Source organism: Mauremys reevesii, linkage group 2, assembly GCF_016161935.1.
Source record: "Mauremys reevesii isolate NIE-2019 linkage group 2, ASM1616193v1, whole genome shotgun sequence".
Lineage (NCBI taxonomy): Eukaryota > Metazoa > Chordata > Testudines > Geoemydidae > Mauremys > Mauremys reevesii.
The window spans coordinates 243,141,229-243,429,586 of NC_052624.1; the positions used below are offsets into that span (position 1 = coordinate 243,141,229).

At 42.2% G+C, this 288,358-nt stretch overlaps 3 protein-coding genes across 26 annotated transcripts; 1 reads left to right on the forward strand and 2 right to left on the reverse strand.

Moving 5' to 3' along the window:
• Positions 1-32,991: 32,991 nt before the first annotated feature.
• On the forward strand, positions 32,992-158,927 carry NECAB1 (N-terminal EF-hand calcium binding protein 1). 3 transcript variants are annotated; one of them, XM_039524896.1, is made up of 13 exons: positions 32,997-33,445; positions 42,308-42,332; positions 72,306-72,414; positions 102,202-102,227; positions 104,119-104,216; positions 128,407-128,543; positions 135,392-135,504; positions 139,613-139,689; positions 143,488-143,541; positions 146,660-146,772; positions 153,810-153,887; positions 154,929-155,020; positions 158,504-158,927. In XM_039524896.1, the coding sequence occupies exons 1-13, from the start codon at positions 33,347-33,349 to the stop codon at positions 158,530-158,532; spliced, it is 1,050 nt and encodes a 349-aa protein (XP_039380830.1). In that variant the 5' UTR covers positions 32,997-33,346; the 3' UTR covers positions 158,533-158,927. The 3 variants fall into 3 exon arrangements, with proteins under 3 accessions (XP_039380832.1, XP_039380831.1, XP_039380830.1); XM_039524898.1 differs by lacking the exon at positions 153,810-153,887 and having other exon boundaries at positions 32,992-33,445; XM_039524897.1 differs by lacking the exon at positions 143,488-143,541 and having other exon boundaries at positions 32,994-33,445.
• C2H8orf88 (chromosome 2 C8orf88 homolog) lies at positions 52,954-205,325 on the reverse strand. 20 transcript variants are annotated; one of them, XR_005594135.1, is made up of 9 exons: positions 205,229-205,325; positions 193,648-193,746; positions 187,732-187,808; positions 176,128-176,212; positions 174,002-174,108; positions 173,258-173,346; positions 148,348-148,404; positions 147,458-147,513; positions 140,252-140,415 (listed from the first exon to the last, which is right to left on the reverse strand). XR_005594135.1 is itself a non-coding variant. In XM_039524904.1 (9 exons), the coding sequence occupies exons 3-8, from the start codon at positions 193,730-193,732 to the stop codon at positions 148,359-148,361; spliced, it is 489 nt and encodes a 162-aa protein (XP_039380838.1). In that variant the 5' UTR covers positions 193,733-193,746; positions 196,530-196,626; positions 198,313-198,433; the 3' UTR covers positions 140,252-140,415; positions 148,348-148,358. The 20 variants fall into 20 exon arrangements, 17 of the variants coding, with proteins under 17 accessions (XP_039380841.1, XP_039380840.1, XP_039380846.1 ...); XM_039524904.1 differs by lacking the exons at positions 147,458-147,513; positions 205,229-205,325 and adding exons at positions 196,530-196,626; positions 198,313-198,433; XM_039524903.1 differs by lacking the exons at positions 147,458-147,513; positions 205,229-205,325 and adding exons at positions 196,530-196,626; positions 198,131-198,179.
• Positions 205,326-213,009: 7,684 nt separating this feature from the next.
• On the reverse strand, positions 213,010-275,432 carry PIP4P2 (phosphatidylinositol-4,5-bisphosphate 4-phosphatase 2). Of its 3 annotated transcripts, XM_039521781.1 has the most exons (8): positions 275,025-275,431; positions 270,896-270,996; positions 259,811-259,959; positions 256,628-256,734; positions 249,411-249,534; positions 236,350-236,402; positions 222,399-222,489; positions 213,010-214,583 (listed from the first exon to the last, which is right to left on the reverse strand). In XM_039521781.1, the coding sequence occupies exons 2-8, from the start codon at positions 270,957-270,959 to the stop codon at positions 214,440-214,442; spliced, it is 732 nt and encodes a 243-aa protein (XP_039377715.1). In that variant the 5' UTR covers positions 270,960-270,996; positions 275,025-275,431; the 3' UTR covers positions 213,010-214,439. The 3 variants fall into 3 exon arrangements, with proteins under 3 accessions (XP_039377715.1, XP_039377714.1, XP_039377713.1); XM_039521780.1 differs by lacking the exon at positions 270,896-270,996 and having other exon boundaries at positions 259,811-259,956; positions 275,025-275,432; XM_039521779.1 differs by lacking the exon at positions 270,896-270,996 and having other exon boundaries at positions 275,025-275,427.
• Positions 275,433-288,358: the final 12,926 nt, after the last annotated feature.

Here is a 288,358-nt window from a genome sequence, read left to right on the forward strand (position 1 = left end):
CAAATTGAAACTTACGCCTGCAGATATATTTTTTATGATTCAACAAGAATCGAAAGAGATCAGTCTTCAAGAGGTTGAAGTTTTCACATAACTCTCAAAAATGTTTCTCTTTAGCATTCAGTAGGAATCATTCAGAAACATCAGAAGTCTATTCACCTCAGGATGCCTTGTATCTTTTTAGCAAAGCAAAACAAATCAATTAAAGTCTTTGTGCCACACAATTTTATTCTGGCTATCCTAGTCTAATTTAAAACAAGAGCATGTCAATCAGATTTTCTCAGAAGGTACATTAACCTCTGCCCTCTAGAAAGCATTGGCTCTCAACAGCATCTGATCGACATTTGATATGAATCCATAAATCTCCCACAGCACTGCACCCAGGTACTCAGTGTGGTCTTTAGAAACAATAACAATACAGCCTTTGAACGTGATTCTCTTCTCTTTGTTTGTGGGAGGGAGCACCAGAAAAGTGTACATTAGCAGTCCATAGAAAAGAGAATAGCTCACAGACATTACACTTCCCCACATCATTACTACAAACACTGACTGTGACAAGGTACCTGGGACGGACCACATGGAGAATGCCACACTCAGAGCAGACTTCCGGAAACAGAGCAGACAATCCACCCAAACTGGTAGTTTATGCTATAATTAGATTCACCAAGCGAGTAACAAAGGCACTTCTGCAGTACCACACTGGTTAACAAGAAGCCAAACACGGTCCCCTTTAGGCATCCCAGTCTTTGGCTCCCATCCAGACAAACAGGTTTAATATAGTGAGAGGTTACTGAAAACCCAATTCACCATATATGGGGTTCTAGTAATCCCAAAGGATCAGACACTTACCCCGAGGTCAATATGTATGTCAGATCTTACCCAAATATCACACTATCAGCCAATCCTTAGTAAATTAGCTAAAGATTTTATTAATAAAAGAAAAGAAGAGCATTATAAATTATTAATAGATCATATACATACAAATGATTGCCAAGTTCTTATATCAGGTTTGTTGCAGAGATGGAATAGACTGCTGGCTTGCAAAAGTCTCTCTGGTAACTTTCAAAAGATTGGAAGGTCCTCAGTCCATTGTTCAAAATACTCCTTTTAGTTGTAAATCCACAGTCCAGAGAATTGGAGTAGTAATGAGGCAAAATGGAGATGTCTCAGGTGTTTTTTATATCCTCTGCCATGTGCATGGAAATTTACTGTTCCAAACAAAGCCCACAGCTCCTGTGTATAGAAAGTTACTGACAAAGATGGAGTCTGAGGTCACAAGTCCACATCATATGCCCTTACATGTTTTGCCTAATCACAAGGGTGACCATTGGCTCCTTGCTGTCTGAGGCATCCCCAGGAAGACTCACTGAAGGGCTGATATCCCTTCATGGCCCATCACCACCTGGATGGTCCATTCACAACTGAATGGTTCATCCACACTCAGCTGGCTAGATAGGATGTAAACTACCTTGTGCGTGTCACCCAAGAATAAAACATGTTTAAGATACAAATACATTGCAAATATTAATAACTTCAGACACAAAGCTGATGCATGCATATAAAGAGGATCATCATACCTAGCCGATTACAACTTTTCCATTGACATCTTACTTGATATACTTTGTGTCAAATTTAGTGCAATTGTGCAACAGTGGCTGCAACAATGATATAAATAGTCATCTTCCTTTTCATGCAGCATCACACTGGCCCAAAAACCAGACTCTGGTGTGAAAGGGCTAATTTATTTCTGGAAATACAAAAAGCGGTACAGTGACTGGGGGGGGGAGTCACATAAGCATGAATGAGCTGTTAACCTGTGACTTGAGCTACCCAATCATGAAATGTTCAGCGAACATTGTATCAACTTCGTAAGTGTTATATATACACCTGTGTGGGCTACAGGAGAGTTACCAGCATTTCCTGAAGGAACTAAAGGCACTGGTGGCAATTAATATAAATCCCTACGTTGGTAAACAAGTGTGGAGAAGCCACACACACCAACACCCTTGAGGGAAACAGCATATCCTGAAGGCAGCTGCCAAACCAAGAACTGAGAATAGTATGAAGTGGCCAGCTTGTCACAGGGGAGAGATCACTGTCACCCAATGCAAGAACTGACTGCAATGGAAGATCCTGCTGAAAGTGTTTAAGGACTTTGAGATCTTCACAGTTCCTACTTAGTAGACAGATATTACCTGATAAGCATGTGAGTGAGGTGTTTATTGTTATTGATGTTTTCTCTGTAATGCTTTTGTTCAGAAAAAAATACTATTGTGCTTTCTGAAGGCTGGCTAGTTACTGGTTAACCCCATCATTGCCCCTGAGAGAACACGGCAGGTGCTGAACTAAAGTCCAAATTGCTAAGGTGATCACAGTGAATTGCAAGACACATTGCAGCCCAACTCTACAGTCTGGAGAGCGAGGAACACTGCTTCCTGCTCCAAGAAAAAGTGCTGATTAGATGCTTGTGACCTAAATGGGGTGCCCTCAAGGAGGCCATGACGGCGTAAGCGGTGCAGTTACCTAGGGAATTGTAGTAAAGGGCTATAGATGCCCTGTGGAAATGAGTTTAGTACATCCACACACCTCCTGGACAGAGGCAGAGCAGTGCAAACACAGGAACACTGTGACTCCATTCAAGACACATTTATGTTTTACTCATTTCTCCTGCAACTGTTGTTGCAAAGAGCCTTTTTGTTCCAATTTTTCAACAAACAAAAAATGTCTGCCATGTGGAAACTCACCTTATTTTCTGTTGAAAATTAAATGTTAATTGTGATCAGTGAGATGGGGAAGGAAGATGAAGCAACTGAGAAAAACATTCTGGGGGCAGTTTTGTTTTTTTGTAGGAAAATAATGACAGGACTGGTCAAACCACTCTGCACAAAATGAGTAACATGTCCTCCTCTTCAGATTTATTTTACTCTGATAAGGTCTAAACTTAAGTTCTTCCTTGGTTTTTCTCAGACAAAAAAAAAAAACAACCATTAACTTTCAACCAGTGTACCCAAGTAATCACTGAAGAAAGACCTCATGATTTGGCCCATCATGCATTTACAGTAAATAGAATAATAGAATATTAGGGTTGGAAGAGACCTCAGGAGATCATCTAGTCCAATCCACTACTCAAAGCAGGACCAACACCAACTAAATCATCCCAGCCAAGGCTTTGTCAAGCCGGGCCTTAAAAACCTGCAAGGATGGAGATTCCATCATCTCCCTAGGTAACCCATTCCAGTGCTTCAGCACCCTCCTAGTGAAATAGTGCTTCCTAATATCCAATTTAGACCTCCCTCACTGCAACTTGAGACCATTGCGACTTGGTTTGTCATCTGTCATCACTGTGAACAACCTAGCTCCATCCTCTTTGGAAACCCCCTTCAGGTAGTTGAAGGCTGCTATCAAATTCCCCTTCACTCTTCTCTTCTGCAGACTAAATAGCCCCAGTTCCCCCAGCCTCTCCTCGTAAGTCATGTGCCCCATCCCCCTAATCATTTTCGTTGCCCTCCACTGGACTGTCTCCAATTTGCTCACATCCCTTCTGTAGTGGGGGGACTAAAACTGGACACAGTACTCCAGGTGTGGCTTCACAAGTGCCGAATAGAGGGGAATAATCGCTTCCCTCCATCTGCTGGCAATGCTCCTACTAATACAGCCCAATATGCCGTTGGCCTTCTTGGCAATAGCACAAAATAGCACAGAACAAAAGCATAGCTTTATGGTCAGGCACAAGTCTGTCTAATTTTTTTCATACTCATCATGTCTTCTATTGTACTGTTAATTGTTGCCAAAGAAGAAATCAGGGAGGCTTTGAGAAACATTGAAGAAAGGGAAGTGCTGGTCAACATGCCTGCATCCAGTAACCAGTCCACTCTTAGCTCAGATAAGCAGGCCACCCCAGGTGAAATCTATGGAACTACTTACAGGAGTAAGACCTACAGAATTGGTCCTTAAGAATTCTGTTCCAATGAGTACTGACTGGTCGGGAAATTTAGATGCAGGCTTTCAATGCTTAACAAATCTACCCATATTTAATTTCCCCAGAAAATTTGGAAGTAAAGGCTACGTCTCTGATTTTGTTACCAACTAAACATTCTTTTGAATTTCTAAGTGAAAAGTAACTCTGCCTTCCTTGTTAGTGTTTCCTCACTCTCAAAAGGTGATTAAAAATACACACACACACTTTTGTTTATATTTACTATTGTACCAATAAATGTGAGCCAAATGTTTTTCCACTACTGCTGTTACAGCTGTTTTCTCAGATTGGCTTCCAAAATTATACTATTTTTTTCAGAGTTTACAGACAGTATAAGACGCTCAGAACTTTACTTTCTGGACCTCACATTCTAAAACTGACACCAAAGTGGAGGGTAATGATCCCTGGACTGTTTTGATTGCAAGAGTATCTGTACAGTGCGGAGGTTTGGATTTTAAAAAACGACAAAAAAACCCTTAAAGCTTAAGCTTCCAGTTCTGCCAAGCTCATATTCCGCTTAGATCCAGTACTTGTCAGGTCTTTTGCCAATGTGACAGCTGTGATGTCTCTTTAGTTTTCAAATTAGCTTTTCCAATCCAGCTTGCCCAGTTTCTCTCTGCTTTCGTCAAGACCAAGGTCTGTAGAAAAACAGCAGATAACTAAACATACATATATTGTTCATGGAACCATTTGGAGGTTTTATTGTATTTATACAATATCGGAGCCCCTCTTCCAACTGCAAGAATCCCCCGCCCCATTTTTCCTTATTTCTACCATCCTCATGACTCTGTGTCATGATGAGCATCCTGCAGGCTAAGGATGGAGACATTAACATCACACACACCTGCTAGAGGGGTAAGTTTGGAGTTGTATACGTTACTTCCTGTCATAAGCACCCAGGGCATTTCTTTCACTGTAAGATATCAAAGTCAAGTGTTGAATTTGAATTCTCCTGCCTGGTTGAAAGTTGTGCTACTGCCAAATAGTTAGGTCATCTTGGGAAGCCCTTTTGCTAAGCAGTATTCACTCTATATAATGGTTTTCTATTTACAGTCACTTAGCAAATGTGACAGAAGGAAGCTGTCATTGACTGAAGAGTAGATAAAACTGTCCAATAACAGGGAAAAGCAGCAAAATAATCTTTGTTATGTGCTATCCAGGCTCAAAAATCCTGTTGTTCAAAACAATACAGTACTATCCTTCTCACAACCATTTCGTTTAAAAATGTTATATTGATCTAGATAGAGGTAGAATGAAACAATCACAGAGATATTGGGAGTGACGGAGCTGTGCACAGCCTTGAAAGCAAAGATAAGGAGCTTAAAATTTATGCCTTAGGAAAGAAGAAGCCAATGATGGGATGGGCCTAAATGAGGAGGACGAGGTGATGGGGTCAGAATCTTTTTTTTCCAATGCTGTCTTAACAATGGGATCCCCACTGATGCTGGTAAGTACAATGTCATAAAATCCCCACACACACCACTTGGAAAATTTAAGGATAATTGTTCACTCTAATTATCAGTGTAATCTAATTAGAGATGTGCAGCTGAATTTAAGTGGTATGATTATAGTCAGAAAGTACCTGTAAAAAACCAGTATCTTCATATTCAACATACCTTCCTGCCCTCTGCCTTCTCATGTATCTTTGGGGCAGATTTGCTTATTTTGCCGACAAAAGAAAGTTTTTACTTGTATTATTAAAGCTGCAGAGATAATGAAACTGGCCAGTATGTGAAAGAATGAGGTGAATTCTATTCTGGCTCATGTACTATTAACAAAATTGTCAGCTAAATTGTAAATGCAGATCCTTTAACTGGTGATGATGCAAGAGACAGAAGGCTCACAGCTGGATTTTCAGATCCCAGACTGATGAGCTATTTGGATCACATACAGAGCTCTAACTCCCGCTGCTTCAGTGGAGATTCTCCTGATTTACACAAGGCTAAATGAGGAAGGTCAGGTCCTGAATTTGCAGCACTTAAGAAAATAGAAGTGAGAAGTGAAGTTGGCACTAACAGCATAAATCTGGAGTAACTTCAGTGTAACACTCATGTAACTGAGAAGATAAAACTTGCCAAACATTTGGGGGAATGTTATGTATAAATTGAGCATATTGATGTGAAAATCATTGTCATTTAGATTCCCGTGATGTCAGAGACACTTTTCAGAACAGAACTGATTTTTCATAAGCTTGGTTAATTAGTACTGAATTTCATTATTAAGCTAACTTTACAGGTCAGGTCATTGTGATTGTTTGTCCATGTATCTGTTGAGCAATGTATGCCAAGAAACGTCCTGCAAATAGATTTCAACAGCACTGGTCTCTTTACTATGAACCATTGTAGATGCCAGTATTCTAATTAACTCATTCAATGATCAGATCAACAGCTAAATATACCTACTATGCCTCTCACAGTATTTTTACCTTTTATTTTTGGACTGCTATTATAGTTGCTATTCTCCAGTCTCCACTAAGTAACCTCTGGGCCAATATCTGATCTCACATGCACCAGTAGAAATAATACCAATTTAATTACTCCGGGTTTACGTCTGCATACATGAGAAAAGAATTTGACCCATTTGCCAATCAGAGCTCTGGTTTAAACTTAAAATGTAAATTGACCACTCTACATCACTCCACTCAGGGATGTGAAAAATTCACACCCCTCAGTGCCATAGCTAAGCCAACCTAACTCTCAATATAGACACAGCTAGGTAAAGGGTAGAATTTTCTGTTGACCTACCTACCACCACTCAGGGAGGCTGATTATCTACATCAATGAAAAAAAAACTTCCATCGCTGTAGAAAGCATCTACACTGTAGAGGTACAGCAGCATAGCTACTATGCCACTGTAGTGCCCAGGTAGTGCAAGTGTAAACATGCCCTTAGAATTTGGTTTTAAAGTTAATGTAGCATCAATTACTACTTTCCAACTAGCTGGTAAATTCATTTCCAGATGCATGATTAAATATTTAGAGCTGATTGAAACTTGGCGTTTATGTTCCACAGGAAATTCTAACATTTCAACACTTATTTTTGTCCCAAATTGGAATGAAAACAAAATAATGTTGACATTTTCCACAAAACAAAATTCTGGAAAAAAATTGTTTTGGGTCCATCAAAATGTTTTGGTCCAATGAAATGGAAACTTTTAATTTTATATTAGGATAGATCACATACAATTGACATGACAAGTTGTTTTGAAACAGAAAATTGAAACATTCCTTTCAGAAAAAATTGAAATGGAGCATTTCAGCCTTATATAAATGCTTTTTTCAATTTTGTTCTCAAATTTTAATTGAAATCAACGCATATAGATTTAGATTTTGACAAAATGCTATTTTTCTGATGGAAAAACATTTTGAATGAACAAAATTTTTCCCTTCCTCTGTATTTTTTTTTAAATTTGCTTTCTTTTGGGTATGATTATGGAACATTCATCTGCTAGTGCAATAGTGTATTACAGCAACAGACTTGCCAACTCTATTGTGTAAGGTTTTTTTAAAAAAGATATTGTTACCCCTTTTTGACCCAAGCTGTTAGTAAAATTTTGGGGCTATGTAGGTTGTTCCAGTGAGGAGGAAAAATTGCTAATGAAGTCTAGTATATTCTCTGCTGCAATCTTATTTAGTTACAAGGAATGTAAAAAGTCTTGCTTCTCTGAACACAGGAAGAATAAAAAAATACAACCACCATCAACAAAAACAGGATAACTTCTTTACTTACTGCACCAATCCTTTCTAGCCAGAACCAGACCCAGAATCCCCCTCTCTAGCTTCTTCCAGGCCCTGTATGGCTTCGGCATGCATGTGTGCACACACACACAAAACAGTTCTACCAATCAAAGCCTCAGCACCTGCATTTTAAAATCCTTGTGTTACATAATTCAGCATCTACTCAGCATTTCCACACGCCTTTGACTTTGGTGTACTGCTATTGTTTCAGCCCCCTGAGTATAAAGCTTTCTTTACATTTATCCCAACTGAAAGACGACAGTTACATCTGATCCATAACAATGTTTCGCCCAAATCTTAAGGATATTATAAGGCTCACCAAACAAGTAACATTATTTAACCAATCATATCAGTAAGAGCAGCGGTTCTAGTTTTGTATCCTTTTGATCACTTCTGGAGAACAGAAGGGTCTCATTTAGTTAGCACTCAATTCAGAGAAATGGGTGGATTAGGAAAAGAAGCTTAACGAAAACTCAGAGTAGGAGCAGCAGATTGGAAACCGAACAGCACAGAGTATCTCAATTAACAGGAAAAGCTTTTCAAAGTATCAACATTGTAGCGAGCTGTTGAAAAAAATAATTGGTTCTCTTTTGAGTACCATGGAATTAGAGAGAGAGGATGAAGAACTATTAGTGAAATTCCACAACAGATTTATATCAGTCTTTGCTAATAGATGGAGATTTCCTTCATTGTGAGATCATATTTTTAGAAGACAATAAAAAACAATAGCAATTATTGTCTTCAGCCACATGTGCAGGCTGAAACCTAGATGGTGGAGGCTAAAGCAAAAGACTTGGGAAATGTAAGCTGCCAAAGGTGTCCAGTGGCAGAAGTATGGCAAGCAGCTGTGGACAGATACTGACACAAAAGCTGACTCAGATCAGAATGGAGGAGGAAAGTGAGCATAAGAAGAAGTGCCAAGGCAAGAAGCCAGGGGCTTGATTTTCAGTATTTGGAGGCATGTGTTTATCAAATGTGCACATGGAAATCTGAGCTGTGGTTGGATGCACATATGGCTAGATAGAACGAACGCACCCTTTGCAAGTGCAAATACCACATACATAAAATTAACACATATGGCAAGTGACAGCTGAATAGTAGTGTGACATAAAATGGAGGCCAGTGTATTTAATCCATGCACATGGCAGACATGAAATAATGTGTGTTGTTATTTAGGAGATGAGGGAATGCACAGTTGTTCCCCGATATCCCCAGTAGCCCTGTTACTTAAGCAATTAAATAAGCCAGCTAAGCCACAGCCTTTCCAATTAGGTTTATGTTCATACACAAATACTTGATGGTGACAAGATAAACCTGAATATGAAGCCTTCTAGGTGGCCAGTACAATCAGGATTTTATCTTTTTCATTTCTCATTCATGGAAGTTGCAAGGAATTTGCAAATCTGGGGTCCACACACACAGCCACATTTAATGCTCCTTCTCAAGAGTGGTCAGAAAAGATTTAATATGCCTCCCGTGATCTCTCTTTCCCTAAAACGCTCCCTCACTGGCTGAAGGCTGGGAAGGGTATTGGGGTTGCAGAGGGCAGCCCAGGGATAGGCCAAGGCAGCAGGTCCAAACCCCCCCTTGCCAATGATGAGTGGTTCACAGACTGCAGTCTGCCCCAGTGAGCAGGGGCTAGATGAAGACTGGTAGTAGCCACTGAGGCAAGATGGGGATAGAGGGTTGGGGGTTCCTTGGGGAGGGGAGACCCAGAGACTGTGGGGGTGCTGCAGAGGGCAGAATCCTGATGTAAAGGGGCACCAGGTTCCAGGAGAGACATAGGGGGCCAGTGACAGGTGAGGCACCGGCTTGCAGAGGGCACTCTGAGCTGGAAAGAGCTAATTCCTGAGACAGCCAGCAGGAGGCACTGTGCCAGTGAGTCGTCACCCCAGCCACAGGAATACAGAGATTCTGTCTTTATCCGTCACCTTGAGCAGAAAAAGAAACCACACACTTTGAGTTCTGTGATGGATCCTGGTCAGTCCAGCCCAGCTGGTAAAAAGTTAGAAAGGAGACCAGGGGTGAGAGAAACCATCTTGAACAAAGACTGAATCTTGCTAGATTAAATTTTAGCCCTTTAGATGTGCGTTTTCACTTTTATTTGCATGTAACCATCTCTATCTTTACCTCTTTTACTTGGTATCACTAATCTATGCTCTAGTGGTGTTAAATTTGTTTTACTTTTACTATAAACCAATTCAGGGCTATGTTTGAAGGGCAACATGTATTTACTCTAGTTAAGTTGATAAGCTGAGAGATACTGACTCTTTAACAGAGCGGCAAACTTAGGATCTTCTATAAATGCACAGTGGAAGGGGCTGAGGAGCTCAGGGTCTGGAGTTCACTGATTGTTATCTGCTAGGACAGGCTGGGGCCAGGAGAGCCTTGAGGAGGTTGCTGGCGAGAGAGCCTGGTGTAGCAGGGAGCTGACACAGCTGAATCGCCAGCAAAACTCATTCTTGCTGCAGCAGAGAAGTAACAGTGGCTCACAGTTCTGGATATTCCAAGCAGTGTGTTATAGTTGTCTAATCAGGTGGCAATAGGATAAATCAAACACTTTTCTTTACTGCAGCGTAGCCAATACAGATTTCCTTCTTGCATTTGTTCTAGCTAGAGCTTCTTTAGCTTGGCTTTACTGACAATTCACAGCTACTTACAAGCTAGAGTGCCCCAACTAGGAATCACAGTTTGTCATTTGTTAAGGATGCCTATGTTAAACACAACATTATCATCACTGCAGTGAACAAGAATTGTTAATACTGTTTCAGGCACACTTCACTGGAGAATGATTACAATTATTTGTCCAGTAATTTAAGTTTAAAATATTACAAATGTTGTCAAATGAGTTGTTCACACATATTTGTTGATTTATTAGCCTAGTTTTAAAGCTGGTCTAATACTTTAATAGGAAAAATATTTTAAGTTTAGTCAAATTATTTGAGTAATAATATTCAACCAATTCTAGCTAAGAGCCAGAAGAGGGCATGTTTGCTGAATAAGTGGAGCTGTTGTATTCTGATCAGAAAAGAGACTGCAATAAATTCCCTAAAGCTTTTGGCTAGCCCGTTTTGCACAGCAGAAATAAAATATAAATTCGAGATGGAACATTGTTTCTATAGAAGATAAGAATTCAGTTGGAATACTAAAATATGAGTACACAGCCTTGGACACTTTATTCTCCAACACAATACAATCTGATTTCTGTGTCATTTTAGAAGTGACATTGTAATAGAGAATTTCTCAGGAAGAGCAAAATAACAGATCTCCAAGATTAAAGACAAGAGCAGGGTAAATTTATTCTCATTGTGAAAGCCCAAGCTCTGAGAATCCTCTGTTATAGTGGCGTTTTTTGTAATGCTGGAGATGAATCCCACTGAGTTACATTAATGATTTGTGAACAAGGATCATGACAACAAACTACAAATAGTCTAGGCTCTGACTCCTCAGGAGGCCTTTTCTAGAACAGTTTGAGGCAGACTGGTGATGCCGCTTTGGAAAACTTGTACCACTCACACTGTACCTAATCTGTAGGTTAATGGAGAACTTCAGTCTCCAGGCTATCAGTGTGATACTTTTCAGGCGTTCTAAATTCAATTATCGATGTAAAAGTAAGTTAAAAAAAAACCAGACATGCCCAGAGGAAAAGTGTAACAATAGAAATGGAGCTAAAATGGGCAGGCACTCTGAACTAATAAACATTGAACATCTTCTATTCTCATTTTAGCTCATAGTGTTTTATTTCCTTGTATTTCTTTAACAATGTCTTATTCTGGAACAAAGCTCAGGATCCACGGACCAGATTCTGATCTCATTTATACAGTAAGTCAGAGCTCTGGGTCTGATATGGCCCCTTTGTGCTACTCCGGTATATAGGAACTGTAAAGGAATCTTATCCAGGCAGCTGTGGCTTCTTTGGAGTGAGGCCATGGGTGACCCAAAGCAGTTGTAAACACCTCTGCATTCCAGCTGTGCCACAGATGTCACTTCTGCTGCACTCTGGCTATCCCTCTGGGGCAAGAGTTTCTAGAAGGATGCCAGCATTAACAAAAGGCTTTTCTGACTCACAAAAGGGCCTACACTGTCCCCAGAAGCTCCAAGGATCACAGGAGTGCAAAGGTGTGACATTACCCAGGGTACAATCAGGACTGTTGAACAGCTGTGTCTCCATAAATCTCTAGCCTGGGGTGCCTTTTACACTGCCTTGCTGTCAGAACAGCCACTTTCAGCCTGCTCCCACAGCCTTCAGCATGCCAATTCACTCCTAGCTAAACACATGAGCACTCTGACCAGTCACTCATGAATTACATATAGGGCAACACCTGCAAATTCTGAGTCCCAGACTTTCCCCCAGAAATGTGCATTTAGTATTGTCCAGCACATTACTGAACAGTGCAAGCTCATAGAAAGTCCATCATTTCATTAAGCTCCCAAATGGAGTTTCCCCACACACTCTAATCAAAACACACTGGTTAAGATAAAACAATAAGAAGTTTATTAACTACAGCAAGATAGATTTTAAGTGATTACAAGTGATGATGCATAAAAGTCAGGATTGGTTACAAAAAAATAAAAGGATAAAACACAAGCTAATACTTAACAAGCTAAGTGAACTTTAAAGCACAAGGTTTTGTCTCACTATAGGCTACAGTAAATTTCACAGGCTGGATCTCCTTTCAGCCTGGGACCCCTCCCACTTAGTTCAGTCCTTTGAAAGTCATTGATGTGATGAGTAGAGATGAAAGAGGAGAGGGGTAAGGTCAAGTGTTTTCTTCCCACTTTATAACTCAATTTCTTGTGCCAGAAACATCCTTGCTGAGTCATGGTGACAAGCAGTTCATTGTGCATATGAGGTTTGAATCATGCCTGTGATGAAATGTAAATTTCTTGTTTACACCTTCCCCCCTGCTGGAGGATGGCTGCTTAAGTAGGTGATGGCCCTGTAACACCTGTCTTGGGTGCTAGTGTGTCTATCTCTGAAAAACTGGTTTGTGGGTGTTACTGAAATATGTTGCAATTCTGGGTAACCATCATACAGTAAAAGCAGCAAAGAGTCCTGTGGCACCTTATAGACTAACAGACATATTGGAGCATGAGCTTTTGTGGGTGAATACCCACTTCATCAGATGCACGTGATATGTGATATGCATCCGACGAAGTGGGTATTCACCAACAAAAGCTCATGCTCCAATACGTCTGTTAGTCTATAAGGTGCCACAGGACTCTTTACTGCTTTTACAGATCCAGACTAACATGGCTACCCCTCTGATACTTGAAATCATACAGTAGAATCTAATCTTGTATATAGTGTTGCTATGCATATTTTAACAGGATAATGATATTCAACAGATTATGACTTTTTGAATGATACCTCACAAGGCATACTTTGTACAAAATTTATCATAATCTTGTCAAAATGGTGACCATAATAGTATAGATTATCACAAAACGTATTGTATGAGCTACCTTTCCTCTGTGGTGGCTGAGTGGTTAAGGCACTTGACTACAAGCCTGTGGGTTTGAGCTTCACTCCATCTCACACTGAAAGGCCTTTTCCAGTTCACCCAACTGCATAATGGGTACATGGTCCATCCCTTGGGACATGCAAAGGTGATCAGACATGATGCTGGCCACATCACTTCCTTGTGTGCCATTGGCTGTGAAACTGATGTGCTTTAACTCCCTCAGCTGGATGAGCCATTGGCTTGGGGGAATGTTTACCTTTAGTCACTCCAGGTCCTGCACTGAGCACAACTCATCAAGGCCCAAGAATAGGTCCCAGTTCTACACCAGGGTAAACAAGTGTATTTCATTGGAATTGCTCCTGATTTACACTGGCATAAGCAAGGGAAACAAGTCCTGTGACTAGCATACGTAGATTTGTCTGACTACTGACCTGTAAACAAGAGATGGAATGCTTGAGCCAAACACCTCAAACTTCCTGCCTCAAGCACTCTTCTCTCATATGACAGATTTACAGTAAGTACTGGATCCCCTGGGAAAGCTTTGTATCAGTTACTCATGCTCTTTCCGTGTATGCTTAGCACCAAATGGTGGCTGGCCCCTTTATGAGTGTGTAAGTGGATGAGGAGGCTGTTGGAATTTGTCATAACTGTAGCCCTCACCCTGCCCTGAAATCAAAGTTACAGGAACATGTTGATGCAGGGTTTTGATCTGAGCCTAACTGTGAAGGATACTATGTTTTATGGATTGTTTGGGTAATTACCTCAGGTTGTCATCTGAGTCTATGATCTTGTTTGTGGCAGATGGAAATTCAGGGATTTTCCTTTGATGCAGTTAGTCGTTGACAGCATGTGGTTAAACGTTGATTTACTCTGAAGCTATAGAACCTTAAAAACCTTGTAGACCACAAGAGGGCAGCTCTGTAACAGCAATGCACGACTTGACACACCTCAAACTAGCATGAAGCAGTTAGAAATGCCTGCTTTCACTGAGTGGCTCGGATGCGGATGCACTGGCCAGGTAGACAGGAAAGGAACTTTTTTTTTTGAAATTCATTTTTCCCAGCCCCAGCGATCATCATCATCATCATCTGCACAGCTCATCAGCAGCTCACACAGCAATAACAAGTCTCTCTCCTCGAAAAAAAGCCCCAGCAGCATACTGCACAGGAGGTACTGGATCTGATCACCAACATTGTTTTTTTAAGCAAGCTTTTTTAATGATTGATTTGCCCTGAGGACTTGGGAGTTAACATGTCCGGGGATTGAGAGGAAATCCCAGGGACATCTCGATGAAGCGCACCATGCCATGCATGTAGCAAGTAATCAGGTATCATTGCGTGCAAAGCATAGCAGCGTATGGGTCGGTGTGACTGCTGCATTTCAAAGCATCCGCTCTTTATCTTGTTCTGTTATCCTCAGCAAAGTGATATCGTTCAGGATAACCTGGTTAAAAATCATCACTGAGACAGTGGCGCTGCTGGACCTGGCCTGGACCTGTGTCTCTGAGATCTGTAAGCCAGAGCTGCAAGCACTCACTATTAAAAAAAAAAATGCCTTGTGAGGAAATCATGTGCTAGGGTGATAGTGATGTTCACTGTGAAACAAATAACCATTTGTTCTGTAAAAAAATCTCTCTAAATATATATCTCTCCATGCAGCTGCATTTTTTTCAACCATCCCCTCTCCATCCCAAAGGCTAGCACAGAAGAGCTCATCTCATCTGAATGTGGGGGGGGACGGTCAAAAAAATACAGAGGCGTGAGGACAGGAGGACAGGACAGGAGGGAGGAGAGAGAGCAGGGAGGCAGGCAGGAGACCGGCAAAAAAAGCGCAGGAAAGCAGGAAGATGGCGGTGGCGGGATGCTGGGGCTGGCTGGTGATCAATCAAACATGCTGGCCCGCCTTGTGGAGCTTCAGGACGCAGCAGGATCACAGAGTGCCGCTGCAGCCCCCTGTATAACCACCCTCCCCTCACCATGTACCCCTCAGCCCAACCAGAAGGATGTCATTCATCATTTTTTTTTTTTTTTTTTTCTCTCTCCCTCCTATCCTCCTCCTCCTCCACACCCTACTCCTCTTCTTTTTTTATAATGAATCAATAAAAAGAATTGCTTTTTAAATGAGAGTGACTTTATTTGCATAAGTAAGCTGCCAAGATATATGGGGGTTCCATCTATCCCCCCCACAGTTAGAAATCCCAGTGCAGCAAGCCATCCACTAGCAGCTAGTGATTTTTTTTTGCTTTGCATCATCACAGCCCCCAGTAGTAGATTTTCCAACTCAAATTGATTCCCGACTGACCGGTAGCTGTCTGGACTGTGAGGGGCATTTCAGGGGGGCAGCAAAGTCACAAAGTTCCATGAAAGTGCCCCAACACGGTGCGGTCCCAGTCAGTGCTTGTTGTTTCCCGGCCCAAAATTCAAATGGATGAAATCTCCCCCATACCCATCAGATCTCCAAAGCGCCCGGGGCCAGGCGGCGGAGAGAATTGAATGTGTCGTCCTCATCATCACTGTCATCGCGCTGCCGGCACCACCACACCCAGAACCAATGATTTTTTGCCCCATCAGCACTGGGGGGGATCTCAACAAATGGAAAGGCGGGGGGCTGGGGGGGAAGGGGGGGATAGGGGGATAGCTACCACCACAAGCAAACCAGACCAGAAATAGCCTCGAGCATGATGGGACCACACACACATTTTTTGTGTGTTTAGTGTTGGTGCACGCACGCACTCGATTTTATAAAATCTGTTTTACAAAACCGGTTTATGCAAATTCGGAATAGTCCCGTAGTGTAGACGTACCCTGAGAGATGATATTTAACACCAGTGGGCTTCTTTTCACAATACGGTTTACAGTAGATTTGATTTCAAATGCTATTTAAAAAACACTATTCATATGGATTTACAAGATGCATGCCTATACTGTATGAACATATAGCTGTCTCTTTACAGCCCTCAATGGCATAGGCCCTACCTATCAAGTCACAGTTTGAGTTTTGAAGGCATGCAGTAAAACTAACATTTTCTCCCCAGCCTATGAGGAGATGTGTGTTGGGAAGGGCTAGGTAGAAGGATTGTGCAAGGAGGTTGAGTTTTGTTACATTTATGTTATTGCTGGGTTATTTGATTTGATCTGCAGTAATTTTTTAGGACAGGGACCATTTGTGTGTGTACAGCACCTAGCACAATGGAATCCTGGTCCAGGCCTGGGGGGCCTAGGCACTATTGCAATACAAATTATAATTGATGTGTCTGTTTATTATTAGTTTATTTTTAACAATATTGTCAAGGGACCCAGAGGGGAACTCTTAATGCAAAGTAGTAAAAATCAAAGCAAATAAACCCAAATATAAAGCATATTTCTATCAAATGTATCTACATTTAACTATAGAAGGAGAAAACAAACCAATATACACAACAATAATCTCCACAGAAATTAGACTTTATTTCCTCATAAACTTCCTGATTATTATCGAAGTGGAAAATTGACCTTTCCAAATTAGCTAAGTCTACAAACCAATGTATCATTCTGTAACATTTAAAGTGAAGTGACTCATGAAAGGCTGAATTTTTAAAGCGCGAATAAGACATTTTAATTAGCAACCTGTTCTTCATTGACAAAGTCATTCATTTTAACTTGATAATGGCTATGCCTGTAATTGTCATGGCTAAAACATCATAACCAAAGATGTGCTGTGTCTATTAGTATTTTTATGGCTTAACAAAATGAGTGACTTATCTTTTTTTTTTTTTAATAATCATCACTGAGATTTTCAGAGCAACCTAGGGGATTTAGATACATAATACTCTTTCTCCCATAGGTCATTCCTCAATCTTTGTTAATTATCACCCATTGTAGCATTATGTCTAATTTAGGGCCCAATCCTGCAAGCGTTCCATGCTCATAATGGGAGTTCCATGGGTAAAGATTTTGTAGGGTTGAGCCTTGAGATTAAAATGTCCTCTAGGCAAGGAACACACATTTATAGCCTTGTATAATAATAGATACGGATTTTAGCAATTTATCAGCTAATGTAAACAGAATGAGCCTAATTCTTAACTCACAGCAGTATACAAATGGTTGACATAAACCCACTTGGCCAGATCCTCAGCTAGTGTAACTAGTGTAGCTTCACTGATGTCAATAGAACTATGATTTACACCGAGGAGGGAATTACTCCACTGCTACATCAATGTAACTCAGAGCAGGCCGAAGTCCAATAACTTAGCCCAGCAGCATACTTTCACTGTAGACAATAAAGCTCTTGATATAATTTTACAGCTACTCAGGGGGTAAATATTCAACACAATCCAGAAGGCTTAGCCTTGCAACGCCTATCAACTTTAACAGGCGTTTTGCAGCCAAATCCCTGCATGCTGAAAATGTACTTGGAACAGTGCCATCCGTTTAAAGACAGTGCCTCTTTCCTCTTTATTCCATCCCTTGGTGATTAGGTATGTGTATGTCTCGGACTTTGTTAGAACAACCAATCTGAAATGCTATGGCTCACAAAACTGTATAATAGTGAATGGCATTCTTCTGAGGGCACATGTATGTCTATGGGATTTCTTTTTCCTGTGCATATATAACAGTGTAATCACTTAACAGGAGATGGCATAAGGTACATTATTAGTTAATATTTTACACTATCAGCTGACATTTAATGGTGTACTTTTCTGGGATGCCAATGCCCTCTGCCAACAATTTCTAACTGCATTCATATGAGGGTTGATGCTGGTACCTAGAATGGAAATATATCACTATTCTGTAGTTTGGAAAAGAAAATGTATAGAACTGCAGATGGAAGCATCATATCACACAGCTGATGCTGTCATCATGGGTGCATGAGTTGTTATAATCAAATAATTCACATAAACACAGATTCATAGACATTAGAAATGGAAAAGATTTAGTAGGCCAGCTGGTCCCTCTCCTCTTCCCTGGGGCAGGATTCAGTGGGAACTACTGGATACTAGCACATTTGCAAAGCTGGCCTTCACATTTCCCTGTCTTTGCCAAAGGGAAATGTAGTTCTTCGCTCCTGAAATATATTCTCGATGAGAATGAGAAGTGCTCGTGAAAAATATGACCAAACTTTATGGTTATTGCTTTTTTAGATTAATGCCCCAAGACATTCACATTAATCATTTGTAACAGACAGAAATAACGGCTGCAGCTGTAGAAAGATTCACAAAATAACATAAGCCATCAGTCTGCCATTCCCCAGAGTAAAACTACTGTGAAGCCAACACGGTCAACCCTTCCATGAGGAGTTGGACCAATAGATGAGACCAAGTCTTCCCTGCTCATACCACCTTAACCCTAATGAAATAAACAGACAGCCCCACTTTCCTCCTACCATTACAGAAGAATGTGATAAAGTTCTGTGAATCTCAGCATCCAATTTGCATACAGTAAGAACCTCCTGTTTTCCCAAGCAAGTAACAGTTTCCTGAGGCATCAGCAATATAATATCCCAGATTAGTATAACAATTATCTATAAACCTGTCTGTCAACCAATATTGTGCCCAGATAAATAAACAGCAAATACCTCTAGAAGAATTTATTTACTAATGATAGGTGCTCCCAACAGTTCTTCCATCAGGGCTAATTAAGCTTCTCAGGAAATCCACATCCCCTTTTTCATAAAATTAAGGATGTGGTAAGTGCTTTTCTCAGCCCATATGTAAACCAATGTGCAGCCTCAGAATGCCAACTCTTGCAATATTTGTTGTTTGGCTTAAAGCCCCAACTCCTGGAGACAAGGGATCACATGAAAATCTCATCTTTCATTTTTTTAATGAAGAAGTTTCTAGCCCTTGTGGTTGCAGGGAAAAGTTTGAAAACATGATCTGAGGGGAACCAAAAGGTCAGAAACAAGAAGGCAAATAAAATGAATGCCAAATTTATCATTAATTTTTAAGCCTCAAAACTCTGGGGGGGCCTAAGATTGTTGAACACTTAAGGTTGGTAATGCAGGACTCACCACCTGAGGAAGGAAAAATAAAGTCCCAAATACAGCTCTCTTCATCTCCCTTTCCCTAGGGTTCGCTTTAGTTCCAAAACCCAGACGCAAAACTGGAACAATTTCATTCAAACTGTTGGGCAATAACCAGCTGAGGCCGTCCCAACTTCAGCCAGCTGGGAGAGGAGAAGGGCGGGCACACCTTTCCCCAGGATAGCTTCCTTTGCAACAGCTTCCCTTTCCCTTCCATAACCCTGCCCAGACTAGCCATATGAAAGACAGGATCCCAGTAAATCCCTGATGTGCTCAAGCTCGAGCTTCTTTCCACCTTGTCACATCAATTCCCACTAAACAGATTTGCCTTCCCATTTTTGCAGCCAAAATTAGAAAATGAAATTCCACGCGTGAAAGCCTGTTATAGGTTGATTCCCTATGGCTGGTCTGACAGCGGAAGAGTCTAGCATATAAAAAAAGCCAAGTAGAGTGCAAAATATAAAAAGGCTTTATTTCCAAACCACAAACAAACAGAGAAAACAAAGCAAACAACTTTAGACAACTTACAAGCATCTCCAGTGTGTTCAAACCATTTCAGCTGTACATAATGAACATTTTCATTTTCTTGATGGGTCACAGTGGCAAACAATTAGGAATTTGTCCATGTGATTACATCTCATTTTGTAAATGTTCTGTTCCCAACCTGCACGTAAAACTGCTGAGGCAACTGCCAGAGTACTCAGTGAAGTGAACTAAATCGACATGGGGAAAAAGCAAGGGGAACCACTTTGCTTTCTGAACTCTGCATCCAACTGTTTTCTGCAAAATTATTTGCTGTCCTCCTGGCTGAACAGTGAGCTATTCTCCCCCAATCAGCTCAGAAACTATAGCCTTCAACAGTGTGATGATTATTTTGATATGACATTAATTCTGAAGATCCTGAGTTTATAATGCTTCTCTCTAAGGTACTCTCTAATGTCCCCTGTTAGTATCTGAGGCCCAGATCCTCAAAGGTATTTAGACTCTTAACTTCAGTGGATTTAGGCCTGAGTGCCTCACAGTTGCTCATGCATTTATCCTCACACCATCCCTATTTTATCCCCATTTTACAGATAGGAAGCTGAAGCACAGACACATTAAGTGATGTACCTAAGGCCACATGCGAACTCTGTGGCAGAGCAAGAAATTGCAACTGGGTCTTCTGAATCCCTGGCTAGCACCCTAACCCCCTGAACATCCTTCCTCTGCTTGAGTTGGGATAATTACAACATGCCTATAATATAGTTTTCCCTAAACTACTGGTTCATATTCTCAGCTTCAAATCCCATCTAAATGTAGAATTTGTCTGGGAATATTTTAAAATGAAAGCACCTCTGGAAAGATAACAACATTCAGAAACAGCTAAATCCTCTAACATGATTAGAGATCATTGTGAGCAACAGTTTCCTGGATTTGAATTTCCCTAAGGTTCTACTCTGTTTGGATCCAGGATTTTAGCTCAGACCCATCTCTATCAGTTAACTTAACTGAAATCTGTTCCAAAAGAAGATTGCTATTAAATGTGTTAGCAAAATACAACAATCCTGTAATGGTGAAAACTAAAACTTACCCACTGTTTTTCTGCATTTATCTAGAATGTATTAGACCTATATTAGACTGTAATACAAGCAAAGGCAAATTGACATAAAGTAGACCTGCTGCAAAGAAGATAAGATGGCTCCATATCTGATTCTTAACCAAGAACTCAGTCTCTGACTCTGAAGAGAAAGCAAAAAAAAGAGCACAATGCTACAACTGTAGCTGATGCAAAATAAAAAAATCTAAAAAAAAAAAAAAGATTTAAGAAAGTTTGGTGGAACAACATGAATGAAATGAACACAAACATCCATCATCATGTACAGTTTTTATAGTTACCAGTGAGCTCAGTGAGCCTTTTTTTTTTTTTTTCTGAGCAGTTTGTTTTTTTTGAAAAAAATGTCAAAACAAATCTGTTCATGTCGGTTTCTGGTTTTCAGGTTTCAAAACAGACTCTTCCACTTTCAAAAAACAGGTGTGTGTGTGGTGTGTGTGTGTGGGGAAAAACATTCATCATTGACATACATTTTTTCATTTTCAAAAAAAGTTTTTTTTTTTTTTCAGTTGTGTTTGACTGTGTAAAAAATTTTATTTATAATTAAAAAATAAAAAAAAAAAAAAATCATTAAAAATAAAAAAAGTTGGGAAAAAAAAAATTTTTTTTGAAAGAAAAAATGAAATCGTTAAAGAATAATAAGAGTGTGTGTGTCTGTTTATGAGCATGGAATTTCAATAACTGCCTGGGCTTTAGAATGGAAAACAAGAAAAATAGCTGATGTACCTAGTAACAGGGTAGCTTGCTCTGAAGGTCTAGAAGGCCTGTGGCCAGTCAACCCTGATTACTAAGGAGCCATGCCTGGGAGTGAGCTGACACTTTTCCTACAAAGATCAGCAAGAAGCAATGGCAGGTGAATACAGAGGGCTAGTCTGCACTAGGAGTGCTGCAGCGTGTCTGCTGAATAAAACCACCTCCATGACCACATAAAAGTGGGGTAGTATACAAGCCCTCAGAGAGCCGTGAGCAGGTTCTAGCAGAGAGTCCTGGGAAACAAGACTGAGACTCCAACCCAGGTGGGTGTGGAGTGGCCTTCCAAAGCAGAAAAGCTCCCAGCAAGGAAGGCCTGGGAGCAGGAAGAGAAACCTTTGATTTGTGTGCACTTTTGGATGGACTTTGTTCTAAGATTTTGAGTTTTATTTGGAATTTATTTTATACTAATAAACCAAGGCCTCAGGGCAGTGTATTTTTGATCAAAAAAGAAAAGGGCCTAGGTGAAGTTTTATTTGAATAGTCCAAGAGGGAAACTGAGACAGGCTGCCTGTAGTGTGAGCTGAGGGCATGGTGGAGTACACAGGAGACAACTGACCTCCTTTCATATCTGCATATGAGTTATTTCATGGGACACATTACACAGGCTGGATGAGACGGTCTGCTAAAAGATGAAGCAAAAATTACATGTTTCATTAAACCACTGAAATAATATTGATTTTTTTAAAAAACTACTATAAATTTTCTTTAACAGATAAATAAATTAAATCAACAAACTCTTTTCAGATTCATGAACTCATCACGGGACAGTCTCTTGTCATCATATGCCTATTAGCTTCATGAAACAGTACAGTTTACTCAGTTGTGAATGTTAAAACCTGTCTTTCAGTTTACAAAATTATGCCTCTTATCAGATTCATGACTTCAATTATCACGTCTATCAGATTAATGAATCTGGCAAAGATGATCAGCCAGTTCATAAAACCAGGGAAGACAATTCTGATCTGAAATGTGATGTTTATTGCAAATGTTAATGGTTTTCTGAATAAGATTACAGAACTATGAAAATGACACTAACTATGCTGAGATGAACTCATCTATGTTTATTACAGATATATATTTAATGAAACTGACTACAGAACTTTGAGGAACATGATTGACTTGAAAATGTTAGTTCCACTGATCTTGATACACACAGCTGTGATGATATGCACAACACACATATGAAGAACACTTAGAGCAGTGTTTTGCAAACCTCTGAAAGCTACATCCTTTTAGAAAATTAAACTAAAACTAATTGTGCTCCCGCTGCAGTATGCTGTTAAAGACTTACTCACGTTCATTTGTACTTCTTTCATGTCCTCCTTCAGCTGGTCTATAAATATACCCTACTCTGGGAACATGCCTCACACTTTGAGAAACACTGGTGTAGATCTACATAATATTCATAATATGATGAGTAATGAAATACTTAATGTTGACATTTAAAATTTCACCATTGGTATCTGGGTTAGCACACACTGAAATTAAAACAGCAGTTCATACCTCAGAGCTATTGTTTCAGGCTCTCTGCAAACTCAGGCAGACATTATTGTATCGGTTATACTAGGATCACATTTGGAAGGTTTTTATTCCCCACAACCATAACACAGCAGGGAGTAACTTATTTTAAAAAAGTAAAAGCTGAAACTCTGGAGAACAATGGAGAGGTCTGTCGGTGATCTCTTGACTATCCTTTCACAACGACCCAAGGGGCATACCTCACATTTTTGGAAATATTGATGTAGAGAATTATTACAGTACTGTGAAAACTAAAATGTACAACATCTGCAACTTGGGTTTGCGTGACTAGTAGGGCTGGTCATATTTTGACTTCTTGATGGAAATTTCAAAATTTGTAATGAATTTTGTTGTCAAAATGCTTTCATCATTCTCTCATCAACTTTACAGGCTAAAATACAATGTTGGTCAATTGCAACTTCCAACCATCCAGGAAATGGTTTGCTGATTGGTTTCTTGAATATACCAAGTCAGTAAATAGGCCTTTAGAGATCTCATTTCATCACTGTGAAAAAAACAATATGGATAAGTTCATTGCTTTGGTCCAGCTGTGATTTTTGTAAGCCAGATATAACAGCGTCAGCAGTTGCATTTCAAGATATGCTTTATTTAAAGAGTATGTTTTTAACAATCCAAGTAATGTTAAGGTTTGTTGCTCCTTTAAAGAGTTAATATCCAACAGTTTGTTGCTTTAACTGGAGTTAAACAGTTCACTTAAAACATTGTGCTGGAATGGTTTTGATTAAAATAAAACAAGTTTATTTAATTCCAACAAGATAGCTTTTAAGTGAGTGTGAGTATAAGGATTAAAGTCAGAAACAAGAGACATAAATTCATGGAGGATAGGTCCATCAACAGCTATAAGCCAAAATGGTTAGAAGTAACTGGAGAAGATGGTTCCCAACATGTCATGGGAGTATCTCCTGTGAGTCCTTTCAGGCCTTAAGTACAGTCCACACCACTCCAGGTTTCCTTCACCACCCCCTGTTATATTTTGTTTTTCCCCAGCAGGCCTCCACCTGTAGTGCTATTTGCATATATTTTAAAGCCCCAACTAGCTCCCCCACTTGCCTCTGGTGAAGGCACCAGAACTAGCAACTACCTACCACTACCTTTTTTCAGACCCTCATCATCCCCCTTTCCAGGGCTTTCTTCCTCTCAATTTATATTCTCCCAGCTGCTGGCATTGCTTCCCCTCTCTAATTAGCCCCTCAGCTGTAGACCTATACAGTTGATTGACCTTCCAATTGGGTCTCAATTAACCTATATTGGTGGAGATTTGAGTGACAGGATGCTGAGTCGTTCCTGACTCGGCACATCCGGTCACAAAGGGGTTTCATTACTGTCCCAGCAGGGGTTTGGTTTTTCTAGACACCTTTTGCATGGCTAGCCCATTTCCCATTGTATTCATGCATCTGATAGAAATGTGCTAACAGATTCCTGAATCTCATAAGAAACTCTTGATTTCATGGTTTTGTGCAAGTATAAGAAGAATTTTGATGATTTCAGAAAGTCAGGATACTTTAGCAATTTCATGATACAAGCAATATTTTAATCAATGTCATGCAAACATTCATTTTCTCTGTCTGACTTAAAAAGTACCATATAAGGCAGGTGATACAAGCCAACCACTGGAAAGGAAAATGGCATTTTCTAAGACAAGATCTGAAAAGTACTTACATGGCAGAGAAGAGTTCTTAGGGAAAGAAAGTTTTCTGAAATCATTTTGATGACTTTTGTTAAGTACATCTCCATTGTTACATTTTTAATATAATTGTTACTCTTAAACAATTATATATGAATGGATTTGAATAACACCAAAATGAAGATCTGAATCCTAAACTGACCTTCAGAGTTCAAGCCTCTTTTTGTTGGGAATGATTCACAATACCACATAAGTTACGTATGCACTTACTGTTGATGTGGTGAGCCCAATTGTGGCCGGATGCCATCTGGGTGTCCAAGAAGAGGAAGCTGCTAGGACTTGTCACAACTGCCCTGAAATCAAAACATGCTGATTCAGAGTTTTGATTTAATCCATTCACTGGCTGTGAAAGCTGTTGAGTTTTATGGGTTGATCAGGTAATTAGCTTACAAATGTTGTCTGAGTCTATGATCAGTGTTGTTGCAGTTGGAAATTCAGGGATTATCTTTTGATGTAGCTAGTTTTTGATAGCATGTTATTAAACTTTGATTAACTATGAAGCCATAGAATCTTCTGTATTACTTAAACATGAGAATATATAATTAAAAAACACATCAAGTTTCTAAATAATATGATAAATGAGAATAATATTTGGGCCTTATCCTGTCATCCTTATACAGGCAAAACTCCCCAGAGTCAGGATGTTTTGAAGAAAATAAAAACATAAGACTATAGTTGGTCAAACAGTTTTAAAAAAAAAGATTCATGAATAATCTTGCTAATTAAATAACTAAATTAAATTTGCTGTAATTTGTGGGGTTGTATTTGGAAAAGCATTGTTATGAATTTTAGCATGAATGAATATTCATATAAATTTTGTGTCAAAAGTGCATTATTTATTATTTGCCATTCATTATTTGCTAAACTCATTTACATATTTTATCATCAGTCAGGGAGCAGAAACTATTCCATGTCACTAAAGTAATCAACCATATATCACAAATAGTGAATAACAAGTATTGAGAATGAGGAGCATGCAAATGACCTCTACACAGACAATTTGCTCACATTATTCAGTGTATACTTATGAATAATAAATATACACGAAGAATAACAGGATTAGTTTGTGTATGATTTGCAAGAGGGGAAATTTGTGACATCTTAAAGAATAGTTGGACTAGTTCTGCTCTAGACTGGATATACACATTGCTGTTCATCATACAAATGTGGCATAGGACTGGCAGCAACAAGAAATGTTTTCAGCTACACATGAACTATAGTCACTTTTCCCCTGGTAACAGTGTAGGATAAAGAATTAATGTGTTCATCATTCACTGTTATGTAGTTTTGTTGTGCTTCTGATCTGGTCTCCTCTTTTGATCTACTTCTTTGTTCCTTGACTCAGATCTTCTAAGTAAATATCTGACTCAGCCATCCTAATGCATAGCAGGCGCTTTCTCAACAGGGGCCATAATCTCAGCGGGAAGCCCCATTACAGTCATTTTTACAACACTGCTTCCAAGATGCTCCTACAGAGCTGCTCACAAACAGAATATGCAGACTGGAGACAAAGCTGTAAATAAATAAGGTGGTGCAAGTTATATATTTTACAAACATGCCACTAAAGTTTATCAAGACTTCCTGAACTGGCTGAATTTAGAATTAATATGTATGTTAATTAATATCTAAATCTTTAATAGCGACAGCATAAGACTACACACTACAGGAAACACTAAAGACGCCAAATGTGAAGCATTTGATATACATCCATTGTAGGTACTTCCCCATTCCTGCAGTAGCTGAGCACCTCAGAATCTGCAATGAATGTATCCTCTCAACACTCCTGTGAGATAGGGAAGTACTGTTATCCCCATTTTACAGCTGGGGGCCTGAGGCAGAGGAGCTAAGGCCTAGATTTGTAAAGGTATTTAGGCACTGCTGCACTCAGTGATTTAGGAGCTTTCTCTCATTTTACAAAAGGGATTTTGACAGTTTGGACCCTAAATCCCTATGACTGTCAAGGGAATTTTGGCTCATAAGTGCCTACATCTTTTTTGAAAATGCGACTTAGCCGTTGCAGTGCTGAGCACAGGAACACCTAAATATTGAAAAATCTGGGCCTATATGACTTGTCCAATGTAAGTACAATTATAGAAGGAGTGTACACCTTACACTAGGAGCTCAAACAGTGTTTTGGTGACACTAATACCTTTCAGTGCTGTAGACAGTGTTAAAAACACCAGCTCCCTTTTTCACAGGTTGTGTGTGATTGCAGCTTTAAGCTACAATATATTTCCTGGAAAGGAGGAGGGGCTGGGGGTTGCAATTAGAGCTGGACAATTATTGGATTTTTCAGTTTACTGCAAATTCCAATATTTTACATTTTCAGTTTTGAATTTTATATATAAATACATACACGATTCAAAACTGAAAACTATTTTTTTTCAAAATATTTGGCAAATCTAAAAGTTGGGGGGGAGATCATTTTGGGTTGAATGAAACATTTTGCTTTGACAAAATCTAAATGTTTTGTTTTGATACTGACTATTTTTAACAGAACCAAAATGTTTTGTTTTGTTTCAAAAATGTCAAAATGAAACATTTCCATTGGGTGGAGGGAGAGGTTGCGGGGGGAAAGGTTTCAACCCAGACAGTTTGATGAAACTGACACAACTTCATGGAATGTCACCAAATCTGCATTTTTTGCCACAAAAAGTTTCAGCCAAAAGGATTTGCCCAGCTGTACTTGCAGTACATACAGGTGCCCTGTATAATAAATTCCATCAGAATTCTTCTGGGGCTTTCTGAGAACACAACCACCACCAGGGTCCAACATGTCTCCCACAGCCCTTCATTAGCTCAGCTCTGCCGTCTGATGCATAGCGGAAGTGGATACATAGTCCCCTCCTGTCCTTGCTGTTCTCCATCCTCCTAATACCACTAATGGAAGCTTCACGAAATAAATAGGTTCGGTTCCTCATTCCCATTATGCTAGTCCCTGTACACTGGTGCAAGGTGATGGAGAATAAAGGTTACATCTAGCACCAGGTTTTATCCCTTGTGCACCACCTGGGGCCACACACATACTAGTCCCCCAATGTTAGTTCTGAAAGGTCCAGCCCGTATTGCGATAGCTTATGGATCAGGAAATCTCTAGAGGAACTGATGGGATACAGGGCTTTATTCATCAAAAAGAAGATTGTTTTGCAGTGAGGCCTACAGGACATCACACCAGATGTGTAAACCAAGAGGGAATAACTGCTGTTGGAAATGTGGTGAGGAAAAGGGGGATTCCATAGATCTCCTTTGGCTCTTCTGAGTAACTCCAATATTTTGTCACCTACGGCATGCCAATCCACTCTGCACCACAGGAGGCTCCCAGCCTATTGACTCTAGCTGGGTTCTGAAAACGGGATTTGGCCCTTAATGAATTCCAGGCTATGTTTGTATACAGTCATTCCACAGCGTGTTTTTTACAGTCTAAAGGTTGCACTTACAGCTAATCATTCTGGAATAATTTGGATGCATCATTACAGACTTCAGGCTGTTTAAGTTTCCTTAGCAAAAAGGAAGTCTTTTACCTAGATAACTGCCGATGTTATTTTCTGCATTTATAGCACGGCCTGTTTCATATTAAATGCAATACTAATGGGTTTCCACTTGGAAGCACAAAATCATTAAATACTAGTTGGCCACTTTTCTTTTCATGTCAGTGTGTAGTATGAATGCTTTCACAAAATAGGCTTGTTTCTAGATGGAAGTTTAAAGACACAACAAGCTGTAAAGAAAAGAGGAGGCAATTTTAGATTTTTTTTCCCACATAAAAATGCTGATATATTTCATGTTGCAGATTACCAATGGCAACAGGTTTTCATGCAGCTGAAGTGTGATTCTTATAATAAAATAATAAAGCTAATTTCTAGCTCTTATACAGGATTTTTCACCAGTAGATCTCAAAGTGCTTTACAAGTAGGTTAGTGTCATTATCCCCATTACACAGATGGGGAAACCAGGGCACAGCAGGAAAGTGTTACTGACTGCTGCTTTCAATTAACCTATTATGGATATTTCATAGAATTATTAATGTTGGAAGGAACCTTCAGTAGCCCCCTAGCCCATTCCTCTGTAGTGGGCAGAGAATTGAATTCATTAGTAGAGCTGGTTGAAACTCAGAATTTCTATTCTGCCCCAAAGTCTGACATTTAGAAATTTTGTTTAGTCCCAAATTGGAATGAAAAAAAAATCATGTCCCACAGCAACAAGGTGTGTGGACTCTGGGGCTAACTCAGCACCCAGTCATGCAACTACCCACCAGTTTGTATCAATTGGGTGCTTATTGAAAGACAGGCAGACAGAGGAGGAGGCCAATTAAGTGAGTGGAAACAAGTGAGTGGCCCAAATGACAGGCCAGTTGGCTGGAAGTAGCCCCAGCAGCTAATACTATATAAGCAAACAGGAAGCCAATACTGAGAGAAGAAGTAGGAGCCTGAAAAGAAGCAGAAATAGACAGGCCTGGCTAATATTAGTACTATTCTACCCAGAAGTAAGTGGGGAATCTGGCTACTGCCTGAAAAGAGGGAAAGAAGACTTGGAATGGTTGTGGTCTGTGAGTAAGGCCTGAAAGGACTCTCGGGAGACTAACTCTATGACACCCTCAAAGTGAAATTTTCCAGAAAATTTTTTTGTGTCAACTGAAATAGCCTATTTCAATAACAATAAAAAACTGTTCCAATTTTGACTTATTTTATTATAAAATAAAAAAATTAAAACAAAGTTATTTCAAAGTGAAAAATAAGGTCAAAGTGTTCTATTCTCAACCTATCACACTAGTACTTTTTTTTTTCAATTTTTTTCTAAGCAAAACTTTATCAGAAGCAGCATATTCCTGCAGAAAGGGAGTTTTTTTCTTTTTTTTGGACAAAACAGTATTTTCTAATGTGGAAAAATGTTCCAATGGAAAATTCTGACCACCTCCATTCATCCAAACCCACCCTTAAATTCACAGAGGTAAAGTTTGTTTGCTTACTACAATCTTAAAATAATTGATCTAAACATTCTGTGCAGCAAATTAAGCCATTTCTCCTTGGACAACTTGCTTCACTTCTGTGTTTCATTTTCCCCATGTGTAAAGTAGGGGTAATAATACTTACCTGCTTTGCAAAGCACTGTGAGATCAATTGATGAAAAGCACTATGTAAGAGTCTGCATCTGTATAAAAGTTTCTTAAAAAGGATTTTTTAAATTAGTAGGCTTCAAGCTTTCTACATACAACCACAAAGAAACATTAAAGGTATTTTGGGAGGAGGATAACACACTGCTTGTTCATACTTTTACATATATGAGGATGATCAAATCTCTTCTTCCCTGATTTTACTAAAGAACCTGTAAGAGGTCTCAGGGGTGTTAATTGTGAGGTCTAATGCCTCCTATTGAAGGGGTGAGGGTTTGGGCTCTTTAACAAAGGCTTCCGTTCTCTAAAATGGTGAGTTGTCATTGAAGTTAAACGTGTTAACAAAAACAAACCCAAATAATCCCTTCCCCTCTCAATTGCTCAGCTTTCACTCTCTTGGCTCTTGTGCTCTCCTCATTGTGTTGTAGTTCTTCAGTCACGTGTTTCCCAATCTTTTAAAAACAAATAGATTAGCAAATAAATAAAAAAGCGAAACTTCTGGGATTTTTGTGCATATCATTAAGAAGCAAAAATGACCAGATAGTTATTTTTTTTTTTATTTTCAGGTCGCCTTCAGTTAGGATAATAGAGCCCTTCCCTCTTTTTAATGCCCCTCTGTTTATTACTGGAGAGTCTCCCCTAAATCACATTTTCTCTTGAAACTAGAAAAGAGAAGAAGCGCAGATGAGGAGGAGACAGACACACAGGAAGTGTGTTCTGAATGGCCAGAACAACACCAAGCTGGAGAGGGTTTAAATCAAGGACATCAATTTATTTCTTATGAAACTCTGGACAGGCAACTGCAGCAGAGACAGATTACTCCCCCTCCCCCAACCCCCACGCAAAAAAATGTGACAGCAGCACCACAGAGAAAATGTGCAAATCTGTACTCTATTCAATATGAAATGGTGCATTAAAATAGTGTTAAGATTCTGTCTTGAACTGATAGAAATGGTGAAAAATTAAGGTACAACTTTTAGTGCACCCTTCCCTCTCCATTATGCACTGTCAGAGACTGAGTAATAGTTCTGTAGTGCTGGCTCTGGGCACACTAGCTAGAGCACTTTACACCCTGCCCTGTGACTATTTACACAATGAGAGCTGCTTCATTTGAATGTGCTGAAAAATTATGGCAGATAATTCCACTGCCTGATTGGACATGTAAAGGTGGGGAATAGAACTGTCAAAATAGGCAGGGCCAATTATAAGGCAAATGCACCTGTGCTGCCATCTAACAATAGCTAGGGAAGGGGTGAACTGTGATCCCTGCTTATGCAAAATTGGGCTCCCTTTGAGTTGGACCAGCGCCTTCCAGTCATAGGAACATAGGCCTAGAAGGGACCTCCTGAGTCATTGGGTTGTCTCAACAGCAGGGGAATGGACTCAGTCATAATCCTGTCCAAGTGAGGGGAAACAAGGTCTTCTCTAGGAGCAAGGTGAGGACCAGGCTGAGACACCCAGCATCCCAGCTTGGGCCCTGCTTTCTCCTTGTCCCTCCCATGGGGGAAGGAAGCTAAGCCAGCCCTGTTCATGAAGTAGCTTACTTCCCCCTGCTCACTGCCCTTGCCCTGTACTGGGGGGAAACAGAACTATCCCCTCCCCCCCTTGCCTAGCCACCTGAGCAGCAGCTCAGCAGACACTCTCTGCCAGTCCGGCAATCCAGCCAATCCAGTCAAGTGAGCTTGATGGGTTTCCACGTAGGGCAAGAAGTGGCTACCTTCTTTCTTTGCCCGTCATTGTTTTCCTTCTTTGCAGCTTGAGACGCACACACGAAAAGTAGCGCTCTCTAACTCCAACACACAAACACAGTTTATAAAGCCCATTAGCAAATTCATGTACTTTACAACATAAAATGGTGTAGGGTGTTTATTATGTGGATCATTATGCTCAGACTTGTTGAATTTTCTTCAGTGTGTTTTTAGAGTCTTTGTGAATTACCCGAGTAGTTCAACCTTTCTTGGAAGGCTCACCAGGAGTGTAATGAAAATAGCACACAAATGGCATTTTATTTTATACTAACCGGTAATAAACTTGAAAAGCAAGAATCATTAAAAAAAAGTAATTTCCGGCTGATTTCTAGGAGACGGTAACAGAGTTTAGAATCCCATCTCTTTCCTTTATTAAATATCTTTTTGAAAGACATTTACAAGCGTCTACTATATTTTTGCTATTGGGAGTTATGCAAGTAAATCCTCAGGTCAGAATTAAATTACCCGCATTGGTGCTTCAGATTGAACCAGGCTGAAATTTGACATGCAAGTTCTAGCATAAGACTATAGGGGGCGGAATTTCTTTAAAAAGAGGTGGTTGTAATTGGATTGTTATTTATTGGTATCACATCACACTGTCTCCCAGAGAGAATCGGGGTCGAGGTGCCAGCGGCTATGTACAAACAAGTAAAAAAAACCCAGCGAACTCAGACTCTAGGTTCAGGACAATTCTCAATAAGTGGGCAAAATAGAGAAAGGGAGGGAGCTAGGAGGACAAGGTGGGGGAGGAAATCTCTTGCGTTGGACCAGCTTCTGTGGGAGAGAGAGACAGATTCTCCAGGGGCGCAGAGCTCTTCTTTTGTGTAACCCCAAAGCGTGTCTCTCTTGCCAACGGAAGCTGGCCCAATAAAAGATATCACCTCCTGCACCTTGTCTCTCAGATCCTGGGAGCAAACATAGCTACACCACCACTGCCAAGGGGGAGTGGGAGCCAGATGAAACGGTAAAGGGCTCAGTCACGAGCCTGCTGCCTCCTTGCGCAGGGGAGCCAGGCAGATTGAGGAGCAGCCCTAGGTATATGCTGATATTTCCTGTGAATTCTCTGGCTTGTATCTGGAGCAAGTGAAGTGGGGACTATTGTTTACAGCTTCCATTCTGGTTTTGCCCATGTATAAGGCACCAGCACGATCCGGGTTGCAATGGTGACCAGCCATGTCCCAATGTGTTTCCTTGCCCGAGTAAATTAATATGTGCGATGGGTTTAGACATTCGTTTGAATGGCGGGTTTAGGCGCATGCAGGCTGAGCTCCCCGCCCGTGCACACGCACAGAGGGGCGCAGAGGGCGCGCGCCCGGGGGAGCACATCTCCTCTGAGCTAAAACTCTCCGTCGAGGACGGTTTCAAGGTGTCCAGTCCCGGAGCCCCATCGGCAGCCCGCGTGGGAAGGGGCTGTTGTTTTCCGCGCCAGCCCCGGGCAATGTGGCGATCATGGCCCGGCCGGGGGGAGCGGAGTTTCTCCCCAGGCTGCCAGGAGGCGGAAAGGTGGCGGGATCTGCCCACCCCGCAGGGCTGGTCCCCGGGGAGCGATCGCGTTGCAATGTGACTCCATGAAACTGACACGGGCTCTAGCGCCATCAGCAAAGGGAGGAGCGCGGGGGGGTGGGCGGCCAGAGCCCAGTGTGAGCAGCCTCCAGCGGCGGCTGCAGCAGCGTCTCTCCCGGAGCCGAGCCCCAGCTCATCCCGGCAGGCACGGCGGCCGCAGCGCCCCCGCTCCCCGGCTGAAGGCATGGAGGGCGGTCAGGAGATGTCCCCCTCCTCGACCAATTCCTCCGAGGAGCTCAGCTCGGCCCTGCCGCTCACCAAAGGGATGTCGATCTTCCTCGATGTAAGTCCGGGGCAGCCTGGCTCGGCCAGGGCGGGGGCAGCCGGGGTGTGGGGCTGAGCCGGACGCAGCCCGCTTGGCGTTGCAGCAGAGCTGGAGGGGCGAGTTCTTGGGAGAGGGAAAACAAGCGTACCCGGGAATCAGTCTCTTTCTAGCGCAGCCTTGCAGCGGCTGCAATGTGACCACAGCCACAGGTATCCAAAGCTAGAAACCGCGTCCCGGGGGGGAGGAGGGGGCGTGCAAACCTCACCGAGAAAACAAACCTTGGAGGGGCACCAGAGGAAAAATTCCCTCGCAGCGATTTCCTTGGGTTTCCCAGCGATCTGCACTGAGCCAGGGTCCAGGGGATGGAAAGTTTTGCAGGCGCATGCAGAGGTGTTTTTAAGGAAGAACTACACTGGCCATCTTTTCTGAATACCGCTGAAACCTTGAGAATGCAAGTTTGGATAGACTGGGTTCGAAACGCCTCCTAAGCCCAGGTGGCATTAAAAGCTCTCCCAACAGGAACAGATGAAATTGTCCTTTGAAAGGGAAAAATGGTCAAAGCCGAAATCTAAAAAGTACCACGGTCTTGCTTTGCCTCAGTTAACGTTATATTCTTGACCTGATTTGACCATATTACTTTTTAAAAAATAATAATTTAGAGCATATGCTTATAGACAAAACGTGTTTAGGATCTGATCTGCTTTTATTTACAGGACCGTAAATGAATTTTTAAACATAAAATATTTGTGTTAGAAAACGAATAACATACCTAGATAACAGTAGATTATAAGTCAGGTCTGGATGTGAAGAAATTGTCAGGGGAGAGTCACAGCCATAAATCAGTTGAATTTACAGCTGAGCCAAAAGTAATGTAACTTTCAGGGATTTACTGTAAGCTACTTGTATTTCTTGTCTTATAATCAAGAAGGACTGATCCAGCAAGGTGCTGAGTATCTCCTGAAAGGCACAGGGATCCTTTAATTCCCAGTGGACTCTAGAGGAACTGAGGGCATTTAGAAACTAACTTACAGTGTGCTGAGTGCCATCTGCAAGAGGCTAAGCAGCCTCAGTTCCCACTGCTGAAAGTGGCACTCAGCACCTCAGACCTTTTCAGGAGCTGCTCCTCACCCTGCAGGATTGGGCCCAGCATTCTGGCCCTCATCCAGAAAAGCACTTGAGCAGGAGTCTAACTTGAATTCAGCAGGACGACTGGCATGCTTAAAGGTGAGCCTCTGGTTACGTGCTGGATCAGCCACAGAGCGCTCAGCACCTTGCACAAGACTGAGCCCATATACATTGTCTACACATGCTGTGCAATTGAGTGTAACAACATTAACAAAGAATGTAGCCCCTCTTTGGATCTTAGTATGGGCAACGTTTGCAGGATTGAATCAGTCAGTGGATCTATGTTTTTGATTTGACAAGCTCCATAGATTTACACTATATTACACCAACTTTCACTGCTGACTACTTCAAAATACAAAGCACAATATCGGTTCATAACATCTGTATAGGCCCACACATCTATATTCATCAATGATGAAACTTGCACTACGGGCCCTACATCTATAAACACCTCTAAAGTGACCACATTAAAATTCCCAGTGATTTCCCAACAATTTTACTGAGCGTTCAGTAAAAACTATGGCTACTTTTAATGATTTTTATAGATCCCTGCTGTAATCATTTAAGAGAGGCCTACCCTTTATTGCATTTTATGATATTTATATATATTTATGGCCTGGAGACATAATAAAAATGCTGTTTCTCGATATCACTTTGATCCTACAAGATTTATTTTTCCGTTGGTGTGGGTGCATAACTCTCCTTAAAGCAAAAGGGAGTTCTACACATGCATTACAAAGAGATGGAATCACTGGTTTGCAGGAAAAAAAGGGATAAGAGTACAAGTGGAGCCTACGGCTAAAGATAACAGCATCCTAAATTGGGGAATATCCTCTCGGAGTGACCTCACAAAGATTCACCAACACATAAGTAGCAGAAGGTTTGGCCCTAAAAAGAGCACCAAAGTATCTCCTCCAAAGGGAAGTAGGGGGCAGGTAAGCTGGATTTTAAGCTGCACACTAGCCAAGTATGATTGCAACACAGTGAACATTACCTATGTTTTGTTCCTGTCTACTCACAATACGGCGCATGGCTGCCTTTGATGTCAATACATTGCCACCTAAATACATCGGTGTTTGGATGCCATAATAGATTTCTGAATTCTCCCTATATCTGTGTGGCTGCAATTCCAACAAAAGTAATCGTGAATCTAGCCAAGCGTCATGTTCCTGTGTGTTGATGCAGGGGTAGGTTGGGCTGTGTTCTCCTCTTTTAACTGACTGCTGCCTATTGGTAACAACCCAGTAACGATGCTTAGCATTTCTATAGCACTTTCATCTTCAAACAGCTATACAAAATTAAAGTTTCTCCTGTTCACAACACCCTAATGAGGAAGGTAAGTAAATGATAGTTGGGCTCCTAATATTTATCTATTACACGAGTCTCCACGGTAATGCTGATATACTTTAGTGATTCCTTATGTTAAACTCACTGTGGGTGGGGTGTATTACGGTATGGCCTTCCAGTGACTGCTTGAGCACTGCTGCTCTGAAGGAGCCACGTTCGGTGCTAAGTGCCCGCCTTCTGGTGCCTCCAATACTCTAATGAAATGCTGTTTGAAATATAAGCACTTGCACGGAGGCTGAGAATGGGACATTGGATGTCTCTGGTTAGTGTGTTAGCTGTACGACCCAGATGGTGGTATTGTGCATACATCATTATTGCTCAGGGCACAAATAAGTTGTGTGGTTTATTTATCTGGGTTGTGCCACTTACTCTGTGTTGGATACATCCCACTTATTTTCTCAGTATTCAGCCCATTAGCCATGCTTACCCAGGCCCTCCCAGCAGGCAATTCAACCCATGCACCTTTTCTTCAAGGAGCAGGATTTCTGCACTTGCCACTATGGATTTGCCTCCCCCTTGGGGGCTCCATACTATCCGCTTTTCATCAGGTAGAATCTTGCATAGCCAGCCCTAGTAATTAGCTCTAGATCTCAAAATATCTATTTTTTTAAATTCACAACTCATGCTCTCTCTCTGTCCTTTGGCATTAAAAAAGGAAGCAAAACAACCATGAGCTCTCTTGCTGTCTCTACAGCTGATATTAAGTAACAGCTACTAATTCCAGTACAATGCACATTCTTACAGACATCACTGTTGCTGGTGCACAAACAAGGAAGCAGGCAAAATAGAGAAACATTTTGAGGTTTGTTCCATGTGAAAACACAGAAGAAAAATGAATACTGATTGCCAAACGAAAAAACCCCCAAAACAACAACAACCACAAAAACCCACAGTATCAGCTAGGACCCTAGTGTTGTATTTTAGCCATTAAAAGAATATTATGGAGTGTAAAACTGTTCTGACAAGGCTCCTCCTGCATTTTTGCTTTTCAATAGTACCTTCTCAAGCTTAAGATCCTCAGACTTTAGCAACTGGGTGTTAGTATTAGTAGAGTGTTTCCAGAGTACTGTTTTTAAAAAAATAATCAGAAACTGAGCAGCCCAATCGTGCTATTGAGAGCTGAGTTGCAAAGTCCCCTTTGTTCAGAGGTACTAACCAGAGATTAATTAAATCCACTAAATTTAATTCAGAATGGACCTGAATCTAGATTTTGAACATCCCAAAGTTCAGATCTGAGTTTATGAAGGGAGGCCTGGATCTGGATCAGTAGCTTATTTTTTTAAGCTTTGTTCCCATGTCAAACAACATACAGTCAGGCAAAGCAATCTCACAGAGGGCTAGGACACTCAAATTTCAGGGGTGCTTGGATCTTGGGTTTTCAGTTAGTCCAATCTCTAGTAAAGACTATAAAGTAATGCTACTATAGGTGATTTATTTAAACTAATCCTAGCTAGCTTCTTAGCTGCACTGTTACTGATCTGCTGTGTCCTAACTGGCTTAGAAAGCAAACCTCTTGCCTTGACTTATCATAAGTACTCACGCCCATTTGGAAAATGTTGCCCATTCTGAATGCCTACATATTTCTGTAGAAACTTTTCTGATCAGATGAAGCTTTCCATTTCTGTGTTGTGGCAACCTGTTAATAATGCTCAGCTGTTACCTGACTGCTTGCCTTGGATCCCAATAGGAACAAATTTCTACCTTGGCCTGCCTTCAGGTGGGTACAAGGCCTTAAATGGCAAAAGAAACCACTGTGCTGGGGGGTGGAGGCAGCCTATGGAGGGAGGATTCCAAACACCCATGCATCATGGAGCACTGCTCCAGAGTGGCATTCTCCAAGATACTCAGAAACAGGCTTGTGGGTGGGCTGGCTGGGGGCAGGGGGGATGCTGAGCATAACACAGAGCCACTGGCCCAAAATGTTGCAAGGGGCAGGTGTGGGGAGGGCCCCAAATGAACTATATTTCATCCCAGATGTTCACGTTACTTGTGTTCTTCCTTCAAGATGGTAGGAGGGCTGGAAGAATCCATCTGCTTATCTTCCATCTAGGTCCCCAAATCAGGCTTTGCACGAGGAGTCCAACATTTCACCCTGAGTATTTAGACAGCTTCTGGGACATGCACTGTTTGCAGTAAATACAGGCCTCTACCATCTGTGGATAAAAATTTAGAACTCTTAGTAAAAGTCATGATACAAAGTAGTTACACTCCACACGTTTTAATTTTGTATCACTTCTCCACACAGCACACCACGGTAGCAGCTCCCTTTTGAAATGTATTTTTCTTTATTTAATTCCTGCCTAGTCTAGTGTAAGCGCCTTCTTCCTGGCCTCTCCCCCCACTTTAGTCCATCCAGAACACAGCTGGCAAAAGCATCTTCCTCTGCCATTTTCCTGACCTTGCTTTCCTTATTCTTACACCTCTACACTCATTTTTTTCCTTTTCATCCACAACCAGTTCAAGCTTCCCCCCACTTTCAAAGCAATGCACAAACTTGCTCCCACATATCTGATCTCACTGCCTCCTGAACCCAGTCTGATCCCTTTGCTCCATAAAAGGTTCTCTGTGGACTGCTCCCTTGGGCTCCCTTGCCCCGGCTTAACTCTTTGTCTTTATTCACAGTCTCTTACATTTGCAGCAGCCTCCCAGCTCGCATTCCCAAAGCATCCTGTCAAGTTCTTCTGTACCAGATATGGACTGATTGCAGAGCTTGCTTGTACACCCCAGATGTATTCATCCTTGTAGTTCATTCAGTAGTTCTGAGTTGTCTTCCCATCAGGAGTTGTGCTGGTCTATATCCAGTAGCTGCTATTAGTATTGATCTGTAGTTTAGAAGAGCAAGGAATGGATCTTAACATAAGAACATAAGAACATAAGAATGGCCGTACCGGGTCAGACCAAAGGTCCATCTAGCCCAGTATCTGTCTACCGACAGTGGCCAATGCCAGGTGCCCCAGAGGGAGTGAACCTAACAGGCAATGATCAAGTGATCTCTCTCCTGCCATCCATCTCCATCCTCTGACGAACAGAGGCTAGGGACACCATTCTTACCCATTCTTCCTGCTCTAAGATTTTCTTGGCTGTCTGTAGAGCTCTCTCAACCTCTCCATTTGCTTGAGAGCTCCAAGTAATATGATCAAAATCATATTTTGTTCAGAACGACTTAAATTCTGCTGCAGTGAGCTTGTCCATCACTAGTTGTTCTGGAATATCAAGGTGAGCAAAAGTGCACTTCAGTTTCTCAATAACACGGCACCATGTTATCTCTTTCAAGTTCATTATTTCTATATATCAGGAAAAATAGTCCACAGCAACCAGGTAATGATGTCCTTTGAATTCACCTAAATCTGCAGCAAGTCTCTTCCAAGGTCTCTCTGGTAGCAGTGTTTGTACATTGTATGATCCAGCGTTGTCTCTTAAGTTTATTTGTACAGGATCTCCTTTCAAAAGCCCCATATCATCAAATCCTCCACCGAGTTCTTCCTCCTTTCTCTCTAGGCCCATCGTGGGTGCCATACTGCGGCTGAGACGGTTTCTGGTCTTTGGTCACATACACTCCAAATGCATAGCTTTTGTCTTTGTAAGATATTTTGGTGGTGAAGTGGTTCATGCACTTCAGAATATCTCCGGGGTAGTCAGAGGTGTATCAAGTGACTTTTTCTGTGAAAGGGGTTGAAGGTGATTGTAAGCCCTTTCTGAGATGAGTCTGACCTCAGCTCTTGCGTCAATTTAAAAGTCAGTAGTCCTGCCAAAAATATTCAGTTTCGCTCTCCAGGCAGGCTCTATGTCATCACAAGTGAAAGATGCCAGAAACAATGACTCTTGATTGTCTGTCTGTCATATGAGTTAACTCCTCCCTTACTGCTTTGGTGCAGCAAAGAGCTGCAAACTGTCCACATGTATTACACAGTGCGCCTCTGGCTAGATGTGCATCATATCTTGGGATATTACTTTTTCCACACCTTGGGCATGTAGGCTGGAATTTGTCCCTCTTAGGGCTTGGCTACACTTGAGAGTTGCAGTGCTGGGAGTTACAGCGCTGGTCGTACAGCTGTGTAAGGAAAGCGCTGGTGTGTAGCCACACTCACAGCTACCAGCGCTGCAGTGTGGCCACATTTGCAGCATTTGCAGCGCTGTTGGGAGTGATGCATTATGGGCAGCTATCCCAGCGTTCAAGTGGCAGCAACGTGCTTTTCAAAAGAGGGGGGTGGGGTATAGTGTGACAGGGAGCGGGGGAGAGAGAGAGAGGGAGAGAGTGGATTTTTGGAGCCGACACTAGCTCCCTGCCTTGCAAAATCAGAAAATTTTCCCAACCCCTTAGTCTTAACTGCAAACAGCCTGCAGACCAGATAAGCAGCACGGACTCCCTCTCCCCCCCACCCCCTCCCCCCGTTTCTCTCGTCAAGCAAACACTCAACCCCTGTGAATGAGGCAGGCAGGGGTTTATCTCATTTGATTGTTCACAGTCAGTTACAGATTGACCACAGCAAACAGGAGCTGTGTTTGTTTTTTAGATAAGCAGCTCCGGGAGCCCCGAGTTCACAACAAAACAAAGAGAGGCTGCATAACAAAACAAAGAGAGTAATTTAGTTAAAAGCATTCTGGGATATCTCCTAATACCCTGGAGGCCAATAACAGCGCTGGTGTGTGGCCACACCTGACGAGCAGCGCTGCATCACCAGTGCTGCACTCGTTATTCCCCAAACAGACCAGGTGTTCAGCCAGCGCTGCAGCCAGGGAGTTGCAGCGCTGGATGTGCCTTGCAGGTGTGGACAGTTACTAAGTTGCAGCGCTGGAAAGCCTCCACCAGCGCTGCAATTCTCAAGTGTAGCCAAGCCCTTAGCCTGGGAGTTCTCTCTCCCTGCCTCAGGGGTTTTATGATAATGACTTAAACACTCAAATGTCCATTTTTAGCTTCTAGGCTAGGTTCAGGCTTTTCAGGTTGCTCCTGCCTTTTGTTCTATTGTTTAACTAATTCTGACTGTTTTGCTATCTGTATAGCCCTGGCTAGGGCTAATTCTCTTCAGTTGTAGCTGCTGTGAAAGATTATCTGTTAACCCAATAACCAGCTTGTCTGATATTTTCATGTTTTTATCCATTACATGCAGAGCTCTAATAAAACATTCAACAGTTCTCTGATGAAACTGAATTCTCTGATGAAAACATGCTCTTTCATAAACCACGATTCTCTGAGGTATAAAGTATTCATCAAGCATAGCCAGAACCCTTTCATAGTCATCTTTGTGACAGTATTCAGTAAAGTCGAATGATTTTAAAATATGCTCTGCCTTCTTCCCCATACCATATATTAAATATGATACCTGTGTATCTCCAGTTACTTTGTGTAGCTTGGTAATAATGCAAAATCTGGTTTCCAGTCTGTTCATTCTGAAGGTTAATCAAAGCAGAATTCTCTCAAGCATTGACGAATGGCATGTTGATGAGATCCTCCAACCTCTGTTGCTGTTTCTTTTGTCTGCAACCTTTGCTGCTGTTTTTTTTCTGTTTCTGTTCTTAGTTTCCTCCTGACATGTTCTTCTGTACCAGATATGGACTGGCTACAGAGCTTGCTTATACATACCAGACATGTTCACCATTAGATCCTTTAATGCTCTGCCAGGTATGGCTGTGGTTGGTCTAAATGAGGTATTTTACACAATGTCACCTGGTGGATGAATAGTATAATACAGTTTAACATTCCATTACACAGTCTCTCTCTGCTCCTTTAAATCACTAACAACCCACGGGTCCTGGATTGCCTGCACTCTAACACCCACACTCTGTCCATTGTTTGTACCACCCCTTGTACAAACCCCTTTAGGGCTGGTCTACATAGAAACTTGCACCATAATAATTACATTGGTTTTTAATTCACACCTCTGGTAAGTTTGGTGAAAGTCCAGATTCTTTTTTAGCTTATGAGTACTAAATCAAGTTAAATTGACATAGGATACTTGTATTCTGAAATGAGTGTTCACATACAGACTCGCACTGAAATCACAAATTAAAACCAATTGAGTTATTTCAGTGCAAATTTGTTTGTCGATGAGATTATAACCCCCTCAGAGCAGAGATTTTATTTTCCCATTTTAATTGCTGACAAGTGCTGTGTATAACTGCAGTGATACATATGTATAACCCTGTAGATGTGTCCAGTGCTTGTCAGCAATATTAGATATATATATAAACACAAATAATTACTATGGCCCTGGCTTTATGAGTGCACAGCACTGGGGTTAAAGAAAGCTCAGCGTGAGAGGACCAAAAGCAAACCTGGGGCCTCTCTTGCTACCACATTGTGAAAATATGATGGTGGAATGAAAAAGAAGCAAGTGCTCATTGTTTACAATCTGCAGTGTCATACAGTGTCACACAGAAAGTGATTCCTGTCTCTCTTTTTCTGTTTAGATACTGAGAAGAGCAGACAAAAATGGTAAGACGAGTCACTTCTGACTCTTTTTTTCTCTTCAGACAAATCTGTCATACCCAAACCTGTGTTTTAATGCTTGATAAACTAGGCTGCACTGAACACATTCAAGTGAAAACTGGCTTTTGTTAGTGTAGTAGTTGTCACTCTAGAAGTCAGACACATGATGTTTGATGCTTCTGATTTTCTGTCCTGATCTGGCAATTGGGTCTGGGCTGACCCTTGTGCTTGCATGGAATCCCATTGCAGTCGATGGAACTATGCACAGGTGCAAGGGTCTGTCCAGGTGGATCTTATTGCAGGCCTTAGAATGTAGCAGCTACCTTCTGGTGGTAAAATTGGTCGCCATTTTGAATACCAATTAATTTTATAAGCTAACTACCAATTGTTCTTTTACATGCAGCAGGCAGACTCTTATTAAGAAGAACTGTCTGTGCATGTGGGGACACATGCTACCTTTGGCTATGTGCACACAGCATCTATTGGCCAAATCTTGCTTTCTCAGGCTAAACTCCCAGTGATGTCAATAGTTTTGTTGAGTAATGACTGCAGTATTTGGCTCAGTGAATTAAGTGCACATGCACCCAAAGGCAAAATTTGGCTTAGGCATTTGACTAGCATCTTTGCTCATTGCATGTAGATGTATTATTAGTAACTGTGTTTACAAATGCCATTTAAATATTACTAATAGCTCAATTTCTACTATTTTAAAATACTTAAATATATTTTCTCAAGTCAAATTTGCTTTCCTCCCACAGTTTTCAGATATTTGTTTGTCTGTCCATGTGTCAGAGGCAGGATGAATGTGTTGAATCATGTGTAATTCATAGTAATACAAAACCCTCTTGGTATATTAGCATGGACTGGTGATTTTCCATTAGCATGGACTGTGCTTTTCCATTAGGTAAATACAGTACGTTTAGAATGAAATACTGGAAGCCCTGACACACACATGCAGTCCCACTGCATTATGAGGACCATCACAAGGGAAACCAGTGGGCTTCTAAATACAAGTGTAAGTGCTGCAGGATCAGGTTCTAGTTTTAACCCAAGTTCAACACCTTGTTCCATCACAGAATCGTAGCACTGGAAGGGACCTTGAGAGGTCATCTCGTCCAGTCCCCTACTTTTAGTAGCTCTGTGCCTCCGTTTTCCCTCTGTAAAATGCGGCTAATAGCACTTCCCTACCTCCCAGGGGTGTTGTGAGGATAAATACATGTGGTACACCTCTACCTCAATATAACGCTGTCCTCAGGAGCCAAAAAATCTTACCGCATTATAGGTGAAACCATGTTATATTGAACTTGCTTTGATCCACTGGAGGGTGCAGCCCCACCCCCCTGGAGCACTGCTTTACTGCATTATATCCGAATTCATGTTATATCGGGTCGTGTTATATCAGAGTAGAGGTGTAATGGGGACCATGTAAGTACCTAAGATAAATAGAAATAAATCTTGCAGATAGTATCTTGGCACATTCGAGGGCTGGACTGGGGGTGGGAAGAAGCTCTTCCTAAATGCTATATTCCACTACAGCAGCTCTCACAATTTTTCAGTCTGTAGACCTCAGTCTAATGGAGATCTGCTGCTTGTGGACCACATATGATGAAAACATCTGGGGCCACATATCCATCTGCTATAAATTGTCAGAGCACCATTGTTGTCAGTGGAGCTGGGACCATTTACACCAGCTGAGGATCTGTCTCCTGATCCTTTGGAACCATACATTCCCCCCACCGCCCCAACGCACAGTGGAACCAGCTGGTTCTATGACAGCCAAGACCCTCCAGTCCCACAATGAGAGAATAGCATTGCCCCCTTAATTCATGTCCATACTCTGTTAATTCAAATAGGGGGGAAGTAATCCCCTGTCAGTGACAAACCTGATTAGCCCAGCATAGTCCAATGGCATGTAAACCTAAAGGCAATTTGTCTTTGAAATTCACAACCCTTGATCTCACTAGAGCAAGGAGAAACTCATGGGAAAGAACATCCTGATTCTAAGGTGATAATTCAACCACGTTAGTTGTATTAACTTGACTCAACAAATCAGAAACTGAAACTGTACTTGTATCAATGTTTGCTCAACCCCTGAATGCCAGCAAACCTAACATACTTCCATTCTTTTGTGATTTAGCAGAGTAAACGCTCATGCCACATTAAGGGTATGTCTACATTTGAGCTGGATGGCCTAAGTCCCAGCTTGCATACACTTACCTGAGCTAATTCCATTTGCGCTCGCATGCGAAAAGTAGCAGTGTAGCCGGGGCTGCATGGGCAGCGGCTTGGGCTAGCTGCCCAAGTGTGTAACTGCCTAGACCCCCGGCTTCATACTCAGCCAGCTGGCCTGTGCCTTCACCGATGTTACCCCAGCTACGCTGCTATTTTTAGTGTGCGAGCTCAGATGGAATTAGCTCAGGTAAGTGTATGCAAGCTGGGACTTACACCATCCAGCTCAAATACACCATCCAGCTAAAAGCAATCAGGTGTGTTTCTAAGACTTTGCCATGAGATAACCTCTGTTTGAGGAAGTCACATATTAGAAGGCTGGCCACGTATATAGCATATTTAAGCTGTTGTCGGCAAATGTTTCAAAATATTTTTTGTGAACTGGGTGCTTTGCATTGTAAATGACATCTGTTCAGTATGGTAGGAAACCAAATATTGATTTACTGTTATATTAGCATATCATGTTTGTTGCAGTAATGTATGTAAGTTCATGCACATATTTTTAAGATAGTGCTGTTTTGAAATCATAGCAATCTTTTACATTACCTTCAGTGAGAAATTAAAATATCAGAACTGTATCCTGACACTGAAGAAATATATGTCTGTTAGATATTAAGCAACCTTATTAGTTACAGCTTGACTAGTAGTAGGAAAACTAATCTAGGTATTTCAAATGCAAGTGTCCCGATTGAATGTATTGCCCTAAAAATACTATTAATGAAAGGTCAATGTTTATAGCCAAAGAGATAGTACATTCCAGTCTCAACCAGATGGGAAATGTATCAAGAATTCATCTAGGATATTTCATGAACCAGGTATCACCCACGACCAGTTCTGGGAACTGACTTCTTCACTACAGGCTAGAGCCTGCCCTGTCCTGAACTAGCTTTCTGGGAAGTAAGAAGGCACAAGGAGCATCATCCCTTCCCGCTCCCTAGCAAAACAGCAGGACATGATCTCCCTCTAGAATTCAAGAGAATTCAAGAGGTGGAAAACTCAGCCAGTGCACTGGTCCACTTCCCATGTCCACCAGACAGGAGATATGTCTTGCCCTCCTGCTAACCCCTATGATGTAGTCAGTCGAATGAGCTAGCCATGGACATCTGCTGCTCCTGATCAAATGAGAACTAAAATGAGTTTGGCAGCACATTGTGCCAGCTTACTCCAAGCCATCCTGCCATGCAACTGCAAAGTGTGTATTGTGCAGAATGCATGGCTGTCGCTGTCACTACTCTGTTCCACCTTACCCCACCAGCCGCCCTAATACAGCTCCCTAAACAAAAGACAGGATTTTGTTCACAGAACGGCAGTATTTACTCGTGCTAGGTAACTACTCAGTAGATTCTGAAATAGCACAACTCCTTGGTATAAAATGTTGTAATCTAGACTTGGATGATATGGAATACCTCAAAGGACAATACATGACTTCTTCTAAAAACAAAGTGAAATGAGAGATCAAAGAGCATGGAAATCTTGCTGTTAAATAAGAACATAATTACCACCACTCACAAATGCTACAATGGCTGTATTACCCTTATGACAGTTAAATATGGCTCTAAATTATAAACTGCACTATCAAATAGTCATATTCCTATAAGCGACGACTAAATGTCATGAGTATTTTCTAACCTTTCATTCAGGTGGGCTATGTTTCTTTTGCTAAAGTGGCCAGGTTAAATAGGCCTCTGTACCACTTCAGGCATGCATAGCACTGCATAATTTTGAACTCTTTTGTTGATTTCTTCCAGTTCTAACCAATTATCCACGCTCTCAACAAGATCAGGTGACTAAGCTATATTTGTAGTTCACATTTTCATACCAAAATGGGCTGATGATAACTGGTGGTGATCTCCATAAATGCAAAGTATGGATTAGATCAACATCGTTTTTAATACCTGGCAATCTCACATGTGCCTGATTCTCTTACTCAGAGGGAGCACAACATGTAAGTAAGAAATGCCAATGATTTAAGGGTAAGGAGGAGGAGTATAGCTGGTTGGAAATTTTCCAACAGACGCCAATTCATTGAAAGCTAAACGTTATGATGAAAGTTCATTTTGAAAGGAAAAAATTGCAAAAAATAATTTTTATATGGTCAAAATGTTCAGTTTAGACCTTTTTGGGAAAGGAATGTTTTAATTTTCTGTTTCAAAACAAACTTTGTTTTATCTTTTTATTTGACATTATATCAATTTAAAAAAAAGTCTAAATCAAAATGAAACTTTCAATCAACCTGCAATGAATTTTTTTCAGGATTTCATTTCATAGCAAATGTTAATTTCCTCCCCTCCATTCTCAAACAGAATTTTTATTTTTTAATTTGTGGAATTCACTGTGAAATAAACATTTTTGTCATCCCCCTCCCCCTCCCCTCTTCCCCCACCCCCACTCCTAGGTCTAGGGGAAGCAAAAATATACTGGGTGGGGACAACCAAAATTTTGGCTTTCCCCATCTCTCCCCACAAAACAATCTTCACTCCTTCTCCTCACAGCCAACTGTGTGTGCCATGCATGCTGGCTGCACCGGAACGACATGATTCCATTACTGTCTGCACTCATCTCTTCACTCACCTTCTGACATGGTTTGAAGGACACAGGGCTGAACCATGGAACTAGGGTCTTGCATCAGCAGCATGTGGTCAGTTGGCCACAATCAAGTGTGCACTGTACCAGTTGCTGGTCACTGGGGCCTCTTCTGACCATGGGTCCTTGAGCCAAAAATCCTCCTATACTCCTTCCCTGTTTGCACAAGAGTGGACATTCAAACATACTCCCTCTAGCCCCAATAATCCACCAGCAAACAGTCTGTGTTAATACAGAAAGAAAGAGCAAAGGGCGATGAGACCAGATCTCTTGATCTGAGAAAGTGGCACTTATCCTTGAATTGCTGGAGAGCTGCTTCACCATTAAATGGAGTCATGAAGTGCCACACAATAATCACAGGGCAGTGCCCTGATGCTACACAGCACCTGCATCCTGATGTGTGTCTATTCTCTCTCACCTCTCTGCAGCTGAGTGTGAGGAGGGGCCTCCTCTCCCCTGACTGCCCTTTTCCCCTTTAGCATCCTCAGATCTTTCACAGCTATCACTCAGAGAATGAGGAGGAACTCGCTAGTTTCTGCTTTCCTCTCTCGGGGGGGTGGGAGAGCTTGGCCTGACTCCACCAGTACGTTGGCTCAACTGTCTGTGGGCTGCCTGCTATGTAATGAGGCCTGCACACGCTCTCTTCCTTTTCTGGGGACTTCTATATGCAAAGCGTACGTACCCTCAGCCTTTTAAAAGCCCCCGGCCCTGGTCTGTGTGGAGATAGCCTTGAAAACACAACTAATGGCAAAGGCTGAAATTGTTACTAATCTAGTCCACTCCTAAAGGCATCTGAGGCTGGGCTTCGGGGGACCTAAATAACCAGTTACTTGACTCCAGACCAGTTCAAAACAGAGAGCTAGTGCTAGCCGAACTGTCAGTGATGGCACAAAGGACTCTGCAAGCTACCTCCCAGATGGCTGTCTGCATTTAATTCACATCCTCTCCCATTGTGACCTCTGGCCACAGTTGAGAGCAGCCCAGTGGCGTGGGGGATAATCTGGTCTAGTGAACTACATGCACAGCTCTATAGCAAGAGACTTTAATTCCCCATTCTGACACCGACTCTCTGAGGCCTTGGTAAAGTCACTTACCCTTTGTGCATTAGTTTTCCCACGTGTAAAATATCAACCTCGCTGGATGTTCATTGTGATGATAAGTTTGTAAATCCTGAAGAACATGCTGAAGTTCCCCAGCCATCACTCTGAACCCTACAGTGGTTGGGAACCTGGCAGCACCCCTACTTGCCCCCAGCTTCCTTGGGCAACTGAAGCTTGATAAACTTGTAGATGTTGGGAACCGTGTATGGACTCTAGAACAAACTACATGTGCAGGGCCTGCTTTAAGCCGATTCCCCCGATTCCCGGGAATCGGGCCCCATGCCCGCACCTAAGAGGGCCCTGCGCCTTAGGCACCTTTTTAATTTTTTTTTTAACTCACCCAGCTCCCGCGGTGTGTGTGTGTGTGTGTGTCTGGGTCTTTGGCAGCATTTCAGAGGCGGGGGGGTCCACTCCGGGTCTTCGGCAGCATTTTGGCGGTGGGGGGCAGGGGCTCTGGGTCTTTGGTGGCGTGGGGGCGGGCGCTCCGGGTCTTCGGCGGCATTTTGGTGGCGGGGGGAGTGCGGTGCTCCAGGTCTTTGGCGGCATTTCGGCGGGGGGTCTTTCAGTGCTGCGGAAGACCCAGAGTGGACCCCCCACCACCAAAGTGCCGCCAAAGCCCTGGACCGCCACCAAGTATTCGAATTGGGCCCTGCAGTTCATAAAGCCGGCCCTGTACATGTGCTCCACTTCTCCTGCAGCAAGAGGTTGGTATTAGTACAAAGATTCTCCCACCCATTTTTATATGAAGTAAAGTTTTGGCATATGCTAAAACCCACCTTGCTGCAGTCACAATACTGGCCAGGATCTGGTTACATTTTGAGGTTGGGGTCCCAAATTTATTTTCACAACCTTACCCAATAATATTAAGGCCAGCTCTAATCAGCGACCTAATAAAAACAAAGAGCTGCAAGAGGCAGACCTACAAGAGACAAGTTAAATGTAGATGCCTCTATTTGTCTACAGATAGGAACATTACTCAGCATGTGATGAAGAATGACTGCAAGTAAATGATGAAAAAATAAAAACCAACTGCACAGACCAAAACAAAGGCTCAAGAGAGCACGATCTGAATACCAAGTGCCCAGTGGAAAAAACCTGCAGATCCAATATAAAATATTATAATGCCAAGATCAACACTCTCTCTCTCTCTCTCTCTCTCTCTCCTGACTCTGAGTCTAGCTTGTTGTCTGACTTTTTTTTTTTAATTGATGCAAGCTCTGAGCTTTTTGAAAAATATTCTCTTTCAGCAAGTAACTTAAGTGGAATTTTTTGATAAAACTTACATTCTGATTAGATTCACCTTCAGAAATTGTTACTGTTTTCACATTGATATGTTTTCATTCCATACATCCCAATCTTTTTATGACACAGGAACTCAGTTGTCATTTAGTTATGTGGGTTTTTAAATGTGCATTATAAAGACTGTTAAATAGTCTTAAAAGAGCACCCCTATCATCATATCTGGTTTGATAATCTCATATGCTCTCCTGTGTACAGAATTACCTTAAACATTAGTACAGTGGGCGAAATCCTGGCTCCAATGAAGTCAGTCATATGGACTGCGAGGGAGTCTTGGTTTCACCCCAATTCCAACACAATGCAAACAATGGCTCATCAAAAGTGTACTGCCAAAGGACTCAGGATAATTTTAATATAAGGCAAAATTCAGAGAGTGACTGAGAACCAACAGCTCCCTCAGGTTCCAACGGGAGTTGCAGCTGCTCAGCACCTCTTCATGATTGACTCATAATGCAAACACTGAGTTTTCATTCATAATTCATATGTCATACAATTTACATAGAATAAATGAACATAACAATGATAGAATTGTACCATTGTTATGATCAGTCAAATATCTGGTAACAAGTTCCATTCTTCAGAGATCTGAATTCCATTTCCATGTTTAAAGGTTTTTTTCAATTGACAGCTCAATTGCATGCTAAACATTGATTTTTACATGCGAAACTTCTATGGGGCTGTGGCTTTCACTAAATCTTAGTTATGGTGATAGCGATTTACAAGTAAAATGTTTTTGAAGCACTCAAAGCTGAGAGCATTGCAAATTCCTGACTTTAATACTGGGTTCTAGATGCAAGACTCACATGGTGAAGTTCTACAGCCTGTGGCATACAGGGGGTCAGATCTTATTATCATAATGGTGGTCCCTTAGGCCCTAAATTCTGTGTATATATGTTGAAGAGGATTGAGGGCAGAATAAACCTTTGTGTCACACCCTGCCCAGTGGAAACCACTCACTGCCCCGCTGTTGGTCACATTTATTATGAGGCTAGGCCTGGAAGGTTTTGACACAGTGGAAGTTGCTGGGATTTCTACTGGTAGACAACTCTTAACTGACCTCAGATATGCCGAGGACATGATGTTCTTTGCTACCAACACAGAAACAATTCAAGAAATGTTGTAGTTTGTAAAAACAGCCAGTGAGGAATATGGCTTATCACTGAATGAAGCAAAAATGAAATGCATGGACGTTGACATAATTAACAAAAACAAGATGAGAGCAGAAATCACAATTAATGGTCAAGCCATAGAGGCAGTAGATGAACTTAATTATTTGGGATCATACATATCCAATAAAGGAGGGTGTTCCATAGAAATTGGAAGAAGATTAGGAATGGCTCATTCAGCCATGGCCTTGCTGGGATTCCTTTCAAAAGTTTTTGCACTTGGCTTATCCGGAACATCTCATCCATTTTTGGATAACACGCCATCCAGTTCTCTGGGATCTAAACTCAGTTCGACTCCAGCTCATCACTCAGGTTCCTTTATTAGGCATGGACCAGCTCTAAGCCCACATTGGCCAGGCCCAGGCTGTTTATATACAGAGCGATAGCATAATTCCAAATCATGTCACACACTACTAGCTACTAAAATTTATGCTTCTTAAATTTAATTGGTTTGGACATCATACAGATCATGTAAGGACCAATCGCTTTGAAGATTGTGTAAGGAACTAATCACTTATGTCTTCACCTTATCCACATTTCAAAGTTATCAGTTCAGGGTATTCCCACTTATCTCAACTAGCCCAAAAACACCATCTCCAGCACACAGTCTGTCACACTCTCTTGTTTATAGTTTAACCTGGCACTCAAATCAAGCTATAAGCAAGTTTACTTACGCCCAGCAAGATGTATACCTACAGACCTATACCTACAGAAGTTTGGAAAAACTGTCATCTCAAAATGTATGAAGGCTTGATTAATGAAAAGCTTAATTTTGTCCATAGTGACCTTTGGATGTGAATCATGGAAAATTAATGCTGCTGTCAAGAAGAAAATTGAAGCTTTTGAGATGTGGTGCTGGGGAAGACTGTTGCATATCTCCTGGACAGACAAGACGATGGAATACTTATGTTAGAAATATTATTGAAGAGAAACAGATCCTGCTGTCGGAAAGGAACAGGCGCAAACTTACATGTGTTGGTCACATCAGGTGTAGAGATGGAAATAATCTCAAGAAAGTTATCATGGAAGGAATAGTGGCAGGTCATCATAGTAGGGGACAGCCAGTAAGGAGAGGAATAGATGGTATGTGTAGTAGGAAGAGAGCCTGAGACATAAGCCCTTGTATTAGAGGCCTAGTGTGAGGCCTGAGGCCTGAACTAAAGTAGTGGTTAAAACTTTGCCAATATGAATCAAAGTCAGGTTGTGAGCAAAAGGCAGGCCCTGCTCACAGAATTTGGCAGCATGGGGCTAATATTGCAAAAACACATATTCCTAAGAGGTGCTGGGCACAGAGCACTTATGCAAGCATACTCCAGGAGGGTGGTACCAGAACACCTCAATACCAGCACATTCCCCAAAGATAACAGGAACACTCTGACCCACCCTTAAGGATAAGGTCAGGATGACAGCATAATAAATAGAGATGTTTTAATCAAACCACCAGATACAATGGAATGGGTGGCACCCTAACACATCAGAGGGTGGCACCCTAATACATCAGGGGTAATACACAACTTGTTTGTACTGGTGTATAAAGATGTATCTCAGAGGGAGTGTCTTTGACCAGCTGAGGGGGGAATGGAAAGTCCCGCCTCTGAGTGAGCTGTGTCCATTGTCACAAGCATACATGTTTTAGTATCCTCATAGAATCTGCCAGGTGCTATTACCGTGCTTCGTAGACAATAAACGTGGCCGGGAACCTTCACTTAAAACCGAGTCTGTGAATTTATTGGGCAGTTTAATTGAGGTCTGCTATCTCCACTATCTGTGCAGAGCTGGGACAGCATACTAAATAAACACACACACAGCCAACATCTAACCACAGTGTGCAGCAGGTCACTGGGAAGTCATTCTGCTACAATGAATACATGGATTTTACTTACCTTAAAATCTATTAATCATTTTACAGAAAAACTATGATTATAGTTGGGGACTGAGCCAGAGCTTCTGCGTTCTTTCCAGCTATGCCACTGAGATGTTGTGTGATCTTGGGTCTGCTTATGTAAAATAGCTTCTCCATCTGTGAAATGAGCATACTACCACTATATCTACCCAAAAACACAATCTGTATTGAAGCACGGTGCATTTGCCAGGCTGGTTAAGGATCTGTATCTTTTTTATTTCTAGTGCCTTGAATGTCATAGACAAACATCTATTATTCTGTAGCACATTAAAATTCATTACTTGACATCTTCTCTGCACTCTTCATCAATATTTTTTCAGCTGATGTGCTGTTTGCAATTCTTCACACTTCACGTTTTTCTTTCATTTCCTTGCATCCTGGCCAGCTTCCCAGCTCTTCACTCGCTGAGTCAAATCAGGCAAAAGTAAGAGAGACAGAGAAAATGATTTTAAATCATTGAAGTTGTCCATGCCATGTTTGAATCTATTGCTGATAGTTCTATGCCCAGGATGCCTCTCTGTCAAATGAAGGAAAAGAGGCAGCCATGCCTAGGGCAATTTTGTACAAGCCCTCTGTAGCTAGAATGTGGGGCTGGGACATGGAAGTGTGCTTTTGCACATGTGCTCCCTCATCTGGGTGTCCTATAAGTTATGTTGACTGCCTCTGCAAGGGCAAATTGCATAGCAGTTTCGAAGGATGGCTCAGGTCTAATGATGGGCCTGTATTTAAGCTGCATTTCGAGTTACATTCAGTTCTGCCCTAAAAGTGAATGTGGTCTGAACTTGGCACTTTAAGGCCAGATTTTCAAAGGTATTTAGATACCTAAAGATGCAGATAAGCACTTAGTAGGATTTTCAATAGCACTTATGCATGTTAGGCACCTAACACCCACTGAAATTATTAGATGCCTAAGTACCTTTGAGGATCTGGCCCTTGGTGCTTATAAAGCAGAAAGAAGTGTTTTGTTTGGATCTCTTCAATTTTATACGCTCTACCGTATAGATGAATGCTCTCCAGGGCTGGCGACGCATGTCAGTAGTTTCTCTGGTTCTCCTCCATCTTGTTCTTTAGCTCAATTAAAATTAATTTGGGAACCCCAGCTTTTCAGTGAAAGCTTTTGAGATCATTGTGACAGCCTGGCTCACTTTTCTTCATTCATAAGCTGCTGGCTGCCAGCCAAGGCTCCCTATCTTTTCTTGCCCTGTAGGACAGTGAATGCTTCCCTCTTATTCCATGGGGACTTGAAGCTGAGAAAGGTTAAGAGATGCAGCTTAAATGCTGGGGATGGAAGATTGTTGCTTTGTGCTTTATCCTTTTTCAGCGCTTCAAAATCCTCCTTTTCATATTTTTTTTAAGTTTTGAGAAAGAGCAAATTTAAAAAGGTAGGCCCTGATTCTCCCCTACCTTGCTTAATCATTTGCACCTGGCAGAAGGATGACGCTTAGGAAGGAGGAAAGCTTTTGTGTGGTTCACTGAAAATTAGTTGTGGTTTAGCCCCATTATGAGAGCTGAAAACTGCAATTTGTGCATGTGCCATAATTTTTTTAAACGATGATGGCACTTTTCAAAAACTATTTCCCAGTATGCAAACTGAAATGGACTTGCACTGTGCATATGCATCTTGCTAATTTTGAACAATAGAAATATAGTAGCCCTTGTATTCTTCACTACACAATTAGTCAGAAATGCTAAAACTAGCCCTGCTTACTGGCTACTTTATACTGTACATGTGGGAGCTAACCATGAGGAGTTCTCACTTTAGGTTAGTGGCTTGAATAAATTTTTCCCCACATCTGCTCACGCTAATGCATGAAATGCTGAACAGTGACCATTATCATGACAAGGCTTCCATTTAGCTGTATGATCTCCCAGCGTCATGTGACATCCCCCACTACTGAAAGTCTGCCTGTAATCATGTGCACTCATCAGCCATTCACCCTCATGTGTCCAGGTGCAAAGTTGCAGGGATTTTCCATCTTCATTGCCCTCTGGCTTTGCACCCCACTCAGTCCTCTGGCTGAGATGCTGATAGTCCAAACCCCTTCTAGGTAAGGAAATGTACAGGTGCAGTCCACTCAGTCCTAAAGCATCCACCTAGCCTCTGGGGTCTGGGTCACACCCTTTCCTGGGGTTCTGCCACCTTCTCCCGGTTCTGGTGGCTTCAGAGTCCAGGCTCCAGCCTGAACCTGTACAGATACACTGCAATTTTATAGCCCACCAGCCCCAGCCCCACCAGTCTGAGTCAGCTGGCCAGGGCCAGCCATGGGTGTTTTATTGCAGTGTACAGGTACCCTCTGTTTGACAAATAAGTAACTAATTACAACCAAGGTAGAATGAATAGTCCAACTGGCCTTTAACCTTTTCTCAACCCTGAGAGGGTTTCACATTTCCTTTGTAGACACTGTAGTTGTATTAGGAATTGTAGCTCTGAGAGACCCCAGCTGAGATTGGGGCCCCCTTGTGATAGGTATTGTCTGAATACAGTTAGGGAGTTTCTGAGCTGAAGAGCTTACCTTCTGAGTAGACAGGATAAACAAAGGGCGGGAAGGGGAACTGTTTTGGTTAACTCCCTTCTGCCCTATGATCTTGTGGCAATTCCACACTTTTCTCTGCCTTTTGCACATCTTGTGTTCACCATAGCTCCCTTTTGCTGGGTGTGTACACCTGTTAATGTCTCATTTGGAGAAGGACATTTGGATGCACCATATGCCCCACTATTTTTATGTATTTTTTTAATCACATGAGGTTGTCTTTGAGCTCAAAAGAACAATATAGTTTCCCTGCATGTGGATTTTCCATGTGGGAGCTGCTAACTGTTAAAGCAACTTACTGGCAGCCATGTCTCCTAGGCTCTAGTCTTGGTTCTACTACTGACTCACTTTGGGGAAGTCACTTAACCGATCTGTCTCACTGACCTCTTGTAAGACGGGCATGGCCACACGGAGATGTGAGTTTTAATTAACTAAAGTGTAGGTCTTTGAAGTAGATCTTTGAAGGAAAGCGTCTAAAATAGACAAAATGAAAACTCTTGTAAAAATGTATCATAAGTGCCCATGAGCTAGAATGGAAGGTACAGTGTATAGCTCCTTCTTTTGTCCATCCGCATATGATATCTAGGGGTATTCTGGCTCCAAGGCAGACAGGGAGCTGTGGCCGGAGGTTAAATAAATCATGTTTATGAAAGACACTGGAGAAGGCATGCAAAAGCAAGCAAGGCTTGCAAAACAATTTGAAGCCATGTTCCCCAGGCAAATGATACTGGAGTTTGGTGTAACTTAGATTTGTCTAGGGAAGGAATGACTTCAGAAAAGTTGAGACAGATAAGGTAGGTGAGGTAATAGCTTTTATTGGACCAACTTCTGTTGGCGAGAGAGGCAGGCCTGAAGAAGAGCTCTGTGTAAGATGGAAAGCTTAAGAACATAAGAACGGCCATACTGGGTCAGACCTAAAGGTCCATCTAGCCCAGTATCCTGTCTTCTGATAGTGGCCAATACCAGATGCCCCAGAGGGAATGAACAGGTTATCATCAAGTGATCCATCCCGTTGCCCATTCACAGCTTCTGGCAAACAGAGGCTAGGGACACCATCCCTGCTGATCCTAGCTAATAGCCATTGATGGACCTATCCTCCATGAATTTATCTAATTCTTTTTTGAACCCTGTTATAGTCTTGGCCTTCACAACATTCTCTGGAAAAGAGTTCCACAGGTTGACTGTGTGTTGTGTGAAGAAATACTTCCTTTTGTTTGTTTTAAACTGCTGCCTATTAATTTCATTTGGTGACCCCTAGTTCTCACGTTATAAGAAGGAATAAATAACACTTCCTTATTAACCCCACACCAGTCATGATTTTATAGACCACGATCATATCCCCCCCCAGGGCCGCCCAGAGGATTCAGGGGGCCTGGGGCAAAGCAATTTTGGGGGGCCCTTCCATTTAAAAACCTTTGCAATACTATAGAATACTATATTCTCGTGGGGGCCCCTGTGGGGCCCGGGGCAAATTGCCCCACTTGCCCCCCCCGGGCAGCCCTGATCCCCCTCTCTAACATTGCAGAACCAACACAGCTACAACAACACTGCATTCAGAAACATTTGTCTTTCATGAATCATCCTCTGTTTATTTTTACCCATGACAAAGTATGAAGTCTGTAAGGTAGAAATTCCAGCTCTACTGCACTAAATAACCTGGACCAAATGTTATTTGAGGGTTGTGAGGGAAACGATGTGTGAAATAGACACATTGGTAAAGGTACGAAGCATATTCTTACAAACAGCAGCCATTCCTGAAGACCAAAAAGGCAGAGGATACTCTGAGGTGCTGCTTTAAGAGAACCTTATTGAGGGTGATCTAGTTGTGAACTTCACCTCAGTACCAAGGAAACTGATGGAGGGCCTGACTGACCACTGTGCTACTGCAAATTTATACTGGTATAAAATTAGAGTAATGCTCTGGTGAATCACAGCTCAGAGTGTAACTAAAGACAACCTAGTACAGCTCTTAGATGAGAACAAGAAGACAGGGTCAAACCTTCATAGCCTCTGAAAAAGCCCCTATAACCTGTCAGGGATTTTTTTAAATTAATAGATAAAAGTGGACATTGTTTACTTGGATTTTCAAAAAGCTTGAGATTTAGGTCTCTCATAGGATCATTAGTGAAAATAAGTAACCATGAGGCAAGAGGCAAAGTCTGCTCAGGGATTATGAATTTAACAAGTTAAGCAATAGAAAACAAACCACTATAAGACCCAATCCTGCTCCCTATTGGCAAAACTCCCTGTGACTTTAATGGCACAGGATCAGGTCTCCTTAAGGGTAGAACCAGGTTAATAGAGGAGTGCCTCAGGGTTCTGTATCCGAACCGATACTATAGACCTCTCTTCTCTCTGAGTCAACCATGGTCAAGAAAGATTCCCAGAGAGAACATTGATTTCATGCATGTTCCTTCCTCATGCATAACCAATGCTACAACATTTGAAGCCCTCTTTTTTGAAAGGTAAAGGAGGCAGTTTGAGTAAATGGCTCACTGAAAGCATCTCTGTTAAGTGATTAAACTACAGCCAAAGATATTTATTAAGAAAAGATTGTTCATAGAACACTCATTTGATATTCACACTGTGTATCTAGTGCCAAATGGCAGCTGTATTTAGATTCTCAAACAGCTGTTTATGTCAGCTGTGTCACAGAAAACTGCATGTCCAAAGCAAAATATTGTGCCACCTTGATTTTTTGGATTTTTGTCACTTATGACATTTTATTTAGACTTTAAGGTTGATTATCTGCAGCTACCATCTGTCTCTTTTCATGTCAAACACAGTGATCAACAAACCTCCAAATGTTTAGCTGAAACAGAAATTCAATTTACCCAATTTTGAATCTGCGCAAAGCTTGTGAGTTTGAGCGGAAAAAACGTGAGGGAGAGTGAAAATCCTTAACATTGCTCCCCGGGGACGTGCGTTGCAGTCCAGTATTTAATTACATATTAATGTACTATTTTTCCAGAGGACCCCTGCCTCATTATGGCCAGAGAAGGAGGCAGGATTGTGGTAAATATCTGGATTTAGGCCACCCCCACTTCATTCTCTGTACTTGTTGTATGAGGTGTCATGAGTGAGTCAGAGTGTCGCTAGAAGATGAAGAATAACCATGTGAACTCAAACTTTTAGAAACACCCCAAAAATTGCTCGAATGGTTTACACAACCTCAGACTGAGAACTTTGTTTGCACTTCATGCAGATGGTTGGTTCAGCTTCTGAAAGTATCCACCATAATCAAATCTGTCAACCTACTGAGACAACTCTACCATTTCCCCCAAAAGACTTCAGAGCAGCACAGATTTCCTTCCCACAAATACCAACCTGCCCTCTCCCACCTTTGTTCTCCACAACCTCCACAGACCACTTCTGTAGGCTCAGGACCTCTTGTAAGTGTGAATGCTATAGGCTTAGCTGTTTATTTCCTTGGCTTTTGTTTGTGCCTTGTTGTTAGTGCTCTGATACACTAGGCCAAATTCAGCTCTGATCTGCCCACAAAAACCTGGAGTAGCTCTATTGATTTAAGTGGAGTTATTATAGAGTTACACTGATATAATCAATCAGAATGTGACCCACTCATTTCTGTTGAATGAAGACATGGCAGAGGAACAGCAGGTTTGCTCTTCAGTGTGGAGGGATCCCAGTAGAACTCCCATTGACTTCAGTGGGGTCAGGATTTCACCCATAGCCTTGTATTTTGGGGTGTTTTACATCAACCCTTAATCCAAGAACGGTTTGCTCTCCACACCATCTTCTTTGTCTACAGCAACTTGTATAAAGCACCATCCAAGGTCCTAGTCTATCCAAGTCACTCAGTAGTCTATTCCCCTACTCCTTTCCGTTTATTCCTTCTCTGAAGGCTTGAATCATTGCCGAAATGAATATTTCTTTGCTCAATTAGTTTGATATACAGATTACTAGGGAAAATTTTGGCTATACTTACTGACTGTAGTATCACTTCACTATTTACCACGTCTATCCTGAGCTGCCTTAACACAATGGTCTCTTGCTCTTTGAATTCAACAGTTTGTAGCTCTGTTGCTGTGCCCAGTGAGCATTTTCTACATTGTGTATTCATGTGCCATATTTAAAAACAGTCTCGGAAAGCTCAGGTTAATGGTCTTCATAGCTTTTGTTCTCTCTGTGTTACTGCCAGAAAAATTCAATCAGGTTTATAAGGCAAGATACTCACTTTGTGGATTTATATTAACCCTTATTGAAATAACTCCTGCATGTGTTTTCCTAGTCTGTCTCTAACAAGTGTTTTTGGTTGTGCAGTTTACCAGCCAACATGGTTATGTTTCAAAATCTTGAATATTTGAAGGTTTCAATAGGACTTTTTGTATTAAAATTCCATTTTTTGAAACTGCCCTCTTTCAAAGAGTATAGGGAAAATAACAGATTACTATCATCTCTGCAAAGAGCAACACAGATCATAAGCTGGATCTGTTCCTTAACACAATTGTTTACAATGGTTACACACGCACAACTCATTGAAAAACTGTTAAATTAAATGAGAGCTTAAATTAAATGAGTCTGTAAGCAGGTAAAGTTTCCACCTTGCTCCTAAAACAGTTCACCGGATTTAGTCAAAGCCTACCATCTTCCTGGCTTCTCTTTTATTGTTAACTTAAATGACAAAATAAAGTGAACAACCTAAATATTCTCCCGAGTTTGTCTATTTGTAGAGATTTTCCCTGCAGGACCCCTTCCCACTAATTTTGTCAGCCTCAGAGAAGCTCAACAAAAAAAAAAGAAGCCTTTTATACTCATGGGTTTGAGCTGACAGGAGAGTTATGGGGTATGTGGATGCTGCCAACAAGACAGAGAGGAATAAATAAGCTTCCTTGAAAAGAGGAGGGGGAACATGCCTGTCACAACACAAATGTCAATACAGCTGGGCCCCATTAAGGAAGTAGGTCTTTAAAAGGAAGGCTTGGACCATGGGAGAGGGCTGTACTCCCAAGGCAGAGCACACTCTCTTGACCCCAGGCTGGGCGGCCCCATGTTGAAGAGCAAAGCTGGTGAGATGCTCTACTAGAGTGTTCTAGAACACGTAGGACAGTTGCGTTCTCTGGAGAAGTAGGGGTATGCTGTTGTGAGCTAGCCTCTGCAAAGATTTGAAATGTTATTTGTATTACATTAGCATCTAGAATCTTCAAGTAGGATTCATAGATTCAAAGGCCAGGAGGAACCATTGTGATCATCTAGTCTGACCTCCTGTAGAACACAGGCCATAGAACTGCCCCAAAATAATTCCCAGAGAATCTCTTTTAGGAAAAAAACCCATCCAAACTCAATTTAAAAATTGTCAGTCATGGAGAATCCACCACAACCCTTGGTAAATTGTTCCAATTATTCTCTAAAAGTTTACACCTGTCCCTCCTTTTTAATCTCTCTCTTGAGCCACTGACAATGTACATACGCCGCTCAGCCACTGATGGAGCGGCTCTAAACAGGAGAGAATACAAAATCAGTTTATATGCTAATAACATTTTTGTTCTATTGGAGAGTTCATTCAAATCAATTCCATCATTACTGACTGTAGTTGACATTTTTGTGGAGAGCTGTGTTTTTTGCGTTAACTGGAATAAACTGCAAGCAATGGATGTATCTAAAAGACCCGTCTCAGTTTCAGCATTTCCCATTTCAAATATTCAAGGAAATAACTTATTTACATATTAAGATTTGTCCTAATCTTCCCAAAATTGTTGCTATAAATGTGGACTATATGCAAAGATAAATTTCCAAGGATGTAGAGAGGTGGCATCTCCTCCCTCTATCCTTACTGGGGAGAAGAGGCATAGCCAAAATCAGAGGCGGCTCCAGGCCCCAGCACGCCAAGCACGTGCTTGGGGCGGCAAGCCGCAGGGAGCGCTCTGCCAGCGCTGCGAGGACGGCAGGGAGGCTGTCTCCGGCGGCTTGCCTGTGGAGAGTCCGCTGGTCCCGCAGCTTCGGTGGACCTCCCACAGGCATGCCTGCGGAGGCAAGCCTGCGGAGGCAAGCCTGCGGGAGGTCCGCCAAAGCCACGGGACCAGCGGACCTTCCGCAGGCAAACCGCCGGAGGCAGCCTGCCTGCCATGCTTGGGGCGGCAAAATCCCTAGAGCCACCCCTGGCGAAAATGAACATCTCCCAAGAGTGACTTATGTCATTAGCCTATTGCCTTTTTAGGTCTCTCTCTCTCATTCTTTGTGCAAATAAATAGGCTTACTGTGCAATTCATATGGGTTAAAAAAACAACCTCATTGTCAAACAAGGCCCCTGGAAAATTCTGGGCAATTAGAGGTAAAGGGTTGCCAGATTTGTATCTATATTATCTAGAATTCCAAGTGCAGGGAAGGTGTCCCTAGCCTCTGTTTGCCAAAAACTGGGAATTAGCGACAGAGAAAGGATCACTTGATGATTACCTGTTCATTCTCTCTGGGGCATCTGGCATTGGCCACTGTCCAAAGACAGGATACTGGGCTAGATGGACCTTTGCTCTGACCCAGTATGGCCGTTCTTATGTTCTTATCACTGTAAAGAGATTCCCCTCCAGTGGCTCTGTGTACACACAGTCCTGGTTCCAGATCAAAAAAGCTTAGCTGTACAGTCTGGTTCCCCCTCTTCTTTTATATACCTTAAGAGGCCACCCCCTCCTTTAAGAAATAATCTAATCTTTGCATCTACATGGGACATCCTTAAGACAAGTACAGCATCCAATCTTACTACTTCTCTTCTCATACCACCTTGGGATAACCTGCGCCTCAGGATCAAGGCCAACTCCATGCTTAAGATAATTTGGATGGAAAAAGGAATAACAAAAAGATATAATACAAGATGTTAGACTGGCATTCTTCAATTACATTTATAACAAATAGCAGCTACTGCTGTCCCACAGTTCCTTCTTTCCATAGTTATGTCATGGGTGCACAGGCTCAGTGCTCTGGAACAGCTCTGAATGAAACCCAGACAGCACCCACTTCAGTGTGACACCCCTTCCGGGCACACTCTCACTAGGGCTCCTTGGCTTCAGTGCCTCCTGGGACTGAGTTTGGAGCTTTCAGCACCCCTGTTCATACCGTGAGCTCCCCACAGAGAGTCCACCTTAGTAGGACACCTGGGGAAGCCTTACACCCCCCCCAAAGGGGCCATGCACCCCCAACTTCCACAGTCAGCAGTGACTCTCAGCCAGCATTGTAAACCAAAAGGGTTCATTAGTCATCTGGAACTCAGTATAGAACATTTCCGGTTAGCATAGAAAGCAGGAAGTTACAGCAAAGTCCATCTTGGAGAGATCCAGAGCCCTGGCTCTCCTCCCGAGTTCCAAACCAGGAGACTGACCAGCTTACAACAGCCCACCCTCAGTCATGCCCAGTTGCCACTCCTCCATCCTTCGTGTGTTTCCAAGGCAAACCAGTCACCTGGCCTCCACCTCATCTCTCTGTTCTCGTCACAGCCTGGTGGGGGTTGCTAAATTACGAAATGTCTGCCCATCCTCTGGGCCTAGGAAGTTGGATGGCAGCCACCTCTGCTCTCTAGGGGTCTCTTCAAAGATCACACAACCTGCCCCATCACCTAGGTAAATATGCAGCACATAGGGGAAACAGAGGCACACACAAAACATTAAGAAATTTCCCACTTCGTCACAGGCTACACTCAACAATTCATGCAAGGACAGGGGAAAACCAGTCTGTTTAAACTCTCTCACCGCTAGAAGAACATGTTAAGAAATATGGAAACAAAAGTCACAGACAAAAAGGGGGAAAAGCCTTACTACCTCAACAGAGACCTCGGAGGACATCTGGCTCAATGGAAAAGATACTTCAAGTTCTTTAGCCTTGTGATTATTCCAGAACAAATATAAAAAGGTATTACAGGATCCAGAATAGTTGTTCAAGGCTAGATTGACAAAACACAATGAATGCTGGAGATGCAAACAGCTATATACCAAACTTTTGCACTCCCTCAATACCTGTCAAAAAAGCATGTCTTCTGAAACACCATATTCAATGCTCTTTTAAAAGCTTCAAGAGCCACTCTCTTTCCTTCTCCAAGCTTGTGTATTCTAGGGGTGCTGGATGAGTTGGCATTACCAATTAACATTTAGAAATGGATTGCTGTAACTATTTTAGTGACCAAGAAGGTTATTTTGAGAAAATGGAAATCTGCACTTCCTTCCTCATACACAGATTGGCTTAGTGAGCTCTCTACTACTGCATTTAGGAAGCTCTATTTCACTAGGAGGGGGGTGAAGCACTGTAATGGGTTACATGGGGAGGTGGTGGAATCTCCATCCTTAGAGGTTTTTAAGGTCAGGCTTGACAAAGTCCTGGCTGGGATGATGTAGTTGGTGTTGACCCTGTTTTGAGCAGGGGGTTGGACTAGATGACCTCCTGAGGTCTCTTCCAACCCTAATATTCTATGATTAATGGAAAAAATAATTCTGTCTACTCCTCTTAGAGAGTAACTGTGGACTACCCTCTATAGTCCCAAACCCTCTCCTTTCCCAAGGGTGACTACAGACCACTTCCCTGCAGCCTCTTTCTGCCCTCAGCTCCTGGGCTTTATAGAGGCCTCTCCAAGTGAGCCTCCTGTCGAATTCATTCCCTGCTCCCTGGCTTCTCTTCCAGGTGCAGGCTGAGCAGCTAATTGGCCTACCTGGCCACCTTAACCCCTTCCAGTCTTGTGTGAGGTGGACATTCCATCACAGTCTCTGATACTCAGAGGTTATGTTCTCACTTATTTATCTATTTAGTCATTTTAATAAGTGACACCCTGCATGGCCTCTGCTGGTTTACTTTTTTTCAGGTTTTGCAAATAATTAACTTTGACTTTTGTTATTTATATGTTGTCTCCATCTTGTGCATGTATTTATATATATTTTGTTGTGTTATGTGTTTATATTTTATATAAAAGCAATAAAAATAAAGTTAAAAGTAATTATGCCTCTTTCCATTCTAAATTTGTCTAGCTTTAACTTCTACTTATTGAATCATGTTATACCTTTCTCTGCTAGACTGATGAGACTATTATTAAATATTTGTTCCCCATGTAGGTACTTATACACTGTAATCATGTCACCCCTTAACCTTCTCTTTGTTAAACTAAATAGATTGAGCTCTTTGAGTCTGTCATTGTGAGATATGCTTTCTAATCCTTTAATCACTCTCATAGAATATCAGGGTTAGAAGGGACCTCAGGAGGTCATCTAGTCCAACCCCCTGCTCAAAGAAGGGCCAATCCCCAGGCAGATTTTTACCCCAGTTCTCTAAATGGCTCCCTTAAGGATTGAACTCACAACCCTAGATTTAGCAGGCCAATGCTCAAACCACTGAGCTATCCCTCCCTCTACTTGCCCAGCTCTCATGGCTTTCTTCTGAATCCTCTTCACTATTCAAGAAGGCTGTTGATAAATTGAACACCATAACTGGACACAGTATTTCAGCTGCAGTTGCACCAGTGCCCAATACATAGGTAAAATAGCCTCTCTACTCTTACTCAAGATTCCCCAGTTCATGCACCCTAGGATTGCATTTGCTCTTTTGGCCACAGCATCACACTTGGAGCTCCTGTTCAGCTGATTATCTACCCCCATCCCCAAATCTTTTTCAGTCATTGCCTCCCAGGATATAGTCCCCCATGTAAGTCTAGCCTACATTCTTTGTTCCTAGATGTATACATTTACATATAGCTACAATAAAACATATAGTGTTTGCTTGTGCCCAGTTTACCAAGTGATCCAGATTGCTTTGAATTAGTGACCTGTCATCTTCATCAGGGCCCCATTGTGCTGGGTGCTGCACCTAATCATTTTTAGAACCTGCAGTGGTTGTGTGCCTCAATATTTTACCCATGGAGTCTCATAGACTCATAGACTTTAAGGTCAGAAGGGACCATTATGATCATCTAGTCTGACCTCCTGCACAATGCAGGCCACAGAATCTCACCCACCCACTCCTGTAACAAACCCCTAACCTATTTCTGAGTTATTGAAGTCCTTAAATTGTGGTTTGAAGACCTCAAGCTGCAGAGAATCCTCCAGCAAGTGACCCATACCCAATGCTGCAGAGGAAGGCGAAAACCCCCCAGGGCCTCTGCCAATCTGCCCCAGAGGAAAATTCCTTCCTGACCCCAAATATGGCGATCAGTTAAACCTTGAGCATGTGGGCAAGACTCACCAGCCAGCACCCAGGAAAGAATTCTCTGTAGTAACTCAGATCCCACCCCATCTATCATCCCAGCACAGACCACTGGGCATACTTACCTGCTGATAATCAAAGATCAGTTGCCAAATGAATTGCCAATATTAGGCTATCCCATCATACCATCCCCTCCATAAACTTATCAAGCTTAGTCTTGAAGCCAGATATGTCTTTTGCCCCCACTACTCCCCTTGGAAGGCTGTTCCAGAACTTCACTCCTCTAATGGTTAGAAACCTTCATCTAATTTCAAGTCTAAACTTCCTAGTGTCCAGTTTATATCCATTTGTTCTTGTGTCCACATTGGTATTAAGCTTAAATAATTCCTCTCCCTCCCTAATATTTTTCCCTCTGATATATTTATAAAGAGCAATCATATCCCCCCCTCAGCCTTCTTTTGGTTAGGCTAAACAAGCCATCTGAATTCTAATGACCCCACTGGGGTTGCCAAAAGGACCCACCTGCTCTGCCTGCCAGGGTGAGTGTTATGTCACTGTGCAGAATCCTAACATTTGACTTCACGAGGAGTCAGCAGAAAACCTCTGCACCTCTATGCTGTGTCCTACAACTTAACACCCAGTAACAGAGTCTAAGAGCTATTTTTAAAGGGCAGCTCTTAGCAACCGAACCGCTGCTTGTGCCCATGAAAGTACGTACAGCTGCAATTTTTGAGAATACCGGTGTGCAGAGGTGATAGAATTTACCACTTTTGCCTACAGATCACAGGGCTTGTAGATTGAAATTCTGCCACCTGCATATGCAGATGCTAATATCTGAATTGCATGTACCTACGGGTTTGCACACAGGAGGCAACTTTTTTTTTTTTAAAGTGGCCCAAAGTGTCTGCTTGATACCCTGTGTCTGGTTTCGTCTATGTTTTTATTTTCCCAATATACTCTAAATCCTCTCCCTACAACATGACTTAAATAAGGCAAGTGTCCATGTCCTACTCTAGCAGTTAAAAATTATAGTCACCTTCCTTAGAGATTCCTGCTTAATTGGAACAATCTCTTTGTTATTTCTAATTTCTTTGAAGGTAGTATTAGCAGTCTGTTCTGCACTGCAGGATGGCCTATAAGAATGACCTTAGACTGCTCTGGGAATGGGCTCAGTTATCCATGCTGTTTGCCCATCACATCCAGTGATTAATTGCTAGCAATTAGTTCTGCTGAACTTCAGCAGTAAGATCTTGGAAGGCATTAAAAGCCTATTTCTGAAGTGTTCCAATCAGAAGAATTGCTCAAAATGTGATGCTTTGTCAGATTATTCCACGGGTTAAAAACACACTGGAATATGTGCACTGAGTCCTATTTTTTCAGTCTTCACACTATAGTTACAGGAAGATTGTACATGGAGGAAGATTCTTTGGTGTATAATCAGATAGCTCTAATAAATAGTATTTTTTTAAAAATCAGAGTCTGCTGTGTGCTCTCTTTATTAAGGCAAAGAGTTTGTATTTAACAATTACAATTACTGTTATTTAAACGTTAAATACAACAGCAACCAGAGCCTGGCACTGACTGCAGCTCTTTGCAGTCCAGAACCACACCTTTCAGAATGGAGAATGGCCATTGATCTTTGCAGCCACCTAAACCAAAGTGGAACCAGACTGCTGGCACTAAACATTAAAAAGGTTGTAGAGCAGTTTTTAAACTAGGAGATGGGGGAAAGCCGACTGCTGCAGAGGAGCGTGTGGATCGGACACAGACTTCTCTTAGGGGAGAGTCTGATGATAGAGAATCTCCAGGTTATAGTCAGGAGCAGAGGAATGAGAAGTATAATGTAAGGGCCGGATCAGATGATAAACAATCACATAAAAAAGAATCTGGCACATCAGAAAAAGGCAGGCTAATAAACAGGGACAAGTTTTTAAAGTGCTTGTACACAAATGCCAGAAGTCTAAATAATAAGATGGGTGAACTAGAGTGCCTTGTGATAAAGGAGGATATAGATATAATAGGCATCACAGAAACCTGGTGGACTGAGACCAATCAATGGGACACAATCATTCTACAAAATATATCGGAAGGACAGAACAGGCCGTGCAGGGGGAGGAGTGGCACTATATGTTAAAGAAAGTGTAGATTCAAATGAAGTAAAAATCTTAGGCGAATCCACAGGTTCCATAGAGTCTCTATGGATAGAAATTTCATGCTCTAGTAAAAATATAACAGTAGGGATCTATTATCGACCACCTGACCAGGACAGTAATAGTGATGATGAAATGCTAAGGGAAATTAGAGAGGCTATCAAAATTAAGAACCCAATAATAGTGGGGGATTTCAATTATCCCCATATTGACTGGGAACATCTCACTTCAGGACGAAATGCAGAGATAAAATTTCTCGATACTTTAAATGACTGCTTCATGGAGCAGCTGGTACGGGAACCCACAAGGGAGAGGCGACTCTAGATTTAATCCTGAGTGGAGCGCAGGAGCTGGTCCAAGAGGTAACTATAGCAGGACCGCTTGGAAATAGTGACCATAATACAATAGCATTCAACATCCCTGTGGTGGGAAGAACATCTCAACTGCCCAACACTGTGGCCTTTAATTTCAAAAGGGGAACTATACAGAAATGAGGGGTTAGTTAGACAAAAGTTAAAAGCTACAGTGACTAAAGTGAAATCCCTGCAAGTTGCATGGGCCCTTTTTAAAGACACCATAATAGAGGCCCAACTTCAATGTTTACCCCAAATTAAGAAAAACAGTAAAAGAACTAAAAAGCCACCGTGGCTTAACAACCATGTAAAAGAAGCAGTGAGAGATAAAAGACTTCCTTTAAAAAGTGGAAGTCAAATCCCAGTGAGGCAAATAGAAAGGAGCACAAACACTGCCAACTTAAGTGCAAGAGTGTAATAAGAAAAGCCAAAGAGGAGTTTGAAGAACGGCTAGCCAAAACTCCAAAGGTAATAACAAAATGTTTTTTAAGTACATCAGAAGCAGGAAGCCTGCTAAACAACCAGTGGGATGAAAATACAAAAGGAGCGCTTAAAGATGATAAAGTCATTGCGGAGAAACTAAATGGATTCTTTGCTTCAGTCTTCACGGCTGAGGATGTTAGGGAGATTCCCAAACCTGAGCTGGCTTTTGTAGGTGACAAATCTGAGGAACTGTCACAGATTGAAGTGTCACTAGAGGAGGTTTTGGAATTAATTGATAAACTCAACATTAACAAGTCACCAGGACCAGATGGCATTCACCCAAGAGTTCTGAAAGAACTCAAATGTGGGAACTATTAACCAAGGTTTGTAACCTGTCCTTTAAAGTACCCAATGACTGGAAGTTAGCTAATGTAACGCCAATATTTAAAAAGGGCTCTAGGGGTGATCCTGGCAATTACAGACCGTAAGTCTAACGTCGGTACCGGGCAAATTAGTTGAAACAATAGTAAAGAATAAAATTGTCAGACACATAGAAAAACATAAACTCTTGAGCAATAGTCAACATGGTTTCTGTAAAGGGAAATCGTGTCTTACTAATCTATTAGAGTTCTTTGAAGAGGTCAACAAACATGTGGACAAGGGGATCCGTAGACATAGTGTACTTAGATTTCCAGAAAGCCTTTGACAAGGTCCTCACCAAAGGCTCTTACGTAAATTAAGCTGTCATGGGATAAAAGGGAAGGTCCTTTCATGGATTGAGAACTGGTTAAAGGACAGGGAACAAAGGGTAGGAATTAATGGTAAATTCTCAGAATGGAGAGGGTAACTAGTGGTGTTCCCCAAGGGTCAGTCCTAGGACCAATCCTATTCAATTTATTCATAAATGATCTGGAGAAAGGGGTAAACAGTGAGGTGGCAAAGTTTGCAGATGACACTAAACTACTCAAGATAGTTAAGACCAAAGCAGATTGTGAAGAACTTCAAAAGATCTCACAAAACTAAGTGATTGGGCAACAAAATGGCAAATGAAATTTAATGTGGATAAATGTAAAGTAATGCACATTGGAAAAAATAACCCCAACTATACATACAACATGATGGGGGCTAATTTAGCTACAACGAGTCAGGAAAAGATCTTGGAGTTATCGTGGATAGTTCTCTGAAGATGTCCACGCAGTGTGCAGAGGCGGTCAAAAAGCAAACAGGATGTTAGGAATAATTAAAAGGGGATAGAGAATAAGACTGAGAATATATTATTGCCCTTATATAAATCCATGGTACGCCCACATCTCGAATACTGTGTACAGATGTGGTCTCCTCACCTCAAAAAAGATATTCTAGCACTAGAAAAGGTTCAGAAAAGAGCAACTAAAATGATTAGGGGTTTAGAGAGGGTCCCATATGAGGAAAGATTAAAGAGGCTAGGACTCTTCAGTTTGGAAAAGAGGAGACTAAGGGGGGACATGATAGAGGTATATAAAATCATGAGTGATGTTGAGAAAGTGGATAAGGAAAAGTTATTTACTTATTCCCATAATACAAGAACTAGGGTCACCAAATGAAATTAATAGTCAGCAGGTTTAAAACAAATAAAAGGAAGTTCTTCTTCACAGCGCACAGTCAACTTGTGGAACTCCTTACCTGAGGAGGTTGTGAAGGCTAGGACTATAACAATGTTTAAAAGGGGACTGGATAAATTCATGGTGGCTAAGTCCATAAATGGCTATTAGCCAGGATGGGTAAGAATGGTGTCCCTAGCCTCTGTTCGTCAGAGGATGGAGATGGATGGCAGGAGAGAGATCACTTGATCATTGCCTGTTAGGTTCACTCCCTCAGGGGCACCTGGCATTGGCCACTGTCGGTAGACAGATACTGGGCTAGATGGACCTTTGGTCTTACCCGGTACGGCCTTTCTTATGTTCTTATGTTCTTATGTTCTACATATATAACAATTGCAGCAGCTCCGTACCTGGTGTAGACTGTACCAGGCTACTCAGATTTCATTTTTGTGGCTCACAGAAAAACGGCAGCCACACATCCAAACCAACATGTTTTAAAATGTGGCTTCTGTCCAATGTTTACTATGTCTGGAATTTTCAAAAATGCCTAAAGTGATTTTGAAAATCCCATCTTGTATCCTCCTGGAAGGATGTATCACACCACACTGCAGTGACACCAGCCAGTTTAAAAAGTATGCGTATCAGAGGTTTTCATCCAGCAAACAAATTAATATGGAATCCAGCTCTGAAATGCTAATAGTTGGGAAATACTAGATAAGAGAGGTTGGGCAGACATTGAGTCAAGGATGTTGTGTCATGTTAGTTCACTGCATGCTACAATTAAGGCCAAAGTAAAAAGCAGAGGAAACAGACTCTGCCAAATAATGCTGTAGCAGTATTATAATGAGACTATTTGTTTCCCCTCAGGGTTAATGCAATTCCAAATACTGTTCTTCTAACTATTCCCATGATATGGTACTTTTCTCAAATTGCATTAGGCCTTAGGCACCTCTTGCACCTATAATTAGCCATCGGTCATCAAAAGGCAAAGATGGTGGTGGTTTAGCCTTGTCTCAAACAGAGAAGATGTATAATTATGGATGGACATATGAGCTGGAACAAGTTAAACCAAAGTATGAAAAAAAGTTGACTATATTTTAGTTTGGAAAATGGGGTTGACTCATGTTCCATCTGAGACTTGGCCTGGTGTATACTAGCAAATTAGGTTGATTTAACTACATCGGTCGGGGTGTGTAAATCCTCATTTTAGTTAAGCCGACCTAAATTCCCATGTAGACAGTGCTAGGTCAATGGAAGAATGCTTCCATCAACCGAGCTACCGCATCTCAGGGAGGTGGGTTACCTGTGTCAACAAGAGAATCCCTCCTGTTGCCGTAGGTAGTGGCACAGCAGGGCTACTGTAGCATATTAAGTGTAGACAAACCTTAAGCACTCTGGCCCAGATTTTTAATGGTATTAGACATTACTGCACTCAGCATTGCAATGACTAACTGATTTAGGAGCTGAAATATTTTCAAAAGGGGTTTAGGCACTTAGGAGTCTAAATCCCATCAACTACTAGTGGGATTTGGGCTCCTAAGTGCCTAAATCCCTTCTGAAAATGAGAATTAGATTCCTAAATCAGCTAGGCATTGCAATGCTGAGCACAGCAACACCTAATACTTTACAAATGTGGGTCTGTAAAATCACCAACAGAAATTGTCAAGTTCATTTGCCCTAGGGTAGAAACGTGGTGCCCCTAACTCTTAACATTATTCAGTCTCCAATTTAGTCCCATTGTGAGGAGTAGAGTTGTGAAGCTCATGGAGAGGGTCCTAGTGCAGGTCCTACAGAATATTCTACCGAAGCTCTCAGCCCTCTTTCCATTCCAGGTGCCTTTGTAGACATCCACAGAATGGGATGCAACTAAGACTTCAACTACTAACAGAAAGATTTTGACAGAAAAATATACATGATGGCATGAGATTTTCTTGCCAAGTAACGTTTGAAGGAGCAGTATTAGAAGTAGAATTTTTCTATGGATGCCCAGGGTCCAGAAAGACCTGCAAAACTTAGGCCTCAATTAAGTCAGTTTACTGATGTCTACTTTACGATGTCTGCTACAGGCAATAATATCTCACAGATACAGACAGACAGGAGTTGGCTATTTTCTGTGCTTCCAAGATATTCTATGACCAAGAGAATGTCTTGAGATTCTTTCCAGGGAGAAATGGGAGAAAAGGTGGTACTCTCAGGGTCAGACAATAAACGGGTAGTAACCTTCTCTCCATGGCTTGAAACACTTGTGTTAAATTTTGCAGGGCCGATTACATAAATACTATGTTACATTATTTGATCAATTGCTTTTACATGTCTGCAAAGGTTGATTGACAGATATACTATTATTGATACATTTAATTTAATACTCACTTCGTGGCCTGAACACAATCTGTTATCAAGTTTCCAAATAAATTTAATCTAAACATCTAGTCCCATGATTCTATTTTTTTTTAAGTCTCCTGTTCAGATTAGTTAAATTAAAGGAGACAACAAACTGTACCCGTAGCTAACAATGTTTTGATTTCTTCTGGTTTCAGATGATGGCAAACTGTCTTTTGAGGAATTCAAAGCCTACTTTGCTGATGGAGTCCTGAGTGGAGAAGAATTGCACGAGCTTTTTCACACCATTGATACACACAATACTGAGTAAGTATCCTTGGCTTACAACCAAGTGCTACATTTTGTATTTGGAAAAAAGTTTAATTTTGGCAAAAAAATCTTAAGCTGTTTTTATTCTAGAGAGTTGTTTCAGGGAAATTATAATGCCCAATTATGTACTCTGGTAAGAACAAAACTTCTCATCAGCTGATCTACATATGTTTAAGTGTCCAAACATTCAGAAATACAGGCTTGTAGAATGTGGTGTGGGCATCAGACACTGTGTAGGTCCTCTCATGAGGGCAGATGGAATCAGGGAAAGGGAAGAGATGCTGTGATCCTTTCCAGCTCTCAGGCTGGAGTAGCCTTGTTAGGACAGCTACATGGCTGCAGGGTGAGGGGGTAGATTCCTGCCCTCACAGAATGAATTGGGTTTTGAGCAGAGAGTTTGCCCCCAAGTAATTAGCATGAAACCATCATAGAAAGTAGTGAGCAAACGTTACCACCTATGACTGTTTGATACTCTGTAGGAAATGGATTGATGTCTTCATTCATGTTTCTCGGAAATCACAAAACTCACATTACATTTCAGAGTGGCTGACTTGTTGGCAGGGTCAGCAGAAGCTGAGGGTTGAAGGGTATAGAGAGTGAATCAACTTCTTGTCCCAAGTATCTCTCTCTCTGCAGTGGGTTAATGCAACTGCCAGGCCACCGGGGGGAAATTGTATCATTCCTCCCCATGTGGTATGTAGTCTTTGCATAGACTAAAGAGCAGTCAAAAAAAAGTTCCATAAAAATAATTGAAAGTTTGGATTTTTTTCAACTAATTCCAAGTATAAACTACTGTATATACTCGTTCATAAGCTGAATTTTTTAGTAAAAAAGGGAAGCACCAGAGAAGAGGGTCGGCTTATGAACGGGTATAGAGAGGGAAAGGTGGGACACAGCCCTTCCCCCTAACAGAGGGATCAAGGAGATACAGCACAGCCAGCAGAGCCAGAAGACCCCCAGCGTCTCCCCACAAAAAACAGTTCCCCACCAGTTGCTGTCCCAGCCCATCAGGGTAAGCAGCTGGCGCGCCAGGACACTTTGTTTACTTAGGTTTACCTCCGTGTCTGCGGACGCTCAAGGTAAACAAATCATCTCGGCCTACCAGCAGCTTATCCTGGTGGCCCGGGATCCAAAGTTTGCTGACCCTCGAAGTATAGGGTTGACTTATGAATGGGTCACAAAAATTTTCCATTTTTACTTATTCATCTTGGGTGGGGGGGTCGGCTTATAAACGAACCAGCTTATAATCGAGCATATACGGTAGTTTACTAGCTAATCAGAACAGTACTTGGCTAATCTGCACGCTGCATGATTCACACACACAAATCTGGTGGCCTCCTCCCACTTCTCAGCAAAGACAGGGAAGTCGACCACTGTAGGGAGACCATTACTAAGACATAACATAAACATAATATAGCACAGTTACTAGCCATACGTAGATGACACTGTAGTTGTCAAAAGACATAGACAAAGTATTTTTGTGATGAATCATCCTTGCTTTAATTCATAGCAGCCCATCATACAGAGTCCACAACAGGTACTCTTTTGCCATTAACGCCCCATGTCCCCCAAGCCCTACATTTAATTGGTGTTTATATCCTTGTGAAGAGGTTGACTTTCACTCCTACTGAAAACTGGTCCCATTCAGTAATTCAGTGGGTCTCCCAGTTATTGGTATGAATTAGCAAGGTGTATCTAATACTGATACCAATCTAGTACCTTTCATGTGGACTACATTCAGTTTGGGTGCCCTTTCTGTGGTCCAAAAGCTACTGAAGTGATGGCATTTATTACCTTTGGTTCCTAACAGGTTATAAAGCCATCCCATTTGCACCAGTCATTATTGGCTTTTGGTTCTGTTTAGAAACAGTGCGAACTCAGCAGATCAGTTTTGCTTGTCTCAGTAGTACTTACTGGTACCGTATAGATGAAGACACTAATGCAGTAACTGACATTAACTCTATTGTGCATGAAGGTTCTGATCTCATGCACTGCCAGTCGCTGCTGCTGTCTCAGTTTCTCTCCCTCCACAGGGTATCTGGTCCCAGGTCACTCTCCTAGGCCTCTCTAGAGAACCCTATAGCTTTCCTAGCCCCTAGTTTCCCGATCTCTGATGAAGCAGGCTCCCTCTTCTAATGATAGCCCAGGGCTTTCTAAGTGAAACCTAGTCACCTGAGCCAACTGTTCTCAGTTGTTGGCTGCATGTGTGTTCTCTCTGCGTGCTGCACTGGCTCTGGCCAGATAGCCCATATAGCAGACCTTGATCAAACTGCCCAAGAAGACCACAGACTCGGTTCAGTAGCAAAGGTCAACCAGGTTTATTGCCAATAAGGCACAATATTAGTGCCGTGTATGTGCTACAGAGACACACTCAATACATGTATGCCTCTGACAATGTACTCAGCTTAGTGAACAGCAGGACTTTCTGCTTCCCCCTCGGCTGGACAAAGACACCCCCTCTGCGACCCGTCTTTTATACACTGATGCAAGAAGTTATGTACTGCCCCTCTGACATGGTTAGTTACCACTTTTACCCTTGTACCTGTTGGTTTGATCAAAACATGTCTATCCATCACCTGTCATCCTGACCTTATCTTTAAGAGAGGTCAGCGTGTCCCTGTACCATTTTCGGGGAGTGTGCCTATACCATAACCCTGTATCAGGGTGTTTTGTTTCTAGCCTTCCTACATGAATACTTAGCACCTAGGAGTGCTTGTGTTTTTACTGTGCTACCCCTGTTTTTGCCAAGTTCATGTATCACATAGTGCAGGGATTCTCAGCCTTTTGCTTTCTGAGGCCCCCACAACATGCTATTAAAAACTCCACGGCCCACCTTTGCCACAACTGTTTTTCTGCATATAAAAGCCAGGGCTGACATTATGGAGTAGCAAGCAGGGCAATTGCTCAGGCTTCGGCTTTGGCCCCAGGTGGCAGGGCTTAGGGCCCTGGGCTTCTGTCTCAGGCTGTGGGGCTTTGGCTTTCTGGCCTGGGCCTCAGCAAGTCTAACCCTGGGCCTGCTTGACAGTCCTCCCCCCCCCCACACCCGAAATCTGCTTCTGGCCCCCCAGGGGCCCCAGACCCCTTGTTGTAATCTGCTGATGATGTGAACCTGAGAAATGGAAAGCTAGCCAGAGGTGAGACTGAGCCCAACTCCCCGGGAAGTTTTAGCTCAACCTCTAACAAAGGGTTTTGAAAGCTAGATGGCACAGTTTTGTAGGAAGCAACTCAGTTAATTTACTTTTTAATTAATTTTCAATCTGAATGGCATTGTTAAAATAACGAGGAGTCTTGTGGCACCTTAAAGACTAACAAATTTATTAGAGCATAAGCTTTCGTGGGCTATGACTAAAGCTTCTCATATTAAAAACATGTTCTTTAGCAAAGAAAACTAAAATAAATCATAAGTAGTATTATGCATGCAAAATGCACATTCCAGGTCTGAATGTTAAATAAGCAGCTTCTAGGGACAGAAACCTGAAAACTCTTTAAAATGCCCTAAGGATATTTGTTAACCTAATAAGACTTCTGTTCTTCTCCTCAATCATGTTCAGTATTAACATGAATTCAAATCTTTAGTATTCAAGTTCCTTCGTCTATAGAAATACATAATATACATTCAGAGGCTCAGTACTTTGCTGATTAAAGAGCTTGTCCACTTTTTTTGATTGTCAATGAAGTAGTCTTCGTGATCAGTGTTGCCTTCCTGATTATACAAAGCCATGAAAGGATTACAGCCTGCTTTGTATATAATGTGTGTGTTCCTAATGGGCTTGGCTCTGATCTCACTTATGCTGATGTAAATCAGACAGAACTCCATTGAAGGCAACTGAGTTTTGCCAGTCTAAAATTGGAGTGAAAGGAGTATCTTGTCCACAGGACCTTCCTAAAACATTCAGTAATCTGTCCTGTACTAAAGAACCCTTACAGATTATCACCCGAGGTCTAAATTCCCTTTTCTACACAAGCTAATGGAAAAGCCAGTCTCCAACACCAGCAGTAAGCTGCCAGTATTCTGGATCCTTCTCAGGCAGGTTTCAAGCCAGACAGCACTTGTCCATACACAAGAAAAGCTCATCCATATTCATCATGCTGGGGCTCTTTGATAGTGCTGACCAATAAATACTCCTTCCTGCCTACAAGAAGTTGTGTGGATGAGTGGAAAGGCCTTGAAATTACTCCAGTCCTTCCTCTCAGACCAAATCCAAAGGGTTGCTAACTGTTCCTCCACCTATAAAAGACCTCACCTGTAAGAGTTCAACAAGACTCAGGCCTTCCCCCCATACTATACAACATCTATAAGGAATTTTAGTCAGAGTTGATGAGTCATGGGTTGAAGTGCCAACAGCACATGGGTAACACCCAACTCTATACTCCTTTACATAAAGCAAACATTACCCATCATCTTTTTGCGTTCTCAGTGTTTAAGCAAAATTACCACCTGCATGAAGACCAGTTGGTTAAAGCTTAACACAGGAAACTCTGGGAAGACACTGATAGGAAGAGGGAGGCACTTCAGAGAGCTTCCTTCTCGACAACATTCTCCTCTCTTGAGGGCATCTGCCCTCAAAATAAGTCAGTGCACAACCAAGTAGCCATAGATGCAAAAAACATGCATTTCCTCTGTGAATGGCCAAAAGATTGTATGCCATCCTATCAGACCTGGCCACACCATTCATGCATTTTTGATTGCTAGGCTTGATTAGTGCCACTCATTATATTTAGGAATGAAGCTATGTGCCCTGAAAAACTCCGGCTGGTACAACACAAAATGGCCTTTTGCCCTAGCAACACAGGTTGCTATGAGTACACCAATCTTCTGCTCCACCCTCCATACTGTCTCCACTGAATACAGAGTCAAGTTCAAGGTCTCAATATTCAAAGCCCTCCCTAGAACTGGCTCTAGTTATCTGAGAGATCACTTCTGCCTCCATGACCACAACAGCTATGTTCTACAGGCACAGTGGAACTGTTGAACAATATGGGAAAGCTTGTTAGTATAAGTGAAGAAACTTCTGATGAACTTTCATGGTGAGATCACTCCTGCAAGAAATCAGAATGACAACGGACCTCACCAAGTGTAGAATGGAATGGGAAAACTCATTTTCTAAGCTTAGCCTTCCTTTGATAAGCTCTTCACATAGACAAACATATAGTGTGTTCACACATAAACCTTAAACCTCTCTCTCTCACACACACACACGAGCTATTGATCCTACAGGCTGAGAAGAAAGAGAGAGATCCATATTTCTGTTTTTAAATTCTTGGGAGATGCTCTGCTACTACGATTATGCAGTTTGTTTAACCTGCCACGTGCTCTTCATATACACACACCAATGCTGTTCAACAAGCTATAGACCATTTTTTGTTTCAATTGTCTTAATTAATGCACAACCACTGTTCCCACTATTAGACAATAAAGGAGAAAATGCAATGTGAGCTGATTATGCTCAAATATAGGAGGATAGGATGTAGCAAGCCAAATTTTCCTAATGTACCCAAAGTGCTTAATATTTATAATCCTCAAAGCAGAAAGCAGCATAAATCCATCTAAATGAATAATTAGGGATTTTGTGCATGTTAAATAGGCATTATTTGTTTTGTGAATAAAAGGCTCATTTCTTAAAATTGAAGATTCAGACTGAGACATAAATTTGATCTTACAAATGTGAACCAAAAGTAAAATACAATCCTATTCATACTGAATAGCAAACTAGGTGGGATACCACCTGCATCTGTTTAGCAGATTAAGCTCCTTCAGACAGAGTTCCAACCCTGTTCTTCAGAATCATTCCTTCTTGTACACTCCTCAAGCACCTGACTTTCCTTATATATAATTTAAATGTGACTTTTTACTAAAGCAGTCTTGTTTTGCAGTAATCCTTGTCTGGACTCAGCAGGGGGCTGAGTCCTTTTGATGGGCTACTGAATTGGACTGATCCTTTTCATTGTACAGTATTTGATTTCTGAGGCCTGGTCTACACTGGGGGGGGGGGGAGGGGTTGAACTAAGGTACGCAACTTCAGCTACGCGAATAGCATAGCTGAAGTCGAATTATCTTAGTTCAAGTTACTTACCCGTCCTCACGGCGTGGGATCGATGTCCGCGGCTCCCCCGTCGACTCCGCCACCGCTGTTTGCGGTGGTGGAGTTCCGGAATTGACTGGAGCGCGTTCGGAGTTCGATATATCGCGTCTAGATGAGACGCGATATATCGAACTCCGAGAATTCGATTGCTACCCGCCGATCCAGCAGGTAGTGAAGACATACCCTAAGAATAGTGGCTATTACTTCCATGTCTGACTTTGCTTTTCATTCTTGTGAAACAGAAATATAATTCACAAGTGAACTTCCTGTTTACCTTTGGTAAAAAGTTCTGGAGAATGTGTGGAAATAATAGGCATAATATTGTGACTTGGTTATCAGGAAAGAAGAATTTGTGACAGCACTAATAGTTGGGATTTTAAATAAGGAACATTTTGAAATGCTACAGTTGATATCTGAGAACAGGCAGTGCAATTGGCACAACCATCTGGGTTACTGAAATGTAAATCATCCAGCAAGCACATAGTGGAAAGCATAGTATAAGAAGTGGCCGGGAAAACACTCCCGTGGGAAATATGTGAGGATATGTTGGATTGTCTGTTGTTTTTTAATTGGCCACATTTATCCAGACCTTTTGCTCAACTTGATGGCACTTTTGCATTTGTCTGTCTTCATGTGTGTGTAACCCCTGCCTGCTCAGCATGCCACTCTGTCCCCCTCTAGTGGTGGCTAGGCAAGCTAGAGACTGATGAGCCTGCTACAAGCTTGATTAAAAGAGAACTATCTTTTAGCTCAGGAAGTAGAGGCTCATGCATTAAGCTATAGAGATCCCAGGTTTGATCCTTGCTGCTGACAACCCACACAGGGGTGTTAGCGTTGTATAGGTATTATGTGACAAATTTTGAATGCTGCATCTGATCAATTCCAACATTTCAGGGAACAGTCCAGGCACCAGTGGCCAGAACCCTATTGATTTGGGGGGAAATCAGAAAACTTAAAGGAAGAAAATCTAGGACACATAGATCCTGCCATCTCTTTAGCACAGCCACCACTTCAAACAGCTCTCAATTGTCTATAGACCAAAGAACCGGTTGATGGCACTGTGACGTTCCCCTGGTGTTATCTGGACCAGTGATCTGTTAGGTCACTCCAATCTTCGACTCTGGGAGCCAGCCTTACCCTGCTCTGCTGTGAGAACCCCCATTCCCGGGCTGTTCACGCACAGCCTCTGGCATGTAAGCTGCTCCCAGCTACTTGAGCGAGCACTTTTGGCCAGCCACTGCTTGGATTGTGCAAGTGAATGACATGAGCCAATATCTCCGGTCCCAGACGCAGCCCTAGGAACCTCCATCTTGCAGGGTCCTGTTATGCCCGCAGGACACTGCAAGCTTATATGAGTTCATTAATTTAACAAAGAAATTGATATGTACCAGGCTTGTTATCCCAAGGGGAGTCTCTGACATGCTTCAAACCAAATGCACTGCTTCAGGTAGAATAAACAAGCAAATTTATTAACTACAAACAATATATTTTAAGTGATTATAAGTCAAAGATTTGGTCAAAAGAAATAAAAGCAAAACGCATTCTAAGCTGATCTTGACACTTTCAATGCCCTTACAAACTTGCATGCTTCTCACCACAGGCTGGCTGGTTGCCCTTCAGCCAGGCTCTCCCCTTTGATCAGCACTTCAGTCACTTGGTGGTGGTGTCTGTAGATGGAGGTGGAAGAGAGAGAGAGCATGGCAAACGTCTCTCCCGTCTATCATGCTCTTTCTTCCCTCTTGGCTTTGACCCACCCCCCCGCTTCAGAGTCAGGTGAGCATTACCTCATCATAGTCCAAAACTGACCAAGGGAAGGGGCGTGACTCACTCAAGAGTCCAACAAATCCTTTGTGGCTGCCTAGGCCAGTGTCTTTTGTTCCTGTGAGGCTGGGCTGGGTTTGTCCCATACATGCCCTGATGAGGTGTGAACTGCCCCTCTGCTCCTGGAGAGTTTTGCCTGGGTCTCTGCTCCTGGAGAGTTTTTGCCTGGGCTTGTTTTAAGCCATAAGGACACATTTTCAGCCTCATAACTATGTACATGAAAGTACAACCTATAGCATTACTATAACAACAATGCTCAGTGCATCATGAGCCTGCCGAAGACACCCGACATGACAAACTGCATTGGATACCACACAATCATTTTATAAGGATAAAAATAGGGGTGCAGGGAGTTCCCCCGAGGCACAGAGTGTCACAGGTAGCCATTAATGCCCTGCAGCGTAACAGAACCTCTGCTTATTCTCCCAATAGGGCTTGGCATTCTGGCACCCTGAACAATTTATCTCCTAGACAAATAATGATGGGAGGAGAAGGGGAAATGGGGGCATACACACAGCCTCTGGCATGGGGCAGAGAATGGGAGACCCTGGTCTATTGGGAGGGGAGAATAGGGATGGGGCTGGAGCACATAGTCACCAGCATGCAGGGGAGAATGGGGGACCGTGGTAAGGGAGGAGGAGGAGGAATGGGGGGCACACAGAACCCCAGGCAGATGGGAGATTGGGGATTTTGTGGGGAGTCCCTAAACTAGAAGGGGATAGGAGGCTAGCACACAAAGAGCTTGTGGAGGGAATGGAGGGATGAAAAAAGCCTCCAGTGTGTGCAACAAGCTCAGCCCAAAGAAGCTATGAAGTGTGTGCCCTCATAGAATTGTAGGAAGGGACCTCGAGAAGTCATCTAGTCCAGTCCCCTGCACTCAAGGCAGGACTAAGTTATCTAGACCATCCCTGACAGGTGTTTGTCTAATCTGCTCTTATAAACCTACAATGATGGAGATTCCATAACCTTCCTAGGCAAATTATTCCAGTGTTTAACCACCCTGAGAGTTAGGAAGTTTTTCCTAATATCCAACCTAAACCTCCCTTGCTGTAATTTAAGCCTGTTGCTTCTTGTCCTAGCCTCAGAGGTTAAGAAGAACAATTTTTCTCCCTCCTTCTTGTAACAACCTTTTATGTACTTGAAAACTGTCATGTCCCCTCTCAGTCTTCTCTTCTCCAGACTAAACAAACCCAATTTTCAATCTTCCCTCATAGATCATGTTTTCTAGACTTTTAATAATTTTTGTTGCTCTCCTCTGGACTTTCTCCAATTTGTCCACATCTTTCCTGAAATGTGGTGCCCAGAACTGAACACTCCAGTTGAGGCCATATCAGCATGGAGTAGAGTAGAAGAATTACTTCTCATGTCTTGCCTACAGCATTCCTCCTAATCTATCCCAGAATGATGTTTGCTTTTTTTGCAACAGGGTTACACTGTTGACTCATATTTAGCTTGTGATCCACTATGACCCACACATGGGTGGCGGGTATTAAAGACTAAGGCTTCCCTGCCTCAGGCCATGGCCCTGCCCATCTTCCCTTGGGAGGCCCCGCCTTCCCTGCCCCTCTACCCTGAAGTCATCTGGGGCTCAGCTCCAGTCGGCTGCCAGGAGCTTGGACCCACCGGCAGCCAGCAGCAGCGCTCGGGCTGGCCTGCAGGAGGGGAACGGGGATGGGGCAGGCCAGTGGCCTGGCCCAGCACTCAGGGGGCCGGCAGCTCGGTTGGGTGCTGAGGGCGGGCCGGTGCTCCAGGGGGCCGGGCCGGCACTCAGGGGGGCTAGCAGCTTAGCCAGGCGCTGAGAGAGTGATGGGGTGGCCAGCATTGCTGGGGTGGGCGGCCCTCGGGGCTCCAGACTGCGGGAGGGTGAGGCCGGCGGGCTATCCTCCCCAAAGGGGAGGTTTACCCACCACCCATGTCCCCACATCCCTCTCCACAGTACTCCTTCCTAGACAGTCATTTACCATTTTGTATGTGTGCAACTGTTTCTTCCTAAGTGGAGTACTTTGCATTTGTCCTTATTGAATTTCATCCTATTTACTTCAGAACATTTCTCCAGTTTGTCCAGAGCATTCTGAATTTTAATTCTATCCTCCAAAGCACTTGCAACCCCTCCAGCTTGATATCAGCCACAAACTTTATAAATGTACTCTCTATGCCATTATCTAAATCATTATTGAATGATTTAGTGCGGGACCCCTCTTAATATGCCCTTCCAGCTTGACTGAACCACTGATAACTAGTCTCTGGGAACAGTTTTCCAATCAGTTTTACACTCACCTTATAGTAGCTCCATCTAGATTGTATATCCATAGTTTCTTTTGAGACGGTCATGCAAGATAGTATCGAAAGCCTTACTAAAGTCAAGATATACCACATCTGCTGCTTCTCCCCCATCCACTTCCCCTTAGTGGGTACAGTATCAAGAAGTCAGGCAGGAGGGAGGGATAATAAGGTTCCTTTTAAGAGAGTGACTCTTTACGATAGTCACTTGACAGAACATACCCATAGCTAATACAAAAGTTTCAATTTTGAAACAGTGATGAGGTTTTGTATTCTTACATGATACAATATTTTATGCCTGACTTTGCAGCTGGTAAGTATCAGACATTGTTTGACCTTTCATCCCAACAGAAATGCAGAAAATTAATTTTTAGGGCTTTCCATAGACCCCTTTTGCCTTTGAAGACTCTCTCATCAGGAGACAGTATGATGGAGGGATGTGGCAACATGCCAGAAATCTGATTGAGTTAATGGAGAGAAAGGCAACCTGGACAATGCAGTATGAATCCTGAGTCCCTATTAATACAGTTTTCCAACCCAGAACATAAGTTCACATGCATGAAGAAAGCCAAAATGTCACTAATTAGCATCACACACAATTGCTGAAAAGGGCAGGTTACATAAAATGTCTGACATTAACACATTGGCTCAGAAAAGGATCAAAGTGTTCATTGAACCTTATGAAGTTTTGTTATGCAAGTGTAAGAATCATGTACATGTCAAACAGCCTTAAACCATCCATTGTGTGATGCCTCTCACTTGCAAATTATCCTAGAGAAGAAAATGAAATTCTTGATTTATGCTTATGGCTGCTAAGTAGCTCAAAGCTGCAGTTCAATAGGGAAGAATGAGAATAAAATTACTATACCTTGGATACATCCAGCAAGTGAACATTTGTACAGGTATTTTCACATTTTAATCCAGTTAAATAAAAAACAATCTAAGCTGTAACAAAGAAGACTCTTTCTCAGTCTCATCCTTTTCTCTCTCTCTTCCCCTCACCCCCCAGCCCAAGAGCCGTGTGAAGCATTCCACTTGAAACTTCAACATTCAAGGGTCTCAAAGTTAGCCTAGTCTGTGTCCAAGTTGCTCCTGAAAACACAGGGCCAAATCCTTAGCTGGTGTAAATCCATGTAGCTCCATGTAAGCCATTACAATGGAGAAACCTCAGCTGCTTTCATGGAGCTACATCAATTCATATGGGATATGGATATGATCCACAGAATGCTATGGGGCAGAATGAGACCCTGTATGAGTTGCATCAAAAAAGCCCCTAGGGTAGCCCATCTTGAGAGGGTTGGAGGGGTCTGGAAAATCTTCCCCCCCCCCATATAGCTGCACCTGTTAGCCCACTGAAGAGCGATTTTGATAGGTTCCAGTGAAATCCTCTTTCCTCCCATTTTAGTGTTTCAGATCAAAAACTGATTTTAGATACAATAACATGGACAAATCTTTTGTTCCACTTAGCCTGAGCTGCCAAAATGGTGGAGAAAAAGGTGACAGAAAGAAATTACAAAAGCCAGAACAGAGTCTTGGAATCCCTCTCAGCTGCCTGGCTGTAATGGGTGGGATTGGAAGTCTTCTCTATTTGTGCTCGCCTCCACCAATGGCGTTCCCTGATATCTTTCCTGTGTTTTTTTAGCAGTACTATGCCACGAGGGTGAACACTATTGGTTTGTCCCTTTTTATAACCTTTGTGTACAAGCAACACCCTAAATATATGATGTAAAACAAGAGAGACTTGTTTTTAACATGCTCCTCATGGTCCACAATCAAAAGAGCAGAATCCACACATAGAAGAAGCCTAGACAGGGCTGTCCAGAGGGGGGCAGCGGCAAGTGGGGCAATTTGCCCCAGGCCCCGGGCCCCGCAGGGGCTCCCACGAGAATGGCTGAGGCTCTCCCCCGCCATCCCCGTGGCGCCTCAGCGCATCCTGAATAGCGCTGCAGCCGGGTCGCTCCGGGGGGGGGCTGAGCTCCGCCCCGCTCAGAGCCGCGTGGTAAGGGGGCGGGGCTGTGAGCTCCAGGCTGAGCAGCTTCTCCCCTTACCACGCGGCTCTGAGAGGGGAGGAGCTCAGGCCCTCCCCAGTCATGCGGCTGCAGCGCTGTTCGGGGCCACTTCTCGACGCGCGTGCTGAGGCGCTGGGAGGCGGGGGTAAGCGGCCGGGGCCGGTTCGGTTTAGATAAGGGGCAGTGAGTCCCGGGGACAGGGAGGGGGGGTTGGATGATGCAGAGGTTCTGGGGGGGCAGTCAGGGGACAAGAAAGCAGGGGTTGGATGGGAGAATTCGGGGGGTGGTGGCCAGGGACAAGGAGCAGGATGGGTCAGATATTCTAAAAAAAATCTCATTTCATTTGAAATGTTTAGCAGGGTTTTTATTGGTTTGTTTGTTTTTCTGCTTCTTGGTGAAACAAGACCCAAAAAAGCCTCCAAGGTTTTCAATTTGTTGTTGCCCCTCTACCCCGCCTCCTTTTTCTCCCTCTTTACCTTTTTCCTCTCGCCTCCCAGAGAGGGAAAAGGAGGCAAGGAGAAGGAAAGCTCAAGAGAGGAAAAGCTCAATGAAAACCACTTTAAAAGACTTTAATTTAAGTGGAAAACAAAAGTTGAATGAAACAACATTTTTCTACACATTTTTCTTAAACCCAGCTTTAGTTGTAACCGCACAGGCTTCTGTATGCTCCTTATGCCTAGCCTGAATGGCCCACTGGCCTGAGTTCAGTCTCATAGGGGACACCTGCTAAATATGGCTTGCTTACCTTAACTCTCAGCTTCTCACCCAGCCTCTGTCCCAGTGCCTAGATATCTGGCTGAAACTGTTACTTTTGGATGGCATGAGCACATTCCTCCTTCTGACCTATAACTGAGTCACTCCTTGGGCAAAGAAGAAAAATAGTACCGTATTGTCCCGAGTATAGGCCGCTCCTGATTATAAGCCACACCCTTAAAGTTTGGTGCTATTTTAAAAAAATTAAATTTTTAACTTTTTTTAACTTAAAGAAAATATACACATTAGTAGAACAGTAAAACAGTATTTTATTTAATGAATAGGAAGACATGTACCAGTATTTTTAACACTTTTAACACTTTTGGTAGTCCTGCTTTTGACGGCATATGTTATATACTCAGAAATATTGAAAACTATTTTGTAGTTATACTGTAAATAAAGAAGGGAAAAGGAATGGACAACAAGGAGACTGATGGGAACAGTTCTCACCCTCTCCCCTGCACAACAATCAACAACATTAGCAAATGTTCTTAGGGTTAGGGATCATGCCCCCCCCCCAAACTCCTGCCCCATCCAACCCCCCGCATTCCTTGACACCTCCCCCCACCCCAGGGACCCCTGCCCCATCCAACCACCCCTTCTCTCTGTCCCCTGACAGCCCCTGGAACCCTTGCCCCTGACTGCCTCCCACCGCCCCATCCATCCCCTGATCCTTTCTAACTGCCCCACCAGGCCCCTTGCCCCTATTCAATCCCCCAGTTCCCTGCCCACAGAGCCCCCAACCCCTATCCGCCCCCCACCCCGAACCCCTGCCCTCTCTCCAACACCCCTCCCTGCCCCCTTACTGCGCTGCCTGGATGTGGCTGGCGGCACTACAGTCCGGCCGCGGCTGGAGCCAGGAGCCCCGGGATGCTGGGCCGGGGCAGGAGTCACGCGGCCGGAGCCCGGAGCTGGAGGATGTGGCGGGAGCCGGACGGCCAGAGCCAGGTAGCTGGCCGGCCAGAGTAGGGCGGCCGGGAAGGGATGCGGGGCCGGGGCCGGGGCCGGGGCCGGAGCCGGGCGGCAGGGGACGCGCGGCCAGGCAGGGCCACCCAGAGAATTCCGGGGGCCCGGGGTCTTCGGCGGGGGGGGGCCCCTTCCGTTCCGGGACCTGCCGCCGAAGTGTCCCGAAGACCTGCCGCGGGGCACCCCCGCCGCTGAATTACCGCCGAAGCGGGACCCGCCGCTGAAGTGCAGCCCGGTCTTCGGCGGTAATTCGGTGGCGGGAGGCCCCGCCGCGGGTCTTTGGGGCACTTCGGCGGCGGGTCCTGGAACGGAAGGGCCCCCCGCCGCCGAATTACCGCCGAAGACCGGGCTGCACTTCGGCAGCAGGTCCCGCTTGGGCGGTAACTCGCCAGTGGGGGTTCCTTCCGCCCCGGAGCGGAAGGACACCCCCCCCCCCGCAGGCGAAGACCAGGAGCAGAAGAAGCTCCTGCGCCCCGCCCCGCAAGAGTTTTCTGGGCCCCCCGGAGCGAGTGAAGGACCCCCCTCTGGGGGCCCCGAAAAACTCTCGTGGGGGCCCCTGCTGGGCCCGGGGGCAAATTGCCCCCCTTCCCCCCCCCAGGCGGCCCTGAGGCCGGGGCCGGCGGAGGCGGGTACATGGGGCTGGGGCCGCGCGGCGGGGGAGGCGGGGACGCGGCTGGCGGAGGCAGGTACGCGGGTCTGAGGCCTGGGGGGGCAGGGACGTGGCCGGGGCTGGAGCCGGGCGGCGCGAGGCCAGGGCTGGCGGAGGCGGGTGCGCAGGGCCGGGGCCGGGGCCGGGCGGCGGGGGAGGCGGGGACGCGGCTGGGGCAGCCCAGAGCCCTCTGATTCCCGGCCGCGGCTGGGATTCAAAGGGCTCTGGACTGCCCGCAGAGCCCCATGTGTGAGGGATTTAGAATCCCCCGGCGGGCCGCACCGTGAGGCTCCGCGGGCCGGCCGTATGTTGTGCAGGCCTGCTCTAGCTCCCTCTCCTTCCTCCCAGCAGCGTCTTCTATGTGCAACCTGGGCTCTTCTAAGCTCTGCTCCTGGTCCCATTGAAGTCAAGGATCTGTCCCTAAAATTTTTGTCCTTGACTTCATTGTACTATGACACATTACAGCAGCTGAGGATTTTTTCTAAGTTGCAAATGTATATTTCAGTGGACATGTATCTTGTGATTTGTTTGTGTATGTACACAGATACAGATTGTCAATTTTTTTTAAAGTCTATATTAATTTTTGAAGAAAAATGCAGAAAATAAGCAAGATGTTTAATACTATAATTGTTACTAACATCAGGACAGTGGAACATAAACATGCAAGTCTGCTGCTGTATGTTTTTAGCTTCTGTTTTCTCCCCCCCACACACACCCTCTTTTGACACAGGAAGGAGTGTGTGCAGGACACAAAGATTAATATCTATTCATTACAAGTATTATCTAAAAATGTTGGGTTTTAATGAGCCATGTCACTTGAATTAGTTCCTCATGTGATACCAAACTAAGTGTATTTCCATATATTGTTAACATTAAAAATATTTTGTTTCCTAGTGATCATTTTACTGCAAAGATTAAATCTGTCAGTCCTGAGAATCACTGGGCTATAAAATTATAAACTACTCCTAACCAACCATTTAACTTCTTGGATTTAGGCAGAAACATTCTCCATAGGCAGATTATTTCATAATTGTCTATGAGAGTTTTATACCTTCTCCCAAAGCCATCTGGTACTGGCCACATAAAGACACAGGGATAGTGGACTAACTGGATCTTAGTCTTGTCCCAGCAACTCCTGATTTCCTATTTGCCAGACAGGACAGGAGGGACAATACAGAGGATGAAGTTTTGTGGCAGATGAAGTCTGAATGACCTTCAACAAACAACTTTCTGATTATTCAGAGCCTCTGTGCTTTAAACTGGATTAAAAACCAGGCTTACAGATAAAAGGCTAGCAGACTGCTTTTATTAAGCCACTAAAACATTCTGCCTGACATGTAATTTACACAAAACAATTGCTTTTGGAGGTACCACTTAGCTATTCATCTGCATTAAATTTTGTGTGTGATATTGTTGGCTTTGTTACCATTATTAATGGTAAGGTGTAAGGGAGAGATTTTTAAAGGCATAAAGGACTCAACTCCCATTGAAAGTCACTTCTATTTGTGCCTTTTATAATCACCTTAATTTTAGGCACTCCCACATTGTACCTCAGTAGTCAAGGATATACAAATCTCTGCAGAAATTCACGGAAGGCTAAAAGGTGATATACAAAGACTCAGCGACGAAGAGCTTTCATTTTACTATTTTAAGAAAAAGATTAAGATTCGTCAGCTCTAATTAACTCTGTGGACCTATCCAGGATGGCCCCAAAATTGGGCAGCTGTCTATTCCTGCCGCACACAAAAGCGCAATTCAGCCAAACCTGAGGATTAGGGCTACAGTATACAATAAGGTATGCATTTCATCATCAGTCTTCACCATGGGAAACCACAAAGGGACATGAGCTCCTTGCGGATCAAGTGCCACCCAGATCAATTTCTGGCTAGGTGGTTTGGCTGTATATTCAGTTTATGTCCACCACTGGCAATTTTATCATGTCACTTGTGCTTCTGTCATGCTCACATGATCAATGGCTGCGTAACAGCGTTCCTTGGTACACACACTTCAGAATTTATTGGTCTTCTATTCTAATAATATGTAAAAGCAACAAAGAATCCTGTGGCACCTTATAGACTAACAGACGTTTAATAGAGTATGGCATAATCTCTCACTGTGGTCTGTGTAGTATGTAGATAGCAGTGGATTTACTGCTATGGAAAACGTCTGTTAGTCTATAAGGTGCCACAGGATTCTTTGTTGCTTTTACAGATCCAGACTAACACGGCTACCCCTCTGATACTCTAATAATATGGTTTCCTATCTCCACAGGAGTTGAACCAGGCTCATTGTTGGCTCTTCTTCACCAAGCGCTACTTAAAGTAGTACTTTGAAAGTTCAAGGACCTAGTTATCCCTTATGTGGGCATTGATACCTGTGCCAAGTGAATGTAAAATACCATCATTCTGACTGGGTAGCATTTCATATTCACTTGGCACAGGTGTAAATGCCCACACAAGGTTCAGGACTGGTTTTTTTTTATATTCAATTGCTTCTTGGCCTTTGAATTATAACTCACTAAATCAAAGCCTATGTCAAACCCAAATCACCTGTGAACTTCCTTCCTCCCACAATTGCTAAATTTACATTTAAAAAGGAAGAAAGGCGACATTTTTACTGTAATCGTGTGAACCTAAGCACTAGAACAATGAGTTCATTATCCCTATTAGAATCTTTATATCTTAGTATTTTAGTAAACTCTCACCTGCTTTGTAAACCCAGTATAGCTCTTTCCTTCCTAAGTGCATTGGGTTGCAATACTTTTAGAAAATGTCACGGAAGCCCCAATTCCCCTAAACATGCCAGTATGTACTTAACTTTATGCATATGCTTAAAATATCCCAGTTCAGGAAAGCACTTTCAACATGAGCTTAAGTGTTTAGCGGAATTGATGCCAAACATATTATATTGTGTTTCTTGTGTCTCTCTTCACTAACTTAATTCAAGGTAATTATATTAAAGTAAAATTATTTTACACCCTATCACAACTTCACAGTAGATTATGCTGTATGACTCAAAAATGCTTTGCTTATTATCTGTGCTACTGCCTGAATAGTTGTAGCCAGAGGAGAGGAGAGAATACACTGCACAAACAAAACAACAATGTGTTTATAAATGGTCCAGCTAGTGCAGCAGCACATGGAAGTATGGGGGTGCAAGGTGACCCATAAAAGAGCACAGGAGGGAAAGAAGGCTCTTCAGAGTGGCTATGTCTCCTCTGTATGCAGGGGGCAGGATGAGATGATGGGGAGGGGGAGGAGTTCAGACATTGAGCTCTGTCACCACAATGCACCTGGTAACATAACTGTGCTGGTATCTCGCAGAATGTATACTGCCACAGAAATAGACCTAGTGCAGGTTACTGTTCCCTGTAGCAATGGGGACACCAGATCACAGCACAACAGCCACTGCCCCAAACATGGGGCAGGTAACAATGTGTCACGATCTAGCCCTAAGATCTGGCGGGCCAATCAATCATGTTATCCTGGAGTTTAGTGTGCTGCATTTTTTCCCACTACAGTGGCATACAGATCATCCTTTCAGATCCACTCCCGGGCACCTTTGCCTGCATTAAACCAAGATGCAAGGCCGCTTTCATGGCCACACGTTAGAATCACAGCTTCAGCAATTCCTCAGATATTAATTTCAGTTTGTTGGAATTTTAAAAGTGAACCCATTTACTCAGGGCCATCCAAGCCCTTCCTTGTCCCCAGTCTTCAAAGTTCCAAAACACACCATTCTGAAAGCATGTCTTTTTGCCATAATAGTAGCTCTATACACCACTGATTCATTAGGCCAGGTTGTGATACATTTTCTTGGACAAACTCTATGTACATATTTTCAGGCTGTCACTAATTCTGAGCCCTCAAACCCAGACTTAATTTTATTGTAAATGACAAGGAGCCCATGCATCCATCCAGGGGGAGTCTCTGAAATAGTCCTTGGTTACAGTGAATAATTTCTGGAGCTCATTACAAATGCAAATACTCCCACTAGTGCCTTCTACACTTGCACAGTAATTGTTCTAATAATGGCATCCTTGGGAAAAGTTGTCAGAAGATGACAAGAATATCTGTCAGGGTTACAAAATAAGAACTGCCATCAGACTGTAACCAGGTTTCTATGTTCATGATTGACAGGAGGACACAGTGGGATAACTGCATCACTCACAGCTGACTGAAATGGGCTAGTGGGTAATAATTCTTGAAGATTTATTTTAAAGATACTGGGCCATATTTTCAGCTCCACTCCGCTGTGCAAAAGGAACAGAAACTGCATGCAAATCCCCATGGGTGAAGAGCTGGCATAGCCAGCGTCAGAGCTACTCCCCCCTAGTTCCTGCAGACATGGCATAGAAGTAGTGCTGGGGATATGTGATGGCAGGCACATGGACAAAGTACACTGCTGCCCAGCTACCCCCACATAGTGAACATCACTTGGGGACCTTGCCAGTTGGAGCTATTGTAACTTATGCTTAGGCTACTCTAAACTATGTGAGGGATAGAACAGAGTTGGGCAGAGAATCAAAGAGCCGTAACCACCTTCCTGCCACTCCCACTCTGTTGCGCTGAGCGGATCTTGGACACAGCAGAGAATCTGTCCCCCTTTTAATGCTCATGAAAGGTAACAGATTAACATTCCTGATGATCCAATTCCTCTGTGTGATCACAAGAGAGACTTGGCAAACTTTTTCCTCACTGTCTTTCTAATGTGGCCCAAACTTGCTCCATACTAAGACCAAGAGGATACGTCAGGCCTCTAACACTGGGCAGGTAGGAATGTGTCATGATCCAGCTCTCTGATCCCGTGGTCCAATCAATCTGCATTACCCTGGAGTTTAGTGTACTACACTTATTCAATACTATGGCATACAAATAACACTCTGCCAAGGCTACAAAAAATGTGCAAGTTAGTGCCAGTTGTAAGGGTTACTGAATGTAAACTATAAAACTTCAATAGTTCAGCAAAACTTTAAGAATGGTTAATATTTATCCCTTACCTGGTTTTCCATCAAAATCAGAGAGTCCATCTGAGTCCCATGCTGCTGCTGACATTCTGATTCCATATGCAAGAGGATGTACAACTGCCCAATAAAGTTAAAGGGAGAAAATATTGAACTCCATCATCTTTTTTCCTCCCAAATACAATGTGGAAATAAGACAGGCTTTATAAAAGCAGCTGAATGGAACACAGTCTCTCCAATTTGCTGAATTGCAGTTGATGGACAAATACTAACTTTTCCTTAAAATTTTATGGAACTGTTGAAAAGTTAAATGTACATATTTAACATTCAACAACAAATAGACTGGAAAAAAGTATAACGAATGAGGTGATGCCACCTTTTAAAACTGTGTCATTTTGCTTAAACTTCAGTTCAAGCATGAATTTTGCAGCAATATTCTCATCAACTTTCAGAACCAGAGATTAATATTTTATACTGTTTGTCAATAGGGATTATAAACATTCAGATTATACATAACATTGATTTTAGCTCTAAAACTAAGTGTGGAGGAAAAGGCAAGATGGTAATCAGAATGATCTGATTTTATGGTCCAATATTTCGTGAACCGCGAAGGCTACTAAAAAACTGCTATACAAATAATGTGGACATACAAGATTTCAAAGCTCATAATGTTTTGCGCAGCTCTGATGCTGATACAGCTTCTCTGAACAGAGTGCAAATGAAGTTGGTTGGGAATTTTCTGTTGGAATGATTTTCCAAAGGAAAACACAATTTCTGCAAATCTGAAATTTTGAAGAGGAAAATTTCAGTTTTGAAGAAAATTTTCAATTTTCCTCTGGGAAAAATCTAAGCATAGTATTTTACTTTGAGGCAGTTTTACCCAAATTGGAATATTTCATTTTGTTGTCCTGACTCAAATGTTTTTAATGTTTTGTTGAACTGATTCAACTACATTTTTCTATCAGCACATTGCATTGTGAGAGTTGTAGTTCAGGGCCCCATTCTTTCTACTGGGCCATGCTCCCAGGAAGACTATATGTCCCATAATACAACATGGCTTTCCCTCCAAGCAAGCTGTACTGTGCATCATGAGAGGCATATGATTCTAGGAGCATCAGTGAATATGTAGTCCTACCAGGAAACATGGCCCATAGAGGAGAATGGAACATCAGGCTCCCAACCTACAACTCCCATGAGGCTCTGTGCCACTACTGGACAGTGCAGTTTAATGTTAAACTGACTCAGACTGAAGCATTTCAGGTCAGTTCAATAAACCAAAACAAAACATTTCAAGTTCAGGAACACTGAAATGTTTTATTTCGATCAAAAATGTTGAAACAAAACATTTTGACACTTCCAGATAAAAAATGTCTGGAATTTCTGTACTGCAAAAATTGTGAAATTTGAATTTTTTGTCCCCATTTGGGGGACAACTACTGGAATTTCCCCTGGGATAAAAATTCCAAATTCTGCTCATCTCTACTTTCAGAAAAGATATAGATGGTCCCTGTTTCCCTCTTTGTGTTGGCTCTGTAGTCATTATTGAGGATTTTACTTTTTTTCATATGTGCAGCCATTTTTTATAGTTCTCTTAAGGCTCTTATTAGCAACATAGATATATCTGGAGCTTTGATGACTAGACTGATGAAGTATTGATTTAGCATAGTCAGCTGCACAGTCATTGCATTCTTGTGAATCATCCTCTGGTGCAAGGGAGCAGTTTATAATGTATATTTATAGGTTTATTTGATTGTCTGCGTATTGTATATTATATTGTCTCAATTCATTATTCAGAACAATTTCATTCTCTGTTGTAACCACATCACAGAGAGTGATAACTAATTATTCTAAGGATACCTCTGCATAACAATGAGATACCAGTCCCAGAGTTCCTGCCACTACCACAGTGAGCATAGGACCATGAACATTAGGAAGAAACAGATGAGTCCAACTACCAGAATGAAACAATAATCCCCGATAGCAGAATGACTGCAGAACACAAAGAGATTTTAATAACTAAGCAATTAATTTCTAAACCTTTATTATGAGACTATAGTGTGGAAGCAAGAATAAAGGGGATTGAAGGGGGAGTTAATTTAATGTCAGTCAGTCAGCAATCAGGGCCATACTGTACCCTATAACCTAATGACGTAAGTAAGAAAGAATGAGACTGTAGTAGGCAAGGATACAGAGAGAACTGTGTAAAAAGACTACAAAGTGATAACTGATAAAATATGCAGGCTTGCTTTATTTTCTGAGGAACAAATAAAATAGCAGAATGGCTTATGTATATGTAAAATGTAATGTTACTCTGTTGTTGTCTGTATTATTTGTTGTATATGTATGTGTTAAAAAAAGCTTTAAAAGTTTGTTGTATTTGTTTAGTTGACCTGAGACTGCCAGGACTCCTGTGACCCTGTGTCCTATGGCACTCTCTCTCATGTAATTACTGGAGAAATAAATAAAATAATTTTTTTGCTGCACCCAACAAAAGCGAGAACTGAGTTTTTTCTTTGATGGCTCAATTCTTTGGCCGGGGCACACACACGGGGGCACAGGATCATTCTCCACGGACCCCCCCTGAACCCCATGGAGCCATGAGAGAGGTATGAGACTTTGAAATAATCTTTGGGAGAGTATCGGAGGGGGACGTTCGGGGGGCGTCTGTTCGGCTTCTGTCTCATCTGACTGACTTGACTGATCACTCAGATGCAGAGATGCATGGCAGTGGTATGAGGGAAAGGCCCCAATAGCAGTTAGTTTATTAGAACTTACTGCTTATAAGCAACAGGTAATGCAGGTAGTGTGCATATAAGTAAATGCATAGAATGCATGTAAATGCATTAGAATGCACTGAGGGTTTTACCGCCTCAAGAGGGTTGTCATTGGTCGCCTCATGTGGTTGGTCGGACCAGGTAAAGATGCATCGTGGTTTAAAAAAAAAAAAAAAAAAAAGTAGGGAAATGTCTAAATGACACTGGGTTATGAAAATCTTTGAAATACTATTCAGAGCTTTCAATAAAGTCTGTTTATGTAGCCTTCTTTTCATCATTATGTCTACCTTGTGCATAACTGCTTCCTATAATGAGCAAATGTAAATTACATTTCCCTGTGCCAGCAAAACTCACTGCCCTCCATGGAGATCCTGAATGCAACTGCCTTGTGCTGGTTATCTACTGGGGTGGAGGTAGCTTTAATCCCAACAAGAGTCTGCGTGAGTTTAGGTGGTGGATATTCTAGAGTAGCACTGGATCAGTGCACTAGCCAGGCCCCCTTTGTGGGAAGCCCTTATCCCTTATAAAGGAGGAGCCAAGAACAGGTTGCAGCTACTTTGCACTGCCACATCTTGGATTCCTGGAGATTCTACCATCAGGGATCTCTGCCAGCACTTACCCTCACTGCATCTAGCTCAAGGGTAGACTGGTCTTTTATTGGATATTAGGTATGTTCAACTATGTGATGTGGGTGGGGAAGAGTATTCAAAAGAATACCTAAAATAGTCCTTGAAAATAACTTCATGATATCAGGCACAAAGGGTTTTGAGAGAGAAAGTCAGGCAGGTGAAAAATTCTGTGTGTAATAGGCAGCAGAGATTCTGAAAATAATTGTGCTGATGTGACATGTATGTTCTCCACTATACACTGCCTAGTATGCTCATCACGAATCAGAATGATTGTAGTGTTGGAATCAGAACGCCAGTCATCCAGAAAATACTGTAAATAACATATGTTCAGCATTACCAGACTGGAGTCTATACTATGGCATTCCTTGGTATGTATACCAATGGGAACACTGAAAAGTTGTGCACTGCAAATATGAGTTATGTTGCAGACACAACCCTGTGCTGAGCATTTTCCACCTCTATCCCCCAATATCCTCTAAGTCCCCAATTATTTACATAGGATTCTGCAGCTAGCTATGCCTTTTTGGGAAGAACAAAATGTTCTAGGTTTACTCATGCCTGTGCTGATTGAAGATACATATTATTAATGTTGATAGTATCTAACAATCACAGACATACAAAATTATAGGGTCTCTGCCCTGTACTGTACTGTTTAACTCAGTCTGGACTCAAAGGACAATGGGACCTCAATGGATAGTAGGTACAATAGATAAGGAAGGATGGTACAGTGATTTGGGCACTAGTGTGATCCCTAGGTTTGATTCTGTGTCTGTCAGAGCAAATCACTGTCTGGTTGTCTCTTATTTCCCCATCTGTAAAATGTGGCTCATAGCACTTCCCAAACTCACAGGGTTTTTGTGAAGATAAATACACTCAGCGACTGTGAGGCACTCGGATAAGTTCCTTAGATAGAAGGAAACATCAATCAGTATGAAAGAAGTGAGGTTTAAGAAGTAATTTGAAAGAGGACAGGAAGCCCGGCCGGCAGACAGGCTGTGAGAGGTTTTAAACGTAAGTGTCAAGAAGCAAGCCTTGATTTGCTTTCTTCTCCACAGGAAGAAATTAGGAGAGAGGATGTGAAGCAGCACAGGTTGCAGTGATTGTTCTGTATCGTTTCAGCTATGGCTTAGTTTATATCTTTCTATCTATTGGCACTTAGTTTAAAGATTAGGGGTGGCTCTTTTCCGATAAGTATCCTTCCAAAATTCCAGTAAGTGTCACAAGTAACACAAAGAGAACAACGACTTCAGCATGTTGTACCATATGGAAGTACCTGTGCCTGTCTAATGATGGAGTAAAGTGGCCATTGTGAGAACCAAAGACTGATTCAGCTTCCTAATAGAGCAGGTCAGGCTTTTAGGTTGATCAGCTGGTATCTCCGCCAGGCCCTCATAGGTTCTGGACCCCGGTTGCTTTTTGAAAGAAAATGTGACTCAGTATCAGTTTTATAAAACATATAAAACCTTTAAACTAAAATCAAGAACACACATCACCAAAGTTAATACTATGAATAGTAGTTTAGCTAACTACAGTAAGAATAAAGTACATCAAATCAACATCAAATTAGTCTCAGTATTGGAATAAAGTTAAGTCATGAAATTAGTACTAAAAATTATCCTTATACATTCCAAAAAGGAGTCTAAGAAGGTATCTGTCAAATGGTTATAAGTCCCTAAAAAGATTTCTCCAAAGTCAGTCAAAATATATAATTTGAATGGTTAAGTATCTTAACACTAAAAACAAATTATTATCTAATGTCTCAACCTCAGATCCAATTAAAGGTTTCTTCTTAGATTTCAATTCCTCTGTCGTGGCTAACCCTCTCCTCCCCAACACAGATATTCTAACACAGACTTTAACAAGCATGCTAAACAGAAATTTAACAACCTTTATTTACCAGAAATTAGAGATGACAATTTCAAGTCTCTCAGGACTTTAAATACAGAACACACACTAATGAATAATTTTATTAAACAATATTTAAACCTGGCTAAGCCTGGAGAACTTTTCTTTCAGGCACTTTATGGGTGCTCACACGCACAGCCATATTTTCACTTACACACTCTAAAACTAAAAAGGCTGGGACAGCTCCCAGCTAAAAAGGAAACAGAAAAAGAAAAATATATATATACTTAATACAAATGGGCGGTTGCAAATCTCCTGCTTCCACTGTCTTCTTGACTCTTGCAGAGTAGGAGCTGGAAATGTAGACAAGGCAGCAGATGGTGATGTTCAGCTGGCATGGTGCTTCTTGCTAGCAGGCCTCCTTTGGGTGCAAGGAGAGAATAGTCAAAGGCTGGAGTGGGCTGGTTGTTGATGTTGTCACTTCCTCTCCCCAAGATAGTTAAGTCTTGAAGATTTTGGAAGGTCAGTCATACCTCAGGTTGCTTGTTGACCTGCAAGGCAAGGCTTCTCAGCATTACCCTTGAGTCTTATCCAGACTTTGCTTATTTTGCCTTGCCGCACCTTCCTCCAAGGTCTTCAAACAAATCAGGTGTGAGGCCTACCTTGGAGCTATGCAGCTTGATCCAGTTAGGTTTGAATTAAGTCACCCTTAGCAAGTGCCATTTGGAAAACTTCTGCTTAAATAAGCAATTTTTAAAAATATCCAGTGTTTTGCATATTGCAGAGACTGTGAGTCTGTGACCCTCCCCGCAAAATAACAACAATCCAGATACATTACACAGGCTGGCATGATCCTATCTGGGTGAAAGGTGTTAAGGTGACATTGTGTCACCAGTTTACAGACAGTTCAATATAAAAATCCTACAATAATAGGTACCGTATATACTCGTTCGTAAGCCAAATATTTTAGGTAAAAAAGTGACGCATCAAAGAGCAGAGGTCGGCTTATAAACGGGTCTACACCAAAATTTGATGATTTTAGACTCTATGGAATCACTGAATTGAATATCTAATACAGGGATTGGAAAACTTTGGCATGTGGCTGGGCCAGTTTGTTTTCCTTCTGTGTCCACGGGTTTGGCCAATCACGGCTCCCACTGGCCGTGGTTCGCCACTCCAGGCCAATGGGGTGGCGGGAAGAGGCATGGGCCGAGGGATTTGCTGGCCGCTGCTTCCTGCCGCCCCCATTGGCCTGGAGCAGCGATGTCTGATGTCCCCTGGTGAGTTAGGCCCCATTTAATACTCTTCTCCCTGTATTGTGCAACCCATGCACCCTGGGAATTGCCTTCTGTTTGCCCTTATATAATATAGAGGTTTGCCCTCATACAACACAGAGCTAGTATGTGAAAGCCACTGATGACTGGCATGGGCAGAAGGTGTGGGAGTGAGGAAAAGCTGGCAAAGCAGCTAACCATCTGCTCCTAAAGTTGGATCCACTCAGAATACAGATAGTGTTCATCAGGGATGGGAAAGGGTGATTTTGTAGGTTAACCGGAAAGGACCGCATTGATGAAGAGATAAGGGACTTTTCTGGCTGTACCATGGGAGTGAGAAGAATGTACCATCTCAAGAGTAGGAAAAGGGGAACATAATGGGAGTTAAGAATTTACCACTGGAAGAGAGGGAGCTGTTGCAGCCAGTTACAAAATGGCTGCTTTAGCAATGACACACCTCTGCCACATTCAAAAGGCAGGCACAGAAAAAGTTCCTGTGAGAGGGCAGGCCTCTGCTGAAGAAAGTCAGCAAGAACCAGGGAATCAGCATGAAAGGTGGGTTTCTGGAACAGGTACATCTCCTCCCATAACTTATAGTGTGGCTCAAACTGAAGTTATGGGCTTGACACAGAAATAACTGTGTGAGGTTCTTTGCCCTGTGATATGTAGGAGTAGGATTGCCACTTCTGATGTACAAATACACAGGATATTTGGGATGATCTGGAGCCCATAAAATTAGACAGCTATTAGCATATATTGAGCACCCTTACAGATCTCCCAGAACCACTCCCACAAAAAGGATGATCCTGGGAAAACCTGAACAGGTGGCAACGCTATGTTTGAGGTCAGAACAGATCATCATAATGTCCCTTCTGCCCTTAAAATCTATTGTATTCAGTATCACAATCAAGAGTATCATCTAAGCAGAGAAAAACCTGGGTGTGAAGTGCAAAGAAAGGATGCATGTAAATAAGGGAATTTTAAAGTTATTTAAATAATGTTCTTTTCAATTATTAAAATGCTTGCAGGGCAGAAAATCTGGACTTCCAGGTATTAAAAATAATATAGCGTTTCATCCCTACTTAAAAGAATCCCTCCATTTGATGGGATGAAAATTAGTCTTACCCCATGATCAGCTTCAGGAAACAAAATTGATTTATCTGCCTCTGTACTCTTCCTTTAACTTTTGTGAATTCCCATATCTGTAAAACATACATTCTCACTGAACATCCTTCGGATCTTCATTTTTATTATTGGAGGGGTTTTTTGTTATTGCATTTTTTAATCTTTATTTTAAGAAATTACCAAGTAGAGATGCAGTAACAACAGAGGACTGTAGACCAATTAAATTTCATTCAATGTACTGGAAGGGTAACCAACATAAGTAAAAAAAAATGACTGACATTAATACAATAGATAAGAAGATTGTGTACCACTAAGTTGATTCAATAATGTTCTAATATTTATTATTTCTATTTGGTGCATTAGTAAAGGTAGTAGGCTGACAGTGGTACTAGGCTGCAGAGAGAGAGAGAAGGGAAAGAGAAGGAAGAAAGAATGACAACGATAAAAGGTATCAAAAAAGGAAAATGTTCCTTCTGCTCTACAGTACAGTATGCTTCAGGTTTTATTTTTTGCCATGAAAAAGAGTCTGGATGCTGAACTGCTAGATCTTAAATTACTTTGGATTCTTTAGTTTTTGCAAGCTCATTTAATTCCTGGTATTTCACTAGACTGACACCCCCAAGACCTAGAAAATCACTTCTAATAGCTTTATCCCTCTCTCTGTAATTTTCACTCATTTTGTAAAGGTTTCAAGTGCATACCCAACAGCTTGTAATTGTGGCAGTGAGACACATTTCCTTCCATAAAAAACACTGAAATATATACTAATTTAGGGGAAAAACTACAAACTGTGAGCAAGTGTCAGTTAAGGTCAGCAATCCTGCACGGTGTGTAATGTGGAGTACTATGTTTTAATAATAACCTCTATTGTCTGTTAAAACAACATTGCACTTCACAGCCCCTACTGCATTACAGTAGAAATACATAGCAAAAACATGGTCCTGTGAAAGCTCCATTTAATTCAGTGTAAAGATTCTTCAATGGAGCAAACATGCTTCTAATATATCAGAAGCAAATGATAAAGAGAGACAGTCCAAACTGGACTGTCTGTCGCTTCCAGGCAGAGAGATCTCAAAAAGATTTTAGGAGCAGGAGAAACATAGCTAGATGACATGTATCAAATGGTTCAGTAACTCAAACCAATTTCTAATCCCAAAATGGAAAGAAAAGCCTTCAGATGGATGTTTTCTTAAATCAACTAATTTTTAAACTATTTATTTAGGAAATTTTAACATGTTTATAAATCCTTACTGGGTGTTAGGACTCCTGGGTTCAGTTGGCAGCTCAGCCTTGACTCACTGTGTGATCTCCAAGTGCCTTAGTTTACTAGTCTGTGAAATGGGTGTGTAAAGGTGTGGGCAGTCCCTACACATCCTCTTACCACCCAGTATGGCGCTACCAATGTGCCCCACTTTAATTTCACCCAGTGCAGCAGCAAAAGAGTCTCTTTAGCCACCCGAGGCAAGAAGCCATATTCACAAAAATACCATATCCCCTTTTTAATCAGGTTTCAGGACAGGAATCATTGTAACAAACTGTTCATCAGGACCCTGGTTCAGGGCTCCCAAACTTAGTCCACTCACAAATCTCCAAGTCAGGTTAGGCTTCTCTCCTGGTGCTTGGGGCTTATCTACACACCAAAAACCACAACCTACAGCAGCAAGTCTCAGAGCTGGGTCAATTGACTTGGGCTTGCACAGTGGAGCTAAATATAGCAGTGTAGACATTTGGGCCCAGGCTGGAGCCCAGTATCTGAAAGCCAGCAAAACCCCTACACTGCTATTTTTGTCCCGCAGCATGAGTCTGAGTCAGTTGACCTGGGTTCTGAGACTCCCTGCCATAGTCTTTTTTTGTTGCATAGGTGTACTCAGAAAGCAATCCTCACCCCTTGCAGCCTACCTGGCTTCTATTCCCCACTCTACTTTGCTCGGCTGAGCCAATTCTGCTTCCTGGCCCTGTTTATATGGCTCAGCCCACAGGGTGAGGCAGGGACTCCTTGATTATCTGCAGGCTATCGGCATCAGCCTGTCCCTGAAAGGGGTACTACACTTTTCCCTATACACTTTCACAAGGCATAATACTTACCTAACTCACAAAAATGTGATGTGGCTTACTTGTTTGTAAAGAGTTTTGTGATCCATGTGACTCCAAATACTATTGTAAACACCACAATGTATTTTAGATATTGAAGTACCAGTCACAATTATATTGAGGTGCAGATACCACAAAGTGTACTAACAAGGAACATAGGAATTGCCTTATTGGGTCAGACATGTGGTCCATCTAGTCCAGTATTCTGTCTCCAACAGCAGCCAATACCAGATATCTCAGAGGCAGATGTAAGAACTCAGCAGTAGACACATGTGGCTTGATCTGGCCCTCAAAGGTCTCGTTCTAGTCCCTGATAATTAGAGATTGGTATAACTTCTGAAACATAAGGTTTTTATCCTTCTGAAATTACTTTATATTATATATATATATATTGTTGTAACTCTGGATATTCATGTTATCCATATAGGTGTCCAGTCACTCTTTGAATCTTACTATCTTACTCCTTACTAATAAAGCAAAAGAACAGTGATTAATTATATGTATGTACTCTTATCTTTTCAGCAACCTTGACACAGAAGAACTCTGTGGTAAGTTCCCTTTTCAAAGACAGCCATACAACAAGACTGCAACAGGTTTGTATTGCATGTGAACACATCATGTGGACTGAGCTCATTTTTTCTTTGATAACATGGGACAAGTATATAAACTACATGGTCTGAACTCCTGGGAAAAATGAAGATGGCTCAATGAACCTTTAAGACTTCTGCAAAAATACTTCATGAATATTTCTGTCTCATTATTTTATAATTCAAAAGTGCTTTTCTCTGCTCTACTTTATTTGCTTATTGCTGGACAACTTTTATTCCAATTATTCCATCACTTCCTCAAGTACAAATGCTCAGGCAGCATCAGCATTTCCAATGGCTTTGTTACTCTCCTCCAACTTGACAAATTCTGCCAAATCTTAATCAAGTCAAACTCCCGCTGGCTGCAGAATTTGCCCCACAAAAGCTGTCCACCACATGTGCTTCCCTGAAAACCACTTATTTTTGTTCCTGAGCTAGTTTAACAGCATCGAGTTAATAATGCTGCTTGCAGAACAAGAAGTACACAGTTCAGAGAAGTTCTTCAAATCCACCCAAAAATTACTCGTTCTTGTAAAAAAAAAAAAAAAAAAAAAAAAGCCTTTTAGGAGGTCACTGCGAAATACCCGCAATCATTTGAATGCCAGCATGTTTGCATGTAGCTCTAATGCAACACTGTGACCAAATGTGGGGAGAACGAGTGATCTTTTTCAGATGAAATGCAATGAGTGCATGGCTGAAATAACACAAGGCCAGATCCTCAGCTCAAGTCAAAGGAGCTGTGGTGATTTATAGCAGCTTCGGATCTGGCCAAAATTATCTACAGCTGACCTCAAAAAGGAGGATAATGGTTTGGTACCCCTTTTTTACGGCTTTGATTTATAGTTTACTACTAATGATTGGCTTATTACATCTGCAACTGTGCACTCACTTAGGCTCCAATTCTTCAGTCAGGCCCATGCAAGCAGACTCCTGTTCCATTGTCCGACTGTAAGTGCTAAATGCAGAATTTGGCATATAAAGGTTTAAAGGTATCCTGTTCTTCCTATCAGCTTTGATTAAATATGGACTACATTAGCTACTCTCATGACATCTGATCTTTCCAACCTCCTCAGAAATCTCTTATGAATTCCCAGCAGTTTGTTTCTCATTTTCCCTGCTTTGGTCTTCATAATTCTGGAACTGAATTCATCTGAGCCCTTTGCCCTGAAAATCCGAAATAGCCACATGCTCACTTTAGTGATTTTTTACAGCTTTTCCATATTTTATTTCCCTCTCCTCCAAATAAAATGCATCTTTATCTCCAGGATATTAAGTCACACTACATTCCACTTATTTCTGTGAATAAGGCGGCAAATAATTGAATTCAGGCTCTAAGCAATATCACCTTCTGTCGCTAATTTCTCCTCAATCTTATGCATTAGTGACTCCACTGACTTTTTGTTTCCTTCGCATCTAACTAAAAAACTTCACAGGGTATGTCTGCACTGCAATCAGAGATGTGATTGCAGCATGCATAGACGCACCAGAGCTATTTTTCATCTAACACTATGGTGCAGAGATATTAATTGAGCTGTCAAGCCGCAATTGACCTCAGGGTGTCTCAATTCATAATCCTATGCCCTATTCACTGAACAATCCCAGTTGCCGCAAATGAACACACAGTGCTGCTAAAAGAAAAACAAATATAATTACGTTAATTACTTTCCTTGATAAAATAGAATTTTATGGAAAAGCTCTTCAGTTTCATCCCATACTGAAAGTTATTTAGGAAAGTATAGATTTCCATTACACTCAGAACACGGTGAGCTGTTTGTTACATTTATTTTACTAGCTGAGTCTAATTCTAAAATCCTAGATGAAAGGTCACTGGAGTCATGATTTATTCTTCCAGAATATTTTTCTCGGCATTTGGGAGAGTATGAAAATGTGCTGTCTGCCTTAGAAGACCTAAATGTTTCTATACTGAAGGCAATGGACAAAACAAAGAAAGTAAGTGGAAGTTATATTTATCTTCTACACAATATTTTGAGTCTTTTTTTCTGTTGTGATTTGATGTACTCGGTTTTAATTTCATTATTTACAAATATTTGATAACTCTTGTTTAATTATTTCCACATTTTTGTTGCTTTATTACTAGAGGAGAAACAGGCTTCTTGAAATGGTCAAAATACCAAGGCATTAAAGTCTAGGTGCAAGGAATTTGTAGTTTTAATCCATGCAAAATTATCTTTTTGAATGACAGACATGACCTTCAACTCCTAATAATGTAGGGTGTTCATATTCCATTCAAAAGATCCTTGATATCGTAAAGGTGCTGCATTCCAGTAAAAATGGTAATGTTGTATTAAGCCAATTACCTGAGCATAGAATGAGAACAGCACGAAATGCAGCTTTCAATAGTTTTTAGGATGTGTTCAGGAGCAGTATTTACAGTATGGCCAGTTGCAGATTTATAGATTTTAAAGCCAGAAGAGGCTGTAATAATTTATAACGCAGGCCATGGAATCTTTCCCAGTAATTCCTGCATCAAGCCCATAATAGCATCATATAGACAAGAGAAATACAGGGATTCTCATCAGTACCATAATTACAGAAGATGCCATCTCTTGCATCAAGGCTTTTCCAAGAGTACAGAATGTATATATTTTAATTGAGCAACTGACATGTACAACAGCCAGAAAGTTTATATCTCACCGTTCAGGGGTTGGCTCACCACCAGCACCTCCTCATGACTGGGCGTGGTGTGGCATCTCTCCACTAGGATCTGCAGCTAGTTGCTCTCTGCGGTGGCCTGCCCCTTCCTGTGACTTGGCCCTCTGGCCAGATCACTTCAAAGTCTCTCCTGCTCCAGGGTAATCCATAAACAGAAAGCCACAAAAAAGTGAGTTAGTAAGAGAGCAAGGAATGCCTCTCTCTCAGGGGGTCTCAGGATCTGGCCCTCCCTTACCTCAGGGAGGGACTATCAAGCAGTGGTTGTCAGGGAAGTTCTCGCCTTTCCTCAGAGGTTGAAGGTCTGTTCTCTTCCCTGGTCCGCCAACAAGTGAGCTGGTCTGTGCCCTTTGAACTCTTCCTCCAGCCTGTACCTGTCTTGCAGGTGTGGTGGGGCTGGGCTGACTAAGTCCAGAGCAGTGTTTTAACCCCTTGTTGTCCAGAGTGGTGTTTGCATACCCTATTACATTTACTGTTTTAGAGCATGATCCAGGGAGGTGCTGTGCACCTCCAATTCCCAATGAAGTCAATGGGTGTTGAGAGTATTCAGCCCCTTGCCAGATAGGGGCATTAATAAGGAATATCTGCATTTATTCTTTCTGGACATGAGCCTAACTATAAATTGCTTGATTAGCCACATGTACAGGATAGTGCTAAAGGCAGAACATATCATCTGATAATTACTGGATGTAAATAGAATGCTGCACTTAAGAATTACTTTGGAAGTTAATTACATAGGAGAAGTCTCAGTAGAGCAGTAAGAATGTTGTGAAGAAAAGCATTACTGACTGGAAACAAAACAAATGGGAAAATCTGGGATATTAATAAGTGTTACATTTGGCTGCCTCAGCAACTCAATTAAAAACATTAAAACTTGCCTAGGCATTATCTTGACTTCAGATTCATGTTTAGTCATTTTGCTTTCCTCAGGAGATACACAGGACAGCACACTCCACACAGCATCATATATCGACAATAGGGCTGTTAAATGATTTAAAAAATTAAATCATGATTAATCACAAGGTTTAAAAAAGTTGTCGTGATTAATTACAGTTTTAATCACACTGTTAAACAACAGAATACCATTTATTTAAATATTTTTGGATGTTTTCTACATTTTCAAATTTATTGATTTCAATTACAACACAGAATACCAAGTGTACAGTGCTCACTTTATTATTTGTATTACGAATATTTGCCCTGTAAAAAAGAATATTATTTTTCAGTTCACCTCATACAAGTACAGTATCTCTTTATTGTGAAAATGCAGCTTACAAACATAGTTTGTTTTTAAACACATAACTGCACTCAAAAACAAAACAATGTAAAACTTTAGAGCCTAAAACCACTCCGTCCTACTTCTTGTTCAGCCAATCGCTAAGACAAAAGTTTGTTTACATTTATGGGCGATAATGTTGCTCGCTTCTTATTTATAATGTCACCTGAAAGTGAGAACAGGCATTTACATGGCACTGTTGTACCCCTTCATGCTTTGGCCACCATTCCAGAGGACATGCGTCCATGCTGATGACTGGTTCTGCTCGATAACCATCCAAAGTAGTGCGGACCGATGCATGTTCATTTTCATCATCCGAGTCAGATGCCACCAACAGAAGGGCCACCAAACAGGAATGGGTCACCTTCTAATACTAGTATTAAATAATGATAATAATACAGTGGTATACAAATCTTTCGGTCAGCCATTTTTTTATTAAAAACAGTGAAAACAGAACAGGGTGCTCATGCTGTCAGACAAAATAAAAGCTGAGCAGACAGAGAACCAGAGTATTCAGTATTTTAGAGAGAATTCTTTAAAGTTTCTATGTATTTTTATGACAGTGATAATCTTTTCACACTGCGGGGCCCTGCAATACTTTGGTATTATGGGGGACTAAGGGCCTGATCCTGAGAGATGTCAAGTGCCCTCAACTCCCCTGGACTTCCCACTGAGTTGAGGAAGCTCAAGCACCTCATAGTCAGGCCCTTAAATGACAGACTGGTTCCTAGACAGACAAGATGGGTGAGGTAATATCTTTATTGGACTAACTTCTGTTGGTGAAGGAGACAAGCTTTCGAGCTACACAGAGCTCTTCTTCAGGTCTGTTTCCTAGGCAAGCACTCTTTCCATCAGGCAACTAATTCAGTCATGACTTCTGCTATTTATCGTGAGAAAAAAATTGGTTTTTCCCTTCATGCACTTGATCCACCCAACTTAAAGCCAAATAATCAACCAGTGCTGGACCAAAATTGAGGCACCCCTCTAAGGCAATGGGTGTTTTATATGACAACTGCAGGATCAGGCCCTAGATAAATCGTTCATCCTCAGTTTCCAGGGTAACCAAGTAGAGGGGGAAAAAAGCCTGTCTTCAGTGAGAACACAAATACATTGGATCAGCAGGTCTGAAATTCTAAAAACCAAATTGTGAACAAGCTTTCAGTCCCTTTCATATTCAAAACATAAACTTAGCTAAAGCTAGGTTGCATTAAGCTAAAAAATTGGAGTTCAGTGTAATTTCTTGTTTACTGTTCTTGCATTTTTTCTAACGGAAATTGGTAACATCAGAGTGAGCAATATTGCTTGATTCATATTCATAAATGCAAATATTCATTATTTTAATGTGCAGCAAGGAATCACCGTGAAGCTGGTTTGATTTTTAAAAAAAATATTTGCATTAAATGTTGTCTTCTGAAATTGAACAACACTTTTTACAGGCATCTGCATTAACTAAGTCCATGCGGTTTTGTTCCCAAATCTTCTCAGCATGTGAAATCCTGCAGTCCTTAGTCGAGCAGAACTCCAATATGAGTGTTGCCTGACTCAGGGCTGTGGGATTTGGGCCAATATTAACAAAACTGTGCATATCAACACAGAATATTTCGAATTGTACATATTCTTCCTGCACTACTGGGCACCATGGGGTTGGAGCCAGGGCCAGATTCTGACCCCTGTAATGTAATATCAGTATAGATTAATATACATCTGTAAGTTCACATAGAAACCCTTTTGGATTCAAAAATATAACTTGAAAGGCTCACAGAGCCCGGCCCAGCATGAATGTAAAACAAACATGAGAGTTATATAGGGCAAAATGTTGAAAGCTGTTAAGGGGTTTAAAATAATATGAGAGAGGAAGAAATAGCATAAGTGATTATGAATAAGAATATGTTTGAATAGACCATGGCTAAGAAAGCCTGCAAGAGATGACTAGTGTCAATCACACACAAGGACACTGCTAAACAAGGTCTTAGCCTCTGTGTTGAGAAAGAAGTGAGAGATGGCAAAGAAGGGCATGGAATTTACATGAGAAAATGCAGAAATTATGGAGGCAGGATCACATCCAACTCAGGGCTAAAAATATTCAGGTAGCTAAAGTCTAACAAAGGACAAGAACCAGAAAGGATCTGATTACTTTAGCGGGAATGCCAAAAGGAGATTTTTAGAAGCAAGTGATTTTAAAATGGTTTTAGAAATAGAAAAGTTACTAGTGGGCTAGAAAGGCTAATATGCCTTAAATTTGAAGTTGCTTTTGTGGATTTAATTAATTGTTCTTTCGGTTTGGTAATTTGATTAAGAATGCAGATTTATTAAAATACATGGGAGCAGGCTACCTTGCCTACAGATCACTATTTGAATGAATAAAAACCAGTGCAAGAAGGGGCTTAATATTTATTAGGTGGGTTGAAAAGGTAGTAACTGGTGCTGTCAGGGATACAGCTCGTGTCTGTTCCCTCACCCTTGTATTTATTTTAAATGAAAATGGTAAGCCGGCTAAAAAAGAGATTGCTGTATTTCACTGCATTCTGACTCAAACTCCAGAATGCATTTAAAATCTGAATAAAAATCAGCAGATCTGACCTATTGTCATCGTGAGAAGGATGTCATAAACCCATGTAACCAAGAGCATCATACACATTTCTGGTAAAGATAAAAGGACAAAATCGGTATCAAAAATATTTTCTAGTTCTTAAGAGCACTGGACTGGGACTCAGGAGACCTGGGTTCTATTCCTGGCTCTCCTGCTGAGAGATCTTGGGCAAATCACATCCCATCTCTGTGACTATATTTCCCCATCTGTAAAATGGGGATAATGTTACTGACCTCCTTTGAGAGGTTCAGATCTGTGGTCAAAAAGTGCTATGCAAGAGCTAGGTATTATTAATACAAACATCAAATAAAAAAACTATACAAATGTTCTGTATCTTGAATCTGATCAAAAACCCATTGAAATCCCGGGATGATTTTCCACTGATGTCAATGGGTTTTGGATTAGGCCCCTTTTCTTTTCCAGTGTACGGCTAAATTCTGCCATTCTTACTGAAACTGAGTAGTACCTTACTCTGAGTGGTCCCATTGATGTAAATGGGACTATTCCTGGTGCAAGGTACTGTGCAAAGTATGAAGGAGGAGAATCTTACCCTTAGCTTTCTTTACTGAAATAGCCAGCTTCTGCAGAGTTCATCTGGATGGAATATAGTGTTCACTACTGTGTGATTACTAGGTGCCCTATCATTACTCATGTCTGAAGGAGAATTGCTGAGATAAAGAACAAAAAGAAAGAAGATGTAAAAAGGCAAGCACGTGCAGTTAAAGAAGAGTTTAATTCTGTTCCCAGCTTACTAAAGCATGCTGGGCCAAAGCCCTATTGTTACAGCTCTGATCCAGGAGATACACACAGTTGGACAAGGAAGGGAAGGAAACTTTGAGAATTTATAGCTGGGGTGGATTTGATGTTTGCGGCACTTGAAATTTGATCATTCCTCTTCTGTGGATAAGTTACTGTATGAGTCACTTTTGTTGCCAGCCTGGCAACAATAGTCAAGAGGGTTAGATTATGGAGTTGGTTTGGGTTCTTTTTCCTTTAGCTGGCAGGTTACAATTTTCCTGCTCAAAGTGAAAGCTGAGATAGTTGTGTTTGCCTCTCTCTTTTTCAGTCATACAAACAGGAAGCATTAAAATTCATGATTTAATGCTGCTAATATATTCTAAGGAGGTTCTCGGAGGTGGGTCTCACCTGGCCCCGGGAGCAGCCCATGCAGGGGAAGAGGAAGGCCCATTTCTCCTTAGCTTGTCCGCGATTAGCAGCTAGATCCTGGTAGGAACCCCCAGCTGGAGCTCCCCAGCCCAGCCTGTCCCTGGCTCAAGGCCCAGCATTCAGGGGAAAAAAGGGGCCTTGGGAAGTCTGTGGGAGCAGGGTGCTGTGACCACAGTGTCCCGCAACCATGGTGCCATGGGTGGTCACCCACCCAAAAGACCACCCCTTCAAAAGTGATGACCTCACCTATATCATGTCACTTGCTGCTGCTGAGGGTGGCACTGCCTTCAGAGCTGGGCACCTGGCCAGAAGCTGCTGCTCTCCAGCTGCCCAGCTCTGAAGGCAGCATAGAAGCAAGGGGGGCAATACTGCAACCCTCCAATAATAGCCAGATTTCACGGGGGAGACCAGATTTCACTGTCCGTGACACGTTTTTCATGGCCATGAATTTGGTAGGACCCTACAAATGGCTCAGATAACTACAGTACATTTTTTTCAAAGCTAAATTGGGAGGCAGAGAATACAATTCTCTGAACATAAACACATCCTGTAAGCGCAAATGTACCATGGCTATTTTGGATTAAAAATCCTGCAGACGTGTAAGAAAGGGAATTCTGGACCAAGATAAGAAATGAGTAAAAGGAGATTTATTAATATTTTTCCCCTTCAAACTGTTTGTTTTCAGCAGTTTCACTGCTCAGTATACTTTGATTTTTTATTTTTATTTTTTTCATTTCTTTTCTTTCATGTAAATTGTGGTGTTTTTCTGCTTTGGGGAGAAAAAGAAAAACTAGTAGTAGTTGAGGTATCCTTTCTGTTACTAGGAAACATCTTGAACAGTCTGAAGATAGGAGCCAATCAAACACAGAAGGGATTGTAAAAGCCAAACAGCACCAAAAGATTTGCACATTGACAGTAGTTATTGAGAATAACCTTAGAATAATTATGTATACCCCAGCACACCGATGGGCTGATAGCCATTATCAACTAGTGTATCTGGATTTGCATAGTGTTTGAGTAATAATAATTTTAGTGATTATGTAAATTATGCACCAATAACTAGAGTGTAAGGAACTGCATACGCAGGAAATAATTATACAGTTATATGAGTAACTGTACAGCATCCCTGAGCACCAACTGGTACAGATATTTAAACATCAGTAGGATGTTTTAATTTTGTCCCAACTCATCCCCAAATTCTTTGATTATTTTTTTTTCCAGGACAATGTCGTTCTGAAATTCTATAGTCATCCATCCAGGTTTCATGTTTTACAGTGGCTACTATAAAAGCCCAAATGCCCAAACTCAGTTGGAATCGAAAAAGGTAGCAATATAAAGTAGTCATCACCTGTAAAGAATTAAAATCCTGCTCGGCCGGAAGAATGTATAAGACACTGATGGCAAACACATAAAGTGCAAGGTAAAGCATGGAATAGTTAAGAGTAATCTAGTGGCATACAGAACGCAGCAGCTACAGAACACCCGGTCAGCATCTGATTATTATTTTTGATACAGTAAGTCAGTTGACAATAGATACATCACCGAAGCCCAAAATGTTTCCTAGTTGCATGAAATTAATTCTTCCTGTTCATTTCTCTGCTGGAGGATATCCTTGAACAACAGAGGATTTTACTGCATTAGCTACTTTGGAGAAATACTGCAGCTCTATTTATTATATTCACAAAGGTTTAGTGACTCTGTATAATTAATTAGTAGGTGTAAACTATTGCTTAAAAGTAAAGCTGCTTTTGGATCATGGGTGCAAAATACAGTGCCATTAAGGGGGGTTTTTTTGTTGTTGTTTTTTTAAGGCAATCTTGAAAGTGTCGTTGAATTCAACATCAGATATGTTTTTCAATATTTATCATTCTGTTCATCAGCTACCAAACAGATTCAGACTTTGTCTTCACTGAAAAAAAAATTAAAATGTGTTTTTACATGGAGCAAGTTATCCACTAGATTAGAGTGCCACCCAAGCAAAATACTTAGAAAAAACAAAACACAGAAAGGCTAGCTGTGAAACAGAGCTAATGACTTTTTTATCCTAGATAAAAGGAAGTATGGTCCAGAGGTTAGACCACTAGCTTAGAACTCAGGAGAGCTGGGTTCAATTCCTTGCTCTACTACAGAATTTCTATATAACCTTGGGCAAGTCATTTAACCTCTTTGTGCCTCAAGGCCCCATTTGTAAAATGGGGATGATTGTATTTCCCTACCACAAAGGCGTGTTGCAAGAACAAACACATCAAAGATTGTGAGGCACTGAGATACCACAGTGATCAGGGTCACCTAAGCATGTTAGATACATAGATAGGAAAACATACCAGATTTAAGATATCTACAACTATATGTATTGGGAGAACTTGATTATTTTGTATATAATTTTGATGGATAATATCAGCATTTATATTTAAGCATTTTTTAGATTTTTATTGATTAAAATTTTCATAGTTGTGCAAAATCATAGGACAACTAGACAATTATTCAATGACAGACACCGAAATTTGAAAAGTTAAAGCTTTTTAAACCACTGAAACACAAACTGTCAACATCACATATTAAAATACATAAAGTAAATATCCTTAAATCAAACTAAATTCTCAAGCAGATTTTTCTTACTTTGCCGATTTGTAAATTTCAATTATCAGCAAGGGAAATATTTTTTCATTGGTTTATGTGTGAATGGTGAAAGTGACATTTACAGACACTTAATAATAAAAATCAAAGCCTCCTAAACCTATATATGTAGTCACTAGGTACAGTAATAATATCCTTATTTTACAGCCACCTTCTTCCTCACCGTTCTTTTCTAAACACTTCTTGAAAACACACCCTAATTCTCCTGGTCAAAATTTGCTCAACTTTTTTATTCTAAGCAAAATCTCTCGCAGTTGTTCCATGATTTCATGATTTTTAAATTAAAAAAAAAAATGTAGTTCAGCTGCTGCCTACACTTTTCACACAAAGCATTTCACCCAACTCTAATGTCAGTCTCAAACATACCCACCCTGTGTTACCGTGTTCAGAGTAGAACTGTTTGGGAGAAAAAAAAAATCCTGCAGAAAATTTTGATATATCATCAAAAAGACTAAAAGCCTTAATAATTATCATTGTTTGTCCAAAAAAAAAAAAGTCCTCAGTTTTTTACCTGAAACAGGTTTTCCATTGAAAAATAGAACATTTTCAAGGAAAGCAGACACTTTCTAAATAAAAATAAACAAATATTCATGTATTACCATATCATTTAGTCAAAACCCCAATTTTTCCAGGGAAGGTTTTGAAGGAAAAATGTTGACCCACTCAAGTTGAGAGATCTAAGAAATACATTGAGATCATCAAGAAATAAAGTCAAAATATCATATTAATTACTTTACATGTCACTAAGCCTCAATCCTCACAGCTGTTACTCTTTTGAATAAGGTTCCCACCTCCAGATGCAGTGGTCTGCCATACCATACTTTCTCCAGCTAAAGCCATCCTAAAACAGATTAAGTAAAGAATGACTAAAGAATTCTTTACTTACTAAGAAGTAAAGCCTAATTTATTTAGGCCATGGATACCTTGGGCCAAATTCCCCAGTCTTTAATCAAGCAAAACTCCCATTGGTTTAAATTGGAATCTGGATCTTATTTTCATAAAAAACATATACTGAACTATTTATCAGCTGTTTGTGGCAAATGCATCTGAAGCTAACAGAAATGCTGGTGCCAGTACTAAATGTGTCACCAATTGTTCCCTATACAAAGCAGAGATACAGGTCTATGACTAAATATCTCATAAACAAGCACTGCAATAACTATTTTTATGTAATAGTATTTAGTGCTGTGTGAAACTATGGCACTTTGCTGCATAAGGTTTTCTGTTTATTTTGTGTTAATTTATAATCATGATGACTGCCACTGAAAGTCGTCAGAACATTAAAGAAGAATACCAATGGCTGAGATAGTGAGCAGAGCAATTTAATCAGGAAAGCACATCTTGTGTGTATTTGATAGATTTCTCCCCTCCTACCCCCCATGATGAATAATGAAAATTCATGGGAACTGTTTTGATCTTTTTGCCTAAATTTTATAACTGCAGGGCCAAGAGAAGCTAGTGCTCAGATTCTGCTGCAGACAAAAGAAGATTTGTTAACAAATCAGAAATTTCAAAACCATATCCCAAATTAAATCAATACCAATGCCTTTTAATTTAAAATTGCATAGAAATAGCTTTCTAGCAGAAAATGAGGTACATAATCCACTCAATCTTCTGTCAATATCTATCAAAACACATCATCTACAGCTTTGTTTTACCTATATTCCTACAAATGCCTCCTAAGAACAATGAATTATACATACTCTAACTACCTGCAGTTATAAAAAGCAGCAAACAGCAGTCATGTGCCTCTAAGCTATCTGGAGAGAAAAATGAACAGAACTTTTTATCCCTGTATTAATTTTGTAGATACTATTGCAGCAGTCACATCAGTATTCCTAACGAGAATGGAAGAGCCAGTGATAAACTCATGGGTGAAGCTTCCTCTTAGGGAGGCTAGCCCCTGGCCTCCCCCTTCTGGCAAATGCCCCGCCCCCCACTCGCTGCTCTCAGACCCCCCATAGCCCCAGCTGGGGAAGGGTGTGGGTGTGGGTGTGGGTGTGGGTGTGTGTGCGCGCTCAGCCCCGGCCAGGGTTGAGTTCTCAGCCTCAGCTGGGACCACAGCAGAGATCTTGACCCTGGCTAGAGCTCTGAGCCTCGAGCCCCTCCCCCATTCCATCTCCTCTCCCATTCCACCCCCACTCTGCCTCTTCCCTTCCCCTCCTTCTCCCCCCGAGGCCCTGATATCGCCCTTGCTCTTCTCCCCTCCCCCCACTGTGGCCCCGAGACTGAAAAAGCTCTGTGCCCCTGCTGCAGCCACAGGGCCACAGTGAGGAGCAAAAGCTCCTCCAGCCCCAGGGCCACGGCGGAGGGAGGTTTTTCCAGGGGCCACAAATCTGCCACTGTCCCCAGGAGCAGCTTAGCCTCCCCCAGCCTCCATTATACACCGCCCCTGGATAGACTATAGTTGTTCTAATGGACACTCCTAAGAAAATGTGTGTCAGAATCCTCCAGTAATGGCCCAGGACAGTATTGTTTACATCAGCATTGTGTGCTGTTACTGTAGAATACTGCCATTCAGAGGTGAAAGTGAGCCGGTACGCCCCGGTATGCTGTAGCGCCAAGAGCCGGTGTGCCGCTACAAGGGCGGCCTGGCTTCCCAGGCGGCAATTTAAAGGGCCTGGGGCTCCCAGCAGCAGCTGGACCGCCAGGCCCTTTAAATTGCCGCCAGAGCCCTGGGGTAGTAGCAGCGGGGCTCTGGGGGCTATTTAAAAGTCCCGGGGCTCCCGCTGCCTCTACAGCCCCGGCCCTTTAAACCACTGCCAGAGCCCTGCCACCGCTGCTACCCCAGGGCTCTGGCAAGCTCTGGCGGCTACTTAAAGGGCCCAGGGCAGTAGAGGCAGGGGAGCCCCGGACCCGTTAAATAGCCCCCGGAGCCCTGCTGCTGGAGCCCTGGGGTAGCAGCAACAGCCGGGGGCTCCGGCAGTGGTTTAAAGGGCCCGGGGTGGTAGCAGCGGCCGAGCCCTGGGCTGTTTAAACTGCTGCCGGAGCCCTCGGCTGCCGCTGCTACCCCAGAGACGGAGGGCACTTACCGGTACAGGGCGAGCCGGGGCTGGCTCTGACCCACCCCCCATCCCCGTCCCTTTTGCCTGAGACCCTGCCCCTTCAGGGGGCCACAGCTGGCCCCAACCCAGCCCCATATCGGTAAGTCCCTATTTCTATTTTCACCCCTGCGGCTATTCCAGTTGTCTCTGGACCAAGGCTAAACTTGCAGTTGCATTTTGTTAGAAAACAGAATAAATTAAAGAATTTGTAGCATTTACTTAAAATTTTTAAGTGACAGTTGGATCAAATTAGTTACACATTGTGATTGTTTGGCAAATTATGCATCTATTAGCACTTCTATTCAGAATCATAACTTACAAACACAGTGCAGGCGATATTGCATTTGAGACAGACCATAAGCTAACTGTAAATTAGTAGGCCCTGGTCATACTCCCAATAAAGTAAATGACAAATTTGCCATGGAGTCATATGCAGCAGGATCCGGCCCTAAAGTTGGCATTAGAATAGATTAGGCTTGAACCATTTTCTTCTCTCATTTCAGGAGGGTCATTTTTATTATTATTATTTGTATTATGGCTGTGCCTAGAGACCCTAACCTACATCAATATTCCATTAGGCTAGGCAATGTATAAACAGAGTAAAAGAATTCCCTGCTCTGAAAAACTTAACATCTAAATAGACAAGACAGAAAGGATGGGAGAGGAAATAGAGGCTCAGTGGGGGAAGAAACTTGCCCCAGGACACACAGCAGGTCACTAGTGGAGCCAGGAATAAAAGTTGGTTCTCATTTCCCAGTCCATTGCCCTACGCACTGGGACCACACTGGCTCTCAAAGAATGGATTCATTTTTTGCCATTCTTGTTTTGTCATCAGAATGAAAACATGGGAATATTCATTGCAACTTTTTAGCACATGGATGCAAATGGCACTACACCGAGATGATATTATAAAGTATTGGGACAATCTTTGTAACAAGAATGGAAATGGTGCAAAAACTTATTCTAATTAAAAATTTGAAGACTGCAATTCCTCAGATACCATATAAAGGACATCCCCACATCTTCCCTGAAACATTCATTGCTCAAAATTCTTTAGATAGACTAGTACTTAAAACTCAGGCTCTCTAGGCCAGAGAAATCCACTGAAGTCAATGAAACTTCACTGATTTATACGAGCAGAGGATCGATCTCTCTCTCTCTCTCTCTCTCTCTCTCACACACACACACACACACACACACACACACACACACACACAGTTTTAATCAATTCTTAGCATAACTAAATTGTGTGGTATCTGTTCAGATTAACATAAAAAGTTATGAATAAAATGACTTTGGCAAAGTATATATAATATGAACAGAAGCAGAACATTATCAGGTATTTAGCCCCTGAATGGAATAAGTTACACATTACAAATAAGCTATTTCTACCTGCTTCACCTATTACTACTCAGCCAGCAAATCATTGTTTCTTCCAGGTGCCAGGAGTAAAGTTTTTACTGAAGAAATAGGGACAGAAATTGATGCAGAAATAACTGAGCAAGATCAAAAGATTTCTATGCAATAATTACAACACAAAGGCCACTTAAGTCCATTGCAAAGACAACCAAAACACTCTCTCCATCATTACGATATTTTTCTGTAGAAAATTCATAGCAGGAGCTTGTCACTTTCTAACAGGCTTTCCATGTCCTGAAAGTTTTCATCAACATGCAGCTTATATATTCACAATTCTCTTTTCTGTAGAAACAACGATTATAAACTTAGTTTTGCTTCATCCTTTTTTGTTCTTCGTGTAGAAATAAAAGTATCCTTCCATAGTAATTAAATTATGCAAAATACAGGCCTTCACAACAATCTACCTCCTTGATAATTAAGGCTACTAACCAGGATGAATAGTACCTGCACTCCCATGCACCCCTCTAAGTTATATGTATATCATGTTGATTGATATTCTCTCATTTTCCTTGTACACTCCTGTCTGTCGCCATCTCTGTTTTCTTATACTTAGATTGTAAGCTCTTTTGGCCAGGGACTGTGTTTTTGCTCTGTGTTTGTATGGTACCTAACACCAGGGCCGGCTCTAACTTTTTTGCCGCCCCAAGCAAAAAAAAAAAAAAAAAGAACGCCGCGCTGCCCGAAGCCCCCGCACTCCCGAGACACCCCCTCCCACTCCGAGCACCACCTGGGCGAAAAAAAAAAATCCTCGAGCGCCGCCCCACCGAACCAAAAAAAAAACAAAAAACACCCGAGCACCGCCCCGCCCCAAGTGCTTGGTCAGCTGGTGCCTGGAGCCAGCTCTGCCTAACACACTGGGGCTCTGGTCCATGACAATGCAAATAAGAAATGTATATAAATGACATTGCCACATCTTCACTCCCCCACCAGTATATCAACTCCATCTCTAACATATCAGCTAATCAATTCTGCTGTCTCATGTCTCCAAATAAAATCCATTCTGACATCTCCAAGTTTTGGTACACGTGCCCCAGTTAATATATTCTTGGCTCTCTCTGTGAAGGAACTTTCTGTACCAGTACAGGGAACTGAGTCCTAAACTCCTGAGTTTTAAAGATCACGAGCAGGCATTCTGTAGTGAAGGCTATAAAATAACTTTTTTCCAGATACATTAATGGCAATTGATAAATCTCAGCACCCCACAAGATTGGGCCTGTTTCTTGGACCAGAAAGAAGTGGGGAATTATCCATATTTATTTAAGATCCACTTATCCAATAAAAACAACCACTGCTACAGTATGTTAACACAGGCATATTTTCTTTGTACCATAATGTGAAGTGTAACATATATGCTAAGGAAATATAATTCGCTGTTGACATGTTCAAGAAACAGAGCATCTTTCTTGTTCTCTCAAAAAGACCATCACTGGCTTACATCATTAATTGATGGGTGTAGTATGCCAACGGCATTAAATACTTTTCATGCCAACTGACCTTGCACTACCTTATGCATGTTTTATAAATTGATACAAAACTTCCTTAATTCAGAATGAATATTTTCTTTTCTAGTGCAACCTGGCACCAGTGTTTATAATGGAAATGAAAGCCTTTTCTCCTAGAAAACAACTAATGATAAAGTATTATAAAACATTGTCAAAAACGATTCATTCGCTACTTGATTTAAATTCCTATGGAGGTGTTTTTTCCCCGAAGTATTTAACAGTAATGCTGATTACTTCTACAGCACCCTTCTTCCACAGCTCTCCAAAACCCTTTGAAAAGGGTTTTTACAGAGAGAGAGCTTCTGAGGTTCAGAGAGATAATGCAATTTACCCATCCTCATATGTGAAGCCAACAGCAGAGCTGGGATTAGAAAACCTAATTCTCCTGGCTCCCAATCTAGCCACTAAACCACATTAACTCCCTTCATAAAAGGAGGGGACCATTTAATCCCTTAGCTGGTGAGGTATAAAGGCCCACTCCAAAGCCCACTGAAGTCCGTGGAAAGGTTCTCACCAACTTCTGTGAACTTTGGATCAGGCCTTGGAAAAACAACAATGCTTCCAAGTGTACTAAGACTGTTAAATACTAACAGTACAAAATGTTTGTATTGAATGCTCTAAGTAAAAAAGGGGTTAAGCAATAGTCAATTGGCTGGAGTAGGAGCAAGAAGTAAGTAGAGTAATACAGAATAAATAACTTAACATGCTAAGCACTTCGGGAAAGTATCTGAAGGGATATTTCCTGTAATAATTATGTGCACAAAACCTGAATTAGTAAGGTGTGATCTATCTGGGGACTGGAAAATACAGTCTGGTAGCTATGATTAAAAAACCTCAAATAAGTCACCGACACAGAAGATCATTTCTGAAGGAGTCAAAGAGGAAATAGCAACCAGCAGCAGGAACTGACAAGTATTCTTTAACGTTAAGGTTCTTTTGCTGTAGCACCTCAATTTCAGGAGCTCCAGTCTATAGAATAGCTTAGTAAATATAAGCTATGGACATATTTTTGAAAATTTAGTTCAGCTCAGTGATTAATCAGATTCACTATATGCAGACAGGAAGCTCTACGGAGGTGCCTGTAATGTTTATTCTCTGGTGGTTCAGAATTTGAAGATGTACTGAACATCTGTATGTTGTGAAATAGCTCTGGCATCTCAACACAAGTGAGGGTTATCTCTATTAGGTCCATCCATGTTTTGTTCAGAGCTTTCAAAGTATATTGATCAAAGATAAATTAAAACAGACCCTAGATTTCTGCTGTAGGCTTGAATTTAGTTGTCCATTCTGAATAAATTTGCACCTGTTGTTCTAATGTGTCACACAGAATCAAAGCTCATGGAAAGTAAATTAACTCTGTCAGATACAACATCTTTAAACCAATTAGTGTGGGGAAGTCAGATAACTTAGGTGGAGGAAGAAATCAGCCTTAGCATTACACAAATTAATTCTGCCACTTTTAAAAGGCTGCCACAGGTGTTTCATACAGGGCTGGTGTCAGCCTTAGGTACTTGCTCTAAAGACACTGCAGGATAATGTATCCTATTAACATTTCTTTATAGAACCTAAAAAATAACAAGGTACTTTGATTGGAGAGAGAGCTAAGACTTGATTAATTTTAACATATGGTAAATAAATATAGGCGATTTTGATGCTCCCAGCTACATAATTAACTCTGATGATTCATGGGTGGTTTAACATCTGAGATTTCAACAGTTTAAATCTTCCAACAGTACAATAACTAGCTTAACAGCTTATCCTGGTGGTGAAGAAAAATATTTGACATGCAGTACACTGTGTGAGGTATCTTTGATCACACAGATGTTTATATTTGAGAACACGGTGCTTCCAAAGCTATTATCCAACATAGGAAATGAATCATTTATATCCAAGTTTAAAGGTCAAAAAACCAAAAAACATGTTTACATGCTGATTGCAAACACACACTCACAAAACAAATAAAATAGTATATCCAGGAAATTCAAAGACAAGGCTTAATAGCCAGAGGACACCCCATCCATAATTCACACCAAAAGACACAGTGAAGAGTTAAAAACACACATTTTATCATGTACATCTTCAATATAGGTTTTCATTTGGAGCAGGAGTAACTGTTATTTGACAAATTTTCCTAAAAGCTTGAAATCAACAGGTCCTCCTCACTTACCTTCAGGTGTAATCTGGGGTGAGGCCCAGTTACCTGAAAATTTCCCTCTTCCCCAATGTATACCTTACAAAAGCTTCTTGTATTTGAATATATCCACAAGTTTGCAAAATTGGTTATAAAAATGTGTACTGCAAAATTTGCTAAAGGAAGACTGGTAACAACATAGTCTCTGGCCCGTTTTCAGGCTGCAGTTGAAAGTTCAGAATGTTATGTTGTAAGCTCCTGAAAGTAGGAATAATGGTTCTAATTCAAGGTGCTGAAGCCTGTGCCTCACTTCAATCACATGAGTTTAGAAATAGGCCATTAGGCCTGATTCTCAGTCATGCTGGGGTCTCTTAACACCTGACAGCATAAACAGACCTTAAAGTGAGAGCAGGTGTAGTTTACTTTGTGGATCCTTTATGCTGTGCCACTTGGTATAATGAGGCTTGAGCATAACTGAGAATTCAGAAGATTGACTTAAACAGCACTACTCATAAACTCAAATTTAGACATGTGCTTATTATCTTACAGAATTGGGGCCATAATGTGGCACAAAGATATAACAATGTGGGGAGAAAATGCTAAAATAAAGGTATAATTATCCTTTGTAAAAATAAAGGGTAGCAGTTCAAAGGATTGAAGTTCTAATAAAACATACTGATCCTTTCAAAAGAAATCTGCATATAGATTATTTATATTTAAGGCCAGGTCTATAGTTACTGGGACTAGGTGTAGCATCGCAGAAGTCTATTGAGCTACACAAACGCACAGGAGCAGATGATCTGACCCAGAACTTTTAAGGTAAGATTATTTTCCAGGAGCATACTTTGTTACATTAAGTTACAAATCCCTCATTTTGGAAAAAAAGTGCACATGCACACCTTTTATATCTATCTATCTATCTATTATAGATAGATAGATAAACTGTTCCACTGTGGATAAATAATGAAATTATTGAGTGTGGGGAAAGGGGAGAGACAATGACTCTGTAGCCTGGTGATTAGCACGTTGATGGGGGAGACCCAGAATCCAGTCCCCACTGTTCTAATTGTTTTTTAAAAATTATATATATATTCCATATTTATAGTATGTTTTGAACTTGGAGAATTCTTTACTGAAATTCAGAAGTCTAATGTTATTTTGAGAACATACAAATTCCTTTTATGAGTCAAAAGATTTTATAATGCATCCCAATGGGAAAACTTAAATGCATGAAGGGTGACAGAAAAGCCTGTTATTTGAATTGTTGCAGAGTCTGCTTTGTTTCAAAGGAAGCTTTCTGTTTTAAACACATATACACCTCTACCCCGATATAACGCCACCCGATATAACATGAATTTGGATATAACCCAATGCTCCAAGGGGTGGGCTTGTGCACTCCGGTGGATCAAAGCAAGGTCGATATAACGCAGTTTCACCTATAAGATGAAGATTTTTTGGCTCCCAAGGAGAGCGTTATATCGAGGTAGAGGTGTAGTTGATTTCACCAAGATCTTTTTGATATCAAAATAAACCTCAATACCAGGCAGTGGCATCTTCAAAGTAGAGCATGAGGCATTACAGCATACGAGCACAGAGCTAGCATTATTAACAACCAGCTGACAGACCAGCACACATCCTATGACTTGATAGTCTGTCAATAATTAATGCATGGGAGAGGAAACGTTGATGGGGAGGACAAAGATAATAAGGAACCCTGTGGATATGAAATACAGGAAAGCTGAAGGAAGGGGATGGCACGTGAGGGCTACATTCACAAAGAAATTTAGACATGCCAACACTGAGCATTACCACCCTAACCTGTAAACACCTAAAAAAAATCACTGGGATTCCCAAAGCCTGAGTTAGGTACCTAGGCTCCCTATACGATGAATGGGGAAAGAAAGGCTCCTTAGACTATGATTCACAAAGACCAGCATGCTAGGCAGAGAGCTGCCTAAACTAGCTAAGATGATGGGTGTGTCCTAAGCCCCACTACTCTCAGGGAGATAGGCGCCTATGTCCAGCCAGCAGGGAGGCACCTCTCTCAGCTCATGATTCTCTCTGAAAACCCTCTGATGGAATTAGGCACCAAAGCTGTATCTGCAAAGAACTGTGGGGAAGAGGGCCTCCCTCGTAATTTTTAGCCCAGTGGTAAGGGTACTCGCCTGGGATGTGGGAGGTCCCTGATTCAAGCCCCCACCCACCAATGATGGGAAAAGATTTGAACAGGGTATTGCCCTACTGACTAGGCTAAGATACAATCTGACATGAGGCTTCCTCAGTCTCTCCTGGTGAAGCTGTACCACTGAATAAATAATGAAATTATTGAGTGTGGGGGAGGAGGAGAGACAATGACTCTGTAGCCTGGTGATTAGTGCATTCATGGGGAAGACCCACGATCCAGTCCCCCCTGCTCTAATTATTTTTTCAAAAATTATTTAGCCACCACGTAATAGCTTCAACAGGAGAGGCAGAGGAAACCCTACATCAAAATGCCCCATAGTCTAGGGGTTAGTCTGGTCAAACTACCTCAGCTGGGGGACTGTGGAATGGGCTTGCCCACATCTCAGGTGAGTACTCTAACCACTGGGCTAAAAGTTATGAGGCAGTTTGCTCAAAATGGCTGGTGAGAGCCAGCTCACCTATAAGGACCCATTTGGATAGGCAAGCTCAGACCACGCTTATCAGATCAAACCCCGCAGGAACAACTGTCTTCTCCCAGTTCGTGCATCAGCTAGGGCTTGGCTGTCTGGCATGGGGCTGTAGTGAACATGCTCGGAAACATAGGCACCTAGGGAACTTCTACTGCAAATACTTAGGTGTGGAATGAGTTTAGGCACCTACAGGGTTTGGCAGTACCTGAATGGGGATTTTGTGAATCCTAATGTGGTCTGATTCTGGGATTTAGGTACCTAACTGCCATTTTAGGTGCTTAAGTCCATTTGTGAATCTAGCCCTGAGAGTTTTAATGGCAATCTGTCATTTCAGCAGCAGTTTTCAGTGAAACGGTAGAGTGGCAGCTGTTCAATATTCCATATATAGGCCCCAATCCTACAATGAGCTCCACAGTGTGGAGTCCCATGGAAGTCAGTGAGGTTCCCAAGAGGTGCCCACCAGACAAAACAGCTTGAACAATTGGGGCCACTGTTTTTTAATAAAATGTGTTTAAATTGGCTGAATTTGTTGTTTAACTGTTCTATCAGCTACAACAGCAAAAGTTTTGCAAACATAACCAGGCCCTTTGTTTCATGCATGCTCTGTTGCCAGATGCAGCTGATTGGAAACAGTAAATAATTTTGGTAGTGAAGCTGGAGAAGGGACAGAATCTAGCTCACATGCTCTGAAATTTGCAGCCTGGGCTAGTAATCTCTAATTATTACCATTTTTTCATACAGGCTGACATATAAATTACAGAACTATTACGAGGAAATAATGTACAGTAGATTTTTTTATAGCCTTGCATTGATGAAAGAGCTACATTGTAGAACATACACAAAAATTGAAACTACTTGTCTTCTCTGGAGAAGACAGTATAATCAGTGTTTAAATAACATGTGAATAACTTCAGAGCCTACTTTAATGGTACAGAGAGTCCCATGTTGCTGAGGCAAAGTTACACTTTCAGGACCATTACTAATAACACCTTTTGGTTGAAGAACAGATGCTCTAATAGTCAGACTTCTAGGATTACCTGGGGGAAAATAGAGTAGGATTGAGGACTTTTAAACATATAAAAATATAAAAAATTCATTATACAAAGAAACCTTATAGCTCTGCTAAAATATGATGCCAAGCTTAATCTTGAACACCTCAGAACGTAACTTGCTCACATTTCACATAACCCTGAAATGAGTACACATGAAAATCACAGTGGCTTCTTCCGATGAACAGTGAATGGGAATAAAAATTCAATATTCACCACCACAGCTGCCTGCAGTACCTTGGCCTTTTAACATGAAAGAGATATTGTTGTAGTGTAGTCATTGCAGTGTGGAAAACAATTCATTTTTAATGAATCAGTGGGAGTTACCCGTGTGCATAGAAGACAAAAGGGAACCCCTTAGTATTGTACACGGACCCATATTGCAGTCTAGTTTTAGTAAAGGAAGTCTGCTGTTTGAGTGCTTAGCATTCAATGTGGAAAACTGCTGAAGATTGAAGGGTTATTAATTTGGGTAAGAAGTGGCACGGTCTAGAGATCTAAGCACAGACCTAGAAACCTGGGTTTAGATTCTGGGCTATTAGATTCTAAGAGAAAAGCACAGTTTGCAGCCCAAGGAACAGGGATCAAAGGTTGTTTTAAGCTGTTTTTGTGCCCCTCCAATCCTGGGCTGCTCCTGGAGCTGGAGAGGCCTCTAATTTAATTTAGACAGCACAGAGGACCTGTCTAAATTATGGCAGCCTCCCTGGGCTGCCCTATGAGCTGTAGTGCTGCCTGGAATCTTTTACCCCAATACACCCTTCTCACTTGCACCCCACTCTGACATACCCCTATGCCTGTGGGTCCTAAGGAGGCAGCCTTAGAGCTGTCACCCACAGTGCCTACACCAGAGAAATACTCCCCAGGATGGATATGGAGCTTATTTAGGGTTGCCAGTTTTCTAACTGCACAAAACCAAATGCCCTAGCCTTGCCTCTTCCCAAGGCCCCGCCCCACCCCTTCCCTGAGGCCCTGCCCCCCGCTCACTACGTTCCCCCTCCCTCGGTGGCTTGCTCTCCCCCACCCTCACTCACTTTCATGGAGCTGGGGCAGGGGGTTGGGGTGCGGGAGGAGGTGAGGGCTCTGGCTGGGGCTGTGAACTCTGGGGTGGGGCCAGGGACGAGGGGTTTGTGGTGCAGGAGGGGGCTCCAGGCTGGAGGGTTGGTCGGGATTCAGAGTGTGGGAGGGGGCTGCGGGTTGAGGCAGGGTGTTGGGGTGTAGGAGGGGGTCAGGTCTCTGGCTGGGGGTGCGAGCTCTGGGGTGGGGCTGGGGATGAGGGGTTCAGGGTGTGGGAGGGGACTCTGGGCTGGGGGAGGGGATTGGGGTGCAGAGAAGATGAAGGCTCCAGCTAGGGGTACAGGCTCTGGGGTGGGGCTGGGGATGAGGGGTTATGGGTGCAGGAGGGGGCTCAGGGTTGGGGTGTGGGCTTACCTCGGGTTGCTCCTGGTCAGCGGGGCTAAGGCAGGCTCCCTGCCTGTCCTGGCTCCGCACTGCGCTCCGGAAGTGGCCAGCAGGTCTGGCTCCTAGGTGGGAAGGCCAGGAGGCTCCGTGTGCTGGTCTCGCCCGCAGGCACCATGGTTCCTGGCCAATGGGAGTGCGGAGAAGGTGCTCAGGGCGGGAGCAGCGCATGGAGCCTCCTTCCCCACACCTAGGATCTGCTGGCTGCTTCTGGCATACAGCATGGAGACAGGACAGATAGGGACTAGCCTGCCTTAGCCCTGCAGCATTGTCAACTGGACTTTTAACGGCCCGGTCAGCCATGCTGACCAGAGCCAACAAGGTCCCTTTTTGACTAGGCATTCCAGTAAAAAACTGGGCGCCTGGCAAACTTAAGCTTATTCGCCACTCCAGCCTTTTTACACATCTGAAAGGAACCAGATCGGGGGTCAGGATTCACCCCAAGAAATCTTGTTTTTAATCTCGATTCTGATAGTTACTCCCCAATTGGTCTTAAGGAAGTCACCTAAATTCAGAGTCTGTAAAATGGGAACAATTATATCTCCCTCTTTTCACAGGGCTGCTTTGAAAATTAAATACATTTGTAAAGAATTTTGAAGATGAAAGAGACAAGGTAGATGAGATAATATCTTTTATTGGACCGACTTGTGTTGTTGGAAAGTACAAGCTTTCAAGCTACACAGAGCCCTTTTTCATGTCTGGAGAAGGAAGCAAAGTGTCTGAGCTAAATACAAGTTGGTTCAGATGAAGACAAATGAAAGACAGATGAAAACAGCTGCACCCATATTATTGTATAATCATGGCTTCAGTACTCAAGGAACATTACAAATTACTGTTTTAGAAATGATATATTCTTTTTTCCATGATTATTGCATTCATTTCTGTTCTGTGCTTTATTGCATATATATATATTATATATATTTTACCTTGTGAATCACTTGTGCATATTCCCAATTAGAAGATACTTTGCATGGAAATTATTTTAACGGAGGGCCATGTTTGATTTGTGAGTATATCCTAAATATAGGGAAATTTTGTAAAAAGTAGTATTATCAAAGTTCTCATTTCTGATTGATCTTTGTGGTTTTGAGGGTTATTTTTATTTTGCTGCCAAGATGACACTTTTGGTAGCTGTTTTATCTATAAAATCGTATCTATATCCATGATACAAAAATCTTACTAAAATAAAATGCAAATATTAAACAGAAATATTAACAATGTGCACTGTGCTGAAAATAAGTACAAATAGGCAGCAAAAGACAGAACAGAGTCCTTAGCCCTTCATTTTAAAAGAGGTTTATGAAGATTTCATTGGAAGTTTTAAATGAACTTTCTGGTTAAGACAAAATTAATTGTTTAAAAAAAATATCAAAAAGGAAATTAGGGAAAATTGATTCCAATGACTATACATTAGAAGATATGAAATGCGGACAATTGATAAGTGCAGCTAAAGGTATCAGTGAAAAGTTTACATCTTGTAGGGTTAACAACAATAAGAAGGAATATTTAGAATATATCAGAAATAAAAGAAATATTAGAAATGGTATAGGCCAAAAATGAGATAAACATAGCAAAACTATTCAGAAAATTAAGCAGTGACTTGATCATGGTTTATAAGTACTTCCATGGTAAAATGATTTCTGATTGTAGAAGGTTCCCAAATTTAGCACCCAATTATAAGATCCAGTGATTGGAATTTGAAACTAGACAAATTCAGACTGGAAATAAGATGCAATTTTTACTTAACAATTGGAACATCTTACCTAGGGATGTATCACTTAAAGTTTTCAAAATCAAGAACTAGAAGATATTTAAAGCTCAACTAACAGTTATGGGTTTGATGCAGGAACCACTTGGTGAAATTCTATAGCCTGTTGTATGCAGGAGGTTAGAGTGGATGATCAAAATGGTCTCTTTCTGGTGTTATAAATCTATGAATCTATAACTTAGCGACATGACTCAAACTTACATACCTAAATACCCATACATTTATTTGAATACGTTACAAAACTGTAATCTGTTGTTTTAATGTAAGGCCATTGTTCTATAGTAATTTCCACCATTAATTTGCTGCACAGATTGCAAAATTATTCTCATTAAAGATGAACTTTCAGCTCTTTACTCGGGCAAATATAAGCCCTATTCCTGCAATGGTACTTTGCACAGAGAGTCTGCCCCTAAGGATCCTTTTGTAATCCGTAAGGGCATATGCTACCTTGAGGCTCTGTGGAATTTACATTCATATTAAGGTTAGAGCTGGTTGCAAATTATTCATCAGACTGATTTTCAAATGAAAAACATCCTTTTCTCAAAACCAAAATTTTCCAAGGGGAAATTTCCATTTTGCTGAAAAATTTTGATTTTTTCCATCAGGAAAATCAAAATGTTGCCTACCCACATGGAAGACTTTTGTCAGTTTTACTTTCTGCCTGCTGAAGCTTTCCCAAAGATCTGCATCTCCTGTTTTGGATTAAGGATGGTTTTTCGCTCTCTCATATTTCTAATACAATTAGACTAATTCTCACCAATATTGTGCATAATTTTAGGACTATCAAAAGGCCTCTAACTTGGAACAGTTTGTGACTCGTTTCTTACTGAAAGAAACATTGAATCAGCTGCAGTCTCTCCAGAACTCCCTGGATTGTGCCATGGAAACCACAGAGGAGCAAACTCGTCAAGAAAGGTGAACGAAATGTTTCCCCCAGTTGGGTGTATGTCAGGGGCCTGGAACTAGGGGTTAAATGACATTAGAAATAAAAGTTCTGTATCTAGGATGCTATTTGGATTTAAAAATATTCCAGTGAGATGCACTTGACATACCCTGAATTTGCAAAGACTGTTTTGCATTTTATTTTGATGTCTTAGAGACTAAATAGGACACTAAAGGACAAATCTTGCACTCCTTAGTCAGATGTCAATGGGAGTTTTGCCAGAGGTAGGAGTGCAGTGTCTGGTTCTAAGGCTCTGATCCTCTGATAACATGTGGGTTCACTGCCTCATCTATGAGAGTGCAGCCATTTTGTTGCTACTTGGGATGCTTATTTTGCTTAATTTATTTTATTTCATTTCTTTGGAGCCTCCCAAAACATAAAACACACTATAAGAAATCTAACGTTGTCAGTACAAAACCTTAGTTCATTAGTCTTTCCAAATAAAATTTTTCCTATTAATAGACTCTCTCACAAGAACTAAGGCTTCTCTACCCAACAACAACATGAGACCCTACCAAAATCATCCCTAGCCCCTCCACCTACAAGTTTCCCTAACTTCCCTAAATGCCTGTCACAAAAGATGCACTTTGCAGAGTGCCCAGAAAGTTAACAAATCTGGTCTCTGGCAGACCAAGAGGAGAAAAACCAGCATCTTGAACTCCCCCTGGAAACTTATTGGGATCTAATGTAGTGCTCAGATTATTGTTGTTATAGGGTTCCTTTTTGATGCACTCCTCAACTAGTGGGCAGCCACATTTTTGCACGTAACTAGACCCTCTAAATTGACCTATTCTGAAGCCCTGTTATTATCAACACCATTACACACTGCCTATGGTGGTTTATGCAAGTATAGATGGTTGCCTGGCCCCAGCATACATCAAGCTCACTTGTGCTTAGGCTACATCTACAACTATAAAACAATCTAAGCTTGTTTTTTTATTATTATTATTTTAACATCTACTACAAATGTGTACTTTCCCAGCAAGCACAGATTTTGGTTTAACTTAGGCCCAATGCACACTTACGCATACATGTGTGTTTTCAGGATCAGGGTCTTAGATGTTAAAGGCACAATCCTGTAAACTTTTACTCACATGAGCAGTCTTTACTCGTGTGAGTAGTTCCAGCGAATTCAGTGTCACCACCCACATGCGTAAGATTTGAAGGATCAGGTATTAAAGCAGCTCATTGTATTTGAAAATATATTTTGGGGTTTTCTCTCTAGTTTTTCCTTTGTTCTCCCCAATCACTGTGTTACTATACCTGTGTCTGAATCCATTTCTCAGCTAATCCTAAAGTGCTACCCAGAATATTCTTGGTGACTTTTCAAGTTGAATGGCACAGCAAGTTGCTGGTTTTGCCTCTTAATGCTGCTTTGTGATGGATAACGACTGTTTCAAAATTTAGAATGTTTTAAAATGTGTTTTCTCTTGATGTTTTTATATTAGAAATGCCAGGTCCTTGTTTCCTTTGCTTTGCTGTTGGATGCTGGCTTCGCTGATACTTGATTTCTTTCCCAGAGCAATTAAGGAGGTTGGGAATGCTGATTTTCACATAGTCTAAGGCCTGGTCTACACTACGAGTTTATTTTGAATTTAGCAGCGTTAAACCAAATTAACGCTGCACCTGTCCACACAACGAAGCCCTTCATTTCGATATAAAGGGCTCGTAATATCGATATTTGTACTCCTCCCTGACGAGGGGAGTAGCGCTGAAATCGGTATTGCCATTTCCAATTAGGGTTAGTGTGGCCGCAATTCGATGGTATTGGCCTCTGGGACCTATCCCACAGTGCACCATTGCTCTGGACAGCAATCTGAACTCAGATGCACTGCCAGGTAGACAGGAAAAGCCCCGCAAACTTTTGAATTTCATTTCCTGTTTGCTGAGTGTGGAGCGCTGATCAGCACAGGTGACCATGCAGTCCCAGAATCAAAAAAGAGCTCCAGCATGGACCGTACGGGAGATACTGAATCTGATCTCTGTATGGGGAGATGAATCTGTTCTATCAGAACTCCGTTCCAATAGACGAAATGCCAAAACATTTGAAAAGAATCTCCAAGGCCATGATGGACAGAGGCTACAACAAGGACTCAACACAGTGGTGAAACTTAAGGCGCTGAGACAAGTGTACCAGAAAGCCAAAGAATCAAATGGACGCTCACAGAGGGTGGGGCGACTGTCGACTGTAGCTATCCCACAGTTCCCGCACTCTCTGAAAACCATTTGAATTCTTGGCTGAGTTCCCAAAGCCTGAAGGGTCAAAAACATTGTCACGGGTGGTTCAGGGTATGTGTCGTCACTCCCTCCCACCCCCCCACCCCCGTGAAAGCAAAGGGAAAAAAATCCTCTCTCGCCTTTTTTCTGTGTTGCCGTATGTCTACTGGATGCTGCTGGCAGACACGGTGCTGCAGTGCTACACAGCAGCATCCCTTCCCTTCCCTTCCGGACGGCAGACGGTACAGTATGATTGATATCCATCATAGACTCATGGACTTTAAGGTCAGCAGGGGCCATTATGATCTAGTCTGACCTCCTGCACAATGCAGGCCACAGAATCTCACCCACCCACTCCTGTAACAAACCCCTAACCTATGTCTGAGTTACTGAAGTCCTCAAATCATGGTTTGAAGACTTCAAGCTGCAGAGAATCCTCCAGCAAGTGACCCGTTCCCCATGCTGCAGAGGAAGGCAAAAAACCTCCAGGGCCTCTGCCAATCTGCCCTGGAGGAAAATTCCTTCCCAACTCCAAATATGGAGATCAGTTAAACCCTGAGCACGTGGGCAAGACTCACCAGCCAGCATCCAGGAAAGAATTCTCTGTAGTAACTCAGATCCCACCCCATCTAACATCCCATCACAGACCACTGGGCATACTTACCTGCTGATAATCAGTAACTTACTTAAAGAACAGCAGCACTGCGCCATAGAGACTGTATTTCCCAAGCCTCAGTTCAGAGCACTGGCACTGAGAACATCAGGTGTATGTGACTACAACTTTTGCAGTTAAGACCACACAAAGTCATTGTCGTCCCGTGAGTGCTCCTGGCTGGCCTCGGTGAGGTCAGCCAGGGGCGCCTGGGCAAAAATGGGAATGACTCCCGGTCATTCCTTTCTTTAAGCTTTGTCTAATGGAGATTCAGCCATGTCTGGAATAGCATAGCAGCTAGATGCTGCCCTCTCCTCCCCCCTTTGATCTCTGCTTGCAGAGGCAACAAAGTCAGCATTGTTTCAAATTCATGCATTCTTTATTACTTCGTCACACAAATGGGGGGATAACTGCCATGGCAGCCCAGGAGGGGTGGGGGAGGAGGGAAGCAACGGGTGGCGCTGTTGCAGGGGCACCCCCTAGAATGGCATGCAGCTCACCATTTCTGCGGGATGTCTGGGGCTCTGACCCGGAGCGGCCGTTTTCCTCTCTGGTTCTTTAGTAGGCTTGTCTGATATTCTAGGCAGGAATGACTCTCCCTTTAGACAAAACTTAAAGAAGGGAATGACCTGGGGAGTCATTCCCTTTTTTGTCCAGGCACCCCTGACCGACCTCACTGAGGCCGGCCAGGAGCAACCATGACAGTAGCAGACGGTACAGTATGGCTGGTAACCGTCTTTGCTAACTTGCAAAAGGCAAGGGGATGCTGCTGTGTAGCGCTGCAGTACCGTGTCTGTTAGCAACATCCAGTAGACATATGGTGACAGTGAAAAAAGGCTGAACGGGCTCCATGGTTGCCGTGCTATGGCGTCTGCACGGGCAATCCAGGGAAAAGGACGCGAAATGATTGTCTGCCGTTGCTTTCACAGAGGGAGGATTGAGTGACGACATTTACCCAGAATCACCCGCGACACTGTTTTTGCCCCATCATGCATTGTGATCTCAATCCAGAATTCCAATGGGCGGGGGAGACTGCAGGAACTATGGGATAGCTATGGGATAGCTACCCACAGTGCAATGCTCCGGAAATCGATGCTAGCCTCAGTACATGGACGCACACCGCCGAATTAATGTGCTTAGTGTGGCCACGTGCACTCGACTTTAAACAATCTCTTTCCAAAAAACGGTTTCTGTAAAATCGGAATAATCACGTAGTGTAGACATACCCTATGACTAAGAGAAGGGGGGAGGGATATGGGATGGCTTGATATTTATGATGCAAAAACAAACATCAAAATATTTAAAGAAGGAAAGTTTAAGACCATCTTTATACATCATAAAGGAACAATAGAGTGACCTGGATATCTTGTTTGGTTTTGAATCACAGTTCTCCTTTCACTTCCATATCTTTACATCAAAATATAAGCAAAGTGATTTTTATGAAGCTGTTTTCAGTTTGAATTTGGGACACTTCCACTGAGGTCCACCTGTGCTATTGGTTTTCCCAAAGTCACTGATAGCACCAAATAGGTTTCCAGTGGATCTAAAAGAGAGTATTTTGTTACTAACTCTCCTCTTTGTTAATAGTCTGGTGGGGCAATATGGAGATTTTTTGTCTAGGACTCTAGATATAGCTGTTCCTAAATGCCCTATAGCAGTGGTGGGCAACCTGTGGCCCATCAGGGTCATCCACTGGCGGGCCGCAGGACAGTGTTTATATTGACTGTCTGCAGACACGGCCGCCTGCTGCTCCCAGTGCCTCCCCGTTTGCTGTTCCTAGCCAATGGGAGCTGCGGGAAGCGGTGCAGGCCACAGGGAGAAAGTGAATTAGGAAGTGTCATTTACTCCTTCACCTAACACAAGACCCAGGGGTCACCCAATGAAATCAACAGGCAGCAGGTTTAAAACAAACAATAGGAAGTACTACTTCATTCAACACATAGTCAACCTGTGGAACTTATTGCCAGGGGTTGTTATGAAGGCCAAATCTTAAACAGGGTTCAACAAAGATTTAGATAAGTTCCTGGAGAGTAGGTCCATCAGTGGCTATTAGCCAAGATGTCAAGGATGCAACCCCCATGTTCTGGGCATCCCTAGCTCTAACTGCCAGAAGCTGGGAGTGGATGATAGGGGATCACTCAATGATTGCCTGTTTTGTTCATTCCCTCTGAAGCACCTGTCATTGATCAGAAGACAGGGTACTAGGCTAGATGGACCATTGGTCTAACCCAATATAGCTGTTCTGATGTTCCCTCCTCACAGGTCACCGTGACATACAAGAGATGAAATGAGACTGAAAAGGGCTAAAGAGCTGGTGACAGAAGTCCCAATCCAACTGCATCTTTAAAGACTTACGTTGTAGCAAAGCTTTGGTCTACACACAGATTCAGCTAAACTGGTGCAACCCTCTAGTTTAGATTCTCTTTACACGAGTATAAGTGTCTTAAATTGGTTTAGTTTAAATTGATTACAAACAGATAATCCAATTTAAGACTCTCCTAAACAGATTTAAGAGTGTCCACATCCGGGGATTGCACTGATTTAATTAGCTCAGGGGGAGGAGGGGTGTTATATTGCTGCCTGAAGTGGCTAGGAATTGGGTAGTATCCCTTTAAATAGTTAACGAACCCTCTACTAATCATCGTCTTCTATTTTTCACAAGCCACCAGAGTGCTTCCAGAGCAGCAGTGTGAGGGCCGGCCTTAAGGGTGGGTGACATGGGTGACCACCCAGGCGCCACGGTCAGGGGAGCGCCATGGTCAAGAGTCTGCAGAAGGGCTGTGCTCACCCAGGAGAAGGGGATAAAAGGGGACTGTGTCCCCTCTCTGCCCTTCCGACAGCATGACACCTGCAGCACTGCCCCCGCTCCATCTGCTGCTGCTCTGCCTGCTGAGCGGCTGCCAGCTGCTTGGGGAGCAGTACATTTTCTGTTAGGCCGGCCATGAGCATTGTGCATAGGCTTTGCAATGTAATACATAGTTAGTAAACATACTTATGTGGTCCCCACTATACCCGGGTGGTTCCTTCCTGTTACATCTGTTGAGTAAAGAGCAAAAGAACACCACCACCCATTACTGTAGTACCTGAGTGCCTTCCGTATAAAATCAACAGCAGTAGTGAAGTCCCCAGGGAATTTCTAAGCAAAAACAGTGTGTAGACAAGCCCAAAGTTTCTTTGCCTCTGCTATAGCATCTGCAAAGTCACAAACAGTGGGGAAATGGATAGCTCGGCTGAAATTTATTCAGATAACTGTTTGGAGACTACTTACAAATAATGAATATAAATCAGGATTGGTCTGAAAACAATTCACTAACTGAAGAGATGGCTATATTCCAAACTTACATTATTTGAAACAAACAATTTGACCAGCCATCCTAACTGCAGCCATAGCATTAAATATTTTATTTAATGGATATATTTCAACACAGCTCTTCTCACTAGTGTACCTGGCCCTCATTCTATACTATCCATTCCTGGTCTTCTTTGCTTCCTAAATCCCAGATTAAAATCCTTTCACAATGTTATTTATCATGAATTTAAAACAGAAAATTTCCCTTTTCAAGTGAACATATACGTTTTGATCCTTCATTAGTAACTGATCGCATGACCCCAGTGCCTTTATGGGACCCACTGAAATCAGTGGGGCTCAGCTCAGATCCAAGGGCCTGTAATAGTGGTTCCTAGTGCAGGACCAGGACCACAGTACAGACATGCCACCAATTTTATGTCTCTATATGATATTTGTGAGGTACTAACTTTCCTTCTTTTTCCTCCTCAGTGAGTATCAAAGTGGACACAGCTAACTGTAGCGGTAAAAGCCTAGAAAATCACTCAGTAGTTTCAACAGATATTTCTCTCTCTCTCACACTCCTTTTTTTAATCAGCATCCTGACAGCAGAAGGAAGACAGAGACTTTGGCACATGGATTAACTACTATCTGTTTCTATTTAGACAAGGACCAGCAAAGCCGGAGGTGCTCTCAATTCAGTGGCCAGGAAAACGTTCAAATCGAAGATTTCAGAGGAACAGTAGCTTATCACCAAACAGTCCTCATTTAAATACAGGTATTGTCATTTCAACTTTTAAATGTATTTAAAACACACACAGAAGCAAGGCAGCCATGTACTTGTCCTCAACATTTTAACCAGCAAGTACAAATCAACGAATGTGCTATTATAGCTGAAAGCAATCTTCAGTTTAATACAGCAGCCATTAGCTCTAGCTGTTGAAGCAGAACAAATAAGCATACTGCTACAGCCTCAAAGTGTCCCCTTCCATAACGCTGTTTTGCCATCCTGTAGGATCATTGTTTTTGTGCTATGAACTGAAAACACCAGTCTATATTTCTTAGCTATATTTATAGATAGTGGTGATGGGAAGAGATGGGATTATAATGAAGAGGGGGAAAAAACACCAAGAAATAAGTTTATGCTGCCTGCATTACTCACAGAGTGGTCATGTGTCATGGTTGAGGGGAGAAAGTGTTTTTATGGGGGGGGGAAATAAGGACATTAGCTTGAGGCACAGCAGACATCTCTTAGGTTGATATGAAGAATTAGAAATGACAATTTTGCCTTAGGAAAAAAGAAATATTGAGAGGATACCAAGCCAAAGATAAATGTTGGAATTGTCACTAACCCAGAAAGGTGCAGGAAAGGAATCCTCAGCCTAAATATAGATCTCAGGACCATGACATTCGTGCAACACAGACACCGCAGAGCATGATGGGGAGGGATTGACACAGCCCACTTCTCTACACCTGGGCTCTTGGCCATGTAATTCTTCCCATTTGCAGGTGATGCGTCCACTTCCCCCCATGTATTCTCTTGTGAAGCACCTTCTATGGTACACAAAATTGGTGAAGAGTCCCCATTGCATAGGCTTTCTGTGTACCCTATCCAGCAAAATTAAATGTTCACAGTGTTAGGCCCCCTGTCCTGCTGTGATGCAGTGAATTTTTGGCTTAGATCACTTTTTCAGGATAGGGCGTCATGTAATTATGTTACCACTAAGGCTGTCGATTAATCACAGTTAACTCACATGATTAACTCAAAAAATTAATCGTGATTAAAAATATTAATTGTGATTAATTGCGGTTTTAATCACACTGCTAAACAGTAGACTATCAATTGAAATTTATTAAATATTTTTGGATATTCTTCTACATTTTAAAATATATTGATTTCAGTTACAACACAGAATACAAAGTGTACAGTGCTCATTTATATTATTATTTTTATTACAAATATTTGCACTGTAAAAATGATAAACAAAAGAAATAGTATTTTTCAATTCACCTCAAACAAGTACTGTAGTGCAATCTTTGTCATGAAAGTGCAACTTACAAATGTAGATTTTTTTTGTTACATAACTGCACTCAAAACCTAAACAATGTAAAACTTCAGAGCCTACAAGTCCACTCAGTCCTACTCCTTGTTCAGCCAATCACTAAGACAAACAAGTTTGTTTACAATAATAATAATAAGATAATGCTGCATGCTTCTTATTTACAGTGTCACCTGAAAGTGAGAACAGGCATTCGCATGGCACTGCTGTAGCCAATGTTGCAAGATATTTACGTGCCAGATGTGCTAAAGAATAAAAAATAATGTGATAATTATTTAGTGACTGAACTCCTTGGGGGACAATTGTTTGTCTCCTGCTCTGTGTTTTAGCCGTATTCTGCAATATATTTCATGTTATAGCAGTTTCGGATGATGATCCAGCACATGTTGTTCGTTTTAAGAATACTTTCATTGCAGATCTGACAAAACGCAAAGAAGGTACCAATGTGAGATTTCTAAAGATAGCTCAAGCATTCAAACCAAGTTTAAGAATCTGAAGTGTGTTCCAAAGTCTGAGAGAATGGGGTGTGGAGCATGCTTCCAAAAGTCTTAAAAAAGCAACACTCTGCTGCGAAAACTACAGAACCTGAACCACCAAAAAAGAAAATCAACCTTCTGTTGGTGGCATCTGACTCAGATAATGAAAATGAACATGCGTCAGTCCACACTGCTTTGGATTGTTATCAAGCAGAACCCGTCATCAGCATGAATGCATGTCCTCTGGAATAGTGGTTGAAGTTTCAAGGGACAAATTAATCTTTAGTGAATCTGGCATGTAAATATCTTGTGACACCAGCTACAACAGTGCATTTGAACGCCTGTTCTCACTTTCAGGTGACATTGTAAACAAGACGAGGGCAATTTTATCTCCCGTAAACAAACTTGTTTCTTTTAGCGATTGACTGAACAAGATGTAGGACTGAGTAGACTTGTAGGCTCAAAAGATTTACAGCGTTTTGTTTCTGAATGCAGGGTTTTTGTACATAATTCTACATTTGTAAGTTCAACTTTCATGATAAAGAGATTGCACTACAGTACTTGTATTAGGTGAATTGAAAAATACTATTTCTTTCGTTTTTTACAGTGCAAATATTTGTAATAAAAAATAAATATAAAGTGAGCACTGTACACTTTGTATTCTGTGTTATAACTTAAATCAATATACATCTCTACCCCAATATAACGTGACCTGATATAACACGAATTCGGATATAACACTGTAAAGCAGTGCTCCGGGGGGGCGGGGCTGCGCACTCCGGCAGATCAAAGCAAGTTCGATATAACCCGGTTTCACCTATAACGCGGTAAGATTTTTTGGCTCCCGAGGATAGCATTATATCAGGGTACAGGTGTATTTGAAAATGTAGAAAACATCCAAAAATATTTAAATAAATGGTATTCTATTATTAACAGTGTGATTAATTGTGCGATTCGTTGTTGTTATTTTTTTAATCACTTGACAGCCCTAGTTACTACATTTCTAAATCACAGCGTACAGTGGAAAATCTATATCAGACCACTTTTAATTATTGTGAAATTATAAAGAATTAACAAAGCATTTTCCGCAAACAGTTAATCTAATGTACTTTGTTAGACAAGCCTCTTCTGTTTCAGAATTCCTATTTTGTTAGCACAGTTTCAAGGTTTCTTTTTCCTAAGGCAAAATTGACTGATATCTTCATAATGACCTAGGAGATTTTGGCTCTGTCTCCAGCTACAATCCCTGCTTTTTTTCTCCTCCTTCCTTTTACTCTGAACATCAACTGTGATATTTAATCTTAGTAATGCATGCATCACAAAGTAGGTTCTTAGATTCTCTCTCTATGCTATTGTCCCATTTTTTTCCTTCTTCACTGCTCATAAATATAGCTGATAATTATTGTCTTGTGTTCTCTGTTCATAGTGCCAAAACAGTGACTCCATGGTTTGACAAACTTATAATGGTATATGCAAAATATCTGTATTAGGTACATCTAATTGGTGGCACCCACATTGTGGTCTATGGACCAGTGGTAGTCCATGGAGCCCCCAGAGAGTTGGCTGGTCACATGGCACAGGCTTCCCTCATTTCCAACTGTTAAATTGCATTAAGACACACAGGGAAATTATGTGATCATGAATGGGAGGAGAGATTGTCCATGTGACAGCAAATGGGAGGAGAGATGGTCCACAAGACAGCATCTCTGTTAAGAAGTGGACAACACTAAGAAAAAGGTTGAGATCCCTTTCCTAAGTTGCCAATTACTGTTATCAAAGAGCTAAAAAAATGAAAGGTTCAAGTCTCCACCTCTCCATGTATCTGAACTTGCGTATGTTTTATTCTCTTCTCCTTCCTGTCTTCTAATTCCCTGTCATTGACTCACTGTAAGTTGTGGAAACATTACTGGTGGAAGGCTTGAGCAACAAAAAGGTGAGGCTTGCATCCCGATCTGTACATAGGTTAGGGCTTGGATTCATTTCCCTAGACAAGCAATTCCAGCAGAGTTTCAACAATTCCAACAACACCCAATAGAGTTTCAAAACACTGGCGTTAACATGGAATTCAGTTAAAAAATAAAAAAGCTCGATAGTTTCTACTGCATCCTGTGAAGAATCATGTGCTTTAGGAAATCACTATTACAGGAAAAATTGTTCATTTAATTTACTAGTTACGCATAAACAAATGTTAACAATCAAATTCATCCTAGCCTTTTTTCAAGATGCAAAATAAGTTACAAGCTAAGAAAACATTCTTACATGTGTATTTATAACAACATAAAAATAAGTAAGTACATTACATCCCAGCTTTCAGTAACATTTTATCCTTCATTATTTATGTTTCTGAAAGGTTGGTTAGAGGAAGACAACCAATGGATGACCCAGATAAACAGACTCCAAAAGCTGATTGACAGGCTGGAAAAGAAGGTATATATTTCCTTTTATCTGTTCTCTCTCTCTTATTTTCAGTAAAGATTTCTGAAGCAATCCTGAAACCATAAATGGTTTTTCCTGCCATGTCATATTCACATTGCTGTTCCAACTAATAATGACAGCAACTAGCACAACAGCTACATGAGCTAAAGCACATTACATGCCCATGTCTCCCTTTCATCTTGCTTATTCCTATTGGATGATTTCATAAAAAAACAATAACACTTCACTGAATATTCACAGCTCTTGTTTTCCTGAGTTGGTATCTGTATCTGCTGTATATGTACATGCATGGCGGGAGGGATAGCTCAGTGGTTTGGGCATTGGCCTGCTATATTAATATGCAAAATCAACTACCCTCTGTTAAGTATCAGAGGGGTAGCCATGTTAGTCATGTAGCCATGTTAGTCTGGATCTGTAAAAGCAACAAAGAGTCCTGTGGCACCTTATAGTCTTCCAGCTCCTCCTACCCCAAGGTCCCCGGCTCCCTCATAACAAACAGATCGGACTTCACACCCCTTTTGTGCAAAGATATGAAAAATCACACTCACTTGTGTCTGGGGAATAACATTTTATATATCTTATCTGTATTTATTTTCCATTCCGCAAGCACAGGGTCCCCAGTGTCCATTCGCTGTAGGATCGGGGAATGTTCTTCACCTTTTCCTGTTTGAATCTTCCCACTACAACTGGTCACAAATTCTCTGATGCCAGGGTTTTCTGTCAGAAAATGCCAGTTGGTCAAAATCAAAACATTTTGTGGAGATGGTTCTATTTTAACAAAGTTCCAGTTGAGTCCTGTTTGGCTTTCTGTCAACTTGCCCACCAGCCTGCCAAGTGGCCTGATGGGGAGCCAGGAGTCTGATAACCCTGGCTTCTGACTCAGCTAGGGCTTCCAGGCTCCCAGCTCCCCTTCAGCACACTGGATGGGATGACAGGGGAGCTGGAAACCTGGCAGCCCTGTGAGCACCAGCTCCCAGGCTTGTGGCTCCTTGGCAGTCTGAGCATCCAGGGCCCACAGCTCTGAGGCAGCCTGCAGTCCCTGAGCTGGGACCCCAAAGTTTCCCGGAGCCCACAGCTTTGACTCCCCTAGAGCCAAAGCTCCATTCCTTTTTGCAGTAAATTTTGAAATATCAAAATCCTCCACAAAACAAAATCACTCTTATCTGTACAGTTCTTCCCATTTCCAGCTTGAGTTGCCATATGGTATCACATCATTACCAACCAAGCCAGTGGGGTGAAAATGAGCCCTGCACAGAGGGCCAGCACAAAGCCTATGTGTCAGTTAAATCCCACTTCAGATCTATTTGGAAGGTTTAAGTGGTGCATAGCCCTTATTCAGGCCCTCTGCATAAGGTGAATTTCACCTTAGACCAGTCTTGTACTTTCAGATTTATAGAAGGAATTTAAACATTTTTAAATTTGCCTGTCAAAACTCTGGAGCCAATTTTTTCCCTCAGTTACATAAATACCACAAATTTTGTAGGAGAGCAGAATTTGGCCTACTTCATTCTACAGTAGGGTGAAATCTGCAGCAGTTCTTGTTGCTACTTTATGTTGTGATCTCTTGCTTCACCTCTTTTACTTTATTCCTGTCCTTGCAGCTTAGTATGAGAAGTATATGGAGACCACAGGAAGTATAATGAGATGCAGTTTCCTGCATGGTTCTCTATCTGAAGTCTCCGTGCTGACAGATGAACCATTACAAATAGTTTCCTCACAAATTTTGTGATTTCCCATCCAAATTCTGCATGAGATGCACAGCAGTTGATGAGTGAATGTCATTTCACTACTGACTTATTCTGCCACCTGCTGTTGGTGGTGCTCCAGCAAATACCATGTTTACTTAAACTCCACTAGCAGCATCGCATCTGCTGTTTGCTTTTAATCACCTATTCTGTTTGCACTGGCAAAATGCCTGCTTCCCAAGGTTAAGAAGTCATTGCCCAATTGTATTCATGTTTGGGAAAAGAAAAAGCATCTTTAAATTTCTTACACAAAGCAGCTCATACAGTGTGTTGCCATTTGCCACAATGTAGCCTGTTGCAATTTGCCAAATCCTGAATTTTGCTTCACGTCTTTATTATTACAAGTATTTCTTGTTTGTTCTAAAGCGTGAAGAAACTGTCTCTGGTGCTAAAATACCCCTTTGTCACTGGGAATGTCTACAATTCAAGCTGGAGGTATAAATTCCAGTTCAAGGAGACATACCTATGTTGGCTCTTGGACAGGTAGGTAGTCAGGGTGGCTAGCCCCTTTGCAGCTCACAACTTCACTCTATTTTTAGTGCAGTGGCTCGATCAGCGCAAGCCCAGGTATATCTCTTCAAGCTGAAATTTACACCTCCAGCTTGACATGTGGACATACCCACTGGGTTACAAGTATTCCCATATGTGTAGCATTAGAGGACCTGATCGTCAGTGGGCATTTGCTAACTTTGTACATGCACTACTAGATGTGTTCACACAAATCAAAGATTTGCATGTCCACATCTAGTAGTACGCATATGAAGTAAGTAGGTACATTTGCAATCTCACAAATGCACCTGCTTGAAAATCAGACTAATTGCAGGCAGGTAGTTCTACCCACGTGCAGTTCTACTTTGTGCCTGTTCCTTCTCCAGAAGTTTCTTTAATCCAGCAGATGTGTTTAGAAGCTAATTTACCACCTCTAGCACAGGGGTTCCCAAACTTGGTTCACGGCTTGTTCAAGGTAAGCCCCTGGCGGGCCACGAGACACTTTGTTTACCTGAGCGTCTGCAGGTATGGCCGCTCGCAACAGCTGCGTTTCGCTGTTCCCGGCCAACAGGAGCTGTGGGAAGCAATGGCCTGGCCCCCGCCACTTCCCGCAGCTCCTGTCAGCCGGGAACAGCAAACTGTGGCGACTGGGAGCTGCGAGCAGCTGTACCTGCGGACGCTCAGGTAAACAAAGTGTCTTGCAGCCTGCCAGGGGCTTACCCTGAACAAGCTGCGAACCAAGTTTGGGAACCCCTGATCTAGCATATATACTGTTCACTGCTGCAATGTGGATTCTTGTAACTGCATTGTTGGCTGTATGGAAGATTTCCCAGCTATGAATGCTAGCAGTTGTAGAAGACTCTTCAAGGCCTAATTGAGCTTCCTTCTTCTCTTGGGCACATTTAGCAGCTACTTGTTAATAAAGGGATTTGCTCATAATACTACCTATGAATAAAATCTACACAAGTTTGTCCTGTACAAGACCTATATTATGCTAAATCTCAGGGTTCATTCATTCATTCCTACTTGCCTCGTTTGTGACATCTTCAGCAGAGCTTTTCTTTTGTGAGTTAGATCTAAAATATGAATGTGACTGAGCAGATTTATCACAAATTAACAACTTGCTTCTCTGTCTAGCTATTAATGGGATTTGAAATCTCTCTCTCTCCGTGTGTGTGTGTGTGTGTGTGTGTGTGTGTGTGTGTGTGTGTGTGTGTGTGTGTGTGTGTGTGTGTGTGTGTGTGTGTGTGTATATATATATATACATATATGTGTGTATATATATATATATATAATGCTAAATTTGATCCAGCCTGTAGCTCTTGTACAGCCACTGAAGTGGGTGAGGTTCTGCAAGCAACTTGTATGTCAGACTAACAACCAATAAATAAGCAGAAAGGCCTTAGTTCAAACTCAAGTAGGCTTATAGCAGAAACTGGTTTGAAATGGCCTAGTCTATTGCCCCGCCTCCACCCTCAAAAAATAAAAGTCTAAGTCATTGCCCACAGCTAATCTTTTGTGTTTATATTTGCATTATTTCCCCCTTGATGACAAGGATCTAAAGCTTGAGCCACTGGAAGAAGAGGTTTTGGAAGGAAACACAAAATCTGTAAGTGTTTTTTAAGGCAGTGAATTTATTATGGCATTTGTGGACCAATTTTGTGTAGTGTAGAATATCCATCTGCAGCTTGGTTGAAATCACCAAACTCACTTTTCAGCTAATAAGAATCTATTTTATTGTAACAGATCCTCAATACACAAGAAATAATAAGACCTAAAAGAAGGAGTATCACCAAACTGAGAGGACATGAGAAAATACCCATTATTTAGAGATAATAAACAGAGATAGTGAATCATAAAAATAAAGAAACTAAGAACATATCCAGAAATGAACACAAGTTACAAGTAGGTATACACTCCAAGAGCAAATCTTCCAAATAAATCGGTGTTGATACCAAGGTTAAACCTTAAATCAAATTAAAAAAATGAGGAGTACTTGTGGCACCTTAGAGACTAACAAATTTATTTAGGCATAAAAACTGCCGTGGGCTAAAACCCACTTCATCAGGTGCATGCAGTGGAAAATACAGTAGGAAGATATATATACACATACACAGAGAACATGAAAAAATGGGGGTTGCCATACCAACTCTAACGAAACTAATCTCAGTTAAGGTGGGCTATTATCAGCAGGAGAAAAAAAAACTTTTGTAGTGATAATCAGGATGGCCCATTTCAAACAGTTGACAAGAAGGTGTGAGTAACAGTAGGAGAAAAATTGGCATGGGGAAAGTAGGTTTTAGTTTGTGTAATGACCCATCCACTCCCAGTCTTTATTCAAGCCTAATTTAATGGTGTCCAGTTTGCAAATTAATTCCAGTTCCTCGTTGGAGTCTGTTTTTGAAGTTTTTTTGTTGAAGAATTGCGACTGTTAGGTCTGTAATTGAGTGTCCAAGGAGGTTGAAGTGTTCTCTGACTGGTTTTTGAATGTTATAATTCTTGATGTCCGATTTGTGTCCATTTATTCTTTTGCATAGAGACTGTCCGGTTTGGCCAATGTACATGGCAGAGGGACACTGCTGGCACATATGACACTGGTAGATGTGCAGGTGAATGAGCCCCTGATGGTGTGGCTGATGATTAGGTCTTATGATGGTGTCCTTTGAACAGATATGTGGACAGAGGTGGCAATGGGCTTTGTTGCAAGGATAGGTTCCTGGGTTAGTGTTTTGTTGTATGGTATGTGGTTGCTGGTGAGTATTTGCTTCAGGTTGGGGGGCTTCTGTAAGCGAGGACTGGCCTGTCTCCCAAGATCTGTGAGAGTGAGGCATCATCTTTCAGGATAGGTTGTAGATCGTTGATGATGCGCTGGAGAGGTTTTAGTTGGGGGCTGAAGGTGACGGCTAGTGGCGTTCTGTTACTTTCTTTGTTGAGCCTGTCCTGTAGTGATTATCACTACAAGGGTTTTTTGTTTTTTTTCTCCTGCTGATAATAGTCCACTTTAATTGATTAGACTCGTTAGAGTTGGTATGGCAACCACCATTTTTTCATTTTCTGTATATATATCTTCCTACTGTATTTTCCACTGCATGCATCTGATGAAGTGGGTTTTAGCCCACAAAAGCTTATGCCCAAATAAAGTTGTTAGTCTCTAAGGTGCCACAAATACTCCTTGTTCTTTTTGCTGATACAGACTAACGCAGCTACCACTCTGAAATCTAAAATCAAATGTGCATGAAAAGAGATAGCCAATGATGGCACTTAGTAGACTCGAACTAGAAAAACATTAACAAGAGTTAAAAACATGAGTCATATGATTCTGGATAGCTTGATTGTGAAATAGTATAGATGCAAGTTGATCACTGAGACAACCGTATCAATAATCAAGCCAGAAGGAATCAAAGCCTGGACCAAACATTCCATTGTGTTGGTTGTTAAGCAAGCATCATTTCTTGAAATACTGACTAAGCAAAGTAACAGGTATTAATGGATGAACCAATATGCAAGCTCCTTAGAATATTAGAATTATAAGGATCAAGAATTCAGGATGAAAGGTCTGGTCTTCTCCACTTCCCATTATTCTTCTAGAGTTTTACCTTTCATCAAGGTTATACATTCTGTAGAAAGGACAAACTTTTCAAGTCAATGTATAGTTTCAATTATTATTTTCAACTGGTCACTTCAAAAAAATTACTATAACATGACCACATTGTAAATCTTTTTTGCATTTCTTTTATTTAATTTCACAAGGCCTAAATCCAAAGTGAAGCAGAAACATACACTTTCTTCTCTACCACCTGTTTCCTGATTATATGTCTGAGAAAACCTATACTGGAATATATCAAAAATAGGGTTGTATTCCATAACTTAAATCATTTTTGTTGTGCAATTTGTAGTTGCACATTAAGGTTTGGGCTTGTGAGCAATTGGGATCAAAGGATTGTAACTTCGATATCTGAAGACTTAGGTTCAATTTGCACATCTGCTTGCATAGAATTAATTGATTCATCCATTGAAATGTGTTAACTTTTCTTATGAAATAAGCAACTATTGTTTCCTGACATGACAATAAACACATTAGAAACTCTGATCCAAGCTTCGGACAAGTCACACACATTTTCAAAAGTGGCCACAGATTTTGGGTGCCCATCTTGAGCAGCAGTCTAGCTTGGTGCAAGAATAACCTGTAGCATCTGTAGATTATTTTACTCTAAGGTGCCAGAGAACTAAAACAGTGGATTGAAAACTCTCCAGGGGAATATCGGGTGGGTAAGGGTGAGGGGTTATTTTGTTTTACATGATGGAATCATTTCTGCTGGTCTTACATTTTATAAAAGCTTATATTTACAAAAGCTTAATTTGGGGGCAAATTGGAACTGAGTGACTCTCTTTAAGATTCCTGTACAATCAGTATTTTTTAAATTCTCTATGCTGTTCTTGATCTCTGTCTGAATGTTGCATTAGATGTTTTTCATTTAATTAAATGAAGTTGGATATACTTGATATCATGGATTTGAGGATACTCAACTTGAGAAACCTAGGGCTTGATTTTTAAAGGTGCTAAGCACCCACCACCCCAGTTGAAGCTGATGGGAGCTGAGCTGCTCAGCACATCTGGAATTCAGGCCATAGATTTCTCAACTTGGGATCCTGATAATTTTCTTAGTTTAAAATGTATGGAAACGATAGGAGGCACATGACAATCAATACTGTAATATCTTCATCAGCACATAATGATTGTTCAGCGTCAAATGTCTGTGCTAGAGGAAGAACTAGAAGAATTCCGACTCGCTCTGAAACAGTATGTGGAATCTGCTTCTACTCGGACTGGATGTTTGCAGTAAGTAGCCCACGAAAGCTTATGCTCAAATAAATGTGTTAGTCTCTAAGGTGCCAGAAGTACTCCTGTTCTTTTTGCGGATACAGACTAAAACAGCTGCTACTCTGAAACCTGCAGTAAGTATGATTTTTATTACCATTGCGGCGTATTCTGCGTAGCACTACAAATATGAATATTTCTTTGAATGAATCTCAAACTTGGGGTGGACCAAGTGTTAACAGAGAGACTGTCTCATGGACCATCTCCCTTCCCATGGACATGGACCATCTTCTCTTCTATTGGGGAACACACATTTGGGGAGCGTTGGGACAGGACTATTGGAAAAAGAGGGAGAGTTCAAAGCATATATGAATATACAGAATATTTTATAAATATTCATATAAAGTATTCAATGTGGGGACTTGGGCCCAGCTGTAGAGGTGGACAAATTATTCAAAATATATGTTGAATAATTTGAAAAGAATCACACAATGTGTTGAATTAGTCAGTGAATAGTATTTGCCCAGCTTTTGTCCTCAGTAACAGAGGATAATTAGAAAAAGAGCTGGAAGTGAGAATAGCCATAGGATAGCCCTAGGATACTGTAGTTTCTTGTAGGGGAGGTTGTTTTGTAGCATTTTCTTAGGATCCCTGAGAAGGGAAGCTTTTGAAGAAAGACTCTTTGAAGACTTTTTCTAGTGCATACCTTTCTGGGACAGTGCCTCAGCAAGCTTCCTCCACCCTGATCCTACAGTCCTGATCCTGCAAAACATCCCACAAAGGCATATAAAGCTCTACCCATGCAAATCACTTTGCAGGATCAAACCCTTATTTGGAATTCTTTCAAAGTTGAATAAAAAAAAGCTGATTTCCTGCCTACCATAGTGTGATTGTTGTGAATTGTTGGGCTTTTTTCTTCTGCTGTACTTCTCTGTTAATCAGTCACTCTCTGAGGGCAGGTTACACTTAACACCATCAGTGCAGCTGCACCAATGCAGCTGCACTGCTATAGGACTTTAATGAAGACATTCAGAGCCGATGGGAGGAGTGTCTCCTGTTGGCATAGTTAATCCGCCTCTGCGAGAGGCGATAGGTATGTCAGTGGGAGAAGCTCTCCTGCTGACATAGCATGTCTACGCCATCACTTAAGCGACTTAGTTATATCAACCTAGGGGGTATGGATTATTCACACCTCTGAGTGACATAGTTATACTGAAGTAATTCTGTCGTGTAGACCAGGGCTAAGTCTCATGACTGTGTTTTCCAGGCAAATATGCTAGTTCTCCAGTGAGGATACTTAGAACCCAAAGCAGTGCTAATCAGGGAAGGAAGGCTGATAATAAAAACATGCCTGGAAAGTTTTATTGTGTTTTGACTCTTATTTGAGCATGGTTTAAAGTTCATCATAAAGAGAGGATAAAAAATCCCTTTAGAGAGGGGAAAACAGACCAGTGAGGGCTTGTTTCCTTGTTTGTTACACTAGGCATGGTAGAGCTCAAAAAGTCTCAAAGTTACTAGTCTAAAGACTGAAATCATAAGCCTCAAATTTTGTTAAAATCAAATCGCAGAAAAAATGTTATGCCGCACTGCCCTTACCTGTTTGTTTGCTAGAGGTGTCCATCCAGTGACTTGCATGCTCCACCCATCATCCATCTGAGAGAAATTTAAAATCAGAACATGCTCAGTAAGAGGAGAGCATTCTTGTGGTGATAGTTGTGTGTTTGGGAAGGTTTTTTCAGCATGCTGAGGGGTATTGGTGGACCTCCCTTTAAGAGGGAGAAGATCTCCAGCCTATAAAAGGGTGGCTAGCTCAGTTCATCAGACCAGACCTATAAAATGGAAAGGACAAATCTGACAGTTTGCTGAGTATACAACGCTCAGATAACACAGTGAAGGCAAAATATATTATTATTATTAATATTAGTATTACCATAATGCCTAGGAGCCACAGTCACTGACAAGGACCCATTGTGCTAGGTGCTGTACAAACACAGATCAAGATAGTCTCTGCCCCAAAGAGCTTACAATCTAAGTAATATATAAACAGATAGAGGCATAATGCTAGACTAAAGGCATTTGCATTTCTTTCTTATTATTAGAATTTATTAAAGCAATGGTTCTCAAACTTATTTGCTCAGGCTCCCCTTCTTTATGTCTGTAGTCATTTATGCCCTCCTCCCAGGATGCCCAGCTCTGAAGGCAGTGCCGTGCCAGCAGCAGCACAGAAGCGTGGCAGTGTGAAAAGTGATATCTGTCAATATCACTTTTCAGAGCAGACATAGTGCCCCACTGCCACCCTAGGGCAGACAGCCAGAGCCCCGCTGTCTCCCCATGAGGCATTGTGGGGGAAGAAGAGCCCAAGCCTGGGCTACCTCCCCTTGAGGGATTGAGAGGAGAGCCCGGGCCCAGGTGGCGGGGTTCTGGCGGTCAGCCCCAGCGCGGTGGGGCTCCAGCCGTCCCCTTTCTCCCTGCCTCCCAGGTGTGCACGGTCCTTCTGGTCCAGCCCCAGCCATCCAGGGATGACAGCCACAGCTCTTTAAAATAAATAAATAAATAAAAGCACACAGCTCGGGCCTCACTTGACACATTCCCACAACTCTCTTGGGAGACCTGCCCCATAGTTTGAGAAGTGCTGGATTAAAGGGATGAGATTCCATCCCTGTACTTCACTAAAAAGGTAGAAACCAGAGGGTTTTTTAAAACACAGTTAGGCTTGGAAGGATTCGATTTTTATTGATAAATGTCAATTCCACCATATGCACACAGACCAACAAAAAATTTCCATCAATAATAATCAAATTACAGATAGGAAAAGTAAGAAAAATGCTTATGAGAACTTATTAGAGATTGATTTAAGGATATTTGCTTTGTATCTTTTGACAGGTGATGTTGGTCATTTGTTGTTTTAACAGTTACAAAGCTTTAACTTTTGAATCTCAGCATCTAGTCATTAAAAGACTCCCAAATCTCCTATTATTTCCCCACAGCTGTGAAAATTTAAATTGATAAAAACAAAAAAATGTTTAAAATAAACTGGTATTGTTGAAATTATAAAAAATAAAATTCTAATTCTACCAAACCAACACTTAATGGACAAAATTATCTTCAGTTGAATAACAGCAGGGATGTTTAGCTCATTTTGTGTAAGTCTGTGAGCTAGTGTTTGATTCACTACCCTCTAGCCTGACAAAATTTAATGGGATACTATTTTGCCTGGGAATGAACTACAGTAGAACCTCAAAGATCCAAACACCAGAGTTACGGACTAAGCTGTCAACCGGACACCACGTGAAACAAGAAGTAACCAATCAGGCAGCAGAGACAAAAAAAAATGAGAAAAAAAAACCTGCAATACAGGCACAGTATAGTATTTGCATCTTAAAGGTAGACACATCTGGGCTGCCTGTCCCCACCCCACCCCCACCCCCACCCCACGCATGGGGCAGCCACTTACAGCTAAGAGGTGAAGACGCTGTGGCTGCCAGCCCAAGGCAGGCAGAGCCAGCAGAGCAGGAGCACTACTTGGGTCTGCACCACTTTCACCCCCTCCGCCCCACCGATGGCAGGGGGACATGCTGTTTTTACTCCCCCCGAGATGGGAGGGGGACAAACTTGCAAACTCAGTCCGACCCAGGAAAGAAGCTGCCGGCAAGGAAGCTGCCAGAGCTGAGGAGGGAGCTCAGCTGCTGCTGGAGCCTGCCCCGGAGTGTCAGCTGCTGAAGCCCAAACTGTGGTTTGTTCAGAGTTACGAACATTTCAGTAAAAGCAGCAAAGAATCCTGTTTGCTGCTTTTACAGATCCAGACTAACACGGCTACCCCTCTGATACCTGAACATTTCAGTGTTACAGACCACCTCCATTCCTTCCATAACTCTGAGGTTCTACTGTAGATAGGACAGACAGATTAAGTCACAGAAGTGGAAGAGCTGCACTATACCTTAAGATTCCATAGAAAATGAGTGATGCAGACAACACAGTAAAATCTGTATGGAAAAGAATCTCAAGTCATTAAGATATGTAGGATTATAATACCAGCTTCTGGATCAGGAAAAGCAGCCAGAGCTGAGAATCCGACTCACTGAGTAGCAATCAGGAGAGGACCCATGATGAGGAACAAAAGGCTACCTTTATGATTCACCAATTCTGGGACTGGTCAGCCCCTTGCATAGGTTGGAGCAAGCTCAGGGCTGCTCTAACTTACACTTGGTTTCCTATGGCTGGGGCTGTTCTAGTAACAGTGAATAACCACATCTCCTTATTCTTGGACTTTCCCACTGCACCAGGAGCTGTACCATCCCAACATTACTCTTAAGAAAGGGGAGCTTCCTGTTGGTGTGATCCACTGACTTTACTTCCCCTTTGCATTGGCAAAGTAGTGCAAAGGACCTGTAGCATGATGAAAAATCAGGTCCACTGAGTTTGTCTTGGTAAGGGAGATCAAACTGGAAACCATATCTAGTAAAACAATAATAATGGGCAACTTCACCTAAACACAAATAAACTGGTCATATCGAATTCCAGAACAAGGTTTGGAGAAGCAATAAACAACTGTTTCTTGGAATAGCTTTCTTTAAACCTGGTGAATGTGGGGCGAGGACAGTATCAGTTTAGGATTAGAGCTAGTAAAACATATTCCAGCAGAACAATTATCCATCAGAGAGAGTTGATTCTATGGAATGGACATGACTCACCATAACAGACTTCGTATGGAAATGCAGTTGGAGAAAGAAAATATGAACTTTTTGTAATATCTGGAAATGGTTGACTGTGTTATGGACAAATGTACCATCACACAAGGGCCAAGAGATGGAAAAGCAAACCAGAATGCTACCTGCTACAAAAAAAGAGTTTACAACATACCAAAGCATTCTTTAGTAACACTGAACTGCATGCTTGTCATAAGAAAAATCCTAAATTGTTTGAAAATATAAAACTGAAAGAGCACATAGAAAAAGGAAGAACTGATTTGTTTCCACAATTTAGCAGATATTTGGTATGCCAGTGGTGCCACCTGCTGATCACTTTCTGATTCATTCTGGATGTTTTATTTTGTTGTGCTACTACATGTAGTTACTGACCACCTCTTCATAGTGTACAGTGTTCTATTCTTCATGTAGCAGGAAATAACGAAAAGGGTGGATTCATTACCTGTTACAGTTTAGGGTGTACTGAGCACAGTTTTCAAACAAAGCAGTAATAAAATCTCCACATCTCACATTTGGATGTGGAAATAATCTATAAGTATCCTTTTTTCGCAGTGCACATCCAGTTGCCAATTTGAGCATCCAAATGCAGCATTACAAATCATATCAAGATTTACATATTTGAAAACTAGCTCCTGAGTATGAGGTTTATAGAATGCACTAAAGCAGATGACACTGTGGGAAGGATTGGTATATGTTCCATGGGATACTTTATGCCACCATGGACTGGTAGGTGAACTCCATGGCAAGCTGTCTAAGACAACTGGAGGAATAAACCCAAAAGTAGACAATACATGGGGGGGAAGTTTTTTCTGAGAATTTGGGCTGTCAGGCAGGGGCTGTTTTTGTGTTGTTTGTTAGTACAGTAGCTAGTACAATGTGACCCTATTCCACATGTGGGGTCCCTAGGTGCCATCACAACAGAAATACATCATAAAAAGATACTGTTTTTAAAAAGTGTATGAGCAACAGACAGTGACCAGTCTATCTTTATGCCACATATGGCTGCTTGCTTCCAAAACACCTAAGGTCTATCCTGCTTTAATGAACTTCTCGCCTCTGGAAAACAAACCTGCACAAGTGAAGCAGCATAATTTAGGCCAAGATTTTCAGAAGTGACTAATAATTTAGATGCCTTAATTTCTGAGTATCCTACTCTGAGACACCTTACCCAGGAGACTTGATTTTCAGAGCGTGGGTGTAAACATGCGGACTCACCCCCTGTGGCGCCTCCTGCTGGTCTCTGTCGGGAATTAGCTCATCCAGCTTCCGGAGCGTCCTCTGCAGGCTGGTGATCCATCTTACCGTCTTACCCAGGACCCCGTGCCTCTTTCTCTGGGGTGCTGCTCCTCTGGCAGTAACCCCTCAGTCTTGGGGTCTCCCTGCCCTATCCCCACCTTGCCTCAGTGTAATGTTACTGCCAGTCACCAACTAGCCCCCATTCCCCTGGGGCAGACTGCAGTGTATGCCACTCATCACTGGCAAGGTTGGTTTGGACCTGCTGCCTTTGCCTACCCCTGGGCTGCCCTTTACAACCCTCAGTACCTGTTGGCCTTCTGGTAGGCAACAGCCTGGGGCTTTCCAGGCTGGAGCCTCCCCAGCTCCTCTGCCTTTCCCCAGCCCTGCTTCACTCAGGTGCTCTGCTCAGGTCCCTGCAACCAGATCTGTCTCCCTCTACAGCTAGAGAGAGACTGTTTGGGCTCCTGGCTCACAGCCTCTTATAGGGGCCAGCTGGGCTCTGTTTGGGGCATGGCCGCAGCTCTGCCTGCTTCCCCCAGTCAGCCCAGTGGCTGCTTTCTCCTGCCACAGCCCTTTCCTAGGGCTGTTTTAAGCCTCTCGGGGCAGGAGCAGGTGTCCACCCCGCTACAGTGGGTAATCAGCACTTTCTGATAATAGGACTCTTTTAACCTGTCTTAAATTGGGCACATAAGTACTGAGGCATCTAAGCCACTACTCATTCTTGAAAATCTTGTCCTTACTTCACAACTTACTTCACTTGCTCTCTGTGGGAAACACTGCATTATGCTGGTTTGCTGCACAGCACAGTTGGATTGGTTTCTATAATACTGAACCATGCTTTTTGAGATAAAGTACCCTAGCATTTGGAACAGTACGAGAAATTAATTTTGTAAATAAAAGTCCATTTTATTCTGCTTAAAAATACCATGCAGTATATCACAGATAAAGAGTAGAAAAGAGCTCAAGTCATTAGCAAAACAGATGCCTCTAACTGCACATATTTTTCCCTCAGACTATCCAGGTATATCCTTTTTACAGAAATCACTGAGTTTTGTTCAATCACTGTACAGTAGCTTGGGGAAAGTGTGCTTGCTAATTCTGTCCTACAACTGTTAGTGTTTCCATACAGAAGCTTTCAAGCGAATCCCGCTTCATCATTTATGAGTTCTGGGAGAACAGCAGTGCCTGGAATAGGCAAGTAGTGAGATTACCTTTTGCATTTCAGGTTGTTTAGAAGATTAGAAAGTAACTGCATGAAAGTATTGGTATATAAAGATATAAATATCTTTCATTAATTTACTTGATCTACTTTCCAATTAAATGCCATTAAGAATGCTTCATAACAGTCCAGTTTTTTTCTGAATTGAGCTTAAAACACTATTTGAATATCTATTGGGGAAAGACAACCAATAGTCCGACTTGAATAGGCAGAGACTGAAGGTGGAGAGATATAGAGTTAGGAGTCATCAGAATGATGCTGGCAGAGAGCTAATGCAGGGTGGACAAGGAGCCAAAAGGAGACAGACAGGTTGCAATCCTGCAAAATACTTACGCACATGTGTAACTTTAGGCATGTGAGTGGTCACTGGTGCCTTCTCCCAAGGTTTCCCACCCCTACCACAAAAGCCCAGCAGGCTTCCAGTCTCTCTTCAGGACCTTGGAAGATATCACACCCAGAGGATTTCCCATCAGCTGGGTTCTAGAGTGCAGGAGGCAGAGATTTAGGGAAGTGGGAAGAGGTGGAGATATTATTCTGAACTGCGTTTTATAAAAAAGATCAGGCCTACCAATCTGAAGGTGGAATCCATTGTTTTGGGGTTTTCTGCAGCCTAATATCCTGCTTATAGAATCCAGCCCAATGAGTTCAGAGAAGGTGCATTTACCTTCTGCAACAGTAATAAGAAGAATTGAAAAGGCACTTCAACATCATTGGAATAGACGAATCGGCATACAGGATCAGACCAAAGATTCATTTAGTTCAGTTTCCAGTAACAGATGCTGCCAAGGAAGATGCCAGAAATCCACTGCAGGCTGAGATGGGATAATATGCCCCACACATTAGGTCTAATCCTGGTCTCTAATAGTTAGAGATTGGCTAAAGCCCTGAAACACGTTTAATATCCTTTCTGAATTTTTTTTAAATTATAATTATGAATTTCTGGCTATTCTTCATAGCCATATAAATATTCATTCCTTTTAAATCTTGTTAAGTTCTCATCACTTATATGTTTACAGTCATCTCCAAATGAACTACAGCAAGACATTCCAAAGGAGTAACGTGGACTTCTTGGAAACTCCAGAACTCATGACAACTATGCTAGTACCTGGTAATTATCAAGTTTTTCACAATACTTTACTTGCTTCAATATGAAGACTTCCCATTGACTAGAATGTTCCATATGTGGAATAACTGCAGAACATTCCCTTATTCAACACTCTTTTGTAGTTTTGCCTCTCTTCTGCTCTTTTTTTTCTTTTTCATTAAGCATCATGGGTTTGTATACAGTAATACAGTTGTTAAACACATCAGTAATAGGAACATACACAATACTTCCTCCTATTGGAGAAAAGGTAAGATTATTACAAATTAAGTATTAAACTAACAAATATGGTACATAGAATATCCAGAATATAAAGAGTTCCTTTGTAAATAGTAACATGCTATTGCTTTGAACTGTTTTTGCACTACTGGTTTAAAAATATTTAGGCAGAAAATATGTTTGCTTTCTGATAAAGAGCTAGATTTCAGTTTAATTGCATCTGCTTGTATTACATTGACAGAAAGAATGCTCTTAATTTACCACCCAATTGTGTATATTTCCTGCAACTTTTCTCCAAACTCCATTCTGAAAAGCTGAGGTGCAGAAGATTCCCAAATTACAAATAATATTATTTGTATTACAGTAGCACTTAGTACTATGTGGTATACATGCACCTTATAAGAGAAACTTCCTGTCCCAAAGAGCTTACAGTCTAAGTAGACAAGAACAACAATGAATGGAGCAAGGATCATCCCCATTTTACAAATGGAGAACTGAGGCACAGAGAGATTAAGTACTTTGTCCAAGGTCATACAGAAAATCTGGAGCAGAGCTCGAAATTGAACCCATATCTCCTATTGTAGGAATTGGGCCAGTCCCTATCCAGTGCCTAACCTCTAGACCACTTGAGGTTTATCCATCAAGCAAACTCCCATGCACAAACTCCACTGCCTTCAATGAGAGTTTGCCTGAGTAAGGAATGAGTAAACCCTAACCAAGGAATGCAGAATTTGGCTCAATAATTTAGTAATATAATGCACTATTTCCCTCTGCATGGTAGTGTCAGACTACATTGTGCCAATGGCTGGACTGGAATTCAGTAAGGGATGGAGAAAGAAGAAATAGTGGTGTTCCAATCTTGGCTGGGGAAAGTATGTTTAGCACCAAATCAAATAAAATGTATATATCATTTATAAATGTTTAAATATAAAGATCAGTCTGAAATTGAATTTAAAACATGATGTTTAAAGCATGCACTCTGCCTTTTAAGTGGGATTTTAGTCTACAGCATTCGTCCTGGTAGATTATTACCATGGCAACCAGAGTATTGCTCAACATGAATTCCTTACTCAAAAAAATAATATAGGAAAGTAATATTTAGGATATGCATAGTTTAATTTTCACAATGTATAGGTTATATTTTCTTTTAGAAATATATATACCTATGTTAAGTTTTTTTTTCAACAAGTGCAGTAATTGCAGCATAAGGATCTTCATACAAATTTGTATTCAAAGGAAAGAAAAGGCTTAAGAGAGAGCAAAAATGGCGTCTGTAAGGCAATTACTATATTTTATGCAACAGTCACATACAATGTAGACTGAGACCAGTTTAAAACTCAGTGAAGAACAGAAATAACTCTGCTACTAGCAACTGCAATTTTGTAATTGATGTAACCCAGGGAAGCCCAGCTCAGATACAGGTACTGATTTTCAGTATGATCCTTTTTAACCCAATTTTCCAGCTGAGTTGACCAACAAGGAGATGAACTGACTTCTCCAAAGTCACATACTGAATCTGTGATGCAATAAAGATTACAAGCCTTCTCTTCTATGAGTAATCCAGTTCATGTCAATAGGAATATACTCACCAGGATAAGGACTACTCACAAGAGTGAGGGGTTTGCAGGAGTGATATCAGGGATCCTCCTTGCAACAGTAGCCAGTGGAGTCAGTAGATTCTGATCACTGTCATTTGATGGGGTATAACCCTTTTGAAACCTTGACCCATGTCATGTGACTGGATGTTAATGGGAGATGAGTGACCAGGCCCACTTGCTCCAGGTTGCCATGAACCACTTAGTACTAACTTTGATGTATTCTTCTTACCCTACATTGGAAAGGGCAGAACTCCCAGCACATTGGAGCACTTTTTGCAACAAGACTGACACTCATGTACCTGACTTTGATGTCCATAAAGCAGGAGTCTGGCCTCAGCACTGGCTCAGCAAAGACCAATGCTTCATGATGCATTCACAGTGCTCCACCTCATTGACCATACAATTCCAGCTGCTTAAGTGAGCGCAGAGAGATGCAGGCTGCTATTTGGACTCAGGTGGACCAGAGGAATCAGCTGATTCCAAATACATTTTCACTACAGAGAAGTACAAAGGCAGTGAATCTACAAGAGAGGATCTAGTTCTTATGGAAATAGTCCAAGACCACTGATTTTGATTTAAAACTGAGACAGGAATCTGCAGGAATCACAACTGAGAGTTTCCTGGGCCAGGTACTTTTGCCCAATGAGGCTGTTGTTCCTTACACCCTATTTTAGATCAGCTGATGAAGAAGGTGGACAGACACCTCACTCAGCTACCCTTGCTTTGAAGGCTATTGCGAAAGAGTACATCTTCCCCAAGGTCAATCACCAGTTATGTCCCCCATCCTCCATGCAAGAGCCTTGCAGTGGAGATGACCATAGCTAGAGGGAAGACCTAGTATGTTACTGGTACCATACACCTGGATGCTGAGCTGTGGGATTGGGATTCATTTGGACAAATTGTTTACCAAACCACTGCTGCACTCTTAAGCATTATAGAAAACTGGACTTTCATGGCCAAAGTTGGGTGGATCTAAGGGCTAGTCTACACTTACCAGCCGGGTCGACGCGGTGAGTTCGACTTCTCGGAGTTCGAACTATCGTGTCTAATGTGGACGCGATAGTTCGAACTCCGGAAGCGCCGCGGTCGACTCCGGTACTCCACCACTGCAAACGGCAGTGGCGGAGTCGACCTTGGAGCCGCGGACTTCGATTCCACGGCGTCTGGACGGGTGAGTAGTTCGAACTAGGGTACTTCGAATTCAGCTACACTATTCACGTAGCTGAATTTGCATACCCTAGTTCGACCCCGCTTCTTAGTGTGGACCAGCCCTAAGAAAAGAAGCCTCCATTCTGATCAATTTCCTTCTCCAAGGCAAATATTGGGAATTTAAGAAGCTAGAGTACAAAGGTGTAAACTGTTGCACTAAAAGCTCTCGCTCCCTCCTCCACTGTTCTGCTCAGCTCCTCCACCAACTTCTCCTGGATTACTACTATCCTACCCTGATTAAGCAAGTTCTGTCCTAGAAAATGCACATCTCCAATTATCTTTGGTGGGAATTGAACACAGAAAGAACAGTTTAATACTATTTCTTTAGACTAGCAGAGGAATAGATTATAGATGATCTATTTAGGGTTTCAAGAAAGGGTTTGGGGGAGAAGGGAAGAAGAAAGAGGAATACTGTAAAAATAAAATAAAGATTGGTCAGTAAATATTTTTTTTTCCTTTTCAGCTTCATGGTGGGTCCTGAACAACAACTAGAAGTTTTAATTGTGGGTCCAAGTAATGGTAAATGTTATATTTGCATTCAAACAGCATCCATACACCAGTCGATAGGTGCTACAGCTAATGGACTGTGATGTAACATTGTTTATCACACGCACAATCTTTTCCATTTTAAAATATGGAAAAATTATGTACGCGTTATATTCTCTCCTTGTGACTATTTTGGTGAACCATTTTTACAAGCTTATGTAAGGACACTTATGGCCCTGCTAAATTGCTAGATGTGTGTGTGTGCGCGCGCGCGCGCCTGCGTGCTCAAGCCAGCCAAATTATTGTACAGAAATATGTCTCATAAAAATGGTCAGTGTATGTGAGTGTTAAGTACTGGTTTTGACTGCTTTTATCTTTATGTTAATAAATAGTTACTCCAAGCTTCCACATTGTCTTCTTTTCAAAGAAAATGGTATAAACATTAACATTCCTATTTTCATGAGTTTCTGATTTTCTCTTTTAAATAGGAGTCACCAGGCTATGCGGTGTATTCTGTGCTAGCAACTCTCCCTGCTAGCACAGAATCTCAGACATGTATATATTAAGTCATTCAGAAGAGTAAAGGGCTGCTGCCTTCCCAGCAAGATTAACAGAAATCAGAGAAACGTAGGGACACAGGGAGCTCAGTGGAGGAGATGGAGAAGAGGCGGGGGCCAGGGCGGGGATTTGGGGAAGGGGCTGGAATAGGGGCGGGGGGACGGAGTTGGGGCGGGAACTTTGGGGAAAGGGTGGGAAGAGGTGGGGCAGGGAAGACACTGTTAGCTGAATCAGCAAAATATAACCCACCTCTGGCCCTGCTGCTGCCAGCTCCCACACACATGCTCTCGGGAGGAGGGCAGGCAGGCTCTCAGAGTTGCTGTTTAAGGCAGTGTTTACAGTCACTCTGGCTCTGGAGGTGGGGATGTCTGCTGCGTGCATTTCAATGAGCTGTTTCCACAGTTCTCTGGAGTCTACCCGAGTCGAACTGCCCAAGCTTGACAAACAGCCTTGCAGCGCCTCGCTCCCAAACAAGCTATTCAGCCTGCTCTTCCTGCATCCCCAACCCTCCCCTCCAGCTATACCCTGACTCACACCAACCCTCGGCCAGCCCCTTCGCCACTCTTCAAATCTCTCCTCCCTCAAGGGAGGGCCAAACACACCTGCCACTCAAATCTAACCCCATTGATCCCATGCGTAGTGTGAAATGCTGCAGGAGAAGAGAGCAGGGAAAGCAGCAGTAGTCAATCACTGGGAAAAGCCATTTTCCTTTAACAGTGGGAGGGAGGGAAAGGGAAGGTGAATCAGAGAGAAATATCACAGGTGGGGAAGGACTTTTAATAGCATACTATATTACTTTTTTTTTCATTTTTTACTATACTTTTGTATCATTGTCTGAAAAGGTTTCAGTGATGCAGCCCTCAGGCCAACGTACTACTCCTCATGTGGCTCTTGTGGTGATTTGAGTTTGAGATCCCTGACCTAGCCAGTTATTCCCCATTATGTAGCTGTCCATTTGATTTTTCCTTTCTAAGTGAAGTGTGCTGCAATTATCTTTATTTAATTTAATCTTGTTGAATTCAGACCAATTATCCAATTTGTCAAGGTCATTTTGAATTTTAATCTGGTCTCCCAACATGCTTGCAACCCCTCCCAGCTTGATGCCATCTGCAAATTTTGCAAGCACTCTCTTTACTCCACTGTCCAAGTCATTAATGAAAATATTGAATAGCAACAGTATCAGGTCTATCCCTTCAGGACCCCACTAGCTATACCCTCCTACTTTGACAGCAAACCCTTGATAACTATTTTTAGTAGGATCTTTCAACCAGGTGTGGACCCACCTTATAGTAATTTCACCTAAGCCATATTTCCCTAGTTTGCTTATGAGACTGTCATGAGAAACTATGATTAAAGCCTTACTAAAATCAAGATATATCACGGCTCTTGATTCTCTCCTACCTCCAGGCCAGTAACCCTGTCAACAAAGGAAATTAGCTGGTTTGGCATGATTTTCTCTTGACAAATCCATGTTGGTTATTGCTTATAATTAGGTCGGTCAAGCAATTAAAAAAAATAATGACAATTAATCGCATGATTAGTAGCACTGTTAAACAATATAATACTATTTATTTAAATATTTTTGGATGTTTTCAAATATACTGATTTAAATATAAAGAAGTTTGTTTACATTTCCAGGAGATAATGCTGTCTGATTCTTGCTTACAATGTCCCTGAAAGTGAGAACATGGCACTGATCTAGCCAGCATAGCAAGATATTTATATGCCAGATGCTCTAAAGATTCATGTGTCCCTTCATGCGTCAACCACCATTCCAGGGAACATGCATCCATGCTGATGACGGGTTCTACTCAATAACAATCCAAAGCAGTGCAGACCAACGCATGTTCGTTTTCATTATCTGAGTCAGATGCCACCAGCAAAAGGCTGATTTACTTTTTTGGTGGTTCAGGTTCTGTAGTTTCTGCATTGGAGTGTTGCTCTTTTACGACTTTTAAAAGCATGCTCCATACCTCATCCCTCTCAGATTTTGAAAGGCACTTCAGACTCTTAAACCTTGGGTTGAGTGCCATAGCTATCTTTAGAAATCTTACATTGGTACCTTCTTACATTTTGTGAAATGTGCAGTGAAAGTGTTCTTAAAATGAACAACATGTGCTGGGTCATCATCTGAGACTGTTATAACATGAAATATATGGCAGAATGCAGGTAAAACAGAGCAGGAGACCTACAATTCTCCCCCAAGAAGTTCAGTTACAAATGTAATCAATGCATTATTTTTTTAATGAGCATTATCAGCATGGAAGTATGTCCTCTTGAATCGTGGCCAAAGCATGAAGGGGCATACAAATGTGTAGCATATCTGGCAAGTAAACACCTTGCAATGCTGACTACAAAAGTTCCATGCAAATGCCTGTTCTGACTTTCTGGTGAAATTTTAGGACCAGACTTCTAAGAGAAACTGCTGAGCTTCAGTTCATTTGCAAATTTGACACCATCAGTTTAGGATTAAACAAAGACTGTGAATGGCTTGCCAATTACAGAACCAGTTTCTCCTCCCTTGGTTTTCACACCTCAACTGCTAGAACAGGGCCTCATCCTCCCTGATTGATCTAACCTCGTTATCTCTAGCTTGCTTCTTGCTTGCATATATACACCTGCCCCTGGAAATTTCCACTCTTGCATCCGACGAAGTGGGCATTCACCCACGAAAGCTCATGCTGCAAAACGTCTGTTAGTCTATAAGGTGCCACAGGATTCTTTGCTGCTTCTGGTGACATTGTAAATAAGAAGAGGGTGGCATTATCTTTTGTAAATGTAAACAAACTTGTTTGTCTTGGCAATTGGCTGAACAAAAAGTAGGACTGAGTGGACTTGTAGCCTTTGAAGTATTATGCTGTTTTGGTTTTGAGTTCAGTTATGTAACCAAAAAAAAATCTACATTTGTAAATTGCACTTTCACAACAAAGAGATTGCACTACAGTAGTTATATGAGGTGAACTGAAAAATACTATTTCTTTTATCATTTTTACAGTGAAAATATTTTAATTAAAAAGAATATAAACTTGGATTTCAATTACAACACAGAATACAATATATATGAAAATGTAGAAAAACATCCAAAATATTTAATACATTTCAATTGGTATTCTATTGTTTAACAATACAATTAAAACTGCGATTAATCATGATTTATTTTGAGTTAATTGCACAAGTTAACTGTGATTTATCGACAGCCCTAATTAAAATCCTATTATCCTCTAGGTGCTTACAAAGATTGTTTAATAATTTGTTCCAGTATCTTTCCAGATACCAAAGTTAGGCTGACTGTCTCTAATTCCCTGAGTCCTCCTTGTTCCCCTTTTTAAAGATAGGCATTACATTTACCCTTCACCAGTCCCGTGGACCTCATCCATCCGCCATGAGTTCTTGAACATAATTGCTAATTGTTCCAAGATTGCTTCAACTAGTTCCTTAAGTACCTGATGATGAAATTCCTCAGGCCCTGTCAACTTGAATACATCCATCTTATCGAAATATTCTGTAACCTGTTCCTTCTCTATTTTGGCTTGTGTTCCTTCACCCTTCTTGTTAATATTATCTGATCACCACTAGCCTTTTTAGTTAAGGCAAACAAAATAGACATGAATACCTCAGCCTTCTTGATGTCATCAGTTATTAGCTCCTTCCCCACTAAGTAGAGGACATACTCTTATACTCACATGTCTTTCTCTTGATCCTAATGTATTTAAAGAACCTCCTCTTAGTGCCTTTTATGTCTCTTGCTAGGTGTAATTCATTTTGTGCTTTAGCCTTTCTGATTCTCTCCCTACACACTTATGATATTCTTTTGTACTCCTTTGTGACAATTCATCCATGTTTGCAAAAGAGCAGGACTCCTCTCACCAAGTACGACAATAGTGACAGTCAGAGCCCATGGTGAAGCTTTGCAGACTCCACTAACAATGTTTGCTAGGGAAATTTTGTTTGAGAGAAGTGGTGTAGTAGGGAATGTTCTTTCCCTTCCCCTCTTGAGCAAAGACGACAGGCCATTGTGGGATATGCACTCTTCGCCCCCCTCAAAAGTTTAGGGTTCAAAAGATGTCCTCTCTCTCCAGAGAAAGTGGGGCCTAAACCCATTTCCCACACAGCCAATCATGGGCTAGGAATATTTTGCACTAGAGCCTGGAGCTAAGCATTTACAGAAAAAGAGTAAACTCCAGAGCCTAGAGGCACGCTAACAAATGGAAAGAGTACTACTGCTCTGAGCAGTCAGCCCCTGGAGCGTGAGCAATATAACTGAGAGGCATGGGGCAGCTATTGGCCTTTCACATAAACTTGGGTGTTTTGGAGGTAAATTCTAGCCTCAGCTTTGGGGTGATCCCAAAAATTCTCAGTGGGGAGGGGAGAGAGAAAATGTGCAATATTTCAGAGAAATTTTATGTGCCTGCTATTTGTATTGGGATTGGATACAAGTAAAGCTGTATGTTACAGTATTCATCAAGTCTTATTTGGGTTCAAACAGTGCAGTCCCTTAAGTCAGATATGAAATATTAATAAGGACAGTGTACCTCTACATAATTCTACAGCTGCTAAAGAAAAGGAGAGTTGAGGGAGTCAGCCTAAAACCATTGAAAATAAGCTGAACAAGTATTTAGACAACATTTGAAGATGTAGAAAGGTTTGTTATTTCTTTTAGAAAACTGATGTACAAGTTTGCAAGTCTGTTTTAATTTGCCAGAAGCTGTGAATGGGCAATGGGGGATGGATCACTTGATGATTACCTGTTCTGTTCATTCCCTCTGGAGCATTTGACATTATCTACTGTCAGAACACAGGATACTGGGCTAGATGGACTTTTGGTCTGACCCAGTATGGCTGTTCTTAAGTATCCTACGTGCAAGTCTGCCACTGAAGCTGAAAACCCATACATACAATAGAACAGCAACTCTAAGTAGTGAAGTTTAATTTTCACATTCAACAGTAATTTCTTGTATACATGTAACAGTAATATCTTGAAGTTCAGAGTTCTAGAAATCAGTGGAAGTTACATACCTAAAACAAGCCAACTTAGTGTTAGAAACCATAGGTGGAATTTTCATGAGTAATTTGAATTGGAGCGTGTCCCCCATTGAATGTCACTGGGACTTGTGCTCTTAAGTAAGGCTGGCCAGAAGACATTTCCATTTCATAAAAACTTGAGGTTTTGAAATGATTTCGTCTTGCTGTATAGGAAAAACAGAGTGATAGAATGTACCCCCAGAATAGCCAAAAGCTCAGTGTTAGAGACATACATATGGGGAGTCGGAAACCCCCATTCAAGTCCAGGCTTTGCCCAAGTTAGGCCCTGTTTCAAGTCCTTGGTCCCCTACCTATCCACCAGGATGCCCTAACCATCAGCCTGTTGGCCATCCTGGTGTACGTTTCTCCGGTTTTGAGAAGAAATTCCTTCTGGAACTGGGAATTCCTCCCAATGAGTGTTTATTGAAACCAATACTTTTCTAATGAATCATTTTCCAAGTTTAAAAAAAAGTCAAGACTCCTGCCATATATTTATGCATATATCAAAACTTTTCAAACCCAACCACATCCCACACTTTGCAAACTTCCTGCTGATCTCTCACCCTAATACGGATTTAATGTAAAACTTTTTTTGCTTTTAAATATTCAGGGAAAGGGACATTTAAAACAAGACAGATACTAAACACTGAGGTGTTCTCATCCATTCACATCCAATATTCTACCTTAGTTAAAAACAGGCATCGGAAACAAGAGAAAGCATCTGTAGGACACTTTGAACCTGAAGACTTTAAAACATCTACATCTTTAAAAATATGAATGCTCTTTCATGGAGGCTTTTTTCCTCAAAGACTTTTTAGTAGTAATTTCATGTTTCTGGCTTGAGCTGTTTTGTCAGATAAAGTTTCAACTGTATTTTGTTTTGGGTAGAGAGGGTTGGGAATGCAGCTAAGAAAGTATGTTGCACAATTTGGGATGGATTACACACAAGGAAGTAGTTCTTCAATCACAGTACTTCAGCATTAAACTTAAGCCAGCATTTGGGATATCAACATCTCAAAAATATTTCCACAAGATGTATGATAATTTTACAAGAAAAATATGCTCTCATTAAAACCATCTGTCCTTCCCTTCTGCATGTTTAAGACCAATTGCTAGGAAAACAGATGGAAGTAAAATGTAGACCGTCTTTTCCACCTGCAGTACAATTTCAAGTCTATTATAGAATGTGTCAGTACTGACTGAATTTCTTAGCCAGGTACAGATTATTAACTACAGCAATTAACAAATGGTCTGGTTTCCTATTTTGATAGAGTTGGTTTGCTCATCCTTAGCTTTAATTAGTATATTTAAGAATATGCTTTCAGGTTAGTGAGAAAAAAATCCTTTTTTGCCAAACAAAGGCAGGCCATGTCATTACTGGGATGAAAAATCCACAGGCCTTCAGGAAGTGATGTCAGTCAAGTGGATGGCTGTGTTACCAATGATCTGGTGCTCTGATATTGTGCTTGTGGGCACATAATATGTCATTTAAGAGTGATGTATAGGGAACATCTTTTTACACAACTATGCTCTCTACATTCTGGTTTAAATTGTCTCCATGAAGTTAAAAAAAATTTTTGTTCCTTTCTAATGGATAAGGTAATCTGTTCTAGAATTGAATAAGTCAAATGCCAGAGATAGAAACATTCTACTAAATCAAGTAATCAGTCTTCCTGCCACTGCAAAATTATTCCCCATTTACTAATGATATAGCCAATCACTAATCCACAATTGATAACATTTAAGGAATCTCAGCACTAAAAGAGTTTGAAATAGAAGGGATGAGAGTAAAACTGGAATTGCCTTCAGCATTAGCTATAGGGTTGCTACTGGGAAGAACATACCTGTAACCGCCAATTATAGTTGAACTATTTCTGTCTTTTGTAAATTTAAGATTTTCAAACTGATGCACTGTGTGCTTTAAATGTAAGTGTACAAACAGATTGGACTCACAAAATATTTTAATTGACACACATAAGGGACATTAAAGAATTACAATGATTGTCTGAAACCGCTGCTGTATGTATAGAAACAAAGATGACAAACACCAAGTGAAAATCCAGGACTTTTTTGAGAACCTTATTTTGCATAGTTTAGACAATATTAAGACAACTGAAAGGCTAATCACATCTTTAACAAATCTAACTTTGCAAATTTTTAGTACTATTGCTCTATCTAATCCTTCCTCTGGTTCAATTTCTAGTTCAAATTTATCCTTTGCTAGAAAACAAAATGATGCTAGAAAAATCCAATTTCAGGAGTGAAAGGATTAATTTCAGCTTTATTGCAATTCTGAGTACAGAACCTATTACAAGTAGCTAGACCAAAATTTTTGTATTATGCTTGAAGTTAGTCAATTTAGAGAGCTGTATTTGCTTATGTAAGCAATACTGTACATTATTAACTAAAAGACTTTGAGGCGTCTTTTCATTATACAATCCTTATTTAAGGAAACAGCTACAAGACTTTCACTAGCATGCACTTCCGATAAGGATTCTTGCAATTTTTCATTGTCACCACTTCCCATTTTCACTTTGGAAAAATAGTATCATTGGATGACACTAGTTAGTATTGCAGTTCCTGAAATCCACTGCCCTATAGGCAGCTCCCCTGTACAGTCAACGATTGTTTGGGTGGATATTCTAGTTTTATGGAAACTGTGCTGCCTTTCAATGAAACTAAAATGTCAAGATATTAAACATCTTGAAAGAAACTAGTAGTATAGCCACAGAATGCAAGAGGTCACCGAGCGTCAATGTGAATTACTGAAAAGCAATCAAAGTCAATTTCAAAATACAAGAATTAATATACTTGGATGTAAGTCATGTTTGAGAATTACTACAACTTGTGTTTCTGTTCCATTATTACAGCTAATGAAAATCTGAATATTGCAAACAAAATCTGAGTCAGAAATACTGGTTTAAAGTTGGTGGTTCTACAAATCAAGTTGATTCAGTGAACCTGAGTTTGTCAGTGCTGAAAACACTTCTTGCTTTTGATAATTAAATATACAAATTTACATCCATTGTAATTTGTTTACATTCTATTGGCATTCTTGACTAATGACCAGTTTTTTTTCCTCGTTTGTTTTTTTTAAAGTATTTAAGCACCTAGATGCTTCTGTAAATTCCACTAAGCACTTATCTGCATCTTAAGGCACCTAAATACCTTTAAAAATCTGGCCCTTAATCCACTTCATTGTTAGCTGTCCAAAAGATGGATTTCTTATCTTCAAAAGGACCTGTCATTTCTTACATAAGGCAATAAAATATTTTTTTCCTGTAAGACAAACAGACCCAAAAAATTACTTCAGAGTTTGAAATGTCATTTAAATTACACATAGCAAGTTAAATCTCGTTGAAGCGTAACAAAAAGTATTCATAATGAGATATGTATACTAAATATGTAAGATTGTAAGAGATTATACGAAGAATTACAAGTTAATTAAATCCCTCAAATTGTGGCCTAAATTTTTAAAAGCAACTTGTCATTGTAAACCCAATCTGAGGTACCTTAATGGAACCCAATTATCAAGAAGTGCCAACCACTCACCCTCTAAAAATAAGGTCTCTTTAAAAAGACTTCATCAAGATGAAGACTCAAAAATTACTAGTCACCTGAAAATTTAGACCAGTATTCAACAACACTTGAGGATCCTATTTTAGAACATTTCCAAACTGCTGCTCAACAGCTACCTCAGAAGGTGCTTACCACCAATTACTGATGCATGAAAGCCAGCAAATGGTAGAACCCAGAGGTGCTGACTTCCTGTTCCCAGGGGAGTGCTCAACCCCTGTTCTGCCTCAGGCCCCACCCCCACTCCACCCCTTCCTCCAAACCCCCTTCCTGACCCATTCTGCCCCCTCCCCCAGCATCTCCTGCATGCCGCTGAACAGCTGATCGCAGCAGGCAGGAGAAGCTGGGAGGGAGGGGGAGGAGCTGATCAGCGGGGCCCACCAGGGGCAGGAAGACTGGGGGAGAGGGAGAGGAAGGAGGAGGAGCTGATCCAAGGGGCTGCTGGTGGGTGCTGAGCGCTCACAAGTTTTTTCCTGTGGGCACTCCAGCCCCAGAGCATCCACGAAGTCGGCGCCTATAGTAGAACCAATAGGTCTGTTTTGAGCAAATTAAAAAATGCTGCCAGTAAATAGTTCCCATCAAGGACAATATGCTGAAATAAATCCACAAACAAAAGTACTACTGGCAAAGCTCCAGAAATACAAGACTGAGTAAAACTTGCTACCAGTACAGAAAGCAAGATAGTATTATAAAGAGGGACTTTAACAGAGATAGTAATAGTGATTTATAAAAGGAATAAGACACCACAACAACTAAGAGTACAGCAGGTAGTCTTGGAAATGAATGGCAAGGAAAAGGAACTGAGAGTTGGGTTCAGTACAGAGACTGGTTAATAATGAACTGAACTACAATCTCAGCATTGGCATAGCAGTCAGACACAGAAAATTCCACGACTGCCCACCTAGAATAATCATAGAGAACTTGTGAGACTAGCTAATTAAGCCAATAGGTCTCTAACTAAGCAAGTTTAGTGACCCTGAAGGTTAAAATCTGATATTGAAATATATTTCCAAACGAGTTGCTGTTTCGTGTCGGATCAGTACTAGAGAAAAAAAAAAACAAAGTTATATGTAGAGGGTTTCAGTCCAGTCCAGGTAACAGCCAGACTTCAAAAGTCAGCTTGTGAAGTAGATTTCAGAGTAGCAGCCGTGTTAGTCTGTGTCCGCAAAAAGAACAGGAGTAATTGTGGCACCTTAGAGACTAACAAATTTCTTTCAGCATGAGCTTTCATGAGCTCCAGCTCACTTCTTCGGATGCATAGAATGGAACACACAGACAGGAGATATTTATACATACAGAGAACATGAAAAGGTGGAAGTATGCATACCAACAGGAAGAGTCTAATCAATTGAGATAAGCTATCAACAGCAGGAGAAAAAAAAACCTTTTGAAGTGATAATTAAGATGACCCATAGAAGATTAATTGAATCTATTTCCCTATGTTAAGTTCTCCCCGCACCTTCTATGGGTCATCTTAATTATCACTTCAAAAGGTTTTTTTTTCTCCTGCTGATGATAGCTCATCTCAATTGATTAGACTCTTCCTGTTGGTATGCATACTTCCACCTTTTCATGTTCTCTGTATGTATAAATATCTCCTGTCTGTGTGTTCCATTCTATGCATCCGAAGAAGTGAGCTGTAGCTCACAAAAGCTCATGCTGAAAGAAATTTGTTAGTCTCTAAGGTGCCACAAGTACTCCTGTTCTTTTTGTGAAGTAGAGTCTTACTGAAATGGACTTTGCAGAAGGAAGAAAGAATATCTGTAACACATCTGGCAAGCGTGTGAAGTCATAACATCACCACTAGAAGTCTGGCATATACACCCCAACCTACTCTTGCATTGTTTCATAAAACCTCCTGTTGAAGTAGAGCGAAAATCTTCAGTCACATGCAATAAGCATTTACACTTGAGACAGCTGCTATTATTGACAAAAAGATGCCCTTGAGTTTAGGGTAACATCCCCACTAATAAGGGTCAGTAATATCCCTGTTACTAACATGGAACAGAATCAGAACACCCTCACAGCTTTTCATCCATATGTTAAAACTGGTACTTGCCTATACAAGAATTGTAGTGGATCTATACAGTTAACATAGCCAAGAAAGTGGTAGGTAAAGATTTCTATCACTTTTCAGGAGTCCCTTTTAAGATCTAAGTACTCTTTTTGAAGAATTACACTGAGTACTTTAGATTACTAACAATACTAAGGCCTTCAAGATGTATTCAGCACATGCAAACCTAAATAAAGTTGATCTGTAAGCAGTCTCCTTTCCACCTTGCATCTCCATTGTTTGCACTATTGTGCATTGTTCCACAGCTAAACTTAGGCCTGATGATGCAAGGAGCTCTGTACCAGCAGATCCCGCACATGGGTGGATCCTACTGACTTCAAATAGAGCTTCTTGCTAGGGTACATGCTTCATACAGAGCTCCTTGAAGGATCATCGTCTTTAGGTATGTCAGCAATTTGAACAGCTTTTTATATAGCTCGCCTGGTACTGTGTATTAGCAGAATTTTTTGGCAAGACACTAAAGCATGCACACAAAGTTTGTTTCATTTTTGGAAATAAGATTACATTATTTTTCTAAACAATCTGGTAATCCGTGGCCATTTGAGGAATGTTAAGTTAATTTACTCAGCAGAAAATACTACAGTTAAGTTTGAAGCAGTTTTTGCAATAACTTATACCTGTTAGCTTTAAAAGATGCAGGCAAAGAACTTTGTTCTGTCCAAAATGGACAAAATCTTTGAGCTAACTTCCACTAGTCAAGGGTGGCTGAAAATAGTTAGTAGCAGACCACGATTCTTGAATACAGGCTCCCAAAAGGAGTCTTCCATGTTCGAGTCTGAGCAGCTTGCTCCAGTAGAATGTACTGCACACTCTCCTGAAGTAAAAACACAGTGCCACTGATGTTCAATTAAGTTTGAAGCAGTTTTTGCAATAACTTATACCTGTTAGCTTTAAAAGATGCAGGCAAAGAACTTTGTTCTGTCCAAAATGGACAAAATCTTTGAGCTAACTTCCACTAGTCAAGGGTGGCTGAAAATAGTTAGTAGCAGACCACGATTCTTGAATACAGGCTCCCAAAAGGAGTCTTCCATGTTCGAGTCTGAGCAGCTTGCTCCAGTAGAATGTACTGCACACTCTCCTGAAGTAAAAACACAGTGCCACTGATGTTCAATTATTTTCTAGTAAGATGCTGGAAATGCATTTCCCCATTGTGTGTGTAGTTTAAAGAGATTTAGAGCCAACAACTGAAGGGATGTGAGTAAGTGATATGCCACAGCTAAATATATGTTGACCAAAAATGGCAATAGGTAAATAGTCTTCTCCTGAAAGAAATTCTGAGAGAAATCTCTACTCGTAGACTAGAAAGTTCCAGGGATCAGTCTACAATTAAGTAGCATCACAAAATTATCAATGGAAAAAACAAACCAGTTGCAGTAGAGGGGAATCAATATTTACTTTTTCGAAGTGCATAAGTCTTGTTTTTAAAATAGAGGAATAAAAACTTAAATATAGAAACCACAGATGCTGACTTTTATTTTTCCTGGGGGGTGCTCCATCCCTGCTCCACCCTGAGGCCCCGCTCCCACTCCACCCCTTCCCCCAAGGCCCTGCCCTCGCCCCACCTCTTCCAGCCCCTCCGCCCCCTCCCCCAAGGCCCTCCACCTGCTGCTCTCCATGCTCCCATGAGCGCCTCCCACCAGCTGATCAGTGGCCAGCCCCGGGGCCTCCCCGAACAGCTGTGGCTTGTAGGTGCTGAGCAGTCCCCCCCCCCCAATCGGTGACTGAACCCCGGAGCACCCACGGAGTTAGCGCCTACAATAGAAACTTAAGAGAAACCATTCAGAAATAAACCAGGGGACTAGATTGTTGGACTCCCCTGCCCTGGGTGCAGGTTCAAGCACCAACAAATGAAGCCGTAAGCTTGTCTTCAAGACAAAAAGTAAGTACATAAAAGTGTACATGGAACTCACTGCTGTTCTACAAGTCTCCTGACCAGAAGCAGACCAGAGATTGGCTGCAGAAGCAGGCATTCCTTCTGATTAGATAAGCAGTGAAGTTGCAGTCTACTAAGTTGTAGCAAAAAGAAATGCACGTAGTCATTTAGACACTGTTTTCTTGGATACAAAACCCAGCCCACTGGGTACGGATTTCAGAAGAAAAATTCCAAGTGGATCTCCTGGAGATAGACATGTGACCCAAGTAAAATAAAAGACTGAGTTCTATAACCTTTGAAAAAATTCAAAGATGTCTCCATTTCCCTGAGGAATTTTGTTTAAATCGTCACTACGGGAAACAGCAGCCGAAAGTGTCCCTGGGAGAGATCTGAGTTCACAAAAAGAGGGGGACCCTTCCATCAATCTGTCAGGATTACAATGGTCGTAAGACAGGACTTTAATGCTTCAAATCCTGCAAAAACCCAGGTGTTGATGAGAAACTGGTCTACCTTAAATAGGTCAAAAAACAAAATAGCTGCCTAATATACTTTAAGAAGGGTCTTGTATACTTGATTACAAGAGAAAGACAAGCAGCTTGCTTGTAAATGGATGGAGAATATTCTTGCAGAACACAGCTGTACAGTGCTGGGAAACTCATGCCAAGAAACTTGACAGAATTTTCACCCCCGATTACCAGCAAGCTTCACAAGCTTTATTCTCTAGAGACATCAGCAAGCCTAGGATCCCTCTTCCTGCTAACAGAAGTGCCCTGATTCTGGAGTGATATGAGCAAAACTCAGTTCACTAACACAACATCCCACAGACAGAGCCGCAAGATTCTAATGCGCCTCCAGATGAGGGCTCCCAGCCAAGTGTGTCTGGTTTCAATAAAGGCAGCATTAGCTTGATCCTAGGCTGTCTCCATATAGAGAAAGTTCCTAAAAGTAACGAGTCTCTTCAAAAATGAAAGCTCTCAGTACAGCATTGCAGATAGGTTTTCGTAGAGGCAAATCCAGAAGTATGCAATCAGGTGATGTTGAACTGTGTCCAAAGAAGTCCAGCTATAGAATTCTCCACCACCAAATATCACAAAAGACTCCAACAAGCCAGTATTAAGAGCTTGAGTCCCGGAGTTTATCAGTCTGTGTCTTGACAGTATGCAGAAATTGTTGCGTGTTCTTTGCTGACTGGAAGATGATTGATACTTGCCTCTGAACCACAAGAGAAGTCATCTCCACGTTCTTAAAAAATATCCCATTGTAGTACTGGATGGTTTCTTAAATAGAATGGCCACAGCATTCTCTAGGGAGGATGTGAAAAATCCATCCCTCCTCTATTGTAGCACAAATTCATTTGGCATCCAGAGAGTTTCCCCAGCTCCTGGTGTGAAGGTGGCACTCCCTGATGTACTGCTCATCACCCACTTCTTCTCCAACAGGCACAGAATGAGCTGAATTTATGCAGGAATACTGACCATCAGAGCAGAGCGGGTGTTAATTCATGGGTTTAATGCTAAGGGAACGCATACTTGCTCTACACTCCAACAAGGTGGTATATTAAGGCATTAAGGCTATGTCAGAGGTAGGTATTATTACTATTAATATTATTATTTAAAGGTGTTGGATACCTTGAGAAACATGGTCTATCCTGATTTGTACAAGACTTTCTTCTTGAATGCCATTTATACCAGTTTAAGGTGGCCTTTGTTCCTTGTATCTGAGGATACCAAGAAAAAGTTTGGGTTCTTAAACCCTGGATTCATTCTCACAAAAACATGGCCAATTCATTGTTTGTAAATGGGGAAAGCGTTTGTAAAGGAAAGTTTGCTCCAGGCCAAAAATGGAGAGAGAGAGAAATATTCAGTACGAGTAAATAATGACTACAAAAAAATATTTGAGAATTTGGGAGCTGAGAAATCCCCAAATTACAACCCTTTTAGATCAAACCTGGGTCATGCAAGTTTAAGACTGACTTTTTTTTTTTTAAGTTGCCAACAGCAAGAAGAGATTAGTTAAAGTATACCACACCAAACTGAAGATATATTTGATAGCTATTAAGAAGGAAAGCTGAAGCAACATAGCTAAGAAGCCAAGTACAGTACATTTAAACAAGGTTAAGAGCTGAGCCATTGTTAAGAGGCAACAAAGGAACTGACAGCTGGAAGCACTATGGAGCACCGTAGTTATTCTGTCATGATAAAATGCCAATCCACCTGGGGACTCAAGGTGCTACAGTAATAATGTTATTACTCCATCATGTACCTCTGCAAACAGATTTTTTTAAAGTTAAACTTTGCTCAATCAACACTGACAGTTGGCAACCTGCAAGACTGCTTTTCACTGCTTGGTTTAAATTGCAAGAATACACTTACTGGTTTTTCAAGTACAATAGGATGATCAGGAAGAAATTCCGGCTTCTTTTGAGAGAGCGAAACACTTGAAAGCTTCAAGAGGAAATCTCTGCTGTATTTAATTCTTTCTGCAAGCACAGGATTATACACCAACAGATTACTATAAAGTTATTTGTTAAACTGTGATATTTGCAAAGCAGCTTAAATGCTGTCATTTCCCAATTTTTGAGTGCTTGACTTTTCTAAGATCTTTTTGTGTGAAAAGGGTGCACTTTGTGTGCATGTGCAATATACACCTACTCTTAAAAGAGTGGTTTTGGAAGGACTAGCTGCTTCAGGTCATTACTAGTGAACTACGAAGTATTTCATGTATAGATCACCAGTTTGAATCCAATACCGCTCAGAAGAATTTGAAGTTACTGCTAAAAATGGATGTTTCAGGGTTCCTATACAAAATGAATTTGGTGGGTCTCAGTTCCAGATCTTACACCAAACTCCCATAATTTGCACTAACTAGCATACTGTGCAGAGACACCCAGAACTAGCCATAGAGACTGATCTACCTGTTAATGCTAAGGGAAATTCCTCCAGATCAGTGTTAAGACATGCGCTCAGGGCAGTATGTGTAATAAGCTTTCCCTGCAGATAAACTGAGGGAACCAGGGCAACCAAGCTGATGCCGTAAACCAGCATGAATTTAAGAGATGAACTTACATGCAACCTTGCAAACGGGTAAGTGTAATGAGCTAGTTCACATGAGTGTAATGCATGAAGCTGCACAAATCTTGATAGCTATGCTTAGGGCTTGTCTAACTGGGATTTTGTTTTGTACTGTTATGGCTACACTAAATTGCATTGGTGCAAACTTACCACATCTGTGCTAGTCAGCTATTGCACCAATATAGCTATACCATACAAGCCCTTAAACCCAAACATGCCTCCCAATGGAGTTTTTCTGTAGTTATGGCAAGGTCAGATGACACTACGAGAGTTTTAAGTTTGCTGTACTATTTTTACATCAAAGTAGCAAGGTTCCAAAAGCCTGTCTCCTTCGCATAGCCCAATCCACATATGGGAGGAAAGCATCACTTCTAAGCAAAGACTGCTATCTGGAACAAGCATATGTACCTTTTCAGAGTTCACATTTTCCCCGTTACCTTGGAAGCTGGTAATTCAAACATTGATCTACATATAAACAAAATACTCCTGAGGGCATTCTGCACCAAAAAAAAAAAAAAATTCTGCGCACACTATTTTAAAATTCTGCACATTTTGTCAAATAAATGTGGAGGCTCCAACATAGCATTGGGGAGCACAGGCCACTGGCTGCACCGAGATAGGAGATCACTGTGCAGCTTCCCAGAGGACACGGACTCAGTGGTGAGGCTGCACCCAACCCAACACAGCGCAAGGACCAGGCCTGCCCCAATAATATCCCAGGGCCCTGCCTCTCCATGTCAGGTGCACCAGGTGTGGGCAGGTAGGATCCAAGTGTGGAGGGGCTTAGTGTGGGGGGATCTAGGAGTGGGTTGAGAGGGTTCTGTGTGGGACAATCTGGGTGCAGGCAGCTCAATGGGAGATCTGAGTGCGGGGTAGGAACCACCAGCCAGGTTTTCCCCAGTCCCACCCTGTGGGAATTTGGCACATGGGTATGTTTGGGTATGTTAGAGGCTAAGTGGCCTTGGGCTGGTTCTTAGCTGCCAAGTAGGCAGTAAACAGGATAATAAATCAGAAAGTTGTACAGGATGATAATTACCCTATGAAGTTACAGCTGTGCCTGTGTGTATTTTATTAACCAATTAGCAACTGCTTGATTGCTTGCCATAATTGTATATAAAAGCATGCTGGAGAGAAATAAATGACTTTGCTACCAATCACATTGATTGCTGGGTTCTGTCCGTGCCCGCCTAAGAGGCACTGCGACGCAGCACCACCCCCTGCCCCACAGTGATTTACCTCTCTGCTGGCTGCCCTGGGAACCCAAAACATGCAGCTGGAGAGGGTCACATGACTGCTCTTGTGGCTTTCCTTTGCTTCCCCGTCAGAAAGTCATTTTTCCTGCAGGGAAGCAAAGAAATCTGCGGGGGACATAAATTCCGTTCATATGCAGTGGCACAGAATTCCCCCAAGAGTAAAACAAAGCTTACTTTTCTTGGTTTCAGACTCCTGGCACTCTGATTGACTAGGGATCACAGTTTGATTTAAGACCTGCATTCCAGTAGCCTCATACCACTAAAACAAGAAGAGAAGAACATGCAATTTATTCAGGTTTCATAAGAGTTTCCAAAAATGCATCATCAAATCCTGGAATTTCCTTCTGACAAACTGAAATGAAAAAAAAGCAAAAAGTTATATTGTTTCAAGTAAATCTGCAGTGATTAGTTTCAATACAATAGTCAAGTTTGCTTTTATGGTTATGAAGGTCATGGACAATCCACAGCATGGTGTAATTCTGGAATTTGTTCCCTTATCAGTAAGGTAGGTTTTGGAGGGATGGACTTTCTTCCCTCCAGGGTACACTCCCTGCTAGTGTAACCCACACACCTCCTGGGTGTGGTATTTTGTCCCATCTAGTGGCACTGAGATCATGAGACAGAGACAGAGGCACAGAATGAGTCTGTTCTACATCCTTAGCTAAGAGTCAGTTGGCTTTTAGCTCATGCTGTAGAGGTTCATGCACTAAGCTCTAGAGGTCCCAGATTCGATCCTGCTCGCCAACAACCGGGGTCTGTTGGCATTACACTAGTTCTTCACAGCCAACACATTTAAAATTGGCTTCTTCTAATCATTGTTCATTTTTAACTCAGTTTCAGTCAGTGACACCTATGCAGGACTCATGAAGATACTATAGGCACAATTAAAAGACAGGGTTGCACAGATGAAACTGAGGCAGTGTCTACTCTGGCCTATAATTCACAACTGGCACAGCTCCACCATTGCTGCCAGTAGTGGAAGCTATAGCATAGAGCAGAGCAGGAGCTGCACTGCTGGAGAAGTACAGCTATGAAGTAGACTAGCCTCAAGAACCTGTAGAATTTTTACTACTAGTGTTAGTGACTATATATAATAACTAGAGCCTTCCAAATTCACAGTCCATTTTGGCATGGAGGATTTTAAAAAATCATAAATTTCATGATTTCAGCTATTTAAATCTGCAATTTCACAGTGTTGTAATTGTAGGGGTCCTGACCCAAAAAAGGAGTTGGGGGGTGGGGGTTGCAAAGTAATTGCAGGTGGGGTTGTGGTGCTACCCTTACTTCTGTGCTACTGCTGGTGACAGCACTGCCTTCAGGGCTGGGAAGTCAGAGAGCGATGGCTGTTGGCTGGAAGCCCAGCTCTGAAGGCAGAGCTGCTGGCAGCAGCAGCGCAGAAGTAAGGATAGCATGGCATGGTATTGTCACCCTTCTGCACTGCTGCCTGCAGAGCTGGGCCCTGGCATGGTATGGTATTGTCACTCTTACTTCTGCACGGCTGCTGGCTGGGTGCTGCCTTCAGAGCCGGCCAAAAGCCGCCCTCTCCGGCCGCCCAGGTCTGAAGGCAGTGCAGAAATAAGGGTGGCAATACCGTGACCTCCCCTCCCTCCAATAACCTTGCAACCCCCCTGAAATTCCCTTTTGGGTCAGGACCCCCAATTTGAGAAACACTAGTCTCCCCTGTTAAATCTGTATAGTACAGGATAAAAGCACACAAAAGACCAGATTTCACAGGGAGAGACCAGATTTCATGGTCCATAGTGTGTTTTTCATGGCCATGAATTTGGTAGGGCCCTAACAATAACAAACCAGCTTTATTCTGCTCCCACATTGGAATTTACAGAACTGGAAGTTAGAAGAAACATTTCCTTGGAAACTGAGCACATTTGAGACTGCAATCTTTTAAACACAAAGATGGAACCCTCTGGTGCCATTTTAGAATTACTTTTCAGGTAAGAACCACAATTAGTGGCATTTTTTAGCAGAGCAGTTAAGAAGTGTTATTTCTGTAGGGTGGAAGGTAGGGGGGAAAAAAAGGAAGAGAGAAGGAAAGTCTTTTTTCTAAAGGGGAGGATGGAAAGTCATGTTTAAATCTAAACCACCAAGACATGGACTTAAGTCTTCCCTCCTAAGAAGGATCTCTGTAACCAGAATACCAACTCCAGAACTTAACAGTCTAAGCCTGGGTATCTTCATCTGCAACATCGTTGGAATGCATGTGTGTAGGAGACTACCCCATCCTCCAATAAATTGCTGGATCTCAGCCCCCACCCCACCAGTGGCTTTGCAATTTGGCTGAGGGCCTTTTGCTTCATTCTGAGTGAAGTTTGCAAAGAACAATCATTACTTTTTTTTTTTTTGCATCTGCCTTTACTTTAGAAGGTGCACTGCTGCTGCTGCCTGTACAGTCTTCTGCCTTATTATGGTGACTATCTGACCCTGATACAGAGTTTCAGTAGCCTAGCTTAAAGTAGTATTATCTAGACCACATGTGGAACATCAACATTCTGCCAAAAAAAAGTTATTAATGCAGAGTTAAAGTTTCTGAAATCTCAGTTATTAATGTTCCAATTCTAACTTAAAACAGATGGCGTATTCTTCAAAGGGAATCATTCCAGAGATGGGGGCTGAAATTCATTATCACTATAGACAAGCTGCAGATGGGTAGCTTTTGCAGGCTTATGGATCTACCCTACAGAATTCCTCCTATAAAGAGTGTTGAGGCCCAGATAATGGGGTATATTGTGATTATGCTACACACTAGATTCTGGCCCTAAGGCCAGCATAAGTAGTTACTGAAAGGCCTCCTTGTTTAAATAATCATCCTGTGGCATAGACACTCCTATGATGCAAATGTAGTGAAAAGTAGCCAGAGCACAGGGGGCAAGATCCGAGCATCCAGACTCCTTGATGATCCTTAGGACTGTTGGTAGGCATTATAACTGAGAGCAGCCTTCTGGCTACACCATTTTAAGCAAGAGGATGGGACAGGACACAGCCAACCGACCTTCCATGAGTGCAGAGACAACCCTAGCACCTACCTCTATAAACCACACTATGTGGTCCTCAGCTGTAGCCAAACATCTAGATCAGGGGTCCCCAACGCAGTGCCCGTGGGCACCATGGCGCCCGCCGGAGCGTCTAAGTGCGCCTGTGTACTGGCCAGCGGCCGAGCATCCGCCGAAATGCTGCCGACAAGCTCCGTCATCCAGAGGTATCACCGACAAAATACCGCCGATTTTCAGCGGTATTTGAGGGGCTATGCCTCTGGATGACACTACTTGTCAGCGGCACTTTGGTGGTGATGCCTATTGACGTTGCAGCTTTTCGGCGGAGTTTCAGTGGATGCTCGTCTGCCGCCAAAGTCCTCCGTGGCTCATCGTCTGGCGCCCGCCAGACAAAAAAAGGTTGAGGACTACTGATCTAGATTGATAGAAAGTTCCAGGAGGTCATAGTTTGTCTCTAATACTGCCAACAAGAATAGAATGTGCAAGAGAAGAAGTTTCTTGCTTGTATTTGTTTGACCAAAACTATACATTGTGAAGGACCCATGCATCATGACACGTATCCCTACATGTGATCAAGGCTGAACATTCTAAAGCAGTTGATTCCTCCAACTCAGACAAGAGAATGTAGGCTCTTTTAGTGTTTAATTATCCATTGATTTTGCAGCAACAGGTGAAGACACTAGTGTTTACAATCAACCTTGTACAAATAAAAATTAGAAAAATAAACAAATCTTCAAACTCAGGGGGCAAAAAAGGTGAGATGGCCACTCATCTTTCCTAACAAGTATCTTTAGATAACAGCAATTATGTGAATGATCCTCACCAGCATGGCTGAGTAAAGTCCATTAAAAAGCCATTTTTGGTTGAAGAACTAGTAAGAACACTGACTTCTAATACAGCGGATTTAGGGTATGTCTACACTACGAAATTAGGTCATATTTATAGAAGTTGATTTTTTAGGAAGTGATTTTATATAGTCAATTGTATGTGTCCCCACTAAGCGCATTAAGTCGGCCGAGTGTGTCCACAGTACCAAGGCTAGCGTCAACTTTCGGAGCGTTGCACTGTGGGAAGCTATCCCACAGTTCCCGCAGTCTCCGCTGCCCATTGGAATTCTGGGTTGAGCTCCCAATGCCTGACGGGGCAAAAACACTGTCGCGGGTGGTTTTGGTTACATGTCATCAGTCGCCCCTCCCTCCTTGAAAGCAACAGCAGACAATCATTTCATGCCTTTTTTCCATGCGGGTGCCATACTGCTTTCAGCAGATGGTGCAGTAGGACTGCTAACCGATGTCATCAAACGACCCCTTCCGCTGCCTCTCTGCTCTGGCTGCAGACGGTGCAGTAGATCTGCAAAACTGGTCATCCAACCACTGCTTCCCCTGCAACTCTGCTCTCCTGCAGACACCATACCATGGCAAGCATGGAGCCCGTTCAGATCACTGTGGCAGTTATGAGCATTTTAAACACCTTGTGCTTTATCCTGCAGTATATGCAGAACGAGAACCTGCAAAAGCAGGCGAAGAGGCGATGGCAGCGTGGTGACGAGAGTGATGAGGACATGGACACAGACTTCTCTCAAAGTATGGGCCCTGGCAATTTGGACATCATAGTGGTAATGAGGCAGGTTCATGCTGTGAAACGCCAACTCTGGGCCCAGGAAGCAAGCACAGACTGATGGGACAGCATAGTATTGCGGGTCTGGGAAAATTCCCAGTGGCTACAAAACTTTTGCATGAGTAAGGGCATTTTCATGGAACTTTGTGACTTGCTTTCCCCTGCCCTGAAGCGCAAGAATACCAAGATGAGAGCAGTCCTCACAGTTGAGAAGCAAGTAGCAATAGCCCTCTGGAAGCTTGCAACACCAGACAGCTACCAGTCAGTTGGGAATCAATTTGGAGTGGGCAAATCTACTGTGGGGGCTGCTGTGATCCAAGTAGTCAACGCAATCACTGAGCTGCTGCTATCAAGGGTAGTGACTCTGGGAAGTGTGCAGATCATAGTGGATGGCTTTCCTGCAATGGGATTCCCTAACTGTGGTGGGGCAATAGACGGAACCCATATCCCTATCTTGGGACCGGACCACCAAGGCAGCCAGTACATAAACTGCAAGGGGTACTTTTCAATGGTGCTGCAAGCACTAGTGGATCACAAGGGATGTTTCACCAACATCAACGTGGGATGGCCGGGAAGGGTTCATGACACTCGCATCTTCAGGAACTCTGGCCTGTCTGAACAGTTGCAGCAAGGGACTTACTTTCCAGACCAGAAAATAACCATTGAGGGGGTGGGGGATGTTGAAATGCCTATAGTTATCCTTGGGGACCCAGCCTACCCCTTAATGCCATGGCTCATGAAGCTGTACACAGGCAGCCTGGACAGTAGTCAGGTGCTGTTCAACTATAGCCTGAGCAAGTGCAGAATGGTGGTAGAATGTGCATTTGGACGTTTAAAAGCGCGCTGGTGCAGTTTACTGACTCAGACCTCAGCGAAACCAATATTCCCATTGTTATTGATGCTTGCTGTGTGCTCCACAATCTCTGTGAGAGTAAGGGGGAGATGTTTATGGCAGAGTGGGAGGTTGAGGCAAATCACCTGGCCACTGATTATGTGCAGCCAGACACCAGGGCGATTAGAAGAGCAAAGCAGGGCATGCTGTGCATCAGAGAAGCTTTGAAAACCAGTTTCATGACTGGCCAGGCTTCGGTGTGACAGTTCTGTTTGTTTCTCCTCGATGAAAACCCACCTCCTTGGTTCACTCTACTTCCCTGGAAGCCAACTGCGCTCCCCTTCCTTCCCCTCCCCACTTCGATCACCACTTGCAGAGGCAATAAAGTCATTGTTGTTTCAAATTCATGCATTCTTTATTAATTTGTCACACAAATAGGGGGATAACTGCCAAGGCAGCCCGGGAGGGGTGGGGGAGGAGGGAAGCATCGGGTGGGGTGGTGAAGGACAAGGAGACACTGCACTTCAAAACTTATTGAATGCCAGCCTTCTGTTCCTTGGGCAGTCCTCTGGGGTGGAGTGGTTGGGTGCCTGAAGGTCCCCGCCCCTCGTGTTCTTGGGCGTCTGGGTGAGGAAGCTATGGAACTTGAGGAGGAGGGTGGTTGCTTACACAGGGGCTGCAACAGCGGTCTGTGTTCCTGCTGCCTCAAAGCATAACAGTTTGATCCTCCAGTAGCCTCAGCATTGCATCCTGCCTCCTCTCATCACACTGCCACCACCTATCCTCTTGCTCCAGCCATCTATCCTTTCGCACATTCCTCCTGTTCTCATGTTCATTTTGTGCTTCCCTGGACTCTGACACTGTCTGCCTCTACGCATTCTGCTGGGCTCTTTCAGTGCGGGAGGACTGCATGAGCTCAGAGAACATTTAATCACGAGTGCGTTTTATTCGCCTTATCTGTGCTAGCCTCTCGGACGGAGATGATAGGGGGAGCGTTGAAACATTTGCAGTTGCGGGAGGAAAAAAAGGGAAAGTAGCATTTTAGAGAACAATGGGTAGACTCTGACGGTGAACTAAGCTGTTAACATTACATAGCACATGTGCTTTCTTTACAAGGTCGCATTTTGCCTCCTATATTGAGGGCCTGATGGTTTGGTGTGAGAGATCATACACGCAGATCCAGGCAACAGAATTCAGCTTGCAGGCAGCCATGGTAAGCCAGAGTTTTTTGGCTTCTTTAACCTTCATAACATGTGGGAATGGTTTCAAACAGCAGCGCCCTCATTTCGCATACCAAGCACCCGTTCGGTTGGCCATTTAAAATGGGTTGGGCCATTTAAAAAGAGGGGCTGCATTTTTCAGGTTAACGTGCAGCACAAACCCAACTAAACCACCCAATTCTCTGGGATGAGTGCTTCACCCTCTCCCCACAGTGTGGCTAACCGTGGGGATGATTTCTTTTCAGCCACGGGCAAACCACCCAGCAGGAATGGCTGTCTCTGAATGTCCCCTTAATAAAATTCCCCTTTTTCAACCAGGTGACCATGAATGATATAACTCTCCTAAGGATAACACAGAGAGATAAAGAACAGATGTTGCTTGAATGCCAGCAAACACCAGAACCATACACTGCCATGCTTTCTTATGCAATGATCCCAGACTATGTGCTACTGGCCTGGCATGGTAAAGTGTCCTACCATGGAGGACACAATAAGGCTGCCCTCCCCAGAAACCTTTTGCAAAGGCTTTGGGAGTACCTTCATGAGAGCTTCATTGAGATGTCCCTGGAGGATTTCTGCTTCATTCCCAGACATGTTAACAGACTTTTCCAGTAGCTGTACTGGCCGCGAATGCATCCCAAGTCTTCAGGACAAATTAATCATTAAACATGCTTGCTTTTAAACCATGCATTATATTTACAATGGTAAACTCACCAGAGGTCCCTTCTCCGCCTTCAAGATCCGGGAGCCCAGGTTGGGAGGGTACTGTCTCCAGGGTGATAAACAGTTCCTGGCTGTCAAGGAGAAGGGTTTCTCTGCTTGCCTGCTGTGCGCTATCTTCCTCGTCCCCAAAATCCTCATCCCTGTTGAGCGAGACTCCCTTGCAGGAGTCCATGTAGGGGCGGGGTAGTTGTAGGGCACCCCCTAGAATTGCATGCAGGTCACCATAGAAGTGGCATGTCTGGGGCTCTGACCCGGAGCAGCCGTTTGCCTCTCTGGGTTTTTGGTAGGCTTGCCTGAGCTCCTTAAGTTTCACGCGGCACTGCTGCAGGTCCCTGTTATAGCCTCTGTCCTTCATGCCCTTGGAGATTTTTTTCAAATATTTTGGAATTTCGTCTTTTGGAATTGAGTTCTGATAGCACGGATTCGTCTCCCTATATGATGATCAGATTCAGTACCTCCCATTGGGTCCATGCTCGAGCTCTTTTGAGATTCTGGGACTCCATGGTCACCTCTGCTGATGAGATCTGCACAGTCACCTGTGCTGATCAGCTTGACACACTGGCCAAACAAGAAATGAAATTCAAAAGTTCGCGGAGCTTTTCCTGTCTACTTGGCCAGTGCATCCGAGTTGAGAGTGCTGTCCAGAGCGGTCACAATGGAGCACTCTGGGATAGCTCCCAGAGGCCAATATCGTCGAATTGCATCCACACTACCCCAAATTCAACCCGGCGATGTCGATTTCAGTGCTAATCCCCTCGTTGGGGAGGAATACAGGAATCGATTTTAAGAGCCCTTTAAGTTGACAAAAATGGCTTCGTTGTGTGAATTGTTGCAGGGTTAAATCGATCTAATGCTGCTAAATTCGACCTAAACTTGTAGTGTAGACCAGGGCTAAGACAGACAGAGCTACACAAATGAACCTTCTAAAACTAGGCAGAAGCACTAAGGAGTTCCTAGATTTCTCTTCTAAGGCAGCAAAAGACAGCTTTAGAACTTTGAGCTCATTAAAATGTGCCTTGTTGAGGCACAAGGCACAGACTGTAGAGGGTGTAGTGTTTTCAGCCACATCTTTAGAGAAGAGATTCTTTGAAATGTGATAAGAGTATCTCTGAATTCTTGGCTACACACAAATGAGTTTGTTAGGACCAGAATTCTAGGACAAATCTTTTCCTTCTGTCAGTCTACCTTTTGAAGTAAGCTAGTAAATCTTCTTCCAGACAAGGCAATAGAAAAATGCAAGGCTCTTCTAATTTGGAAGCCATATTTTGGAAGATGTTTACATTGGCCACAGCAGAAGCATGTGCCTGTGCATCATACTGTATTCCACAACCACCCAAAAAAAACCCCCAAGATACTCCTCAGCATAAATACTTGCACACATCTAGAATAGCTCATGTTGCTGCTGACTAGATGTTAAACTAGCACTGCACAATTCTAGTCCGTATCATACTGCTGCTGTCATTACTATGGCATGACAGAGCACAGTAACAAATGAAACAATGTCTTTTGTAGCTTAAAAATCATGTACATATGAAAAGTCTAGAAGAATGCAACAGCGTGATTACTGAGCACTCATCTGCTGCTGCTAGTGTGGCTCAGAAAAGACTGCTTGACTATTGCCAACCACCTTTATGCACATCACCTTGTATTAAGATGACTGTGTAATGAAGCAGTGAACTATGGACCTGATAGCCATATTTTTACCTCAGAACTATACCTGAATTTTGATTTCCAAATATGTACATTTGTTTACTTAGCCATAAAATAAAGTCTGAGTGTGACGGGGCTTCACTCACCACACTGGTGCATCCTGCTGGCTGTCTTGGGAATTAGTGCTGCAGGTCAATATGCCTTCTCCTGATGGTGCCTCAACATCTGCTCCCAGACCCATGTCCTCTAAGGAACACAGCATCCTCTTCATGACAGCACACAGCTGTGTCATGATCTGTGCTCCCTCCTTCCAGGGGCCCTGCAAGTCAATTGTCCTGCCACTTCCCCAGGGGCAAGTGGGGGAAAGGAAAGAGGAGACCCAGGCCCAACCACTACTCCAGGTCCCAACCCAGGGACCCTGTAGATGGCAGACATGTGCAAAGTCCCCTCCAAATCCTCAGTACATTCCCCTGGGCCACTTCCCCACAGTCCCAGCACCTTGCGGGGAAGGATAGCTCAGTGGTTTGAGCACTGATCTACTAAACCCAGGGTTGTGAGTTGAGTCCTCGAGGGGGCCACTTAGGGATGTATGGCAGAAGTCAGTACTTGGTCCTGCTAGTGAAGGCAGGGGGCTGGACTCAATGACCTTTCAGTTCTATGAGATATACCCATCTCCAATTATTATTATTTCTTAGCCCTTATCTCAGGGCCTCAGCACACCAGACCTAGCAGCCAGCCAGGAGCTCACTCTTGCTCCCCTATTCCTGCCCAGCATTGCTATGTCCAGGGTGCTAGCTTCCTTCCACCTACAAGGCACCCAGTCCTCTCTCCTTGAGCTCCAGGGTGTAACTGACTTTGCGCTGTCCTGCAGCTCTTTTTATATGGGCCAGCTGGGCCCTGATGCACTGCTCCTCGCATCCCCTCTCCTATTGGCTGCTTCTAACGCAGTCTCCCTAGGGCTCTAGTAACCCATTGCATGCCAGTGTGGGGCAGACGCCCCATCACACTGGGTACAATCACACTATTTTTAACTTGAATCCAACCATGTAGAGATGAAGTACCAAGCTCTAAATTCCCTCCAAGATTTAAAGAGAGATCGATTTGACCAACATATCTTGTAAAAACTATACACTCAACTGCTGTGAATAAAAGTCTTGGACTGGCAAGTTCTTTGAATTTACTCCTCCCCATAACTGATTTTGGATACCCATCCCTTTAAAGGAGATGCACTCCTCAACTCTAAAAGAGAGCGTAAAACCCCAAGAATCTATCTCCATGGACGATTCAGATGTAAAAAAAAATCAGATGCCAAATTTTCAAAACTCAAGCTTATGGGTACAAGCTAGGCAATTGTGTGTCTGCAAGCCAGATACATGCCCATCTGCTATTATAATTACCATATTTTTTACAATGAAGCGTATGCACAGAAGTGAAGGCTCCAATAGATCAACCGGTATTGTAAAGTTGCTCAGGTAAGACTGGATTCAACAGCAGCTGTCCAAATAAGGGTCACCTTCCACCTGTGCTATGGGGATCGATTGAAAGAGGAAGTAGTCTGTAGATCTATGCAACATTCTTTCAAGTAATCCCCAGGAAAGTGCACTAGAACAAGGAGTCGGTTTGACTTGCAAAATCTTTAGAGTGAGACTGTCTCTTCATTTTTTGTGTACAATACCTGAGACCATGGGCCTCAAACCTTTATTATTGGCCTCTACTACAGTACAAATGAATAATCCACAGATGCTTGTCAACGTTTTGAGGCAGAAAGTAGAGATTAACCTAATCTATGGAAGGCAAAAGAAGTGGTGCCCAGACACCTGAGATTCTTGAAGTCGTCACTGATTTATTACTGAAATCTTTCTGGGTCATTCAAGACACCAATGGTAGGCGCCAAGTAAGATTGGACCTGATACATTCCAGACAGACAGCAACAGTGAGTTTTAGAAAAAGCATAATTTTGTATTGTTAAAATATCTGTTTTTACGTCTATTTTAGTACAAGTTTTGTGATATGGGGTTCACGGTCATTGCTTGAGTGGGTAGTCAGTGTGAATTAATATTGAAAAACCAGATGCAGAATCAGAACAAAATAGAGGTTAAGAGTACAAAGAACAAGCACATTTTGCTGATCTTTCTAAGCTGGCCCTCAGAATGAGCTGAGAACACAATTACCCAATAAATACTATAGTCTGTCCTAAACACAGGAAACACAGCAAAAGTTCATCTAACAAACATTTAGGATGCATATTTGGAGGAAAGTTTTAATCCAAATTCTGTGAAGTTTGCTGCCTCAAATGTGTTGAGCATATTTTCACATAAAAGGGAATATAAAAATTACTGCCACCACTCTGTAAGTATAACAAACATGATAAAACAGGTAGAAAAAAAAAAAAGAAAAAAAAAGAGTAAATGACCGGTTACCTACACACAAGAAAGCTTGCAGAGAAGCCATATCTGCAAGTCCACATTGTCATTTATGGAGATGTACCGTCTACGTTTTAGTGCACATGTGACGGAAGAATTTTTCTACCTCAAACTAAACATGAACATCTCCAAGACTGAACTGCTTAGTGTGCAATTCTAGAATGTCTCTCACTGGCAAAAGTATCTATTTCATTAATTAACAGATGGATTAATTGACAATTTATGGTAGTTTCATGACATTCATTTATAGATTTAGCCAGCCAATATCTTTCATTGGTGACTTGAGTCTTCATTTAAATGCTTACCCAGCTAACTTCACTATGTAAACATACTTGAGTGCTGCATGGAAATTCAGGTTGGAAGTTGAAAGTAATTGTTGAAGCTGTTGGAACAAGAGTAAGAATAAGCAAAAACAAAGCGTCCATTCAGAACATATCTTGAGACATTTGTCAAAAGGACTTTACACACCATCTGAGGACAATAATGAAGAAATGAACAAATAGTTTACCAGTTACTACTTGAATGCTTTGATTATGCTGCACCATGGGATACTGTCCCATTTCTTGCAGGATCTTAACAACGTAACACTATGGATTCTAAAATATGTTGTTATTTGGCTGCTATCCATAGTAGCACTGCTGCATTTCTCAATCCCTGCAACAGCTGTAATTTTGACAGTTCCCCCCACACACACCCTTTACAAATGCTTAGTGATAATATTGTGTTCTCATTCTCACATCACAAATGTGAAACATTTCCCACTTAAATGCAATTTTAAAATTGCTATTTCTTTATGCTATCTACAATTATATCAATTTTCAAAGTGTTTGTAACAAATTGACATTTTTCAGTTACAACTGCAAAGAATGAGAAATACTGTAGTTGGACACAGTTTTTCAAAAAAAGAGATGAATAATTAAACTCAACTCTATTCCATAGGAGAAGTTGGACTCTAAGAAGCAGAACAATTCTTTACAGGAAAAGAATCTTTTAACTGTCCTTTCTCTAAGAGTGGAGTACAGGGCCTTTAAGAGAATGACAGGGCTTTGTGTGAACACACATTCCCTGCCTCCACTCCCCCTCCCCCTTAAACAGCACCATCATCAGTAGACAAGGACAGCTGATGATCCAGCCACTAGAGAGAGTAATTCCTAAGCAGGTCACAATTATTTGTGGAATTTTTACAGCAACAGCTCTGGATTAATTTGTGTAGGTCTATACTTGTGACAGCACGAAGAGTAAACACACTGCACTCCCAAACATCAGTCTAAAAAGCAGTGTAGATGGAGAGGCACTGTTCAGGCGAGTAGAGTGCCCTACACACCTGAACCCTAGTGTATATACCTTACATGTCTCTCTATATACCCAAGCAGTGACCCCACATCTACACTGCGATTTTTAGCAGTGTAGTGTCTTGCTACCTCCCCACTGCCAGAGCTTTTCCCTGCTGCCTCCCCGTTCCGGAGTCTTCCACTGTGGCCTGTAGCTCCACATATACAGTACTACACGCTGCCACAAGTGTAGACAAGGTCTTTATTGTTCTACCATGCTGCTTGTTGGAAGTAAAAGCAAAATTTTAAATGAGAAATTCCAAATGACCATAAAGAAAAGGTTACTTACTATAATGGGCAACTGTAGATTCACACCCTGGCAATGCAGAGCTTCAGAACCTCTGAAAAAGTTCATGTCCCACCATTTCCCCTCCCTATCCAACTCAATTCCTTCCACCAAATCTCGGAATCCAATGCTCTGAAGTAGAAATCCAGGGAAGGGATAATGGCAGGTGAGTAGTGTTAAGTATGTAGTGGAAAACTCAGAGAAGGGTAACCTTCCTTAAGGTGCCCTCTGCCTATTCTCACTGTGGGAGATTAGCTAGCTATGCAAATCCCAAAATGGTAGGGTGAGGAGTTCTAATTAAACAGACTGTTGAACTGCCCTCCAAAAGCAAGCATTGGCCTTTGATGCCAGCCTAGGAGAGTAATACTGAGTTAAAGTCAGGAGAAAACTCATATCTTAACAGATTTCCAACACAGAGAAGTTGTGAAGGCAAGGCATATGCTGCTTCAGTCCTAGCAGAGTGAACCTTAGTTCCATCAGGTACTGATACATTAGCTGAAGTGTAACAAGTGTGACAGAGTTCCTCCTCTACCTTGGTGGGTCCTGCGCTTATTGCTCAATTCTTCCTGTGTCTGATCAGAAGTTGGGAGGTTTGGGGGGAACCTGGGCCCACCCTCTACTCCGGGTTCCAGCCCAGGGCCCTGTGGACTACAGCTGTCTAGGGTGCCTCCTGGTACAGCTGCGCGACAGCTACAACTCCCTGGGCTACTTCCCCATGGCCTCCTCCCACCACCTTCTTTATCCTCACCAGAGGACCTTTCTCCTGGTGCCTGATAATGCTTGTACTCCTCAGTCTTCCAGCAATATGTCTTCTCACTCTCAGCTCCTCTTGCTCCCAGCTCCTCGCATGCATGCCACAAACTGAAGTGAGGTCCTTTTTAAACTCAGGTGCCCTGATTAGCTAGCCTGTCTTAATTGATTCTAGCAGGTTCCTGATTACTCTAGTGCAGTCCCTGCTCTGGCCACTCAGGGAACAGAAAACTACTCATCCAGTGACCCGTATATTTGCCCTCTACCAGACTCCTGTACCCTACTAGTCTGGATCTGTCACACAAATTACAGTACATAACCTAATCCATTTAGAAGGACATTGTGTCAAAACGGAAACTCCTCTCACATTAATCCCCATGATCCACAGACTGTTTAAACAGTGTTTCTCAATGGCCAGTCCCTGAAATTTCCCTGACACAGTTTAGGAAGGCAGTAAGCCAGTCTCTGATATCAAAAATATGAGAAACACTGGGAGGAAATTCCTAAATGCCTTAGTCCTATCTGAATAGGAACTTAAAGCTCTTTTGACAGAGTATGGGGCACTGTGAAAGTTTTTGGGAAGAAAGGCATGAAATCAACAGTCTGGTTAAAGTGCATTTCAGATACTATTTTAGGGAGGAAATAAAACTGGTATAGGGATGTAGGATAGGTGCTAACTAGGGCCTGTTAGAGTCCTGACCAGATCCAAGACCTCTAGCCTCACCTGGACCTGAAGAGCAGACCCTCAAAGCCTTTTCTCTGTTACAAGTGTGTTTTTAAACTGACTTTAGTTAAACCACTGCAAATTCTTGTGCAGACAATCTTGATCAATTTAAACCTGGTTTATAATCTTACTACTAATTTCAGCTAAATTGGTATCAGACAGATTTAACACTATTTAAGTGTGTCCACACAGGCATTTTCACTTAGGTAACTGAGGTAAATTAAAACACACACACACAGTTTAAGTCACAGCAACTTGTGCTGAGAGACAGAATTTAGGGAGAAGGAGTTGCAAGCATTCTTAACTAGGTTTCCAAGGAGTGTGTTTGAGGCTGGAGCGATCTGAGAGGATGAAATCAGTATTCCAAGCATCAGCCATTAGTTTGGCCTTCAAGTCACATCAATCATTGAGTATAGAAGAAAAGGACAAGAGACAGACTTCTTAAAATGCAGCCTCCTGTGGTTCAGTATAGAAGACATCTGATGCTGTGCTCACCTCAGTCTGGAACAGTAACCATGCAGATTAAACTACTACTAAAGAACTAAATTACAGACAGTTTAGCAAGAGAGTCACCAAAACATGAGAGGTTCCTGTATCTGAAATTAGCTGCAATGAAGGAGAAACTAAGGCAGTTGGGGGATGGTTGTTTCCTAATTAACCTTGGCTATGAATGGCCAGTACTTCCCTCAAGCAGCCCCCAAACTGGCACTGCTTTGTAGAAAGTTTCAAAACTCTGTCTCATCCAGAGGTGCATCCCACAAATATATACAGAGGCCACATCCAAGAAAAATTAATCTAGTTTTGGGGTTTTATTACAAACTGAGTTCAGGCCAAGTTCACAAAACTTTGCAAGCCTTCCAACAAGCCTAGTCCAAACTATGGTTTGACAGTTTTCATCTGGATTTGCTACGTGTTTTAGGATCTCATTCAAGCTCTAAGAATATATTTTTGCACGCATGCAAGCAAAGGCTAAAGTTCCCACAAGCTGTAACTGGATGACAGCGGACGGATCACTCAATAAACTGCCCTGGTCTGTTCATTCCTTCTTAAGCATCTGGCAACAGCCACTGTCAAAAAACAGAATACTGGGCTACATTGACCACTGGACAATCAAGATGCTAAAGGAGCACTCAAGAACAATAAAGGCATTGCAGAGAAACTAAATGAATGTTTTGTATCAGTCTTGATGGCTGAGGCTGTGAGGGAGATTCCCAAAACCTGAGCCATTCTTTTAAGGTGACAAATCTGAGGAACTATCCCAGATTGAGATGTCATTTGAGGAGGTTTTGGAACAAATTGATTAACTAATAAGTCACAGGACCAGATGGTATTCACCCAAGTGTTCTGAAGGAACTCAAATGTGAAATTGCAGAACTACCAACTGTGGTTGGTAACCTATCATTTAATCAGCTTCTGTACCAAATGACTGGAGGATCGCTAATGTGATACTAATTTTTTAAAAAGGGCTACAGAGGTGATCCCAGCAACTACAGGGCAGTAAGCCTCACTTAAGTACTGGGCAAAAAGGTAGAAACTATAGTAAAGAATAAAATTGTCAGACAAATAGATGAACATAATTTGTTGGGGAATAGTCAACATGTTTTTTGTAAAGGGAAATAATTCCTCTCCAATCTACTAGAATTCTTTGAGGGGGTCAACAAGCATGTGGACAAGGGAGATCCAGTGAACATAGTGTACTTTGATTTTCAGAAAGCCTTTGACAAGGTCTCTCACCAAAGGCTCTTCAGCAAAATAAGCTGTCATGGGATAAAAGGGAAGGTTCTCTCATAGATCGAGAACTGATTAAGAGAGGAAACAAAGGGTAGAAATAAATGGTCAATTTTCAGAATGGAGAGGGGTAAATAGTGGTGTCCCCTAGGGGTCTGTACTGGACCAGTTCTCTTCAACATATTCATGAATGATCGGGAAAAGGGGGTAAATAGTGACGTGGTAAAATTTCCAGATGATACAAAACTACTCAACATAGTTAAGTCTAACGCAGACTATGAAGAGTTACAAAGGGATCTCACAGAACTGGGTGACTGGACAATAAAATGGCAGATGAAATTCAGTGTTGATAAATGCAAAGTAATGCATATTGGAAAACATAATCCCAACTATACATATAAAATGATGGGGGTCTAAATTAGCTGTTACCACTCAAGAAAGATCTCAGAGTCATTGTGGATAGTTCTCTGAAAACATCCACTCAGTGTGCAGCAGCAGTCAAAAAAAGCTAACAGAACCTTGGGAAATACTAAGAAAGGGAGAGATAATAAGAAAGAAAATACCACATTGCTTCTGTATAAATCCATGGTATGCCCACATCTTGAATACTGTGTGCAGATGTAGTCACAAAAAAAAAAAAAAAAAGATACATTGGACTTGGAAAAGGTTCCAAAAAGGGCAACAAATAGGATTAGGGGTATCGAACAGCTTCTGTATGAGGCGAGATTAATATGACCGAGACTTTTCATCTTGGAAAAGAGACTACTAAGAGGGGATATGATTGAGGTCTATAAAATCATGACTGGTGTGGAGAAAGTAGGTAAGGGAGGGTTATTTGCTCCTTTTCATAACACAAGAACTGGGATGGGGGTCACCAAATGAAATTAACAGGCAGCAGGTTTAAAAACAAACAAAAGGAAGTATTTTTTCACACAATGTATAGTCAATATATTGAATTCCTTGCCAGAGGATGTTATGAAGGCCAAGACTATAACAGGGTTCAAAAAAGAACTAGATAATTTCATAGAAAATAGGTCCACCAATGGCTATTAGCCAGGATGGGCAGGGATCGTATCCCTAGCCTCTGTTTGCCAAAAGCAAGGAATAGGCAACAGGGAACGGATCACTTAATGATTACCTATTCTGTTCATTCCCTCTGGGGCACCTGGCATTGGTCATCATCAGAAGACAGGATACTGGGCTAGATAGATCTTTGGTCTGACCCAGTATGGCCGTTCCTATGTTCGGCCCAGTATTGCTGTTTCCGTGTTCCCCATAGCTAATTTTTTAACCATGAGCCTTAAATAGAAATGTATTGAAGACATTCAGCACAACCTCAAATTTCCCTTCAGGTAATCTGTTAATCTTTGTTAAATGAACAAATTTTAACCATGCTACTCACCATGCTGTGAAGACAGGTGGCGTGCAGGTCTTGCTGGCTGAAGGGATTTACCAATCAGTTTTTTAGTGTCCATTGTCTTTAACATTTTGAGGCTCCACACTTTAAAAAAGGAATCACATATATATATATATATATATAAAAAGCATTCAGCTACAGATAAGAGTGTAACATTATAACCTGCCTTTTCAATAAAATCTTCCTTGGCTTCTTGACTGTACCAAGTTGCATTGTAGTGCAAAAAAAATGAAGAACATAGTATGCAAACAGCTTGGGGAAATAGTTCCTGGATTGGAAAACAAATATCTAGTCAATTGGTTTTAGAATGAGTACTCCAAAAAGTCATTCTAGTCATAAAACTTAGAATTGTCTTTTTAATTACCTCAAACAACAGCTATCTTTGGGCTTATGTATTTACTGGTAAGTGAAAATTCAAGCTTTGAGTTATTTCTGAACAACTCAAATGTTTGTATGATCCAGGATTCTGCCCAAGATTTCCCCTAATGTTATGGATTCAATGAAGTGATGGGGCTAATAAAAGAGGAGTACAAAGAAGGAGTTACTGAATATTTGCTGAAGGTAGATCCCATGCCACTCTACCACTCACTGCCTATAGTCTACTTTTGTGCATGTGCCCAGTCAGCAGACTTAATTTCAAAATATGTTGTTTGTTTATTCAAAAAGCTGAAGCACACACATAACATAGTATCAGAGGGGTAGCCATGTTAGTCTGGATCTGTAAAAAGCAACAAAGAGTCCTGTGGTACCTTATAGACTAACAAAAGTATTGGAGCATAAGCTTTCGTGGGTGAATACCCACTTCGTCAGATGCCTGTAACACATAACATAGTATTTGTTAGATTAAAATGGCAATCGCTGCAGTTTTGGACTGCACATGAAACATCACATTACAGATCAGACAAACAGCTCCTTTTTCTGTGTTCAATTCTCAACACATACCTAGAAAGACAAACAAGTTAGACAGACCTGAAAGAGCAACAAAATGCTAGAGAGGGGGTGACTAGACTGCATTATCACAGATTATGAGTCCTAAATATATAGTTTGGTTAAGAAACAACTGCGGTTGGGGAAGATTAATATGGAAGCATACAACATGAAGAACATAAACAGTAAAGATGATGAGGATGATTCATGGAGTACAGTTAAGAATAGTGTGGATGAAATAAAGAAAAATTTAGGCTGAACATTAGAAAAAGTGCTACAGTATTTCACAGCCTAATAGAACTCTAAAAAGGAAAATTATAAAGCTAGCCTTGACAAGCTACTGAGACATTTAAGAAACAATACCCCATTGGTAGGGAGATAGAAAGAAAGAATATTTAATTTGATATGAAAGTGTTCAATAAGATCAGCCTATGATGCTGGATAATGGGAAACTATATTTGTTACAGAATTTGGACACAAAACCAAAAACCAACATGGAAACTTGGTGTTAGAATCAATGGTAGATGCTGTTGGACAAAAACTGACCAAGAAAACTAAGACTTTGCTTTACAAAGCTACCCAAAGAGTTGTAGTGTTTTATCTACCTATGTTAGTCTCCTTAACATGTCTCCTTTTTCACTGCAGTTGGTATGACTACAAGAAAAGGTGATGAAGGTAGTTTTCAATCAAGATAACTTTTAAGGGGGCTTGCCAATTATGTTAAGCTAAATTTAAATACCTTTACAGTCACATGGTAGCTCAGGGCTTATCTACACACAAAGTTGCATCACTTTAATAAAACATCTTTAGTTAAACCAGGGCAATGGTGTATTTAGATTGTGTCTTTGTCACCATGACAGCTGAACCGGACAGCAAAGACACACAAACTTGGTGGCAAAGGGACTGGAAACTGCCAGAGCCTCGGCTAGGGGCAAGGGTTCCCAAGCTCCCACTAGTGCAGCTGAATTGGTGGATACACCAGTGGTAATTTCTAAAAATCCCTACTTTGTCTTTAGCCCCGGGAATCTCATAGCTTGGTGAGAACTTTTCCTTTGAAGAAACAGAACAATAAAAGCAAACTTGGGGTGGTGTTTGCAACTGTAAAAAGAAAAAATAAACACACCTATATTCCCCATATGCCAAGGAAAGACTCTTGTCTTCTTGTAGTAGGGCAATCCCAAGGGAAAGTGATTAGGTGACTGGAACAATAGGGAAAAAAACCAAAGCTGGATAGGGAATGGAGGAGGGATTGGAAGAAGGAAGGTTGTCTAAAAGTGTGATCCAGTATCGCTTACAATACTAGTGTTATACCACTTCAAATGATTGTTCGACATTCTAAATGCCAAGGATTTGTTAATCATCATTTTTGAACACGTTTAGTTATATACTCCCCATTACAATGGTATGACTTCATTAGTTGTGCTACATTTCTAAACTTTGAGAGCTTTAAGTCCCCAAATCTGTAACTACATTAGTGAAAGTTACAGTCAAGTATAAAAGTCATTTTAACTCCTCCTCCACTTATCACTTGTTGCACAGTACATTACACAATACTAATTCTCAAGAGCAATCTGAAGGCATCTGCATTGATCTTGGCATATGCCAAGACTGTTATGCCCTGCCACTTCCCCCTGACAACCCCCCTTTCCTCTAAGCCTCACCCCTGCCCTTTCCCCCTGAGGCTCCACCCCTGCAAGTCCAGGAAGAACAGATTGTCAAAGCGTTTCACCCTTTTTTTTTAAATGAATGTGAAGACTGATTATAGATTTTGCTAACAATTTTACTATCTTGACTATTTGTCTACCAAAAACCACCAATTCAACAAAGATCCCAAAGGTTACCTGCAAAAAGAAAAAAAATGGGCTTTGATTGTGTTTATTTACCTTGTATATTTAAGATCTAGAAGGATTATAAAAGAAGATGAATCTTTATTTTCCTACCTTTTTCCTTTTGAGATTAGAATTGAGGTTTTGTCTACACTGGCGGACAACTGGAGAGGTGGTAGGATTAGGATACCAGGTAATGAGGAAGTGAAACCTGAGAGGATGCATTTTATTTTTATTCAGTCTGCTTAGAACTTTAGGGATGTTTATTTACTTGGTATTTAAGCTAAATACTGAGAAACTTTTAAGAGAAAGAGCATCTCTGCTTAAGATTCCACAACCCAAATCCTTAAGTTAAAGTCTGAGCAATTTCACAGTCCACAATTCAGTGTTCAACAAGCTTTTAAGCAAAGCCTGCAATCACTCCAGTATTTCTAAAATAAAAAGTTAGGCCACCGCCACCCCCCCAAAAAAAATTGTAGCCTTTCAGGAAATTAGTAATATTACAATAGTGCCTACAGGAACAAGCCAGGTTGGACCCCATTTGCTAGGGGTTTGCAGTTATGTAGTAAGATAATCTTTTGGGGGAGAGGCTATAACAATCTTAGCTCAAGACCAGATACAAATGGTGGATAAAACAAATAGGAGGGAGATGGGCGAAGAGGGCAAGGCAGACTGGTAATCTAGTAAAATAAATAGTACTGTAATATGCACAATCTGTAGTTTAGGCAGATCAGTAATAATCTTTTTACATCAAAGGTCAAAACAAGCACAATCATCTTCCCCTTCTTTGCAGATACCCTTCATAGTTGTTTTTGAAATGCACGCACACTGCAGTTCATCTGAAAGGGTCACTCAACTTGATTTTTCTGAACTCAGCTAATTTTTTAAAGTTTATTGCCAGTACAACACCTCAATAATGTGACCCTGATACACTGTACATATTTTAAACCACTTCTACTCTGTATTGTTTACAGAACTCTTGGGGCAAATCCAAGAGTGATTTTTTTCTGGTTTGGCTTAAACAGTTTATAAAATGACAAACTAAACCAGAAAAAGGCACTCCGATTCCAGAATAAAAGTATCCACACGAGGAGTTTCATCATTATAACTGCAGAGCTTTAAATTCACACCCTACTTTATACTGGTCTGACTTCTCATATAGACAAACCTTTAAAAACATTAGGAATGTCAAACTTGGACTTAGTGTGGGAACCTGTGAGAAGACTCAAGTGTATTTCTTGAGCTCTAATACCTTAACCAAAAAGGTCGAGAAAAAAATCTTTTCCCTTTACCCCAAATATAAAAATGTAAGTCGAGTTGCAATTAACAAAGAACTGAAGCTTCCCAACTGCTCTCCCTTCCTTTTCCTGGCTCTTGTAAAGTCTCAGTTTCATTTCACTACATCCCCAAGTCACTGAGTCTTCCAGCCTCCAGGAACTAATTTTTTTTTTTAAAGCCTTGGGATACAGTTGCCACCTGTCCCAGAGCTGTCCCTTTTTAGATGCAGGTGCCCCGGGAAATATGAAAAGGTGCTCAGTATACACGGACTGCTGTCCAGTTTCACAGGCTCTGGATCACCCCACAGTGGTCTGGGTTTTGGTACCTCCGAGATACCAACCCCCCCCCGAGAGACCTTCTGTGTACATGACAGACAGGAGTCAGTCCGCTCTCTTCGTCCCCTCTACAGATCACCCCCTGTTTTGATCCAAACCTACAAGGTACCTGGTGCAGTTAGTCCAACACAGTGCAACGCCCTCTGCCTGCTCGCCCCCACCTGCTCCCGCTCCTCTCGCCCCCCCCCGCTCTCGTTACCCCCTCCCATAGCTCCGCCCTTTGACCCCCACTGCCGTCACACCACAGCGCGCTCCGCCTTGCGCTGCTGCCGCCCTGCGCGCACCTGCCCACGCCGAGCCACCGCCACAAGCGCAACTCCCCAGGGAAGCAGCCGACAGCGGCAGCGGCCTGCTGACTTCGCACTTTGTTTGACGGCGACCCCCGCGTGCGGGGCGGGGTCAGGCTCCAGAAGGGGGCGGAGCCTCCTCGTTAACCGTTTAACGGCGGCGCTGCGAGAGCCAGACAATGCTCGAGGAATCCCGGATGAGGCGGGACGCGTGCGCCAGGCACTGTCCCCGCCATCAGCCTAGTGCCCCCTCTCCACAGTCCCCAGCCATCAACCTAGTGCCCCTCCTCAGGCCCCGCCATCAGCCTACTGCCCCCCTCTGCCACTCTCCCGCCCCCAGTCTACTGCCCCCTCCCCAGGCCCTGCCATCAGCCTACTGCCCCCTCTGACCCGCCCCGCCCCCAGTCTACTGCCCTCCCCAGGCCCCGCCATCAGCCTACTGCCCCCTCTGCCACTCCCCGCCCCCAGCCTACCGCCCTCCCCAGGCCCTGCCATCAGCCTACTGCCCCCTCTGACCCGCCCCCGCCCCAGTCTACTGCCCTCCCCAGGCCCCGCCATCAGCCTACTGCCCCCTCTGCCTCCCCCGCCCCAGCCTACCACCCCTCCCCAGGCCCTGCCATCAGCCTACTGCCCCCTCTGACCTGCCCCCGCCCCAGTCTACTGCCCTCCCCAGGCCCTGCCATCAGCCTACTGCCCCCCCTCTGCCACTCTCCCACCTACCACACCCTCCCCAGGCCCCGCCCCAGCCTACCGCCTCCCCAGGCCCTGCCATCAGCCTACTGCCCCCTCTGCCACTCTCTTGCCCCCAGTCTACTGCCCTCCCCAGGCCCTGACATCAGCCTACTGCCCCCTCTGACCTGCCCCCGCCCCAGTCTACTGCCCCCTCCCAGGCCCTGCCATCAGCCTACTGCCCCCTCTGCCACTCTCCCACCTACCGCCTCCCCAGGCCCTGCCCCAGCCTACCGCCTCCTCCCCAGGCCTGCCATCAGCCTACCGCCCCTGCCACTCTCCCACCTACCGCCTCCCCAGGCCCTGCCATCAGCCTACTGCCCCCCTCTGCCACTCTCTTGCCCCCAGTCTACTGCCCCCTCCCCAGGCCCTGACATCAGCCTACTGCCCCCCTCTGACCCGCCCCCCGCCTCCAGTCTACTGCCCCCTCCCCAGGCCCTGCCATCAGCCTACTTCCCCCTCTGCCACTCTCCCACCTACCGCCTCCCAGGCCGCCCCAGCCTACCGCCTCCCAGGCCCTGCCATCAGCCTACTGCCCCCTCCCACAGTCCCCAGCCATCAACCTAGTGCCCCTGCCCAGGCCCCGCCATAAGCCTACCGCCCCGCCACTCTCCCACCTACCGCCCCTCCCAGGCCCTGCCATCAGCCTACTGCCCCCTCTGCCACTCTCTCGCCCCAGTCTACTGCCCTCCCAGGCCCTGCCATCAGCCTACTGCCCCCTCTGACCCGCCCCAGCCTATCGGCCCTCCCCAGGCCCTGCCATCAGCCTACTGCCCCTCACCCTCCCGGCCATCGACCTAGTGCCGTCCCGGCTCTGCCACTCTCCCCACCGCCAGTCTACTGCCCCTCCCCAGGCCCCACCATCAGCCTACTGCCCCCCTTTGACCTCCTTCCCAGGCCCTGCCATCAGCCTAGTGCCCCTCTCTCTGCCCCCTCCCCCCACCCTCAGTCTAGTGCCCTCTTACCTTCCCCGCTAGGGTTGCCAACATTGTAATATTTAAAAAATGGACACTCCAGCAGGAGTGTTCCCTGCTCTGCCCCTTCCCTGAGGACCCCCCTTTCCCCTAAGCCTCACCCCTTTCCTTTCCCCCTGAGACTCTGCCCCTAAAAGGTAATAATTGGAGATATACCAATCTCCTAGAGCTGGAAGGGACCTTGAAAGGTCATTGAGTCCAGCCCCCTGCCTTCACTAGCAGGACCAATTTTTGCCCCAGATTCCTAAGTGGCCCCCTCAAGGATTGAACTCACAACCCTGGGTTTAGCAGACCAATGTTCAAACCACTGTGCTAGCCCTCCCTCCACACTGCTCTTCCCTCTGCCCGGAGGGCCTTGCCTGTGGCGCTGGGCTGGGAGCTGCAGCCACCCACCACAGGTAGGAGGTAGGGTTGCCAACTTTATATTTGCACAAAACTGAACACTGTTGCTCCACCCCCTGCCCTGCCCCTTCTCCGAGGCCTCACCCCTGCTCACTCCATCCCCCTTCCCTCTGTTACTCGCTCTCCCCACCCTCACCTGCTTCTTTTCACAGGGCTGACTCGGGGTTGGTGTGTGGACTCTGGCTGTGGGGGGTGGGCTCTGGGGTGCAGCAGGAGGAGGGGCTGGGGCTGAGGGGTTTGGGGTGCAGGAGGGGGCTCCAGTCTGGGGCAGGGGTGTGGGGAGGCTGAGGGCTCTGGCTGGGTTTGCAGGCTCTGGGGTGGCACTGAGGTGTTTGGGGTGTAGGAGGGTGCCCTGGCTACCCCTATGCTTAGGAGCTGGAGGGGGGGAACATGCTGCTGCTTCTGGGAGCTGCACGGAACCAAGGTTGGGGCGCCCTGCTGCAGCACCAACCAGACTTTTAAAGGCCTGGTCAGCAGTGCTGACTGGAGCTGCCAGGGTCAAAAACCAGACACCTGGCAACCTTTTAGGAGGCAGTCCTGGCCAAGTAGGGCCTGATGCAGATGATAACTCGGCACTTTCCCTGCCCACAGTAGCCAGACTTTGAGTGTCCAGGCTGTAGGTTTGACCGGACACTGTCAGGTCCCTTTTTCGACCAGAGTTTCCAGTCGAAAACCAGGCACCTGGTCACCCCATCCCCTCGCCATGAGCCTAGTGCTGCGTCCCCTTCCTCCCCCCCCCACCCCTACAGTCAACTTAGCCGGTCCTGCTCTGTCCCACATCAGCCTACTGCCCTCCTCACTCTATCCCTTCCCCTATCCCTTGTGTGGGATATTTTCTCTCCTGCTCCTGAATTGGGAAACCGACAGGGGGAGTGCAAGAAACAATTGTCCTATGGAGTGCAGGGATTAGGCTGTGTGTGTTGTGTCCCTCACACCCAGGGGATACTGCATCCCAAGCAGCTGCTGAGCCTTTTGCCTGGGGTGATGGTGGGGTAGGTCAGTGGGTGGATTGGGAAAATAGAAACTTCCCAAGATCTGAGTAGGAGATTCACAAAGCAACATCTTCCCTCCTGAGAGGTAGGGAGCTTGCAGTTCTGCCAGTGCCCTGCCTGCAAAAATCATGACATAGGCCTAAAATCATGAGATTTGTAAAAATAAACGAATGCAGGGTGCATTTTCTTTGCCCGGATGTTGCTGCTCCATTAGGGCAGCACCCACTTCAAGCTGCTCTCTGCACCCATGGGGGCTAGGAAGTTACTGGGTTTTAAATGCAAGCAGGGATTCTCAAGCAATCTTGGTTCTGCAAAACAAGCCACAAATACAAGAAATATATGCCAACACTGAGACTATAACCCCACAGAGAGAGCCTTAAAATGATTCTACAGAGGGAGCTTCTTCCACCCTCTCCCCGTATCAGAGGAAGGAGACCTGGGACATGTCTGCATGAGGGAGAGGCTATTTTCTATTTCACTACCTGCTCTCTGGGTCTCCCATGAGGGAGTCCCTCCATCCTTCTTACATTCAGGAGTGAGGAAACTTGGAGATGGCCTAGCCTTTCCTTCCCAGTTATTACTACACAAGCCATAAAAGTGTGATTTTTTTTTTAAAGCCAATTGAGATATTCCTGTCAGTGCCTGGAGGGTTTAGGGACAGGTTTTGAATGGAAAACACCACAGCGAATTCATAGTAAAGTAATATAAAACCAAAAAAAAAGGGAAAGCAAATTCAGTGATAATGTGAGTTGACAACAAAATTCACCAGAGGGCATCTGTCCACTCATTAAATGACTGAACCTATAAACAGTATGGCATTAAGCCTTGATTTTTTTATTTTTTTTAGTTTCTCATATAGGTCATTCTTCATATAGGCTGTACTCTTCAATTCCTCAGAATGGGAATAGGGCAGGAACAGGTAATTTTCCAATACAAATGCAAAACCTATTCTTGTTGCTCGGTTGAGATTTCTGTTCTGATACCATCCATTCTCCTACACCATAAAGAAGATATTGGAATGCCCATTAGCAGCTGGAGCATCACTCATCAAGAAGTGAAAATCTGTGTGACTCAAAGATTTAAAGTGTGATCTGCCAATCAAACATCTCTTGTCAAATAGTTGTAGAAAAGCAAGTGATGTGACTATTTAGGTACTCGTTAAATAGTTGTGGAGGATTAGAAGTGGTCCCTGGGCTTCTCATGTCTGCAAATGATACCATCTTGCATATTTTTAAACTAAACAATTTTAAACTTTTGCATCAGGGATCAACAATAGAAGAACCCTAGTGACACCCAATAATGGCAGTACAAGACTCAGTGTTATTAACTTAAATTCTAGTATCCAGTTTTTGCTTAAGTAATTTTATGCTGTTTGACCAAACCACTTCAGTCCATCTCAAGTGTTCATCACTGTCTTTGTTAAACAATGCCTCCTTACATTTTTTTTAATATTCTAAGTTTAAAATCTTGCCTCCTAAAGTTCTAGCCTATTCAGCAACCTCAAATAACTAACCAAACTATTTTTATAATAGTTTGCTACTTTAAATACTTCAGTCATGTCACTGGTTAGTAATCTTTTCTCATGACTGAATAATCCCAGTTTGTCTGTTTGTTTTATATGGAAATTTTGCCATTACATTAAGCATCCTAGTTCTATGCTGTACTCACTCAATTGAATTATATCTTTCTTCAGATTAGGTGACCAAAGCGTGACACTATGCTTCAAATATGGGCTAACATAAAAAAGTGATAATAGTCTCAGACCTCTCTTGACACAAACCAATTTACTATTAGTTTCCTTTAGTGCTGTTGCACAGTAGACCAAAAATTTAGATGTTGGCACATCCATTACATACAAATGCTTTTCCTCTATCATACTAACTAAATCATTTAATGCAATTTAAATTATAAATTTCTCCTCTTGTGCATCAATTTACACTTAACCACATTATATTTATCTTGAGCCCAGTCACCTAATCTATCAAGATTATTTTGTAAAACTACATCCCTCTACATGTTTCCCACTTCCTTATCTTAATCGTCACTAAACTATTTAATAATAAATAACAAATATACCAGCATACAGAAATATTAAATGTCATCTGATGCAGAGCCAATGGAGCAACCTACATAAATGGTTGTCATCCCTCCAATTTTTCAGAGGACAGTTCTGATTTTGATGGGGACGTCTCACATCCTGCAAACCAGACTTGCAAAATATTGAAGCATTCTAAATTTCTTTGTGGCTGAGATAATGAAATGACATCAAGCTGTAATGATGTTTACTAACATTTACATCCCCCTATCATGGCATCAGATGTGCCAAGGACTAGTTAAATACTAGAAAACCCACTTATGTATTTCATAAAGATCTACAAATTCCCACCAAACTGAGCAGAATATACTGAGAAACAGAGTTCTTTTAAGCCCTTATTAGTATTTTCTGAAACAAGCATTTAAAAATTATTGGACTATAGTAGCATAGGCTTCCACTATGGCAACTATCCTGACAATTGCCCTGGCTGCTGTAGAATAGACCCATGACCATTAATTGGTCCTTATAGAACCCTGTTTATTCTGTGGTACTTGACCCAGAATCCACTCCTTGCCACAGAATTGTATTGAGAATTTAAGTTTTCACTGGAGAAAAAAAAAAGACCCTATCCCATATAAATGTGGAGAAAACCTCCCAAATCTGAACCAAATGCAGACCAAGGTCTTCCCTTGGGCTTGTGTATACTATAAAGTTGTACACTTTAACTATATCAGTATAGTTAAAGTGATACTGCGGATACAGTTATATTGGTCTACAAGTCCTTTACAGTAGGATAGCTATTCCTGTATGGGAAGAGGGATAACTTAATTTCTGCAGATAGTATAAGCAAAAACATCACCTAGCATACTTATCCCACAATCTGAAACCATCCCCTATGTTTTCCTGATGCAGCAATTACCAGCTCTGGTGTTATGGTGGACATTTGCATTTATTTGACATACTGTATTTTAGATGTTACAATACATAACAATAGTCTAATAATACCCATAACTTCTGGTGTATACAATCATCAATTTGCAGAATTGATGGCAGTTCTATTTGAGGGAGAGTGTGAAATACTTTCTATAGTATAACATTACTGTTCGGTCTTCAGTATTTCTAATACTCTTAGAGACATGGAGGTAAAATATATTTCTGTACAAATATTACTCTTTTCTATTTGGCAAACTCATCAAACAGGTATGATTACTTTGTTGTTGTAGTATAAACTTACCTTCATCCATGTTTGTTTGTTATTAATTTGTATAATAAGAAGTTCTGGGGTATTAACTAGCATTCAAGGTACATGCAAAAAAAATTGCTTCACTTTTTAAGATTGAACTACTTTCAGTGCAGCCATCTCTCACAATTTTATTAAGAGTATTGTGATATTTGATATTTTTCTTGAAGCCCCATTTCCTGCAATCATGTAATTTCGAGAGACTCGACATTTTTTTTTGTTCAACTAAGTTTATAGTCCTTGTGGTTGTGGAGAAAAGCTTGAGAATGTGACCCTTGTGAACTCTAAGAGCTCAACGACCAGAAGGTAAATAGAACCAAAATTATATGGCTTTAAAATCATGGGATTTTAAAATAAAACATATTTGTGTGCCTGACTCATGATTTTTCAAGACTTAAGGTTCGCATTAGTGAATTGGATAGGTGAATTTCAAAACCTAAACTGAAAAGTAAATTCAAATCCCAGATTTGTGAACTGAATATCCACAGTAACTAGACTGGTGGACATTAAGCAGCAAAATTAATGCCCTTAATTAACTAACCTTAATTTTAAAACTTTTTTGTAGTCTCTCTGAAATTCAGTAGCACTTCCTGCTTCACTGAAGACATCCCAGAAGACACTTTACAGTAGCATCAGACACCAGAAATTCCATTGCAATCTGTGATGTCACTGAGGTTGCATCTACAATGGAAAACTGTACCATTGCTCATTGCATCAGTGTGATTCAACTGGTACAGACTACCATGGTGCAGATCATCCAAAGTAGCCATTTTGTTTCTGATACACATATCCACACCCATGACTTTCTAGCTCCTGCACTTAACAGTTGGTGGTACACTCATGGAAGGAAGCCTATTTGCCTTGGGAGAGTGGCGTTTTTAAGTTCTGGCTCCCATGAAATCAGGGGGGGGGTTGCCATTGACTTTAGGCTCAGGAGGACAGGATGTCACCCCTGGTTTGTATGGCTCCTCCTCTGAATTCCAAAGACGTTTGTAGCCACCAATATTTCATATCTAAATGACAGCGTGTAAAAAAAAAATCATTTATTTTGCATGAGCTATGTAGTCAGTCTGGTGATAAACTGGGGGACAGAGTAATCTGTGCTGTAAAGGAATGCAGAATTCCATTTTCACTGGGTTTAGCTGTCATGTTTATCTAGTCCCACAATGTTCAGCAGGAGTCACTTAGTGCTACCAAAACATGTAGCTGGGTAGTAACAGAAGAGGTGCAGAAAAGAGAAGATAGGAAAGGCAGGACCAAGAGAAGAGGTCAGAGAAGACTAGAAGGAGGTGTGGGGGGACACTACCGGAGCTGGGATGAAAGAGTAACATTATAAAAATTATATATATAAAAACTCTGTATACAAAATAAAAGTGGCACTGGCAGACGGTGGTGACATTATCAATCCACTTAATTTCACACTTGTGGTTTATTTTGTCACCAAAATTCCCCAAATGAATTATTTCTTTATTTTGTACTGCATACAAAATAGAATTTCAAACTATAACTGTTGTGTGCTGAGGTATGCATGTGAATCACATATTAGAAAATTAAATTCATTGTTGTGTTCAATGAGATTTATTGTTTAAAATAAAATTACAACCCCTGTTGGTATTGTAGAATAAGTAAACATGAGTTACTGTTGTAAAGAATATTGGAATGGAAAAATACTCCTGCTCCACTTAACTTTCTTTTGGCTGGGAAATGGGAATTTAAAAAATCTCTAATTCGAGTTGCCTATTGATGACAACTTATCCTAAATAACTAATTTCTCTCTAATCCTCTAGGCAGTAATATATAATAAACTTTGTGACCAATACCAAACTGGGAGGGGTTACAAGCACTATGGAGGACAGATTTAAAATTCAAAGTGATCTGGACAAACGGTCTGAAATAAATAGGGTGAAATTCAATAAGGATAAATACAAAGTACTATACTTAAGGAGGAATAATTAGTTGCAGAGACACAAAATGGGAAATTACTGCCTAGAAAGTAGTACTGCAGAAAAGGATCTGGGAGTTATAGTGGGTCACAAATTAAAGGGGTCAAAATGTAATACTGTTGCAAAAAAAGCAAACATCATTCTGGGATGTATTAGCAGGAATGTTGTAAGCAAGACATGAGAAGTAATTCTTCCAGTCCGCTCAGCCCTGATAAGGCCTCAGCTGGAGTATTGTGTCTAGATCTGGGCAACAAACTTTGGGAAGATGTGGACAAATTGGAGAAAGACCAGAGGAGAGCAACAAAAATGATTAAAGGTCTAGAAAACATGATCCATGAGGAAAGATTGAAAAAACAGCATTTGTTTATTCTGGAGAAGAGAAGATGATGGGGGGACATAACAGTCTAAGTATGTAAAATGTTGTTATAAAAAGAAGTGTGATAAATTGTTCTGTTTATCCACTGAGGACAGGACAAGAAATAATGGCCTTAAATTGCAGCAAGTGAGATTTGTGTTAGACATTAGGAAAAACTTCCTAACTGTGAGGACAGTTAGGCATTGGAACAAATTACCTAGGGAGGTTGTGGAATCTCCATCACTGGAGGTTTTTAAGAACAGGTTACCAAACACCTGTCAGGGATGGTCTAGATAATACTTAGTCTTGCCTCAATGTAGGGGACTGGACTAGATGCCCTTTCAAGGTCCCTTTCAGTCCTACATTTCTATGATTTCACACCATGTCATGCTAAACTATCAGACTACAAGAAAAAATGTTTCTTTTGCTTCTAGTAACCTTCCTCTAGTATGTAAGTTATTGCCTCAATTTTTATATTCCCAAGCTGTACACAAGCACTGTACAATATATACACTTTCCAATTCATGCCAATTGCATACAATAAAAACATTTCAAAGGATTTTAAAATATTTTTTATTCCTTTATCACTACAATACTATTACCCTTACCACCATATTCATAATTTTCTTCGTGACACACAAGATGATACTGCTGTCAGTTGCTGACTGGAAGTGTTATCTCTTGCAGCACAAGTCAACCTCCCAGAACCAGGATAACATACCAAAGAAGAAGGGGGTGATGTGCGGCATAAAACAGGCAGTAAAGAGAAAACACATAAGAGACATTTCAAATACTCTTATTACTCCAGAGCTATTGTTTCATTTATATCAAGATATTATATTGGGGGGCGGGGAGAGGGAATCTAAGGGCAAGATAACGTCTATCGCTTCCATGAGCAAAAGAGCTGCGGAGCTGGTTGTGTCTGGCTGGCCGAGCAAGGAACAGGGACAACTTCTCTACCTCAGCGTCTCTACCCCATCTCATACTACTGTAGGGAGTCCCTCCCAATTGGTGCACTTTGGAGGCTGGGCCTTATGGTACTTAGGGTGCAAGAGAAAGAGTAGGCCCAAGGGTGGAGCAGGGAGGAGCTCCTCTATGGCATTTTAGCCCCACCACAGGCAGCAGAGAGCTGCATAACTACATCTACAACCTGTACATGGCAAGTTAGGGCTAGATTCACAAAGGAACTTAGAACTGAGCATCGCAATGCCTAATTTGTAGGTGCCTAGCAAAACCACAGGACCAACGCTGTGAGCCACAAAGCTTGAATAAGACAGCTAGGCCCCCTTTACAACAAATGGAAAAAATAGGCGCCTTAGACTGTGACTCACAAAAGCCAGCACAGTAGGCTGGGAGCTACCAAACTAGCCCATGGGAGATGCCAGCATGAGGAGTGTGTGTTGAGCCCAAACCCATTCACAGAGATAGGTGCCTAAGTACTGGCTGCAGGGAAGTGCCCATCTCTGCTTGTGATTCTCAGCTGTGAACCCTCTCCTGGAGTTAGGCGCCTAAAGCATTTCTTGCAAGAAGCTGGAGCATGGGGCGGGGAGAGAGGAGGATGACAACCTCCCTGCCTAATTTTCAACCCAGTGGTTAGGGTACTCACTTGGGATGTGGGAGACCACCGGTTCAAGTCCCTGATCCACCTGCCTCCCAGCTACTTCATATGGAGTTAGGCAGCCTCTGCACCTGCCTAGTGAATCAGGCCACCCAAGCAAGGTAGGTAGAGAAGCGCCTGTCTTCCCCGGGTTTGTGAATTGCTCTAGGGCTTAGGCTAGAACGAGGCTGCAATGCACGTCCAGAGGCCTGGGGAACTTCTACTGCAAAACCATAGGTGCTGAGCAAGTTTAGGCAACTACAGGGTTAGGCAGCAGCAGAGCAGGAGTTTTGCAAATTGCAGTGTCACTTAAAAATGGGGAATTTTAGCACTTACATCTGGGGGTGAGGTACCTAAATGCCTCTGTGAATCTAGCCCTTAGTTACTGTCAAATAGCAGCAGCCCTCCTGTCAGGAGTATTGTTCCAGAGGTGCAAAGCATCACGGAGGTACAAAACAGCAGCATGGGAAGTCCAGTGCATTGTGGGACTTGTGATTTCCTTCTAGAGCTGAACTTACTGGTGGAAGTGAGAGAGAAGCCATAGAGCTTCTGCTCCAATGCAGCCATGACTTTCTTGTGCCCAGTCAGCTCTTTGTGTCACCATAGCACAGCAGTGTAGCTAACCAGACCACTACCAGTACCTCAAGTCAGCACCTCTGTCTCAATTTTTCATTTTGACTATTTGGTTACCCTGGCCAAGAGCCAGCTGCTCTCTGGCTCCCTTCTTATGCCTCAATCCACTGCATTGGAACACTGACAGAGCCAGGAACAAAGCAGCTCACAAGAGGCAGAGTATACAAAAAGGGAGAAAGGAATAAGGGGTAGTAGCTGCCTACCCAGCTGCAAAGTCACAGTGGCCCCAATTAGTCCAAGTATCTCACTCTTTCAGCAAAAATCAAATCAAAATGGGGCCCTTATCTCAGTTGGGATCTCTATGCACTACCATCATAGGGAAAAATACAAATAATTTTATTTTGTAAATAAACAAGAGAACCCTAAAATCCTTTGTTTTACATAATCAAAAAAAAATCACTAGTAGCAAAATGTATAGTTAGGGTCTTCCTTGGAATACTGAGGACAAGCTTGGAAGTACAAAGTCAATGTGGTCTCTTAAATGGCAAAAAATAAGAGGATGTGCCTGATTCTATTCCCACACTGGAATAAATCAAAAGTAACCACACTGAATTCATTGGAGGTATGCTGCCATAAAACTGTGCAAGTGATTTTGTGCTATTGAAAGGACTTTAGGATTGTCTTGCCTATTCTAAAAGGGGGGAAAAAAAGAGAAAAAAGTATGTCAGAAAAAACTGATCACTCTCTCATTTTTAAATAGGAAATATTAAAATATACATTGATTTTTTTCCGTGACTTCAATCACATATTCATTGGGACATTCAGCAGCCACCATGTAGCTACAGGTCTGTCAGCACTTCCATTAGAAACCCTATTATTCAGAGTTAAAAACTTTGCATTGCACATTATTGGAAACATGTGACGACTTCTGCAGAATTGTGGTATAGTAAAATATGGACTGTCTGTCTAATGGAAAAGTTTTCACACCACATGTGCACACAAGAGTCGCTCCAAAAAGAGGATAGATATTTCAAAATCTGGTCACCCTTTCTAGCACACTCAGAAGAAGAGGGCTCCCCAGCCAGCAAGCCAATCTGAGGCCAGGTTCTCTGAACATTAACCTGATCCTGAATAAGTAATAAGTAATGTACGATGCAGTATGTTAATATTTTACCTTAACTTTGTCTTAAGGAAAGTTTTTAAAAAAGTAATAAAGCCGATAGGTAGGGCCCTACCAAATTCATGAAAAACGCATCATGGACCGTGAAATCTGGTCTCCCCCTGTGCAGTGGCGTAACCAGGTTCTAAGTGTAGGGGGAGTAAACATAAAAAAGGCGCCCCCACCCCTTGGCTCCTCCTCTGGCCACGCTCCCACCTTGCCTCTTCCCCCCCCCCCCCCCCCAGCAGAGCAAGCAGGAGGCTCCCAGGAGCAGCTCCAGGGCAGAGGGCAGGAGCAGCACATGGCAGTGGGGGGAAGAACAGCTGAACTGCCCAGCAATTGATAGCCTGCTGGGCGGCTGCCACACAGGGAATTTAGGGGAGCTGATGGGGGGTTGCCGGTCTACCCTGATTCCAAGCCCTCACTAGCTAATTCCAACAGGCTGCTCTTTCTGCAAGCAGTGGACAAAGTAGGTGGCTCCCAAATGTTATAAGGGAGCATTGCACAACTTTAAATGAGCATGTTCCCTAATTGATCAGCAACGTAACAACGAAACAAAGTTAACTGGGATGACTGTAAGTGAGGAGTTACGGTAACGAATACATGGAATCAGTTTACTTTGCCCTCACACTATAGTAAGTACCGATATTTAAAGGCAATGAGCAGACAGAGAATGAGAGGAATATGGAAAATGGAAACTTTCTCTCAGCCTCTCTCTAGTCGTAGGGTTTTTACCTACCTGCTTACGGGTTTTATAAAGCCACTCGTAATATTTGAGCACCTTCCATGTAATATCAATAGCAACAGTGATGTCCCTAGCAGACTCCATGGAGACTCTGTCACTTTTGCCTTCTGAGGGTAAAATCTCTACTCGGGGTAGGGTTTCTTAGATCTTCATTTACTTTTTTCAGTAGGGTCATAGGGTAGAAATGGGTGTCAGTGTTTTGTCATTCTTAGGGTGGAAAGGCTTTTTCAAAGGGGAAGGTTTTGCAACATTTCCTAAAGGCCGTCAGACTCCAGATTTACCTCATCTCCTCTGGAAATCTGTTCCATTGCTGGATCCCCTCAAACGGCCATGCTTTATCTCCCACAATACATCCTGGCCTTTGTTGTCTGCACTGGCCCAGCAGAGCACAGCTGTCATAGTAATTAATAGATTCAGTCTTTAATATATCTGGGACACGATCTGTTAATTGTTTTGAACATTAGGATCAAGTGCTTAAACTGTCATTAGAAGCTAACAGGTAGCCAGAGGAAACACTAACACAGGACGGAGGTGCTCATAGCAGCCCAAGCTATGGAGAAGACCAGCAGTCACGTTCTGTAGCAGGTAGACCCTGTGCCTGTTTCCTTAAGGTTAATATCCATCCTTTAGGAGCCAGAGAGTGTAAGTTTCATAGACTGATTACTAAACAATTGCCTTACATAAAAAGAAAGCAAATGGAAAGCCAATGTGATCTCTGATCTTGTGGCAACAAAGATACCTTCCAGCAATCAAGTGCCCAGATTTCTAGAAATGCTCCCTTTTTATTTTAAATAAAGACTAATCCAGGACAATATGGAAGGGAAATAGCACCAAAAAAATGCAATTTGTACAAAGATCACAATTAAACACGTTACAAGAGTTTTCAATCACTGTAAAAATGTTTAAAAAGCTGAAAGTTGGAAATTATTAGATGCCCTATTCAGACCAACATTTCAGTCCATTTCTGCAGGGGAAGTGTCACATTTTTCACGCATGGGCAAAACACACATGTTCTGTTTAGAAAGAAAATTTTCCTGTGAATTGTAAAGGTCCTTTATTGCTATGCATAATAGGCTACATCAGATGCACATCAGGGAGCACAGGAAAAAAAAGAACAAAAGATGTTAATCACTTTAAAAAAACCAACCCTGAAAAATTTCTCCTACTAGACTGTATTTAAGTTTAGGGCAGGATTTCCCAGGAACTTTGAAGCGAATAGATACAGTGACAGAGTTTTGTTAGAACAAGTGCATTAATACTGAATAAAATAAACTAACCGTTCGTTATTTATTTTTATAGAAATATGTTACACTGAGGCCTTATCCAGCTTCTACTGGCTCAATTCCCACTGATCTCAAAGGGAATATAAATTATCCCTAAATACACCAAAACAAACATTGGAAAACAAGTCAGACTGCTAGAGAGCTGACCACTAGTGTCTTATTATGAAGTTTCTGAAAAGAAAAATTAATCTGATTGCAAGATATTTTGAAAAGTTTATCAGGAATTCCAAATATCACAAGTGAAAAGTACCAAACAAAATTTATTTTGATCATATCAATGTATCCACACAGGGGCCAATAGATTATTATTTTATTATTAATTTAATAATGTTTTGTGAGCTGGGATGGAACCTGTCATAGGAAGTCGCAGGAAGTTTTGACAGCTGTCTCAAATGCCTAATGGAATTGTAACTGATCTATTAGAAGCAAGTGACTTAACTTCTACCTGGCCCCACAGCAGCTAGATGCTTCCTTTCACAAGAATGGTTTTCTAGTTTGCTTGTACCAATTCTTTTAGAGGCCTGATCCTCTGTTCTTGAGACTAGCACTCACAGGTAAGGGATTGACCACATGCTTCCTGTAAAAGACATCTATACTGCTCCCATGCCATTTGGTCAAACTCTTCTAATTAGGAGCATATGCAGCCTTTACACAGAAGGAAAGGGTATTAACTTTGAATAATAATCTTTATTAGTTTATTTTAAAAGGTACATTTTAATCCTGAGCTACTGCTTTTGTACATTTGTCATCATACAAAGACATGTCATTTACAATTTGAAGAATACATTTATTGTGCTCCAAATCCTCATCTGAATGTCATTTTGTCCTAACAGGAACATAGATAATTTAAAATAATATACGTATCCCTGGAACATCCACATTAATTTACCCCAACCCCATTATCTACAGACTACTGTCTTCTAAAGAGCTCAGGACATTCCTTCTAAATTTAGCAAAAAACTAGTTTAAAACTGTAAAGATGGGCAGTGCAAGAACTGGTCCCTTAACCCTTTGTGAATACATCATTAGAAAATTAAACTGGTTTCAGTTTCCGTATTCTCTTGAATTAATTGCCCATGTCAAATTGACCAGCTGTATTTTGAAGGAATGATCAGAGTAACAGTTTACTCATTTTCATATTACAGAAGTATCTCCTTTTGCAGTGACCAATGAAAAATTCTCCCAACAGGAAAAGTTTATGATGATCAGATGAAAGTAAGAGGTAACCCATCATCACCCTATTTTCAGCTAAATTACACCTAAGTATTATAAAACGAGTCATATGAAACACTTCCCTTCGACCCTGTAAAGGAACTCTCACAAACAACCAGAGCAAAGTTCCATAAATCCAAACATGGCTTTTAGGATTTGCCTGTAAAAAAAGAAACATTAACAAGTCCCAGGATCCTTGGAAAAAAAAATATCCAAGTTGAATTCCAACATTGGATAAACTGACATTTCTGTTTCTAACTGGATTACCAAAATATTGCATCTCTCTACCTGAAAACCTGAAAGCATACAGTGTTTACAAATGTTGACTCTCTAGCAACAGTGTCAGTCTTCAAAAGTACACTCGTAAATTTCACTTCCTGAATAAGGTCGTTATGATCTTAGGTAAAAGTTACAGTAAGCAGTTCAAGCAAATTGCTTATTGCTTAGATTTTAAAGCAAGCCACTTTAATACAGTTTTAATGAAAACGTAAGTACAAATATGAAGTTACTGTAGAAACACTTATAAACACCTGTTGCTTTTGACTACTTACTGACCACCCAAACAATGGCACAGACTGATCTTAACATAATAAAAAGGAAACGTAAAATTTAATACTGTTTGTTGGAATTAAATTCAACAATACCTTTAAGACAGGTGCATGAACATGTAAACAAAGCTTTAGTATTCAGAGCTTGGGAATCTAGCAGCAAAACAAACTATTTTGCATATAATGTAGTGCAATGAACATTTGTTCTTAAAAGATCCCCAGTCTTAAAACTACTTGTAACAGAATGGAATCCTTAAAGGAAAAGTTTAAAAATGTCCAACATGTAGCATCCAGAATCATTAGACTTTTTCACCTGCTGTAACCTACCATTATAAGTCTATGCAAAACTGTGCTCTGGATAACTAACTTTTATGGCTCCCCAGTAACAGGCTCGAATAAGGCAGATCAAGCCTAAGAGATAAGCAATAGCCCAAGAAACATATGTTGCATGGAAACGCCTGGCAAAATCTTGTGTACCAACCTAAAAAAAAGAAAAACAAATGTCAGCAACACAATAGTCTAAGCAATTTGAGAGGGGAAAAAAAAGTGTTTTTAGAGAAACATATTAAACTTAACAGGCAATGTCAAGGGTCACAGTACCCTTTTTTTTAGTTCCATGAAGGTGTTTTTTTTAATTTCAAGTCAACGATGCCAATATTTAAAGTTGTACCAAAACTCAAAGAAATTGCCTTTAAACTCCATATATAGTTTCTTACTTTCACTCCCTCCACTACAGGCCAGTCCTCCACTACTCATCTGAGGATGCAAAAGGCCCATCACAGAACCAGGGCAGTTATACTGTGCAAGTTAAGGGTGTCAGTAAGCTCAGAGAGACAAAATTCAACTCCTGTGCAGGGGGCTCCTTGCACCGCAGTATGTAGTTGTGGGGTTGCTGTCATTTTAAGGCTGCAGTATTGACTACAGAGGTTCCATTACTGTTCTGCAGGCTGGAGACATGGGTACAAGAATGTAGACTATGTTCCCAAACCTCTCTTCCCCACCATGTAATGAAAATGCAGCAGTTTGGTTGCTAAGGGGCTCTCCTCAGTCTTCACCCCTAGAAGACTGGAAGATATTTACAGTAATACTATATAGCAGCACCAACCTCTATTGGCAAAACATGGGAGAAACATTCCCATTTCACTGGTGACAATATGAACTGTAGCGTGCCAGATGTTTGTGTTCAGCTCTTGAGATTGGAGGGTAAATAGGTGGTTGGGGAGAGGATAAGGTTGTTTTTTTCCCCAGTCGTGCGTGGATTGACGTACAGGTTTCAGGGTGTTAGGGTAGTCATAGGTAAGTATACAGGAATGGGAGAGAAGCTTCAGGAATTTGATACATAACTACAGGATGCTTGAAACAGAACCCATGTTCCTGAGAGGATGCCTTGTAAATGGGAGATAACAGAAGAAATCCTCCCCATTTGGGGCTGAAATGGCAGATAGAAAGAAACCTTTTACGGCCCTGGGTCTCAGATGGAAAGGGGAGTTTGAATTATGATTTCTGGTCTGGTTTACAAATGGAATGTTTCACTCTGAGAAGCCAAGATTTGGGCCAACACTTAACGGGAGATTTTCTGACTGAAAAGTAATGGAGGCTGGTATCCACAGTAAGTGGTGAGATTACAGTATAAATCAGGGGTCAGCAACCTCTGGCATGTGGCTTCCCAGGGTAAGCACTCTGGCGGGCCAGGCCAGTTTGTTTACCTGCCACATCCGCAGGTTCGGTCAAACACGGCTCCCACTGGCCGTGGTTCACCGCTCCAGGCCAATGGGGGCGGCAGGAAGCATCTGCCAGCACATCCCTCGGCCCGCGCCGCTTCCTGAGGCTCCCATTGGCCTGGAGCGGCAAACTGTGGCCAGTGGGAGCCGCGATCGGCCGAATCTGCAGATTTGGCAGGTAAACAAACTGGCCCAGCCTGCCAGGGTGCTTACCCTGGTGAGCTGCGTGCCAGAAGTTGCCGACCCCTGGTATAAATCTATATCCAATCATCCCAGCAGGTGGGTCAGATTTTCAAGGAGAAAACTGGAACACTGCAATTGGGGTGTCACAGGAAAGCATCAGAGTGAGAGAAAAGGGAATTTGGTAAGGAAATGGGAACAAAAAAGCACCATCCCCATATCAGGATGAAAACCTGGAAGCTTTATAGAAGACAGCAGCAGGGGAGGAGACAGTATCTCTCTGTGACCATACTGTTGTCTCATACTACTAATTCTCCCAACATCTAGCTGTTACCCTTCCATCCTTCCCATCCACATACCAGCCAGCCCCATTTTCCTTGCTCTCAAACTTCCCATCTCCCTCCTGACTCAATCTCCCTTAACTCTTTTCAACCCTCCTATTACTCAGAAGCCTTCCTGTCCCAGCCCGATGCCCTCAAACTGAAAATTGTTCCTCTTCCTACTTAACCTCTCCACAGCTCAGCACCACATTTCTTCCCCCTCACCCTCCGAGCCCTCTCTGACATGACACTCTCAGGATGAGAATACACCCTATGCAACTCTCTAGACTAAAAAAAAATCCATCCCTGGACTCAGAATTCTTCCCCTCCCTTTCCACCATTGCCAGGGAGAGCAGGATGGAACTCTGTTGTGCTGCTAGTCCCCACTCAAACTGCACCAGCCCTTCTGCTGCCTTTCTCAGTGACAGGAGCCAACAAGGCTAGCAGAGTGAGACTGCTGAGCTGACCGCAGAGGCTAGCAGGACACTGCTGCACAGGAAATACAAGAATGATTGTTTGGAGAAGCTTTTGCATACTCAAAATCCAAAACAGAGGATCCAAAAAGGTGGCAGGTCACCTGTGCTGCATCTGAACTTGAAGGAAGTAGAAATCATAAATATTAAATTAAGGAACTTGGATAAGGAGACCCTAAGAAGGCATAAAAATCTGACAATAAAAGCAAATGTCAATAATGTGCTAGCCAAGGCGGAGGGATATGGCCAGGCTCTGTGCTATAGTAGACCTAGTCATGGAATAACTCAAGAGTTAACCTAGTTCATGGGACTTGGGATAACTATTCGTTAACGCCAATTAACTATTGATTCTTAAATAGCTAAAAGCACAATTCATCAGTGAAGCCACAGAATCAAAACAAAATTTGCTGGGTCAAACCACTTCAGGAAAAAGTTGGGAACTTCACAAGAAGTGGAAAAACAGTTCTTTCTATATTTCCTTCTATGACTTGCATCTAGATTCCTAAAATAATTCTGGTCTGAGAATCACAGGATTATAAATGACAAAATGTAAATTTGTTGAAGTAAGAGAAGGAATCAAAATCAGGCTGGAAAATCGAGATGCTAAAGCAGCACTCAAGGATGATAAGACCATTGTGGAGAACCTAAATGAATTCTTTGCATCAGTCTTCACAGCTGAGGATCTGAGGGAGATTAGCAAACCTTAGCCATTCTTTTTAGGGGACAAATCTGAGGATGTGTCCCAGATTGAGGTGTCATTAGAGGAGGTTTTGGAAGAAATTGATAAATGAAACAGTAATAAGTCAACAAAACCAGATGGTATTCATGCAAGAGTTCTGAAGAACTCGAATGTGAAATTGCAGAACTGCTAACTGTGGTATATAACCTACCACTTAAATCACTTCTGTACAAGATAGGAAGATGGCTAAGGTGGCACCAATTTTTTACAAAGGCTTCAGAGGTGATCCCGCCAATTATAGGCTGGTAAACCTAACTTCAGTACTGGGCAAACTGGTTGAAACTATAGTAAAGAACAGAATTATCAGACATATAGATGAACATGATTTGTTGGCAAAGAGTCAACATGTTTTTTATAAAAGAAAATCATGCCTCACCAATCTACTAGAATTCTTTGAGGGGGTCAGCAAGCATGTGGACAACGGTGATCCAGAGGACATACTGTACTTTGAGTTTCAGAAAGCCTTTGACAAAGTCCCTCACCAAAGGCTCTTAAGCAAAGTAAGCTGTCACGGGATAAGAGGGAAGGTCCTCTTATGGATTGGTAACGGGTTAAAAGATAGGAAACAAAGGGTAGGAATAAATGGTCAGTTTTCAGAAGGGGGAGAGGTAAATAGTGGTGTCCCCCAGGGGTCTGTACTGCGCCCAGTGCTGTTTAACATTCATAAATAAACTGGAAAAAAGGGGTAAACAGTGAGATGGCAAAATTTGCAGATGATACATAACTGCTCAAGATAGTTAAGTCCAAAACAGACCGCAAAGAGTTACAAAGGGATCTTACAAAACTGGGTGACTGGACAACAAAATGGCAGATGAAATTCAATGTTGATAAATGCAAAGTAATGCACATTGGAAAACATAATTCCAACTATACATATAAAATGATGTGGTCTAAATTAGCTGTTACCACTCAACAAAGATCTTGGCATCATTGTGGATAGTTCTCTGAAAACATCCACTCACTATTTCCTTTTGTTTGTTTTAAACCTGCTGTCATGATTTTATAGACCTCAATCATATCCCCCTTTAGTTGTCTCTTTTCCAAACTGAAAAGTCCCAGTTTTATTAATCTCGCCTCATATGAAAGCTGTTCCATACACCTAATCATTTTTGTTGCCTTTTCTGAACCTTTTCCAATGCCAATATCTCTTTTTTGAGATGGAGTGACCAGATCTGCACACAGTTTTCAAGGTGTGGGAGTACCATGGATTTATATAGAGGCAATATGATATTTTGTGTCTTCTTATCAATCTCTTTCTTAATGATTCCCAACATTATGTTCGCTTTTTTGACTGCCGCTGAACATTGAGTGGATGTTTTCAGAGACCTATCCACAATGATTCCAAGATCTCTTTCTTGAGTAGTAACAGCCCAAGAATTTTAATTTCACTGCATGATACACTGTTCTACTTTTATTGGAAAGGCTGAGTAAGACCATCAAGATTACCTTCTCCTCACCTTTCGTTATTTTACATCTCTCTCTATCTGGCCCTCTTACACATCTACCTGTAAACATTTCTGATGTTTTAAATCTCTCTGCATGTGCAAATCTTTCCATGTCTCTAGGAATTTTTGCTGCTTTTCTCATCTCTCCTATATCCATTTTAAGAGGGGTGACTAGAAAGAAACAGCAGACAAGGTAAGAGTACCATCAATGTATATAATGGTATATTAATATATGCAGCATTAAACTTTGTCCCTTTCCTAATATAGCCTAACAGATTGTTTGGACACATCTGGTCAGTGTGCTGTAGTGGTAAAAAAAAAATCACTGATCTTTTTATGAATTGTTACAGTTAAAGCAGAATCTATCAATTTATGTAAAGTAGCTAAAATTATTTCTTACAATAAGTATTACTTTGTGCTTGTCTGCATTGTATTTGTCAGTCATTGTGTTGCTTAACTATTTAGCTCTCAAGTTACATAGGCACCTTTTGCAAATTATATCTTCTATCTTACTGTGACAGAATGTATGCACCCTGTGTTCACACCCTAAACACTACTGAAATATTTTTTGTAGAAGACACGTCTTGGAAGGTACCATCTGAAAACGCATAATTTGCTGGTCAGTATAGTCCTGATGTATGGCAACATTGTATGTAAAGTTATAAGATTTGCCTGTATAGTGTTATTAAAACATGATCCAAACCCCAAAGCCCTTCCCAAACTGAGGATGGCAAACAAGTCTGTCCTAAACAAAGAAAGGTGTGCTCTGCTTAATTTGCACTTCAGCAGTAAACGGAGTCATCATGCAGAAAGGGAAACAAAAAAAGCTCAAAGGGGTGATAAAAAGCCAGCAGGGAACATCCTTCTCCATAGACTCTTTGTCTCCTAGTGTCCAGCTGGAAATGTTTTTCAAGAGAAGGACGGAAACAATACAAAGAACGGACAAATGTCCTAAGGCACCCTTTTCCCTGACCATTATATTCACTGCACCTGAAGCAACAAAGGACTCTGGGGAACAAGACCTGACCTTCGGGGGTTTGGTCAGTAAGACTGCTGAAAGCATGTGGTCAGAAACTTTCTTGAATCTGGTATAGTTTGTTAAGTTAGGTATTAGTAAACATTTTATCTTTATTTTACCTTTATTTTTTCTTTCTGACTTTTATGCCTCATTACTTGTATTCACTTAAAATCTCTCTCTTTGTAGTTACTAAACTTTACTGTTTTATCTAATCCAGTGTGTTCAAATTGAAGTGTCTGGGTAAATATTTGGGGTGACAAGGTGTGTGCACATTAATCTCTTAAGGGAATCATCATTCATTCATTCATGCCCGTCACCCCAACTGGGGTATGGGCCGCCAACCACAGATCTCCATAGTCTTCTATCCTGGGCCATTCGCTCTAGCTGGTTCCAGGTATAGCCCATTTTTTTGCTATCAACCTGAAGGTCGCGTCGCCAGGTATTTCTTGGGCGGCCTCTTTTCCGCTTGCCTTGGGGGTTCCACTGCAGTGCCTGTCTGGTGATGTTGGTTGGCTGCTTGCGTAGTGTATGTCCTATCCAGCCCCACCTTCTCCTTCTAATTTCTTCCTCTGCTGGGAGTTGATGGGTCCTCTCCAAGAGGTGGATGTTACTGATGGTGTCTGGCCAGCGGATCTGGAGAATCCTTCTGAGGCAGCTATTAATGAAGGTCTGGATCTTCCTGGTGGTTGTTTTGGTTGTCCTCCAGGTTTCAGCTCCATACAGTAAGACTGATTTCACGTTGGAGTTGAACAGTCGAATCTTTATTGCCAAAGACAGCTCTCTGGAGCTCCAGATGTTCTTGAGCTGTAAGAAGGCTGCTCTTGCCTTACCAATCCTTACTTTGATGTCTGCGTCTGTGCCACCCTGCTGGTCGATGATGCTACCTAGGTAGGTGAAGGACTGCACTTCTTCCAGGGGGCTTCCATTCAGTGTGACTGGGTCGTTGCTGATGGAATTGATCCTAAGGATCTTGGTCTTATCCTTGTGGATGTTGAGGCCAACCTGTGATGACGTGGCCGCCACTACGTTGGTCTTCTCTTGCATCTGCTGTTTACTGTGCGAAAGGAGTGCAAGGTCGTCGGCAAAGTCCAGGTCATCAAGCTGGGTCCACAATGACCATTGGATTCCATTCCTACGCTTGTAAGTGGATGTCTTCATAATCCAATCGATGACGAGAAGAAAGAAGTGGTGACAACAAGCATCCTTGTCTGACTCCGGTTCACACCTGGAAGCTGTTTGTGAGCTGCCCTCCGTGGATCACTCTACAGTGTATGCCGTCGTATGAATTCTTGATCAGGTTGACCACCTTTGCTGGGATGCCATAGTGCCGAAGGAGCTTCCAGAGGGTCTCTCGATCCACGCTATCGAATGCTTTCTCATCTTAAGGGAATAACTGACTTAATATAATTTGTACTGTCCAGGAGAGGGCTGGGCAGTACAGGACATATGTTTATTGAAGAAAATCTAAGACTGGGGAAGTGTTGGGGGTCACCCTGCTGTATAGCCACCGCTGATGAGAATCAGAGTGTTACCCAAACGTGGCTGGCAGGCTGCAGGTACATACAGACACTCAGGGTGTGGCTTGCATGTTTGAGTGACCCAGGTGAGAGCTACTTCAGCAAGGCATTGTAAGGCAACCAAGGTTGCAGGGCAGGAGTGACACAACTGCTCATTAGTCTGGATTGTATGCTGGTATGTCACACTTACTCAGTGACCTTAAAGCTGGTGTTGTCTCTAGAAAATTTTTGATAGAGAACTATGCACCATATATATTTTACTCTTGTCCCTCAGGGACAGGAAGGTTTAGTCTACATGGCTTCCTGACAGTCTCTTGAAGCTAGATCAATATCACAAATAGAGCTGGTCACAAATTTTCTATTGGAAAATGCTGATTTGCGAAACTGAAACATTCTATTGGAATGGGTCAATTTCAATGAAACAGCTAATGAAACCAGACCTAAGAGGCCTAATTTCCTGCCTATGTGGCAGGCTGCCGAGGAGCTTGGGCTTCCAAGCTCCTCACCTGGCAGGAGGCCAAAGAGCATTTCTTGTTTCAAAAACACTAAAATGTTCCCGTTGAGGGAATGCTTCAGGGTTTCCAAAACTTAGCATTGTGAAATTTCAGTTCCACAAAAAAACGTTGAGGTTTTGGTTTTTCATCCAAATCAGGAATAATTTTTTTCCCAAAACCTCAAAGTTTCTCATGGAAATGAAATATAGTGTCCCAGCCAGTTCTAATCATAACCTTAAAAGAACCCACCAGCCTTTTAAAGTTGCATGCCAGAGCATAAGTACGTGATTAGTGGGATGGTGACTGAAGGTAGAAATTGAAAAGATTCTACTTAAATGCTGGAAAAGGGAGGAGACCCACTGCAAATTAATATTAAGTGCATTACTCACAGTTAATCCAACTCCAATGAAGACGCATATCATTCCAATGGTAATGTATGCACAGCAGCGTCTTCGTGGGAGTGCACTTCCAACAGAGGAACTGTAAATGAAATGTTTGTTAGATTAGATCCACACAAAAATGTTAAACCATTTAATATATGCCATGTTAATGTTATATTGCTTTAGATTTTTAATCAAAATATTGCGTGGTACCAAGTCAAACATCTTACAGAAATCTAAGTATATTACATCAACCACTATTACCTTTATCAACAAAACCTGAAATCTCACCAAAAAAAAAAAAAGGTAGTTTGACAGAATCTATTTTCCCATAAACCCATGGTGATTTGAATTACATTACCCTCCTTTATTTCATTATTAATCAAGTCCCATATCAGCTGCTCCATTATCATGCCTGGAATCAATGATAGGCTGACATGTCTATAACTACCCAGTCACCCCATTTACCCTTTTTAAAAACTGGCACAACATTAGCTTTCTTCTAGTCTTCTGGAACTTCAGCAGTGCTCAAAGGCTTGTTTAAAATCAACTTTAATGGCCCAGCGAGCTTCTCAGACAGTATTTTTAAAACTTATGGATGCAAATTATCTGGACCTGCTGATTTAAAAGTGTCTGACTTTAGTAGCTTCTATTTAACATCCTCCTGGGATAGTAGCAGAACAGAAAGAATGTTATTATATAATGAGACTGCATCATCTGTTTTTCCCCCAAATACAAAGCACTCTACATCTGCAAGTGTAGCCATGCCCTAAACAAGTTTGACTAAAACCCTACTTCAGCAATCCACTTTTAATACACAATATTACAGGCTGGGGAAGAAGCTAGGCAAGATTAGATTAAGCAGCCGGTTGCTAATGAGCTGTCTAACTCACTCAGCTCTCTGCCCCTTGATGCCTTGGTTAGTTTTATTTTGGGAGATGGCAGTAGCAGTAGGGATGGGAGAACTAATGACAAAAGTATATCTTGCCCAAAATGGAATCTTTTGTCTAAATATTTGGAAGTATTCTTCTGTTCCCTCAACACCACATATTTAATGCTATTCTCCACCACCACACTCTCCTCCCATAAACACACACACACTTTTGAAGTTATTCTTGTTATAGACTCAACAGATCTCCCAATTCCTCTGCTGGGCTGGCTGTTCAATTCCAGTATGGCAAGCCCTGAGGTGAGAGGCACACAACAATCAAGCAAAACTGTCAGGCACCATAGACAGAAGCAAGACAGTGCTACCGTTTTATTTAAGGTAAAACCTCTTTGCATCAGTGTAGGAAGGAGACTTCAAAAATTTGGATAGCACCCAAACTTTCTCGTGTATTATCCAAAACAACCTTTGGAGGTCTGCTATTATTACCTATGCGTAAGAGACCATACACAAGACCCTAAAAGTATCAGCTTGGGGCTGCTAAAATTTGAAATTTTACTTCTGAGATTCGCCTAGCCAAGACACAGACCAATTCTGATTAGTAACAAGAAGAGTCATTTTTTCCAACTTTACATACTTTATATTTAAGTTTAAGTGATTTATAGTTAGCACCATGGCATCTAGGCATCCGGACAAAAAATGAAAAGGTTATCCAGTAGCATTGTATTGCTCCCATCTTAGCAGCCATGTTTTTAACAATAAGGGTGAACATGAACCAACCAAACAAAACCCCCAAACTAAACCCAAATACAGAACCCCTCCATCCATCTTCACTTGATCCTGGAAACAGCCAACAATACTTTCTGGTTAAAAGCATCAGAAACTGTTAAGAGATCTACCAACGTCAATATACAGATATTACCCTTGTCCATTACCAGAGGAACATCAAGCACCAGTAATAATACTGATTCTGGACAGTACCCCAGCCTGAAACCAGACCAATAGGGATCAATGTAATATGTGGAATACAAGAATAAACTGTGGCTGACACTACCACTTTCCTGGTGGTGTTTTCTTATTAACAAGAGATTCTGGAGAAAAGCCGGTAAGTGGGCAGCTGATAATTCTGTTCTTTACTATAGATTTTGTCCATTATGGGACACATAGTTGAACACTGTTTGTTGGAGAAGAGTCAACACAGCTTTTGTAAAGGGAAATCATGCCTCACCAATCTATCAGAATTCTCTGAGGGAGACAAACAAACATGTGGATAAGGATGATCCAATGGATATAGTGTACTTGGACTTTCAGAAAGCCTTTGACTAGGAAAGGCTCCATCACCAAAGGCTCTTACGCAAACTAAGCAGTCATGGAATAAGAGAATCATAGAATATTAGGGTTAGAAGAGATCTCAGGAGGTCATCTAGTCCAATCCACTGCTGAAAGCAGGACCAACACCAACTAAATCATCCCAGCCAGGGCTTTGTCAAGCCAGGCCTTAAAAAACTTCTAAGGATAGAGATTCCACCACCTCCCTAGGTCTTCTCATGGGATGGTCTTCTCATGGATCAGTAACTGATTAGAAGACAAGAAACAAAAGGAAGGAATAAATGGTCAGTTTTCCGAATGCAGAGAGGTAAATAGTGGTGTCTTCCAGGGATTTGTACTGCGACCTGCGCTGTTCAACATATTCATAAATAATATGGAAAAGGGGGTAAACAGTGAGATGGCAAAGTTTGAAAATGATACAAAATAACTCAAAATAGTTAAGTCCAAAGCAGACTGTGGAAAGTTATAAAGGGATCTCACAAAATTGGGTGACTGGGCAACAAAATGGCAAATGAAATTCAATGCCGATAAATGCAAAGTAATGTATTTTGGAAAACCTAATCACAACTATGCATACAAAATGATGGGATCTAAATTAGCTTTTACCACTCAAGAAAGAGATCTTGCAGTCATTATGGATCACTCTCTGAAAACATCCACTCAAATGTACAGCTGCAGTTAAAAAAGCTAACAATGTTAGGAACCATTAGGAAAAGGATAGATAATAAGACAAAAATATCATGATGCCACTATATAAATACATGGTATGCTCACACCTTAAATATTGCATGCAGTTCTAGTTGCCCCATCTCAAAAAATATATTAGAAATAGAAAAGATATGGAGAAGGGCAACAAAAATAAGTAGGAGTATGGAACAGCTTCCATATGAGGAGAGATTAAAAAACTGGGACTTTTCAACTTTGAAAAGACACAACTAAGTGGGGACATGATACAGGTCCATAAAATCATGAGTGGTGTGGAGAAAGTAAATAAGGAAGGGTTATTTACTCCTTCTCATAACACAAGAACTAGGGGTCATCAAATGAAATTAATAGGCAGCAGATTTAAAACTAACAAAAGGAAGTATTTCTTCACACAGTGAAGTCAATCTGTGGAACTCTTTGCCAGAGGATGTTGTGAAGGCCAAGACTATAACAGGGTTCAAAAAAGAATTAGATATATTCCTGGAGGAGAGGTCCATTAATGACTATTAGCCAGGATGGCCAGTGGTGCAACCCCATGCTCTGGGTGTCCCTAAGCCTCTGATTGCCAGATGCTGGCACTGGACAACAGGGGATGGATCACTTGATGATTGTCCTGTTCTGTTCATTCTATTTGTAGCATCTGGCATTGGTTACTCTTGGAAGACAGGATACTGAGCTAGATGAACCATTAGTCTGACCCAGTATAGCCGTTCTTATGTTATAAAAAAGGTTTCTTGAACAAAGATCTAGCCAATACTTGTCTAAATGAGTTAGATATTTGTCCTCTTCAAAAGGAAGCAATATTAATAATGGGACTCTAATCTCCCCTTTGTCCTTAGGCAGATATGAAGGACAAGAGTCAATATCAAAAGGTAACATCTTCCCAAAAACACCTACACTCAGTAAGCCAAACTGGGAGAATAAACCAGCAAATACCCCATCTCTGCAAATCCATTCCTACACTTCTCATGAACCAGTCAGCTCAGCCAAATCTAATCAATCTCATCTTTGAAAGAGATTGACAGCTTCCTTGTGTGGGAAACACTTAATTGTAACTAAATTGTGACAGGAGAAACCATCAATAACTTCTGGCACGTGGCGCAAGCCTTAAATCCGTGGGCCTGTGGAATGCCCCGCAGCCCGGGGGGGGTGCCGGAGTCCTCCAAGCACCTAACCTATTAAGAGTTCAGCAACAATGAAACGCTAACTAACTGATAACTGACTGATAACAGCTATGCAACACTAAGGATAAGGGAATTGCTTCTCTTATGAGAGCAAGAGGTTGTTCCAACGCCACGGGCGGTAAGAAGGAACTGGAGGGGATCGGGCCAATGGGGGTATATATGGCCCAACGAGAGCCGCTAAGGGAAAAAGTTTCTGACGCTCGTGCACGCAACGCACGTACAACTAATGTGGAATGGACGTGAACAAGCACTCAAAGAAGAATTCACAGATGCTATGGCTAAGGAGGAAACAAAAGTCTCTTCACCTTGATCACCCCAGAAACATCTAAGAGTTCTCTGTGATGCAACTGATCAGACTTCAGTTAAGTCTTCCATCACTGTTGCTGGAAATTGTATACCATGGTGACTTCTGAGGATGGTGGAGGAGGGAGCAATATTTCAGATGTTTCTGGTTGTAAAACACATACACATACACCCTTATAAATTTGTCCTAGACCCCTAAGAAGATATCCCAGTGATTGTGAAGCAATATCCCCCCAAAATTCTGGTATTTTATTGGGGGTCTCAGTCTCTCAGCACAGAATTCCACATCCAACACGCCAGACCAGATCTACTACCCTCACAGGAGCAAGGAAAGGCCCTGATTTCAGTGAGGAGATGATCTGTGACAACAGGTTATTTCTTAATATCCTATAGTTCCAGTCCCATCATGCAGGTCAAAAACATGAGTATGCCCATTGATAAGAACTAAGACAGAGACCATCTGGCACTTCCCATGGTCATCATGGAGGCCATGCACTCCAAAAAAAACACTTGGACATGCTTTAGTACAAGAGGACCTCAGCACCATTCCAGGATATGCAACACTGACCACACTAAGCAGTTTGGTTTGGGTAAATCAGTGCAAAGCACACACACAATACACCTGCCAACCATTTTTGTGCCTGCACATTGTGGCACCTATCTCACAATTTCAGCTACAACTCCCTGAAAAAGATGCAGAGCATGGCAGTGGGGGCATGATTGACAACATATACCCTATATTATAGGCATACAACATATGTACATAGATATATAATGGTGGTGCTGGGGTTTGGGAGAGAAAGATGTGGTGTCCTTTCAGGCAGCTAGGAGCCATGGAGAGCCAAGAGGGAGCAATGCTTGTATCCTTCTGCCACATACCAGCTTGGTTCTACACAAGTCTTACTACTCTGCACACTGAAGCTGAACTAAAAGTTAATGTTGGGAGATAAAAGTTCACCAGGTAGATATCTAATAGAGTATCTTTGTCAATACTGAAAGCTATAAACAGGAACATCTGGTAAGAAAAATAGGGGCACACTTTTTAATTCCTTCAAAAGACAGTGAATACAGAAAGCAACTTGGTGGGCCAGAGAGGGAGAATTGTAAATATTTTACTAAAATATATGAACTGTCCCTCCTAACTAGGGATGATTTGCATATATGACAGCACTCTCAATTAAGCACCTCCTAAATCTGGTAGTGCTTCCAGCTAAAGGAACAAGAGTAAAACTTTAGAACTGATTTTCTGATATTTCAAGTGGCTCAAGACTGAAGCTGAAAAATGAGGCTTCCTTTGCATATTGCTATACCTAAATAAATTCCCAAAGAAAAGCTAAGCAGTTAATAGGCTGTCACAGGACAAACAAGCAACTTCCCGGCTGAAGTTAATTAAAACTCCAGCAAAGCCTCACATGCTTAGCATGTGACTAGAATTTTTTAAACAGTCTTCTTGGGAAGCTTTCAAATGGATTGATTTAAGCTGCTTTACTGCACTTGTATTTATCTACAAGGAATTTCCAAAAGTTCGGAGTACAAGAAAAAGCTTCCTCAAGCTAATACACTGCCTTGTGATACAAGCAATTTTAGCCTTATCTCAAGGTACCAGGGGCTGAAGTTACACATTTGACCACTAGCAAGCCATCTGTTAATGCTTCTTTCATAGTCCAACAGAACTGCTCTTGACATTCTAGCTGTTCTTGAAAGAACGTTTCATCTGGAAGCCTCACCTCAAGAAACAATCTAGAGAGAGTTGGTTTGGTTGTTTTTTTTTTTTGTTTTTTTTTTTTTTTAAAGACATGGCCTACAGTCAAAAAGAAAATCTGTGGGACAGCAGGAAATTGAACTTGGGTGTCTCAGATCTCAGGTTAGTAACTTAAATTCTAGATGAGTGGTCACCAACTGGTCGATCGCAATTGACTGCTCAAGCCTAGAGACTCTCCCAGTCAATTGCAATCTCTGGTGGTGTAGCGGGGCTGCCCCTAAGGCAGGCTCCCAGCCTACCCTTCCCCACGCCACTCCCAAAAGCAGCCAGCATGGCACCGTGGGGGGAGGGGCGCCCACAGGGGTCTCCGCGTGCTGCTCCTGCCTGCAAGCTCTGCCCCTGCAGCTCCCATTGACTGGGAACGGGGAACTGTGGCCAATAGGAGCTGCAGGGGCAGTGCCGGAAGCATGTTGGCCCCTTCCGGGAGTGGCATGGGGTTGCGGCAGGCAGGCAGCCTGCCTTAGCCTCGCTGCACCGCCAACCAGGAGATGCCCAAGGTAAGTGCCACCCAGCAAGAGGCCACACCACAACACCCAGCCCTGAGCCTCCTCCCAGAGCCAGCACCCGAACTCCCTCCTGCACTCCAACCCCCTGCCCCAGCCCTGATCCCCCCTCTCACAGCCAGAACCCCATACTCCCTCCTGCACCCAACACTCTGCCCCAGCCTGGTTTCTTCCAAATGAAAGACACTTCTGCACTTTATTTTAAAGAAACAAAACAAAAAACCCTATATAAATGTGAAAAACTAGACAATGGAATGTTAAGCTTAAAAGATCAAGTTCTCAAGAGTCAGGAAACCCCTAAAAAGAGTTAAACTTTTTCTTACATTAGCTTGACCGCATTGTGGATCCTATATATTTCAAGATACCCATTAATGACTACCTATAATTAGGTGAAAGTTATTGTTAACAAAGTGTCAGGGATAGAAGATACAACATTCTCATATGTATAATACATACTCACATTCTACATTCACACTGTGGCAGAAATTCTAACTTTTAACGTTTCCTGACTTCAATGTTTGATTTTGCAAACTTAATACTGAAACAACCCTAGGTCTTCTGCCTTTACTTGCCATAGCTGTGGGGGTTTTTGTTTTTTTTCTCCCTGCCCAATAAAATAAGAAGCAGGGAGAAGAGATAATGCTGTAAGTACCTTATGCAACATTTTAGGGGAGAAAATACAGAACATCTTTTTACCCACCTGAAACTGAAGGGTAACCAACATTCTTATTTTTAGAGTAGAATTTGAGGCTTAGAGAAGTTAAGTGACTCGTCTAAGGTCACACCCAAATCTATACCAGCAATGAGAATAAAAATAAAGGTTATTTTGACTCCCAGTATACGGCCCTAGCCATTCAGTTACAATACCTCAAAAAATGAACGATTTTTTTCCTACAGATCTTACACTTTTTAAAAAGCATTAAATATAGAAAAATTATATGAAAATACTGTCATATCCCAAATTACAGACCTATGTGAACAGTAGCAAGTTCATAACACTATGTGAAAAGTTATTTAAAAATGCTGACTTTGTCCCTCATATTTTAGGCTCTATTTGCACTGTAAGCACAACAATTTTGGAAGAAATCAGTTCCATCACCAGTTACAACACAGTTCCATACTGTTGTTTTACTATAAATAACCAACTTTATATCCAAAAGTTATCTAGAAGAGAAGATGGAAATATCAGGGATGTATTAAGAATAAATCTAGACCATCTGCCATGGTGTCAAGTATCAGAGGGGTAGCCATGTTAGTCTGGATCTGTAAAAGCAGCAAAGAGTCTTGTGGCACCTTATAGACTAACAGACGTTTGGGAGCATGAGTTTTCGTGGGTGAATACCCACTTCGTTGGAAGTGGGTATTCCGACGAAGTGGGTATTCACCCATGAAAGCTCATGCTCCCAAACATCTGTTAGTCTATAAGGTGCCACAAGACTCTTTGCTGCATCTGCCATGGGAGGCATGCCATTGGGTGGCTGGAGAACATGCAAAAGGGATGATTGAGAAATTCCCTTCATTGAATGTTATTTAGAGAGGGAAAACTTATGGGATTTAACAAAAGAGGTCATGCAAAGAGCAGCCCAGGATAGACAGAGATGGTGGAGTCTTGTTCGTGTTCTGATGTCTGATGGTGCAGGAAGGTTTGAGATTCAGTATAGACAAAACCTTAGCTACGGTTCCATTTTTAATCTGTTCTTCACCTTCAGAACAGCAGGAGTGTCAAAACTATCTTCCCTGTTTTTGCTGGAGTTCTCTATGGAGGTCCAGAAGAAGCAAATTCTCCATCCTTAAGTGAAGGGGCAAGAGTGTTGAGTATTTAATCAAAGACTTATTCTTCAGGAGTATGACAAACGGGTTTTAAGAGGGGCGAAAACCCACCACAAAAGAATTTTAAGTAATCTGAATAAAAAGACTTCTCCCCTCTAATTATGTCTCTTCCTTGGTAACTGTGAGCTCATAATCCTATCATTTCTCAAGTTATCCAGAGTGTCTTCCAGGAAGAAGAGGGTAGACAAGTACTAAAAGAAGCAGTGAGAGATAAAAAGACTTCCTTTAAAAAGTGGAAGTCAAATCCTAGTGAGGCAAATAGAAAGGAGCACAAACACTGCCAACTTAAGTGCAAGAGTGTAATAAGAAAAGCCAAAGAGGAGTTTGAAGAACGGCTAGCCAAAAACTCCAAAGGTAATAACAAAATGTTTTTTAAGTACATCAGAAGCAGGAAGCCTGCTAAACAACCAGTGGGGCCCCTTGACGATGAAAATACAAAAGGAGCGCTTCAAGATGATAAAGTCATTGCGGAGAAACTAAATGGATTCTTTGCTTCAGTCTTCACGGCTGAGGATGTTAGGGAGATTCCCAAACCTGAGATGGCTTTTGTAGGTGACAAATCTGAGGAACTGTCACAGATTGAAGTGTCACTAGAGGAGGTTTTGGAATTAATTGATAAACTCAACATTAACAAGTCACCGGGACCAGATGGCATTCACCCAAGAGTTCTGAAAGAACTCAAATGTGAAGTTATGAACTATTAACTAAGGTTTGTAACCTGTCCTTTAAATCGGCTTCGGTACCCAATGACTGGAAGTTAGCTAATGTAACACCAATATTTAAAAAGGGCTCTAGGGGTGATCCCGGCAATTACAGACCGGTAAGTCTAACGTCAGTACCGGGCAAATTAGTTGAAACAATAGTAAAGAATAAAATTGTCAGACACATAGAAAAACAAACTCTTGAGCAATAGTCAACATGGTTTCTGTAAAGGGAAATCGTGTCTTACTAATCTATTAGAGTTCTTTGAAGGGGTCAACAAACATGTGGACAAGGGGGATCCGGTGGACATAGTGTACTTAGATTTCCAGAAAGCCTTTGACAAGGTCCCTCACCAAAGGCTCTCACGTAAATTAAGCTGTCATGGGATAAAAGGAAAGGTCCTTTCATGGATTGAGAACTGGTTAAAGGACAGGGAACAAAGGGTAGGAATTAATGGTAAATTCTCAGAATGGAGAGGGGTAACTAGTGGTGTTCCCCAAGGGTCAGTCCTAGGACCAATCCTATTCAATTTATTCATAAATGATCTGGAGAAAGGGGTAAACAATGAGGTGGCACAGTTTGCAGATGATACTAAACTACTCAAGATAGTTAAGACCAAAGCAGATTGTGAAGAACTTCAAAAAGATCTCACAAAACTAAGTGATTGGGCAACAAAATGGCAAATGAAATTTAATGTGGATAAATGTAAAGTAATGCACATTGGAAAAAATAACCCCAACTATACATACAACATGATGGGGGCTAATTTAGCTACGAGTCAGGAAAAAGATCTTGGAGTTATCGTGGATAGTTCTCTAAAGATGTCCACGCAGTGTGCAGAGGCGGTCAAAAAAGCAAACAGGATGTTAGGAATCATTAAAAAGGGGATAGAGAATAAGACTGAGAATATATTATTGCCCTTATATAAATCCATGGTACGCCCACATCTCGAATACTGTGTACAGATGTGGTCTCCTCACCTCAAAAAAGATATTCTAGCACTAGAAAAGGTTCAGAAAAGAGCAACTAAAATGATTAGGGGTTTAGAGAGGGTCCCATATGAGGAAAGATTAAAGAGGCTAGGACTCTTCAGTTTGGAAAAGAGAAGACTAAGGGGGGACATGATAGAGGTATATAAAATCATGAGTGATGTTGAGAAAGTGGATAAGGAAAAGTTATTTACTTATTCCCATAACACAAGAACTAGGGGTCACCAAATGAAATTAATAGGCAGCAGGTTTAAAACAAATAAAAGGAAGTTCTTCTTCACGCAGCGCACAGTCAACTTGTGGAACTCCTTACCTGAGGAGGTTGTGAAGGCTAGGACTATAACAATGTTTAAAAGGGGACTGGATAAATTCATGGTGGCTAAGTCCATAAATGGCTATTAGCCAGGATGGGTAAGAATGGTGTCCCTAGCCTCTGTTCGTCAGAGGATGGAGATGGATGGCAGGAGAGAGATCACTTGATCATTGCCTGTTAGGTTCACTCCCTCAGGGGCACCTGGCATTGGCCACTGTCGGTAGACAGATACTGGGCTAGATGGACCTTTGGTCTGACCCGGTACGGCCTTTCTTATGTTCTTATGAATTTATAATGTAAAAAACAAGGAGAGGAAACTTAATTTCCTCACAAACATTTCTTCCCCAGAGTGGAGCTAAAAAACAAAACAAAAAAACAACTTTCAGACCTTTTTAAAAATACACTATGTAGAAACAAAAAGAAAAAGGAAAAACCCATTTACACCTCTTTGCAAGGTCACTTTCAAGATCCCATTTACACTACAAAACAGTACTGTAACAGGGTCCCCTCGCACTGCTGTATTTGAAGTTCTGATGGAACCATCATTTGTGAGCTACTGCTTATATTAGCCAGAGCGAGTATACTTACCAAAGTAGTTTAAATGGAAGTGAACCATTTTGTTCTCTGCATTTATATTTTATGTTGTAAATGGTTTCTGTCACTTTACAAGGAATCATCTTGCACGCACTCATTGTCATATGAAGTGAAATCTCACCCTCCCCCTTCCACCAAAACTGACAGTTAAACTTGTGTCATCAGAGGAAAAAAGCAAGGAATGTTTACAGTTACGGGCCAAAAACACCATGTTTTCCCAATATCCAGACATAAAAAGCCAGTACTATCTGTGTTGTGAAGACGCTGGGTATGAATCTAATTTAACTGCTTGATTTGCTTCTTTCGATATATCAAAGATAACTTTATTTTAGTTCGGTTATTACATGCACTCTCTTAAAAATGTAATCAAAAGTGTTTACATTCTATGAGGCACAATTTATGTATTAGAATACATTTTTCTGGGTGCCAATCTGGTCTCCACTGGTGTATGAAAGTCATTTGTACAGTGCATAAAAGAAACACATTCAGATGTAAGTTTGTGACTGTTAATTTCACCACCCTTTCTGTGTTTGCCACTGGAAGTTATGTTGTAAACCTAAGTCAGATTTTCATATTTACTCAAGTGCTCAAGTGACTCAGTCAGTCAGTCTCGGTTACAAAATAACTCAGACAGTTAGCAGCCTTAGTCACTTAAATTATACCCTAAAATCCCTCCTTTAGGAACTGATCTGTTCTTGTCAGAACTACAAACCCTCTCTCCCTTCCCCACCCAACCCCCCACCCCTCCTTTGAGTGCATGAAAAGGTCCACCAACCAAACAATACAAAGCTACAGCTACGAAGTTTAAGATTGTGTCCCCTCAAGTCCCAAGGCGAAGGGCTTGCACTTGATGCAAAGTTATGCCACAATACTGCATGCCCTCAAACACTTCTCTGTTATCTGTCAAGATAGTTGCAGCTTGCACATTAAAACAGTTTCAGTAAAGGTCCAGGTTTATTATTTATACTGCACCATAAGTGTGTTTGTCCCTTTAAGAACAAATCAAATAAGAGGTCTGTGCTCCAAAGAGATTATACAACATAACCTAGCAAAAAGACAACAACAAAGAAGCAGGGAGAGAGGATGAGGATTATAGCATTAACATCAGGTGGTATACTTGTTACCATCATGCTGGTTCATTTTTAAAAGATATATTTGATTCCACTGTGCTTTGGGATAGCATCAGGAGAGAGATGACTTGGAGATCAGCCATAAAATGCTATATGTCAGTTTTAAAATGTAACTGCTAACCACGATTAATGTAGTACTCAGTTCGGGAGAGAAAGTCTGTGTGCAGTTACTGCCAATACACTAGAGCAGGGATAACAAATGGAGGACAATTAACGCAGACTCCAGGGTTCATCTGCCTAGACCAGGGCTCCTTTACTTCATTGCGCTATGACCCCCTTCTGACAACAAAAATTACTACCTGACCCCCAGGAGGGGGACCGAAGCCTAAGCCCACCCGAGCCCCACTGTCCTGGGTAGGGGGGCCAAAGACAAATCCCAAGCCCCACAGCCCCAGGTGGGGAACGGGGGTCACAGCCAAAGCTCAAGAGCTTCGGCCCCAGGCAGGGGACCTGTAACCCTGAGCCCCTCCACCCAGGGCTGAAGTCCTCATGCTTCAGCCCCGGGCGGTGGGGCTTGGGCCCCAGCAAATCTAACGCCAGCCTTGGCAACCCCCTCAAAATGGTACCACGACCCACTTTGGGGTCCCAACCCACAGTTTAAGAACTGCTAGCCTAGACAAATGGGAAAATGCCTGCCACCCATGCAGTCATTCGCATGTACTGAGCCCGAGATTTCCAGAAGTGTGCCCCCAAAATGCTGGCTGTGTCAAAATGACTCCAGGCCACTTGTATAGGTACCTAAATGTTAAAGTCTTGGCCTAAACTGTCCACTAGGCATCTGCCTGTTCTTTCATATAATATATCCCCAATGCTGGTGGTATTTCCCTTTCTCAGTGAAACATATACTACTCCCATTACTGGAAGTAATATAACAAGGGAAGACAGGATCCTCTGAATAACATTAGCATGGGAAATAAGTCAGCTAAATTAATATTTTCACCTCTAATTTCATGCCCTTTATTTGCAATCCTCTCACTTCGAACATACATTCTGGGCAACAGTGGGAGCCATCATTTTTAGTGGCATTTGAAGATAATTACTACCATGCCTAATCAATTGTTGCAAAAGTTAAACTTACTTTCTAAATATATATTTTAAATATGTGGTTTGCTTCCTTAACTTTCCTTCTTAACGTTTAGTCTTAATGTAACTTCTCACTCCTTATCAAATAGTAGACAAGTTAGAAATTATTCCATAAATATTAAATGTTAAGTATCTTATTGCAATATCTTGCTTAACATGAATTAAGCTTTGCATTTGGTAACAGAGAGAAAATAAAATACTTTCCAAATTAATAAATATTTTTCCTTTCTTCTCCTATTGCTCTCAAGCTGAAGGCAAGGTGGGTTGTACATTTATGCAACATCCCAATTAACTGTATGAAATGGTAAGCTTCAAAGACATTAAATAAAAATGTAAACTGCTGTTAGTTGTAGTAATCCATCTCTTTCTACTGTTAGCCATCTATTTCTTCCTCAGACAATGACAATCAAATTAAAGCAGTTACTAATCTAAACTGCATATGTTAAACTGTTACTAACTTGTAGGGAATAAGGAGGGAAGGGTTCACTGGCACATATTAGGTTCTCAAGTCTCGGTATTCTCAGGTATAGAAAACAAATATCTGCATGTCAGCTTGTTCTCCATCAATAATATTTGACATAAGTTTAACTACTTTAAATTTGTTTCTAATGTCTCTCCAACAAACTTAGCATTTTTAGGAAACTTACATTTTTTTGCAGTGTGGGCATTTTGCCAAAGTGTTAAACCTCAGTTCCATCCACTGTAAAAGAGAAAGAAAAAAAAAGTTGAAAAAACCCTCTAGCCTGAGAAAGTGTTTATTTTACTTCATGTTAAATGTCACTGGGGATCACTGCAAAAACATTTTGCTTCTCATGCTTTAATCTGACTTGTTTCTTCTTTTATTCCATACATGGGATGCCCTTTTGCCAGCAACAATGTTGCACTCCTTGGATTGGGATTTCCATGTTAAATAATTTCCCATGACTTGCCTAACTGTTATGAGCTTGTTTGACGTAGCAAGGGTTCCATTTACAACAGCAGCGAATGCAATGAGTATAATTAACCAGGTCATTTCTCCCAATTCTAAGACTATGAGCACCCTCTGAACCAGAACAAGTGTATTTTCTTTGGAACATCCCTCTGTTCAAAATATTATTCATCTAGGTTCTAATGAAGCTTCCCCACCCCGCATTTTTACCTTTTAACCTCTTTTCTTGATAATCAGCTTTAATATTTTTTGCGTGCCGTGATTCATTAAAGGGAAAGAAACAGAACTGATTCATTTTGAGGAGAAAGGCAATGTGTTGTGCATTTTCTAACAGAAACCATTAAAAATAAAATCAGTTTTATATTACCAAGAGAAACACAACACTACATTCAGAAAGCTCCATATAGAAAATAAAAGCAAAATCCCATTTGTGATACAGCCCTTACAAAGGGAACAATATTGACATAGTTATAGATAGTGTAGCATAAACAAGGTCTCACATATTAGATCTGAACCAGCAATAATTACAATGCCATTCTGTGTCAAAACACAATGGTTACTACTAGAATGGTTCCAGCAAGTTTATCTCAACCAGCGGATATAGGAATTTTTTTTCTGTGACCCATGTTAGTGCACTGGACGAGGGGCCAATGTGTTATATCATTGTTTTGCCAGCACCATTATCAGACAAAAAAATCCCTGTTCACATTACTCAGGGAAAAGTGTAAAACGCTTGCTGGTGTGAAATGGAGGTAGCAAGGAAGAATTCACAGTCCTATATATCTCCTGAACATGCAGCCTATTGTCCTACTGCTCCTCTCATACACATATCTCTACAATGGGAGCAGAACAACACTTGCCAACTATTTCCCAACATGTCTAGTAATTTGTCTACTCTGCCCCCTCGACCCTGAGAACTCAGGCAACTGTCATGCTGCAAATTCCCAGCAAGTCTATAGCATAGCTTCTGAAGACTATGGCCTTGATGCTTATCTCCATGTAAAATCAGGAGCAACTCTACTGAAGTGAGTGGTAGTATATTGGTGCAAACCTGCTATAAAAAAGATCTAACCAAGGCCCTATAATTGTACTGTATGTAAATGCAAGCTACATCACAACAGCATTTAAATGTGTACAGAATGCTTTCACATATACTTAGAAGGTCTAATGTGGAAAAGGCCTTTAATAGATTTCTGGTCATCTCACTCAGGTAGATTTCTGTTAATAAGCTATGTGAGACCACTAGCACACACATCAATCATTGAAACATCGGAAGTAAGAAGACCTGGAGTTCAAGTTTCTCAAGCAATATGTGTTCTTGCTTTGTCACGGGTTGTATTTTAAAATCCCTCTGGGGAAACAGGTGAGATTGGTCATCAGATTTACAATTTTCTAAGGTAACATGGGGACAGAGAGAATTCTGATAAAAATAATTGTGCCTTGGTTTCCATCAAGCTCAATGGAACCACTCACATGCTTAACCATTTGCTCTATCAGATCCAAAAAGACAAAATGAAGAAAACACTGGAAAGCAATGGACAGAGGAATGACTACAGTTACAATATATTTTATTCTTGGAGCGGTATTATCTCAGACTTACACACAGATAAGAGAATACTGCCAAACCCGATAAGAAGCTCTGTAGAACACCTTAACTCAGCAGCACTATAATATATGTGGTGTCAATTATTTTTATCTTACAGAATATAGCTGTCTAGGGTGGACCTGATTAACTTGCTCCTTGGACTGTCAGAAGTTGGCAGTGGCAAGGAAGGAGAAACAGGATTAACCTAACATCATTCAACTGCAGTCCTTACGACAGATCAAGTAATAGTACAGAGAGACCATTGATGGAATTCCATCAAGTAGTCCTCAACAGCATCTGGCAGTGGGGTAGAAATTAGAAAAAGAATGGGGCTTGGGTGAAGAGATTCTCAGGGTTCCTACAGGAGTGCAGAGGACTTAAGGCAGGGGGAAGGATACAGAAGACCTGGTCATCAGTTTGGATAAAACACTTGGTGCCCCATCTGAATCTTTATCCGTGGGTGTGGGGGAAGGGTTAAAACAAACACCTGCACCTCTAATTTATTCAAATACTTCCCTCCCCATCCCCAGTTTCCTTCTGAGACCAGAAACACGAGTGCCAAATATGACAGAGGAAAGGCTGTTCTTGGAGTTTTTCCACCTAGAATCCGAAGTGGAAATGCAGATAGTCTCGTAAGGTTTCTAGCTTAATTTTACAGACTGGAAGGCCTGAGTTTTGCCACCTTTAGGGCACAATGTGAAACTTGTCCATTCACAGAAGACTTTCTTCAAGAATGACAACTATGAATGGCCAGCACAATCTTCTTCTGGAAACACACGAATGAGAACAACCCCACTTAGAAAGTGGTGAAATTAATGAAGGAATGTAACATATTTCTTTTGCATGAAATAATGTTTTTCTTGACTTTGTATATATTGCCTATAAGCTACAGCGATGGTGTAAAAATGGTGACTAGATTAGCTGTGTGTTAAAATTACTAAAAAAAGTTATTGATACTTAATTTTTCATTCTCTTCCCCACATTATCCTTTTCATCTTGCATTTAGTCACTTAAGTATCACAGACCCACCCACCAGTAAATTGGGTTACAGTTTTACAACAGATTAAAAACAAAACCCCAGTATCCTAAGCATAAGATGAGAACAACGAAGACCCACTCATTTGACAGTTCAGCTACTACATTTCGGTTAGAAATATGAGAAGAAGATATCACCCATTTCTGAATCTCAGTTGAGACTGTGGGAAGTGGAAAACTGCAAAAAAATCATGGTGATGTTTTCCAGTCAATGGTGCTCAGAAAATGACATCACCTACTGCAAATCTGAGTTTCTCATGAACTATTATCCATTTTTTGTTTTTAAACTTGTGAGGCAATCTTGTAAACAGTATATTGGGTACCAGGAAGGGCAAATCACCGAACTGCTCCACCTACCTCAACTCCACCCCACTCGCCCTGCAAAAAAAGTGTTTGCAGTACATTTAAAATGGAAATCAAACATGAAACAGTCATCCTGACAGGAGGCAGATTCAGACTGCAAAACTCAGATCGTCTTAGCAACCAACGAATGGAGGTATGAGATTGCAGGGAAATTCTAATGTTAGTGTGAACTGGTTATCTTAACAGGTAATTAAGCCTACTGTTTTAAAACAAAGATATTGATTTAAATTACAGACTCTACCTTAAAACAAAACTGAAATGGTGTTTGTTTCAAGATTCTACTAAAACCCGAGTTTTCTCAGTCATAATTTGCCTCATGAGATTTGGTCTCCTGATGGGAAATACCATTTGTCTCATTAAAATAGAAGCTTTTGCTGAGACAATAGCCCCATTCACTGAATGGATGTACTGAAATACTGATGGGAATGTCAAAGAATTCTTATGAAAATGTATTTCAATTACAGATATTGTATTTTAAGAAAAACTTCAATGTGGAAATTAGTACAGGGGCACAGTCAACACGAAAATCACATTTGCGATGAAAACATTTTACCTAGTGTAAAGTAACACCTAAGATAACTAACGGAAAGAAGAAAAAGATATTTTAAGCATGTGACTTAAAGCATTTGATAAACTTTATGGAGAGTCAATTTCTCTCTTTCTGAAAGAACGCTCATAAGCATCCCCATGGAAAAGAAAATTCTTTCACATGCTTTAATTATGCCCTGGTTTTCTTTAATTTTATTTATTTATTTAAGCCTAATCTCTCAAAAACTCTTGTTTTTAAATTAGTCAGTTTCAAGAATATCAAGCTGACAGTTTCCCTTAACTTTACAGAACAAGTTCTGGGCCATATTTTAACGTGCTGTAAATACTGTACATACCTATGGATCAATAAACGCTACTACATTAAAAAAAGTCATAGACTTTAAGATTAGAAGGGACCAACATGATCACCTAGTCTGACCCTCCTGCATAATGCAGGCCGCAAAATCTCACCCATCCACTCCCGCAACAAATCCCTAACCTATGTCTGAGCCACTGAAGTCCTCAAATCATGATTTAAAGACTTCTAGGTGCAGAGAATCCTCCAGGAAGAGACCCGTACCCCACGCTGCAGAGGAAGGCAAAAAAACCCCAGGGCCTCTGACAATCTGCCTTGGAGGAAAATTCCTTCCCGACCCCAAATATGGTGATCAGCTAAACCCTGACCATGTGGACAAGACTCACCAGCCAGACACCCAGGAAAGAATTCTCTTTAGTAACTCAGATCCCACCCCATCTAATATCCCATCACAGGCCATTGGGCATATTTACCACTAATAGTCAAAGATCAATTAATTGCCAAAATTAAGCTATCCCATCATACCATCCCCTCCATAAACTTATCAAGCTTAGCCTTGAAGCCAGATATGTCTTTTTCCCCCACTGCTCCCCTTGGAAGGCTGTTCCAGAACTTCACTCCTCTGATGGTTAGAAACCTTCATCTAATTTCAAGTCTAAACTTCCCGATAGACTGTTTATATCCATTTGTTCTTGTGTCCACATTGATACTGAGCTTAAATAATTCCTCTCCTTCCCTGGTATTTATCCCTCTGATATATTTATAGAGTGCAATCATATCTCCCCTCAGCCTTCTTTTGGTTAGGCTAAACAAGCTGAGCTCTTTGAGTCTCCTTTCATAAGACAGGTTTTCCATTCCTCGGATCATCCTAGTAGCCCTTCTCTGTACCTGTTCCAGTTTGAATTCATCCTTCTTAAACATGGGAGACCAGAACTGCACACAGTGTTCCAGATGGGGTCTCACCAGTGCCTTGTCTAACGGTATTAACACCTTCTTATCACTACTGGAAATACCTTGTCTAATGCATCCCAAGACCGCATTAGCTTTTTTCACAGCCATATCACATCGTGTGATCAACCAATACTCTGAGGTCCTTCTTTTCCTCTGTTACTTCTAACTGATGAGTCCCCAGCTTATAACAAAAATTCTTGTTATTAATCCCTAAATGCATGACCTTGCACTTTTCACTATTAAATTTCATACTATTACTCCAGTTTACAAGGTCATCCAGATCTTCCTGTATAATATCCCAGTCCTTCTCTGTATTGGCAATACCTCCTAGCTTTGTGTCATCCGCAAACATTATTAGCACATTCCCACTTTTTGTGCCAAGGTCAGTAATAAAAAGATTAAATAAGATTGGTCCCAAAACCGATCCCTGAGGAACTCCACTAGTAACCTCCTTCCAGCCTGACAGTTCACCTTTTAGTATGACCCGTTGTCTCCTCTTTAACCAGTTCCTTATTCACCTTTCAGTTTTCATATTGATCCCCATTTTTTTCCAATTTAGCTAATAATTCCCCATGTGGAACCGTATCAACTGCCTTACTGAAATATCAAGGTAAATTAGATCCATTGCGTTTCCTTTATCTAAAAAAAATCTATTACCTTCTCAAAGAAGGAGATCAGGTTGGTTTGGCATGCCATGTTGTATTTTGTAAAACCATGTTGTATTTTGCCCCAATTACATTGACCTCAATTTCCTTAACTACTTTCTCCTTTAAAAGTTTTTCCAAGACCTTGCATACTACAGATGTCAAACTGACAGGCCTGTAGTTACCCGGGTCACTTTTTTTTCCCCTTTCTTAAAAATAGGAACTATGTTAGCAATTCTCCAGTCATACGGTACAACCCCTCAGTTTACAGATTCATTAAAAATTCTTGCTAATGCGCTTGCAATTTCATATGCCAGATCCTCTAATATTCTTGGATGAAGATTATCTGGGCACCCAGATTTAGCCCCAGTAAGCTGTTCAAGTTTGGCTTCTACCTCGGATGTGGTAATATCTACCTCCATATCCTCATTCCCATTTGTCATCCTGCCATTATTCCTAAACTCCTCATTAGCCTCATTAAAGACTGAGGCAAAGTATTTGTTTAGATATTGGGCCATGCCTAGATTATCCTTAACCTCCACTCCATCCTCAATGTTTGGCGGTCCCACTTCTTCTTTCTTTGTTTTCTTCTTTTTTATATGGCTATAGAACCTTTTACTATTGGTTTTAATTCCCTTTGCAAGGTCCAACTCTACATGGCTTTTGGCCTTTCTCACTTTATCCCTACATGTTCTGACCTCAATAAGGTAGCTTTACTTGCTGATCCCTGCCATCTTCCACTCCTTGTAGGCTTTCTGCTTTTTCTTAATCACCTCTCTGAGATGCTTGCTCATCCAGCTTGGTCTACAACTCCTGCCTATGTATTTTTTCCCCTTTCTTGGGATGCAGGCTTCTGATAGTTTCTGCAACTTTGACTTCCAGGCCTCCTCTGCCTTTAGATGCACAAGTTCTTCAGTCCAATCCACTTCCCTAACTAATTTCCTTAATTTTTTAAAGTTAGCCCTTTTGAAATCAAAAACCCTAGCCACAGATTTATTTTTGTTTATCCTTCCATATAGTTTGAACTGAATTAGCTCATGGTCGCTCAAACCAAGGTTGTCCCCTAGAACTATTTCTTCTATGAGGTCTTCACTACTCACCAAAACCAAATCTAAAATGGCATTCCCTCTTGTTGGTTCAGCAACTACTTGGTGAAGGAATCCATCAGCTCCAGGAAAATCTGAGCCCTATTATTATTACTAGCACTTGTCCTCCAGTCTATATCTGAGAAGTTAAAGTCTCCCATGATCACACAATTCCCATTAGTATTTTCTTCATTAAAAACATTAAAGAGGTCTCTATCCATATCCAATCAGATCCCGGTGCTCTATAGCACACCCCAAGCACTATCCCAGGGGAGGCTCTAGTAGCTCTTTCCCAATGTGATTTTTGCCCAGACAGACTCTGTCTTATCCATTCCATCACTTCTTATTCCTTCACAGTCTACCTCATCATTGATATACAATGCTACTCTACCACCTTTGCCTTTATTTCTGTCTTTCCTAAACAGCACATACCCTTCAATACCTGTACTCCAATCATGACTACTATTCCACCATGTTTCTGTTATCCCTATAATATCTGCTTTCACTTCCTGCACCAGTAACTCTAGTTCCTCCATTTTGTTACCTAGGCTCCTCACATTGGTGTACAAACATCTCAATTTTTGCTGTTTGGCTTCACTCACATTCTTTACCTGATTAGGCACAGACATTCTACCACCAGTATTGCCTATTAGACTGGTATCTACACTACCCTTCCTCCTTATGTCCATTCTCCTACCCACGGCTGTATCCTTTCTTACTTCGTTTTCTTCTCTCTCAATGTTAAAATCCAGTGTGGAGACTACCTGGACATCTCCCAACCATCTCCCCCAAATTCCTAGTTTAAAGCTCTCTTAATCAGTTGTGCCAGCCTCCATCCTAGAAGTCTATTTCCCTCCCTACTCAGGTGAAGTCCATCCCGAGAGAACAGTCCTCTGTTCATGGATGCCAGTGGCCATACATCCCAAAGCCCTTCTTACAGCACCACTGCCTGAGCCATCTGTTGATCGCCATAATCTTGTCACACCTTTGTTGCCCTTCTCTAGGAAGAGGCAGAATCCCACTGAAGATCACCTGAGCCTCGATTTTCTTGAGCATCTTCCCCAGCCTGGCACAGTCTCCCTTGATACATTCCAGCAAGCATCTAACCGTATCATTTGTTCCCACATTAAGGTCAATCAGTGGATTCTTTCCCACTCCCATTAGGATACTATTCAGCCTCAGGTCCACATCCTGTATCTTAGCACCTGGCACACAGCACACCCTTCTGTTCTCTGGATCAGCTCTGGTTACAGGCCTGTCTATTCTTCTCAGTAAGGAGTCCCCAATCATGTAGACCTGCCTTTTCCTGGTGATGGTGCGATTCTCCAGTCTATCCCCTTTTCCCTCTGGCTGCAAGTTCTCTTGATTCCTATTCTCCCTTGTAATCCTCTGCAACCCAACCTCATGGGGCTCATATTTGGTGTTATCTCCATTGACTCTTCCCCTCTTTCTATAGGACTGGCTGTTCTTCTCTTCTTCCTTGCCTCCTCACCTTCAGCGACCACCTGCTGTGCCCCTTCTTCATTTTCCAACTCCGCAAAGCTGTTCCTGAGCTCTATTTCTCCTTCACTAGCCCGACTTTTCCTCTGCCTGGTTCTCTTAGTCACATGCCTCCAGTGTCCACTTTCCTCACCCAGAAATCTCCCCTCAGAGTTCTTTGGTCCTGCTTCCATCTGCAAGTCTGAGCTTTTCCCTTCAGCCTCCTCATGTCTTTGCTCCATCATCTGCTCAAACCCCTTTCTAAGCTCAACCAGAATTTCCACCTGTATCTCCAATCCTCGGATCTTTTCTTCCATTAGCTCGATCAGGTGACTCTTCATGCAGAGAAAACTCTTTTCAGGTATCCCCTCCAGGATCATGTACATGCCACAGCTTCCACATCCAGTCATCTTCATTGAGTCTTCCACTGCTTGGGTAACTACCACTGCTGCCTCTGTATCTGTCATAGCCTTCCCACCTTGGTCCGGGAAACACAAACCAAACCACCATCCACAGCAAAACAAACCCCCAGCGAGCACCACAACACTGTCACACACTCCCTTCACTAGCCTGTCTGTTCCTCTGCCTGGTTCTCCTAGTCTTCCCCCCAAACTCCTCCAACAGAATTCCCACTCAAACTCCTCTGTTTACAGCTCTGTTTGCTGGCCGCTGTAGCTCTCTGTGCCACTGCCTGACTGGCTACCTAAAACACTTCAAATGATACTTTTTCAGGCAGCACAGTAGGAAGAGATCAGAGATTTCTAACTTTGACTCCTACTTCCCAGACCTAAGCACTAGCACACAAAAGGCTCTTGCAATTTCTGGTGTATAGGTCTACCATGTTGTCTAAAAGAAAGTCTAGTGGACACAATGGCAGCAACTGCTGGCACCTTAACTACACCACTGTAGACATGTATTGGTGGAAATACACCAGTTGTAGTGGAAATTTCTGACTAATAAGATCTACTGTAGGTACTATCCAAGACACTGGACCTGAAGAGGCATTTGCTGGGTCTCCAAAGGTAAGTAGAGGGCTTTGGGACTATTTACACATACAGAGGACCCACCTACAAGATGGCTGTCTGATTCCATCTGTGACACTGGCAGAGCAGGTGCCTGTGTAACCCATGTGCCCAATAGAGAGATATGTCTCTAAGAGATCTGTAGAGAACAGGGGGGTGGGTCGAAATGAATTGTGTCAGGGTCATTGTTGCTAGGCAGATGCACCATTAGCACTCCACACTCAGAGGTTTCTGGAATTGGGTGTTGTAGTTTTGGCTATGCTCCAATAGGTTCCCTGTAGCTGGACTCTACTTACCCCCATGGAGTCTGTCAGGGCAGCTGCTTTACAAAAGGCATGTGTCCTGTGTGGGCTGGGAGAAGCTGAGCCACATGAGCAGAAAGCAGGCCAGTTTTCTCTAACTCTGAAGCATTTTGCAGCAGATTAGTGATATTGTTAACCCTCCAACAGGGAAGCCCTGGCAATGTTAATTATAGAAAGGGGAAACTGGGACGGAAACTAATTTATTTTATTTTAATAGTAAACTTCAAATGCTATATGATTTTAGCCAAACTGTTCTAAATTGTCTCAACTAGTATGATTCACCAACTCTTCTCTTATTAAAAACAACAAGGAGTCCTTGTGGCACCTTAGAGACTAACAAATTTATTTGAGCATAAGCTTTTGTGGGCTAAAACCCACTTCATCAGATGCATGGAGTGAAAAATACAGTAAGTAGTGTGTATATATATATATATCACATCACATGAAAAGATGGGAGTTGCCTTACCAAGTGGGGGGGGTCAGTGCTAATGAGGCCAATTTAATTAAGGTGGAAGTGGCCCATTTCCAACACTTGACAAGGAGGGGGTGAATATCAAGAGAGGGAAAATTATGTAAAGTTATTATATATGCCATCATGTGTCAGCAATGCCCCTCTGCCATGTACACTGGCCAAACTGGACAGTCTCTATGCAAAAGAATAAATGGACACAAATCAAAAATTGTAGCATTCAAAAGCCAGTAGGAGAGCACTTCAATCTCCCTGGATACTCAATAACAGACTTAAAAGTGGGAATTCTTCAACAAAAAACTTCAAAAACAGACTTCAACGAGAAACCGCAGACTTGGAATTAATTTGCAAACTGGAGACCGTCAAATTAGGCCTGAATAAAGACTGGGAGTGGATGGGTCATTACAAAAAGTAAATTTTCCCTCTGCTGATACTCACACCTTCTTGTGAACTGTTGGAAATGGGTGACGTCCACCTTGATGGCAATTAAATTATGGCAATATTAAAAATTGAGAACCAGCAATTTTTTGCATTTACAGTTTTCTAGTATCCCTTGTAGGGAACACACAAGCTGATCTAGACTCAGCTGAACCAGGCTTAAAATGTTACTTGGAGTGTGATTCCCTAAAGCAGCCATCAGATTTGCATTCATGAATAAGTTACTAATTTATAAAACTGAGTTTTTTGAAGGTAGGTATGTGCAAAGTAGTTTTTGTAGTCTTGTTCATACAAAGAATCATAGAACACTTCATAGCAGAGAAGAATCTAAGTAAATTATGTAGCTTACAAATATGCACTACTCCTACAGATAGAGTGGACAAAAAATTAAAATCTCAGTGTTTGCAAAAACACCTGAACAAGGGGTCTGGCAGGTTATCCAGTAGAATTTGATTGCATAGGACACTGTTTCTAGTAAAACAATGCAGTGTAAGGGTCTGGCTGCACTACAATATTATTGTGTCAAGAGAATGCATTAAAACATAACAATACCATGACTATTTAATAATTGCTTAGTTTTGCCTATGTAGATGGAGCCAAATAGCATTATAACAATGTCACAGAATCAAGTTACAATCATTTACCAGACTGCACTCTTTTATATCATGCCAGAGCTCTAAAAGGATTCCATAATATAGACCCAAACTGAATTTAAACTATCTACATAGGCAAAAATCAACCCACGTTATAAGGTGAACTTTGATAAAATGTGTACTGTAGATGGGCCCTTAGAAGAATTTGATCTTGAAGGTTGAAGATTTTTTTAAAAGTGATATCCTATTATTTAAGAAATATTGTGTTTCTGTAAATATAAGGAAGCAGTCAGAGTTAAGGTTTTGCGTACAAGCTGAAATGTACTGATTTCTGAATGTTTAATCATGAAACCTTAACATTGGATTTTTGGAGGTGGGAGGGGAGGCGTAGGTTGCACGAGGTATGATTTTTATTTATTCATAAGAAACAATGGAAAAAAAGAAGAGTCAATAGAAGGAATTTCTGTCTCCAAGACTTCACAACTTTAGCATTGCAAAAAAACCTTGCAAATGTCATGTGTAAATCCATGACCCAGATCCCTAACTAGTGCCCCTTAGAACCTACAGCACACCGGCACACCTCGCAAACTCACATTTAAACTACAACAGTATTTAAGGTGGTTAGTGTGCTCTTTAATTGATCTGTAAATGTACCCCACAAAAAAAACACGTCCTGTAGCAAAACTGCCACAAGGGAGCCCCTCTCTTGCACCCATTGCAAGGCAAGCTGAAGCCCTTCCTCAGCCCCTTTACATTTAGCTACAGATATAAAGAAGTCTATCTGTAGCTCCTGCACACCTTACAAGGTTGGATAGAGCCCTTGCTTTAGCAAGGTGACATTGGTCAGTTGATTATGAAAACAGTTTAGCTTCAAGGACCTGCATTGGCCATTTTTCATAGGGACATAACTAATGCACTTTGCAACAAATGTCTACTATGCATGTTCACAACATGATTTTCAAACACTAATATGTTAGTGAAATCAAAGCTAATTTCCTCCAGCATAAGGCTGTGCATTACATCTCTATAAGGACTATTTCTATAGTCAATTTCAACATTGAAACCTCAAGCATTATGACAACAGGGCTGGTCAACAAACAGTTGCAAAAATGTTTTTACAGTAGGGAAAAACAATACTTTTCCCAATCCTCCTATTCTAAAACAACTGAACTTTTTGCTCAAACTTTCAAATGAATATTTACCTTTGGCCTCAAACTAAAGCTTCAATCCTACACAAATTTACACATGAGCGTAGCTTCAAAAGGACTATCCACTTGATAAAAGTTATGAATGTGCATAAGTCTTTGCAAAACTCGAGTCCAAGCATGGAGAATTTTATCCAGAGGTGAAAGTTTCAAAAAGTTATGAGCATCTAAAAAATGAACTATAATAGAAACAATTACACATGTTTACTTACTGCAGAATATAATCATCACTGGATTGTAACAACAACAGTTTAACAATAGTTTTCCATCAGTATTGTATTGGTTATGGGCCTGACCCTTTCCTAGATGGAGAGAATACTGGGGGATTTTCTTGAAGAAGCACAAGTAAATACTCAGTTACAAACTGCATATTCAGGTGATATCTGTGTCTTAACAATCAACTCACAGAGGGATATGGTTCCACATCAATGCTATACCAGTGGGATAGGGTCTTGGATGAGTTCCATTGATTTCAGTGATATTGCACTGATGTAACAGAGGAGAATTTATTCCCAGATGATATGCTGCATAGCCGGGATAGCACAGGCAGTGGCTCAAGCTAACCGTTTGAGTATATGCCATGGGGGAGAGGATGAGTACTTGGGCAACTAGTCTTGAGCTGCCATCCATGCTACACTGCTATTTTTAGCACACTTGCTTGAGCTAGCACAGACGCATCTAAATATCTATTTGAGCTGGGAATCACAACCCCAGCTCCAAGTGTACACGAAAACCCTGACACTACAATGAACATTGGTTACTTACCAGGAATGTATTTCCACAGTGTCCACACACCACCCGAGTACCTTCTGGCTGAACTGGCAAGGCAGGCTGAGCTGGCTGCTCTTCCGGAATCAACATCACTGGACCAAGGTTAATGATGCGTCTACTGTGGTAGGAACATTAAACATATATGCCATGTCATTACACTAACGAGGGGAAGGGATCATGCATTTAGGTTATTAGCTCTGCAAGACCTTACCAAATATTTTATGACTGTAAAGTGGAACCTACTTCTTATTATATGTGCATCCAATTGAGCTCTCTCTTATTAGTGTTTTCCAAACAGGTAAGGAAGACACCATTTTCTTTACTGAAAGGTTATTATACAAGTGTAAATGGCGACAATTTCAAGAACAGAGACCTAGCCAGCAAACGGCAGAGTCCAGTTTGGGACACTGCCCCTCATGAAGAGGGGAGTATTGAGAGTGCAGAAAATCTGGGTAAGATGACCAGATATTCAAGATTGTGAACAGAGAAACATGGCAATGGCTGGGGAAACACATAGCAGGAGTTGGACTCTCAATCTTGGCCTTCCAGCCAACATCCTTCCCCATTCAAACTCTCCTTTCCCTTCAAAATCAGTCATCTCTCCTCACCCCTTCTCCAAGTAGATTTCTCCTTCTTCTCATACGACTCTCTCCCTCTTTCCCACACACTCCAAGCCAAGACAGGCCAGGCAGCCTCCTTGCCTCTTCTGTGTCAACAGTCTCTGCCCACAAAGGGGATGCCCAACACTCACCTCAGGCTGCTCAGCTTTGGCAAGCAGTGAGAATATGCCTGATTTACAAGATCTCTCTCTCTCTCTCTCTCACACACACACACACACACACACACACAAAACCAGGTTTTGTAAATCTCACAGCATGAGGCTTGGACAGACTATGGAAGATCCCTGTTTATTTCCCAGGAGGTTTGCTCACCTGGGACCCACACAGAGGGCGACTCAGATGACATTAGCCATTCTTTATATCTATCCTCAAGTTGGAAATGGGAATGAGAACTGGCATAGTGTCATTCAAATGCAGAAGGTCAGAAAATACCAGGATTCCAGTACAGTTAAGCCCACTTAAGAGCAAAATCTATTTAAAGATCAAAAACTTTTTCTATACACGAAGTCATTTAGCATTAAGTTAGTCCTAAATAGCCCACTCTGTATCAACTAGGGAAAAAAAATCAATTTTGAGCTCCAAAGACCATTTAATGTCAATATTGTCACATGCTTGGTTTTGTATTTTTAAGTTAACCAGACTGTATCATTTCATGTTTCCAGTTTGCGCACGTGGTTTGAACATACAACAAAGATGACAGTATATGAAGCAAAAATGCAGGCACAAAGAATCACCTAATCCACCTCATCCCGCCTCATCTATGCTGCCACAGCTCAGGTTGGGCCAGACCCCCTTCAAGTGTGGAAGGCACGCAACAGTGGCAGGGCAGTCTCTGTCAAGGGCCCCTTCCTACAATATGCACACTCCCAATCTTGCTCTCCTTCAAGCAGAGCTGCTGAAGAAGCATATACTATTGGGACTGATGTTTTAACAAAATTAGGGAAATTGGTTTATTTTTGTGCTTCCTGGTTATCTAGTACATTATTATGTGTTATGGATTCCTGCTTACTTAGGCCTGGTCTACACTAGGACTTTAATTCGAATTTAGCAGCGTTAATTCGAACTAACCGCTCAACCGTCCACACCAGGAAGCCATTTAATTCGAACTAGAGGGCTCTTTAGTTCGAATTTGGTACTCCACCCCGGCAGGTGGAGTAACGCTAAATTCGACATGGCTAGCTCGAATTAGGCTAGGTGTGGATGCTAATCGAACTTAGTAGCTCCGGGAGCTATCCCACAGTGCACCACTCTGTTGACGCTCTGGACAGCAGTCCGAGCTTTGATTCTCTGACCAGCCACACAGGAAATGACCCGGGAAAATTTGAATTCATTTTCCTGTCTGGGCACTTTGAATCTGACGTCCTGGCTGGACATCGGGGCGAGCTCCGCAGCACCTGCAACGCTGCAGAGCTCTCCAGCAGAGGAGTTCATGTAATCTCTGAATAGAAAGAGGGACCCAGCATGGACTGACTGGGAACTCTTGGATCTGATCGGTGTGTGGGGCGAGGAGTCTGTGCTTTCGGAGCTGCGCTCCAAAACAGGGAATGCGAAGACCTACGAGAAGGTCTCCAAAGCCATGAGAGACAGAGGATACAGCCGGGATGCAACGCAGCGCCGCGTGAAAATCAAGGACCTCAGACAAGGCTACCAAAAAATCAAAGCGGCAAATGGACGCTACGGAGCCTGCAACCACTGCCCCACCAGTGACCGTGGACTCTGACGATGGGACAGTGTCGACGGACAGTTCCTCGGCGATGTTCACGGACGGGGAAGATGAGGAAGGGTTTGTGGAGGACGAGGCAGGCGACAGCGCTTACAACGCTGGTTTCCCCGACAGCCAGGATCTCTTCATCACCGTCACGGAGATCCCCTACCAACCCTCCCTGGCCGTTAACCCGGACCCTGAATCAGGGGAAGGAGCAGTCGGTAAGTGCTTTAAACATGTAAACTTTTATTCTTAATATAACAGGAATCTGAAGTATGTGAAAAGGAGGTCTCTATATATATGGGGATAGAACAGAAATCCTCCTGGGAGATCTCCACGAAGCTCTCCTGGAGGTAATCGAAAAGCCTCCGCAGGAGGTTCCTGGGGAGAGCTGCCTTATTGGGTGCTCCGTGGTAGCACAGTTTTCCGCGCCAGGCTTTCATGAGGTACTCAGGGAGCACTGCCTCCCCGAGCACGGCTGCATCGGGCCCTGGTTCGTGCGAGCTTTCACGCAGCATGCGCTCTCTATCTCCTTCAGTGACCCTCCTCAGGGTGATCTCGCTCGGAGACTCCTGCATCTAATTAGGGTAATTACTGTAATGTTACGCCTGGTCCAAAGTATTTTTAAAAAATCTACGGACACACGGCATAGCACAGACTCAGCACGCAGCTGCGTGACGAGCGTAACGGAAAGCCAAAGAATATAATGGACGCTCATGGAGGGAGGGGGGAATGAGGACGCAAGGTATCCCACAGTTCCTGCTGTCTCCGAAAAGTATTTGCATTCTTGGATGAGCTCCAAATGCTTCTAGGGTCAAACACAGTGTCTGCGGTGGGTCAGGGCATAGTTCGGCAATTTGCGCACACACCACACACACCACCAGAAGTGAAAACAATCCTCTGTTGAGTCTTTTACATGTCACCCTATCTTTACTGAATGCTGCAGATAGACGCGATGGTGCAGCACTCAACACCAACATCCTTGCTCCCCGCCCCCCGCCATGGGTGGCTGATGGTACAATAAGATGGAAATCCATCCTCATCATCAGCCTCTTGGCACATGGGGCAGTGCAAAAGGGCTGGTAACCATGCCGACTAGTATCAGTAAGGTCGATCAAGGGCGCCTGTCCCTAATTTTTGATGGCTGATGGTACAATATGGCTGGTAACCGTCCTCATCATTGCAACAGGGGGCTGAGCTCCATCAGCCCCCACCCTTCATTGTAAATAAAAGATTCAATTGCCCCTGGACTAGCAGAGGGATGATGGGCTCCTTCATCCACACTCCTTAATGTCCTGCCTGGACTATCATTGCAGCTGGAGGCTTCCTTCCAGTCATTTCTCACAAACAAGTCACTGTGTCTTATTCCTGCATTATTTATTACTTCATCACAGAAGTGGGGGGACAATGGTATGGTAGCCCAGGAAGGCCGGGGTAAGAACGGAATGAACAGGTGGTGTTGTTGCAGGAGCACCCCCTGTGAATAGCATACAGCTCATAATTTATACAGGATCGGACACAGAGCAGCTGTGCTCTCTGGTTCTATGATACAGTGGTTCTCTAGTACACTTGCCCATAATCTAGGCAGGACTGATTCTATTTTTAGATACCAAAAAGGAGGGATTGACTCAGGAGTCATTCCCAATTTTGCTTTAAGCCCCTGGCTGCTCGGCCAGGGGCACTTATGACAGCAGCAAATGGTGCAGTGCAAAGGACAGGTAACCATGCCCATCTTATTACCATCTTATTACCAATTTATGGTATGGTTGATGGTACAATATGGCTGGTAACCATCTCTGCTGTCATGCAAAAGCAAACTCATGCTGCTGTGTAGCGCTGCTGGCCCGCCTCTGTCAGCGGCATCTAGTACACATACGGGGACATACACAAAAGGCAAAACAGTGTCCATGGTTGCCACGCTATGGCGTATGCCAGGGCAATTCTGGGAAAACGGGCTTGAAATGATTGTCTGCCGTTGCTTTCCCGGAGGAAGGAATGACTGGCGACATTTACCCAGAATCCACCGCGAAAATGATTTGTGCCCCAGCAGACACAGGGGTCTCAACCCAGAATTCACAGAGACAGCCTAGACTCAGTTAATTGTTCGCCAAAATGTATCTTTGCAAGGAATTCACTCCCTGTTTCCCATCTCACAGCTTCCACTGTCTCCAGACCTGCCACAGCATCCCCCTCGCAGAGGCTGGCAAAGATTAGGTGGCGAAAGAAAAAGACAAGGGACAAGATGTTCGAGGAACGTATGGGCTGCTACCTAGCAGAGGCGGACCAGCAGAGCCAGTGGAGGCCGTCTCTCTGTGCCAGCGCTCACACAGCGAACGGGAGGAGAGGTGGCGTGAGGAAGACAAGCAGGCGACTGAAACGCTGCTTGGACTAGTGAGGGAGCAAACGGACACGCTCAGGCGCCTTGTGGATGTTCTGCAGGACCGCAGGAGGACAGAGACACCCTGCAGTGTATCTGCAACCGCACTCCTGCCACAAAGTCCCATACCCCCTCAATGAAAGTAATCAGGAGGAGCGGCCGGGACGTGAATACTGTCACTGCACCACAGCACAGTGCTCAAGTATCCAAAAGCTCTCATACCCTACCTTTGCCGAAGTCCTTCACTTCCACACTCACAGTAGTCCCAATCCCAGTCCCATCCCCTAACTGTGTACTTAATTAATAAAAATGCTTTGCTGTTAATTACTGTTTCCGTTATGTTTTTTCAAAGAAGACTGTGTTTGAATGGGGGGCGTGGGGAAGGGGGTGGTTAATTGCATAGGACAGTCACCTTTCCCAGGGTACAGACACGGGGGCAGGATCAGCAGCGGGTCACACACACGGTGCAGTCAGTAGGCACCCTGGTCGGTTTTTGGAGGTGGTTTCCAGGATCTGTGTGGGCGGGGGAGATGTGACTTTGCAGCGGGGGAGGGCAGTTACAGATCTTATACAGCGGTCCTTGTCCTGGACCGCTGAGTCACGCAACTGAGGAATCTGTATCCGTCCTCCTCCACCACAAGGTCACATATCCGCCCGCACACAGAATTCCATAAAGAGGAATGGCAGGCTCCGTTGAAAGAAGCATTCCGGCACTGCGGACCGCTCTAGGAGCAGGAGCCTGTCATTCCTTGAGTTTAGAGGCGGTCTTTACATCACCGCACACCCTACCCAGCACAGCCTGCATCCCAGTTTCAACCCTTTCACGAAAAGTCATGAATAAAGAAACCTTTGTTAAGTAATAATGGGACATGTATTTTATTTTTACACGTGTGCTGGAAGTGGGGGTAACGGGGTGAACGGGGTATGTAACCGAAGAGGAGAGTCAACAGTAACTGGGTAAAGAAACAGGGGCAGGTTCAGCTTCTCTGTAAAGAAACTGAACAGTCACAGGTCACGCTGCTCGCTGCTCGCTGGTATTTGAAGAGTTCCTTGTCGCTGTCCCAGGCGCCTGTATAGGGCTTCATGAGCAAGTGCATTAGCGGGCAGGCTAGGTCCCCGAGGATGACTATAGGCATCTGCACATCCACAACAGTTATTTCGTGGTCCGGGAAGAAACTACCTTCCTGCAGGCGTCTGAGCAGCACACAGTTCCTGAAAACACACGCATCATGGACCTTGCCCGGCCACCCGACGTTGATGTTTGTAAAACGTCCCCTATGGTCCCCCAGTGCTTGCAGCACCATTGAAAAGTGGCCCAATTTCTCAGCAGCTGACTGTGGAAGAGGTGGACGATAAAGTGCGAGGAGGAGAAAACGGCGATGATCGCAGCGGGCTCCATGCTTGCAGTGCTGTGGCGTCCGCGCTGTCACTGACCAGAAAAGTGCACGAACAGATTGCCCGCAGGCGCTTTCAAGGAGGGAGGGAGGGAGGTTGTGATTGACGGTTCAATGACGACACTTACCCAAAACCACCCTCGACACATTTCTCCCCCCAGCAGGCATTGGGGGCTCTACCCAGCATTCCAATGGGCAGCGGGGACTGCGGGAACTGTGGGATAGCTTCCCACAGTGCACCGCTTCCAAAGTCGACGCTGGCCCCGTGAATGTGGACTCAGAAATTCGAATTAGTGTATTTAGTATGGATACACAAATTCGACTTCATAAGGTCGAATCCACAAATTCGAACTAAGTTGATTCGAAATAGTCTTGTAGTGTAGACAAGGCCTTAGATTTATTGGATGAAATCCTTGACTTCAATGGGGCTGGGATTTCTCTTATTGTGTGAAAGTATGCAGCAGCATCTGGTGTGTCCAGACACATGCCTCTTATTTATTTTAGAATTCTAAAGATTCGCATAAACATCAGATCAGTTTATATTAACTAGTTTTTCTAAACAAAGAGCAGATATGTTCACTGACTAATTTTATTTTTTTGAGAAAGGAGTAGGAAGGATTTCTGCAATGAAAGATTTAACAAGTGTGTCATTTTATTCACCATTACTAAGCAACAGAGTTACTATAACACGAGTTGTGTATTCATCACTTTCCCATGGAATTACCATAGAACTGAGCTTGCAGAAAATTATGCACAATATTTCCCAGAACTTTTAAATTGTTTCCTTACTATACTGTATGCTATTCACTTCATATATTCCTCATACAACTTACACAATAAACTATTCCATATTAAATATATTAAAATTCTTGAAACTGATATCAATCATGTTAGAGAAACAGATATTATGGCACAAGTAATATAGTTGTCTTCTTTGAATATGTTAACCTAATGAATCCAATAAATTGAGGTCTACACAGATCCATGGACAAATATTTGTGTAGTGTTAATGAAAGTGGACACACTTTGCTAAATGAATGACTAACAATGATATTAAAATATTTATAACATTCACATCACCATTGTATCTGTCATTAAGATTCTTTAGGTCTTACCAGTTGGGTCTTGGACATCCTATTCGCCGAGACGTATCCTTACAGATAAGAAGACAATTACATGGACATCTAACATATTTCTTTCCTGAAGGAGGGTTTTTGATTGGCTAGACAAAAAAAACCAACAAAACCATCAGAATTTTTATACAAAAATAGTGAACTAATTTTTTTTGCTAGTTTCCTAAGTATCTTAAACAGAGTAAATGATATGACATGAATCCCAGTTAAGAAAAGGGAAGTACAGGTTCTCTCCTTACAGGACAGAACATGACAATAAATAAATAAATAAATAAACAAACAGGGCTAAAGTTTTAACAACAAACAATTAAAATTGTTGATCGGCACCCTAACTTTAGCTTAAAGAGTAGGAAAATGCTTTTGTCTCACTATTTAGCTGAAGAAGCATAACATTAAATTAGGTCCCAGTTCCATACATGTGTGTGTTTGCATAAATTGGTGAATGCATGTTGTTTGAACTTTGTAGCCCTTTCATTTGATTTTATAAAATGAATCCTAAGAACACTAGTATTTCATACACTGCCACTTGAATGCTTAAATATCCACATCTCCAAAGGGTTTATCCTCATTATTCTCTCAATCTATCTATCTACTCACTATTATATACACACAGCCTCAGTCAAGTAATATACAGTCTCTACTGAGAGAAAAAGATTTTTATATGTATATAAAACAAGCAACCAAGGATTTTGTAGCCTAGTGCACAGTGTCCAGTTCATATTTTAGAAACAGAGTTCAAAGCCTACAAAGTTTAGTTTTATTCAACGTTTACTGAAATGTATTCTAAACAAATACTGCTGTTTAAGAGACAAAGCCTACCTGTCATACTTTGAGACTTAATCCCACTGACTGCAATATTCACATAAGTAAGGGAGCAAGATCTGGCACAAAAGCTAAGACCCTTTGGGAGTTATGTGCCTAAATACCTTTTAGAATCTGGACCAAAATAATTAACCGAATGGATAGACTGAAGTTACAATGCAATATAATTTAGAACAAAATATCTGAAATATTATCTGCCTGTTTGTATAGAGCCTAACGCAATAAGGTCCTGGTGCATGAGAGGTCTCCTACATGCTATGGTAATACAAATTAATCAAGAATAGTAAGAGAATCAGGTATCTTGTTCATTCTCTAAGAGATAATCACAAACACCTAAAGCTAGGACCTGCATTTTTTATATCTCAGAAGTTCCTGCTATCAGCACATTTTTACGGCTAGAACAACCCCACTCCCTCTTTCCTTTTCAACAAATTAAAAATATATCTTTAAAAATATTTCAAGTTCTCTTAATTTGTTGTGTGTTATCCAAAAGATGAAACTAGATGATCATAGTGTTCCTTCCTGGCCTAAGAATCTATGAAATATCAGTTTCTATCAGTGTATTCACACGTTAACTGACAGATTTCTAATGGAAAAGTTTTATCCTCGGCAGAGCTGGTAACTTACACTTATAGCTAAGGTTGCTCAACACTGCCCATTACAAGACAGTTTTCAATTACTCTGCCAAACTTTTTAGCTGACCTTTTCCCTGTCAGGTGACTGCCTCAGTCCAAATATTTTTGGAAAGTTTCAGCAAAAATGGTTCAGCCATTTCTGAAAATGAGGTTAGGGAAATTGGCGAAGTAACATATGCTAAAAAAAATTCTTACAAATATTTTTTCCAGCAGCTCTAGCACCTCCATTGCACTAGCTTTAGCGCCAGGGCTTGGAATTTGATAGGAAGTTAAGCTTAATGTCGGGGCTATGTCTTTTGCTGCTCCCATGAGAAATCATCCAGAGTTGGCCAAGCTCTAAGCCTTTGAAAGTCACAGCTCACACATGCTTGTAGAGTTTGGTAGCTAGAGTCTCCAAAGATTCCATCTGTACTTGGTATGCTCCAGAGCAGGGCTGCTGGAGACTTTCCTCGACATCGTTCCTCTAGATGCCAGGGGCTGCTGTGGCACCAAGTGCAAGAACTGAGGAGCAGGGTAGGGTAAGAACTGGTAGGGTAAGACTGGGATTGGCTGGGTGAGGAGGCAGGGACTGGGACCCTGCAGAGAAAAGGCTGCGACAGAGCAGCAGTAGACAGGTTTGTAACCACTAGAGAATGTGGAATCAACCTAGGATTCCTGAGTCTCAACAGTCCTGTGCTGTCAGCGAGCCACAGTCTCCATGTATGGATGAGTTGGTTAAATTCAGTACAGGGACACGAAGCCCGTGATATAATGCTGATTAACGTGACTTGAGGAGGTGGTGGAATTGATGCCATTTGGAGTACCCCTCCACCACCCTTTCAATATTCTCTGCCCAGCCAAACTCCTCTAACGTGTATGGATGGGATTTCTGCTGAGTTGGGGAATCCCACTTAGGATCCAAAAAATTTTGCTTCCTCAGTGTAATGGAATTTTTTTATTTCTGATGCAAACATGATGCTCTGCACCCACCCAAGGGCAAGAGGCACATTTGTCCCTCACTATGTAACACTGCAGTCCCGGATATGGGGAGCATAATGAAATCCATACTTACCATTGGTTGATTTTATAAGTATGTCAAGGGGACACTATAGATTTCAGGTCCTGAGAAAACTTGTTTTTTAAATAAAAGGGGAAGGGGTGGAGTTTATATATACAGCACAAAACTTTCTAAACAATGATTAAAACTAAAGTCGTTAGAGTATTATTTAACAAAATAGTGCACATATTCAGCCAAATACACATATGCAGTCCCTTGGGTAAATTAGGCATTGTGTTCCTTAATTTACATCTAAAAATACTTATGACAGAAAAAAAATCGAGGTGTCTTACCTAGAAATACTGCCCCCTCTTTTCCCTCAACCCCTCCCCGCCCCGAAAGCCTATCATTTCATGCTGTCTCATCTCTCCCTAAAACATCAGGGAGGTAGCTTCTGCTTTAACTGACTCTTTTAACCCTTTGAATTCCCGCTTGCTAAGAATAAGAGATGGAAAGCAAGATGCATTCCACCTGAAACAAATAGGCTTAGGAGCTTGAAGACTTTCTTGCTTTTGTACATTTTCATTGCTAACAGATAACCGAGCCCACCTTGTGTCAATAATTCTTGAATAAACATGCTAGGTGATCAGTAATACTGATATATCCTTTCTACGTAACCAGGAGTTAATAGAATATATCAACAACAATGGAAAAATCTAAAAACCCATTTACCGTAGCTTCATTGCAAACTGTGCACTTAACAACATGTTGGTGAAGCTTGCCATCCAAATTGATTAGTGACTGGCACACGCGGCAGTTTATTACAGGAACACCACTGGCATCAGGACTGGCAATGGCGGTATACGGAGGGGGGAGTTCTGCTGCAAAGAAATGATAAAACAGTTCAACAACCAAACCAATAGGGTCAGAGTCACTCTACAGCAGAAAATATTTCCAGTGGTCACAATAGCTTAAGACACAGAATCAGAAAGTTAGTGGTTGGAGTTATCGTTTATCTAAAGTAATCACAAAACTGATTTACAGATTTTCCCCAATGTTCTGTATTAATATATTAGTCCTAGTTCTATAACCATACTGTAGAATACTAACAATACAGAAGCATTACATCACACATTGGGAAGGTGATAAGAGGTGACACGTCTGCCTCTGGACTACTGCATTTGTATCCAGGCACTTCAATACCAAAGATACATGGCCAAATTCCAAAGAGTTCAGAGAGAAACAAAAACAATGATTGGGTGTGGGGGGGAAGAGGAGAAAAAGATTGACTTCTGGAGGAAAAATGAAAACAGATAATTAAAATATACATAGCTTGGGTAAGTGGGAAAGTCCTGGCAAGCATTTATATTACCTGAAGAGGATGCAACATTGGGACAAAAATTTTTAATGTGGCATACAAAAGGGTAATGCTAGAGGAAATCAGGTAAAATTTAAAGAAAGGAAATTTTTCCTGACTCCCAAGAATAGCTCCCCTAGAGTGAGCACTATGGATCCAATCCCACAAGGTGCTAAAAATACATCCTGAGGGTTCTAAGAGCCCTCAACTTCCACTGAAGTCAAAGGGCTTGGCTACACTTGAGAGTTGCAGCGCTGGTGGAGGCTTTCCAGCGCTGCAACTTAGTAACTGTCCAAACCTGCAAGGCACATCCAGCGCTGCAACTCCCTGGCTGCAGCACTGGCTGAACACCTGGTCTGCTTGGGGTGTAGCGAGTGCAGCGCTGGTGATCCAGCGCTGCTCGTCAGGTGTGGACACACACCAGCGCTGTTATTGGCCTCCAGGGTATTAGGAGATATCCCAGAATTCCTGTTCAGCCACTCTGCTCATCAGTTTGCACTCTACTGCTCTGGCCTCAGGTGACCCGCCCTTTAAATGCCCCGGGAATTTTAAAAATCCCCTTCCTGTTTGCTCAGCCAGGTGTGGAGTGCAATCAGTTAATCTTTCCAGGTGACCATGCCTCCACGCGGCAAACGAGCCCCAGCATGGAGCAATGGCGAGTTGCTGGACCTCATTAGTGTTTGGGGGAAGGAAGCTGTGCAGTCCCAGCTGCACTCCAGCCATAGGAATTATGATACCTTTGGGCAGGTATCAAAGGCCATGCTGGATAGGGGCCATGAGCGGGACGCGCTGCAATGCAGGGTTAAAGTAAAGGAGCTGCGGAGTGCCTATTACAAAGCCCACGAGGGAAACTGCCGCTCCGGCGCTGCCCCCACGACCTGCCGTTTTTACAGGGAGATGGACATGATACTTGGGGATGACCCCACTGCCAATCCGACGACCACGATGGACACTTCTGAGCAGGGTGGGGGACAGGAGCAGGAGGAGGAGCGGGGGGTGGAGGAAACCGAGAGTGAAGCTACTGGGATGGGGAAGACACCCCAGAGTCCCAGGAGGCATGCAGCCAGGAGCTCTTCTCAAGCCAGGAGGAAGGTAGCCAATCGCAGCAGCCAGCACTTGGTGAAGGACAAGCAGAGGAGCGGGTTACCGGTAAGCGGCTTTTATTTTCAGGGTGGAAATGTTTCGGGAGAGGAGGGGGGGTTAAGGCTGCATGCATGCATGCCTAGATGTGGAATAGCCCATTGATGTGGTCTATCACGTCGCAGTAATCGGCTGCAGTAATCTCCTCAAAAGTTTCAGCCAGAGCGTGGGCAATGTGCCTGCGCAGGTTTATAGGGAGAGCCACTGTGGTCCTTGTCCCAGTCAGGCTAACGCGTCCACGCCACTGTGCCGCGAGGGGTGGGGGGACCATTGCTGCACACAGGCAAGCTGCATAGGGGCCAGGGCGGAATCCGCATTGCTGTAGAAGACCTTCCCGCTCTTCCCTGGTGACCTGCAGCAGCGAGATACCTTCCAGGAGTAACTCTTGTGGAAAATGTTGGGAGACTGTTCAGTGCAGATCCCCCCTGTAGCTGTTTGCTGTCCCCAACGCACAGAAACCCCTGCACAGCCCTGAAGCAATCAGTCCCCCTTACTCACCATTTCGTGGCTCCTGTTGGGTTATGTGTGCTCTGTCTGGGTATGGGAAAAGTATGCTAAAGTGAAGACTGTAAACTCCTTCAGTGTGTGGGAATTACTGTCTGGATGAGATAACGAACAATGCTACCCCTGTTAACTGTTGCCATTTTTGCCTTTCCAAAAGCGACCTTGACTGCTGGACTGCCCGTCTCCACCACTGCACAGAGACTACAAAATCTCAGGAAGAAGCCGCGAAAAACCAAGGAAGACATGCTGAAAACAGTTATTGATCACTCTGCTAGAGAGAGTAAAAACCTGCAGGACTGGAGAGAAAGGGAAAGCAGGATCCGCCAGAGAAATGCAGTGGCCAGGAGGAAAAGCACAAAGCAGCTGCTAAGCATCCTGGCGCGCCAAGCGGACTCTATCCAGTCACTCGTAGCCATGCAGGCAGAGCACTACCGTGCTACTCCCCCGCCCCCCCCCGTCCCAAAGCTTTTTCCCTTGTGCCCCAATGTCAGCTCAAAACCCCCTTCCCCAGCATCCAGGTTCTTACCACCACCAGCTGCCTCCAACACCTGTACGTTCACCAACCAGCCCTGAGAACTACGACCCTTACCCTCTGCACTCAACCCCCATCACCATGCAGTATATGCACCCTGAAGTGCAGCAGTCATTGCACAGCACTCCAGGCAGGACATATGCAAACTTGTGACTGTACAGTTCACCAAACCACCCCCCTGCCCTTTTAGGTTCCTGAAATGTTGTGTGTCTGTCAAGGAAGTTTTTTTTCTTTTCAATAAAAGAATTCTTGGCTTTGAAAACAGTCTTTATTATTGCAGATAGTGAAAGATACCTTAGCCCAGTAAAGAAACAGGCACTGCAAATCATTTTAGGGATAATAGAATCCTAACAGTGTAACCACTGCACTTCACTCCCATGCAAGGCAACAAACATTACTGTTGGCTTTCTGCCTCAAATTCTTCCCTCAAGGCATCCCTAATCCTTGTAGCCCTGTGCTGGGCCTCTCTAGTAGCCCTGCTCTCTGGCTGTGCAAATTCAGCCTCCAGGACTTGAACCTTGGTGGTCCATGCGTGACTGAATGTTTCACCCTTCCCTTCACAAATATTATGGAGGGTACAGCAAGCGGATATAACCGCGAGGATGCTGCTTTCCCCCAAGTCTAGCTTCCCATACAGAGATCTCCAGCGAGCTTTTAAACGCCCAAAAGCACACTCCACGGTCATTCGGCACCGGCTCAGCCTGTAGTTGAACCGGTCCTTGCTCCTGTCAAGCTTCCCTGTATAGGGTTTCATGAGCCAAGGCAGTAACGGGTAAGTGGGGTCTCCAAGGATCACAATGGGCATTTCGACGTCCCCTACTGTGATCTTCCTGTCTGGGAAAAAAGTCCCTGCCTGCATCTTTCTGAACAGGCCACTGTTCCGAAAGATGCGTGCATCATGCACCTTTCCAGGCCAGCCTGTGTAAATGTCAATGAAACGCCCACGGTGATCCACAAGCGCCTGGAGAACCATAGAGAAATACCCCTTCCGATTAACATACTCGGATGCTAGGTGGGGTGGTGCCAGAATAGGAATATGCGTCCCATCTATCGCCTCTCCATAGTTAGGGAAACCCATTTGTGCAAAGCCATCCACAATGTCCTGCACATTCCCCACAGTCACGGTTCTTCTTAGCAGGATGCGATTAATGGCCCTGCAAACTTGCATCAACACGATTCCAACGGTCAACTTTCCCACTCCAAACTGGTTCCCGACCGACCGGTAGCTGTCTGGAGTTGCCAGCTTCCAGATTGCAATAGCCACCCGCTTTTCCACCGTCAGGGCAGCTCTCAATCTTGTGTCCTTGCGCCGCAGGGTGGGGGCGAGCTCAGCACACAGTCCCATGAAAGTGGCTTTTCTCATGCGAAAGTTCTGCAGCCACTGCTCGTCATCCCAGACTTCCATGACGATGTGATCCCACCACTCAGTGCTTGTTTCCCGAGCCCAAAAGCGGCGTTCCACGGTGCTGAGCATTTCCGTGAATGCCACAAGCAATGTAGTGTCACACGCGGCAGGCGACTCGATATCATCGTCGGACTCCTCACTGTCACTTTGGAGCTGAAGGAAGAGCTCAACTGCCAAACGTGTTGTGCTGGCGACACTCATCAGCACAGTCCTCAGCAGCTCGGGCTCCATTTCCCACAGAAATCGCGATTCACAGAGAGAGTAAAACACAGCAAGAGACTCACAATGGCGCCAAACGTGGCTGGAAAAACTGTGACTGCTGGGATGTGAAGCGATGCACCACGGGGCGTTGGGACAGGAAGTGGAATGACCCGCACCCTTCCGTCCCCTTCCCACAACCCACGGTGCCAAAATGGGACGAGGTGCTCTGTGAGATAGCTGCCCACAATGCACCTCTCAATACAGCGCTGCAAATGCTGCAAGTGTGGCCACACTGCAGCGCTGTTAGCTGTCAGTGTGGCCACACACCAGCGCTGTCCCTACACAGCTGCACGACCAGCGCTGTAACTCCCTGCGCTGCAACTTTCAAGTGTAGCCAAGCCCAAAGGGAGTGGAGAATACTTGGCACTTCACAGATTCAGGCCCTTTAAGAATGTGGATTAGTCCCTTGAGGGAAATTTGTGGAAAACAATTCTGCTTTTGGCAGTAGTAGGCTGGACTGACCAATCTTGGGGCTTCAGCTTTCAGCAGTCACTCAGACAAGTTTCGGGATTATGGGGAAGGTATTCGGTTGACTGGGACCGTAAATGCAAATGCAGCTTATGTAATGGACTAAAAGGAAATGTTAGTAATTTAAAAACAACAGCTCAGCATGATGAGGGACCAAAAAGGCCTTCTGCCCTTTTGAATTACCAGATTTCCCTTTCTCTATTCCAGTGTCTGAGAGAAGCCAGAAAGGCAATAATGTACTAGCTCCCCACTACAGTTTATACCCATGTTCTTAAATAGGGAATTGCAAGAGGCAATAGAAAACACAGCCTAATGCATTACAATAATGCTGCAAAATTCATTTAACCACGACAGTCCTAAGTAAAACTTTTACTGGAGATAATAGCTTAAGTCTATTTTAGTCACTTTTTATGTAAATTAGTGTCTTGAAATGAGAGCACTAAATATGTGCATGTGTGAGGAGGAGGAGGTAAAAATTACTGAAGCCCAAGGCTTGAAAACAGCATAAAGTAGGAAGTGTGTACAAAAGAGCTCCCCTTCAAGCGGGGAGCCAAGAGACACCGAATAAACTATACAGTAGCTCACAGCCGAACTATCAACAAATGTTTCAAAGAAACCCAGAGTCACATCGTATTCCTACAAAAAAAATGCAGCGTTCAGCAAAGCAGCAGCTGCTGGAAAGAATTAAAGGGCTACTATTAAAGCTGACAGGCCCAAATTTAATCCTACTGGTTTGTTTTAGCTTAGCTTGGGGAGACACTATATAGGGTAGTCAAGTGTCCGGTTTTCAACCAGGAAGTCCGGTCAGGTCTACTGATCGGAAATCCAAAGTCCAGTTATTGCAGGCGGGGGAGATGGGGAGGCACTGGGTCATCACCTGCACCAACCCCTACTCAGCCGTAGGGTTGCCAACTTTCTAATTCCCGAAAACTGAACACCCTTGCCCCGCCCCTTCCCTGAGGCCCCCCCTCCCTCCCTCCCTTGCTTGCTCTCCCCCACCCTCGCTCATGTGATCATTTTCACTGCAAGGCCCAAACAGGCACCAGGAGAAGGCCAGGAGCTGCAACAGTTTGAACACGGGAGATGGAATGTGTGATTCAAATACACGGCATGAAGGTTGCACCCCAGAGCAAAGGGGTTGGAGGCTGGCCATCCGGCACTGAGGGGGCTCTGCTCTGCCTGGGCCCCGGGGCTGCTGGCTGAGTTTTATTGTCTGGTTTTACTGCCTTTTTATTTTCTCTCTCTGACTATGATGGTGCCCAAGAGGACCCCACTCTTCCAGGGGCTGACTAAATCACCCAGCTGGGAAGGGAGGAGGGTGGGCTGGAGAGAAAAGATGGGAGAGGGTGGAGGAGAGAGGATGGGGAGGGAAAGAGGCTAAGGACGACAGCAGAATGGGGGTGAGAGAGGGCAGCAAAGGAGAGAGGAGGGGCGTGGGGGGTATGTGGGGTGGATGAGGAGGCAGGGGGAGGCAGAAGGCTACAGGTGCATGAGGATGTGGGGGGCACAGAGGTGTATAGGGACATAATGGGAGTTCAGCAGTGTATAGAGGTGAATGGGGTGCAGGTAGGACATAGGGTGGCAGATATGGGAGGTGCAGGGGGTTGGGACAGGGAGGGATGAGGGTGCGGGGGATGGGACGGGGAGGGATGCAGTGAAGGGGATGGGGGTGCAGCCCTATTCCCAGCACTCAGAGATGGGGATACATACCTCAAACTCCTGGGTGCAAACGATGGGGCGACACACCATGGTTCGCCACAGGGCAGTGAGGGCACATGCCGCAGCTCAAGCCCAGCCACAGGAGAAGAGTGAGAAGAGGGCTGGCAGCAGCAGAAGAGGCACACGCCACAACTCCTCAACAGCCACCTGCTGCGCGCTCACAAATAACACTAGTTTGTCCCCTGCCCTGACCCGGCCAATGAGAGCTGCTCCTGCAAGAGGGGCAGCACACAAACCCCCTTGGCCACACCTAAGCCAAGGAGCCAGACATGCCGGCTGCTTCCCGGGAGCCATGCGGTGTGGTGGCTACCACTGCGAAGCACTGCCAACTGGACAGTCATCGGCCTGGTCAGCAGTGCTGACCGGAGCTGCCAGGATCCCTTTTCAACCGGGTGTTCCGGTCGGAAACCAGACACCTGCCACCCTACTGAGCCGGGGCTGCCTCCTACCTGTGTCGGGCACCTGCAGTTCCCAGCCCTGGCTCCGCAGACAAGTCCCTTCCGATCAGAGGGGGACAGGGGGGGCAAATGGTGGGCGGGGCCTTGGAGTGAAGAGGTAGGGCAGGGGAGGTTCCAGTACTCCTGCTGGAGTGTCTGGATTTTAAATATTACAAAGTTGCCAACTCTAACACTATACCTCATTCTTTCCCTCCATTTTTGTGAGTAGGTAGGGTACTGAAGTACACAAAAAAACCTACAATATATTTCCTAATGATGAGAAATTACAATCTTCTAAGATGCTGTTAAAGCCTGTTTCTTTGCTGTGTGGCCTACAAACAAGCTAACCAAGACCTTCGATTTGTTTGCATTTTTGGGTGCATGAATGTGAAATGTCTCTCTACGCTGAAAAAATAAAACAAAACATAATTTTGGTAAATTTCAGACTCAAGTCTACTATCATTTGCACTGGCAAAATTCTGGAGTAACCCACTGACGTATATGGAGTTACTCCAGAATTACGCCAGTGCAGCTGAAAGCAGAATCTGGCCCTTCATTAATTAGGATAGGCTCACTTTCAGAACCTCAGCCTTACCATCACCCTTTGCAGAAACCAATACACTCTTGAAGATTTTTGGAGTAACTTCAGAACATTTTAATGATTGGTTGTTTTCTGAAGAACTGCAGTGCCGTCTGGATTAATGCCCGGGCATGCCTATATGCGGAGACACAAGTTAAGCTCTCCACAGTCTCAGTTCAAGACTATACACTAGTAGAGACAGAAGCCGATACCATAATCCGTAAGAACCCAAAATAAATACTTTTGGAGTCTGGCAATATTTTCTACTGCACCCACATTGTAAATAGATCAGTGTAATAAAAAAAAAAAACTGTAGATGACTGAAAGTTGGGACAATCAGACAGGTGGTGGTGCCTGGGCTATTGCTGCTACCACTCCCATAAACACCTTTCCAGCATCGGGCAAGCTGCCTACCACAAAGCTGGCTCATCTGTTGAGCAGCCAGTTCTAGCCAAAGAAGAGCCAGCTCAATAACGTCTAGCGGGCGAAGAAGCGAACTAAGAACAAGGGGGAGACCCAAGGACCCCTGGATACAACTGGCAGAAATCATAGGGATGCATAAGAGTTAGAGAGATCCCCTGGGTCTGGTATTTACATTCTTGTTCACCAAAGAGGGTCATATAAGGTTTCTACAGAAGCCATTATCTTTGTGAAATGAATGTGCAGATAATATGTAAGGAAATATATACACACACACTGCAAATCATGTTCTTAGGCCATTGTAGTTAAAGGCAGGTCACCCACAGGTAGTGTGCCTTAAGGCAGGTTTCACAAGACAGGAGGTGGGAGACACTCATCTCCCTAGCTGACAACTGTGTATTGCTTGTCTTACAAATGGAATGCTATTTGCATACTGAGTCAAATGCTAATGAGAAGGTTAGGATTTCAGGAGAAGAAATTAACAGAAAGAGGTGAGCAGCTGGGGGGTAGGAGCTGTATATAGGAAGGGTCCTACCAAATTCACAGTCCATTTTGGTCAATTTTGTAAATTTCATGATTTCAGCTATTTAAATCTGAAATGTCAGTGTTGTAATTGTAAGGGTCCTGACCCCAAAAAGAGGTAGGGGTGAAATCGCAAGGTTATTGTAGAGGGGTTGCGATACCGCTACCATTACTGCGGCGGTGCTGCCTTCAAAGCTGGGCAGCTGGACAGCAGCGGCTGCCAGCCAGGAGCTCAGCTCTGAAGGCAGAGCTGCCACCAGCAGCAGCACAGAAGTAAGGGTGGAATGGTAGGGTGGTATTGCCACCCTCACATCAGCGCTGCTGCCTGCAGAGCTGGGCCCTCAGTCAGCAGCCGCCACTCTCTGGCCGCCCAGCTCTGAGGGCAGCAGTGCAGAAGTAAGGGTGGCAATACCACAATCCCCTCTGAATTAACCTTGTGACCCCCCCTGCAACTCCCTTTTGGGTCAGGACCCCCAATTTGAGTAACGCTGGTCCGCCCTGTGAAATCTGCATAGTATAGGGTAAAAGCACACAGAAGACCAGATTTCATGGGAGGGGAGACCAGATTTCACGGTCTGACACGTGTTTTTCATGGCTGTGAATTTGGTAGAGCCTATATCTGAGGAACAAAGAACTGTCTAATATATCTAGGGGTGCAGAAAGAAGCAAGGGCATCCTTCATCAGGAGGAAAGCTGCCAGCACATTTGGTCCCATAAAAGGAGGATCTCAGCTTTCCTAGTGGAAAAATGCTGTGTGAAAGACTTTGGTTAAGCAGTGCCTTATCAGACAAGAGGGCATTGTGTTAGTTAAACTTAGTTTCTAGAATGCACCTTCTGATTTTATTTTACATGTAATCCTTTGTTGTCAATATTTCTGTTTGCTATCACTTGAATCTCTGTTCTTTGTTATACTTACTCTCTCTCTAAACATATCTGAATGCTGTGTGTTAAGCAAAGCTGGGTTCAAAGGTGTAACTAGTAAGCTGCAGTGTACTGTTCCTTTAGGTGTAACTAGTAAGCTGCAGTGTACTGTTCCTTTAGGAACAGTGGGCCTGCTAATTCTGTGAGTGTTCAGTGGTTTAGGGGGCTGGACACCATAGGGGGGAGTTTGGAGGACTCAGGGGTTGGAGTGTGCCTATTGCAAGCCTGCATGAGGGACAGCAGACCCCACAGGGGCTGAGAAGGGTGTGCAGGTGTTGCCTGTGGCTGGGAGTTGGCCCCTGGCAGGTACAGACAAGGCTTCCCCATGCTAAGGGCAGGTGATAGCAAGATGCCTCACAATCCTAGGTATACTGAGAAGAGTCACAAAGGGACGCCTGCCTTCTGATCCTAGCCGCAAGAGCAATTCACTGTGAGGTTGTAATCTCTGCCTCATTTTCCCCTTCCATAAAAGAAGGGTGGCAACAAGTGCCAGGTATTGTGTTGTGACAATTGTTTGCAAAATGCTTTAAGTCCTGGAGATCACCAGAATGCACACAAAAGTTCCCAGTGTCTGGGAGCCTACCAGCCCACAGAACGGCTGTTTGCCTGGAGAACTGTCCTTGCATGCCCTTTTAAATATTGGCAACTATGCTTGATGGAATCCAACACAAGCAGCAATCTTCTTCCACTGCAGCAGAAGTCTGATGGAGACCTGAGATTGGTCAAATAAGATTTGTAATGGAAAGAATCACTATCATAGCCCCATATTAGAGCTGTTTGGCTCCCAGGCGAGCAGCACAGATTCTAGTATCCTGCCACATCAGCTACTTCCAATACCTCAAGATAAATTATGATTATCTTTTAGAATGGCACTGGACCTGATGTTCACATCTGAGCTAGAACAAGGCTTGTGAACTGGGCAAAAATATCCACCAAAAATGAAGAAAATATTGAGGCTATAATCTTCATTCTAAAAAAATGTATTTAGAGGAGTTCCAAAAACAAATCAATACCAGGAATTAAATTTCAGCAAAGAGTATGTTGTGAGGAGAAGACAAACAGATTCCCTAGCAGGGTTAGGAGTCTGCCAGTCATGAACTCTTAATAGAAATGCAGACAGCTTTCAAAGTACATTAATATAGCACTTACAGATGGCTTTTTTAACGGTCTGAATTTCAGACAAAATAATTGTGGCACTAATAAGATACAATATACTGAGAGCAGTAAAACAGTTCATATGCGTAGGCCTAGTATTTCTGATATCCAGTCATTTCCAGCAAGTCTTGTTTTTACAAGCCATAGATCTTTTCAGAGCACATGTAATGAAATCTTATTCCTGCTACTGACATTATGGTTTATAGCTACATTATCAATGTTACTTCTAACAAAAGAAAAACAACAGCTACATCATATCATCAATGACAGCAGAATGCTCTCTGCTATGCAGAGTATCCTAGTTCAAGCTAGGAGGTGGGTCCCTTTCTCCCCAGGATAGGAATGTTGTGAATGTGGTAAGGTACTGGCTTCCTAGGAAGCCATATTTCACATTACTCTTGAAAATCTTCCTCTGCCGGACATTCAGAAAGGTAGAGACCATCTCCAAAGGGATCTGCATCCAGGTTTCCTCACAGGGAGCTGCTGTGATTCTGGGCCTAAAAAGGGGCATGGAAAGGGAGAGGGGTATATAGAGTAATGAAGAATACGTTGAGAAAAAGAAGTTATTGCTCTATCTCAGTGCCTCTCAAACTACAGTCTACAGCCATCCAGTGGTCTGCAGAGCCAATAAGGCAGACAGGTGGTTAGGGACTCAGGCAGTTAGTGACTGGGAGATAGTCCAGAAGAAAGTTCCCCTCAATGTGCACTGCAGAATAACAAAGCTAGAGGACCACTGCACTACATCAAACAATCTTACTCCTGCCAGTAAGAGGTTATAATCTAAATCCTGCCCTGGCCAGCAGAATCATGGCCCAATGCATCCTCTGTCATAGGCATGGTGCTGAATTATTTCTCTAGAGTGAATTCTGCTGCTTCTCCTCTCAGTAGGAATATGCATGACTACTATCTGCTCGCCATAGCACGCACACTTGTAGGTTAGGCATTTCCAACTCCCTAACTCAACAAACCAAGCCCTTCTGGGATATGATAATCCCTACCACACTCTGTGTACTTTTGAGAGATCCTGCCCTGCGGCTTGTGTGAAGAGAAGATGCTCCCTACCTATCGGTGCTTCCAATGCATCACATTGAGCCCTGGGGGTGTATTACCATCCACACACTCCTCATTATTAAAAAGGTGGTTCTTCCTCTTAGAAGACTTCATAAATAAGAACATAACTAAGGCCTTTCCAGCACGTAAAAAGTGTATCCAGCATCTGCTAACCTGAAAACTAAGCCTGCTAGCCTAGGTGAAAGGGGGTGAAAGCTGAAGGTGGGAACATCTCCTTCTTTCCATTGCCCATGCTCCTGCTGGGTCCTAGTGATCCATGGATTTTCTTGCTTGCTCAACCAGCAGGCATGATCCACTGGGTGCTCCCCCATGATCTACTTTTGGCACCTCACCACTGAAGAACTCCTGCTTCAGCATCTCTGCAGCTCCTAAAACATACAAGAGAGAGGAGCTTCTCCTGCAGGTCTCCTGAGGTGTATGGGACAGCCTATCTAGTGGTGTGTAGCTAAACAGTTTCAGATTACAGAATGTGCAACTGTAACTCTGCCCCTTGTGTGTACACATTACAGTGCAGTCTTTGTTAGTTTAACCAGCAGCCATATATTATACATTTTCTTTTTAACTAGCAACTTGCCTTCCTCAAGGGTAATTGAGGTAGAGAGGCAATTAACTAGGAAGCTACAGCAACTTAGCCTACATACTGTATGCCAGCAAATTTTCACTATTCCTTTAAGCCATACCAGCAAAACAAAATAATTTCAACTTTCATGTAAGTGATTTACACAGACGATCTGGCATACATACTTAGCACAACAAAATGCTTAAGGACCCTATTAACACATGGATTCTGCACCCTCTCTATGGGAGGAGTATAGAATGTATTAATAAAAATATTACATGCCAAAAATCATTCCAACTTGTTGCTTTCTCCTGCCATCTGAACATGAAATTTAAATGCTGGGCTCTCTCACAAATTTTCACTGATGACATCATAGAAACTATTAAGTAATAATATCAACTGGCATGAGAATCATATTTAAGAAAAGTGCTACAGCATAGGCTTATATCTGGGTTCAAACCCAAGTCGTAGCACTGTTTCATTCACATTACAGAATTAATAATCACATTTTCAAAATACTCTGAACTGTACATAGAGTAATAGTTACAAAACAAAGACTCCTAGGAAAAAAGTAACTGAATATGAGAATTCAAGATGCCTGAAAACCAATATACTTTAAAGCTAAGGAGGTTATAAATATAAGGAGTGAAGGCAATCCTGCATAATTAGATCCCAGGGAAAGAAAATCCAATCTCCATGACCTCTGTTTTGAGGCCTGTGTTACTGGTTTGTGTAATTAAGAATGCTAGATGATGGTTAATGTTAACCAAGAGCATAGCAGAGCTACATTTTCATATCCAGCCTTGATTTTCTGACAGTTTAAAGATTACAGTATACAAAATACATATTTGCTCACTTGTAGCATTTGTCCGCTTTCTTTAGTACTCTCATCTACAGTGTATTCACATATAAATCACTTTTTGGTTTAGATTTAGATACTGTTTAATCTGTATGTAAAAACTGGAGATCCTAATTTGTAACAAGCCTGGTAAAAATAGAGACCCAAATCTGCTCCTATTAAAGCCAGCCAGAGTAGGATTGGAACCTCATACTTTAAATGCTGCCACTAAAGCTGCACTAATCTCATTTAGTTTAAACAGTCTGAGCTTTTTCTAACATTCTGTTTCATTCAAGAGGTTTAACTAGTTTAAAAAACCATCTATACCAATGTGTTTTGTAAACCATAGATTCATAATTATATTCAATTTTTAGATCAAGTTTATTACTATTCCTAACTCCAAATCTAAGTTACTTGCTTAAGTAAAAATTAACTCCCTCTTACTGAACAGACAACCTTTACCAACAGACCAATTTTATTACACCTATAGAAGAGAGTTCAACAATACAGCATTAATCTGGATCCCACATTCACAAGTCAATGACTTACTGTATCAGACTTGCTTTTTTTGTGTGTGGCCTGCAAAACCAAACATGCAATGACATGTGTTAGACACTTTATTTGGTATAGATGCTATTGTACAGAGAACTACTCTCTAGTACCAGTTTGCTCACCAGACTAGAATTCCACCACCTATGTCTACTGGTACAAGGCTTTGATGACCATTGGAAATTAAATGGGGTCTTTCTATGTCTTTTTTCCATTTGTTCCAGTTTGATTCTTTAAGATATGCTTGCAGGTAAGATTCTCTCCATGTCCTATAGTTCATCATACTGAATTTAGTTACTCACAGTTAAAATATCCTTTGGTTTAATCCCATCTTTAATTAATGGGAGGACTAAAATCCAATAATTTACCTTTTAAACTCCAACGTGTGAATCTGTGGTTATAACTATACCTGTACCTGTTCAAGCCTGCTCTGCAGTTGTGAACAAAAAAAGAAAAGAAAAAAGTTCAAATGTGAACACACTCAGCGTTGTTAGAAATATGCTCTACCCTGCCTTTTAAAAGCATCATCCATTGTTTCTCAGCTTTTTCTTTGCTGCCCAAATTTCCATCCAATAAAGAAAGTGAGACTACTTTTGCTACCTGAGAAACTACCATTTGTTTATTCCTTTCCTCCTTCAGCCTATTGTTCACTAAACTATACACATGCCTGCTTGTCTCAAGGCCCAACTACCAGTCCCCCTCCTCAAGGAAAGGCAGTCCCACCAAAGAGCAGCTATCAGCAATCAGGCACAAATCAGATGTGATTTTCTCTAAGCCCAATAATAATGTCAGCATTATTCCCTCTTAAGGCAACTCAAGCAAAAGATATTGAAAGGTAAAAGGTACTTTCAGCTCCACAATAAGTTTAGTGTCACTTTTCACTAAGGTGTTTCACAAGCAGCACCAAAAGGTGCGTGGATTTTTAAATGAAGACTAATTACATATGCAATATCCCACCGAGATTTTTATTTATTTATTTTCAATTTTCAGTATAAAAATAATTACTGAGATCTGAAGTGAGGTAAAAAAATGACTTGCTCGTGGGTTGTAGGAACAGGGAACCCCCAGGTCAGCAGATGGGGGGGTAGGGGGGGAAATGATGAGACTTTCAATGACAGATTGCATGGCTTTTCTTGTTTGTTTCTTGAGCAACAGCCTCTCAAGGACATAGGAACAATGTGTGCACCAAACACGCCCTGCCTCTGCCTAGGCCAAGCAGCAGTTGCTGAGCGACGCGCGTTAGGGTCTGCACGTTTGACTCGCCGCCGGTAACAATGCACTGATGGCTGCTGCGGAGAAGCCGGGAATGCGGCACGTTGCAAACTCATCGTGCAGCCTTTCCCACCCTGCCCCCCGGCAAGAAAATACCCCAGCCTCCGGGACACGCCGAGAAACCCCTGCAGGGCCAGGCCAAGCTGCGGGACCCACCAGCTGTGCCAGACGCCCACCCTCTCCCCCCGCGCAGGCTGGCAAGGCTGGCCCGGCGGAGGGCAGCAGCGGGGACTCACCTCTGGGGCTGCTCTCTGCTAAATAGGGCGGCGCGGTGGGGGTGACATTGCCGGAGCTGGGCGCGGAGAGCAGCGGGGAGCGCTCGTCCACCCCGTCAGCAGCCATGACTACTGCGGCAGCAGGGCAGGCTCAGCCCGGGGAAGCGCTCTCCGCGCTCGCCCGGCGTGTGAGCGTGTCACAAGGCACTGGAGCGAGCGAGGGGGAGGGGAGCGGGACCAGCAGCGCGAGAACGGGGGCAGGGCCTGGGGGCAGAACCAGGAGAGGGAATGGGACCTCAAGGGGGGGAGGGTGCGACTAGCTGGGCTCTCAATGGCACAAGCTAATGAGGCAAAGGATGGGGAAGGGCAGAGCTTCCATTCCCTGCAGCCACCGCCAAAACTGATTTGGGGGGGGGATAACTCATGTGGCAGCTGTTTTTGTTTCCCAGGGCAGCTAATGCCTGAGCCTTAAGATGAGGGTGGCAGGAGGGAGCGACTGGTGTTCAGGCTCTCCAAGTCCTCCCAGGAGAAACTGGGACAGGAGCAGGAGAGAGAACACCTGTGGTTGCCCAGGCCATCCCTGCAGCAGGAGAGGGAAACCCTGGCACCTTGGGGTTTGTTATGAGGGGGTATGTCTACACTACGGGACTATTCCGAATTTACATAAACACACAACCCCTCTCCTCCTTGCTTGCTACTCCTATTCTCTCACTATAGTGTCACTAGTCAAGAGAAAAAAAAAACAGGAGTACTTGTGGCACCTTAAAGACTAACAAATTTATTTAAGCATGAGCTTTCGTGAGCTACAGCTCACTTCTTTGCACCAACCGAAGTTGGTCCAATAAAATATAGCACCTCACCCACTTTGTCTCTCTAATATTATAAATAAGATTTTCGTTCCAGAATTGTTTGTAGACACTATTAGCATAGAGAGATAAAGAGATGGGTACATTTTGCTTTTTCAACTGGAAGTTACTAAACAAAGAAGGAAAAAATAGTATTTTCTCACTTTCTGCTTTTTTACTAGTGGTGTGATCTGTTATGTCACTCTCGCTCACTCTCAAGGTTTTTATATGACAGTTTTCACTGGGATGTCTGCACAAAATTAAAGATCGCATGAAAAAAATCATGTTTTTTAAAATAAACTCAAAGAAAAGAGATGATATAGTAAACAACAAAAAGCAAATGGAGTCATTGTAGCTGGCCTTGTTATTACTTTTTCAATTGCCTCTTTCAAAACCTGATGAGGAGGCAGATGTTTCCTCCCTGTGATTGTAAATACTGATGTGCTTATGAAGGTGATGGCAAATCAGTGACCTTTATTGCAGTTTTAAATATGCATAAGGAAATTCATACTCTTTTTGTCATTTGAATCTGCTGCTCATCTGGGAAGGGTCTTCTCTTCTGGTGTCAGTGAACTCTCTGAGGACACGAGGCACCACTTAATACTGTCTCTGCCTGAAATCTCACTCAGGCACCAGCTGGAAATCCCAGCTGAAGAACTGGGGATAACCTTTCCTATTGTATTTTTTGCCCTAGATTGCAAAGAGACATACGCTTGTCACACTGTGTCATCTAGATACATTACCCATGGATTAGAGATTTCCAGGCCCTCCTAATGTGTGGCATGTAAGTGATAACACAACAAGGTGTGCAGTTATTCTGGATAATGGCGTTTGGCTGAGGCATTAGGTGGATTGCCAAGTGTCATCAGCCATCCCAGAAGTGTGGTTATCTAGGACAAGTGAACTTTCTGGAGTGTGATTGGGAAAATGCTCTTACATTTTTGTAACAAATCCTGATCCTGAACTCTAAAGTTGGATGCAAACACAACAATTTCATTAGCGAGTCAGATTCCTTCCCTCTTAATTTTGTTTTATAAGATGTATTATTTAGAACTGGCCAAAAAAACTCTGACAGAACAGCTTTCCATAGGAAAATTCTGATTCAAGGAAATAGAAACATTTCACAGGAACATATTGATTTTTGTCAAAATTTTAGATGGGAAGTTATCAAAACATTTCCACTTAGCTAAGGTTGAAATGTTTCATTTCAATAAGGATGATGTGTTTCATTTTGAATTTATCATTTTGACTTGTTAATATGATATGATAGCCAATTATAAAGTTAAATGAAACAATTCAAACATAACAAAACATTTCTACCTTATTGAAACATTTTGACATTTCTGAAATGAAATATTTTGGGATTGTCCTTTCACGGGAAATTTCAACTAATCGTTTTGATTCAGGATGAAAAATAATTTTGAAATGTTGACATTTCCTGCAGAATGGAAATTCTGACTTTTGACCAGCTCTGATGTTGCCATGTGAAGAATAATACATGAAAGGGCACCTGGTGGTTAGGTGCATGTTGGCAAGGAACCAAGCTGAAGGCCAAGTACTTCCCTCATCCAGCAAGTGCCCTCTTGTTATCTCAAACCACTGTGCTCTCTGGAGTGTGCTATTCCCCTCTGAAAATGCTATAACTGACTTTGCAAGAGGCAAATTTTAAGGCTACATAGTTCTGAACCATGTGTTTTTGTTTTTGTCCTTTCATTAAATTTGACTGATCCTGAGAGGTGCTGAGCAACCCAAATTCCCATTGATTTAAATAAGAGCTGGTGGTTCTTAGCACTGCTCAGGATCAAGCCAGACCTTAGAGCCTTTTCCTGCAAGAACCCTTAAAGCTCCCATTGGTTAGATGCCTAAATACCGTTGAGGATCTGGGCTAACATGCTGCTTAACCCCAACTCTGTTTGGGGTTCTAAGTTCGTGTTAGGCTAATATCAGAAGCTCAATAATAGGTCTTTAGTATTTATAGTTGAAATATACCTCCTACTATGGCCTTGCTAACAAGTACCCAGTTTTCAATAAATACACGGATTTCCAGCCATGCACCTTTACCATTTCTGCTGTAGTGTGAAAGATATAATAGCTAGAAAAGATAAATAAAAAGAGGTAGAAGATAGGCAGGTTCACCAATACCCACTGCACTGCAGTTACATGAAATTGATTGTGTGAGACCCATCCACTGCATTGTTCCATGCCTCAGAGGAAGACTTAAAAACCCTAATACCACTGCCAATTGCCTAAATGGAAAACTACATTACAGTTCAGATCTGTTAATCAGTTGAACTCTGGGCATATGAGCAAGAATTATTGTAGCTAAGCATCTCATTATACTAACCTATACCAGGAGAATGATTAGTGTCCAAATAATTGCCTGTTAAGTTAGTATAAAAGTAACACACAGTCACTCCTACTACCTAATTCTCCCTTTCAGTGCCAAAGGGCTAGTCTACAGGAAGACATCCAGGAAAACAAATGCAGATTAATAAAAAATGTGAATTTGAAATAGCATAGTTAAACTGCATTACATCTCTTTGTGGACACTGTTATTCAGAATTAGAAATAGCCTTAATTTGGTTTAGCTGAGCTTTGGTCTACACTACAGAGTTAGGTCGATGTAAAGCAGTTTACATCAACCTAACTCAGTAAGTGTCTTCATTAAAATGCAGCCCCACTGATGTAACTCACCCACTATACTGACTTAATAACTCCACCTCCACAAGAGGCATAGCTCTTAAGTCAATGTAGTTAGGCTGACACAGTGTAAATGTACACTCTGCTGTGCTTACATCAACTGTTGCTGCCTTTCAGAAGCCTTCCCACAAAATTCAGATCTGTTAATCAGTTGAACTCTGGATTGTAAATCTGTACATTTACACCATGCCCCACACTGACAGTTAAATTGGTGCAAGCGCTCCTGGTGAGGACGCACATCACTGACACAAGGAGCGTAGTGTGAACATACAAAAACAGCTTAATTACTGCGGTGGCTGTAATTCAATGTAATTTAGGTTGCCTTAACTTTGTAGTGTAGATGTGCCATTAGTACACTCAGGAAGTGAATTAAACTAAAGCAAATTAAGACCACTTTAATTTGGAATGAGGGTGTTAGTGCTAGAGCTACTGTACTCCTAAATTACAGAATCGAGAAGTGAGCTAATAATTCCCAGTGAATAATTTGTTCATTGCGTTTTGCCTATTTTTCATTATTTTAAATTAATTTTATGAAAGTAACTTCAGGTTTACAATTACATATTGACTTACACATTTTGGTCTCAGTCAGGCAGTGGGATCCACTGGCATGGAGCCTATGCCCATATGGCATTTTCATTGACTTAGGTAATACATAGTTCCAAAGGGTGTCCAGCAAATTGATACAATATGTTATGTAGCTATCGATAGATTATACAGAAACGACATTCTTTTGAATGGTACTAAGGTGAAAAGTCAAGCACTCAGGAGATAGAGAATGCCAAATTTAAGGTTGCCTATGCGTCCAGAATTCAGCCCCCTTATGCATATACATTATGGAACAGCCTTTAATTACATGATTGCACGCTGTTTTTTCTACAGGACCCCTGACTCATTCAATGCACAGGATGGACTACTCTAGCAGCTGGGCTCACAAGTGAGCCCAAAGAAAGCAAGAAATGATAGGCATCCACCTGATGAGTCCAGGTGAGTCCACGTGAAGGCTGAAACGCCTCCCTAGACAACTACCAGCTATGGAAGCTGAGCAAATAGAATGTAGGTCCAATGGATTCTCAGCTTTTGCATTTATATCTTGAGGCTACTTTTTTAAATATATGGATGAGCTGTTGGGATGCATTTCCATTGCTGGCTGCAAAGGGAAGTGCATAATGTATTAAAAAGTGAGGCACATGTTCAGCACTGATCAGAACAAAGGAAAATATCTTAGATGTAAGACTTGTGGGGGGAAATAACTACTAAGTGCAGGTAAACTGAAAAGCATCCTACTGCACCTTTGAAAATCACACAGACAAATGAACCAGCTATGTCTTCTGAAAAATTAAACTTACAAAAGGTTGTTCCATGTATCTCCAGGTTTACTTTGCAAGGTAGACATATCCCAAATCACAGTCGTAGCTCCCCTTTTGCACCAGAGGCCTTGTCTACACTACTGCACAGGGTCAATCTAAGATACGCAACTTCAGCTATGTGAATAGCGTAGCTGAAGTCAATGTACTTAGATCTACTTATCGCGGTGTCTTCTCTGTGGTAAGTCGACAGCTGATGCTTTCCCGTTGACTCCGCTTGTGCTCCTCGTTCTGGTGGAGTACCAGAGTCGACGGGAGAGTGCTCAGCAGTCGATTTATCATGTCTATACTAGACGCGATAAATAGACCCCCACTGGATCAATCACTGCCTGCCGATCGCTGGCTTGCTGGGTTTTACCACCTGAACTTCTGTATCATACAGCTTGGGGCAGGCAGGGAATCCTTCAGAAGTACTGACATGGGGCAAGTGAAAGATGATGCATAAAGTTAAAAAGGACACAATTAATTTATTCAACAGTTTTTTATTGATTTTACTTCCCATTTTTTGTGATACCTTTTGAAAAGCTTTAAAATACACATTACTCTGCCAATCCCTCTTTTTATCCATTTAGTAGCCAATGTTTTGGGTTTTTTTCCCCCCTAATAGGTTTTGGGGGAAAAACAACCTTGAAATTAGCACAATTTTTTAATATAATATTAGTAGCTCAAAATTCTGTAGCCCCTTTGTGATGTTACACCCCATATTCTTCATAGATATATGGTTATGATATGAATATAGCATAGCTAAGATATACTTTAACAAGATGGCTCATGTAAGGTATCATTGGAAAGGTTATAAGCTACTGAATGTGATTATCCAATTTATATGCATGTATCATTTCCGTATCTAAAGTTAGGAATGTGGACTATGTAACAATTACAACTGGGTGTATATTTGGGCTCCACCCACCAGACAACAGGCCATCAACCTTGATGGGCCGTTTGGAAGAAACAACAAGACTGTGAAGATACTAATCTCTCTCCTTCCTGAGAGTCCTCCTGGGACATAGCTGCAACACTACTAGGTCAAGTGGTCCTGTCACCTGACACTAAACACTATCTTGGACTTCTAGTAATTTTCCACTAACCGGAAGGAGAGGTCAAGTTTGGAAAACAAAAATTCCCACCTTATGTAAATTGTATTTAAGGCTGGGGAGAAAGGCAAACAGAACTCTCCTCCATTGCCTATCCAAGAAGAAAGACTGCTGAAAGTACCAGAAGGGACAAAGGAACTGACCTGAGGAGAAAGGCAGGGGCGAGACAGGAGTCCAGTCTGTAAGAAGAAATAACTGGAACTGTAAGCTACAGGAACTCTGCAACTTGCCTAAAATAACATTTAGAGTGAGAAATTACTTCTTGAAACCAGTCTCTTTAAGATCTTAAGCTTAGTATGTGTTTTATTTGCTCAGTAATCTGCTTTGTTGCTATCCATTATATTCACTTAAAATCTGCCTTTTATAGTTAATAAATTTGTTTTGTTTATTTTTAAACCCAGTTTGTGCAATTTCTAACCGGGGGCGGGGATCAAAAAGTTGTGCATATCTCTCTTCACATTGAGAGAGAGGATGAGCGTGCACTGTGCAGGTCTTTCTATACAAGCGCAAGACAATATACCTTTGGGTCTGCTCTCCAAGAGAGGTGGGCACCTGAAAGCTGGGGCAAGTCCCTTAAGCTGAGTTTTCCCAGAGCTGATCTCAGTGTCTGTGTCTTTCTGCAGCTGGGCATGGCCCTGCCTGTGTGTGTGCTAGAGGAGGCTTAGGAGCCTGGCTCAGCAAGACAGGATAAAGGGGGTATAGGCTGGCAGAACAGGCAGCTCAGTGGTATCCCAGTACATCAGGTGGTATCTTAAAGGGGAGCAACCCGTCACACCCGTATCAAACAAAAACATATTTGTTTGTGCACTGGCATCATGAACAGCTTAACCACAGCTCTCTGAATAATGATTCCTTTGTTAATTATGGCTACTGAACTATCAGAGGAGAGTAAAACATTCTTTTGTGGGACCTATATTTTTGTTTTATTAGTTGAATTTAAGGTGCTGATTTCGACCCGTAAAAGCACATACTGCACACAACCTGAAGGAATCACAACATCAACATTTTTCTCTGACTTTATTTTAAATTGTGCAAAGCTTTCAGATACTATGGGAACACTATAACAATCTAAGACAACACGCATTACACAGATACTATGCATTTTTGCTTTTAACTCACAAAGAAAGCTGTAAGGGTTGGATCCTGCATCATTGAAGTCATTGAGAGCTTTGCTATTGACTTCAGTGGGCACTGGATGAGACAGAAAAGGAAGAAATTAGCAAACTGTGTATCCTAAAGTTCTTGAATAATTCCAGTTAGATAAAAACATCTTAGAGAAGAGTTGATTTGAAGGTCTGATGACTGAGCAATGGCTGGAAAATCCATGTTTTCCAGGGCAGATGGTGTCTATATGAATGTGTTGGTGGGAAGGAGAATGCACCTCTCCTGTAATTAGTGTGGATTAGGGTAACGTGGGTTTATTTTTTATTCTGAGATTGCGTTCTGTTTTTCTTGTATGCATGTTTTCTGTTCCTTAGTTACTGGTGTAAATTAATCTGTCTTTTGTTACCTACTTGGAGTACTGCTTGTAAACACAGGGGATAAGAGAGGATAAGGCCTAATCTGGTTTGCCTCAAAACACGCTACATTAAAAACAGAGGCACATTAGGATTTAACTTCCACTTTTTCAAGGATACCTTTTTGCCTCTCACTGCTTCTTTTACTTTGTTGATTAGCTAGGGTGGCTCTTTTTTGGTTCTCTGTGTTTCTTTAATTTGGAGTATACATTTAAGGTGAGCTTCTATTATGGTGTTTTTAAAAAGTTTCCATGCAGCTTGCAAGAATTGTACTTTTGGTGCTATACCTTTTAATTTCTGTTTACTAACCTCCTCATTTTTGTGTAGTTCCCCTTTCTGAAATTAAACGCTACAGTGTTGGGCCACTGTGGTGTTTTCCCCACCACAGGGATGTTAAATTTAATTATATTATGGTCACTATTACCAAGTGGTCCAGCTATATTCACCTCTTGGACTTGATCCTATGCTCCCTTTAGGATTAAATCAAGAATTGCCTCTCTTCTTGTGGGTTCCAGGAATAGCTGCTCCAAGAAGCAGTCATTTAAGGTGTCAAGAAACTTTATCTCTGCATCCCATCCTGAGGTGACATGTACCCAATCAATAGGGGGATAGTTGAAATCCCCCATTATTACTGAGTTTTTTTATTTTAATACCCTCTCTAATACCCTGAGCATTTTACAGTCACTATCACCATCCTGGTCAGGTGGTCTGTAATATATCCCTGCTGCCATATTCTTATTATTCAAGCATGGAATTACTATCCATAGAGATTGTATCATACAGTTTGGTTCATTTAAGATTTTTACTTCATTTGATTCTATGCTTTCTTTCACATATAGTGCCACTCCCCAACCAGCATGACCTGTTCTGTCCTTTCGATATATTTTGTACCCCAGTATTACTGTGTACCATTGATTATCCTCGTTCCACCAAGTTTCTGTGATGCCTATTATATCGATATCCTCATTTAATACAAGGCACTCTAGTTCACCCATCTTATTATTTAGACTTCTAGCATTGGTATATAAGCACTTTTAAAACTTGTCACTTTTTAGCTGCCTGCCATTACATAATGTAATTGAATGGGACTTTTTTTAATTTGACTGTTTCTCATCAGATCCTACCTGTATTTTATCATCTTCCATCCTCTCCTCCTTATTAGGACATAGGGAATCTCCATTAATAGATCCTCCCCTAAGGCATGTCCGAACCACATGCTCCTCTGCACTTGTCAGCTTTCCCCCAGCCCTTAGTTTAAAAACTGCTCTACGACTTTTTTAATTTGAAGCACCAGCAATCTGATTCTCTTTTGGTTTAGGTGGAGTTCATCCTTCCTATATAGGCTCCCCTTTCCCAAAAGGTTCCCTGGTTCCTAATAAATCTAAACCCCTCCTCCCTACACCATTGTCTCACCCATGCATTGAGACCTTGCAGTTCTACCTGTCTAACTGGCCCCATGTATGGAACTGAAAGCATTTCAGAGAATGCTACCATGGAGGTCTTGGACTTCAATCTCTTACCTAGCAGCCTAATTTGGCCTCCAGGATCCTTTTTCTATCCTTCCCTTTGTCATTGGTACCTACATGTATCATGACCACTGGCTGCTTCCCAGCACTACACATAAGCCTATCTAGATGTCTTGAGAGATCCACAACCTTCGCACCAGGCAGGCAAGTCACTATGTGCTTCTCCCGGTCATAACAAACCCAGCTATCTATCTTTCTAATGATCAAATCCCCCATGACTATTACCTGTCTCTTCCTAATAACTGGAGTTCCCTCCTCCAGAGAGGCATCTTCAGTGTGAGAAGATACCATAACATCATCTGGAAGGAGAGTCCCAACTATGGGATCATTTCCCTCTGCTCCAGTTGGCTGTTCTCCTTCCCTGAGACTTTCATCCTCCTCAACAGCACAGAGGCTGTCAAACTGGGGGTGGGACCATTCTACCGTGTCCTGGAAAGTCTCATCTATGTACCTCTCTGTCTCCCTTGGCTCCTCCAGTTAAGCTATTCTGGCTTCCAAAGCCTGTACGTGGTCTCTGAGGGCCAGGAGTACCTTGCACCAAATGCACACATATGCCACCTGCCCATAGGGCAGGTAATCATACATGCTGCATTGGGTGCAATAAACTGGCACTGTGCCTCTGCACTTCTCCCCTGTTTCCAACACCCCTATGTCCATAGCAGCACAGCTCTGGCAGGAGCCATACTCCTACTGGCTCTCCCCAATCCCCTTGCAGTGAGAATCCAGGAAGGAAGTGTTGCCTTACTCACTGATTTGCTGTGGGATTAGGGGTGGCTTATATTCTGGGAAGTGGTTGTTCCCAACCACCTGCACAGCTGTGAAGAAGAAGAGGAAGTGTGCTGCAGAGCTACCAGTCTCCCACTCTGCCCTCCTCACCCAGATCCTCTGCTTTTTGCTACCCTCTGCTCACAGAAGTGATGGGTAGCATTTGGCCAATGCCTCTACACATCTGTTTTTGGCAATTTATGTAATATATTTTCTGCACTCTAATACCATAGAACATTTTGTGCCAGTGTTTGTATGAAGTGTGCTATTATAAAGTTGTAATGTATTGGATGGTATTCATTTTACTACAGTAGATTATGATGACAGATATTATCATGGTGAAGACATCTTCGTTAACACAAAACGAAACCTTTTCCTACTATTTCTAGCTGGAAATACAATTATTATAAAGCTCATTTCTGTCATTATCTTTGTCTTATGGCACATCTGTCATTTCTTTTATAATCTCTCTCCTATTCTAGTTAACTTTATTTTTAGATTAACGGAAGAATTTTCAGTACAAATCTGAAATTATTTTAATTGGAAACTGTAATCTTGATTGGCAGGAAAACTGCTTACATGATGTACATTTTTTTCTAGCCTCGCTTCCTATCAGTCAGTGTATTACAAGCACTATTTTTTATCCCTAATTTCTAGTTACATCTTCGGGGCGGGGAGAGGGGGTGTTCAACATTACATAGTTATTTTGAGCGCAGTGAATCCTTTCCTGTTCCCCGGGAAAGTACTAGTTCCTTTCAAAAACGTAATTTATTTGCTTCATCTCCACCTAATCACATTACGGGTTCTCAAGATTCCTCTTTTTCTTTGTATTTGAGTTCACAACTCAATAAATATGTATGCCTCATGTGATGTTGCACCCCATAATGCTTTACAGAAATATGCTTATGAGTATAAATATGACATAACTGGAATATGTTTTATGCTAGATATGCCATGTAACATGTCTTTGCAAAGGTTATGATCTACTGAATATATTCATCCTATTTGTACACATGTATCATTTTTATATCTGAAGTTATGAGCATTGTCTCTATGCTTGTATTTATACTGTTTGCTGTAGGAAGCACATAAGACAGATTTGGTCAACATAGCGTGAAGGGTTATTCAAGTAATTGGGAGTACTTAACTAACAATGGACTTTGAGAGACGCCAATCCACATCTGAGCTTTCCTGGGAACATTCAAACTAACATGTAAACAATGGTGGCGGCCTGCAAAAAGCTGAATCATTTGTAGACATGTGACTTGCCCAGGTGGCTAGAGACCCTATCTTGTGGCTATAAAAGGCTCTGAAAGCCCCTCCATTTTGTCTTCAGCTGGCTCAGAAGATAGCCTTTCCATCCCAAAGAGATGCCTGAAAGAAACTGGAACAAAGGACAGTAACTACGGGGCTGTGAGTGATTGCTGGACCCAGATGAGGAGGAAGTCTAGTCTGTAAAAGAAGTTTATTGGAACATCTCTGAGGGTGAGACTTACCTGCATTTAGTTTCCTACTGTATTAGGCTTAGACTTGCGTGTTTTATTTTATTTTGCTTGGTAACTTACTTCGTTCTGTCTGTTATTACTTGGAACCTCTTAAATCCTACTTTTTGTATTTAATAAAATCACTTTTTACTTATTAATTAGCCCAGAGCAAGTAATTAATTCCTGGGGGAGCAAACAGCTGTGCATATCTCTCCATCAGTGTTATAGAGAGTGAACAATTTATGAGTTTACCCTGTATAAGCTTTATACAGAGTAAATGGATTTATTTGGGGTTTGGATCCCATTGGGAGCTGGGTATCGGGTGCTGGAGACAGGAGCACTTCTTAAGCTGTTTTCAGTTAAGCCTGCAGTTTTGGGGGGACGTGGTTCAGACCTGGGCCTATGTTTGTAGCAGGCTAGTATATTTGGCTCAACTAGGCAAGGTACTGAAGTCCCAAGCTGCCAGAGAAAATGGGCTCAGAGGTAGTCCCAGCACATCAGGTGGCATTCCCAATGGGGTTTCTGTGACTCAACCCGTCACACCTAGATCCTCTCCTGCTGTAAAAACATTCAATTCATTTAGTAACTTCAATCAAATATTACTATACTAGCGGCTTCTGAGCAATCTTCTGCTTTCTTCTTTTCTGTTGCTAGCTAGATGGATTTTATTTGATCCTTGGTTTTTAGATATATCTTCTATTTTTTGGCATCATAGATTTTTTTTTAATTTGATCTCTGATTTCTAGTTACATCTCCAGGTTTTTTTTTCAACATTACATAGTTATTTTGAGCACAACAGTTTGGATTTAAGTTACCTGTTTATCATTTAAACCCTCTTGGTCTTTGATCTAAAAAATTAAACAATGTTAGCTCTTAGATGAGAGATGTTCAAGAAAAACCCAGGGTGATCTAAGGTTGGTTTTGGCACTTCACTAGGTGGCAATCTTCTCTCTGAGTAAGGAATAAGCCAATGCACCAGAATGGTGCTATGAGGGGACTATGAAGAGGAGTGATTTGCCATCATTTTAATGACAATTAAAACAGAGGTCCCAAAAGCTTTTGATCATTAAAGATCTCATGGCACTTATCACAAGCATAGCAGCATCTTGGCCAAATTCCAGTTTGGATAATTATTCTGCCTACTTAAATTTCCTTTGCCATTTCAATTTGAATGAGCATCCTTCTTCACTTTCTGGCTGAAACTGCTGTTTAGTGCAATATGTTCATTAAACAGTTGCCACATTTCAGCGGTGGATGAAACAATTCATGTACAGGTACAAATGTTTGTAAAGTTCTCTAGATTCTTGCTGTGTGAAAGACATTACATAACTATAACATTATACTGTTATTTCAATATGCTGCCTTTGCAATTTAATGCAAACACATTATCCACTGCATGGGAATTTAGCGGTATTATTGAGCTAAATGATCTAGGAAAACTTAGTGAAAATAAGATCTTCAGAGTTCAAACAAAGAATCTGACCTGCAACTGGGTCTCTGCAGGCTGACCCATGTTCCCACACAAAACTCCATTGAAGTAAGTGACTGCACAGGTCCCATTGCAGGATTAGGATTTATGGGACACTAATATCCACAGGGATTAGTGTTGTGAAATTAAATGGAAATCAGACAACTTACTGTGTGCTTTGATTCCACACTAAAAAAATTAATGATAGAAACAAATTCCCTACAATTTAGCTATACATTTCTCCATAGAGAGACTATTACAATCATTTTTTATCTTTGATATCAGTGTGATTAAATCTAGCCAACAGAATAAAAAATAATAGGGCCTGTTATTGCATCTCTTTGTGTATATAACTCCCACAGAAGAACTTGTGCAATTCTCCAGATTCTCTATCCAGTACTGCCCTATGTAGATATTTCAATATAGATAGTAGAGGTGCAGTACTCTTTGGCTTGAATTACTAACAAGAGTCTCAGCTACAATTTGCCAAACTTTCATTTAGGTGCCAATCTAGAAAATGCCATAATTTTAATATTTGGGGTCTGTAACAGGGCCTCCTTGGTCCTGCTTCTGCCTCAGTCAACAAACTTTG

Coding starts and splice junctions, on each gene's coding strand:
- PIP4P2 (XM_039521779.1), bottom strand. CDS start 275,130: ATGGCTGCTGACGGGGTGGACGAGCGCTCCCCGCTGCTCTCCGCGCCC. Junction 259,960..275,024: donor AGCAGAGAGCAGCCCCAGAG/GTGAGTCCCCGC, acceptor ATTTCTTTGCAG/CAGAACTCCCCCCTCCGTAT. Junction 249,535..256,627: donor GGATGTCCAAGACCCAACTG/GTAAGACCTAAA, acceptor TTCCTACCACAG/TAGACGCATCATTAACCTTG.
- NECAB1 (XM_039524896.1), top strand. CDS start 33,347: ATGGAGGGCGGTCAGGAGATGTCCCCCTCCTCGACCAATTCCTCCGAG. Junction 139,690..143,487: donor TTGACAGGCTGGAAAAGAAG/GTATATATTTCC, acceptor CTTGATGACAAG/GATCTAAAGCTTGAGCCACT. Junction 155,021..158,503: donor GACAACTATGCTAGTACCTG/GTAATTATCAAG, acceptor TTTCCTTTTCAG/CTTCATGGTGGGTCCTGAAC.
- C2H8orf88 (XM_039524899.1), bottom strand. CDS start 193,732: ATGTTAAAGACAATGGACACTAAAAAACTGATTGGTAAATCCCTTCAG. Junction 187,809..193,647: donor CCACCTGTCTTCACAGCATG/GTGAGTAGCATG, acceptor TTGTTCCAACAG/CTTCAACAATTACTTTCAAC. Junction 148,405..173,257: donor GATAGACCATGTTTCTCAAG/GTATCCAACACC, acceptor AATTTCTCTCAG/ATGGATGATGGGTGGAGCAT.